This window comes from Cryptomeria japonica, chromosome 11 (assembly GCF_030272615.1).
Source record: "Cryptomeria japonica chromosome 11, Sugi_1.0, whole genome shotgun sequence".
In the NCBI taxonomy this organism is placed as follows: Eukaryota; Viridiplantae; Streptophyta; class Pinopsida; order Cupressales; family Cupressaceae; genus Cryptomeria; species Cryptomeria japonica.
In genome coordinates, this window is record NC_081415.1 from 733,340,362 (window position 1) to 733,628,719 (window position 288,358).

The window sequence follows — 288,358 nt, forward strand, 5'->3', positions numbered from 1 at the left end:
ATTTTTTTTTTCACATTTCGATCAAGACGATTTTTAAAATATTCAAGTTGAGAAGTGTGAAACTTTGTCTTCATCATGTTATCCACAACATAAAAATAAGTCAAAAGTGGACCTTGAGAAGCTTGAACAGGCTTTATGACATCTTGAGCATAACCTTTGATGGGATTTTGTTCCACATGAACAATCTTTGAAGAAACCAAAACCTAATCGATGCTACAACTGATTAAGAGTGGACGATAGAGTAAAAATGCTATTGATATCTAAAAGCTGGTGTTAATCCACATGCAGGTAGAAAAATGATCATCTTTCACGCGTTACTCCAATTCATGCATAACCCAATTCCAAGATGTACTATGTAATCAAATTGTCCACATTCTTTTAGTTTGTCTTGCTGTTTGACTTGTACATACGTTAATTTAACGGCTCTTAACAGAGACTGTAAGCATTACTGTGTTTGATGCATTTCTTAAGATGCAAAACAAAACTTAAAACGCAGTGTGTTATATTAGATAGTATAACATCAAATTATATTTTGTCAAAATATCGAAGTAAGAGATGAAAGTTTCATTTAAGTTGTCTTGAAATGAATTTGTTTAGAGTTTGTCTTCAATAGAAGAAAATAAAGTGCAGTTTGCTAATTTTGATTTACATTTATGCTTTCTAGACTAGCTTCTCTCTCTTGATTGAGTTGTGCGTATGGTATGCTATCAATTTGATCATTCTCATAACCAACGCTTGAAGTAGTCATATCTTGGTCAGTACTGTCAAAAAAGAAAAGTGTTGGTCTTTATGACGCATGTAAAGGAATAAAACAACTTTCCTTCTCAATAAATATACGTAGAAAAATTGGCCAAAGAGACTAAGAAAGTGCAGGTTGGATACTTACTATAAAGAATATATGGTAAGGCCAACTATTACAATTCCAAGAGAAAGAAAGTATAACCAATTAACCTGTATGACAAAATCATGCAATGGTTAGACTTCGTAAAAATTAGCGTACATGAAAAGAGGACATTATGAAATATTCATTTAATTATGAGCTGACTAAACGTCTAAGATTCCTTTTGGCAAAAATAATCTTACTCACCCCTTGATGATAAAAGAATATACGAATAATTACTGCCCACATATCAGAAGTCAAAAGTGAAAGATTAAAAAGGGTTGCTCCACTCATCTGTGAAAGACAAGGAAGATGACATATTGGTCATAATAAAAATTAATTGAATAAATGAATGAAGGGATTATTTGCATAAAAAATGCAGTGCATAAATATTACTAATAGAAATGCTATGTATCCTGTTAATAATCATTCAGTTTCATTTTATTAACCTTAAGCTTCAACTCGTGCTTGGCATTCAAATGTATCATTTTAAAGAGTTCCACTATGTAAAAAATTAAGGATCCATAGCTTAGTCTAAAACAGCAACCAAGTTCTTTCCAAGGATTATGCCTTTGGCTGCAAACAAAACTAACAGTTTCAACTACGGACAAATCAATCATGATGGGAAGAGTGCATTGCATAAAGCATAGGAACTCCATACTTCAAGTCTTCCAGTTGTATGATGTTTACGAATCAGTCATAAAGCATACGGACTTCCCACTTTAAGCTTTTCGTGTTCAATTAAAGAATAGAACTTGTGAGCAAGAAAGAGTGAAAGAATTCATATTTGATCTATACAATGGAACATCCATGCTAATTATGGATCAGGTCGGTATCATGTTTTAGATTTATGTTTGTTGCATTTTGTTCCCTTAACACTTCTTGTGTTTGGCAACTAAAGTGGAAGAGTAGCACTCAGTCCAGAGAGTCTACAAAAGAAGGGAGAAGCAAGATGCAGACAGCTTAAGGTTGCAAATAAAAGCATCAGAAGAAAAAGGTCAGAGTTGATGGATACCACCGCATCCAAAATTGTTATACTATCTCCACCAGGATCAAAGCAGCAGATAGATTTAATTGGGGTTCAAATGATCTAGATGAGGAAGCAGAGTGCGGAGATTGCAGTTTGAAAGCTCAGAATTCTTTCAGCATCAGAGAGATCTGACTGTGTGCTACAGGGTTGGTAAGCAATTGTTTATCATTTTTCCATGCATATTTAAGTTGCTGTGGACTAACTATGTAGAATACATTTTGGGCACTAATATGCAACACCGTTACTTTGATTTTAATCATCATTAGTGTCTTGAGGAATTCACCAAGTTTAGGCGAAAGGATACTCTCTATTCATAATGGCCCTTTTATAGGGAGCAAGCTTGTATTTTTGTTGAAAATGGAATTTAGAATACTGTGCATTTTAAATTGATACATGTACTAAGCCATGATTGCAGCATTTCAAAATTGAAGACTTCAAGGGAGTGGACAGAAATGGTATCCCAATTTTCAAGGAAGCTGAGTTTTGGACTTACTTTTGGTAGTTGTGTTTGTATGCTTTTTTGGGACCAAAACCCTACTCATTGAAATTGTATGATCAGAAAATGTTTTGATAAACAATCATGGTCAGGTGGCTCAGAGATCAATCAAATTGTGAGGCAGTTCTTGGGTATAATGAGATGGAAAAGAGGTTCAAAAATGGAAGAATGTTTGAAGATGGAGCTTTAGGCCATGCATGGAACTATAACAATTTTGATTACAGATGAATTTGTCATAATGGGAACATAGGGCAGCTGTTTTGGCAATTAGAGGAATTCATCCCATATAGGCATGAATTAGCAAAACACTCACAAAACACCTCCCAAAAGAATAAACTTGCCTTAATACCACTTGATCTATAAACTATAAGGATATTCCATAACTAGTTTGCCAATAATAGCCATTGTTAGTTTTACGATTGGGAGCATGAAATGAGTAAATGACTTAAGAAAATGAAATGAGAAAATGTGAGACAATAAAAAGAGAATTCAACACCATAAATTGTGACTAGAATACCCTAGAGAAACTCCTAGTGGATAAAAACTCCAGAAAACATGAATATACACTCATTTAGGTACTCTTAACAATTATAATTGATCCCCAAACCTTAGGCTCACCAAGAGTGATAAGCACACAATTATATTGAGAGGGGGGTGAATCAGTATAACAACAATTTTTTTTTATTTAAACCTTATATCATAATCACATAACTTAATCTCATTAACATATCCATTGCATATTATCATTCACATAAGACCTAACTATCATGCATAAAAAATAGAACAGAATATATAAGTGGAAACACTAACGGGAAAAAATCATGGCAAATTAATGATTTTATATAAATTCTTCTTTTACAAAGTTCATAGGCTCAACCTACTAGAAGCACCAACCCCTCATTCTCTTAGAGACACCAACCCCTCATTCAATCTTTCACCTTGTCAATGTTACTTCTACAACAGACGATGGATGATCTTATTATTCACAAATGTTCTCTTCTTCTCAAATTGATCACACAATCTGCCACAAAATTCTTTTCACAAGTCTGGTCTTATATCACCTTCAAATCTGCTTATTAAACTTCTCAATTTCTCCTTGTATAATCTGCCATATACTTCTTATTCTTTTCACAAATCTTCTCTTCTAGAAATGGTATATATGCTTGTTCTATCTTTGAAAACACCAATTAGATATGTCTCAAATATCTGCTCAAAAACTCTTCATAAATCTACCAATACGAACCTTCACAAATCTGCAATAATGTTTATATCCTCTTCTTCACTAAATCTGCAGTCTTCCTTCTCATCAATGCCCTTGGTGCATATGCTTGGTAGTCTTTTAACATGCACCTCTCAATCTTCACATCTAATCATAAACTATATTTATAGACCTTCATATTCCTCATGAAGGAGTGCAATTTTCAATAGACACCACTCTTCATTCCTCAAGGTAGGCATTTCTTTCTCAAAAGTTCCTTTTTAAACATAAGCGCATCCTTCTATGAAGATCTTCCTTTAAATAGAATTTAACTTTGAATTAAGTTGACTTTTGAAGAGTACCGACTATTCTAAGGGAGTCGGCCAGCTAAGTTCATATCTTTTATCAAATATGATCACACCTTTTGCCAATATACTTCTTTGTCTTTGTGAATCTTGATGAGTCAGCCAGTTAATATTAATTACAAATATATTTTTATGAATTGGACAAATCATTATTATTGCTGCTCTTTGCATATGTTTCTTTAAGAAAATTGCACCAACTAATATATTATCTTAACTGTGTAACCTTGAGAAGTTGGCCATCTTATTATAGGTCAATGTATATTAAATAATCTTAACAAGCAAGTCTTCGCTGCCTTCAATCTAAGTACTGCTTTTTAACTCTTTTCTTAATCGCTGCTTTGTGATTTGCTTGCCTTTGTCATTGTTAAGCCTTTAATAAGATCACCATTCTTCATGGGATATTAATCGTGCTCTCAAGCTTATTAATTATTGCTTTGATGAATATGCGCAGCATTTATCGATCAGCATTTATGTTTGTCTTCATCTAGAAGAGTTGGCCATACAAACAAATTATTCTTGTGTAATATGTATGTTTATATTGATCATTTTATGTATTGATAAGTCACCATTTTTGTCTTGGCTTTATACATTGAGAAAGAAGTTCATGGATAAGGGAAAATTTCAAAATTCTTTCTCAAGGAAGAAAATTCACCTAGAATGAAGAAATTCCAAGGCATAGAGAAAAATTGGCCAAGAGAGAGAATTTCCTCTCCTGAATTCCGAAGCTCAAAATGGAAAAATTTCCTAAAAACTAGGAAAAGTGATTGATTGGTCAAAAATCTCCCCCTGAATAAGATGAATTCAAAAACATGAAAAATTCTTCCCAGATAAAAAATTTCTCTCCAGGAGTTTTCTCTCTCCAAAAATCCAAATGGATAGGATTTCTTTCAAAGTGGAAAAATCGACAAAATTCCTTCAAGAAAGGAAAATCTTCTAAAATGTCTTTTGTGAGCCCGGAATGGAAAGATTCTTGTAAAGGATGAGTTGGCAACATGTAAAGAGAATATTTTGTATTAATGAAGCACAACTCAGAAAATTATAAAAGTTCCTATGACGGCGGGGTCCATTTGCATGGCAAGAATCTATTGAGTGCATGGCGACATGATGGCGCATTTATTGCTAGTGGACATCTTGACTGAGTAGTGGCATACTTAATGTATGGCGGCTACCATATTCCAGGAAGTAATGGCTCATTTATTACATGTTGGGTGATTTTGGATGTAGTGATGCATTTAATGCATTATGGGCACCATTTTGAGCAAAGGATAATTAATGTAAAGTGGATGAGATTCCTCATTTGTGACTCTCCCCACTACTTGACGTCATGTATTTGGGAATTTTTTGGTCAAACCCTAATTAGGGTTTGCATGTTCACTCTTGGCCATTGATTGGTTTGTAATCTAGGTTGTCCATTTTCCTCCTGGAGGCCTATAAAAGGGGTTCATCCCTTCATTTATAAGGGAGGGAGATTTGTATGAAATTGTTGCGATAAGCTATTGAGATAATAACAGTGATGCATTGTTCTCTGATGGTGTTCACTTAAGTTATTTTTCAAAACTTGCATGGTTACACCTTCCTAACTTAGTGTAGATTTATTTCAAGCATTTAGATGAACAAGATTGATTGCAACGTTTTAAGGTGAAGATCGAATGCTCATACCTTTTGTTGGTAGATGATTTTTATCAATAGTGCAAGGTTGGACTGAGCTATTTTTATGTGTATGCTTTGCTTGAATTGTTGGATAAACATTGTTCTCTAATGGTGTTTATCAACAGTTAAGAATCTTTCAAACACAACCTTTGAAGATTGCACCTGTTTTATGTAGTTGTCTACTAGTGGCGAAGTAAAGCATGGTAGATCTCATCCAAAGCATTGTCATCTATTAAGTTCTTAGTCTTAACTTAGTCTTCCTAAACCCTTTCCCCTTTAATTTCAGTTCATTCGAAGTAGAAGCATCAGAGAATTGGTATATCCGATGATGAAGTTCCATCTACAGCAAAGAAGTGAAAGAATAATCCAAACGTAAGTCCCCTTGGTTTACCAGCAAACATCAAAGCCACACGAGCCTATATCCACATAAAGTCACTAGTACGCAGTTAGAACCTTGGAGTCATCGTATGATCTTCTTGCAATCTTAGCATACATTTGACTTTGATCAAGAGAGGATAAGGTAGCCATTGGGAAACTTTATTCCGTGCTGGTGTGGTCACAAAATGCATGTCAACAGGTTTGGAGCACCAAATGGAGATGGGACCATGACAAGGTCTGAAGGTGTCAGCAAGTAAGGACCCTTACTACCACCATTGGCAACAAGTCAAAAGTCGGGAGAAGAGATCAAAGAGTTATAGAGCAGTGTGTTGTTTACAGAATTCTGGAAGGCAGTGATACACAAAATGCTATAGAGGTATTCAGAAGAAAAAGGATTGACAGCTAGATCTAGTGACTAGAAATGTTTTATTGTAAGAAGGGAGTTGTCATACTATAAAAAATAACTACTTTTGGCTCAATTCAATGCAATACAAAATGGCCAAAAGGTTAGTTATTTCTCCATCTACCCAAAGCTGCCTATTTTGTCTTGTAGTGGAGGTAGTTGAAGTGGTTGAAAGGGGACAATTGGGAAGTTATAAGAGTTACTAGGCATGGACTAAAGTTGTCAAGCTTCTAGAAGGCAGATCACAACCACTTGATGGTTTCAATCCTGGCCTTTGATTCAAAATGTAAAAACTAAAAAAGGCAAATGCCTCTCTCTTTGTAAAGGTCTAGATAGTCAAAAAATTTAGACAGTTAGCAGATTAGGAGTAGAAGTAGAATAGGACTACTAAGCAGAAATTATTGTAATGGCAGTTGAAACAAATAAATAAACATTGAAGTATGGTGTTTGTCATTTGTTCTCCTCTGTTCGCATGGTTTCTATTCATCTGGTCAGTTACAGTTAGAGTTAAGTGATTTTAATGGTGAAGTGTGAGGGCATTTGATGTGATTTCAAGTTCATACCATTGGGGTCTTGTTGATTGTAGGTCTTTGTGCATGGTTTGTAATATCCCTTGGCTAATCTGACCCTGTTTTGTTTATTTGAACACCAAGGAATATTGTCAAACATTTGGCATACAATGTTTGAAGCCACTGTAGTGAATTCTTTCTTTGTCTTCTTTGGGTTTGTAGGCTGCAAATGAAGTTATGGAAAGCTTCTAACAATGCAAAGTTGTTATAGAAATGATATACTAGCTGTTTTAGACCTTTCCACACATATGTAATGACTGAAATTAACTAGTACAGCTAGTTGACATTAAGACAAACACTTGTCATGCATCCCAAAGTACACCTACAGCCATTAGACATTTAAGCAAACAATTGGCATGAAAGCTAAATGGCTGATCAATGTTGAATGTTACCATGAATGTGGAATATGCAAATTATATCTCCATTAAACATATGCAACCTCCAAATATTTCATGATATAATCATAATAGAAAATGAGGCAATGAAGTAATGATTTTCTAATACAATGACCATAGATAGAAAACCTGGTATTTCAATGGCTGCCTTGATATATTGGTTTGATTCTCCTCATATGCAAATCCCTTGTCAAATATATATAGCTGTTCAACCTTTCTAAATCCCCTTCTATAGAACTCCAACTACTGTAGCGCACTGTTCACGGCACTGTTCATGCGCACTGTTCACGGCACTGTTCATGCGCACTGTTCACGGGGGTACTGTAGACGCGGGTGCTGTAGCAGCTCACAAAATAAATAATGACAATGCATTGGCAATGTTTCCTCCAATATGGTCTTTCAACTTCCAGATGAAATTCATTAACCAGCTCAACATTCCATGGATTCTTCTTCAATTTGTGCATAAATAGTGACCCTGAATGAAGTCACTCCCAATGGCAAATATCAGTGATTATTTCAGCACCTCAGATGCCCTAAACTTCGAAGAATTTACGCTCTCCAAAGTACAAAGGTTGAAACCTTGGTTTCTTCCTCTCTCAAACTTCTCCCATTTCAAAAATTACAATTCATCAATTGGATGCCGAGAATGAACTCTTGCCTTTCCTTTTATTCTTTCCTTAAGAGAGCTCAAACACCTTCCTGGCCAATGTGGGATAAAAGATTTATTCCCACATTAAATTATTCACTTAACGCACTTTATTATATTAAAGTGACTTTATTATTATAAAGTTACTTTAAAACTTTATAATAATATTAAAATATTAAATAAATCACTTAAGTCACTTAAACTTTAATATCTCTTGATGCACTTGTCTGATTGCTAAGCCGTCTGAGCCAGGAGTCGACTCTCCCTATTCTCCATGTGATTGGATGCCTGTCTAAAAATAGAAACCCTGAATAGTGACTTACTATAAATAGTAAGTATGTGGAACTGAGTCAAAAAACCTGTGCAAAGGCCAAAAACCTGAATCCAGCTGAAGAGTAATGTCTCTAATCACCAAGTAACTGCCACACGAGGCCCTCTATCAATAATTATTAGCCTACGAGGGTCAAATGATAGGCTAATTCTTACAAACTCTGATGCTCGCAAAATGGGGACATTACATGGTTAGTCTAAACCTTATTATTGTTCTTAGTTTAATTGTGGGTATTCGTCTTAGGCTGCGCCAGAACTGGTTGTCTGAATGAATATCCATAGTCTAAAAATCCTTTTATCCCTTGGAGCTTGCACTATTCCTATGGAGTTGTGAGTATATCTCTGGCTAAGCAGGAAGTAGTTTATGTGAAATCTGTCTACCTGTAGCACCAGATGTTACTATCATATAAAGTAGAAATAGATGACATACGCTCATATAAAGTAGAAGTGGATGATAGACACAAACCGCATTTTAGGATAGATATGCATAATATCAAAATAAGCAAACAAAATTACAATGACCAAGATTTTGATGTCACAAATATTGGACTTTTTGGTGCAATATTGGGTTACATATAAACATCACGCTCATGTTTTTATGTAGCCAAGGGTTTTTGCACTACAATTTGAGAGAACTATAAAATGTTATGAAGACAAAAGATGACCTACACATAACATTACCTCTTCACTTCTAGTAATGAGACTATGTGAAAAAATTTAACTATAGCATTGTCATATTCATCAAGCAAAGGTATGCTATTATAGAAAGCCTAAATTAGAATTAAATTCAAGCCATTTAGCCAAGAATATCAATTATTTATTTATATAGAACTAATTTACAAGGCTATCACTGTAGAAAAATAAATGTTGTCTAGACCAAATAACCAACCAATTTTCATGATAACAATTTAGTTGTGCAGAAAATGAAGATAAGAATTAGACACAACAAGCAAAAATATAAGCTCAGAATATAGACCATTCACCTATCATAATAGTAAAATACTCTTTATGAATGGAACCCTCACCAAAATAAATTAGATTTAACTTTTTAATTTTGTTACTTTAAACTGAAAGACCCTTGTGATGTTATTTAACATTCTACGTAGATAAGTAGAAACAAAATTAAACCATGTGTGACAACATATTGATGGTATTGACAAAAATCCTAGCATCTGGATAAAGATAAAATTAAACCATGACAAACAAGACAAAATATGAAGCATGAACAGCGAAGGAAGATATAACCTCGGAATATAGGCCATTCACTTGTCATAATATTAAAATACTATCACTTTGAATCAAGCCCAACAAAAATAAGATAGATGTAACGTTTTTTATCTTGTTAATTTAAATTGAAAGATCCTTGATGTGCCCCAATAAAATTTTATTTAACAATTTATCAATCTATTTGTATGTGCTGGTTGAATTTCATGTAAATATTATTTATATTGTCTGAAGTTATAGAATATATTTCAGAAGTGTTACAACATAAACTTGCCTATCTTTGACTCAAATGCATGCTTCCCAACTCTTTGCAAATTCGCAACCATCTATACCTTCAATGCATGTCTCGACAAACTCACATTCCTAGTTGTGCCCACAAAATATAACACACTATTTTGCAGGTTTGAGGGTTTCACAAGTTGGCAGGAGATTAAGGCTTCAAATGCAATTTGAATGCGATTTAAATGCAAAAACAAACTTGAAAATTGCAATCAACGATTCTTTAAAAAGATGGGATTCTTTGGAGGAAAAAATCGTCTATAGGACAAATTCGCAAAAAGTTGGGTATATAATTGGGATTTTTTGGAGATTTTTGTCTTAGATTTAAACTTTTTTTTAACAATCTTATTTATTGAGTAAATTTATAACAAGACACAATAAATTGTTTCAAAATGTAGCCCTAAGGTTACAATGAATTTTGTTGACCTTGAAGAGGTCGATAGAGTTTTGAATCATAAACTTTATGCTCCCACACGTTCAAGCCCTTGTTTGAGACTACTAGTAGGGTTGCATTAGCCAGAAATGACTCCAACATGCGGCTTTAAATAGTAGAATTTACATCTACAGATTTTTGTGTATGACACTTCACCATGTTACTACAAATATGATGCACTTTGACACCAACAGTCTTGGAAACACTCAACAACTTCTTCTAACTCTTCCAAACTAACCCACTATACTTGGTGGCAAAGTTGGTCACTCCAAACACCCCCAGAGGGAGCTCAACCTATTATTGCTTTGGTTGTGGTTGCTTAGACGGGGATCTCAGGCTAAAGCAATGATATAAGGCAATCGACCCTTAATTAGAACTCACACTTGTAAGAAGAAACTTGTGCCCAACACCTCCCAACAATATTTGCCATCCACCTCAAATATTCATGCCAACTTTAGGATCAAATGTAAAATTGTAGATACTCCTCATTGTGTAAACACCTGAAAACTCCTCTGCAAACCCTGTTTGAAGACCCGATGCACTGGAAGGGTCCCAAACCCTACGATCAAAACTCATTTCAGGATTGGAGTCAAGAGAGTGATCAACATCTAATTCAAAAAGAGGATTATCATAAGACATTGTAGCATCTGCCTCAAATAAGGGATTGTTCACAAACTGAACAACACCTTCATACTGATCCATATCATACCACTTTGTACCCCTGGAGTCATGAGCAAATGTGAACTCCTATTGGATCTTTTCATGCTCCTCCTGAACAATCTCATGATAAGCAACATCATGCATGCTATCACAAGTGCACACATCAATAACTGAGGTATTACTGCTATGTGCCTCAAAAGATGGCTCAACTAATAAGGTAGAAGTTGTTGATATGCCAGTATTTTCACACATTTCCACCCCAAACGTAACTGCATGTCCATTCGAGCCACAATCCTGGGATTCATTGCCAACCAATGAATTTTCTGATTTACTTTCCAAGGCCTAATTTGAAAAATCAGACTCATCATGACATGAATTCCCATCATACAATGCGTCATTAGTACCCAATTTTTGAGTACTATCATATGACAACTAAAGAATAGCATCCTGCATATGTGTAGATGTTGCTGACCGATGCGGATGCAAGGTATCATAACTGCTGTCATAAAAATCAGAAGTGCTAGCGAACATATTCTCCATGCAATCATCACCCAGGCTGTCCTAATGTCTTCTTGATTCAAATCAGCATGTCTATCAAATTCATCATATAAAATTTTACATACCCTACTTCCATCAAAGTGGGCTAATGTAATATTCCCAAGAGCTTGCTGATAATCCATTCTTACTGGAGCACGTTGATCATACGTTCCACCATTCCTCCTACTCCAGTGATTCATGAACTAATCAAAAGTCCATTGTTCTCTAAGATTGGTAGGAAAAGTATTATACTCCATGTAAGCTTGCCTCGCATCATCACCAAATGGTACTGCAACCACAACTTGTGGTTATTCTTCTCTTTGAGTAAAGGTAGGGAGAAGAGGTCTCGAGGCTGATCCTCTCGTGATTGCAGCATGTTGGACTGTCCTTTCTCCCTCGTTGTTGCCATTGTTCCCATTGACTCCACTCCTTTCAGCCATGTTGTTATACTGATGTATATGGTGATTCTGAGCTACTTGTTGATCCATCTTTGCTAGTAAGTGTGACATCATATCAATCATCCCATCAAACTTCTTTTCCAATCTATCTTCCAACTGCTTCTTGTTTTTGGAAAACTGATCCTGGGTACCTGTAGTAGTCATGATCTTGGAATATTGTTTCTGTTGTTTGTAACTTTCGAACCAACAACACTGTCCAATTTACCTGACAGGTTGGCAGAATCTTGGCTCTGATACCACTGTAGCATCCCTTGCTAATTCTGATCCCTAATTGCTGACTAGAGGCTCAAAGAATTTTGTCAAACAGTTGTCATGAAACCTCTATCTTACTGTCTTTTGTTTTCAGATTGTTTATGCTTGCTTGGAATGATGTCAAATGTGATTGAAATACTTGCAAATGATGTTTTTGAATGCTCTCATGATGCATGATTGGTTGACAATATAATAGAAATGATATACTAACTGTTTTTACCTTTCTCTGAAATCAAGTTGTACAGGAGTTGAAATATTGTCAAATACTTTCCATGCATCCTAGGAAAACCAATATGCACCTACAGGAACTAGGCATTAACCCAAACAGTTGGCATGCAAACTGTTATGCTATCTATGAAGATTATAACCATAGACATTACATCAAACATTTATCATGCAACCTCTCCTTCCTTTCATTGCTGTTCTATGTCATTCAATTTATTCAACGGCTTACAAATGAAATGCATTCCCAAAGGGATGAGTAAGTATTTTTATCAAAACCTGATTATAGGCAGCCACTGCTGAAGCTGATTACAAATTCAATCTGCTACATATAAGTCACTGCTGGGACAGATTACAAGTTCGAACTGCTTCGTTGGAAGAATGGTATGGTTGGAGGTTAGAGAGTTGTACGGCCTGCAAACAATGTGCCCAACAATTAGTGATCGCTGCCCAAAGTAACCTGCTCGTTACAATCAACAATCTACTTGATGCCCTTGACTGATTCCTTCTCTAATTCGCACAAATGTGACCTTTGAGTGAAGCCACTCCAATTGCTACCCTCAATGGATATTTCACCACCTCAGAATAGCTGCAACACTGAAGAGTTGATGTTCTTCAATGGCTGCAAGTGCTGGAAACCCTTGGTTTCTTCCCACCGCTCAAGAATGAAGAATAACAAATGCTCAATCATAATGAATTCGATCATCTCTTGGCACTTTATATAATTCTCAAAGCTAGTTGATCCCTTCTAGAGACTTCTTAATCATTTAATTGCATTTATTATGTTATAAGCTTGCACTTTAGTATTTTATAAAATCCTCCTTGGTATCGACATCAAAACAATTAATTAAATGGCCCCCTTTTAATGATGAATGGACCCTTGAGTTATAAAGTGCAAATATAACATTAAGATATAACTTATGTATTAATATTTGTCTTTATTTCATTAAATGTCCCTTATAATATAAAGTCCAAATATTAATCATTATTATTCACTTATAATTAATTATTATTAAGGTATAACTTTAATAATAATAATTAAAATGTCATAACTCCAATAATAACCATTATATCTCAATTCTGCAAACACCATAGGGTAGCCCACTATGACCACTGTTCATCTAGATGCCTTATTAAAAATAGAAAGAGTCCCTCTCAATCAACCACCAACTTACTATAAATAGTAAGTGTGTGAAAGAGAGTCAAACGAAGGCCAAACTGAACTAAACGAAGAGCAATCCTGGACACTTCTAACCTCCGTAATGGGAATAAACCTCCTGCATTGCGAACTGGAACCCTATAATCGTCAGTCTTAGCCTATGAGGGCCACTAATAGGCTAATCCAATCATAAACCATATCATCCAAAAAAGGGGACATTACAGTCCGCCCTCCCTGAAAATGCTTGTCCCCAAGCAATCTCAGAAACAAAATAACACACTAGTCCACCCGGGTCCCAAGGGAAGAACTATGTAATGTTCCTGTTGATACCAACTAGCTCATGTAACACCAGCATCAGAATAACTGATAGTACCTACCAAACCAAATCAATACTAACAACTGGGGTTGCAAGAGGAGACGACTCAAAGAGAAGCAACTCAAAAGGCTAACAAAGTTTACTTCCCAAAACTACGCAAGGTGAACTCTCATACAAGCTATCTAACACGTGCACAACTGAACTATGCATTTGAAAGTGGTCATGCACATGAGGATCAAAAGTAAAACTGTAGACACTCCTCATTGTGTAAACACCTGGAAACTCCTCTGCAAACCCTGTCTGAAGACCCGATGCACTGGCAGGGTCCTGTTGTGATCTATTTCACACATCGCCCCATTGCAAATGGGGACCCCCTGTTTTTGCTTTTTAGGGTTTTTCTTTGGCATTGCAATTGCTAATCACCAATCTTTTTACAATGAGAAGTTGGAGTTTTTGAGAAATCATCTTGAGCCAAATGGAGAAATCATGCTCAGAATCAGGTTTGAACGTTGTCAAAGTGCTTAGAAGGTCTTAAGGACGAGGATCGCAATTGCTTTGAGTCATTTCTGACAAATTTCAATTTTTAGGAATTTTTGCTTTTTTGCTTTTTTCTAAAAATAGAAAGTTTGATTTTTGGCACTTTGGGCACATTCCAGGAAGCAGCTTTTTTGGCTTGCTTTTTGCTACTTTCTACTTTTTTGAAAGTGGAACCTGTGTTTTCTTCCTCAGGTCATTTAGTCACTGGCCACGTTGTCGGATTTGAAATTTTTTGCCTCGAGTATAAAAAGCAAGGCTTTGTTTTTCTCACTTTTTCTGGAATTAGGGTGTTGATCTTTAGGCCATATCATTACTACCCATGTCTTCAGATTAGAAAATTTTTGCCTCCAAGTGCAAAAAGAAAGGTTTTGCTTTTTCTGCTTTTTTCTAGAATTAGGGTTTTGATCCTCAAGCCATATTATTGCTACCCATGTTCTCATAATTGAAAAATTTCATCTCTAAGGGTAAAAAGAAAGATGGAAACCCTAATTAGGGTTTTGTTCCAGAAGATCAGCCATATGATCAGTACCCATGTCCTCAGATTTGAAAATCATGTCTTTAAGTGCAAAAAGCAAGGTAAAAACCTACTTAGGTTTGTGTTCCAGATGAACGTGGCAAGTCAAAATGGACATGGCAGGTCAGAGATGGATATGATAGTTTGAATAAGTGTGAAAAATGGTTGTCCAGATAAAATTCGCCCAAGGAAAGAATGGCAGAGAAAGAATGTCTAGAAGCTCGGAAGATGGCAAAGCAAAGTGGAAGCATGTCCAAGCTTCTTCCAACCTCGCCTTGTCCAAGGAAGAGTGAAGTCCGCCTTGGCATGAGACACATAAAGTCCGCCTTGGAAGATTGTCCAAGCACATGCCAAATCCGCCTTGGCAAAGCATCATCCAAGTTTGCCCTATCTAAGGAGCCTCCAAGTCTGTTCTTGGCAGAGACTCTCCAAAGTCTGCCTCCTGCAGAAGCAAAGTTGTCCGACACTTGCTAAACTCCTACCTTTAGTTAGCTAACTCATGGCAAATGTTCATCAAGCTACTACCTTTGGTTAAAGAAAAAATTCAAAAAATTGGCTAAGTGTTGATACCTTTGGGAGAAAAAATTCAAAAAATTGGCTGTGTTGATACCTTGGGTAGAAAAAATTCAAAAAATTGGCTGTGTTGATGCCTTGGGGAATTAAATTTCAAAATTTGGTTCAGTGTCAAGGAAAATTCTGTAAGCAAGAAGCAAATCTGCCCAAGGAAGATGAACATGACAATTTGAATAAATATGGTGGAGAAGAATGGCAGGACATCCATGTAGTCCGCCCAAGACAAGTGGCTGGTAAACATGGCAAGAAGAAGCTCAAGTCTGCCCCTCCTAAAACAAGATAAAGTTGGCATCGTGTCTTCCAAGTCTGCCCCATGGACATGTCAAGACTCTTCCAAGTCCGCCTAGGGAAAAGAAAGCATAAACTGTGTGGCGCAAGCTACAAAGTCCACCCAGGTTGGATGGTAAAAGGCAAGAAAAAGATTAAAAGAGAGATGATGTACAAACACATTCCAAATCCGCCTAAGGCATAAAAGAATTTGTCTAGACATCCTCAAACCCCGCCTAAGCATGATCAAGGTAAAGTTGGCAAGACTCTTCCAAGTCCGCCCATGTCATGAGACCCTCAAACTCCGCCAAGGCATAAAGAAAGATGTCTAGATTTGTGTGAACTCCACCCAGCCAAGTATGAAGCAAAGATGAACATGGCAAGCACACCTCAAAGTCCGCCATGTCCAAGGGCATTCAACGTCTGACTTAGGCAAGGGGGAAGTGGCAAGAGGTTGGCAAAGTCCGCCAAGGCATAAGTAAAGAATGTCCAAGAAAGTTTGAACTCCGCCTAGATGGATGTCCAAACATCATCCAAGTCCGCCATCTAGAAGAGAAAACAAGTTGGCATGATGTCTTCCAAGTCCGCCCCAAGAAGATGTCCCCACTTGAGCAAACTCCGCCAAGGAAGAAGTAGATAAAATGGAAAAGCATCTTCAAACTCCGCCCTATTCAAGCATGTGCCAAGTCTGCCTTGGCAAGGAAACCATCAAGTCAAGCAAGCTATCTATCAAATCCGCCTTAGCATGCCTAAAGATCTACAAACTCTGCCCAGTTGGAAAAAACATAAGGAAAACATGGAAAAGAAAGTTAGCAAAGGTTTGAAAGATGAAATCAAATAAAGCAAAAGCCTTGTCCAAAGAAGAAAACACATTAAAACAAGGTGGCAAGACTTCTTCCAAGTCCGCCAAGAACATGGCAAAGAGCTTTCAAGGTCTGCCCATGATGGGAGGAAGTTGGCAAAGATAAATTTGAAAAGAAGATTGTCCAAACAAACACAAAGTCCACCTAGGCAAAGAAAGGTGGAAAGTTTTGACATGACAAAAGAAAATAAAATTTGCTAAGGTAAATTGCATAAAACACAAGTTGACTAGGCATAAATGGAAAATGTGAAGATGCCTAAGCCAGACATGAAAATTCACCCAAGACTTGGAGATTGGACATGAAGATCAACTTGCCATGCCGAAAAGAGAAAATGGCTAAAGGGAAAAACAAATTTGACAAAGTAGCACATGAAATCAAGGGTCAAACAAACGAACAGATAGGAAAATTAAAGTTTGACACATGAAAAATGGCTAGTATGGAATTTTCCACAACCAAAAGAATCAAATTTTGACAAGTGTTGGAGAAGAAACAGGAAGAAAAAAGAACAAAGAGGGAAATAAAAAGGAGATAAATAAAATTCTTGTCCAAAGGTGGAGTTTGTTCTATTTAGCACAAGCCAAATTCAGAATTGAGGGCAAAACCACAAACAAAGTTCATTTAGGCATAGAGATGGCCAAAATCTTGGCTAGGTGTTGAAGGATCCACATGAAGGTACCACAAGATAAAATTGACTAGCCAAAATTTGGCTAAGTATAAGAAACACTTCACAGAGAAAATTCCAGCTTCCTCCATTGTGGTTAAGGCAGAGGGGAATTCTTCTCCAAAATTCAAGACAATTGAAAGAGCTTCCAAAAAATCAAGAAAGAAAAGTCTCCAGGCTTGGCGTAAATTCCAAACTTCCTGAAGGATTTCATCTCTTGAAGAGTCAAAGACAAGCTCCCAATCAAGATCAAATAGTGGCATGAAGACTATTCCAAATAAATTTCCATAGGCAGGCAATTTTTCCACACAAATTGAAGAATTCAAGGAGGACATTCAACAATCAGATTGTTCCAAGTCAGCATGTCCAGGTTCAACGAAACTGACTTATCTAGAAGCTTCTAGAAGGCACACTTTACAATGCAACAACCTTCTGTTTTATTATTGGTTTATATTTAGCAAGAAGGACAAGTGTCCTCAAATGTAATTTTCTCATTGGTCGAAGGGTAGTTAGTTGTAACAAACCATAATTAGGGTTTTATTTTGTAATCTCGACTGTTGATTTGAAATCAATCTTGGCCATTGAATTGTAATTGGGGAGCCTATAAATTGAGCTCACTCCTCATTTGTAAATCATGGGAGCATGTTGCAAAACATGTTGAGATAAGAAATTGTTGCTTAGGATTGCCAAAATAATAAGTAATACATTGTTCGAATTGATGGTGATTATTTCCCTTATTTTGGAGTCTGCATGGTTCTTTTCCCTCATCATAGTTTAGATTTTATTTCAAGTTGTTAGATGAATGAAGGATTGATAATTTAGAATGGTGAAACTTTGCTCATACTGTTTTTTGGATGGATGGTTTTCATTCAATGTGTAAAGTTAGCTTGAGCTTTGATGTGGATGCCTAACTTCTACTTTGAGTAATATTGTTCAATTGTTGGTATTATTCATAAGTGTGAAAATCTTAAGCACGACCTTAGAAGATTGCACATGCTTTGCATAGTTGTCCTAAGTGTGGCAAAACAAAGTGTTGTTATTAGTTTCACCCAGTCTTTATTGTCTCTTGAATTCTTAGAAATAGATTAGAATTTCTAAACCCTTATCTCCTTTCTATTTTCTTGAAGTCCATGATTCAAAACCCCAATGATAAATCTCCATCGTAAATTGAAAAAGCCAAGCGTAAGTCCCCCTTGTATTTCAGCATACATAACCAAGGAAGCTATCCAACATAAAGTCGCTCGTTCGCACATATAGACCTTGGAGTCATCTTGTCGTCTTTCTCATACTCTTGGCACAAGTAGTGATTTTGTTCAAGATAAGATAAGAGAATCCTTGGATATTTTATTCTAATGTTCGGTATATGATAAAACGTACATCAACAGGTCCCAAACGCTATGATCAATACTCATCTCAGGATTGGGGTCAAGAGAGCGATCAACATCTAATTCAAAAAGAGGATTATCATAAGACATTGTAGAATCTGCCTCAAATAAGGGATTATTCACAAACTGAACAACACCTTCATGCTGATCCATATCATACCACTCTCTACCCCTCGAGTCATGAGCAAATGCGAACTCCTCCTGGATCATTTCATGCTCCTCCTGAATAATCTCATGATAAGCAACATTATGTGTGCTATCACCAGTGCACACATCAACAACTAAGGTACTACTGCTATGTGCCTCAAAATATGGCTTAACTGATAAGATAGAAGTTGTTGATATGACAGTATCTTCACACATTTCCACCCCAAATGTAACTGCATGTCCATTTGAGCCACGATCATGGGATTCATTGGCAACCGATGAATTTTCTGATTTATTTTCCAAGGCCTGATTTGAAAAATCAGACTCATCATAACATGAATTCCCATCATACAATGCGTCATTAGTACCCTTTTTTTGAGTACTATCATGTGAGAACTAAAGAATAGCGTCCGGCATATGTGTAGACGTTACTGACCCATGCGGATGCAAGGTATCATAACTGCTGTCATAAAAATCAGAAGTGCTAGGCGACATATTCCCCATGCAATCATCACCCAAGGCTATCCTAATGTCTTCTTGATTCAAATCAGCATGTCTATCAAATTCATCATATAAATTTTTACAAACCCCACTTCCATCAAAGTGGGCTAATGTAATCTTCCCAAGAGCTTGCTGATAATCCATTCTTATTGGAGCATGTTGATCATACCTTCCACCATTCCTCCTACTCCAGTGATTCATGAATTGATCAAAAGTCCATTGTTCTCTAAGATCGTGAGGAAGAGTATTATACTCCATGTAAGCTTGCCTTGCATCATCACCAAATGGTACCGCAACCGCAACCTATGGTTGTTCTTCTCTTTGTGTAAAGGTAGGGAAAAAAGGTCTAGAGGCTGATCCTCTCATAATTGCAACATGTTGGACTGTCCTTTCTCCCTCGTTGTTGCCATTGTTCCCATTGACTCCACTCCTTTCAGCTGTGTTGTTATGCTGATGTATATGATGATTTTGAGCTACTTGTTGATCCATCCTTGCTAGTAAGCATGGCATCATATCAATCATCCCATCAAACTTCTTTTCCAATCTATCTTCCAAATGCTTCTTGTTTTTGGCGAACTGATCCTAGGTACCTGCAGTAGTCATGATCTTGGAATTTCATTTCTACTATCTATAACTTTCGAACCAACAACAATGTCCAATCTACCCAACAGGTTGGCAGAATCTTGGCTCTGATACCACTATAGAATCCCTTGCTAATTCTGATCCCTAATTGCTGACTAGAGGCTCAAGGAATTTTGTCAAACAATTGTCATGAAACCTCTATCTTGCTGTCTTTTGTTTTCAGATTGTTTATGCTTGCTTGGAATGATGTCAAATGTGATTGAAATACTTGCAAATGATGTTTTTGAATGCTCTAATGATACATGATTGGTTGACAATATAATAGAAATGATATACTCACTGTTTTGACCTTTCTCATACATATAAGTGACTGAAATCAACTTGTACAGCGAGTTAACACTTTCCATGCATCCTAGGAAAACCAATATGCACCTACAGCAACTAGGCATTAACTCAAACAGTTGGCATGCAAACTGTTATGCTATCTATGAAAATTATAACCATAGACATTACATCAAACATTTATCATGCAACCTCTCCTTCCTTTCATTGCTGTTCTATCTCATTCAATTTATTCAACGGCTTACAAACCAAATGCATTCCCAAAGTGATGAGTAAGTATTTTTGTCAAAACCTTATTATAGGCTGCCACTGCTGAAGCTGATTACAAATTCAATCTGCGGCATATAAGTCACTGCTGGGACAAATTACAAGTTTGAACTGCTTGGTTGGAAGAATGGTACGGCTGGAGATTAGAGAGCTGTACGGCCTGCAAATAATGTGCCCAACAATTAATGATTTCTGCCCAAAGTAACCTGCTCGTTACCATCAACAATCTACTTGATGCTCTTGATTGATTCCTTCTCTAAATTGCACTAATGTGACCTCTAAGTGTAGCCACTTCAATTGCTACCCTCAATGGATATTTCATCACCTCAGAATAGCTGCAACACTGAAGAGTTGATGTTCTTCAATGGCTGCAAGTGCTGGAAACCCTTGGTTTCTTCCCACTGCTCAAGAATGAAGGATAACAAATGCTCAATCATAATGAATTCGATCATCTCTTGGTACTTTATATAATTCTCAAAGCTGGTTGATCCCTTCTAGAGACTTCTTAATCATTTAATTGCATTTATTATGTTATAAGTTTGCACTTTAATATTTTATAAAATCCTCCTTGGTATCGACGTCCAAACAATTAATTAAATGGCCCCCTTTTAATGATAAATGGACCCTTGAGTTATAAAGTGCAAATGTAACATTAAGATATAACTTATGTATTAATATTTGACTTTATTTCATTAAATGTCCTTTATAATATATAGTTCAAATATTAATCATTATTATTCACTTATAAATAATTCTTATTAAAGTATACTTTAATAAGGTGGAGTTCAAACTTTCTTGGACATTCTTTACTTATGCCTTGGCGAACTTTGCTAACCTCTTGCCACTTCCCCCTTGCCTAAGTCGGAATTTGAATGCCCTTGGACATGGCGGACTTTGAGGTGTGCTTGCCAAGTTCATCTTTGTTTCATACTTTGCTGGGCGGAGTTCACACAAATCTAGACATCTTTCTTTATGCCTTGGCGGAGTTTGACGGTCTCATGACATTGGCGGACTTGGAAGAAGTCTTGCCAACTTTGCCTTGGAAGACAATCAACCACCGACTTACTATGTTTCTGAGATTGCTTGGGGACAAGCAATTTCAGGGAGGGCAGACTGTAATATCCCCTTTTTTGGATGATATGGTTTATGATTGGATTAGCCTATTATTGGCCCTCGTAGGCTAAGACTGACGGTTAGAGGGTTCCAGTTGGTAGTGCAGGAGGCTTATTCCCATTACGGAGGTCAGAAGTGTTCAGGATTGCTCTTCGTTTGGTTCAGTTTGGCCTTCATTTGACTCTGTTTCACACACTTACTATTTATAGTAAGTTGGTGGTTGATTGAGAGGGACCATGGCATAAAAGAATTTGTCTTAAGTTGGTGGTTGATTAAGGGGGACCATGGCATAAAAGAATTTGTCAAGACATCCTCAAACCCCGCCTAAGCACGATCAAGGCAAAGTTGGCAAGACTTCTTCCAAGTCCGCCCCATGTCATGAGACCCTCAAACTCCGCCAAGGCATAAAGAAAGATGTCTAGATTTGTGTGAACTCCGCCCAGCCAAGTTTGAAGCAAAGATGAATGTGGCAAGCACACCTCAAAGTCTGCCATGTCCAAGGGCATTCAAAGTCCGACTTAGGCAAGGGGGAAGTGGCAAGAGGTCGGCAAAGTCCGCCAAGGCATAAGTAAAGAATGTCTAAGAAAGTTTGAACTCCACCTTATTAAAAATAGAAAGGGTCCCTCTTAACCAACCACAAACTTACTATAAATAGTGTGTGAAACAGAGTCAAACGAAGGCCAAATTGAACCAAACGAAGAGCAATCCTGAACACTTTTGACCTCCGGAATGGGAATAAGCCTCCTACACTGCCAACTGGAACCCTCTAACCATCAATCTTAGCCTACGAGGGCCAATAATAGGCTAATCCAATCATTAACCATATCATCCAAAAAAGAGGACATTACATCAGCATAGTCAATTTTTGCAATCCCATTGTCTATCATAACCCTGGGCAATAGGAAATTTAATGTGCTCAACAAGAAAACATGGTCCTCAACATATCTCCTTAGAGTGTCTCAAAAATAATGTAGATTAGTGCCTTACAAATGGCTGACAAAAGATGACAACAATATTAGATTTGAAAATAGCTATCTTGGGAATGCTTCTTCTATCATAAACTAATAGCCCCTCATTAACACTTAATCTCCAAGTGTCAAAAGGTGGTCCCGAGCACACCAACTCACACAACTAGCTGCAATCATCAATGCAACATTTGAAGATATATAGACCAACAACATGAAATGACTACAATAATCATACCGTGTCTGAAAATTCTCTCACAGAGCTGCAAGTACTCAAAATCAATCTGCTCATTAACTAATGTTGCCAAAATCAGTGTTGTAATGCTGGGGCAGCAGCTGTCATAATGAAATTCTCCTGGACACATAGGAGATGTGAGGGTGGAAGTGGCTGAGAGGACTTCTCCAATGACCAAAATACCTCTACCATTTGACTCCAACTGAAAAATACTCCACTATTGGACTGGAAATACTTGCCAATCCATTTGTGTGCAAGAAACCAAAGTCCTAGGTTAGCTGATTGGAAAGGGGACAGCAGCTCCAACTTTGTAATATTGTCCACAAGCCCAATCCTCAGTCCATACCTCACAACTAAAATTAAAGCTCGATCCCAAAACCACTGATTAACACCAACCATAACACCGAAATCAAGAAGTGCTCTATCATCCAAATGAAAAAGTGGATTATGAAAAGATGACTCTGCATCCATCTCAAACAATGGGTTATCAACAAACTGAATACTATCATTATCCCCATGCTCAACCCAATCTTCTTACTATCCCATATCAAAACATGAAAATTTAGGACACAACTCTATGTCAAAATCTCCGTGAATTTTGTCAAGCTCTTCAATCACCTGCTTGATCTCTTTAGCCTTCTCTTTGTCCTCCTCCTCCTTTAACTGTTCAGCCACATAAAGTTGATCTTCCGCTTCTAAAAGTGCCTTTTGGACAAACTCCAATGCAAGATTTGTGGAATTAAGCTCCATGGTGAGCACACTAACCTTTACCTTAGTTTCCCTAGACACAAATAAAGCCTCATCTTCAAATTTGGTAGCCACATCCCTATCATTGATCATGTGTGAGTATGCTGATTTCATTTCCTTCGTTGTGCTCTTTATTATTTGCAAATCAGCAAAGGTAACAATTGCTCACTTTGATCTCTTTGTGACTTTTGGATTAAATTTTCACCAAGTCTTCTCATGCCATCCAATTTGAATAAGGCTTGCTCTTCATTTTCAGTCGCCACCAAAAAATGTTTCTTCCAACCATCCTCATGAATGTCAAGATCATGCAAAGCTAACGAACGGTTGTTATGATGCATATCAAAATCATAATTTTCTCTGTATCTTTCAGCAATGTTACCATGACTGCCCCAAGTATCATGCGCCTCTTCTTCAAAGTTTGTCCTATCTTGATAGATTCTTGGGGTTGCCTTTTCTTCTTCATGACTAGTAGTTGATTCTTCAAATTATGTGACTCATTGGGCTTATAATCAAAATCAGTTTCATACAATGAATTTTCTTATTTGTCTTCAAGATCATGCCTTTATAAAAATCAGCTGACTCTATGATACCCTCTTTGCATAGTTCCTGAGATAAAGTTAGCACAACACTTTGATAAAAAGGAAATTCATCCCACATTGGTTCATCATATTTTGGTGTCACAACACCTTGATCCCATGGATTTATGAGCAAATGGCTTTGAGTTGAAAGAGTATGCTCATTGTATACCTCATGAGTGGTTGTATCCCTAAATAAATCACTCTCTAAATCAAAAAGGCTGAAGCTATCATGAACACTCCTCTCCATAGGTTCTGCGTGGAAGTCAAACCAATACCCATTTGAACTATCATCGCAAGAGTGAGATAAGAGATCATTATAAGCTGATTTGAAGACTTCAACATACTCACCTTCAACATGCTCTTCTTCTGAAAATGCATTAGTGATCCCAAAAATTTCATTATTTGCATTTAATCCACTAGTGTCATCACAGAAACTTTTAGTCTCAAAAATCTCATTTTAGTGGTATGAATTTGCAACTAAGGCTGCTATTTTGAGTTCCTCATCATGTACAATCTCATCATCTGTAGTTGTATGCACTTCTAAGAAGTCATTTTGGAGCTTTGTCATTCATACCTCATGAGATAAAGTATTTTCTTCATCAAAAATTTCTTCTATGAATTCCTCTTCCTCCTCATGCTCCTCATTTGTCAAGAAGGGTTTCAACAACTCACACTAAGCAATAACCATTTCAGCTAAGACTTGTTCAACAGATAAGGACTCTTGATCACCCTTTAGCATGTTAGCCCATCAAATAGCACAAAGTGATTTAGGCACATCATCACTTTCATTAGTAACTAAAGTCATAATGGATCGCATGGTTGCAATGACATTAACTTCATGATGTTTCCTAATGGTAGCAAAGAAATGATGAAACATATTTTGAATCCAAACCCATATCTAACATGATGTTACAAAATCCGACTTGTGCAAATGTTTCAAGTATGGTAAGCTTCCTATAATAACGAGGACTTGTGAAATCATCCAAGTCTTGGAAACTATCCACCAACAACAGAAAAATCTCTTTCATTTTTTCATTTTGATATGGAGGTTTAGGAGCTGCAATCCTCAGGATTTCACTTAAACGAGTAGTAACCAATCTCACATCATTATCTTTGCTTCTCAATAACTTCTACTTACGCAAAGAAATCATTGCAAGAATCGCGGTTGCTTGTATTACCTGAGAAGGTAATAGATCCACCATGTGCAAACAGTCCTCTACTGATTTAATTGTTAATATGTTTGACAGATTGACAATGCTTATTTGCAATTGAACAACTTCATTATATGTTTAGCATAATTTATAATCCAAACTTTTATAACAAACAATCTTGTCCATTGAGTCATTTGTAATAGAGACACGCACAGTAAACTATTTCAGACAGCATTACTAAGGTCACAATAAATTTTGTTGATCTTGAAGAGGTTGATACAGTTCTAAATCATAAACTTGATGCTCCCGTACACATAGGCCCTTGTTTGCGACTACTAGTAGGGTCGCACTAGCCAAAGATGACTCCCATATGAGGGTTTAAACTTTAAACAACAAAATTTACATCTACAAATTTTTGTGTATGACACTTCATTATCTGACTGTAAGAAATGATGCACTTTGACTCCAATAGCTGGCTGACCCTTCATTGGAACTCACACCCGTAAGAAGAAACTTGCACCCAACAACCGCTGATGGTATTTGCCAGCCCTCTCAAATATGTATGCCAACTTTAGTTTTATCCTTGCACACTATCCAATTGAAAAGTGTGCAGCCTCTAGCAATTAATCTTTCCATTAAAAATAATCGCTACGCCACTATTACTTGTATATATCCTTAGATAATAATGTCTTCTTTTCACCTGAAGATCTTAATCAAAAACTGGACAATTTATCTAAAATCATCAACTCAAATTACTTGGTGAACCTTTGCAATCACTGAAGCAATTTGTTTTGCTTGCTTGCAAAACTTCAATCGTACTTGAATCTCTTTCTGCTAAAACTGAGACTAAATAAATCTCACCATATTAACCAGGGAGGATCTTCTACCCTCCAAAAGGCTGAGATGAACCAAGTTCAATCCCATAGAACCACGAGGGTTTCACAAAAGGAAAAATAATAATCTGCATAATCCCAAATGAGCTCTCAAAAACTCCTTTTATACTTTTCCCACCGAACTTTCCACAAGATACATTTTTAAATTCACTTTTAATAAAATAACTCCTTTTTTTGCTCCAAAAGACCCTGTTATGAAATAGTAAAACTAAATATATTTGATATGCAAGATCCCCATTTAAGCATCAATGGTTTAAAAAAATTTAATTCCTTTTCCAATGAGCTATTACAATTAGTTTTTTTTTTAATTATTTTATAAAATTAAGTAACCTTAGTGAAATAATAAAATTAAAGCTCAATAAGTCACCCAAGTTGCAGAAACCATCAAAACAACAACGAAATCAAAATCAGACAATATTAAAATGATATTGATGATAATTAGGGTCGACTGGGTGACTTTCTATAAATAGACGCTCTCTCCAAGAATCATGGAGAACACACTAGAAGTCGGAAATCACTTTGGAAAGTGCCATAGGGGTTCCTCAAGACTAACTAATCTCATTGCCAACTACAAATATCCCTGCAGAACACAACCCGCATGCTCCAATAGAATTGGAGTTCTCCACATCAAACGCCAATCTATTTCAGTCAACACAAGATCAAGACAAAAGTTTGCAAACCAGCATAGCTAAAAATGGGGACATTACATTGGTGGAAGTAAACTGACCTGTAGAAGGAAAGGCACAAATGTATAGAATGCAAACATTGATACTCCAAACCCAAGGAAGAGAATAACCTGCATAGTAGAACACGATATTGCTTATGAAAAATGAAATTTATTGCCATTGTTTTCCTTGTAAATAAAACTTTTTAATTTGATGCATTCATTTCTACAAAATGTAAACTTATAACAACTTTTCAAAATGCAAAATTTATGCTGCATTACTCATCAATTCATTTAAGTTCACAGCATTTATACTAGCTGATATAGAGGGCAAATGTTTAGTTGAAATAGTGTCATGCGAAATAAATATCACCATGAAAATCCTACCTGAACTCAACATCTTCTTCCTCCTATAGCCATTGTATCTTTATAATATGCAATTTTGAGTCTAATAACTGATATTGTTATACTCCAACAAGAGTTACCTTTTAGGGACTTGCACACCATTGTTCCCATTTCTAAGATCTAAACTCTACTAGTAAAATTTGCTTGTGAAGAAGCCCAAGAAATAGTATTCTGCAGATATATTAAATGGAAATAGACTATGTTCTCTTCTCAAATACAGCCTGCAAGAAAGTCTTATGAGATATCCAAAATTTCAAAAAAGGTAGCAATATGATTTATTATGTTCTCTTCTCAAATACGGCCTGAAAGAAAGTCTTATGAGATATCCAAAATTTCAAAAAAGGTAGCAATATGATTTATAAGACCATATATTGATTTCTAAGATTGAAAATCCAAATCATATAGATAAGATCACATTTCAATCTAGACAGATCGTAGGGACTCGTAGACATCTAAAGAGTTGCACATTAGCATTATAACATAAACAAACAACCTATCAACAAACTCCTCAAATAGAAAGGATTTCTTTAAAGCTTCTACCTAGTGAAAGCTGATATTCCATGAATATGCAGGACATCATGAATTTCGTGTTCATATTTCTTACACAAATTAAATGTTCGGCTAGAATTAAAAGGTAGGTAGAAGAAATAATAAAATATGAAGAGGGTAGGTAAAGGATAATTAAGAGATAAATGACATGTGTCATGAAGAGAAGAAGCTAATGAATTAATTAGATAAATAAAGATTTATTTAGTTAATAAATAAAATATTTATTTAATTTAGGGAAAAGATAATTTAAATAAATTAAAATATTTATTTAAATAAGGAAAGGCTAGAATAGGATAAAAGAATTAAATAAATAAAAATATTTATTTAATTAAATAGGACAATTTTAGGTCTCTACACTTAAAAAATAGCAAAAGGATAAAGGGTTGAGAAAGCTAATCTAATCCTAGGAATGTAAGAGTGATGGCCAACCTTTGGTGAAACTCAACTAGACTTTGCTTTGCCATGCAAAGCAACAACTCCACAAAGCTTAGTGCAATATCCTAAGGTAAGCGTATGATGTTCAAATCACAACCATGAACATAGACACCATCAAGATGATGCATATCAATGAAGAAGTAGCAATTGAAGTTAAGCTTGGCTAAAATGGATTCAGTTGACTACACAAGACACTTTACAATCCGCAAGGTGTTAGTAGTCTAGATGTATGAATTTCACTATTGATCATGCATAAAGTTCTTCCATTCATTTAATTATCATTATCTAATGTGAGGATCCAACAAGAAACCATGCAATTATTTAGAAGAAACAACATATTCCACCATAACTTCAATGAAAATGATGTTTATTTACAAACTTGGCAACAATTTTTGCCTTCTCCTCCTACTCTACTCTAACTATCTAACATCTATCAACTATTGTTTGCTACTACACTATTCACTATTAAACTTTACAAATGAAAGAGTGAAGCCTTATATAGTGTTCTCATTACAATGAGTGGCTCAGATTGAACCACAATCAATGGCCAAGATTACAAGCTGGAAACCCTAATTAGGGTTTGTTACACCCATTAAAAAGCATTTAATGCTTGACCAATGACAAAATTACATAATATAGGACACATCCTTTCTTTGATTGATTGATCAATAGATGATGAGAGTAGGTACGTCGGAGTTTGTGCCCATAAGTGGTAGTTATCTGAAATGGGCACCCCCCTGTTCGGCACTAAATCTGTCCTTTTTACTTAGTGTAATTTTGTCAAACAGTTGGCTTGCAAGCTGACTACTGGATTTTTGGTTCTTGATTTGCAATAGGATAAATTGGATAAACTGATATTTATTGTAAAGCTTTCAAAGTTTACTCAATATAATAACAACCAGACATATCAAATACCAAAAACAAGAAGATTAATGCTGATGGTATTTATTTAATTCCAACTCCAAGCATACAAATCAGATTTGAAGAATATTACAGACCATATGATAAAAAACAAATTCAAACCTGAACTCCACAAGTATAGAACCTGCTGAAAACACTGTTCACGCACTGTAGCTGCACTATTCACAGCACTGTAGCATTTTTACTATTCACGCGGCACTGTAGCAAAACACTATTCACGTGGTACTGTAGCAAAAACACTATTCACGCGGTACTGTAGCAAAAACACTATTCACGCGGTACTGTAGCAAATCACTATTCACGCAGCACTGTAGCAAAACACTATTCATGCGGTACTGTAGCAAAAACACTATTCACGCGGTACTGTAGCAAAAACACTATTTTCAAATCTGCACTTTCCAACCCCTGTAAAAACTTCATGCGAGAGCACCAGATGAAGCCCAATGTGTTTCCTGAATGAAAACACCATTAATCCTCCTGACTGTGTCTTTCAACAGCGAAGAGAATGCTAGCAAAGAGGGATTCCGTCCTCCAAGCCCAATAATCAGATCTCTACGAAATCCAACAGCATAACATTAATCTCATCCCCAACATATCCCAAAAGAGAGCTCTCAACCTCCATTTATATCTTCTTCCTGGATGCAAACACTTCATTTCCTCAATGTGGGATAATACATTTTAGAATAAAATATTATTTCCCACAATGTACACATTAAAGGGAACTTTTAATATTTTAAACATTACTTTATATTCCCAACCTTATAATATAACGATAAAGTTAAATATTTAATTTAACTTTACACTTTATCGTTAAATATTAAAACCTTGTTGATAATCCCTTTAAATCATTGTCGCCTTCAAATATTTTCTACTGATAATTATGCCAACCAGGGAAACACTAAAAATTCCAAGTCACTGCTTGGAGACTAACTTACTATAAATAGTAAGTGTCTAGAAACCCTGTCAAAGCAGCACCGATTGGCCTGAAACTGAAAACACCTAGGCCAAAACACCTCGGGATCCCACCAATGTCCTTGTTAGCCTTCGGGACCGTGTCAGAATAGGCTAACGACACCCCATATCATGTTGCGCTAAAAAGGGGACATTACAGTACGTCGGAGTTTGTGCCCATAAGTGGTAGTTATCCTCTTTGATGGATGAGTCAGGTACATTGAATTTGGACGCCTTAGCTTGAAATAAAGTGATTGGCTAGTGATGATTAGGCACCACCTCAGCAACTTGCCTTCATGTAACTCATCACAAAGGTAGGTGATTGAGGCATATCTCTTGATACTCAACATTTTGAAGCTCAATCTTGAATGAGACGAAGGTAGGAGATATTCCCAAATTGCATCCTCTTCTAACTTTGATTAACTCTTCTGAAACTATCTCCAAAAAATCTCTTGATGTACTGGCATTGATTCTTGGATTTCCGGAGGAAATTCAAGATTGTGAAAATTTTCTTTCTTAGTTGATATTGCTTGGAGTTCATGATGATGATCCCATCAACTGCCTCGTATGAGCTTGAGACTCGAAGTGCTACAATGTCTTCCTTGGGCCCTTGTCTTTGCTTATGTGGTCAAATCTTGATGTTGTATGTGAGCTGATGAGCCTTCATCTTGGTGCTGATCCTCATCACTTGTTGCTAAGTTTTCATAACTTGAATCTCTCTTTCTAGCTTGCCTTATGTATGTTGGGGTGTGAATGTTGTTCATCTTCACCTTGCTGTCTTCTTGATATCTTCTTCTTTGGGTTTGAACATTATGAATTGATCTCTTGCATATCCTTGTCTCCCTCAAGTGATGAAATTCTTTCTTCCTTTCCTTCACAACCTGAAAAGTAAACACACCTTGATCAAGAAGAAAACAAAGTTATTCTTTAAATCTGTAAAATGAATTCCATTCGTTTGATCTCTGATTTTCATCTTTAAAGTCTGATTTTCACTGTTTTCATGTCTGATTTGATAGGTTTCAGGTTTAGGGTATGCCTGATCTGCATTGGTTTGGGAAGTAACTTCTTTAGGAAGTTCGGGCTTTTCAACACCCATTGACAATTAGCATGAGCAGATCGGACTTTTCAGGTGGCAAAGGAAGTTCGTGGATTTCAATGGGCAAAGGAAGTGATGTCAATGCCTTGGTTGGGCAAAGGAAATGCTCCAAAGGAAGTTCGCTGATTTGGAAGAGCAAAGGAAATGACTCAAAGGAAGTTTGCTGATTTGGAAGAGCAAAGGAAATGCATCAAAGGAGATCACTGATCGGACTTGACACCCCAAAGGAAATGCCAAGGTCATGTTTTTGAAGGAGCATTGACAGCGCTTTATGACTTGTTGATTAACTTGTCACTCCATTCGCTCCCTTCACTTGCCTTGGATTTGACATTTGATGGCCTGTTAGAAGCGTTCAAGCATAGTCAGCATTTTTACCAAGCAAAGGAAACGACTAAGGGAAGATCACAGCTTTTGGGGGTCAAAGGAAGTGCATTAGAGGAAGATCGCGCATTTGGGAGGCCAAAGGAAATGCATATGAGAAAGATCGCGGATTTGGGGGGTCAAAGGAAGTGGCACATGAAAGGTCGCGGTTTTGACACCCCAAAGGAAGTGTCATCATGTTGATAGAAGACCTTGGGGGTCTGTTGATGTGTTTTTTATGCACATGCGAACACAGAATAAAATACCTAAAGGTACCTTATCCTCTCTTGAGTAAAGTTTCCGAATGCTGAAGATATCGCGAAAAGGATCAATCGGAGAAACTTCAAGGTTCTTTGCTGTAGGATCTCTACGTGTGGATAAGCTCTTTGTGGTATGATGTGATTTGTTGGAATCACAAGGGGACTTACACTTGATGACTGAACTTCTGATTTGCTTTGAATATTGCTGGAACAAAAGGCTTTTACTAGCTTTGACTTGGAAAAAAAGGGAAAAAGATGAGGGCGAGGAAAGGATCTAATCCTAACACTAAGAATGTAGGAGCAATGAATGATCTTTGATGAAATTCTAACTAAGTCTTGTTTTGACATCCCAGGACCATCTCCACAAGGTTAGTGCGATCTTCGAAGGAAAGCTTCATGATGTTCAAATCATCACTGCAGGCATAGACACCATCAGGCTGATGCATATCAATGAAGAAGCGACAATTGAAGTTAAGCTTAAGCTGAATGATTCCAGTTGACTACACAAGGCAAGTTTGCAATCAACAAACTGCTAGTAGTATGGATATATGAATTTCACCATCAATCAAGCACATTTCTTCCACTCATCTAATAACATGAAATCAAATATGAGAAGTATAGAGACCATGCAAATTGTCGAATCGACCCATAAATTTCACCATTTCTTCAATGAAGTTTTACAAGTCTTTTACAACAACATCTTGGCAACAATCTTTGCCTTCTCTCTCTACTCTACTCTAATTGCTATTCTATCAACTTGACTAGTCACCTTCTAACTACTCTCTATCTATCTCCTTTCTAACTGCTTCCAACTACCTTTACAAAATGAAGAGTCGGGGCTTATATAGTGCCCACAATACAATTCGATGGCTAAGATCAATTTGAGATCAATGGCCAAGATTCAATAATGAAAACCCTAATTAGGGTTTGTTACAACCATTACATAACATTTAATGCTTGACCAATGATAAAATTGCATCTTTAGGACACATGTCTTCTCTGAAAAATTCGACCAATGGATAGCTTGGGTAGGTACATCGAAGTTTGTGCCACCTTCCATGAGTTAGGTACGTTGAATCTGGACATGCTGAGGTGGACCACACTGACTGGAGAAGTGATGACTGGGATGCCACCTCGTCTAACACTTGATTGATGCCAATTTGATGTTGCTGAGAAGCTAGCTTTAATTAACTCTTCTGAAACTATCTGCTTCTTCAACGAACCCTTGCTCTAACTTCTTTTGTCCTTGATGTGCAGGATGATGATGTACCTCGCCTTGGAATGCTAGATTGGAGAAGTCATTCCTGATGATGTTGGATCGAAGAAGGCCATCCTTGTCGATGCTAGGCTGGAGGAGGTCGCCCTTATCCTTGCTTGATCTTCTTTGATGATACTGAGTTGGAGGAGATCATCTTTGTCCTGGACCGGATCTTCTTTGATGAGAGCCTGTCGACTAGTAGATGCTCTTGCCTTTGGAGTCGCCATCTTGACACCTACACAACATTTCACAATTAGAATTACATCTTGAAGTGTAGAAATTAGACTTAAAAGGAAGATTTAAGATTTTAATTAGGAAACTTCATGATAAATCTTGAGTTATCATTTCCTAATTAATTACGCAATACTTGGATTTTTCAAAACAAATGTTCAAAAATCAAATCTTCAACAAGGGTGTCAAGATGATTTCGCCATACCTCCTCTTGAGTTTTAAACTCTAAGAAATGATGTAAAAAAAAAAAAGATTTCGCTAGGCAAAGTGTAGATCAAAGCCTTCTCTTGAACAAATTGCGCCTCCTCTAGCTTGGAAAAGAATAAACTCCAATAGCCTCTTCAAAAAATCTGGAAATTCGCCTTCAAATACCTTCAAAAATCTGGAAATTATCCTCCAATCTAGCAAGAAATTCGCCTCTCCAATAGCCTTCAAGATGAATTTCACCCTCCTTAGTCTCCACACTTAGTAGAAATTCGCTCCACTCCAGCTAGATTTCGCACCTTCAATTAGCTCTCCAAATTCGCACTTGAAAGGATGATTGAATGATTTGAATTGTGAAAAAACACCTCCAATATATAGAGCGTTCACCCCTTTTCTCCCTCTAGGCCGACTTGGCAAAAAGAGGTTAAAAATAAATAAATTTCCAAAAAAAGGGGGGCCAACTTGGCAAAATAAGTGAAAATAAGGCCTTGTGCGCTCCACATTTAATTTTAATTTAATAAAAATTAATTTTAAATGCCTCCAAAGTAAAATTTCGATTTTCTCAAGGCCTAAAATTAATTTATTAAATGCCAAAATGTTTTTAATTTAATTCTGATTTCCCAAATGCCTCAAAATTAGGATTTTTGGCGATCTAATGCAATTTGGAAAATATTAATTTTTAAAACAAGGCTTAATGAGTTTTCATGAGGATTTCGCCCTGGGCCTTCACTGAGGGTCAGGAGTGATTTTTCATTTTTAAGCTTGATTTCTTCACTTTTCTCGCTGAAACCTCTTTGTTAGGGAAGACTTCACCTTGTTTTGTGTTATGAATAGGTTTTTATATCCAACAAGGGATAAAATAGTGTGTCCACAAGAAATTCGCCCTGGACCCTCAAAGAGGGTCCGGAGCGAATTTGCCTTCTCTAGGCAAAACTCCTTCATCCTTTGGTCTTCAAACGGGTTTGGGGCTTCATCATGCTCATTCCACCGCTCTTCTTGCCTTTAATACCTCATCTTGACCACAACAATGCTAAAAATGACCTTCATGGAGAATTTCGCCCTAGGCCTTCAGTAAGGGTCAGGGGCGAAATTATCCTTGTTGCCCAAACTTCAACAATCTTCAAACTTTCAAACTTTCAAATGCATCCAGTAACGCCCAATCTTCTCTCCGGGAAACCCTACACAAAAAAAGTTAGCCAAAATTAGCGAGAAATAAACTTGAACCACATTTTCGCCCTGGACCTTCATTGAGGGTTAGGAGCGATTTTTACAATCTAGGCTAAATTGCTCAATCTTTTAGTTTCAAATCACTTCACAGGGCAAGGTAAGATCATTTTCAAGGCCAGGAACAAGGTTTCAAATTCAAGCGAGTTGGCATATGATGTCTACAATGAATTTCGCTCTGGACCTCCAGTGAGGGTCAGGAGCGGAATTCCCAATCTTGGCCAAAATTCATCATTTTCTTCAAGGTTTTCAATCAATCCCAAAGTCCAAACAAAATGCTTTGCAAATCAAAATTTGGTCAAATAAGGCAAGGAATGAGTCCTAGATTGATTTTCACCTTGGACCCTCTAGAAGGGTCAGGGGCGAGATTCGCTTTGGACCCTCAGGAAGGGTCAGGAGCGAAATTTGACTTTTTGAACTCTCCGTCAGGATAATTTTATGGAATATAACATTTAAGTATAAGAAAGACCTTTCTTATACTTTAAGTTATATTCCATATATACTTTCAGGATGTTTGAGAGTGGTTTCAGACCTCCAGGAGCTATATTGCAAAATCTAGTTTTTTGAGGTTTTTCAGTTTCCAGACTTAGTCAAATTTAAGGATTAGGACATTCCAGACTTAGCCAAATTTCAGGATCAGGACATTCCAGACTTAGCCAAATTTCAGGATCAGGACATTCAGACTTCATCACTCACCAACTTGACCTAACTCAAGCAGAACCTACTATCCAGGTGATCCCCTTGGCGACACTCAAAATGCAAAGGCTAACTAACAAAACCCTAAAAAACCTAAAGAACAAACCCTAGAAAGCAAAAAGCAGGGGTCCCCATTTGCAATGGGGCGATGTGTGAAATGGTCACAACAGGGTCAAAGACAATGCTAACAAATGCACCTACCTTGTTCACTCAAGCTCAATATCTTCCAAATCGTTGCAAAAACATCAAATGCTCTTCCTTGATCAAAATTTCAAAGGTCTCCTACCTTGATCGGGCTTCTATGAGGTCAAAGGAAGTGCACAAGCTAGGTCGGACTCTTGACTAGACAAAGTAAGTGGCCTAAAGCTTGATCGCGGATCTAACACCCCAAAGGAAATGCTAGGTCATGGCTTGAGGGGGTCAAATCAAGTGACCACAAGCTGGATCGGGCTTTTGAGGTAGCATTGACAGTGGCAAGCTAGACTTTCAAGGGGGCATTGACTATGCCTTAGTCACATTTTGGGCCTTCAAGTGGAAGCAACTTCCAATCTCTATCACATCATGCTTTCACTTCATTGATGATTCATTTGATCTCTCTTTGTCTTGCTTGACTAATTGAATTGGTCTTATCTCCACCACTAATATGATCATTGACTTAGACATTTTCATCTATACTTGGGCGGAGTTCATAGCAAACATTGACAGTAATCAACTTGAGACACCATACCTCCTACAAGCAAAAGGTCAATAGCTAAAGACACCAAAACTAACCTAGAAAGCAAAAAAAAGTGGGGGTCCCCATTTGCAATGGGGCAATGTGTGAAAATGTCACAACAACCTCCTCTCAGCATCCATTATTGTCACTTACAAATTCAAACTTTCAAATATGTGCAAACAAGGATGAATTCCCTTAGCTACAAATTCCAAAGGATGAAAAACCTTGCTGCATTCATTGTGGGTTTGGGGACAAAAACCCTCAAATTCAATTGAAGTGGTTTTACTTCAAGGATTGTGATTGTACTCATTGTTACAACTAAAAACCAAAATTAATTGCAGCTAGCGATTGCACCTTGGTGTGCAATGGGTATGCAGAAGAAGTGTAGAGGTCGTCTAGAGAAAAAAAATGATCTATTTTTTGCATAGATTTGTTTAGTACATGAGGTCAATTGGTAGGCCATGATGTTGTCTATGCAAAAAAGGTCTCAGTAAAGAAGTGATAGCTTAAAATCAACTATGCATCCACTTACAAGGATACAATCATAGCTAAAACAAAACCTTTGAATCAAGAAGATAATCAAGTTGCATTACCAACAAGCTCATGTTATGTTTGCAATAGGATGAGAGTGAGAGAGATGTTGAGATTGGGCTAGAAAGAGGACCATGTAGATGTGGAAGAGTGAGAGAGAAATGGGTAAAGAGATAGACATAGAGATAGAGAAGAAGATAGAGCTGAAGGTAGAGATGGGCAATAAGGAGAGAAAGATGGGGAAAGTAGAGAGATATGGAGAGATAAAGAGAGAGAGGGGAGAGGAATAGATAGGGATAGAAGAAAAAAATAAATGGTGGGAGAGAGAGGGAGAGATAGAAAAAAAAGATAAAGATATGTAATGTCCCCTATATGATTAACATAATTAATCTATTTCAATATACTAAAATTGATTGAGAGACTAATCACAAAGCCAGTCATTGATATTCTTCAATTTATTATTTATTAACAAGTGCTTATATATTCTCCTCATTAGATGAGTAATTTTATTAGTCATAGTTCTTAATATAGATATCAGGCCTTGCTACTACTTTAGTTTTAAGGGAGAAGAGTCTATGTATGTTACCAGAGCGCTTAGAGACCAACTACAATAGGTTCCCTCAAAGTTTACATATCCAAACCCTTACCTATCTTGGGTCTATACCCTCAAGGCTTATTGATCCCCACCCTATTTTGGGACTTAACCTATTGCTTGGATTTAGACTGCCCCTCCTTGGAAAATCTCAATCCCCAACTTCTTAATACTAACAGTAGTAACAAGCATAATATATAAACATATTCTTCTTACTGTTATTAACTTAAGGGTTCTTTCTGATTTACATTCTAATATTGTTATTTGTCTAATCAATTACCAAACATTCTCTCTTTCTCTGTGTATATATATATATATATATATATTAAGTATGACTGCCGTACATATTGAAGTCTATATTAATATTACTATCAAATTCTGCATAAGAACATTATTAGGCTTCATTTATTAAGTATACATATTAAACACATCCCCATGCATACCACCAAGAACAAAGATGTTACTGCATGTAACTTAATAACAGTTCTGATCTGATCTGATCGGTGGTGATGTTACTGGATGTTTTGATTCCTTTCCTTTATATCTCTCAATGTGAGGGAGAGATCACACTTCTTTATCATGCATGCCCTTTGGCAAGAGACACACCCTTTCACCATTAGCACCTTTTGAAAGAGTGCAACTCTTCATTATTTCTGCCCTTTGAAAGGGGCACAACCTTTCTATAATATCCCTTGACAAATCTGACCTCAAGTTGCTGATTAAACCCTCATGGAATATTGTCGAACACTTTGCACACAACCTCTTTACTTGTTGTTTCTATGTTTCACTCTAATAACGATTGCTTGAAATGATGTCAAATATGATTTAAATGCTTTCAAATGGTTACTAAGATGTCTAGGCAAAAAACCATAATGCAAATGCAATTCTTTTTGTTTGTTTGAATGCATATAGATGACCCACACAATGTAAATATTCACCTACAACAGCTAGACATTAATACAAACAGTTGGCATGCAAACTAAATATGAGAGAGACAACTCTTGACATTCAAACTCCTTGTGACTACAATGATATTAGAATGCAATGAGATTGCTTACAAATTGAAATGACAAGCAAAATGCCAAGACTCTTGGCTTACAATGATGTATCCAATGTAAGTACCAAACTGATATAAATGTGCATCTACAGTTGCTTAAGATCAGTGACAAATACAACCGAAAAATGATGCCAACTACACGAGAAAAACATGAAAGAACCTGATGTAAAGAAGTTCTTATGATTGATGAAGATGTGGCAGAGCCTTGTGCAAAGAATGGAGCCTCTCTGAAGCCAAATCGTGCCTCTCATGCAGCCGCCCCTGTTCTAGCATGAACTTCTGATATTAAGTCATAGCAGTAATAATGAAGATCTTCAACAATGTCTTCTTCCAATGTATTTAAATCTACAAAAGATATTCTCTAAAAACCCCTTGAAGATTTTGAAAGAAATGTAAATCTTGTCCAATGAAGCACCAACTGGACCTCTGTATGAAGCCCACAATCAAGCAATGATTCAGCTGGTCTTTCACAGACTCAAGATTGTATAAACACTAAAAAGATTTCATTCTCCAATGCTGAAGTTGCCTGAAACCCTAGGTCTCAATGCACAACACCCAAAAGCAAAGACAAATGATCATCAATAATGAGTTTGATTTGCTTTTTGGAACCTTTTATATCCTCCCAACTCTTAAATGCCTTTAATTCCCTTTTGAAATCCACTTTAGGGTTTTAATAAAGCTTTATAATAACTTTTCAAAAGGGTCAATCCCTCCATTTGGTGCAAAACAAAACAACATAAAGTATATATATTAATAATCACTTATATCTCCCTTGAAATTGGTACTTTATATTATTCCTCATATGCACTTTATAAATTAACTTTATAATCATTAAATGTCCTTTTGTAATAAAGTCAAATAAAGTCATTAAATGCTCTCACTTTATAATTTGACTTTATGATATTAATTCCCCTTTAATTATAGTCACATGAAGTCAATATAATATTCCTTTTAAATAATTAATTATTATTAAAGTAACACTTTAATAATAATTAAATGTCATAACTCCATTAATAACCATTATTTAATGATTCTGACTTCATCACTAGCTAGCCCACTGCTCCCACTGTCAATCTGGATGCCTTACTAAAAATAGTAAGAGTCCCTCTCTAACATCCACTGACTTACTATAAATAGTAAGTCCCTCAAAACAAAACCAAAAACCTCTGCATATCAATGCCTCGGAACAAATGAAAGATTTGGTGAGATAAACACTTACAACGGCCACTTGAAGAGCTCCAAAACTCCCAAACTAGACCCTCTAATCCACCATACTAGCCTACGAGGGTCAAAATAATAGGCTAATCCCTTGAACTCTGATGCTCACGAAAATGGGGACATTACACTTTCACAATCAGATCTTGTAATGTCCCCTTCTCAACAGTAATCTGTTTAATTGGCCGTTAGCCTATTTTGGAGACCTATAGGCTAGTCGGAAGCAAAAATTAGAGTTTCCTACCTCTGGGAGGATGTTTCTGCAATTTCGAAGGCTTGCGTGTTGGAATTTGTTAATTTGGGTTATGGATTCCTTCTAGGTTTTCAGATAGCTTCGCAATGAGGGTACATGCATAGCAAGTTCTAGAGTTTGATTGACTTACTATTTTTGGTAAGTGGAAGCAGAAGCAGTTGAGTTCTTTAGGTTTTTCTGGGTTTTCTGAGAGCTCTGCGATGGTATAACATGCAAACCAATCTGAGGACCTCTTCAGGACTTACTACTTTTAGAAAGTTTGGTAGCTGCTCAGAATGTGGTAAAAATCACTTTGGAAACACTTACTATTTTTAGCAGTATGCTATTTACAGTAAGTACTATTTTTGGTAGTGCTATTTTTGGCAGGGATTCTACAGCTCATCTCAATGGCTATCTCTGGCAGTATTTTGGCAAGATCCTGTGTTCCCTCAGATGACTATTTTTAGCAATTCAGTTAAGAGCTCCAACTCAGTTCAGTTTTGGTAATTTCTAGCATTTCAGTCCTGTTGACGTGTATTTTGTACACAATCATACACAGAATAAAATACCCAAGGGTACCTTATCCTCTCTTGAATAAAGCCTCTGATTGCTGAAGATGTCGCAAAAAAGGATCAATCAAGGTGACTCCAATGTTCTTTTATGTAGGGTCTCTACGTGTGGATAAGCACCAGTGGTCGTTGTGAATGCTGTTTCATCAAGGGGCCTTATGTCCTCCGAACTGCAGGAACAAGATTTCTCTAAACTAACAAGTTCTCAAAAAAGATCAAAAGGTAGAGTTTGCAAGGGATAAATTCTAATCTAATCCTAAGAATGACTCAATGTAGGCTAGACTTGGTAAGATTCTACCAATTTCAATATTGCCATGAAATAACAACTCAACTGAAATTGATGCGATCTTCTAAGGTAACAAATGATCTTTCAATTCATCAAGGATCATAGACACTACCACAAAGGCACATATCCAAAGCTCAATGACGATTGAAGGTTTAAGTAATTCGAGTCTCTCCAGTTGACCACACAAGGCGTTCCTACAACCAGTAAGAAGCTAGTGGTTTGGAACGTGAATCTCACCAAAGATCAAGCCCAACACTTCGACCTTCAAACTTAAATACTACTTTGACTGAGAATGATTCAAGAAAGTAAACAACCATGAAGATAGCCACAAGAATTGCAATAAAACACCATAACTTCAATATTTTATTGATCTCAAAGCCAAAATAAACAACAATTGTTTGAAATTCTTTCTTCAATGCTCAATCTTGCTACAAAATAACTTTCTTCTCCAAAAGCTCTAAACTTCTAACTATTTCTTATTGCTAACTATTCTCTAATTCTTCTATATGACAAAATGAAAATGAGTGAGGGTATATATAGCATCCTCAATTACAATGAACGGCCCAGATCAAAAGAAGATCAATGGCTGAGATTATGACACCTAAACTCTAATTAGGGTTTTATTACAAAAGTTCCCCTTTTATTGAACAATATTAAATGCATAGCCAAATATTTAATTTGGCACAAAAATCTAGGAAACATAGACCAATGATAATTAAGGTGCCATGTCATCTATAACAACCTCTCTTCTAGAACCTTATTCCCTTTCCAATGCTCCTTTTTAGAATATGCAATGAATCTAGACACGATTCCTTCAATCTCAGCAATTGGAATCTCGAGAAGATTCCTCATTCATTCCTCCAAGTGGATGACCTGATCGAAAGCCTTGAGAAGAGTTGCATCCCATTCAGGTTCAAGTTCTTTGATCTTCTCAATCAGGAGCATGGTAGCAAACATTTGATCCCGTTGCTCATCTGTGATAACATTCTCATCTTTGCAAAAGATGACCTTGACTCTTTCTTCTAATTCTTGAAGATCCACATCTGTCTCAACCTCGATCCTCCTGCCAAGAATAGTACATAACACTTTGAACACCTTGTCCTGGATCGGATGGATGACCTCCTCAACATGATTGCATTTGGTACTGATGTCCTCCAAAAGAACTTCCTTCATCTGGAGTAAAGTTGACCACTGGAGTAAATTATGAGATCCTCCATCCATTATCTTTTCTTGTGCTAGGATTTTCCTTGATGTTTGTCTGATTACTTGTAGAACAGGAATGATAACATCTCTAGTATGGGCAAAAGCGGCTACAGTTATCATTAGGTTGTGGATGATCTCAAGAACCTGGATAGCTCGGTGGATGGTCTGCATCATTCTTGTTGCAAATTCAACAGCAACTGTATGGGATTTGTCAATCCAAGAGCTCATAAGCTGGACCAAACTCTTGACTCTTTCTGCCTCACCAACTGATTCAAGGGGAAGAGCCTGCACAGGAGATACTGCTGGATCTTGACGCCCCAAAGGCTGATTGAGATGGCTAAAATAGCCTCTCCATGCACCTCTCTCTCTCTCAAGCTTTCTATTTTTCTTCATTTCTTCCCTAAGCTTGTCTTTTAGTGCCTCAAACGAATCGGTTGCCTCATCCAATGTTTGCTCAGCAGTGAGTGGACCAAGCTCAAATGTTTCTACATCATATTCCTCTGCGAGGATTTCACCTTCATATTTGTCTACTGCTGGTGTAGCTATCTGCAATTTCCTGGATCCTGTCTCATCTCTGATTATCTTGGACATCTTAGTGGCCTTCCTCTTTTCTGTCACTTCCTGAGAATTTCCAACAAGGCTTTCTAAATCAATCACATTATCTTCGTCCTCAATCACAATCACCCTTGTTAGTCTCTCCTTTAACCAATCTGGAATGGCAGACCTCGTCTCCCTAACTTGTATTTCTTTAGGCAATGTCTCTTCTTCTCGGAGGGGAGATGTCACTTCGTCATCATTCTTGTCTTCATGTAGCTCATTGACTTGGAGAGATCGACTTGATGAACGTTGAGGTGCTTGTCCTTCTTCATGTTTATCGTTCTGGACCATTGATTCCATAGATTCCTCCATTTCAAGTGTCCTCTTCTCTTGTCGAGAAGATGTGCCGGATGAGCAATCTCGATTGGCCTCTGGCTTCTTCTTGGAGGATTCCCTTTTCTCAAGTCTCTCTTTTCTCTTTGAGCCTCTAGGATGAGGATTACCTTCACTTGTGCTTCGAAGGTTGCCTTCGCTTGTGTTTCTAAGATGAGGATTGCCTTCACTTACACTTGGTCCTCCTTCCCCTGGCCTTTCCTCCAAAGTAAAAGTCATAGATATGTTCTGCTCTCTCAACTTTTGATGTTGCACATCAACCCATCTGCAAGTACAAGACAAAACTGGAGCCATCAGAGCATCTAGATCTAAAACCTCAGGTTCGTTCCAATCTATCCTCACTGCTTTGTTTTCTCGGTCATAAGATGATTGGAGATGTCTGCCACTGTCCTGAGCTTGATCGGCCACTCTGTAAATCTTGCATCTCCTGATGAAATCCAAAGGCAATCTGGAATGCATCTTTCTTTTTACTTCAAAATCATCTGAGAGATTCATCCAAAAGTCCTCCACCTGAAATTCATGCTTGTATTTTCTACCAATTGTCTCCTCTATATACCCATAAGGATCAAAACTCTCTCTCAAGGCAAAGAATGAAAATGAATATAAGGCCAACTCCCTCTCTGCATCATCCATGGCTAGAACATTAAGACATACCTCAACTGAATTTCCTAGTATGATCAGCACAGGAATTCCATTTCCATGCCTGTGTCTGAATGCCTTCGCATAAGCTGCCAACTGTCTAGTCACCTCAAGTAACACTATTCTGTCTGTTGGATATCTCGGCAACATGTAGGGAGGTGAAGGACATCCATGAACTCTAATATAAGTAAATTTCTGAAATTGGATGAACCAAGCACCATACCTCTTTACAAGCTCTTGTGCGTCTTGAGATAGCCGATTGTGAATCCTGCCTTGCAATGTCCTGGTGATGTTCATCGTGAAGGTATCATTGACTAACTTGTAGTCACTTCCTGGTGGATGATGCAAATGAACATAGGAATCACAAACTCTGACTTCCCCGGGCCCTCTTCCGATCACTCCTCTGTGAGGTAGTCCTGCATATTCAAAACTCCTGATCAAGGCATATATGATGTATGAACTCATGTGGAAGGACTTGGTAGCCTTTAGTCTTCTTAACTGCACGTCCAAGCAATGGCTAATCATTCTAGCCCAATGAATTGTTCCTTTTCCTTGAACTATCACTTGGATGAAGTAGAACATCCACTTCTCAAAATAGAAGGCTTGAGGAGCCCCTGTGACTCGGTTGAGCAAGGTTATCAAATCTCTATACTCCTCCTGGAAGTCGATCCTATGTGGTGTGTTTGGAATCTTGCTCAGGCGAGGACGACTCTTGAGTAACCAATTCTTGTTGATGATGATCAAGCAAGTGTCTGGATCATCTTCGTACATGGACCTGGCTCCTTCTAAGCTTTTATAAATCATATCTCTGTGCTCCGGAAGATGGAGAGCCTCACTTATAGCCTCCTCTGAAAGGTAAGCCAAAGTGTTTCCCTCCTTGGACACGATCGATCTTGACTGTGGGTCGTAATGGCGGGCACACTCGATCATCAGCTCATGGCACTGGACTGCTGGAGGGAAACCGGCCGCCTTGATGATACCACTTTCAATTATTCTCTTCGCGACAGGTGATGGCTTTCCAATGTAAGGGACCTCTCGAAACTTCTTCACACTGAAGTTTCCCAAGTTGGTATCTCCAATGTTACTCCACTTCGACACGATCTTGGTCTCCAATTCTTCATTCTTCTGATCTTCCTTCATAAGGGCTGGACGACTGGTGGATGCTCCTGCCTTTGGGGTCGCCATCTTGATACCTACACAACATTTCATAATGAGTAATAGATTTTGTAACGTAGAAATATAGACTAGAAAGAGAATTTAAGTTTTAAATTAGGAAACTTCATGATAAATCTTTGAATTATCATTTCCTAAATTTAACTAAGCCGCTTGAAATTCAAAATTCAAAATTTGGACAAGGGAGATCTCGCCATACCTCTCTTTGAGAACTAGCTCTAAAAAACGATGCAAAAATTAAGAAATTCGCTAGGCAAAATGAAGATCGAAGTCCTCTAGCAAATGCGCCTCCTTCATCAACTTCACCACCCTTTGGGGTCTTCAACGCCTTGAGGAAGACTCGCTCCACCTCTAACCTCCAACAAAGTTCGCACTCCTTGGATCAAAATTCGCACTTCTTCTTGGATCAAAATTCGCACTTTAACAAATGATTGAATGATGGATTAACATGCTTCAAAATACCTCTCTTATATAGGCGCTCACTATTGCAATTTCCCATAGGCCGACTTGGAAATAGGCCTAAAATAAATAAAAATTAAATAAAAGAGGAGGCCGACCTTGCAAAAAAAATGTTAAAATAATACCCCAAGCGCTCTCTTCTTTATTTAATTTAATAATAATTAATTTAAATGCCTTTGCAATTAAAAATTTTGATTTTTTAAAGGCTTAAATCAATTATTAAATGCCCATGCGTTCTTATTAAATGCCAATTTGATTTCAAAATATTTCAAGGCTTTATCGAATTTGGCATTTAATGTGATTTGGAGGATATTGGCGTCTAGGCATGGCAAGAATATCAACTTGTTAATAACCTCGCTCTGGTCCCTAGGAGAGGGACAGGAGCGCCCATGTATTTTGGCCTTGTATTTCTTGCTTTTTACATTCAAAGTCTCATCTTGGACGTCCAAAATGGCATTTTCATTGCGAATTTAAAGTTTGATTTATTCAATCTTTGGAATGAATACTCCTTAAAACATTTTCGCCCTGGTCCCTTGGTGAGGGACAGGAGCGATTTCATCCTTTTGTCCTTGGTCCTTGTCTTTTAAATTGCCAAATCAATTTGCGAGGTAGGCAATGATCATTATCGCTCATTCTATGCATGTTTTGCTTGCTTTCTTAAGGCAAAATTGACCCTCTTAGGATTTTCGCCCTGGTCCTCCAGTGAAGGACAGGAGCGATTTTTGCTTTTGGGCTTAAAATTGTCGATTCTTGAGGTTAATTCCTTGTTCATCGTCCTCGAAAGGCATTTCTTACTTTGTACAACCCTTGCCTAGACATGGTTTTGGAAGGGAATAGTTGTTTTTATAAAGATCGCCTTGGTCCTTGAGTGAAGGACAAGAGCGCCTTTAGTCCATGGCACAAATCCTTAACCATATCAATATCCAATTATCTTCAAGGCGCAAAACGTCATTGCTTACTCCATCTTGAGTGTTGGAAATGAAAGTGGCATTTTAAAATTAGGCATACTTGAATATTTCGCTCTGGTCCCTTGGTGAGGGACAGGAGCGCCTTAGCCAATTTCATCAAGTTTTTGTGGTCTTTGCAACTTTGTTCTTCCTTGAAGCATTCCAAACATCATCGCCATCTTGTGCCTTGGCCTGGATTCATCTAAATTTGGAGGGAAAGACTTGATGATGTGTTTTTCGCCCTGGTCCCTGGGAGAGGGACAGGAGCGCCTAGGCAATTTGGAGCTCACTTACGTTTTGCTATCTTTCCGAAATTATCTTCAATGGATTGATCACGCCTCCCTTCATTCATGTCAAACTTGAAACGCGCTTTACCTTGGCCAGAAACTTGTCCTGAGGGAAAATCGCTCTGGTCCCTTGGAGAGGGATAGGAGCTTCCTCTAAAAATTGCTCTAGTCCCTGGGTAAGGGACAGGAGCGCCTATTGTATCTTGGGTCAATTTTCTCCTTCGTGGTCCATTCAAGTTATATTCAACGGGCAAAACATACTTCCCTTGTCCTCCTCAAATCGTGAAATCACTTAAATCTTGCAAGGATGAGGCAAACTTGGAATTCAAGCTCCGGTCCTTCAGTGAGGGACAGGAGCGCTTTTTGTCCTTAAGGTCAAATCTTTACAATTTTCATCTCAAATTTCCTTTGCTAGGGAAGATACCATCATTTTGCAAGCTATGAACAAAAGCCCAAATCCAAAAAATGTCCAAGAAGGTGTGTTTGAAGAAATCGCTCTGGTCCCTAGGTGAGGGACAGGAGCGAACTTGTCTTGCTAGGCCAAAAGTTCAACCTTTCATTGCCAACGACCAAGTCTGGATACTCCTTCATGCTCATTTCATCCTTCATTGCGTCCTTGATGCTTCAGTTCGATCAAATGAGGCCCAAAACGATCTAAGTAAGCCATTTCGCCTTGGTCCTTCAGTGAAGGACAGGAGCGATTTGGTCTTAAACTTTAAAAACTTGTCATTTTTGAGTCTTCAAAATCTTCAAAACCTTCAATTTACATCCAATTGCATCCCTGGCGACCTTGCACAAAACAATTAAAACAAGTCAATAACCAAGATGCACCAAAAATCACTTTCGCCCTGGTCCCTGAGAGAGGGACAGGAGCGATTTTGCCTTTATAAGCCAAAATATAAAAAATTTAGGTCTTCAGATCACTTCATCATGCGGGGTTAGGTCGTCTTCAAGTCCAAGAATCGGTTACCTTGCTTCCAAAATCTGGTTAAAGTTTGCCCAGACAAAATGTATAATTTAATCATTAAAATGCTAACACTTAGACCTAACTTGAATTTGCCCTCGAAATCTTAACTGGACCCATCCTGAGACACACTTGACTTCTTGGCAGGCTCATCCTATTTCAAAATTGCAACCTTCGGGAGGAGGCTTAATAATCTTTCAAAATTTGACTGGACTTTGGCTTGAAAATATCAAAAGGAAACTCCTAAGGCCTAACCCTAGTCCAGACGACTCACTCACTTACTCAAAACCCTAAAAGCAGAGAGAAGAACAGGCAAAACAAAAGCAAAAAAGAGGGGGTCCCCATTCTAATGGGGCGATGTGTGAAATGGTCACAACCTGTCCCCGGCTCAATTTGGCAATAAAAAATAAATAATATTTTTATCCTAACTCTATTTGGTGAAATATTTTACCTTCATAATGGTGTGCCAAAGTGCAGTTTATTGGACTTAGTCATTTATCATTTAAATGACTTAAGTTAATATTTTATTTTGGCGTCATATTCTATTGTTGAATTAATTGTGTTAATTTGGCATCACATTTTGGAAATATTTAGCAGAACTTTAGCCTATGGTTGAAAATTTTGATGCCACTATGGAGAGATAAGGGATTGACTTAAAAAAGATACATTTGATTTATATGGTGATGACATTTATGCTTTTGATGACCACTTTGAGGATAGATTAATGTTTGATTCCCTAAGTCTGGACGCCCATGGAGGTATTTTTTATTAAAAAGAATTACAACTTTACATTACATTTGATGGTTGATTATTTGGGCGGCCACTAAGGGGAAAAGTATGATTTTTGCCAAGTTAAAGTTATTTTGGTTTGGGCACCCAAGTGTAATGCCATTTCATTTCATTTCATAGCAATTTGGAGGGAGTTGAATTTGAATTTGGGGCTCCAAAAAGTTATAAATAAGAGTGATGGGCTCTTGTTTTGATATCTCAAACAATTTACACCGTTATGTTGTCAAATTGACTCCAGACAATCTTCAAGGGTGAATACCTCCTAGGGCTCTTGACAGACTTCGAGTGAGACATCACTCCTAGTTGTGATTGGATCTTCTGAATGTGTGGTTCGATTTTAGTGTGCATTTTCAGATTTTCAGTGTGGTGTGGATTTCAGTGTTGTTGTTTTTTGGTGTGGCTGAAGCGATCTTTTGTTCATATCTCCCTGCCTATTGATTATATCATTTTGGGCAAAGTTTTAAAACTCAGACTTGCCACAGACCCGGCAAACCAAAAATTTGGACTCGGACTTGGACTTGTGAAAGACTCGGCAAGGACTCCGCAAAAAAAAAAACCATAGTTTTACAAAAAAACATAAAGAAATTAATGCATTTAGAGAAAATAAGAGCCATAATTTAAACATTACCCATGTCATATGATCTAAAAACGCGCAATATTTGAAATTTGAAATACTAAATCTAAATACCCAGATTTCTTCAATGGTAATTATGTTGTTATATGGAGCCTAATAAGACTCCAAGGTTAAATTTTCACTACTTCCATCAGCGCAGTTCCCCCTATATTTTTTGACGGGGGGGTTTGGGGTCAAGGGGCAACGCCCCTTGCACGCTCCCGCGAGGCCAAAAATACTTTTATTATTTTATAAATGTGTCGGATGTTATTTTTCTATTGGCAAAAATTCCCTCCATGAGATATTTCACTCTCTCAGTTATGCCAAATGAAGGCAAAAAAATAAAAATAAAACTCACTTTTAAAGCTTGCATGACGTTTTTTCTAGGTCGCGCGATGGACTCATGGCTCCCATGGACTCGTGAGTTCGTGGCGAGTCCATGAGTTTTAAAACTATGATTCTGGGTATTGGCTCTGAAGTTTCCTACTACCAAGGCAATGAGTTCTACCAATTTACAACCGCAAGTTTGCTGATTTGGATTTATTGTTGCAAATCGAACTTTTTCAGCTGGGACATCTTTTTCAATGCTGCCTCAGGTTGCATGCTGATTGTTTGTGGTGTTTGTGGTGCAGGTTTGAGGTTCTATTTGCGTTGTCTATGTTATATCTCTCATTTTCTTTTGATTTGGTGCAATTCGGAGTTGACTTGGGGAAGTTGTGAGCATTTTAGGGTGTCCGTAGCTTGCTGGTCTGCGTATTTTCAGTGTGTTATTGTTAATTTCAGAATTTGTAGTTGGTTGTGTGAAGAGTTTTCTTGGTGTGCCTTGAGCTTTTTGGTGTTGGGAGTTGATTTTGGGGTGTGTAAGTTTATTGGTGTGGAAAGAAGGAACTTGGTTATTATTTGCAATTGTTGGTCCTCCATTCTTTACTTCTATGATTCATATTGTAATGCTGGTAGTAGTACTAACAGCAGTTCCTATTGTTCTTTCTTGTCCCACTGCATAAGTGGAAGAGGCTGGCCATGCCGCCTATCTTGGAATAGTGATTTTCTCTTAGTTTGTAATCCATATTATGCATTGTAAGCTGGTTAGTAGTACTAACAGCCATCTGATTGAATTATTGTTTTAAATCCCACTGCATAAGAAAAAGAGGTTGGCTTTGCTGCCTATTTTGGATATTTTAATACTGTCCTCCCGCTGCATAAGCGGTAGAGTTGATTTGAATTTCATTTCTAGTCCTCCCGCTGAACAAGTGGTTGAGTGATTGCACTCTTCAATTCTTTTGCTTGTCTTTGGCTGGTTTACCGTCAAGTGATTGCATTGCTTTCAATATCCCGTTGTATAAGTGGAAGGGGCTGGCTTACTGCCTGAAGATTGTAATCATTTTCAGTTATTGGCATCTAACAATCCCCTCGTCATTGTATGCTATCACCCTCCCAGATTGGGCTCTCGGTGATCAAAAAGTCGAGGGTTACTTTCAGCAGCATTTGGTTTTCATTTCCTAACCATAACAAGTGTTGTGTTGAATGTAATTGTGGAAAACAATTGGAAAAAATTAAGGGGGATATTACAAATCTGCACTTCTTATTTAAATTAGATCTACATTTCTGATTCCCAAATTATCCCCCTCTCAAATGAGGTTCTCTTCTCCCCTTTATATCTCATGTTTGAGGGAGTCACAACTTTTCATTCCATGTCTTTTGACCATTCATTAACTTAATCAAATATTAATTATATTTAATTATATTTTTTTTATTTTTTTATTTTAATTTTATTTTATTCTTTTGCATTTTAATTTTATTATTATTATTTACCATTAAATTCTATTTCAAAGTGGGGACATTACAAGATAGGAAGTGATATACATTGAGGGAGAGATATAGTGGTAGAGAGAGAGAGGAGGGGGGATAGATGAAAGAAGTGATAGGGAGAGATTGAAATTAAGAGCAAAATAGATATAGATATAGAGGTCTATAAAGAGGGAGGAGAGAGAGAGGGGGAGAGAGATGGATGGAAAGAGGGAGACATGTCTGGAGATATAGGGGAGAGAGAAAGATAGAGGTAGAGATGAAGATAGAGCAAGAGAGAAAAATTGATAGAGAGATAGAGAGAAGTAGAGGGAGAGATAAAGTTAGAAAGATAGGGAATAGAGAGGGAAAGATAGAAAAGAAGAGATAGATAATCTATAAAGGAAGAGGGAGAGATAGAGAGATATATATAGATGGTAAGATAAAGTTAGAGAGATAGAGATATAGAGATATAAAGAGAGAGGGAGATGGAGAGAGATAAAGAGATGGACAAATAGAAAGAACTAGAGATAGACAAATAGAGATGAAGAGGGGGTGACAGAAATAGAGGGAGATAGAGGGAGAGATAGACATATATTGGAAGCGAAAGAGAGAGACATAGAGATATACATGAAGAAAAAGGGAGAAAAAGGTAGAAACAAAGAGATAGAAAAGGGGGTAGGAAGGGAATGGAGGGAGAGATAGGGAGGAATAAAGAAAAGAATAAAATACAGAGAGGGAGAGCCTTTAGAGAGAGAGAGACATGTATAGAAAGAGATACATAGAGGAGCAAGAGAGATAGAGAGAAATAGAGAAAAAGAGATATCATAAAAGAGAGATAGAGTGAATGAGAGAGAGAGAGGGAGGGAGAGAGATATATGGAGATAGAGGGGGCAAGAGTGATGACATATGGACCACTCCAGATATCCCATATGGACCTCTCCAAATATGCTTAAATTTGATGATAAAATGGACAGAAATTATGGATTGTGGGCTTAAATTGTTAGTTATTGGTTCTTTGAGATATCCCACTGCTATTAAGATCTGCATTTATTTGAGATATAGAGGATAGAGGCCACAAAAAGAAGCATGTGAAGTGAGGCGGTTTGACAAGACGGAGATAAACTTACCTCATCATTTAAAAGCTCTATTACAAGGCAATAAATCAAGAAAGTGCTGACAAGTATTGCAAAGTTTAGAATTTGTGGGTTATTATGTAAAAATACATGTACACAAGGTTTCTTGCACATAAAGCAATGTAATGCTTATATTTAGCAAAAGAATAAACATGATCTTGTTTGCACAAGAATTCGATGTGCTTTAGAGGTAATTCTAGAAGCTGGACATGAAATAGAATTGTAATAATTGTATAAATAGGAGGATTTTGCATCTATATAAGTATGCCTCCTATTTATTAAAGGGATAGATACAAGTATTCATCTTATAGATTAGGAAGTGATCAACAATTTTCACGTAAGTGGTAGAAAATTGAGGGTTTTGGTTCTCCCTCTTGGACAAGGGTCACTTAGGTGATGTGAATAAAGAAGCTTCAGTTTGTGTAAGTTTTTGAGTATGTCTTATATTGTTATGTTATAGTGGTTGCATATAAATTGTAATTTTCTTATTTATATGCACACATCCTCATAGTTGAACTCTATATTGTGTCTTCCGGATCCTCCATCCACCTCAAATGAAGCCTTCTTCAAGATTGATCTCTGGTGTTTGGACAAATATGTTGGTGCATGGTAGATTCTTAAGTGCTGGCCTAGGATTTATGTGCACAAAAAAAATAGGCCAACGCATTATTATCTTCTTTTAATGCACCTGTCTCCTGCAAAGTTCTCTAAATTTACTAGACATTCTAGGAACACATCCATCATTCCAAGAATTCCATGTGACAAAAATTTCATAATGTATTTATATAAATGGGAAGAATGTAGATAGAAAAAAATCTTTTGATACAAGAAACTCAATTCAAGGTCCAAAAAGTGAGTAGTAGAAAGATAGAGAACATTGAGACCATATATTTGATCACAAACATTCACTATGCAAGCTAACATTACAGTATTGAAGAAAGAATGAGTATATCATTCAACTTCTAAAAATAATCTTTATAAGTTTACACGGTCACTAGATTCTTTCTGTTCTGAACTCATTTCTTTGTCCATAATTCTTAATATGTTGTCAATTAATCAATAATAGCAGTGAATGCACCGTCCATAGAAGTATGGCACAAATGTATCAAAGAGGATATAAAGAGAAACCGGCTTGCAAATCAGCTTTTTATTTCTTCTATGCTTTTATTTGTAACAAGAGAAATATTTTAGCTATGCTACCATGAGGTAGTTTTTATTGATAAGCTTTTCCTCTCTTGATAGCATGTCAATGAGTGTACTCCTAAAGCTTATATTAAAAAAATAAAAAAATAGAAAAAATAGTTTCGAATTGACCACTTGAATAGATAGCCTCAAAAACTCGCCAAAGTCTCTTCAGCTACAAGTTTCCTGCCACATATATTCTACTCTATTATCTGCTCCAGGAAATTGATCCATCTAATCTACACTCTTCATATCATATATAATCAATCATCCGTCATTATAACACTACTATGTTTCTTTCTACTTCATAAGTTATAGTGTTCTCGTGTTGACAATACTCCTTGTAGACAACGATTGCAATGCAAAAAAATGCCATAACATTTCTATCATGAGTTGGATTAGGAAACAATTTATTTTGATCTATCATATGTTGGATTAGAAAATAATTTCATTTGATTAACGAAAATGGCTCACAAGATGATTGCATATAAAACAAACTTAATCCATCTTTAAAAAATTGAGCATTTTTATTATGCAATATTTAATTGTTTTCAACAAGGTTTAGGGTCATATATTTAACTTACAATATTGAAGGACCAATCAAGTGATTCTAGCTCCTTTCTCTCAAATATCAATCTGTAATAGCTACAGTCAAGGATTTCACATAGATGGATGTTTGAGGGAATAAAATCTACACCCAAAACATGTTAATATTTGTGTGTATCAATCCCTCCCTCTACACATGCATACACTTAAGGAAAAGATAATTTCAGAAGAAAATTCAACTCAAGAATAAGTAACTTGCAAATAGCCAGGTACAAGGAACATCATAACCTTCTATTACCAAATGAAGCAATGTTCTTTCAGAAATAATCTCACAATAATGTATGGTAATCACACTTTGGAAAGGATATTGTCCCATTGCAGAAGACCAAGAGGCTAGTAATTTGCTGAGGAGATTGATACATACTAAAAAAATCACATGCTCCACCTGCCATGGAAAGATTATGTATCTGAACATCGTATGCTTTCAGAAACTCATAGAAGAGAGCATACAATTCAAAAATTTAAGGATTATTATCACAGTATGCTCCATAAGATAAAAAATTTGCAAAGAGAGCAGCTTCTCTGCAAATCCATATTTTGATGATGACTGGAAAAATATTGTGCCAAGATTATAACCTCACAAATGCATGTCCTCAAAAATAAGAACATTTATGATAGCACAATGGATCCATGTTAACTGATGTGTAGAATAATTCTCATATCCAGTTATTCCTTAAATGGCGACCCTGTGCTTGGAGATATTGTCTTGAAAGGGAAGCATGAATGCCAAATATATGTTATGGTTAAAGCATATCATGCATCTTGTTTAAGGAAACCTTAATGGATTGCTACATGGAAGACTATCTTTATTTCATATGCTAGTGGACTTAAGGAATCAAGCCTAGATAGCCCATAATGAGGTTGGGGGAAACTTAGGACTTGAGTTATACCTTACTGTTGTGACCATTTCACACATCGCCCCATCGCAAATGGGGACCCCCTCTTTTTTTGTTTTTTGCTCGTTTTCGCTTTCGTTTTTAGGGTTTTGTTAGTTAGTTAGTTGTCTGGATTTAGGGCTAAGCCTTAGGGTTTTAAATATTGCCTTTTCAAGCCAAAATCCAGTCACTTTTGAGAGCTTTTTTGAGCTTCTTTTCTAGAATGCAAATTTTAAATGCAATGAATTCGCCAAAATGGTCTAATTTTCAATTGGAATGTTCATGCAGAGCTTAAACTTGTCTAAATGATGACCGTCAATGTGAATTTTTGTCTGATTGAATATTTTGACCAAATTTTGACTTTTTTGAATTTTGATCCTAGGCATTGGAATTGATTTGTTTTCGCCTCGTGAAGTGTTAAAATGTGAAAAATCTTGTTATTTTGGCTTGTAGGAGCAAAATCGCTCCTGTCCCTCAGTGAAGGACGGGAGCTCATTTCCAAATATCTCATTGTCCTTGCAGAGTCCAGACGAAGTTTACGTTTGAAGTGATGGAGAACGACAAGATCTTTCCATTGAATATAAATTGAAGATTTTCATGAGGACAGAAATGCCTCCAGGAGGAAAATCGCTCCTGTCCCTCAGTGAAGGACCGGAGCTACAATTCAAATTTCACCTTGTCCGTGCAAGATTTTGATGACTTAGCAATTGGAGGACGTCCGAAGGAAGATACTTTGCCAAATGAATATAATTTGAGATGCAAAAAATGAAGGAAAATGACCTATATTGACTAAATCGCTCCTGTCCCTCTCCAAGGGACCAGGGCGAGGTACCTTGTAGCTCTCGTCCCTCTCCCAGGGACCAGAGCGATTTCCTCCATTTTGCAAAATCCAGACAAGGGTCAAGGCAAGTTTACGTTCAAAAACGAAGGATAACATGAGATGAATGCATTGAATATAAATTGAAGATTTTTGGGACGTCCATACCAATGCTAAATGCCTAGTTCGCTCCTGTCCCTCAGGAAGGGACCAGAGCGATTTTTGATATAATTACCTTTTTTTGCAAAATTCCAAACAATGTCAAGGCATGGACGGATCGAGTAAAGAAGGACGAATCCGTTGAATATAAACTTAGCGCATGGCAAAGTGAGATGAAAGCCACAAGGGAAGGATCGCTCCTGTCCCTCTCCAAGGGACCAGGGCGATACAATGGTGAAGATACGTCCCTCCAAAGTTCAAGGTCGTCCCTCCAAGGTTCAAGGCCGATCCAAGCCAGGACGAAAGGTGGCGAGGACATTTCAAGGCATTTCCATCAAGCGCAACGTTGCAAAGGTCATCACATGGAAGGATTTGCACTCTAAAGACCTAGATCGCTCCTGTCCCTCTCCAAGGGACCAAAGCGATATTTACATAATGGCGTAAATTTCAAAAGGCAAACAAGTTTCAAGTTACCAAGAGGGTCGAAAGGACATCATTCCACGCAATGAAGATAATTGCGAGTTGGTACAAACAAGGACAAGCATGTTATGATGAACTTCGCTCCTGTCCCTCAGGAAGGGACTAGACCGATATTGATATATTAGATTAATCCATGCGAGATTTACGTAAAGACAAAGATACACAAGGTTACATATGCTCCAGGACATCGTTTGAAGACAATTTGCAAGAGTTTTTAACGTCCAAACATTGCTAATCAAGGTAAAAGTCTCCCATCGCTCCTATCCTTTGGACAAGGACCAAGGCGATACTATCAAAACACTCACGTTCCTTCAAAGATCAAGGCGAAATGAGGATAGGAAATGCGAAGGGCGACATTTGGAGGACATTGCAAAGAGGATCGAAGTTTAAAAGTCGCCAAGATCAAGGAGAAATAATGGATCGCTCCTGTCCCTCTCCAAGGGACAAGGGCGATGGTCCCTTTAATGCATCCAAACACATAATGAAAGCCAATGGAAATAAGCGCAAAGGACACGAGCAATGATATTTCGAAGGTCAAAGATGCAAGGTGAATGTGAAAACATGGAGATCGCTCCTGTCCCTCTCCAAGGGACCAGGGCGATAATGGTCATAGGATGCACTTGCTCGCACGAGGAAGAAATTCAAGTTCGAAGGACCACCAGATGATCGATTTGGGACGTAGAAATGAAGGGGTTGAATGTTGAAAACGCAAGAATCATGCCAAAGATGGTGAATCGCTCCTGTCCCTCTCCAAGGGACCAGAGCGATGAGGTACGTCCCTCTATTTACATATATTTTTGGCGCCAAATTAAAACAATTCGAATTTGCTTTAAATGCTAAATCAATTTAAAAATTAAGAAATCCACTTTTATTGGCATTTAATATGGCGTTAGACATTAATTATTTTTTTTGCCTTTATTTAAAATCGAAATTTGCAATTAAAAAAACGCAAGGCATTAATAGTTAATTATTTAATTAAAAAAAAAAAAATCGATTTGAGCGCTCATTTAAGGGGGGTCGGCCTTGTCATTTCATTGCAAATCATTTAAAAAATGATTTTATTTTTTATTAAGTCGGCCTAAGGGGTAAAAGGATGCAAGCGCTATATAAGGGGGGTGGAATTATCATTTTCTACATCATTATTTTACCTTCCTTCATGCGAGTTGACAAGAGGCGAATGTAGTGCGAGTTTCATTCATCCAAGGTGGCGAAGACACTCCAAAGGTGGTGCGAATTGCATTGAAGACCAAGGGTGGCGCGCTTAGACATTCCAAAGGTGGTGCGACTTCAAACCAAAGGTGGCGTAGACATTCCCAAGGTGATGTGAGAGGTGCGAATTGCGTTGAAGATCAAAGGTGGTGCGAATTCGAAGACCACACCAAGAGCGAATTTGAAGATCCATCCAAGCCCACGCCTAAGGCGAATTTGCTAAAGACTTGGAGATTTATTTGTGCGAACTTGAAGATCCATTTGAGACCACGTCCAAGGTGATAATTGAAGATCACATTCTCTCCAGAGGTGGCGAAGTCAAATTTGAGGGGATCATATTGAAGATTATCTTTATACCTCAATTTTGCCTAGACAAATTTTGTTTTTGCATTCTAGAGTTAGCTCTCTATCGAGGTATGGCGATTTAATTATTATTGTTTTACTCATTCATCGTCATATTTCAAATTTTGATTTTTAAATCTCTTAGCTCAATCGTTGTATTTTAGGAAATGATAACTCTAGGGACTTATCATGAGGTTTCCTAAAATCTATCTCTCTTATTTGCGTTATTTATTGCAAAATCTATTTCTTATAATGAAATGTTGTGTAGGTATGGCGACCCCAAAGGCGGGAGCATCCACCAGTCGCTCGGCTCTCATGAAAGAAGATCAGAAGACCGAAGAAGTGGAGACCAAGATCGTGTCCAAGTGGAGCAACATTGGAGATACAAACTTGGGGAACTTTAGCACGAAGAAGTTCCGAGAGGTCCCTTACATCGGCAAGCCATCACCTGTCGCCCGGAGAATAATAGAAAGTGGCATCATTAAGGCGGCCGGTTTTCCTCCAGCCATTCAGTGTCACGAGTTGATGATCGAGTGTGCCCGTCATTACAATCCACAGTCCAGGACAATTGTGTCCAATGAGGGAAACATTTTGGCGTACCTTTCAGAGGAAGCCATAAGTGAAGCCTTCCATCTTCCAGAGCACAGGGACATGATATACAAGAGCATTGAAGGAGCCAGATCAGTGTACGATGATGATCCAGATGCTTGTCTAAGCATAATCAACAAGAACTGGCTACTCAAGAGTCGTCCCCGTCTGAGCAAAGTACCGAACACACCACACAGGATCGATTTCCAAGAGGAGTACAGAGATTTGATCACCATGCTCAACAGAGTTACAGGAGCACCTCATGCCTTCTATTTTGAGAAATGGATGTTTTACTTCATCCAGGTGATTGTTCAAGGAAAGGGTACAATACATTGGGCTAGGATAATTAGCCATTGCTTAGACGTACAGTTGAGAAGACTCAGGGCTACTAAGTCCTTCCACATGAGTTCATATGTCATCTATGCCTTAATCAGGAGCGTTGAGTACGCAGGACTACCTCACAGAGGAGTGATTGGAAGAGGACCCGGCGAGGTCAGAGTTTGTGAATCCTATACCTACTTGCATCATCCACCAGGGAAGAATTACAAGTTAATCAATGATACTTTCACGATGAACATCACAAGGACGTTGCAAGGAGGGATTCACAACAGATTATCTCAGGATGCCCAGGAGTTAATCAAGAGGTACGGTGCTTGGTTCATTCAGTTTCCCAAGTTCACTTACATTAGAGTGTATGGATGTCCTTTACCTCCATACATGTTGCCGAGATACCCGACAGACAGGATTGTATTACTTGAAGTAACAAGGCAGTTGGCAGCATATGTGAAGGCATTCAGACACAGACATCAGAATGGAGTTCAGGTACCTATTATTTTGGGTAATTCAGTTGAGGTATGTCCCAATGTCTCAGCCAAGGATGATGCAGAGAGGGAGTTAGCCTTGTATCCTTTTTCATCTTTTGCTTGGAGGAATAGTTTTGATCCTCATGGACATTTAGAGGAGACAGTTGGTAGAAGATTTAGACATGAGTACCAGATTGAAGATTTTATGATGAATCTCCTAGATGATCTCGAAGTGAAACGTAAGATACATTCTAGATTGCCTTTGGATTTCATCAGGAAATGTAAGATTTACAGAGTAGCCGACCAAGCTCAGGACAACGGCAGGCACATCCAATCTTCATATGATAGAGAGAGCAAAACAATTAGTTTGAATTGGAATGAGCCCGAGGCCGTGGATTTAGATGAATTGATGGCACCAGTCTTGTCTTGTACTCGCAGATGGGTAGACATTCAACATCAGAAGTTGAGAGAACAAGGCATAGCCATGTCTTTTACTTTGGAAGAAAAGCCAGCCGAAGGTGGAGCCAGTGTTAGTGAAGGCAATCCTAATCCTAGGAATTCAGGTGAAGGTAACCTTCGATGTGCCAGTGAGGGCAATCTCCATTCGAGAGGTTCAAAGAGAAAGGAAAGATCAGAAAAGAAAGAGCCTTCCAAGAAAAAGCAAGGTGCTAACAAAGATCAAACACCAGGTACTTCTTCCAGGCCAGAAGACAGAACAGTTCGAGTGGAAGAATCCATGGAATCGATGGTACAGAATGACAGACAAGAGGAAGAACAGGCGCAGCATGTTTCATCCGATGGATCTCTTCAAGACTATGATTTAGATAATGATAATGAAGTAACATCTCCTCCCAGACAAGAAGAAGTAGTACACAAAGAAATTCAAGTTCAAGACACAAGATCAAATATCCCAGATTGGTTGAAGGAAAGATTGACTAAGGTGATCGTAATTGAGGACGAGGACAGTGCAATCGATCTAGAGAGCCTTGTTGGACATTCACATATGACAACAGAGAAGAAGAAGGCTACAAAGATGTCCAAGATGATTCGAGATGAGACTGGATCTAGAAAACTGCAGATAGCTACACCGGCAGCAGACAAATATGAGGGTGAGATCCTAGCAGAGGACTATCATATACAGACTATTGAGTTAGGATCATCTACAGCAGAGCAGACTTTAGATGATGCCACTGACACATTTGAGGCATTGAAGGATAAATTTAGAGAAGAAGTAGAAAGGAATAGAAAGCTTGAGAAAGAGGTCGGTGCATGGAGAACATATTTCAGTCACATCAATGAACCTTTGGGACGTCAGGATCCAGTTAGATCACCATTGCAGGCATTGCCCCTTCAATCAATCAATGAAGCAGAAAGATTCAGGAATATGGTCCAGCGTACATGTAATTGGATGGATAGATCTCACACGGTGGCCATTGAGTTTATTACAAGGATGTCGAAGATCACCCACCAGGCTATCCAAGTTCTTGAGATAATCCACAGATTGATGGCAACAGTAGCTGCATTTGCCCATACCAAGGACGTTGTCATTCCTGTCTTGAAAGTTATAAGACATACATCCAAAAGAATTTTAGCACAAGAGAAGATCTTGGAAGGCGATTCTCACAGTTTGTTTCAGTGGTCAACCTTACTCCATATAAAGAGTGTTCTCTTTGAGGACATCAGTATTAGATGTGGTCAAGTTGAGGAGGTGATCAATCCGATCCAGGACAGAGTATTTGAGGTACTTCGTACCATTCTTGGCAGAAGGATCGAGGTCGAGACAGATGTGGATCTACAAGAATTTGAAGATAGAATCAAGATCATCTTTCGCAAGGACGCAGATGTTACAGATGAGCAGTATGATCAGATGTATGCCACCATGCTCCTAATTGATAGAACTAAAGAACTTGAACCCACTTGGGACACAGCTCTTCTAGATGCATTTGATCAGGTTATCCACTTAGAAGAGAGTATCAAGAATCTTCCCGAGATTCCAAGCACAGAAATCGAAGGAATTGTGACAAAATTCATTGCATATGCTAAGAAAGAGAATTGGAAAGGGAATAAGATTCTAGATGAAAGGTTGTTACAGATGACATGACATCTTATTTCTCATTGGCTGATACCTCCTAGATTTTTGTGCCAAATTTAATATTTGGCTATGTATTTAATGTTGTTCAGTAAAAAGGAGGTCATTTGTAACAAACCCTAATTAGGGTTTAGGTGTCATGATCTTGTCCGTTGATTTACTTTCAATCTGGACCTTTCATTGTAATTGGGGATGCTATTTATACCCCCATTTTTCATTTCATTTGTAATAGAAGAGTCAATAGAAAAAAATAGAGAATAGAGTTGAGAGATTTAGAGTTGTAAGCAATTTTTATTTTGTAGCAAGATTGAGTCTTGAAGAGAGAAGTTCAAGCAATTGTTGTATATGATGACTTGGAAATCAATAAAATATTGAAGTTATGGTGTTTTGTTGCAAGTTTCTTGAGTTATCTTCATGGTTGTTGGATGTACTTGAATCACGCTCAATCAAAGTAGTTTGTTAATTTGAAAGACTAAGTGTGAGATTTGATATTTGGTAGGATTCGCAATCCAAACCACTAGCTTCTTGCTGATTGTAGGAACGCCTTGCGTGGTCGACTGGAAAACGTTTTGAGTCCTTAACCTTCAAGCATTTTCGCATCTAGGATATGTACCTTCGTAGTAGTGTCCTTGGTCTTTGATGCATTGAACACCATTATTACCTTAGAAGATCGCACTAATTTCAGTTGAGTTGTTATCTTATGGCAAAATTGAAATTGGTTGAGTCTTGCCGAATCTCATTCATGCTAAGTCGTTCATAGGATTAGACTAGATTAGATTTACTCAAACCCTGTCCTTTTTCCTTTTTTTTGAAAGTTCCTTTTAGATTAGTAAAACCTTCGAACTGTTGAATCCGTAAGAAGCCTTGAAGGAAACAGCAAATCACATCATACCACTAAAAAGCTTGTCCACACGTGGAGACCCCACTAAAAGAACCTTGGAGTCCACCTAACTGATCCTTTTTACAGATCTTCAGCAGTTAGAGACTATTTTCTCAAGAGAGGATAAGATGCCTAATGGTATTTTATTCTGTGTATGATTGTGTACAAAATACACGTCAACACTTACATTAGTGGTTTAAAGAGATCAATACACAGTATAATGTGCTAATGGGACGATACGACAAAATCAGTCATGTACTTTGTACAACTTCATGCTTGTGCCTAATGATAGTGTGCAACCAATGGAATATTTGTGTAAGCTAAGAACAATAAAATTAAGCGTGTTTATGGAATTGATTTCAAGTAGTATTAAGAAAGAGGAAGTAAAAAGAAATATGCTTCATCTGTTATCTATTTTTGTTTCCTAACATATAATGTTATTTTGTGGGTATTTGTTTTGGACGCACAAGAAAAGAAAAAGAGTACAAAGAGGACATGGGTATAACAGACACCACTTCAAGCTATACCAGCTCAACCATTGTATTAAGTGACACGAAAATTGTGAACAAACACTACGTAAAGCTTTTAAACATCAAACCTAAGACTACCACCTTTAACACATGGATGTGTTTAATCAATACTCCCCACCAGAGATTTTTTGCAATAAATGGTTCGCACTTAGTCAACCGATGAACCTGGTAATTGTAAATACTTCAGGAATTGAAAAAAAAAAATTGTCCATAGGCATACTAAGGATACAGTTGGATTCCACTTATCAGTGCTCCAAAAATCCCAAGCATAGCAACAACCTCAACACGGTCTCTCTTCTTTACACAGAACTCCTGCAAATACAAAGAAGTTAAAGATGAGCCACATTTCTATGAATTTGCATTAGAACAAGATTAGCAAATTTATGGTAAAAATTCTTCAATCAATAGCTACAAATGATGCATCTTATCTATACTATAATAGTATTCATTCTTAATCAAGAACTGATGGAAGAATAATTTTATATTCCAGTTACAACTCCAATTCAAAAGAACAGCATGGGAATTTCCTAAATGGATTTTACTGTCTCTTCAAGAAGAAACCTAAATAACTGCTTCACAACAAGGTCATTTCCCAAACAGTCTGGCTTAAGATTAGTAAATTAATTTATACGAAGATTCGATAGATCATGTTGATTGCGATATGGTATCATAATAATTTAGTCTCACTAGGCAAATAAATTCACAATTAATTATTAGCCATATGCTTAGATCAAGTCAGCAAGCCAACCTTCATAACACAGCATTCTCAGTGGAACTCAGGAAGTAAAACAAAGCATTTGGTAAAACTTGAGCAATGGATACACAGCTGTGTCACACAAGGTGTCTTGGTACTATTGATGACTTGGAATGATATAGAGACATGAGCCAAAGTCATTTTCCCTTGTATTAGATGGATTGAAGCATCTATATATCCCCAACTCGTGATTGTTCAGAATAATATGAGACCAGAATAGAAAATGAGATAGAAATAACTATGTGTACTGGATGAATGTCAAGCAGTTTAAATTGAATAAAGATAGATGGATTGAGTAGAAAATCATGTCTGTGATGATGTTCATTATTTATACATAATCAAGTATCCACCATAAAACTTTTTAAACATTGGCAGTAAGTAGTTATGCAAGTATTATATTTAGTATATACCCTTGTGAAAAGTGGTCGTCACTATTGGCAAAAGAGTTTCCTAGTTGAGTGCCAAAAGCATTTATGGACCAAACTATGTTGTGAATGATTTGTTAAACATGTACTCAAGACCTAACAGTAGATTTTTCTCATAAAATGTTTAACAAAATATCCCAAACCAACATCTGTAGTCAACACACATGAATTGTTCAACGAAATGCCACGACAATCATTCAATTGTCAAATTTGAATGATGACTCAAAATTTAATTATAAAGTAGGTTTTATTAATGTTTGGAAGTATTTGTTTTAATGAATTAAACATTGTAACCTCACTTGAGGGCTTTAAATATATTATTTTAATGTTTTATAAAGTTCACAAAGTAGAATGGAAAATAGTTACACGTGAAAGATAACTACCTTTCCCTATTTATTATAACATTCTATCATAGTAAAGGGTTCTTCCCTTCCTAGAGGTTTCTCTCTTCACAACACAACCATTGTACAAAAATTGTAAGGAGACTTTGTGCTCCATTTTTTATATAATTTGAAGAAATTTCTTGGACTTTACATCAATTGTTCTCCATTGCATTGTTTGCATACTCGGCATACTTGCTGAGTATGTGAGTACTCATTGGTGTTGACTAAGATTTGTCTTATAATTCTAAAAAATGAGGTATTCATTTTTCGTGATTTCATATTGCAGAGGGATAGCTTCACTAACCAACATTCAGAGGTTCACTATAAAAAATTATAACACTTGGAAATAGAGGACACTCACGATCTTTGAATGCAAGTGCTTTGAACAAATTGTCCTTGGTACTAAAACAAGGCCAATAGTTGCGAGTAAAGACTAGGACAAGCTCAATGAGCATAACTGTGAAAGTCATTATGCTCATAAAACTATTAGTCACAGATGAAATGGTTCTAAAGATTCCATCAAGCAAATATTCTACAAAGATTTGGAAACACCTCCAAGATTTGCAAGAGACGTCAAATAAAGGCAAGGCCTTCTTCGTGAAGAATAAGTTATTATCAATAATGATGGACAAGAAGATGTCTTTGCAAGATCATTTGATGAAGATAAATGACATTTGCAATCAGTTACTTGCTATCAGTTGCATGATGGAAGAAGAAGACATGGTGGTTTAAAGTTATAATGTTGAAAAGCTTACCACGTTCATAAGAGCATTTCACAGAAACAGTCAACATCACATCGATTAGTGTTGACCTGAAATTTGATGATTTGTGCAAAAAAATCTCACAACAAGAGAGATGCAAGGAATTTGATAGTTGTTGTGATTCACCAAATGTGGAACAAGCCTTTGCAACCAAGGAAAATGGCAAAGGCGAGTGGCTTCAGAAGAAAGGTCAAGGACAAAATGAAGATACTGCGAAGAATCTAAATACTATCACATGTCATTATTGTGGTCAACTTGGTCACATGAACAAGCACTGCAAAAGGAGGTTGGCTAATCATGAATCCAACCAAGGAGGGCCTCCACCAAAGGCTCACGTCATAAAGCATCCTGAGCAGGATTCATACTTTTATGCTTTTATGTACTAAATACCAGCAGATCACTCCAAGTCTTCTACATGGTATATTGATTCTAGAGCATCTAAACATATTACATATAGGAAGGATCGGTTCACTGAGAATACAGCTTGCTCGAACTCAATGATCTTCAATGGTGGTGAGTGTACATCTAATAACAAAGGCAATGTTCAAATAACTCTAGAGGGAAAAGTCTTATTTTCCTCAATGTATACTATGTTCTAGGAATGGAGCTCAATCTACTCTCATTGAGTCAAATTATGCACCACTCTCCCAAGTTGGATGTCATTTTCAGCACACACAAGTGCTATATTGTTGAAAAGGATTCCAAGAAAACCAGTGCACATCACATAGAAGATCATGGTTTGTATCAGCTTGTTGACACTGGAGAGGTTCAAGAGCATTCATTGGCTGCAATAGTTTCATCTGCTATCAGTAATCTCTGCCATCAATATTATGGGCATCTCAACCTTTCTTATCTCTCTCATTTTGCTCAAGAGACTATGGTTGAAGATTTACCTGAGATCGAGCAGCAAATACGGGGTGTTTGTGGAGCTTGCCAAGTAGGGAAGCAACACAAACTCCATTTTCAAAAGGACAAGCTTAGAGAGCACAAAAGGTCCTTTGGCCAATTCATGCAGATGTATGTGGACCAATGAATACTACATCGATCACTAGTGCCAAGTATTCTCTTGTTTGTAGATGATTACAGTATAAAAATGTTAGTGTTTTTCCTAAAAGAAAAATTAGAAATGTTAAAAGAATTTCATGAGTTCAAGTCATTAGTAGAAAAAATTGTTCAATAATCACTCTTAGGTTTGATAATGGGGATGAATTTTGTAAACAAATTCATGGACTTTTGTGCTAAACATGGTATCGAGTGCCAATTCATAACACCCTATACCCCTCAACAGAATGGTGTAGTTGAGAGGAGGAATAGTACTATTACAGAGATAGCTTGGTGCATGTTGGAGAGCAAGAGTATTCCAAAGAAGTTTTGGGCAAATGTAGTTTACACTACAACGCATCTTCTCAAAATGTCTCCAACACAATCAATGAAGGAGAAGACCCCAAAGGAAGCATGGTCTAGGAGGAAACCAAGAATAGGCCATCTTAAGGTTTTAGGTTCTACTACATACGTTTAGATTCCAAATCCCAAAAAAACCAAACTAGACTCCAAGAGTAAAAAGTTAATGCTCACAACGTACAGTGACAATCATAAAAGCCTACATGCTGATTGATGTGGACATTGACCGCTTGATATTCAGCAAGGATGTGGTCATTGATGAAGAAGATGGGCCTTTTCAGCTGTAATGCTCCCTCTTTCTAGTTAGGATCAGTGATCTAAAGTTAGTCTATCAACGAGTCCTCATAGACTAATGAGATGGCTAGAGGACATTTAGGATGGTGTTTTCCTTGGGATTCAGGTACCAGTTCAAAGTATTTTGGGATTGAGCCAATTCTTCATTGTGTCACCTTTAGGATGCCAGCTTGAAACTACATTAAACATCATCTAAAAGTGACAAATCCTAGAAAAAGAGTGAGGTGCCTTCTTGCTAGGTACCCATGAGAAGAGAGAGAAGAACAAATTAAAAAGGGATATTTAAGTTGATGCATAGAATTTCATAGTCTCTCCTTGGGTCACTTAAAACATATTTATAATATTAATTTTCAACTTTCCTATGTAACTGTTGTCATTTTATGACACCCTTGGTCCATCGGTGAGAACCGATAAGAGATATGTTCCATGGACCAGCACGGTCCCAGTTGATCAGGGAGAAAAGAATCATGAAGTGTGAAGTGTTGCCTTGTCCGAAGGAAGTTCCTCCCTTGTCCTTTTCTTCTTCCCCGAACTCCGGACCCCCGAGGTTCCAAAGTTCTTTTCTCTTTGCCCTCTCTTTTCCCTTCTCCGGAACTCCGAAACACCCAGGTTCCGAAGTTCTTTGCCCTTGTCTCTTTCCTTCTTCCTTTTCCGGAACTTCGGAACCTCGAGGTTCCGAAGTTCTTTGCCTTAGTCGCTTTCTTCCCTTCCTCCAAAACTCCGGAACCCCGAGGTTCCAAAGTTCCCTTTCTTCCTTATCCTTTTCCTCCTTCCCTCCTCGGTACTCCGAAACCCCAAGATTCCGAAGTTCCTAGCCTTCCTTTCCTTCACCTCTTCTCTTAAGCTTCTCCTTTCCCCAGAACTCCGGAACCCCGAGGTTCCGAAGTTCCCTTCCCTTGCCTTCCCTAGAACCCTGGAACCCTGAGGTTCTGAGGTTCCCTTCCCTTGCCTTCCCCGGAACCCCGGAACCTCGAGGTTCCAAGGTTCCCTCCTAGCCCTTCTTCCTTCTTTTTCTTCGAGACTCCGAAACCCCGAGGTTCCGAAGTCCTCTTCCTCGCTTCCCTTTCTTCTCTCTGGAACCCCGAGGTTTCGAAGTTCCTTCCCCTTTTGCCTTCTCTCTCTAGTTCCTCCAGAACCCCGAGGTTCTGAAGTTCCTTTTCTTCTCTTCCTCTCTCTATCCTGGAACTCCGGAACACCAAGGTTCCGAAGTTCTTTCCTTAGCCTTTTGAAGTTCTCCGAAACTCCGAAACCCCGAGGTTCCGATGTTCCTTGCTCTTTTCCCTGTCTTCCTCACTTCGAGAGTCCGAACTTCCAAAGTCCTCGGACTTCCTTCCGATTGGTGACCCTTCCAGATGGCGTAATCAGCACTCAAGGCTTTTAATGCTCCGACAATTTTGGTGACTTGTGCACTTTCTTTTGTGGAACAACAAGGGTGCATTAAGTGTTTTTGGCAAGATTTCCATCAGGGAGGTATGGGGCCATGCTTGGTGACTTATGTCATGTCTGACTTTGGAAGGTTAGTCAATCCACCTTCCTCAGAGTTGCCTTTGGTGGTATGGCTAGGTTGCTTGCATATACAAGCCAAGTGCATGCACTTCCCTGCACGACATGTAGGGGCCATGATCACTCTTGTAACCATTTTCTATATAAGGCTGTTAAGCCTCATTGTAAAGGGTTCTCTCCCTGCTACCTTGAGCTTTCCTATGCTCTTTCTCTTCTCTTGAAGACTTGTAACTATTTTTGCATTTCTGCAATAGTAAGATTGGCTTTTGACCTTATGATTAATTAAAAAATCACCATTCTTGCCTCCTAACCTATGTATGCTATGTTTTCTTACCTTCATTATAGGTGTATGTCTTGTGGCTTTTCCCCCCATATATGCTGTGTTAACTTGTTTTCTCAATGTGACTTGTGGGAATCCTTCTCCCCTCTTGGCACTTAACAAACTCTAACCGCATACATGCATTTGGGTCACTCATGCAATTGAAGTTGTGCATCTCTTGGGTTTTTTAGTTGGTTCCTTGTGCCATTTCGGTAGGGAGAGAAACAATCTCTTATCTTGGTGCATCACCTCTTTTATTTCAAGCATTCTCTCTTCCCTTTACCTCTACAAAATTGTTAGGATAGGCTTAGGAGTAAGTTTTGAAGTGTTGAGTTGGTTCAAAACCTGCATCGAATTGAGAAGGAAGCTGGCCTTCTCCGGAGGCTCAACCCCTTTGCGCAAGGTCCCACACTTCGGGGTTGTTTCCATGTTTCACAAGGTTGTTGAGTTGATAGCTCAGCAAGGCTGCGAGCTTTTGTGATAACAGTACCTATTCCTAGTGAGAGAGTGAATGGGGAAGAGAGAGATAAAAGGTTGGTATAAGTGGTGAAAACATTTAACATAAAGTGTACGTCCTAAATGGGAGAATTGTTATGAGGATAAAGTAACTATTATTTAATTTATGAAATTTGATTTAGGTGTTAGGGTTTCAACCCTAATTAGGGTGACTTGAGGAAAGGTTTTTAAAGGTCATCGAAGACTCATTTCTTATTCATGTTTTTGCTGATAATTGTATTCGCCTCCTTGTGGAGCTTATCAACCTTAGGGTTTTGAAGACCTTGGAGATGGAAACCTCCATTGTTCTTGCACATCTGCAGCTGTGAGAGACCAGCCAAGGGTGTGAGGAGGAAGCCCATATCAGGGGTTTCCATTGAGCTTCAAAGAAAATAATTTTTGGTTTACAAAATCTAAGCCACCTACTTGCTAATGTGTGTGGCCATATTTTCTTGCCTTTGAAGGTTTTGGTACTACGTATTGAACCATCTTTGCACAAGGGTTTAATTGGCAGCATCTGAGAATGAGTGTGTGAAGACTTGGTAGCATCTTTAAGAACCTTTGGATCAGCTGAAGAAGTTTTTATTAAAGGCTGAGTGAGGTGGCTTCTTGGCAGGCCAACCCCCTCTTCAGCACTTTGAGAGATCACCCTTTCCATAAACCTCACTCAAACGAGTCCACTTTTGTCAAATAATCTTCTCCAGCAACAGCAATGGGTTTAGAAGGGTTACAGCAGTTGGAAAGGGCATCAAACACATAAATCAGATCTTCAATCTGCCATATTGACTGAGGATTTTGGAGTGGACAGCAAACTCCAACTCAAGGGGAAACTGCAGTCTGTGTGCTACATCACTGTCGCCATCAGCAAAGTCTTCTTATGACAGCCATTTAGAAAGAAAGGAAGCAGATTTCATATCTCTGTGAACATTTTCTGAGTGTGCACCTTGGTTGTGTGCTACCCTCAAGTCCAACTTGTAACTTTTCAATCTGCCGGGTATGTTGGTAGCAATTTTAAAGACTTCATTTGCTCTATAGTAGCACTTTATCTAAAAATGGTGTGTACTCAACTACAATAGAAATCTGATTCAAAATTAAGTTGAATGTACTTTCCAGTCAATTTTCAGTTTACTCTTTGTTATTAGTAATAACCATTTATCTATTCAAAACCTCAAGCACAAAAACACACCTTCTGCAACTTTTGTCTAGCTCTGAACAATCACACTCAAGTAAAAGACATATAGAACTATTAATTTAATTAAAAAACAAGCAGGTGTTCTACTGTTCAAGCTTTCAGTGTCCTAGAGAGGGTGGGACAGTACATCAGCTCTCTTCTAACATCAAGAGTATTGAAGATCAACCTCTAAAGGCTAAAGATTTAGGTTTCCAACTTCCATTAGCTAAACCTGAAAGGGAGGACTTTGCTAATTTTGAACATGTGGAATCTCCCAAGAAGGCACCAATACTTGTACTAGAATATTTTCTTCAAGAGATGATCAGCATCCAAATGATATAGTACCAAGCAGCCCAAGTAATGATGACCGCGCTGATTTGGATAGAGAGGTCTCTACAAAGAGAACTAAGTAGTGGAAAGAACTTGTTGGTGATGTTCAGAATGATGAAATGGTTGAAGGTAGATCATTTAGAGGCAAGAGCAAGCAAAACATAGTTAACTTTTGTCTAATGGCTAACATTCAAAGGATTATTGTTGATACATGATCGCCTCAGTAAGATAAATGATTGAATGAGAGATAAATGAAGTCTCTCATTCAATCATCTATCTCATCGATGGACTATGATAAGACTTCATTTATCATTCCTTTGTCTGATGATTATTATAATTACTCTTCTATATGTTATTTTCGGTTTTTCTTATACCAATAATGATGATCGTATGCATGATCATTCAAACGTATGTTGATATTCACATATATGATCTTGCTGTGATCGTATTTCTCGATTTGTATATATATAACCTTGCAAACAAATCCTGATTAATATCGGGTTCTTAACCAATGATTAAATACCGATTAACATCGGTTATGAACCGTAATGCACAAAATACCGATTAAATGCATACACACCGATTGGTATCGGTTAAATATGATTATGGTTTGAAAAGGCACGATCAAGTAATATCTTGATCGGCCATGTCTAATAGACATGACCAGTCAAGGTATTACTTGATCCCCTTTTGCTTGCATGTATATATATATCAATCGGTGAATGTTGGAAGATCATCGAAATTTATTAATGTTCTCTCTCCATCTACAACATACAATATAATAATCAGATTTATTATATAGTGAATTGACAATTACATGAAAGATACAATAACATTATATATCTTGCTCATTGAATAGAAAATTGAAACATTTACATGGTATCAGAGCTATAGTAAAATCGAACCTGTGGCTTTTCAATTTTGTGTTAAATTCAAGTCAACAATATATCCAACATCACATTTCCCCAAATGGCCAGCACTATTAGATTCGAAGATAGACTCGGAGGAGGCGATGATTTCTCAGCATGGAAGTTCATAATCAAGATGATTCTAAGAGAAAATAAAGTTGAATCATTTGTAAAAGCTGAAACCACAGAACCTGAGACTGAACCTGACAAAGCAACATGGATAGAGGGAAATAAGAAAGGGATCAAACAAAAGAATATAGATGAAGATCTCCAAGTCCTAAATACAAACTCCAATAAGAAAAGCAAGAAGAAACAATTTAGGAAGAGGAAAGGTCGTCAAGGCAAGAATACCTCCCAGAAGGATCTCTCTCATATTCAATGTTACAGGTGTGACAAATTCAGACACTATGTTGCCAAATGTCCGGAAAGAGCCAAACAATAGGCCACATTTGCCAAAGCAGGAAAATCTAAAGGGTAAGATGACTCTGAGAAGTATGTACTCTACTCAACACTTACAAACAAAGCATCAAAGAAGGTTAACTCCTGGGTGATCGACAGTGGCTCATCCAGACACATTATAGAGTTTAGAGAAGTGCTAGACTCCATGATAGAGGAGAATGATGAGGAAGTGACTATCGGAGATGACTCCACACATCCAGTCAGAGGAGTTGGAACCTGCACCATCAAACTGAAATCAGGCATATCATTGCAACTTAAAGGAGTAATATATGTCCCAGGCATCAAGAGAAATCTAGTCTCTATATCAGCACTAGAGGATAATGGGTACAGAGTGACCTTCATGGACAACAAAGTGTTGGCTTGGCCAAGGAATTCATCTGTCAAGAAAGCTAAAACCATTGGTCAAAGACAAGGCTACTTGTATGAGTTGTGCACAGACCCCAACCAAGCCCTAATCCATGAAGCTACAGATGCTAATGAAGTTTGGCATAGAAGACTAGGTCACCTGAATTTTAGAGCTTTATCATCAATGGGAAACCTTGTCACAGGTTTACCTAAGTTAAAGCAATATCATTCAGGGGCACATGCAAGGGATGTGCCCTAGGTAAAAATACTAAGGGTGTTTTTCAAAATAGTACTAGGAAAACAAGCAAAGTTTTAGAGTTAGTTCATTCTGATGTATGTGGACCTATGTCCGTACCTTCTTTAGTGGGATTTTTGTATTATGTAATATTTGTTGATGACTACTTTAGGAAAACTTGGATCTACTTTCTGAAATGTAAAGAATCAGAAGAGATCCTTAATAGGTTTAAGGAATTTAAATCACTAACAGAAAACTACTCAAGAAATAAAATTAAAACCTTAAGAACTGACAATGGGGGGAATACAACTCAGATTTGTTTAAAGATTTTTGCAAAAATGCTAGGATTAAGAGGGAGCTTACTATACCTTATAATCCTCAACAAAATGGGGTAGCTGAGAGGAAAAATAGGACAATTGTAGAAGCTGCCAAAGCCATGATTCTTGATCAGAATCTAAATACCAATCTTTGGGCAGAAGCAACTAGCATTGTTGTATATATACAAAATAGATGTCCTCACTCCCATCTTGAAGATAAAACCCCTGAGGAAGTCTTTACTAAAACAAAGCCAGATATCAGCCACCTTAGGATATTTGGGTGCCCTGTCTATATTCATGTACTTAAGGAGAAAAGATTAAAATTAGAGCCTTCTGGAAAAAGGGGAATACTTGTAGGATATAATGAAACCTCCAAGGCCTACAAAATCTATATACCTAGTCAGAGGAATATTGAACTGAGTAGGGATGTAATCTTTGAAGAAGACTTAACCTTCAAAAGAGCCCAAAGCTCAATAGAACCTGAAGCCTATATCCCTACCCCTAGCATAGATGAAGACCCTTCTCCTGAGCTTCAAAGGGAGAATCTTGAAGAAAATGAAAGTGAAACTCAAAATCCACCTAGAGAAAATCTCAAGAAAAGACCACTATGGGCCACCAAAACTGTAGAAGAAGCTCAGAAGTATGCTGCCCCTTCAGGAACCTTCAGAGAAAGCAAAAAGCCTAACAAATTTACCAACTATGTTGCCCTCATGAATGATCTTTCAAAAGATGAACCTATTAATGTATCAGATGCACTTAAACATCAAGTATGGAAGAATGCCATGTCTGAGGAATACCAGTCCATTATGAAAAATGATGTTTGGGAGATTGTTCCTAGGCCAGTTGGAAAATCTGTTGTCTCCTCCAAATGGCTCTTCAAAATCAAACATGTTGTAGATGGCAGCATTGAGAAAAATAAGGCTAGATTTGTAGCCAGAGGGTTCTCACAAAAGGAAGGAATTGACTATGAAGAAACCTTTTCACCTGTAGCCAGATATACCTCAGTAAGAGCAGTCTTAGCCATTGCAGCAGCAAAAGGATGGAAAGTACATCAGATGGATGTAAAGACAACATTTCTTAATGGAGAGATTGCACAAGAAGTATATCTAGAGCAACCTGAAGGGTTTGAGATTCATGATGTAGAATCTCATGTATGTAAACTCAAGAAAGCTCTTTATGGGCTTAAACAGGCTTCCAGGGCTTGGTATGAAAGAATTGACACTTATCTCTCAGGGCTAGGCTTCTCAAAGAATGATGCAGATCCAAATCTCTACTATAAGCAAGACAAAGGTGATATGCTGATATTGATTTTATATGTTGATGATTTGTTAATCACAGGAAAAGATCACCTCATAGATCAGTGTAAGAAAAACCTTGCTAAAGAATTTGACATGAAGAACTTGGGACTCCTTCATTACTTCCTAGGTTTGGAAGTATGGCAGAATTCTAATGGCATTATACTAAACTAGGGTAAGTATACCTTGGACATTTTGAAGAGATTTGGAATGCTAAACTGCAGACCCATGACCTCTCCAATGGAAACAAACCTTCATAAACTTAAGAAAGCAGTAGCAGAATCACAACCCTCAGATCCTACTCTATACAGGAAAACGATTGGGTCCCTAATGTATCTGTTAAATACAAGACTAGATATTTGTTGTGCAGTTAATGCCTTGAGTTAGTTTATGTGTGAACCAAAGGAGATACTGGTAGCAGTAAAACATATCATGAGATATCTACAAGGTACCCTAAAACTTGGTCTCAAATATGAGAGAGTTGAACTAGATTTACACAGATTCATAGATTCAGATTGGGCTGGAAGTGTAACTGACAGAAAAAGCACCTCAAGATGCTGTTTCAGTTTAGGTTCAGCCATGATATCCTGGATCAGCAGAAAACAGTCTTCAGTAGCACAGAGTTCCACTGAGGCCGAATACATTGCAGCCTCCATGGCTGCTCAAGAGGTAGTATGGCTTAGGAAGTTGCTTGTGGGGTTATTCGGTGAACCAATGAAACCTATAGTTATTCATTGCAACAACCAAAGTTGTATAAAACTTTCAGTGAATCTGGTGTTTCATGACAGATCCAAACATATTGAGATTCCATATCATTATGTGCGAGACATGGTAGACAAGAATGTGATCCAGTTGGAATACATTTGTATAGGAGATCAGACAGCAGATATTCTTACCAAACCACTTTCCAGGGTGAAAGTTGAGCACTTTAGAAAAGGTCTTGGTATGATTGAAATTTAATTTGCTTTGTATTCCTGTACTTATTAAGATGTTTAATGTGTAAACTTCTTTGTCGTGATATGACTTTTATGGGCTCCACCCCCTGTGTACATTTCTAAGAGGTGACAATCTCTCAGATAATGAACACTTGTATGTAGACATTATAAGGTGACAATCTTATAATGATCAAACCAGATATCATGTGTGATTCCTAGTATATCATGGATGTGCCATGATTATGTTGTGGTAAAGACATTTGGAAATGTCAATGCACATACCACAATTTGGATTTAATTACTCTTATGTATTTATCCTTAGTATTGCTTACTTTGCAATACTGATATCACGTGCTTAGGTGATATCTTGTCATCACAAGTTGATGTGATGAACTTTTGTATCACGTGTTTAGGTGATACTTCATGTCAAGTGCTTAGGTGATGTGATTTCGTGTATCATATGATTGATGATACTTCATGTCACATGTCTAGGTGATATGATCCCCTGGAGAGTAAGATTATAAGACTACATAAGGAATACTGACCATCATGAGAAACGTGATGCTAGATATGTTGTCTTTCATTTATCTTCCCTAGCTAAGAGGGAGTGTTGATACATGATAGCCTTGGTAAGATAAATGATTGAATGAGAGATAAATGAAGTCTCTCATTCAATCATCTATCTCATCGATGGACTATGATAAGACTTCATTTATCATTCCTTTGTCTAATGATTATTATAATTACTCTTCTATATGTTATTTTCGGTTTTTCTTATACCAATAATGATGATCGTATGCATGATCATTTAAACGTATGTTGATATTCACATATACGATCTTGCTGTGATCGTATTCCTCGATTTGTATATATATAACCTTGCAAACAAATCCCGATTAATATCGGGTTCTTAACCAATGATTAAATACCGATTAACATCGGTTATGAACCGTAATGCACAAAATACCGATTAAATGCATACACACCGATTGGTATCGGTTAAATATGATTATGGTTTGAAAAGGCACGATCAAGTAATATCTTGATCGGCCATGTCTAATAGACATGACCGGTCAAGGTATTACTTGATCCCCTTTTGCTTGCATGTATATATATCGATCGGTGAATGTTGGAAGATCATCGAAATTTATTAATGTTCTCTCTCCATCTGCAACATACAATATAATAATCAGATTTATTATATAGTGAATTGACAATTACATGAAAGATACAATAACATTATATATCTTGCTCATTGAATAGAAAATTGAAAACATTTACAATTATGAACCATAGGATTTTGCAGAGGCAAAAGGTAAACCAAAATGGGAAAAGGCCATGGAATCCAAACATCAAAGTCTTATAAAGAATAAGACTTGAGAAAACCATTGTGTAATGTCCCGCATTTGCCAGCGCTAAAAATAATTTTTTAATTAATTAAATTATTATTGTCTTAAATTATTTTAAGGAAATTAATATTTAATTAATTAAAGTCACTTAATGATGCAAATATTAAATTATTTTAATTTAATATTTTTATTGGAGCAGTTGCCGAATAATTTATTATAAAAGGTGATGAAAAAAGAAGATTGCAGTATTCAGGAAATTATTTTTTCAGAGAATATTGGAGAGCTTTGACTTTTTGAGAGTTGGAGGATGGAAACCCTCGAACTTTTAGGGTTGGACGAAAACCCAACCTAATACTAGTGGTGGACTCACGATGGAGTTCACATTTGGGAAGTCTCGTTCCAAGACAAATTTACAAAAGAATTTCTTTTAAAAAAGATTTTATCTTAAAAAATACATGGACCTGTACAGTTTCAAAACAGAATAGATTGTTGGCAAATAAATTATTCTCTGGGATGATAAATCAGAAATATTATATTTTAATAGAAAAATATAATCTTTTATCAATGAAGACTTTGGCGTGAGACATCACCATTCATCACTACCTTACTTTGGGGGCTCAAACGTTATTTTTTAGAGGGGCCAGCTTAAACAAGGATACCGTAAACTTGTCTTTCAATCCCTATATTTTAATTTTGGTGATCTTTATATCTATTGATAATAAATTCATGCTGGTCAATGCCTTTTGGAGACTGAAACAAATTAAATATTTGAGAAATCTGATAGGAATATTGAAGGAGACATATTTAATCGGGAGCATCTATTGCAAGGAGCCTTTAATAGAATTAGATAATAGTTTGGCATGAAGATTTACATTATGTGCTGGGCATGATGTGGAATTGCAAATTTGGCCGCTCGATAGTCTCTATTTTTGGCATGGAAACAAACATAGTTTAAAAACTCGTGGACTCACCACGGACTCGCCAGTCCAATGGCGCCACGAGTCGATTCACCATGGACTTGCGAGGCGAGTCCTGGCGAGTCTTTCACTTGGGCTCACGAGTCTTTTGACTAGACTCGTGAAACCTAGAAAACACGTCAAAAAATTACCTAAATCTTTTTTTTTCAAGTCAGTCTCATTCTCTTCATCAGAATATATACATGAAATATAAAATTTAAGTATAAGTGGCATTTCAATATGTTTCATGTATATATTGGCAGGATGTTTGAGATTGGTTTCAGATCTCTAGGAATTATAATGCAAATTCTAGGTTTTAGAAGATCTTTTAAATTTTCAGACAGTCAAATTTCAGTAATCAGTAGGCTCCTATTAGCATTCTCTCACCCTCTCTATCTCACTCACTTTATCTGCCCCGAATGTTCTACCTATATATCTCCCTATCACTCTTCCTCTATCCCCTCTCTCTACCACTCTCTATCTCAGTCTCTCCTCTCTCCCCCAAGATCTAGAACTATCATTATATGTAATTTTGTAAACATTTATAAACTTATGCTGCTATTATACATTTTAAAGTTTGAAACTATGAGTATGAATGATGAAATTTCAAATATTGAATGTTTGGAGATCATATGACATGTGTAATGTTTCAATTATGGCTCTTATGTCCTCTAAATGCATTAATTTCTTTATGTTTTTTTGTAAAACAACGGTTTTTTTTTTGCCGAGTCTTTCACAAGTCTTTCACGAGTCCGAGTCCGAGTCCGAGTCCAATTTTTTGGTTTGCCGAGTCCGTGGTGAGTCCGAGTTTTAAAACTTTGGAAACAAACATTCAACATTATAAATAGTTTGCTATTTGCTTGCTGAAGATAGAGCTTTGAATGCTATTCCTCTCAGATTTGATGTTAATAGACTCTTCTCCAAATTCGTGAACCCTTTCCTCAACATGGGCTCCCTCATCCGATTCATGGTGCTTATATCTTGCTAATCAAAGGTTGTTTACAGAATGTGTGTATATAGACCAACTGTGGGTATTGTTTAAGACAGTCTGAGCTTCATTTAGGCAACGATTCTGTTCACAGCTACTTTCTGGTATTAAGTGCAGTTGAGTCTGGAGGACATCCTCGCTCTTAACAGGATTGAGTGGTCATCGGAGATCATTGCTGCTGTTGCTAAGTCTTTGTAAGGGAGTGAGACTTGTCCAGGCTAAGTGGGAACTTGTGGCTGTAAGCAAGGCATAAAACAGCATTCTGACGCTGGAGTATTCCTGACAGAGTTGAGGAGGACTGTTGATGATTCTATATCATGTCTCACATTCCTTGATGCTGTCTAGATGTTGAGTTCATTGTTTGAATCTTAACAACAGGACCTGGAGTTGTAGCTGATATTATCTGTGATGTAAATCCTTAATTTGCTGCTAGCAAAGAGCACATTGATCTTGGTTCAGTGGCTGTTCTTATCTGTCTCTTGCTGTGGCACTATTGAGAACACTTCAAAATGTTTATCAGACCTGTCCAAGACTATTTTCAACAATAAAGGTCAGATTTGAATGTTAAATGCCTGTCAATTCTTAAATCTGCTCTTCTTGTTTTTGGGCATTCTAGTGGAACTGGTTAATTTCTATTTGTGCTTTCAAAACAAATGTGTATGTTGAAATCACAATCCCAAATAACAAACAGTGAAAGCAAACATCTTGTCAAATCAGAATCTTCTGAATACATTTCAGTACAGTGTCTTTCCAGAGTTGTATGCAGACTGATTGACCATTTGCCTGATAACTAAAATATTGAAAACTGTAAAGAGAAGTGTAAGAAATTGGTTTCAAAATAGGGTAACATATTACACATTGGCTGCAAATGGGTGTACAAAATGAAGTACAAAGATGATGGTACGTGTTGTGATCTTTTCACACATCGCCCCATTGCATATGGGGACCCCCTTCTTTTTAGGCCCTTTAGTCTTTTGGCTTTCGTTTTTGGGGTCTTTTTGTAGCAGTATGGTTAGTCCTCTCAGTTTGCAAGTGTTTTGGGGGTCAAATTGGTTAAGTCTTCTTTTCGTTTGAGTAATTTTGGTGAAGTCTAGGGCCTGTTTCGTCAATTTTAGGGTTTCTACCTTTAGTCCTAGATTTTAGGGGTTTCCGTTAGGGTTTTGGAAAAATGGGATGTATATCTGGAATCGAGACCTCTCAAGGAACCTCCTAGTAAAATTTGAGCCAAAACGGAGCAACTTTCTATTTTTAGAAAGTTCCTATTTTTTAAGGATTTTACTGAGTCCTGGAATGTCTTCATTTTGCCAAAAACTAAACTTACTATTTTAAGTAATTTCTATTTTTAGTAAGTTTCTATTTATAGTAAGTCATTCACGTGTCCTGTTCTAGGGATCTAACACTGACGCTCTAAAGGTTTCTATTTTTGGAAGTTCATTTTTGGCAGGACCATTCAGGCGAAATGATGAAGGCCAAGCATTCACAACTACTTCTAATTCCGGAAAGTTAGAAAGCAAACAGAGAGAATCAAAAAATGGCTAAGTGTTGAAAGCCAATTCCTAAAGTAGAAAGCTCGATATATTTATCTAAATCCATGAAATCACATCAAATCCATATATGGTAGCTTGATCCGAAAGAAGCAAGGAAATCATGAAGTCCTTCTTCATGGTCAAAATCCACCAAAAGCCAGAGGAGGGCGACAAAATGACATATTCATGGAGAAAAGATAAAAATCAAAGATTCCTCCTTCATGGCCAAAATCCACCCAAGCACTCAAGAGGGCGCCAAATTTGAAGTGTCACAGATGGAAGGAAAAATAGTGAATTCCTCCTCACCATCAAAAATCAGCCCAACACTCAGGGACCACGCTAAAGAGGGGTAATGAAGGAAAATCCTCTAAATCATGAATTCCTCCCCTATGAGGAAATTCCTCCATGAGACAAGGAAGGGTGCCAAAATGAGTTGTGCATGGAGAGATGGAAAATATTGTGAATTCCATGACAAGGTCAAAAATCCGCCCAAGAAGGTCATAGAGCGCCAGAATGAGGTGACCTTGGAATTCATTTAAATGCATTGAATCCTTGGCAAGCACAAAATTCCACCCTACTCCTCAGGAGGGCACCAAATAGAGGGAGTCAGGGAAGGTGAAGAGATTTGATGAATTCCTCCTCTGAGTCAAAATTCCATCCATGCTAGAAGTAGGATTCCAAGAATCAAATGGCCAAGGATGAAATGATGAATTCCTTCACAAAGTGAATTCCACGCCTAAGTTGCAAAATTAAATATTTGTCTAAGGCATGAAAATCCAAGGGTCAAGGAGGAATGAAAAGCAGAAATCCCTTCAGGAAATTTTTTTCAAAAATCCATTTTTAGACACCAAATTTCATCTGAATTTCAAAATTTTACAGATTTGGATTCGTAGAATAATTTTCTATCTCCTAGACCCGAAACCTAAATTTTAAGAATGTTCCTCAAAAGTAGGAGATGTGAAAAGTTGGTCAAAAAGCTCCCTACGAACATGATGAATTCAAAGACCACAAAAATTCCTTCCTCAAGGAACAAATTTCCAGAATTTCTTCTCTAGTTCCAAAATGTGCCCAAGGTTGGAAACAAGACATAAAAATCAAGGTTCAGGAAGAAAAATTCAAAGTTTGAAAAAAATCCTTCCTCAGGGAAGAATTGTGCCCAAGAAGAAGAAATTCTAAGAAAGTGGAAAAATTGACTTGGTGTTGGAAATTCCTTCCTTCGAGACAGAATTCTTGGGAAATGTGAAATTTGGCTAAGGCATGAAGGAATTCCTTTCTCAAGGGGTAAAGTAGAATCAAGGTCAAAATGAGGTTAAGGAGGAATTTTTCCTCCACCTCAAAATTCCTTCACCATGGAAAAAATGCGCTCCGAGAAAGGAATGGGCGCCAAATGAAGGTAAGGAAGGAATTTTTCTTCCAAGATGAAATTCCTCCATGACATGAAAATTCCACCCAAGGAAGAAGATGAAAATTCCAAGGCAAGGAAGGAATCGAAGATGAACAGAATGAGAAAATTCCCCTCGGGAAAAAATTTGAAAAATCCATTTTTGGGCGTCAAATCACATCCACATTTCAAAATTCTTTCAGATTTGGATTCGTGGGATAATTTTCTCTCTCCTAGAACCTAGAACCCTATTTTTGGAAAGTTCCTAAAAAATAGGAGATGGTGGAAAATCATTAAAAATCTCCTCCAGAGCAAGGAAAGTTCGAGAAACTTCAAGAAAATTCTTCATGGATCAAATTCTTCTCTCTTGAAGTTTTCTCTCTCCAAGGTTATCTCACCAAGTGGTAGTCGAGTCAATGCATTCTGAATTAATGAAGCATCTCTTTGTGTGCAACCGTCACATTTATGGCATTATGGCAGATTCCTTTTGCATGTAGTCATCGCATTCAGGAGATGATGGTGCATTATCATGGGCGATTTTTGCATGAGGGTACATTCATTGCATAGTGGGCACTTTTTGAATGTAATGGTTAATTAATGCTTTATGGGTGCCATTTTTGGCAGGATTGTAATTAATTGTATAAGGGCATGATGGGTTATTAATTGGAGATTCCCACCTTATTGCATCATGTGTGGGGAATCTTTTAGGGAAAACCCTAATTAGGGTTTGCATGTTATCATGGCTTGAGGCCTATATAAAGGGGTGACCCCCCCTCATTTGTAACAGGAGGGAGACTTGTATGAAATTGTTGCAATAAGTTTTGAGATAATAACAGTGAAACATTGTTCTCTGATGGTGTCCACTTAAGTTATTTTTTCAAGACTTACATGGTTTCACCTTCCTCACTTAGAGTAGAAGTAGCATAGTGCTTTGATTTCAATGGAGAATGTAATGGTGTTCGATGAATTTCCATGGTTCATACTTTTTGCATCTTGTTGATTGTAAGTTGCAATGTAAAGTGAGCTTGAACCCCCAAATTTGTGCTAAGTTCAATTGTAAATAGTCATTTGGATTGCGTCATATTGGGTATTCAGATGCACTTTTCTCAATATGAAAATCCTCCAACATCATTAGAAGATTGCACTAGTTCCTGCGGAGTTGTAGTTTATCTTGGCAAAGCAAAGCTTGGTTTATTTGGAATTTGTCCACTAAAGCATTATCTGTTGATATCATAGCCCTTAGGAGTAGATTTAGATCCTTCTAAACCCTTTTCCCCTTTATTTTCAGTTCATTTTAGTCCGTTCGAAGCAACAACATCGCAGAATTGCCATATCCGATGATGGAGTTCCAGCCACAACAAAGAAGTGAAAGAATGATGCAAACGTAAGGCCCCTCGGATTACCAGCAATCACATCAGCCAACTGAGTCATGTCCATAGCATAAAGGAACCTTGGAGTCAATTGTTTGAACTTCTTGCAATCTTAGCATGCAATTGCACTTTGATCAAGAGAGAGTGAAGTGACCGTTAGGCAACTTTATTTTGTGTTCGATGTAGCCATAAAAAACACGTCAACAGTACACATGACAAGTACAAAGCAAGGTTGGTGGGTAAAGGATTCTAGTAAAGAGAAGGTATTGATTATGAGAAGACCTATGCTCCTACAACAAAGATGAGCACCGTCCATGTAGTTTTGGCCATAGAAACACAGTTTGGCTGAAAAGTTCAGCAAATGGATGTGAAGGGCATGTTCCTCAATGGTAACTTAGAGGAAATATACATGACTCAGCCTCAGGGTTTTTAAGTTGCAGGAAAGGAGCATCAAGTATGCAGATTGACAAAGGTTGTTTATGGCCTAAAGCAAGGTCCAAGGGCATGGTACATAAATATCGACAGATACTTAGATGAACAAAAGTCCTTTAGATCCTAACTTGTACTTCAAAAAGTGCATCATCCTTCTGGTCATTTATGTGAATGATATCGTCATAAAAAATAGTGAGACACATTTGGTTGAGCAAATCAAATAGAATTTGACCAAATCTTTTGACATGACAGACTTAGGCCTCCTACATTATTGACTAGGTGTAGAAAATTGGAAGACAACTGCTAGCATTTTCGTTTCTTAGTCTAAATATGTTAGGAGTTTTCTAGACAAGTTCAAAACGACAAATTGCAAAATGTCGTCTACACCTATGGGTAAAGGGTTGAAGCTTTTAGCCAAACCAAACTCAAAGGTGATCAATGACTTAGCATTCAAGCACCTAGTGGGTAGTCTTATCTACCTTATAGCCACTAGACCTGATTTGAGCTATGTTGTGAATTACATTTCTAGATTCATCGCAAGACCTAAGGCAGAACATTGAGTTGCAGCAAAGATAGTACTGAAATATGTAAAAGGGTGTAACATTTCTTATATTTTGAGTATTTACATTCTATTTGAAGAGGATCTAAACTATTTATTTATTTGTTCATGTATATTACTATTAACCAATATTCACTATAATTATTAAATAAATATTGATTTGCATTTATAATCACAATCAATAATTATTAACTAATACTCCCAATATTTATTAATAGCCACAATTAATATTAACTTACATTAATAATAATTACTGTTAAATAATATTTAAATAACCATCTAACACAAGGTAAGTCGTATACAACATGATCAAGAGCAATAAGGATACATTATCATCCATGTAAACAATGATCTGTCAAAGTCCAAAAGCAAGGGCCATCGATTAATACCACTCAACGAAAGTAACACTAGCCAACAAGAAATTAGTGGAAAAAGGAGTTATATCTTAATATTCATGGGAACACTACTATACAAACAATCATATTATGGCCCATAATAATCAGCAATTACTATAAGGGAGCAAACAATAGTGATTAGTCAAAAGCAAGTAAGAAACAACAAATCACCGTTAAACATGAAAAATGCCATAAGGGAAAATGAAGAGGCGTGCTTAAGAAAGATATGTCTCTTACGTCTAAAGGATTGCAACCCGTCAGCATGATAACATAAATAATGGATATCAAATCCATTTTTTATACAGGGGTAAGGAAGGCAGGAATAAAGGGAGATGTCAGCAGTCCCAAGGTTTGGGCAATACGTGCTGGTATGAATATGGTCATCTAAGATTGTTAATAATGTCATAGGATGTTATTAATACAATATGATGCTGTTAACATTATATCATACTACTAATACAATATAATACTACTTAATACTGTTCATATAATTTAATATGGTTAATATGACGTAGAGGAGATTATCAAGGCTGCCAGCAGCGATAGCAAACAAGAGCAAGCAGTGACAGGTACATATATTGTAAAGTTTTATTCAATTGCAATAAAAGAACAAATTATATATGTGAGAATTTTATATGATTATACTGTCTGATAATCTGATTGTTTTGTTGCAGGCTGAAGGAGAGAGATCATTAATATTTTATATGTCTTCTCCAAATGATTCATGTCGCGCTTTATATGTTTTAGAAGACCGGTCAATAGATGTCTTGAGAAATGACCAATCAAGGCACCTATTGATCGGTGTCTTTCCATATTGCACATCCCGATTTCAGTTATGTTTGGTAACTAACATTTAATACGTAAACACTCGGTTGAAACGGTGTTAGTTATGATGGTTTGTTAATGACCCGATTATAAATGTTTATCGGTATGAACTAAATCCGATAACAAATAGCATTACATATGCTATCGGGTTAATACCCCGATAGCATATTAATGCCGATTCATAAATGAATCGACATTAATATGCTATCGGGCTATCCCGATAGCATTTAGATCGACGCTTAACTATGTTAAGCAAGTCGTCGATCTAATCCATTTTTATCCAATGCCAATATCATAATCATGATCAATGTTACAATTTGTTGTGCATTGCACATGCTCCCTGTCGCCGACAGGGTCCCCCTTTCCCTTTTTGAGTGTCTCGCGTCCTTTCGAGCGAGTCCGCGACCGGTCCGTGAAGTGATGATGTTGAGAGAAAAGAGTCGATGATTCCATTAGGTCAGTCTAGCCCTCGGGCACGAATACCAAGAGATTGTTCAAAATTGTGAAATCGCCTTGGATAGGCATAAGATGGTAGAGGTTGGCGAAGCCCGCCAAGCAAAGAACAGCACGTCTGAAGGTCGCATGACGACCCAAAATTGTCATTTTTTGCGTAAGAGTGATGAGATAGATTACATGAGGTTTGCTTTTACGGAGTTTACGGGATTTGAACGAACGACAATTTTTCGACAACCGGAGAAGGAGGAGCGAATTTCGTTGCAAAATTCATTAAGTTTACAAAAAATCGCCCAAGGGGCCGAATTTCGGACCCTAGGGTTAAAATGAGAAATTCATAAAGTTTGCAAAAAATCGCCCAGGGGGCCGAATTTTGGACCCTGGGGTTAAAATGAGAGGAATTCATAAAGTTTGCAAAAATCGCCCAGGGGGCCGAATTTCGGACCCTGGGGCCGAAATTTCAAAACAGCTCCGAAAATTTGCAAAATGTGCCAGAGGTCCGAAAAATACTTTAAATTTGCAAAATGTGCCAGAGGTTCGAAAAATACTTTAAATTTGCAAAATGTGCCAAAGGTCTGAAAAATACTTTAAATTTGCAAAATGTGCCAAAGGTCTGAAAAATACTTTAAATTTGCAAAATGTGCCAGAGGTCCGAAAAATACTTTAAGTTTGCAAAATGTGCCAAAGGTTCGAAATTTGATAAGTTTGCAAAAAACCCAAAAAGGTCCGAAATTCATAAAACTGGCAAAAGCGTTCAAAGGTCCAAAATTTCACTTAAGTTGGCAAAATCACCCAAAGGGCCGAATTTCGGACCTTGAGATTAAAATTTCAAAAGGTTTAAAGTTGCCAAAATCGCCTTATGGGCCAAATTTTGGACCCTAAGGGCAAAATGGAGAATTTGTAAAACTGGCAAAAATGTTCAAAGATCCGAAGTTTGTGTGAAAATCGCCAAAACGTCTGAAAAGTCCAAAAAGATAAAGCGTCGAAGTTCTCCAAGGTTAAAACGCAGTTTAGGTTTCAAAATCCTCCATTCCACCGAAGTCGCAAGCTAGAGGATAGACGCGAAGAAGCAAGGGTCAATTTTGGTGAAAACTCCAAATGGTCCGAAGTTCGCCATCAATATCAAAATTGCGACGCATAGGGCAAAAATAAGGAATTCGAAATTGGTAAAATCCCCATTCACCCGAAGTTCACATCGCAGCACAGAAAGTTTATTAGACAGTAAAACGCAAAAAACGCAAAGTTCGCGATTAAGGAGAAAGAGATGTGAGGTTTAAAACTCTGCTAAACCCCCCCCCATGCCATGCAAAAATTTTCAAAACCCTCATAGCTCCGAAAATCGCATTTTAAGGTAAAGTGCGAAGTGTTTAATTTGGCAAAGCGCCTAAGTGCCGAGAATCACGATTTAGAGTTAATGAAAAAATTGATTAAAGTTTTAAATGGTCTCTAGACTCTCCGATTCACCGAAGTTTGCCAACCGCAGCCCCTCTTCAGAATCACGCTCAACTAAATCACCTAGTTTAAAACTCGACATTGCAAATTCTTTTCCAACCACAGCCGCAAAAATTTGAATTAGAGAGATAACCGTTGGAATTCAAAATTTGCAGAACTATCCATTCGTTCTTGCACAGCAAATCGGGCAGTTTCTCGCCGTCCATTTTCACCAGGTAAGTACGCTTTACCTCTCTTGATCATCTAAAATATTTATAAATTGGATGCATGCCTGTGCAAAAGTGATTAAAATGCTTAAATCTTCAAATTCGCATCTTTTTTCCGATTATTAAAACGTCATGCAAAGCAGTCGAAATTAGAATTTGCTCCTAAGATTTAACCAAAAATTGCATTTTCAAACTTAGGAGAATTTTTCGAGCTTTGTCCCTTTTGAAAATTAATCTCGAAAATGCTTAAGTATAAATTCACAATCAAAAGCTTCGTGAATAAATGTTTTGCTCAATCAAGCTCTCAGTTAGCAATGTTTCGCTGTTTCCAATCCAAATTTTGAATTAATCCTTGAATGCTGGCATATTCTCTATCTAACCCGCCTTACTTCTTTTATATCGCCTCGTAATCCGCATCTGGCTGTGTAGGATAAATGCCTAAATCGGCGATGGAATCATCAAAAACGCCCGCCACAACCGAGACATCGCGAGCATCCAAATCAGATATCCCACGCAAAGTTGAAAGGATGAAATATCAGTATCAAAGAGGGGGATTGAGGAAGTCAAAAGTTCAAAGCGTCTGGGACAATGTCGGTGATACCGACCTAGGCCATATTGATATCCAAGACTTCAGGAATCGGGTCTTCTCCCCTAATGCATATGGCAAGCCCAGACAGACGGTGGAAAGTGGCATCGCCCAAGCGGCGGGATTTCCTCCAGCAGTACAAAACTATGAGTTAGTGGTAGAGGCTGCCCGGCATTATCAGCCAGGTTCCATATTGGTGCTCCTCGAGAATATGACCCTCACCCACTTCACTCTTGAGGCCATTGGCGATGCATTTGACATTCCCTTCCCAAACAATCCCATGGCCACGACTATAGACGAAGCACAGGGGGCATATGATATGAATCCGGCCAGATGCAAAACATTGATCAACGAAGAGTGGTACAAGGAGAGAAGGCCTTCAAGTGCCAAAATTGGGAAAAAGACCCCAAGAAGTGACTTTCACAATAAGCATGGGGATATGGTCACATTACTCAGCAGGGTTATGGGACTTCCTAAATCCAACTACTTTGAAGAGTGGATGTTTTATTTCACAGAGCAAGTCTTCGCTGGGAAGTCTAAGTTTGACTGGGCCCAAATTATAAGCGACAACATCCACACTTAGCTAATTGAGCTCGAGAGCAAAAAGTACTTCACTATGACCTCCTACTTGGTCTACATGTTCGCCAAGAACCAGCCACTGCCAGGTTTGATAATGAAAGGTGAAATCGGGACTGGGCTTGGTCAAGTAAAGGTATATGATTGTTACCCACAACTTCACTATCAGGATATAGCTTAGAGAGAAAAGAACAGCCCAGCTTATGCAATTGGCCAGTATGAGCGCGTCAATGACGCCTTCACAATGCGCCTGGTCAGGCTAATGCAGGGAGGATTACACATAAGGCTCTCGGAGCAAGCTACTATTCTACTATAGAGATACGGAGCCTGGTTCATCCAATTCCCAAGGTTCTCCTATATCCGAATAGCAGGCTTTGATGGTGCCCCTCTCTGACTTCCACGATACCCAACCGACAAGATAGTTCTTATGGAGGTCGCAAGGTAGTCACTTCTGGCCGGTATCTTACTCAGGGATAGCAAGCAGGCTGGATTCGCGTTCCCCATGATTATAGGCAACTAGGTGTTGACGTGTATTTTGTACACTATCAAACACAGAATAAAATACCTAAAGGTACCTTATCCTCTCTTGAATAAAGCCTCTGATTGCTAAAGATATCGTGAAAAAGGATCAATCAGGATGACTCCAAGGTTCTTCGTTGTAGGATCTCTACGTGTGGATAAGCTCTCTGTGGTATGATGTGATTTGCTCGAATCACAAGGGGACTTACATTTGATGATTGAACTTCTGATCTGCTTTGAATATTGCTGGAACACAGGCTCTCACTAGCTTTGATTTGAAAAAAATGGAAAAAAGATGAAGGTGAGGAAAGAATCTAATCCTAATACTAAGAATGTAGGAGCAATGAATGATCTTTGATGAAATTCTAGCTAAGTCTTGTTTTGACATCGCAGGACCATCTCCACAAGGTTAGTGCGATCTTCGAAGGAAAGCTTTATGATGTTCAAATCATCACTGCAGGCATAGACACCATCAGGCTGATGCATATCAATGAAGAAGCAACAATTGAAGTTAAGCTTAAGCTGAACGATTCCAGTTGACTACGCAAGGCAAGTCTACAATCAACAAACTGCTAGTAGTATGGATATACGAATTTCACCATCAATCAAGCACATTTCTTCCACTCATCTAATAACATGAAATCAAATATGAGAAGTATAAAGACCATGCAAATTGTCGAATTGACCCATAAATTTCACCATTTCTTCAATGAAGTTTTACAAGTCTCTTACAACAACATCTTGGCAACAACCTTTGCCTTCTCTCTCTACTCTACTCTAATTGCTATTCTATCAACTAGCTAACTACTCTTTATTCACTAACTCCTTTCTATTATTTCTATCTATCTGCCTCTATCTCTTTACAAATGAAGAGCCAGGGCTTATATAGTGCCCTCAATACAATTCGATGGCTTAGATCAATTTGAGATCAATGGCCAAGATTTTACAATGAAAACCCTAATTAGGGTTTGTTACACCCATTACATAATATTTAATGCTTGACCAATGATAAAATTGTATTGCTTGGACACATGTCCTCTCTGGAAAATTACACCAATGAATAGCCAGGGTAGGTACATCGAAGTTTGTGCCACCTTCCATGAGTTAGGTACATTGAATCTGGACATGCTGAGGTGGACCACACTGACTGGAGAAGTGATGACTAGGATGCCACCTCGTCTGACACTTGTAACTTGGTAGATATTCAACTTGATGTTGTTGAGAAGGACTTTAATTAATTCTTCTGGAACTATCTGCTTCTTCAACAAACCCTTGCTCTAACTTCTTTCGTCTTTGATGTGCAAGACGATTGATGTACCTCGCCTTGGAATGCTGGATTGGAAGAGGTCGCCCTTGTTGATGTTTGATTGAAGAAAGCCATCCTTGTCGATGCTAGACTGGAGGAGGTCGCCCTTGTCCTTGCTTGATCTTCTTGGAGGAGACCGTCCTTGATCTGGCTTGATTTTCCTTGAGGAGAGCCTTCTGACTTGTAGATCCTTCGAGCTCGGGAGTCGCCATCTTGATACCTACACAACATTTCAAAATTAGTAATATATCTTGAAATCTAAAAATTAAACTTTAAAAGGAAGATTCAAGATTTTAATTAGGAAACTTTATGATAAATCTTGAGTTATCATTTCCTAATTAACCATGCAATACTTAGACTTTTCTAAAAAATGTCTAAAAAAATCAAACCTTGAATAAGGGTGTCAAGATGATTTTGCCATACCTCCTCTTGAGAATTAACTCTAAGAAATGATGTAAAAATAGATGAATTTTGCTAGGCAAAGTGTAGATCAAAGCTCTCCCTTGGATAAAATGCACCTCCTTTAGCTTGGAAAAGAACTCCACCTTCCTCTTCAAAAATCTGGAAATTCGCCTTCAAATACCCTCAAAACATCTGGAATTTATCCTCCAATCTAGCAAGAAATACGCCTCTCCAATAGCCTTCAAGATGAATTTCGCCCCACTCCTCTGGATTTCGCTCCTCAAATTGCTCTCCAATTTCGCACTTAGGAAAGGATGATTGAATGATTTGAAATGTGAAGCAACACTCCTCCAATATATAGAGCACTCACCTTCCACTTACCCATGAGGCTGACTTAGCAAATAAAAGGTGAAATAATAAATAAAACCTCAAAAGGAGTAGGCCGACTTGTCAAATAAAAGCAAAATAATGCCTTGTGCGCTCAACTTTTAATTTTTAATTTCACAAAAATTAATTTTAAATGCCTTTATAATAGAAATTCAATTTTTTGAGGCCCAAAATTAATTTATTAAATGCCAATTTAATTAATTTTTTCAAATATTCCAAAGTTAGCAATTTGGCATCTAATGCGATTTGGAGGATATTAACGTTGGGATATGGCAGAAAAAAGAATGCACATGTTAAGCGCTCTGGTCCCTTGGAGAGGGACGGGAGCACTTTTTTCATTTTTAGGCATACTTTTTGCTCTTTAAACCTCTCAATTGCATCCAAGGCATAAAACATCATTCGTCCTTCGCATCCAAATCAAGTTTTGCCATAAAATATCAAACAAAGAAGAGAAACTTGAAAAAAGTGGGACGGTCCTTCAGTGAGGGACGGGAGCACTTTTGCAATTACAAGCCAATTCGTCCTTTGCTAGTCTTCCAAATTATCTTCAATGGATGAAACTTGCCCTCTTTCATTCATTTCAATCACGCAACTTGCCTTGCCTTTGCAAGAAATTTGTATTTTTAGAAAAGTGGGATGGTCCTTCAGTGAGGGACGGGAGCACTTTTGAAAAAGTGGGATGGTCCTTTGGTGAGGGACGGGAGCACTTTTCACATTTTGGGTTGTTTTACTCCTTTGTAGACTGCTTAAATTATATTCAATGGACAAAACATGCTTCCCTTAGCCTCTTCAAATCGTAAAATCACTTTAATCTTGCAAAAATGAAGCAAATTTGGAATTCAAGCTCCGGTCCTTCAATGAGGGACAGGAGGGAATTTTGCCCTCTAGGCCAAATCGTTACACTTTTCATCTCGAAATTCCTTTGCTAGGGAAGATATCATCCTGTTACAAGCCATGAACAAGAGTTCAACTCCGAGAAAGGTCTAAAAAGGTATGTATAAAGAAAATCGCTCTGGTCCTTCAATGAGGGACAAGGGCGAATTTATCCTCTTAGACAAAAGCTCCATCATTTCATTGCCTTCAATTAAGCCTGGATGCTCCAACATGTGTAATTCATCTTTCATCATGCCCTTGACGTCTCAATTTAACCAAACAAGGCCAGGAATGGCTCAAATAAGTCTTTTCGCCCTGGTCCCTCGGTGAGGGACGGGAGCACTTTGCCTTGGTCCCTTGGTGAGGGACGGGAGCGCTTTTCGCTCTGGACCCTTGGAGAGGGACGGGAGCACCTTTCGCTCTGGACCCTTGGAGAGGGACGGGAGCGCCTTTTGACTTTTTGAACTCTCTATCAAGATAATTTTTATGGAATATAACATTTAAGTATAAGAAGATTAAGTTATATTCCATATATACTTTCAGGATGTTTGAGAGTGGTTTCAGACCTCCAGGAGTTATATTGCAAAATCTAGTTTTTGGAGGTTTTTCAGTTTCCAGACTTAGCCAAATTTCAGGATCAGGACATTCAGACTTAGCCAAAATTTCAAGATCAGGACATCACTCAAGCCAGACTTGCTTATCCAATTGATCTCCCCGACAGCACTCAAAATGCAAAGGCTAACTAACAAAACCCTAAAAGACCAAAAAACAAACCCTAAAAAGCAAAAAAGCAAGGGTCCCCATTTGCAATGGGGCGATGTGTGAAAACGTCACAACACTAGGATGTCCATCTGAAGACCTCCACCTTAGAAGAGGAATCCTTCGCAGAGCTGGCTTCCTATGGCCTACAAGATCATTTTCCAAGGAAGTGCTTTGATCACGATAATCTGGCAAAGAGAGCCTATGGCAAGTGGTACAGAGCAAAGGAATCAGTTGAAGATTATTGGAAAAACTGCTTTGATGACTATGAGGTCCGGAGGCGTGAATATTCGAGGCTGAGTGTGCAGCAAATGTGACTCTTTGAATACCGCCGGGTCCTAGATCAACTCACGGATTCAGGGAATTGTCTGCAAGTCCAAGAATTTGAGGCAGTGAGGCATCTTCTGCCAGGCGTTGATTGGTCGCAGGACCCTATCACTGATTTTGAGGCAGCCATGGCAGCCCCAGCAAGATATACAGAACTATGGTTGCATCAGCAGATTGAAAGACTAATTCATGAGGGAGTCCAATTCACCTACCACTTAATGGGCAGCCTCGATTCTCAGTCCTCCGAAGATGAGGGAACTTCTAGTGCACCCACAAAAGAAATTGAGAAACTTGAAAAGAGAAAGAAGGCTAAGGCTTTGTTGTGACCATTTCACACATCGCCCCATCGCAAATGGGGACCCCCTCTTTTTGCTTGTTTTTCGCTCGCTTTTGCTTTCGTTTTTAGGATTTTGCTAGTCAGTTGGTCGTCTGGATTTAGGGCCAAGCCTTAGGGTTTTAAATTCTGCCTTTTCAAGCCAAAATCCAGTCGTTTTTGAGAGCTTTTGAGCTTCCTTTTCTAGGATGCAAATTTTGAATGCAATGAATTCGCCAAAATGGTCTAATTTTCAATTGGAATGTTCATGCAGAGCTTGAATTTGTCTAAGTGTTGACCGTCAATGTGAATTTTTGTCCGATTGAATATTTTGACCAAATTTTGACTTTTTTGAATTTTGATCCTGGGCATTGGAATTGATTTGTTTTCGCCTCGTGAAGTGTTAAAATGTGAAAAATCGTGTTATTTTGGCCTGTAGGAGCAAAATCGCTCCTGTCCCTCAGTGAAGGACGGGAGCTCATTTTCAAATATCTCATCATCCCTGCAGAGTCCAGACAAATTTCAAGTTGGAAGTGATGGAGAACGGCGAGATCTTTCCATTGAATATAAATTGAAGATTTTCATGAGCACAGAAATGCCTCCAGGAGGAAAATCGCTCCTGTCCCTCAGTGAAGGACTGGAGCTACAATTCAAATTTCGCCTTGTCCTTGCAAGATTTTGAAAACTTAACAATTTGAAAGGGTCCAAAGGAGGATGCTTTGCCAAATGAATATAATTTGAGATGCAAAAACGAAGGATAATGACTTATATTGACCAAATCGCTCCTGTCCCTCTCCAAGGGACCAGGGCAAGGTACCTTGTAGCTCTCGTCCCTCTCCCAGGGACCAGAGCGATTTCCTTCATTATGCAAAATCCAGACAAAGGTCAAGGAAAGTTTACGTTCAAAAACAAGGGAAAACATGAGATGAACGCATTGAATATAAATTGAAGATTTTTGGGACGTCCATAACAGTGTTAAATGCCTAGTTCGCTCCTGTCCCTCAGGAAGGGACCAGAGCGATTTTTGATATAATTGCTTTTCTTGCAAAGTTACAGATGATGTCGAGGCATGGACGAATGGAGTGAAGAGGGACGAATCCGTTGAATATAAACTTGGAACCTGGCAAAGTGAGGTAGTGGCCACAAGGGAAGGATCGCTCCTGTCCCTCTCCAAGGGACCAGGGCGATACATTGATGATAATACTCCCTACGCAAGTTCAAGGTCGTTCCTCCGAAGTTCAAGGTCGACACAAGTCAAGACAAGGTGGCGAGGGACATTTCAAGGCGTCTTCATCATGCGCAAACACTCAAAGGACGTTAAAATGAAGAAATTGACACCCTATAACATAGATCGCTCCTGTCCCTCAGGAAGGGACCAGGGCGATGTTAGATGCATTGGCCATTTCATGCAAAATTTACGTAAGGACAAGACATTGCAATGTTTTAGAGGGTCCATGGTATGGTAAAAGGATGATAAACAAGAGTTTTGAACGTGAAATGATCATTATTTTGAGCATGGAGACTATATCGCTCCTGTCCCTCTCCAAGGGACCAGGGCGATTTGCTTTGGATTCCTTGTTTTGCTTCAAGATCAAGCGAAGTCAAGACGTCTTAAGATAGCATATGGTCCAAGGCATCGTTTGAAGATAATTCGCAAAAGTGTTGAACGTCCAAACATCGCCAAATAATGTAAAAGCCTCACATCGCTCCTGTCCTTTGGACAAGGACCAAGGCGATATCATCAAAAGCACGCACGTTCCTTCAAGATCAAAGCAAAGCGAAGTTAGGTAAGGTGAAGGACGACGTTTGAAGGACATTACAATGAAGATCGAAGTGCAAAGTTGACAAGGTCAAGGAAAGGACATGGATCGCTCCTGTCCCTCTCCAAGGGACAAGGGCGATGATCCCTTTAATACGCTCAAAACTTCATGCGAGCAAATGGAATAAGCGCAAAAGACACGAACAAAGGATGTTATTCGCCAACAATAAAGATCGAAGTTAAAAGATGCAAGATGGACATGGAAACAAGAAGATCGCTCCTGTCCTTTGGACAAGGACCAGGGCGATGTACACTCAAAAGGCACTTAAACACACATGCAAGAGGATCAAATGCGAAGGACCATCAAAATGATCGATTTTCAACGTGGAGATGAAGGAGTTGAACGTGAAAAATGCAAAATCAAGACCAAAAACATGGATCGCTCCTGTCCCTCTCCAAGGGACCAGAGCGATGAGGTATGGCGACCCCAAAGGCGGGAGCATCCACCAGTCGCTCGGCTCTCATGAAAGAAGATCAGAAGACCGAAGAAGTGGAGACCAAGATCGTGTCTAAATGGAGCAACATTGGAGATACAAACTTGGGGAACTTTAGCACGAAGAAGTTCCGAGAGGTCCCTTACATCGGCAAGCCATCACCTGTCGCCCGGAGAATAATAGAGTGGCATCATCAAGGCGGCCGGTTTTCCTCCAGCCATTCAGTGCCACGAGTTGATGATCGAGTGTGCCCGTCACTACAATCCACAGTCCAGGACAATTGTGTCCAATGAGGGAAACACTTTGGCATACCTTTCAGAGGAAGCCATAAGTGAAGCCTTCCATCTTCCAGAGCACAGGGACATGATATACAAGAGCATTGAAGGAGCCAGATCAGTGTACGATGATGATCCAGATGCTTGCCTAAGCATAATCAACAAGAACTGGCTACTTAAGAGTCGTCCCCGTCTGAGCAAAGTACCGAACACACCACACAGGATTGATTTCCAAGAGGAGTACAGAGATTTGATTACCATGCTCAACAGAGTTACAGGAGCACCTCATGCCTTCTATTTTGAGAAATGGATGTTTTACTTCATCCAGGTGATTGTTCAAGGTAAGGGTACGATACATTGGGCTAGAATAATTAGCCACTGCTTAGACGTACAGTTGAGAAGACTCAGGGCTACTAAGTCCTTCCACATGAGTTCATACGTCATCTATGCCTTAATCAGGAGCGTTGAGTACGCAGGACTACCTCACAGAGGAGTGATTGGAAGAGGACCCGGCGAGGTCAGAGCTTGTGAATCCTATACCTACTTGCATCATCCACCAGGGAAGAACTACAAGTTAGTCAATGATACTTTCACGATGAACATCACAAGGACGTTGCAAGGAGGGATTCACAACAGATTATCTCAGGATGCCCAGGAATTCATCAAGAGGTACGGTGCTTGGTTCATTCAGTTTCCCAAGTTCACTTACATTAGAGTGCATGGATGTCCTTTACCTCCATACATGTTGCCGAGATACCCGACAGACAGAATTGTGTTACTTGAAGTAACAAGGCAGTTGGCAGCATATGTGAAGGCATTCAGACACAGACATCAGAATGGAGTTCAGGTACCTATTATTTTGGGTAATTCAGTTGAGGTATGTCCTAATGTCTTAGCCATGGATGACGCAGAGGAGTTAGCCTTGTATCCTTTTTCATCTTTTGCTTGGAGGAATAGTTTTGATCCCCATGGACATTTAGAGGAGACGGTCGGTAGAAGATTTAGACATGAGCACCAAATTGAAGATTTTATGATGAATCTCCTAGACGATCTCGAAGTGAAACGAAAGATGCATTCTAGATTGCCTTTGGATTTCATCAGGAAATGTAAGATTTACAGGGTGGCCGACCAAGCTCAGGACAACGGCAGGCACATCCAGTCTTCATATGATAGAGAAAGCAAAACAATAAGTTTGAATTGGAATGAGCCCGAGGCCGTGGATTTAGATGATTTGATGGCACCAGTCTTGTCTTGTACTCGCAGATGGGTAGACGTTCAACATCAGAAGTTGAGAGAACAAGGCATAGCCATGTCTTTTACTTTGGAAGAAAAGCCAGCTGAAGGTGGAGCCAGTGTTAGTGAAGGCAATCCTAATCCTAGGAATTCAGGTGAAGGTAACCTTCGATGTGCCAGTGAGGGCAATCTCCATTCGAGAGGTTCGAAGAGAAAGGAAAGATCAGAAAAGAAAGAGTCTTCCAAGAAAAAGCAAGGTGCCAACAAAGATCAAACACCAGGTACTTCTTCCAGACCAGAGGATAGAACAGTTCGAGTGGAAGAGTCCATGGAATCGATGGTACAGAATGACAGACAGGAGGAAGGACAGGCACAGCATGTTTCATCCGATGGATCTCTCCAAGACTATGGTTTAGAAGAGGATAACGAAGTAACATCTCCTCCCAGACAAGAAGAAATAGTACATAAAGAAATTCAAGTTCAAGAGACAAGATCGAATATCCCAGATTGGTTGAAGGAAAGATTAACCAAGGTAATCGTAATTGAGGACGAGGACAGTGCAATTGATTTAGAGAGCCTTGTGGGACGTTCACATATGACAATAGAGAAGAAGAAGGCTACAAAGATGTCCAAGATGATTCGAGATGAGACTGGATCTAGAAAACTGCAGATAGCTACACCAGCAGCAGACAAATTTGAGGGTGAAATCCTAGCAGAAGACTATCATATACAGACTATTGAGTTAGGACCATCCACAGCAGAGCAGACTTTAGATGATGCCACCGACACATTTGAGGCATTGAAGGACAAGCTTAGAGAAGAAGTGGAAAAGAATAGAAAGCTTGAGAAAGAGGTCGGTGCATGGAGGACATATTTCAGTCATATCAATGAACCTTTGGGACGTCAGGATCCAGTTAGATCACCAGTGCAGGCATTGCCCCTTCAATCGATCAATGAAGCAGAAAGATTCAGGAACCTGGTCCAGCGTACATGTAGTTGGATGGATAGATCTCATACAATGGCCATAGAGTTTGTTACAAGGATGTCGAAGATCACCCATCAGGCTATCCAAGTTCTTGAGATAATCCACAGATTGATGGCAACAGTAGCTGCATTTGCCCATACTAAGGACGTTGTCATCCCTGTCTTGAAAGTAATAAGACACACATCCAGAAGAATTTTAACGCAGGAGAGGATCTTAGAAGGTGATTCTCACAGTTTGTTTCAGTGGTCAACCTTACTCCATATAAAGAGTGTTCTCTTCGAGGACATCAGTGTTAGATGTGGTCAAGTTGAGGAGGTGATCAATCCGATCCAGGACAGAGTATTTGAGGTACTTCGTACCATTCTTGGCAGAAGGATCGAGGTCGAGACAGATGTGGATTTACAAGAATTTGAGGATAGAATCAAGATCATCTTTCGCAAGGACGCAGATGTTACAGATGAGCAGTATGATCAGATGTATGCCACCATGCTCCTGATTGATAGAACAAAGGAACTTGAACCTACTTGGGACACGGCTCTTCTAGATGCATTTGATCAGGTTATCCACTTAGAAGAGAGTATCAAGAATCTTCCCGAGATTCCAATCACAGAAATCGAAGGAATCGTGACAAAATTCATTGCATATGCTAAGAAAGAGAATTGGAAAGGGAATAAGATTCTAGATGAAAGGTTGTTACAGATGACATGACATCTTATTTCTCATTGGTTGATACCTCCTAGATTTTTGTGCCAAATTTAATATTTGGCTATGTATTTAATGTTGTTCAGTAAAAAGGAGGTCATTTGTAACAAACCCTAATTAGGGTTTAGGTGTCATGATCTTGTCCATTGATTTATTTTCAATCTGGACCTTTCATTGTAACTGGGGATGCTATTTATACCCCCATTTTTCATTTCATTTGGTAATAGTGAATAGTTAATAGTCGAATAGTCAGATAAGAGTAAAATAGAGAGATTAGAGTTAGAAGCAATTCTTATTTTGTAGCAAGATTGAGTCTTGAAGAGAGAAACTCAAGCAATTGTTGTATATGATGACTTGGAAATCAATAAAATATTGAAGTTATGGTGTTTTGTTGCAAATTTCTTAAGTTATCTTCATGGTTGTTGGATGTACTTGAATCACGCTCAATCAAAGTAGTTTGTTAATTTGAAAGACTAAGTGTGAGATTTGATATTTGGTAGGATTCGCTATCCAAACCACTAGCTTCTTGCTGATTGTAGGAACGCCTTGCGTGGTCGACTGGAGAACATTTTGAGTCCCTAACCTTCAAGCATTGTCGTATCTAGGATATGTACCTTCGTAGTAGTGTCCTTGGTCTTTGATGCATTGAACATTATTATTACCTTAGAAGATCGCACTAATTTCAATTGAGTTGTTATCTTATGGCAAAATTGAAGTTGGTTGAGTCTTGCCAAATTTCATTCATGCTAAGTCGTTCATAGGGTTAGGCTAGATTGGACTTCCTTAAACCCTATCTTTTGCTTTTTTTTTTTGAAAGTTCCTTTTTAGATTAGTAAAATCTTCGAGCCTTTGGAATCCGTAAGACGCCTTGGAGGAAACAGCAAATCACATCATACCACTAAAAAGCTTGTCCACGCGTGGAGACCCCACTAAAAGAACCTTGGAGTCCATCTAACTGATCCTTTTTGCAGATCTTCAGCAGTTAGAGACTATTTTCTCAAGAGAGGATAAGATGCCTAATGGTATTTTATTCTGTGTATGATTGTGTATAAAATACACGTCAACAGGCTTGCAGAGGTACTCGGACATCCAAGAGAACAAGAAGGGAAAAGATTCCTATAAGAAGACCAGAGGTCACTTCATCGTCAAAGGACCCCATTTCGTCCGACGATGTAGCAGAATTGGATTATATACCTGCTCCTCCTTCCCAGAGTGACATCGATGCATTTGGAGCTGATGATCCTCCCGCACCCGACATGCTAGAAGCCGAGCTAATAGCTATTGAACCAGCCGAGTCGGGTAACCAAATTGAGGAAGGAGAAATTCCATCCATCCAGGAGATCAAAGTGCATGAACCCACCCAACAAAGTCGCCATGAACTGCTGCTCCATAACACTGCCAAAGATGACTCTACCGTTGAAGGAGAGCAAAAGACAGAGGAGACCCGTGAGCTTGAAAAGACTGAAGAGCTACCATCACACGAAGGCATCAAACAATTGTTCAGCGAAGTAGGAGAAAAATTTGCTGCAAGCAAAGAGCTTGACACCTCCTCCACCCCTCCGGTAACAAAACAGCTGTGAATTTGAGATGAGTCAGCTGAAAACATCAAAGAATAGAATGTAAACTTAACCATATCATCAGCCCAGATAGTACCTCAAGAATGGTTGATTGTCAGAGCCCAGCGCAAGGCCACCACCAAACCACCTATTGATTTGGAGGACATCTTCTCACGCATGGACCAAGCTAAAGCTAAGGGGAAGAAAACGCCCAAGGCATATTCTAGAATAACTAAAGATGATTAAAGGAACCACACTCTTCACATTGCCACCCCGCCTGTAGACAAATCAGCAGATCAGATTACACTGGCAGATTATAGCATCACGACCATCCCCATCGGACGAGCCACTAAGGAACAGGAAAAGGAGGAATTCAAGGATTTAGTATAGAACATGCTCAAGCAACTTGAAGAGATAACAGCTGAAAAGGACATGTATCGAGCTCGTGCTGAGCAGGCCGAGGGATACATCGATCAACTCATGAGACCATTACACAATGCTTCTAAATCCCATATTCCCTCGACAGCATTGGCACAAAGGACCACAACAGAATTTGAAGGAGTATGGGACACTGCAAGGGCCGTCAAGGAATGGATACAAGGCATCAAAGGGAGGGGAGAACGAATCGTCAAAGAAGTAAAAGAGATGGCTCACCATCGAGAGACCACCCAGGTCCAGCTATTAGAGGTAAAAAGGGAATCCCTTAGAATGCATGAAGTGGCTGCCACTACTCTTCCCCTCATGAGAGCTCTCTTCTGGACCCATGCATAGATTCTTACATTACCCACCATCCTAGATCCTCATAACATCAGCACTCTTAAGGAATGGTACTGGACTATCACCATGAAGAATGACACAAGAGAAATCATTGATAAAGAACATGATGCGTGCGAGACAATTCTGAACACCATGCAAGAACTCAGCAAAATGATCCTCTGATCAATGGTCTAGGGATGGCAAAATGCCCTGTCCGATAAAGTGATACAACCAGACTGGGAAGAAAGACTAGGGACGGATAGTATCACCTATTCCGTTAAGGACCTAAGTTTTGCTGGTCAATTCCAGTCAGACATGTTGTGCTTCGAGCGTAATCATTCCAGTTGGAAGGATGGTTTGAAACACATGGACCAATATCTCGAGGGCATGCAATATAAAATTTGTCATCTTCCTATGCCTCCCTTTAGTCTACTATTCCAATTATGCATCAGGTTCTAGGAGTATGTTTGTGAGGAGCGTGCGGCAGGTCGTGATCTTTGGCGAGAATATTTGCATAGTGAAGATGAGTTCTTGGAAAAGGAATCTACAAATGGAAAAGAGAAAGTGCTTTTTTCCTTTTAAATCTTGAAAATGCACTTTTTGGCCAAAAGGTCATGGTTGACTTCCAAGTCAACTAAAATGTAAAACTTTATGAATGCACCTTTTTGGATTATTTTTGGATATATTCTAATTACCTTTTTGGGTAGTTATTACTCCCTTTGGGGTGGTTGTTGATATTTGCCTCCCATTTATGGGTATGGGCAGCCATATTTTATGGATGAATCTAGGCCACTTGTTTAGATAAGATCTTGGCCATTCATCCATTTTTGAAGCCTATTTAAGGAACTGCTTTTCCCTCATTTTGTAAGTTCTTGGATTGTTGCAAAAGCTCTGGCGAAATTTACAGGATTTAATGCAAAATTAAGACTGTTTCCAAGTTTCCTTGTGAGTGCATGGTCTCTTTCTTCATTAGTTTAGAAATTTTTCAATCATGTTTCTTTCCTTTACATAGCATTTTCAAATAAACATCCGATAGAATCCTCGCAGTTCACACCATTAGGGAATGGCTGATTGCCTTTCTTTCTGCATGGTTAATCTGAACCTTTCATATGCTCAGTTCGGTTATTAAATGCTCACTATGAATGTAAAAGTTCCAATGTTGTATTTGATAGCATGAAAATCCTATTTTCCTTTGAAGATCGCACTAGATTGATGCAAGTATTGTGCTTAAATCGCTGGTAATGCTTAATTTAGTTATTTGGAGGTGTCCGTCTGTTTATTGAATTTGCTATCTTAGTTAAAATTTATATTTTTATGTATCTCTCTCTCCCTATCCGTCCCTTTTTCCCCTTTTTTTATCAAGAGAATCCGCAGTCCTTTTGAAGACAGTATCAACCCAACTCAAACCATTTGATAAGCAAGACCATTAAAGTTTTGGGGAACTCATCCAGCAATCGCCTATCTCACTGTAAGTCCCCTTTGTGTTTCCAGCATAAACACATCAAACAACTGAGCAATCCCGCAGTCAAGACCTGACAATCAAAACCTTGAGGTCATCCCCTTTGATCAAACAAAAAACAGCATTAGGGATTTCCTTATCTCAAGAGAGGATAGGATACTCAGCGAGTTTATTCTATTCTGCGTTGGCCGGATGAAGTCGCAAGTTTAGCGATTTTAGACACATCAACACAATCTGATAAACATATTCAGTTCGGAAAGCATAAATCAGATAATCTAATAGCATAGATGAATAAACCATAACAGAATAAAGGAGATTAACGGGTTAGAGAAGTCTTATCTTGCAGAAGCTACTAATGCATTAACACTCCCTCTTAGCTTTGGAAGATAGATAAAGTAACCTGCATCACATTTCTCTTTCATAACCAGAATAATGTCAGTCTCCAAGAATATATATCATCTATACATATGATATGAAGTACCATCAGGACACAACATACAAATATAAAACATCACTCTAAGTATGTGACATAGAGTATCACCTAACCATGTGATATAGAAGATTCATCATTTCATTATGACAAGATATCACCTGAACACATGATATCAGTATTGCCTAAACAAGCAATACTACAGATAAACATATGAGGATGGTTAAATTCTCATCTTATCTAGGTTGTGATATGTGCACAAACATTTTATACAAATGTTTTACCACAACACCATCATGACACATCCATGACATACCAGAGATCCAACATGATAACTGGTTTAGAGAATCATAAGATCGTCACCTTATGATGTCTGCATACAAGTGTTCATAATCTGAGAGATCGTCACCTCTTAGATATGAATACAGGGGGTGAAACCCAAAATGTCCCAACATGACAAAAGAAGTTTGCACATTAAACATCTTATTTACAAAGCAGATTACCTTTCTATCATACCTAAACCTTTTCTAAAGTGATCAATCTTCACTCTGGAGAGAGGTTTGGTCAGAATGTCTGCAGTTTGTTCTCCTGTACAAACATATTCTAATTGAATTACATTCTTGTCAACCATATCTCGTACATAGTGGTATGGGATCTCAATATGTTTGGACCTGTCATGGAATACTGGATTTACTAAAAAATTTATGCAGCTCTGATTGTCACAATGAATAATAGTAGGTTTCATAGGTTCTCCAAACAATCCCACAAACAACTTCCTAAGCCATACTGCCTCTCGGGCAGCCATAGAAGCTGCAATATATTCGGCCTCAGTGGAACTTTGAGCTACAAAAGACTGTTTTTTGCTGATCCAAGATATCATGGTTGAACCTAAACTGAAACAACACCCTGAAGTGCTTTTTCTATCAGTCACGCTGCCAGCCCAATTTGAATCTGTAAATCCGTGTAGATCTATATCAACTTTCTCATATTTAAGACCAAGGTTTAGGGTACCTTGTAAGTATCTCATAATATGTTTTACTGCCACCAAATGTATCTCCTTAGGTTCACACATAAACTGACTTAGAGCATTAACAACATAACAGATATCTGGCCTTGTATTTTTCATACTGCCATCTGCAGCATGTTTGATCTTGAAAAGCCATTTAGATGAAACAACATATTTCTTAGTTGGCCTAGGAACAATCTCCCAAACATCATTCTTCATAATGGATTGATACTCTTCAGACATGGCATTCTTCCATACTTTGATGTTCAAGTGCATCTGATACATTGTTTGGTTCAACTTTAGAGAGATCATTCATAGGGGCAACATAGCTAGTGAATTTATTACGCCTTTTACTTTCCCTGAAGGTTCCTGAAGGAGCAGCAAAGTTCTGAGCTTCTGTTATAGTCTTGGTGGCCAATAGTGGTCTTTTCTTGAGTTTTTCTCTAGGTGGGTTTTGAGTTTCACCTATAGTCTCCTCAGGATTCTCCCTCTGAAGCTCAGGAGTAGGATCTTCTTCTATATTAGGAGTAGGGATATAGATTTCAGGTTCTATTGTACTTTGGGCTCTTTTGAAGGCTAAGTCTTCTTCAAAGATTACATCCCTACTAAGTTCAATATTTCTTTGACCTTGTATATAAATTCTATAGGCCTTGGATGTTTCACTATATCCTACAAGTATTCCCTTTTTTTTCCAGAAGGTTCTAGTTTTAGTCTTTTCTCTTAGGTACATGTATATAGACAGGACACCCAAATATCCTAAGGTGGCTGATATCTGGCTTTATTTTGGTGAAGACTTCCTCAGGAGTTTTATCTTCAAGGTGGGAATGAGGACATCTATTTTGTATATATACCGCAGTGCTAGTTGCTTCTGCCCAAAGTTTGATATTTAGATTTTGATCAAGGATCATGGCTTTGGCAGCTTCTACAATAGTCCTATTTTTACTCTCAGCTACCCCATTTTGTTGAGGATTATAAGGTATTGTTAACTCCCTCTTAATCCCTAAATTTTTACAAAAATCTTTAAATAATTCTGAAGTATATTCCCCCCATTGAATGTTCTTAGGGTTTTAATTTTATTTCCTAAGTAGTTCTCCGTTAGTGATTTGAATTCTTTAAACCTATTGAGGATCTCTTCTGATTCTTTACATTTCAGAAAGTAGATCCAAGTTTTCCTAGAGTAGTCATCAACAAATATTACATAATACAAAAATCCCCCCAGAGAGGGTTCGGACATAACATACATCAGAATGAACTAATTCTAATATTTTGTTTGTCTTCCTAGTACTATTTTGGAAGGCACCCTTGGTATTTTTACCTAGGGCACATCCCTTGCACGCCTCTGAATGATATTGCTTCAACTTAGGTAGACCTGTGACAAGATTTCCCATAGATGATAAAGCTCTATAATTTAGGTGGCCTAGTCTTCTATGCCACACCTCATTTGCATTTGTGGCTTCATAAATTAAGGCTAAGTTGGGCTCTGTGCATAGCTCATACAAATAGCCTTGTCTTTGTCCAATGACTTTAGCTTTCTTGATGGTAGAATTTCTCGGCCAAGCCAACACCTTGTTTTCCATGAAGGTCACTCTGTATCCATTATCCTCTAGTGCTGATATGGAAACTAGATTTCTTTTGATGCTGGGGACATATAGTACTCCTTCAAGTTGCAATGACATGCCTGTCTTTAATTTGATGATGCAGGTTCCAATTCCTCTGACTGGATGTGAGGAATCATCTCCGATGGTCACTTCCTCATCATTCTCCTCTATCATGGAGTCTAGCACTTCTCTAAAACCGGTAATGTGTCTGGATGAACCACTGTCGATCACCCATGAGTTAGACTTGTTTGTTGTATGGCTTGTGAGTGCTGAGTAGAGGACATAGTTCTCGAAGTCATCTTCCCTTTTGGATTTTCCTACTTTGACAAATGTGGCTTGTTTGGCTCTCTCCAGACATTTCGCAACATAGTGTCCGAATTTGTCACACTTATAACATTGAATATGTGATAGGTCTTTCTTTGGAGTGTTCTTGCCTTGATGACTTTTTCTTTTCCTAAATTGCTTCTTCTTACTTTTCTTATTTGCGTTAGTATTTAGGACTTGAAGGTCTTCGTCTATGTTTTTTTGTTTTATTCCAATTTTGTTCAATCTCAACTCTTCTTGGAGACAATCATCTCTTAACCTTTCAAACTTAGGATATTTGGACCTTGCACTAATGCCTTGGACAAATGTATTCCATCCACTGGGCAACCCATCTAGAGAAATGAGTGTTAATTCTTTAATCTGGATCTCATAATCAAGGGTTCCAAGTTCATCTCTTAGGGTTGATATTTGCATGAAGTAGGAGTTGATTGTCTCCCCTTTGTTCATCGTGATATGATTTATCTCTCGTTTCAATGCCAAAGTACGACTTGCATTTGATATCTCAAATGTCCTTTCAAGTGCTTTGAATATTTTGTAAGCCGTCTCTTGTTTCTTTATGATGGGCATTATGTTGTTTCTTACCCCATCAACTATTATTTTAATAGCCTTTTCATTTCCCTCAATCCATACTGTTTTGTCGGGTTCATTCTCGGGTGCTGTACTTTCAGTTTGAATATATGAATCAACTTTGTTTTCTCTCAAAATCATTTTGATTCTAAACTTCCAAGCTGAGAAATCATCACTACCTCCGAGTCTATCTTCGAATCTAATAGCTCTGGCCATTTTGGAAATGTGATGTAATATATAATTTTGTTCTTGAATTGTTCAAAAATTGAATAGCCTCAGATTCGATTAGCCTCGCTCTGATACCATGTAAAGTTTTATTCAATTGCAATAAAAGAACAAATTATATATGTGAGAATTTTATATGATTATATTGTCTGATAGTCTGATTATTTTGTTGCAGGCTGAAGGAGAGAGATCATTAATATTTTATATGTCTTCTCCAAATGATTCATGTCGGGCTTTATATGTTTTAGAAGACCGGTCAATAGATGTCTTGACCGGTCATGCCTTTTAGACATGACCGATCAAGGCACCTATTGATCGATGTCTTTCCATATTGCACATCCCGATTTCGGTTATGTTTGGTAACTAACATTTTATACTTAAACACTTGGTTGAAACGGTGTTAGTTATGATGCTTTGTTAATGGCCCGATTATAAATGTTTATCGGTATGAACTAAACCCGATAACAAATAGCATTACATATGCTATCGGGTTATTAGCCCGATAGCATTTAGATCGACGCTTAACTATGTTAAGCAAGTCGTCGATCTAATCCATCTTTATCCAATGCCAATATCATAATCATGATCAATGTTACAATCTGATAAACATATTCAGTTCGGAAAGCATAAATCAGATAATCTAATAGCATAGATGAATAAACCATAACAGAATAAAGGAGATTAACGGGTTAGAGAAGTCTTATCTTGCAGAAGCTACTAATGCATTAACATATATGAGTGACTTCTGATTTAATATTAGAATATAACAGCTAGTATTTTATATATATTAAAATCCAATATGTACATCATTAAATATAAACTATTTTATGATCTTAACTAAATTGGTGACACTAATATGATATAAAGTTGAAAAGGTTGAAAAGGCAAATAACATACAATTATTCAAACAGCATTAGAATTACATTACTGTTAAACATTGTGTGTGTGTGTGTGTGTGTGTGTGTGTGTGTGTGTGAGAGAGAGAGAGAGAGAGAGAGAATATTGTAAATTCATATAGTGCTAATAATATAGGAAATAACATAGTCATTGTAATGGAATAATGACAAATAACAATTAATACTGATACAAAGTAGTACTAACAAAAAGCATTGATGACAATCTAATGCAAGGCACTAATCTAATATAATGTAACGGAATTGTGATAACTATGTCAAGTATAATTGATTATCATAATGAGTTGAATTGAATAACAAATATAACTCCATTAGAATATCACAAATGGTTCATTATATATGAGGGACTGTCTCTTAAGTACGCCACTCCATAGTGGATGCCTAAACCCTACCACATGGGGCCAAGAGGGGTGTAACATCTTCTCTTGGGCTTAAGAGAGGAGGTGGTTGTGATGAGGGGGAACGGCAATAGGACACCTCACTGGGTACGCCACTCCATGATGGATGCTTAACAATTGCCACATGGAGCCAAGAGGGATGTAGCATCTTCTCTTGGGCCTAGGATGGAGGGTCTCTTAGTGCACTAAGAAATTGAATAATAAAGAATGGCAGCTAACGTACAATCTAATTTTATCTAACAAATAAAATACTAATGGTAATTGATACATTAAAAAAATTGTATCACTCAATCTAATTCATTAGCATATGTTTCAATTTATAAGTATTACTTCATATATGTTCTCTAATTTTGTGTTGCAAGAAAATAGTATACAAAGGTACTCCCATAAACTTAATTACCTATTTTAGATTTGGGCAAATTTAAGTTAATTTATAAAGTATAACTAATTAGGTGACATTAAAAAGGGACACTTGACTTTGGTATTTTGTATAGCAAAAGAAAAGATGCTAGGCTAGTTGGGTTCATAAATTCAGATTGGGTAGGTTCGATTGATGATAGGAAGTCCACTTCTTGATAGGTTTTCAAACTTGGTATAGGTAAAATCACATGGACCAGTAAGAAGCAGCAGACAATAGCTCTTTCCTTGACAAAAGTTGAGTCTTCACCCTTGTTTTGCAACAATCAAGGGATCCTAAAGCTTGCCAAGAATCCAATCTTCCACAAGCGTCATATGGAAACTTGTAGAAGATGGATTAGTGATGTTGCAGTACATTCCAACTGGAGACCACACTCCAGACATTCTAACAAAGTCCTTGAGTCCTAACAAATTTGTAAAATTTTGGGCTGAGCTTGTCCTAGTTAACAAATTGACCATTACGGGAGGGTATTAAAATAATATTGTAACTTTTAGTTATAATGGTCAATGAAGTTGTTAGGATTGACTTAAGGAATATTCTTTATTCTCTTAGTTGTCATATGCTTTCTAAGTTGTCAAACTTATCCTAATCGGATAAATTGTTCGTAACACTTATTTAAAGAGACTTTTGCTCCTTTGATAACATTGAATATCTTAGTAATCATTCTCTATGTCATTACTTTCCATAATAGTTTTTATCTAATTCTAGGCCATATTTGGGTGTACCAATTTGGAGGAGATAAAACTATAGTTTGAGCAAGTGACATCAACATCTTTAGCTGTTTGTAGACATTTTATTGACTATTATCACATTTTTTAAGGTTTGAGACTATTGCACAACCTCTAATTAACTATTCCCAGCTGCCATGTGACCTCCCGAGGTCATTTTCCTTGCCATTGTTGCTGCTACAATGCTTCTATAGTCAGATTTAGCCACCAAACGTGCCCAATATTCACCCTATACAGATCCTACAACTGTACATTATTCATTTTTGTTCAAATTCAAGTATTGCAAGCTTAAAACTTGTGCATATCAAAGCCATGCAATTTTAATACCCTAGGGTTCCATTCTTGAATGTTTGTTGGCATTTGAAGGTTTAATTAAATCATAGCAGCATTGATATTTGATGTATGAGAGCTTTGACTACTTAAAATTTGAGTGTAATTGCATGTGAAAGAGTAATTTTTTGGTTATCTACTTCATGTCAGATCTTAACCACCATTATCATTTGGGTTATTTGTCATCTATAAGTGAATTTTGCTAGATTGGATGAAACTGGTGTTATTTTCCATTCATAGAGGATTTTGAAAACTTTCTAACGATTAGTATCATTCTTCTCATGTTGCTTTATCTTCTTCATTTCTTAAATGACATTTTCTATCTTTAAAAATTAAATACACCATTTCTTCAAAATTATACAGAATTCGTGATTAAAAGACACAATCAGAATAATAAATTTACAGATTATCATACCTCACCGACATTGCTTAGTGCATAGAAGATAGTCCCTGCAATAACAAGTACATCGCCTAAAATTGGTTTGGAACCACCTGCATATCATAGACACTGCAAGTTGTATTAAATATGGGCTTCACCTCTTTTAGTACTTCATTTTAGTTACAATTATTTGTAGGGTTAATTTTTTTCTACTGTGCTCAAAATATGGCTATTACTTTTCTTAAATATTGGCCACAAATATTTTCTATTGTTATTATAAAAATTACAAATATTTCCTATTGTTATAACAATAATTAAAAATAGCAAATAATAATAAAAATAACAATATTACATGCACCCAAAAATAATATTAAATTCTTGCACACATAAATGGTACAATAATATATATTGGAAACCAAAGGAATAATAATGAAAACTAGCAATTGAATTCTAACTCTCAGTAATGTCACTAATGTGAGATTTGCTTGCAGATCTAAATAGTTCTCCAGCTGAAGCACAATTGTAATAGGCTGGTCTAAACTTCTTTAACAAATTTCCACAATTTTCACAGATTTTAATATCCAAGCATTTTGTTAAATACTTTGTATACTACTGGTCTGGTTAAGTTTTTACAATATGTATGATAGAATGTGATATATATTCATCACAACAGTACTACAAAATGTTTAAATTCATTAATAATGCACAATTTTGACAATCAGATGATATTTCTGTGATTTCTTGTATTGCTGATGCAAACATTCAACTCAAAAATTTACAATCAGACTATGACAAATATAGATTTTAACATTCATAAACAACATTGCTGACTTGGAGTGATCAGAAATCCTGCACAAATATTTTATTTACTTAATTTATGCCCATTCTCCTCATGGTACAACACACATAGACTTATATGGCAGATGAAATAGGGAGGGTGATTCCTTTGTGAGAGGTGGCAGCTAATGCTGATGACTTATAAGGCAGCAAAATTCTCTTTTAACCCATGCTGAGGCAGGTTGACTTCAATTTGAATATGCACATCACCCGCTTTTTTCTCCACTATGAAGTATGGCTCCCTCCAAATGAGTTTGGTCCCCTACAATGAGCATCGAATCCTTACTACAAGGTTGCATTGGGCTTTAGGAGTCTAAATGGCAGCGGTAGAAATAAATAAGGCTTAGAAAGCCTCCAAATAAATGACTCAAATATCTTTGAAGATGTTCGGCCCCTTTGGAACAGCCACCAAGAAATTCAGTCTGGGAGGATTGACACAATAAAATATTTAACTCTCAAATCACACCTTCACTGGCACAACTATATTAAAATGTAAGTCTGCTTCCATATTCATTGCTCAACCAAAAAAAAATTATTTCCCTGTGAAATTGAAGACGGCAACTGCAAATAAAATCTTTGTTCCTCCCATAGTTGGAAAACTCGGACTCAGCGGTTTAAATAATGGACATAGACTCGGACACAACAAAAACGAAAACCGTAGTTTTACAAAAGAACAAAAAGATACTAATGCATTTAGAGAACATAAGAGCTATAATTGAAACATTGCACATGTCATATAATCTCCAGAAACTCAATATTTGAAATTTCATCATTCATACTTGTAGTTTCAAACTTTAAAATGTATAACAGCAGCATAAGTTTATAAATGTTTACAAAATTAAATATAATGATACGTCCAAATGTGAAAAATAGAAAACTAAACAGCAATAACAACTGACAAAAATGAGGAAAACTGAAAAAAAAAACATGATTTAAGTTTTAACTGTCATTGGGCATTCTCAGCAAACGGCGGGAGTCCTTCATCAAGACTTGGGAATCCCAACATCAAACTCGCATGAGTCCTCAAAAAAAACTCAGGAATCTTTGGCTTGGATTCTCCCAGACTCAGCTCGCGAGTCCATGGCGAGTCCACTTGGCCTGCCATCGGAATCATGAGTCTTGGCGAGTCCGCAGAGTCTTCCAACTATGGTTCCTCCAATTAGGTCCATGAATTTTGTGTGAATCCACCATGAATCTAACTAGATAAAGTCTTTCATCTTGGGGTTTATAGTTGAACTTGCAGTCCAAACCATAAATGTAATAGATAAAAATCTCCTAGATGTGCAAATGAGCCCTTCATTTCTCCTTTATAACTTCCCCAAGAACTTTGAGAAGTTTTAATTTTCTAATTCACCTTTTAATAAAATAATCACCTCTTCAGCCCCATAAATTGACTTTATTTTATTTCCACATATTAACTTAGTCACTTAATAAATAAAGTTACCCACAACAACTTAAGGTAACTTAACTTAATTAAAACAATATTCACTTATTTAATTCTCCAAATAAAGCCTAAGGGAATAAAATAGGCTAATGACATTTTCCTGAACACCTAAGTTGTCAGTACAGATACGATTAGGTCAGTATGCCAATATATATACATACATACATACATACATACATACATACATACATATATATATATATATATATATACAAAAAAACTCAAAATTTAAAGATATATACAGAATTGTAAAACTAAATACATTTGACTGTATGATACTTCATCATTGATCAATGTCAAATGCCAACATGGTAATGATAAAGATAAATATTAAATGCCAACTAAGAGTTAAATATTTAATATTTATCTTTATCAATTGGCATTTAATAGTGATAATTTTAGTGGTCTAAGTTCTTGATTCTGATCTCCACTCCTAGACCCTCTCATTGTAATCAAATTTCTTATATGACAAGAGATCCCAATAATTAGTGGGGGTTTGGGAGTAGAGACCCTAATGGGCTTGAGGGGCAGCAATGATAAGCTACACAAGGTATTAGATGTGAGAAAAACCCATCAATAGAGGGGGTGTGGGGGAACATTTTGTTCCCTTGCAGGCCAAAAGCAAGGGTTCAAGGGCATTTTAGACATAAGAGAAGAGAGAGTGAAGAGAGAAAAATTATTGGTGTATTGGGTGAAATGATGCTTTTAGGGCCATTTTAGGGTTTTTGGATGCAAAAAAAAAAGTCAAAAAAACATTCTTTTTTTGTTAGTCTTTGTTGCTAGGCGACTTTGGGTACCCTAGGTACGCCTGGGTACATACCCTAGGCAAACCCAGGCATACCCCCAAACGAACCTGTATGCAGACGTACCCCATATGAGTGCAGGAGACCTTAAGGGTATACCCAGTAACTTAGCGAAACACTTAATATGAAGAAGGGGACATTACAACAATCACAATACTTGTATATAATTACCAAAATAGACATTCCACATTGCAAGCAACTGAAACAATAATTCGATGTTGTATTAACAAAGGAGACGAAGGCTTCTTAAATAAGCAATTACAAGCAAAGTTTCTAAAACTTTAACGGAAGACTAAAAAGAAACATTCTAAATAAGAACAAACTACAAAAAGGAAATATCCTAAACTAACTAATGAAATCACCATTATAGAAACATTACATAATTACTTTAATACTCTCCCTTAATGGTCATTCTACTAACTACCCTACAGAAAACTTGACATAATCTGCAAGTCATTTGGCCACAAATGCATAGAAAGGCTGCCACCTTCTCCTCAAAGCGCTCTGCGACATGAGCCTACTACTAAGACCCTCCTTGGTTCTACAAAACTTCTGGATATGACCAAGTTTACCATAATCTTTCTACCACAATCCTTCCAACCTGATGTTGGGTAACAAAGCTATCCCATCCGTTATCCAGAGACACCAAGATCAGCTTCTCAAAAAACTTCAATTTTTGTTGACAAAAAACTAAAACCATTATTTTGTCAAAAAATCGGCAAAACTTCCACCATGATTATTTTGGGAAAAAATCAAAAAACCCTCCAATAGAGAGAACCCACAATTTTTGTGTGAAAAAATCGTGCAAAAAACAAATAGAGAAACAAATATTTTTGAAGAGAAAATCGTGCAAAACCCTCCATGATTTTTTGTGGAGAAAAATTAGAAAACCCATCCACAATTTTTGTGGAGAAAATCTTACAGAACGCCCCTAGTCTGTTCAAAAACTTTACTCGTGGCCATCACGAGTACAAAATAGAAATAAAAACTCCTTGATTTTTGTGGAAAAAATCAAACAAAACCCCTCTATGAATTTTTGTGGAAAAAAATTAGAAAACCTACAAATTTTTTTAGAAAAAAAAAATCGCCAATAAAGAACCTAAGCTCTAATACCATGAAATGATAATTTGATGTTGTGTTAACAAAGGAGACGAAAGCTCCTTAAATAAGCAATTACAAGCAAAGTTTCTAAAACATAAACGGAAGACTGAAAAGAAACATTCTAAATAAGAACAAACTATGAAAAGGAAATATCCTAAACTAACTAGCCAAATGACCATTATAGAAACATTACATAATTACTTTATAGCAACCCTTGTTGGGTTTCAATTGTCATTGCATTAACAATAGTAGTGAAAGGGTTCAAGTCACTAGCCTCTTATGACTTGAGTGGGCCATTCTTCAATAATGGTGTTAAATAGAAGAGTTATTGGTAGAGAAACAAGAAAGTTTGTTAAATAAAGGGCTCCACTATTTTGTCTAATAGGTTGGTAGATAGAAAAATTAGACCCTAATTAACATCCTCATGGCTTCAAGTGATTAGTTGGTGCTCCTTAAGTCAAACAATGCCTCTAATGTATCATGTTGGATTAGATGATCATGGATTTAGGTGTGCAAAATGTTATCCGAGTTGTGACAAACATTATAGCAACATGTGGTAACTAGTAGGTTACCAAAGCTAAGGCACATACTATTTTTGGCACCCTTGTGCCACTTTTACATTGATCTACTCGTTGAGGAAATTGGAAAACTTTTGTTGGTTAATACCATGGTGCAGGATGCATGAAAGATAACAAAATGCATCTACAACCACCCTTGGGTGCTTAATCTAATGAGAACACACCAATGGTATGGAGCTTGTGCAGTCAAGTACCACATGGTTTGCCACAGTTTTATTACTTTGCAAAGTATTTCAGCCTCACTAACATATCTTAAATGGATGTTGGTGAGCACTAGGTGGGGGAACACTCCTGATTCGAAGAATGTAGGAGAAAGGATTGTAAAGACTTCTTTTTATTAGGTTGTTTCAAAAACATGGATTAAAACACCACATTAACTTACAAAATTATCTTCTTGATATTCCATAGTTTTTATGATTTTAGATGCTAGTATTGGCATGGTGTGATGGTTAAGTTGTGGTGGTGTTGTTCTTGCCATCAAGGTTTCTCTAGGGTGCTATTGTTGAATCAATGTTTAAATGGGGGAGTTGTGGTGGTGTTGTTCTTGCCATCAAGGTTTCTCTGGGGTTCTATTGTTGAATGTTTAAATAGGGATGAGGTCCCCCATTTGTAACCTCACCGGTTCATAGCTCCAGGTAAAAACATTTACCCCTTAAAAAAGCAGGTTTTTATGATTTTAGAGAAATTTTCTTTTTTATGCCATGCCAAATCAGACTTTTACTTTATATATATTCTTTTTGTAGATGTCTAAACCTTTGATGAGAGTTCTATAGTTGGAAGATGTGAAAAAAACCACATAGATTGTTTATGAGGCCATTGATGAGGCCAAAAATGAAAACAACATTTTTAAGGGTCAAATAAAAAAAATGAACCCATTCGATGAATTATTTATAAAAAGTGGAACAAACAACTCCATCAAGACATTCATGCAGCTGTCTACTACTTGATTCCAAAGCTTTTCTTCTTTGATACCTTCTAGGCTGATGAGGTCATGAATGACCTCGACACATGCATAAAGAGGATGGTCCCTGATTGCAATGTTCCCACTAAAAATTTTCTGTAACTCTCTGTCTATTTTTTTATGAGTGTCATATCAACAATTTGTAAGTAAACCAATTTATTATTGAATTTGGACTGAATTCTGCTGCGGTGTAATGTTTCCAAAATATTCATTCATACAAACTTGCATACATTATAAGGATATGAGATAAATCGTTTATCATTAATGATCAGGTACAAATTCAAATTTAACTAGTTACAAAAGGCTACTATAAGTTACAGCAGTGTAAAATCCACCTTTAAAAACTTCCCAATATTTTATTCAACTGTAATGTCTTGTATCTGATTGTTTACAAGATCTATTCTTCTGTTGTGAAACTTATTTTTGCAGATTGATTGTTTGTTTGTTTGTTTGAAAGATTATGTGTAGGATGATATTGATACTTATAAAATAAGAGCATAACAGAAAAATAGCACACCATTCATCAAATAAACTCTCAGGAAAGAACAGATTACTATTAGGAAAATTCCTGACATTTAATGCAGCAATGACAGCAAGGATAGAGTTTGCACAGAAAATAAGCAATACATACTTAGAGCCAATTATTAATGCTTCCGTTTGAGGCACTAAACATTAATATTACATGAGAAGTCTCCATGCAAAGAACAGATAATGTCCACACCAAAGGAAGAGTGACGAATACCCAAGGAAATGTCTTGTATCATGTACAGCAGCTTCACGCCTAAGAGAAAAGGTCTGGCACAGAGAAGGAAGAGTATTATACCATAAGAAGAGGGGCTGCACTAGGTAAAAGAATCCACACTGCCACAAATACCTCACACCAAACATCCAGCAGCTCATGCCAAGTATAAGACCCCCACATGCAACAAGGAAGTCTCATGTCATGAGAAAGAGTGCCATGACAAAACCAAGGATGCAGGTGTGTGTTGTGACGTTTTCACACATCTCCCATTTCAAATGGGGACCCCCACTTTTTTTAGCTTCCTGGCTTAGGTGTTTTTTGCCTTTAGCTTGGCAATAGTCGTAGTCATTAACCTATACTTGTGAGAGGATTTGTTTTGTCAGTCAGGAATAGGCTGAGTCTTGAGTCAAATTGGTGAAGTTCAAATTTGGAGTGGAAAATTTACTTGCCATTTCGTCAGGAATTGCAAGTATTGCATGCAAATCTTGCTCTACAATGTTCGAGTGACGAATAATGCAATGTGAGAAAGTGTGAACTTGAATTTGTAAAAATGTTGTCATAAGTGATGCAAATTTGAAAAATTGGCAAAATCGCAAAATGTTAAAAATGTTATAAGAGGTCTTAATTTCATCAATAAAATGTTGCATTTTGGTGTCAAAAGTTGCAATTTTATTGAACATGTTGAATAGGCTGAGATTGTAAAAGTGAATTCAAAATTTGTAAAAGAAAAGTGTCAAAATCAATGAAATTATTGATGGGTGTCAAATTTCCATTCATCAAAATTGTTGCACACCCCCTAAAATCCGCCATTACATGGAAAATACAAAATTGCAAATGACTCTCATATCTCCGCCATTGCAAGTACAAAATTGTTGGTGAGTCCCCTAAATCCGCCATCATGTGAAGGCAAAATGTTGTTGAAATCATGAAATTGTTGGTAGACCAGTTTGCAAAATGTTGTTGAGGTCCTCAAGTCCACCAATTGCCTCAAGAGGAAAGTCAAAAATGTTGATCAAGGTTTGAAACCCACTGTGAACTGTTGCTCAGGCCCAGATTACCGCACTAAATTGTAGAAGATGCTTCAATTTCTGCACCAAATTGTTGAACAAGGGCCAATTTCAACACTAAATTGTTGATAGTTCCTTTCAACCCGCAAAAAAAATGTTGAACATACCTCAAAGTACGCCGATGCTATTTCCCCTCTTATCTTCCACTAAGGCAAAAAAAATGTTGAACAGACCTCTAAGTTTGCCAATCCTTATGAAGCATTACAAAAACAAAATGTTGTTTGACCCTTGATTGTGGGGAAACACCTGGGACCCACATTGTTGAAAGCTAATACAATATAAATTGGCACTATGTCATGTCAATGGATAACATAAGAAATCATGAAGATATATACGCTTAACAAATATTAATATAAAGGTGGGCCTGTTGACATGTATTTTGTACACAATCATACACAGAATAAAATACTCAAAGGCATCTTATCCTCTCTTGAATAAAGTCGCTAACTGCTGAAGATTCGCAAGAAGGATCAGTTAGGATGACTCCAATGTTCTTGTAAGTAGGGTCTCTACGTGTGGATAAGCACCAGTGGTCGTTGTGATTTGCTGTGTCCTCAAGGGGCCTTACGTTGCCGAAGATTTTGATGAATTAAACAAGCTTTTTCAAAAAAATAACAAAAGGATAGGGTTTGCAAGAGATCTAATCTAGTCTAACCCTAAGAATGACTCAATGCGGACAAGACTTGGCAAGATTCTACCAACTTCAATTTTGCCATAAATTAACAACTCAATTGAAATTGATGCGATCTTCTAAGGTAACAAATGATTTTCAATACATCAAAGATCAAAGACACTACCACGAAGGTACATATCCAAGATACAACAATGATTGAAGGTTAAGTGATTCAAGTATTCTCCAGTCGACCACGCAAGGCGTTCCTACAATCAGCAAGAAGCTAGTAGTTTGGAAATCGAATCCTACCAAGGATCAAGTCCAACACTTTGTCCTTCGAATTAACACACTACTTTGACTGAGAATGATTCAAGAAAAATTGAACAACCATGAAGATAACCAAGAGAAATGCAACAAAACACCATAACTTCAATATTTCATTGATCTCAAACTCATCATGTACAACAATTGTTTGAATTCCTTTCTCAAAGCTCAATCTTGCTACAAAATAAATTGCTTCTAAAATCTAATCTCTCTAATACATCAAGCTCTCTGATATCTAATCTCTAATAATAATAATGAAATGAAATGAGGGTATAAATAGCATCCTCAATTACAATGAATGGTCCAGATCAAAAGCAGCTCAATGGTCAAGATCATGACACCTAAACCCTAATTAGGGTTTGTTACAAATAGCCTCCTTTTTACTGAACAATATTAAATGCATAGCCAAATATTAAATTTGGCACAAAAACCTAGGAGACATAGACCAATGACAATTAAGGTGCCATGTCATCTATAACAACCTTTCATCTAGAATCTTATTCCCTTTCCAATGCTCCTTTTTAGCATATGCAATGAATCTTGATACGATTCCTTCGATCTCAGCAATTGGAATCTCGGGAAGATTCTTCATTCTTTCTTCCAAGTGGATGACCTGATCAAATGCCTCAAGAAGAGCTGCGTCCCATGTAGGTTCAAGTCCCTTAGTCTTTTCAATCAGGAGCATGGTAGCAAACATCTGGTCCTGTTGCTCATCTGTGATATTAGCGTCCTTGCAAAAGATGACCTTGATTCTATCCTCCAATTCTTGCAAATCCAGATCTGTCTCAACTTCGATCCTCCTGCCAAGAATGGTACGTAGTACCTCAAATACTCTGTCCTGGATCGGGTTGATCACCTCCTCAACATGGCTACATCTAGTACTGATGTCCTCGAAGAGAACTTCCTTCATCTGGAGTAAGGTAGACCATTGAAGCAAACTGTGAGGTCCTCCATCTATAATCTTTTCCTGCGCTAAGACCTTCCTCGATGTTTGTCTGACCACTTTCAAGACAGGAATGATAACATCTTTGGTATGAGCAAAAGCGGCTACTGTTATCATCAAGTTGTGGATGATCTCAAGAACCTGGATAGCCCTATGAATAGTCTTCATCATCCTTGTTGCAAATTCTACGGCAACTGTATGAGATTTGTCCATCCAAGTACTCATACGCTGGACCATACTCCTGAATCTCTCTGCCTCATTAATCGATTGGAGGGGAAGTGCCTGTACGGGTGATCTTGCTGGATCCTGACGTCCCAAAGGTTCATTGAGATGGCTGAAATATGTTCTCCATGCACTGACCTCTCTCTCAAGCTTTCTATTCTTCTCCATTTCTTCTCTAAGCTTGTCTTTCAAGGCCTCAAATGAATCGGTGGCATCGTCCATCGTCTGTTCAGCTGTGGATGGACCTAGCTCAAATGTCTCTATATCATATTCTTCTGCTAGGATCTCACCTTCATACTTGTCCACTGCCGGTGTAGCTATCTGTAATTTTCTGGATCCAGTCTCATCTCTAATCATCTTAGACATCTTGGTAGCCTTCCTCTTCTCTGTCACTTCCTGAGAACGTCCAACAAGGCTCTCCAAATCAATTACATTGTCTTCGTCCTCAATCATGATCACCTTAGTTAATCTTTCCTTCAACCAATCTGGGATGGCCGATCTTGTCTCTTTGACCTGTATTTCCTTATGTAATGTTTCTTCTTCTTTGGGAGGAGATGTTATCTCGTTATCTTCTCTATCTTCATGTAGCTCATAATCTTGGAGAGATCCATCTGGTGACCCTTGCCGTGCCTCTCCTTCTTTATCATTCTGTACCATAGACTCCATGGACTCTTCCACTTCAAGTGTTCTCTTCTCTGGTCGAGAGGATGTGCCGGATGAACGATCTCGGTTGGCCCCTTGCTTCTTCTTGGAAGATTCTCTCTTTTCTGGTCTCTCTTTCCTCTTCGAACCTCTTGGATGGAGATTTCCTTCACTTGCACTTCGAAGGTTACCTTCACTTGTATTTCTGGGATTAGGATTGCCTTCGCTTACACTAGCTCCACCTTCGGCTGGCTTCTCTTCCAAAGTGAAAGTCATAGCTATGCCTTGCTCTCTCAACTTTTGATGCTGCACATCAACCCATCTGCGAGTACAAGACAAGATTGGAGCCATCAAAGCATCTAGATCCACGACCTCGGGCTCATTCCAATCTAACCTTATTGATTTGCTTTCTCGATCATAGGATGACTGGAGATGTCTGCCACTGTCCTGAGCTTGGTCGGCCACTCTATAAATCTTGCATTTCCTGATGAAATCCAAAGGCAATCTAGAATGCATCTTTCTTTTCACTTCAAGATCGTCTAAGAGATTCATCATAAAATCTTCTATTTGAAATTCATGCTTAAACTTCCTACCGACCGTCTCTTCTATAAATCCATGAGGATCAAAGCTTTCTCTCAAGGCAAAGAATGAAAAAGAATACAAAGCTAATTCCTTCTCTGCGTCGTCCATGGCTAAAGCATTGGGACATACCTCAACTGAATTGCCCAAAATGATGGGTACCGGAACTCCATTTCCGTGTCTATGTCTGAATGCCTTCGCATATGCTGCCAACTGTCTTGTTACTTCAAGTAACACAATTCTGTCTGTCGGATATCTCGGCAACATGTATGGAGGTGAAGGACATCCATGAACTCTGATATAAGTAAACTTCGGAAATTGGATAAACCAAGCACCGTACCTCTTTACTAATTCTTGTGCATCCTGAGATAATCTGTTGTGAATCCCACCTTGCAACGTCCTTGTGATGTTCATCGTGAAGGTATCATTAACTAACTTGTAGTTGCTTCATGGCGGATGATGCAAGTGGACATAGGAATCACAAACTCTAACCTCGCCGGGTCCTCTTCCAATCACTCCTCTGTGAGGTAGTCCTGCGTACTCAAAGCTCCTGATCAAGGCATATATGACGTATGAACTCATGTGGAAGGACTTGGTAGCTTTGAGTCTCCTCAACTGTACGTCCAAGCAATGACTAATCATCCTAGCCCAATGAATCGTTCCTTTTCCCTGAACTATCACTTGGATAAAGTAGAACATCCACTTCTCAAAGTAGAAGGCCTGAGGGGCTCCTGTAACTCGGTTGAGCATTGTAATCAAATCACTGTACTCCTCCTGGAAATCAATCCTATGTGGTGTGTTCGGGATCTTGCTCAGGCGAGGACGACTCTTGAGTAACCAGTTCTTGTTGATGATGCTTAGACAAGCATCTGGATCATCTTCGTACATGGACCTAGCTCCTTCTATGCTCTTGTAGACCATATCCCTATGCTCTGGAAGATGGAAAGCTTCACTTATAGCTTCTTCTGAAAGATAAGCTAAAGTGTTTCCTTCATTTGACACGATCGTTCTGGACTGAGGATCATAATGACGAGCACACTCGATCATCAACTCATGACACTGTACTGCTGGAGGAAAGCCGGCTGCCTTAATGATGCCACTCTCAATTATCCTCCGGGCGACAAGTGATGGCTTGCCAATGTAAAGGACCTCTCGAAACTTCTTTGTGCTGAAGTTGCCCAAGTTGGTCTCTCCAATGTTGCTCCACTTCGACACGATCTTGGTCTCCACTTCTTCAGTCTTTTGATCTTCCTTCATGAGAGCTGGACGGCTGGTGGATGCTCCCGCCTTCGGGGTCGCCATACCTACACAACATTTCATAATAAGTAACTAGACTTTGCAATGTATAGCATAGATTAGATTAATTTTAAGAAACCTCATGATATGTCCTTGAGTTATCATTTCCTAAAAAACAATTGAGCTATTGGAATTCAAAATTTCAAAATTCAAAATTTAAGGCAATGACGATCAACAATAACAAAAACAAAAATTCGCCATACCTCACTTGAGAGCTAACTCTAAAATGCAAAATGAAGAAAATCGCATAGGCACAAATCAAAATTTGATGGCTTCAACGTGATCTCTCTTCAAACGAACGATCTTCTTAGCAATTTCGCCACCTTTGGGGGCTCTTTGACATGATCTTTGACAAATTTGCCCAACTTAAAACTAAGTTCGCATTCCTCTTTTGATGATGCTCGCACCTTGCTTGGAATGGAAATTCGCTCCACTTTGAACACAATTCGCACCCCCTTGTCTTCTCCAAAATCGCATATGAAAGATGATAAAATGATGGTTTGAAAATGAAATAAACCTCCTCCTTTATAGGCGCTTACCTCCCATTACCATATAGGCCGACTTTTGCAAAATAAGGTAATTTAAAATGATTTTTAAATAAAGAACAAGGGCCGACTTTGTAAGATTTAAAACTCAAGCGCTCAACTTAATATTTAAAATAATAATTAATTAATGCCTTCATTTTTAATTTTTTCGATTTTAAAATAGGCAAAATTAATTAATAAATGTTCAAGCGCGATTTTTAAATGCTATTTAATTGAATATTTAAATTTATCGAATTTTAGCATTTAAAATAATTTAAAAAATGTTTTAGCACCAAAAATTTGGAGGAGGGAAAGATACAAACCACATCGCTCTGGTCCCTGACTGAGGGACAGGAGCGAATTATCACCTTGATCTTGATTCTCTTGCTTTTCATGTTCAAAACCTCCATCTTCACGTTGAAACTGGCATGTTTGTTAGGAATTTCGAGCTTGATAATCTTGTTCTGTGGATGAATGCCTCTTATGACCACTATCGCCTTGGTCCCTTGGTGAGGGACAGGAGCGAACTTGATGTTTTCTCCTTGACCTTTGTTTCTACGATCACCAAATTTCATCATGAGGAAGAAACAACGTTAGCCTTTCGTTCCATGCTTGTTTCTCTTGTCTTTAACAAGGCATTTTGATGCTTGAAGGATTATCGCCCTGGTCCCTTGGTGAGGGACAGGAGCGAACCTTGTGCTCTAGCCTCAATTTGCTATCTTTCAACCTTTGCTTCTTGTTCATTGCCTCCCAAACGATATCTTCGACCTTAGCTTTGTCATGATTTTGAAGGAAAACGAGTGATTTTGTGAAAATCGCCCTGGTCCTTGCCTGAAGGACAGGAGCGATATAGCTTCTTGGTTCAATTTGATCACCTTTTGACGTTTGATTTTCTCGCATATCATCTTCTTAAGATACCTTAGACCCTGTGCAACCTTGTACGTCCTTGACTTAGCGTGATTTTTGAAAGAACTGGCACATCTAATGAATATCGCCCTGGTCCCTGACTGAGGGACAGGAGCGAATTTGGGCATCCTGGGCTCAACCTTGTTTGTATCAACTTGCAATCGCTTTCACCATGTAGAATGAGGTCCTTTGATCCCTCTTGGACACTTGAAACTTGATAAACCTTCAAAACCCAAGCCTTCATAGAAATTTCGCTCTGGTCCCTGACTGAGGGATAGGAGCGAATTTGGGCATTTGGTGCAAATTGTTCAACTTTGGCAGTCTTCGTAACTTCTTTCTTCGTCGAGACACCTCAAAACGTCCTTGCCACCTTACTTCTTGACTTGGAGTGATCTTAAACTTGGAAGAAAGGCAATTTAACTAACATTTCGCCCTGGTCCCTGGCTGAGGGACAGGAGCGAACTTGATGTTCCAAGCTTAATCACACTTTGCTGACTTCCAAAATTATCTTCAATGGACTCATTGTGTCCCCTTCCCTTCATCCTTAGCCTGGATTTCGTTCTAACTTGGCAAGAAATTGACCTAAGGCAAAAATCGCTCTGGTCCCTGACTGAGGGACAGGAGCGCCTAGGCCAATTTGAGTCTCATTATGCATCTTGCAATCTTCAATTTGTCTTCAACGGGTTCATTTCACCTTCTTTGTTTGCCTCAAACTCAAAATCCACTTGATCTTTGCCCAAAATATGCCCTATGAGGAATTTCGCTCTGGTCCCTGGGAGAGGGACGGGAGCTACCACTGAGTTCGCCCTGGTCCCTGACTGAGGGACAGGAGCGAATTTGCTTCAAAGTCATGTTTTCCTCATGTTTGCGTTTTCAACTTATATTCAACTGGTGAAGTGTACTTCCTTTGATCTTCTCAATTCGCGAAATCTTTCAAATCTTTCAAGGACAAGGAAATTTTGGATTTCAAGCTCCGGTCCTTCAGTGAGGGACAGGAGCGATTTTTACTCCTGGAGCATTTCCGTGTTCATGAAATTCTTCAAATTATATTCAACGGAAAGATCATGCCCCCTTTTATCATTTCCAATTCGAAATTTGTCTTGATCCTGCAGAGACAGTAAAATTTTGAAAAACAAGCTCCGGTCCTCCACTGAGGGACAGGAGCGATTTTGCTCTTACAGGCCAAAATATCAAGATTTTACAAGTTTAATCACTTCACAAGGCAAAAACAGGTCATTTCCAATGCCCGGGATCAATTATCAAAATTTTCAAAATTTGGTCAAAATTACTCAATCGGACAAAATCAAAATCTCATCATCAATACTTAGGCAAATTTAGACTCTGCATTCAAAATTCCGATTGAAAATAGACCAACTCACTTAGCCTCTGGCGAATTCTCCTTATTCAAAATTGCATCCTACGAGAGGAAGCTCAAAAAAAAACTCTCAAGATTGACTGGATACTGGCCCTAAAACGCAGTAACGAAAACCCTAAGGCTTGACCCTAATCCAGACAACTGGCATACTAAACCAAAACCCTAAAAACGGAGAAAAAGGCGAGCAAAACGAGCAAAAAGAGGGGGTCCCCATTTAATGGGGCGATGTGTGAAATGGTCACAACATCTGGCGACACCACTGAGAAATGTTGAAAAACATTTGGGAATCAATCTTTCTGAAAGAAAACTCAGAAAACCTCCTTCAACAAAACCAAGAGTTAAGAAGCACTTACAAGAAGAGACCATCATATTGAGACAAAGTATCAAGTCCACAGTTACCCATGTGTGTGCAAATGCGTTAATTCCCCTCAACAAGACAATCATGATCTTCACGTTCCCCTGTGATAAGCTACGTAGTTTGTCTAGACTTCAAAAGCATCCTGGATAGAGCCTCGCTGCTAGTCAGACGTTCATAGTCCCAACGAGGTTATCGCCGCAAGCTCACGAATATTGCTCCATTGCCAGTCAGGCGTCTATAGCCCCGATGGAGTTACTCGTAAATTCCCTTTTAGCCAATTTGATATTTCCTTTTAGCTCATCTTCTTTTCTTTTGATTTTTCTTTTCATTTTCTCATTTCTTCATTTTTTCTTTTGATACTGCTTTTCAGTTCTGTCAATTCTTTTGACTCGTGAGCAGTGAAGCTCACTAGGGTTTGAGGATTGCGGTGGCGCTGAAGTCAGACTTTAGATTTTTCACTGATCACAGCTTCTCCTGGAAACCATAACGACTCGGAGATTATAAGTGTGAAAATATATAATAACTGGAGGACAAAAGTACGTGAGTTCAATAAGCTAATCTTACTTCAATGCAAGTATGTCCTGACTCAAAGCTTTATTAAAAGAAACTCCCTTTGTAGTTCCAAAAGACCTCATGATTGTCCAAATGCAACCAACAACCTAGCGGGAAGTCAGAGCGTTACATGACAAAATCACCCCCTGACTCAAAGCTTTATTAAAAGAAACTCCCTTTGTAATTCCAAAAGACCTCATGATTGTCCAAATGCAACCAACAACCTAGCGGGAAGTCAGAGCGTTACATGACAAAATCACCCCCTGACTCAAAGCTTTATTAAAAGAAACTCCCTTTGTAATTCCAAAAGACCTCATGATTGTCCAAATGCAACCAACAACCTAGCGGGAAGTCAGAGCGTTACATGACAAAATCACCCAATATCAAATGGATACCCCTCAGGACAAAACAACTAACCTAAAACAAAACACCTAACCAAAAACGAAAACAAAGCAAAAGACAAACCAAAGCAAAAAGAAAAAAGCAAACAAACGAAAAACAACGAAAGCAAACTAAACTAACTATGTACAAGGGAAGGCCTTAGGCATCTTAGGACTGGAAATAATGTTTGAGGTACCTCCCATTGACAGGCAATGGGATGTCTTCTCCTGTTAAAGTCTTCAACCTAAATGCATTTTCTCCCAATATCTCTGAAATTTGATAAAAGCCTTTCCAAAGCTTATCAAACTTATCATGTTCTCCTCTTTTCTCGTGTGCTTTGTCCCAGTATAGAACTAGATCTGAAATTCGGAATGCCTTGACTCTAGCTTGTCGATCGAACCATCTTTTCACCACTCCTTGGTGTTTTGCAAAGTTTTCCAACGCTTGATCTCTCTTTTCTTCCAGATTCATTAATTGTGTTAATCGGGCTTGAACAGCATCAGTGTCTTCCATGTACTCCTGAATAAATCTCAAAGTCGGGATCCTGAGTTGCATGGGGAAGACTGGATCTTGGCCATAAACCAGAAAATAAGGTGAAATGCCTAATGCGTTCTTGGTCCTGATTCTATCTGCCCATAAGGCGAATCTCAATTGGGTATGCCATTCTCTCGGACTTTTTTCTAGCAATTTCTTGATAACGCTAAGTAAGTTCTTGTTGGTTGACCCAGCTAACCCATTACCCTGAGGATAATAATTTGATGAAAACTTGAGGGTTATTCCATATTCAAAAGCCCAATTCGAGAATCTCAATGATGTGAACGCCGATCCATTGTCGCAAACCAACGCATAAGGACATCCAAACCTTGTGATTATGTTTTCCTCCAGAAATTTGATCACAACTTCAGTAGTGCAAACTTTGAGTGCTTGTGCCTCTGACCATCTGGTACAATAATCAGTAGCTGTAATGATATACTTATGTTGTGCCGAGGATGCGGGGTTGATGACACCAATAAAATCCATTCCCCATTTGGCAAATGGTCTGGCTTCAATCACTGGATTCAGTGGCATAGCAGGATTCCTTTCTCTAAAAGCTGCGACTTGACATGTGTGGCAAGTCCTGATATGATTAAATGTATCTTTGAAAAGTGTAGGCCAGTAATATCCTGCCCTTAGGATCTGGTGAGCTGTAGCGAGGTTGGCTCCATGTCCGGTTCCAAACTTGGAATGAAAATGTTCGATTACTTGTTTAGCCTCATCTTTGCCAACACACCTCAAATATACTCCTTCATGATTTCTGCGATATAGAACAGATCCTTGAAGCATGTAATGTTGACACTTCATTCTTAATGCTCTCTTCTGTGTGGGTGTCATGCGAGCAGGACATCTGTGATTAAGCAAGTATGTCACAATATCTTTGTACCATTCATCATGTGTGACGTCCTCTAATTCATAAACTTGCTGAACTAATCTTGGTCCATCAATTGCCAATGTTTGCGCCAAAGCTTGTCCTCGAACAAGTTTCATGGGCTGGATTTCAATATCAAATTCTTGGATAATGGCAACCCACTTACCTCTTCTTTCTCCTAATTCATTTTGCATGAGAAGAGTCTTGACTGCTACATCAGGCACTATTGCATATATCTTGGCCCTTAGAAGGTAATGTCTGAATTTCTTCACGGCTTTTACCAATGCGTATGCTTGCTTTTCAATGTTGGGATTCTGAGTTCTGCATCTTTCAGCGGGGTGCTCATGAATGCAATCGGATTCTCATCCCTTTCTTCACTTCTCTGGGTGAGAATAGCGACACAAGTGTAGTCAGAAGCGAAAGAATATAGATAGAAGGGCTTGAGATAATCAGGACTGATTAATACTGGTGCTTCTATAATTGCGGTCTTTATTTCCTCAAACGCCCTTTTGGCTTGTGGAGTCCATTCAATCTTTGCATCCTTCTTCAACATCCCATTCAGGGGTCTGACAATCTCGGCAAATCCGGTAATGAATTTTCTGACGAAGTTAATCTTGCCGAAGAACGATTTGAGTTCCTTCTTGCTAGCCGGCAAATTGATAGTAGATATGGCTTTTACCCTTTCAAGATCAATGGATATTCCTCTTTCTGAAATGACATGTCCTAAAAGCTTTCCTTCTGTTACTCCAAATATACATTTCTTTGGATTGAGAGAGACACCGTACCTTCTGCACCTTTGAAAAACTCTTCTTAAGTCACCCACATGATCTTCTCTTTGCCTGGAGAAAACTGTGATGTCATCCATATATATAACAATACATTTCCCAATTAAGTCTCTGAAAGCGATATCCATGGCTCTCTGGAATGTGGCCCCGGCATTTATAAGTCCAAAAGGCATTCTCTTATATGCAAATGTTCCCCATTTGGTGGTGAAAGCAGTCTTTAGTCGATCTTCAGGTTCGACTAGAACTTGGTTATATCCTGAATATCCATCTAGAAAGGACATCATCTGAGATCCACTGACAATCTGCAACACCTCATCTAGTGATGGTAGCGGATAATTATCTTTCTCTGATGCTCGGTTGAGATTTCTGAAATCAACACACAATCTGATCTCTCCATTTTTCTTTCTGACAGGTACCAGATTGGCGACCCACGTCGAGTGTCTTACTGGGAAGATGATCTTGGCTGAGAGCAACTTCTTCACTTCTTGGTATATCAGGGGTTCCAATAAAGGATTAACCGGTCTTTGTCTTTGCCTAAATGGCTTACTTCCTGGCTTCAAAGGGATTGTGTGAGTAATAATTGCAGTGTCGTAGGTTTTGAGATCTTCATAACTCCATGCAATGACATCTGGGAAATCTCTCATGTTTTTCAGGATCCCATTTCTTTCAACCGCGGTACAAGACTTTCCAATGAACACATTCTTAGTTTGTATATCATCACCTAGATTGATTGTGTCGCACATGTTTCCTTCCATATTGTGGTTCTTCTTTTCTTTCAATTTGTCAGGATCAAAAATTCTTTCCAATTCCACCATTCCTTTTGGAATAGTGTTTGTCTTTAAATTCAGGACACCTTCGGCATCAAATTCTGCTTCTCCCACCTCTTCTTCATCAATGATCTGGGCTATGAAGACATCTATGTTGGTTAAGAAGTCCAGGATGTGCTTGTCATCCTCGAAAACTTGAAAATTGGTGATGTTATTTGGGACTGAAGGAACCGATATTAACTCGACTGTGAACTTCTTCAATCCTTCCATTGCTAGTGGTATCAAAGAACTAGCGGCTTGTGCAAGGGAATCCGCCACTTGATTTTGATGTCTGTATATAGAATTGATATTGAAAGCCTCAAAACTTTCAATGAGATCCCAGACTCGATTTCTGTACCTGGTCAATCTTTTGTCATGGCAAACATATTGCTTCCTGATTTGCCTTATTGCTATTTCTGAGTCTCCATATACTTGCAGTATTTTCGCCCCTTTTTGGATGGCTAATAATAGTCCATGAATTAAGGATTCATATTCAGCTACGTTGTTGGTGCAAGGAAATTGTAATCTGTGAGCGGCGAGGTAGGTTTCCCCTGTCGGGCTAATCAATTCAAAGCCGGCTCCAGATCCTTGTTTAGACTTAGATCCATCGAACCTTAATGTCCATATTGCATTTTCTTGATTTTTTGTTTCTGGGCTTTCCAGACTTTCGGTTGATGTGTCGGATAAAGTTTCATCTTCCGCAGAACTCTCAGTCTCTGAATCTTGAATTTCTTCCATGATTAATGTCTGTGGAGCTCTTTTGTATACTTGTTCTACTGCGGTCTGACATAAAGCACAAGATAGTTCTGAATGGACTGCATTGTGAATTCTACACCAATTTGGAAGAAGCAAATCTCGGACGGACGCTAAGTTACCAAGTTGCATACTTTGCTGGATGTTTCTATGTACGAACCTCCTGAAAATTTCAAACATTCCTTCATCTTCTTGGTCGGATCCTTGATCACTTTCAACGACAATTTCTGTAGATTCTATTACTTCTTGTTGGCCATCTTCATCTTGTATGTTTTGTATCATCAAAATTTCTTCTACTTTAGGCTTGTATGTCCCTAGGTCGGATTCTAAGAACAGGACTTCATTGTCTTCCCCGTACTCGATTATCATAAGTCTCAATCTTGGAGTGCTATCGATCTTGATTTGGTTCGGGACTCCTCTCCATGGTAACCACATGTGTGCGAAATCAGTCGACACATATCCATTCAATTTTCGGGACCAATCTCTACTCAGAAGCATCCCATATGAATCAGGGATATCCACCACTGAAATGTCTATGAAATTTTGAACTCTTGGGTCTGCGGCTAATTGCATGTGGATATTGTTCAATTCGCCCATGACTGGAACTTCTGTCTTATCTAGCTGGGTGACCTTTCTCTTGATAGGAGCGGGAGTTATTCCTAGTCTTTGACAGACAGCCAGGGGCATCACATTACTGGAAGCTCCTGAATCATAAAGGCAATTGTGTAATAATTTTCCAAAAATTCTAACTGATAGCAAGAACGGGGCTGGTTCATCTTTTCCTTGAGAAGGGCCGGAAGAATCTTCACTGGGTTCTTGATGTTTCACTTCATTAACCTTTGAATGATCGTCCTTCGCTAGACTTTCTTCTTTTGAGTGATTTGTTTTGTTTACGGATTTTCCTTTCTTGACCAGATCTTTCTTAACCGCAACTTCCTTTTCTAGCAGAATCTGGTTAGTGGCGAGGCCTTCTTTGATGGTAGACTGAGTTTTCTTAGTCTCGCCCCTTTTGAGTAATACCTTTCCTTCCAATATGTCTTCCTTTTTAGCTGGGAAGGTTATGGTCTGGACCATGCATTCATTTTGTTCGGATTGTCCTTGGTCATTAGTTTCCTCTTGGGTCACATTGATAGTGGCTTGAGCTCTGTTGGTCGAGTCCTGAACATTTGACCTTACCATGCTAGGCTCACCCAAACTATTGATCACTGCATCTTTGATTTCTGACACTTTGAGCAACTCGTAGAGTGGTAGACTCACTTTAACTTTCTTGAGTTCCTCTAACACCAATGCAGCCAGTCTTTTCATTTCATTGCCCACGGGGGGTGTAATATTCCTCTGTCTGTATTCTTGTGTGTTTTGCGGATACTCCGGATTGTTGCTGGCTTGGGGATCCGGCGGAGTAGAAAAGTTATTTGGAGGAATTGATGTAGTTAGAGGTTCTTGATTTCTCTGATTTCTATGATAAACCCATTGGTTTACACCTCCTGAAGATTGGTGAAATACTTCTTTTATTCCTTCTACTAGGACACTGTTGTTCAATGGTGGAAAATAATATTCTGGGTCTTCTATAGGTCCATTTGCAGACGCTAGCGGGAACTGGGATCCTGGAGGTACCATTGGTCCATTAGCAGATTCTGGTGGAAATCTCCCATTTTGTGCTTGACTAGTTTCTTCTTGTGAATACTTGCAGCTTTCAACAATCATAGCTTGACCGTACTGTGTGGTTGGAACCATTTCATATCTTGTTGTGGGCGGATTTTCAGGTGGATCAGTGCTACGCATCTCTTGTTGGAAAATGTCGGCCGCGATCTTGAATTCAGGACACTGTAACTCAGAGTGTTGATTCGTGTTGTGGAGTCTACACCGACTGGATAAGGCCGCCTCTGCTAGAAACACTTTGTTGGTAGAAGGACTTTCTTGATTCTGCGAATTAGGTGGGTTATCTAGTGGCGTCACCACATTTCCATTGTTGGGAGCTGTATTCCATGGTCTTCTCTGGAAACCTTGGTTATTATTTCCTTGATAATTATTTCTGAATCCTTGATTGTTGTTCCCTTGGAAATTTTGATTATTCGTATGTTGGCCATGGTTGATCCTTTGCATACTTTGGAGTTGATTATTCTGGTTCCTCGGGTGAGTCACCTCGGTTGATAGCTTCTTGACTTGTTCAATCAACTCTTTCATTTCGTCCTTTTCTTCTTGTGTCCTTAACGAGCTTGTGGCATTTTGCAGGTACACAGGTTGTGCGGGTGGAGCTTGGGAAATTGGAACTCTAGGGTGTAGGACCAATTGATTTGCCGGCTGTACGTTCGGATATGTTGCTTGTGGAATCGGATTCATGACTGGAGTTTGGTTGGCCAACGCCATTCCAACTGCCTGCATCTGGTTCGGTGCTGCGACAGGTCCCATGTGTAGTAGTGGCCCAGTGATATTCTGTCCCATGTGCTTACTAACTTCAATAGCTTTTGCATATGCTGCGTTTAGATCATTCGGGGTTGGATGCGTCCTTACAAACATAGCAGTGAGATGATCTAAAGCTCCATAGTAAATTTCTCTTGGATCCACAATGAGATAAGGATGCCGTAACATCGTGTATGCGTGGTGAAACCTGTTGTTGAAAGAAGTGATGGGTTCATGTTCTCTCCTTCGGACTTCAACAAATTGTCAATACAACTCAGCTGGTGTGGTTGGTATACCAAATTTTGCAATAAATGCATCTTTCATCGCATCCCAAGTCCTGATTGACCCTGTAGGCAAGTGAACGAACCAAAAGTACGCCTCTTCTCCTAATGAGTAGGGGAAAAGCCTACATGCTACATCTCCATATTCAATCCGCCTGTTACGAAGAAGGTCTTCGAACATCTTGATATGATCTTCTGCTGTGCGATGGAAATCACTGACATTGAACTTGGAACAGAAATGCTCTGGATTCTTTGGCATATCATGATAAACTGCAAATTCCAACGGTGATGGGTTGTTGATTAGCCAAGTTGCGCCATTAAGCACATGAGGAGGAAGAGGAGGAGGCGGAGCTTGGTGAGCCATCGTACTCTTCGAGGCTTGAGAATTTGAAACTGGACTTGATGAACTAGCTTGGCCCTTTGTCTGAGAAATTGCCTGGATACTTGATTGGATTGCCGCTTGTACTTGTTCTTGAAGAACTTGTGATAACTCAGGAGATTCCTCTAATCTTAGTTCGAATTCCTTGGGAGTGTCCTCTCTTTTAACTCGCTTTGCCTTTGAAGTAAACTGAAGTTCACTTAGATTCTTGACACCTGGTGTTGACCTCAATAATCTTTGATGTTTCTCGGGCGAGAAAGAACCAATGCGATCCAGCGTGAAATCTTGCGAAGATTATTCAGGGTTCCTTTGGTTGCGAAGTTCTCTAGCTGCGACCCTTCGATGTTCCTCGGCTCTGTCTTCTTCTTGTTCCAAGATGATTCTGACTATGTTATACTCAACTTCACTTCTCCTTACGTTCCACGCTAGATGATTCAATCCTGAAACGATATCTTCTTGAGTGTTGCCTATCTACAAATTTGGTTGCAATACTTGATTCAATCCTTCATGTGGCAACACCATCGTGATTCATGATCATGTTCATAATGTACTCTTCTTCAAAAATTTCGGACTTCGGATACTCAGGCCCTCCTTCTAGCACCAATTCTGTTGTGCGTGGGAGGAGGGACAAAACCTCTGGATATCTTTTCTAAATATGACTTGATAAGTTCCACTGATCGCAGCTTGACGATGATCAGCCCTCCTTCTAGCGCCAATTCTGTTGACGTGTATTTTGTACACAATCATACACAGAATAAAATACTCAAAGGCATCTTATCCTCTCTTGAATAAAGTCGCTAACTGCTGAAGATTCGCAAGAAGGATCAGTTAGGATGACTCCAATGTTCTTGTAAGTAGGGTCTCTACGTGTGGATAAGCACCAGTGGTCGTTGTGATTTGCTGTGTCCTCAAGGGGCCTTACGTTGCCGAAGATTTTGATGAATTAAACAAGCTTTTTCAAAAAAATAACAAAAGGATAGGGTTTGCAAGAGATCTAATCTAGTCTAACCCTAAGAATGACTCAATGCGGACAAGACTTGGCAAGATTCTACCAACTTCAATTTTGCCATAAATTAACAACTCAATTGAAATTGATGCGATCTTCTAAGGTAACAAATGATTTTCAATACATCAAAGATCAAAGACACTACCACGAAGGTACATATCCAAGATACAACAATGATTGAAGGTTAAGTGATTCAAGTATTCTCCAGTTGACCACGCAAGGCGTTCCTACAATCAGCAAGAAGCTAGTGGTTTGGAAATCGAATCCTACCAAGGATCAAGTCCAACACTTTGTCCTTCGAATTAACACACTACTTTGATTGAGAATGATTCAAGAAAAATTGAACAACCATGAAGATAACCAAGAGAAATGCAACAAAACACCATAACTTCAATATTTCATTGATCTCAAAGTCGTCATGTACAACAATTGTTTGAATTCCTTTCTCAAAGCTCAATCTTGCTACAAAATAAATTGCTTCTAAACTCTAATCTCTCTAATACATCAAGCTCTCTGATATCTAATCTCTAATAATAATAATGAAATGAAATGAGGGTATAAATAGCATCCTCAATTACAATGAATCGTCCAGATCAAAAGCAGATCAACGGTCAAGATCATGACACCTAAACCCTAATTAGGGTTTGTTACAAATAGCCTCCTTTTTACTAAACAATATTAAATGCATAGCCAAATATTAAATTTGGCACAAAAACCTAGGAGACATAGACCAATGACAATTAAGGTGCCATGTCATCTATAACAACCTTTCATCTAGAATCTTATTCCCTTTCCAATGCTCCTTTTTAGCATATGCAATGAATCTTGATACGATTCCTTCGATCTCAGCAATTGGAATCTCGGGAAGATTCTTCATTCTTTCTTCCAAGTGGATGACCTGATCAAATGCCTCAAGAAGAACTGCGTCCAATGTAGGTTCAAGTTCCTTAGTCTTTTCAATCAGGAGCATGGTAGCAAACATCTGGTCCTGTTGCTCATCTGTGATATTAGCGTCCTTGCAAAAGATGACCTTGATTCTATCCTCCAATCCTTGCAAATCCACATCTGTCTCAACTTCGATCCTCCTGCCAAGAATGGTACGTAGTACCTCAAATACTCTGTCCTGGATCGGGTTGATCACCTCCTCAACATGGCTACATCTAGTACTGATGTCCTCGAAGAGAACTTCCTTCATCTGGAGTAAGGTAGACCATTGAAGCAAACTGTGAGGTCCTCCATCTATAATCTTTTCCTGCGCTAAGACCTTCCTCGATGTTTGTCTGACCACTTTCAAGACAGGAATGATAACATCTTTGGTATGAGCAAAAGCGGCTACTGTTATCATCAAGTTGTGGATGATCTCAAGAACCTGGATAGCCCTATGAATAGTCTTCATCATCCTTGTTGCAAATTCTACGGCAACTGTATGAGATTTGTCCATCCAAGTACTCATACGCTGGACCATACTCCTGAATCTCTCTGCCTCATTAATCGATTGGAGGGGAAGTGCCTGTACGGGTGATCTTGCTGGATCCTGACGTCCCAAAGGTTCATTGAGATGGCTGAAATATGTTCTCCATGCACTGACCTCTCTCTCAAGCTTTCTATTCTTCTCCATTTCTTCTCTAAGCTTGTCTTTCAAGGCCTCAAATGAATCGGTGGCATCGTCCATCGTCTGTTCGGCTGTGGATGGACCTAGCTCAAATGTCTCTATATCATATTAATCTGCTACGATCTAACCTTCATACTTGTCCACTGCCGGTGTAGCTATCTGTAATTTTCTGGATCCAGTCTCATCTCTAATCATCTTAGACATCTTGGTAGCCTTCCTCTTCTCTGTCACTTCCTGAGAACATCCAACAAGGCTCTCCAAATCAATTACATTGTCTTCGTCCTCAATCACGATCACCTTAGTTAATCTTTCCTTCAACCAATCTCGGATGGCCGATCTTGTCTCTTTGACCTGTATTTCCTTATGTAATGTTTCTTCTTCTCTGCGAGGAGATGTTATCTCGTTATCTTATCTATCTTCATGTAGCTCATAATCTTGGAGAGATCCATCTGGTGACCCTTGCCGTGCCTCTCCTTCTTTATCATTCTGTACCATAGACTCCATGGACTCTTCCACTTCAAGTGTTCTCTTCTCTGGTCGAGAGGATGTGCCGGATGAACGATCTCGGTTGGCCCCTTGCTTCTTCTTGGAAGATTCTCTCTTTTCTGGTCTCTCTTTCCTCTTCGAACCTCTTGGATGGAGATTTCCTTCACTTGCACTTCGAAGGTTACCTTCACTTGTATTTCTGGGATTAGGATTGCCTTCGCTTACACTAGCTCCACCTTCGGCTGGCTTCTCTTCCAAAGTGAAAGTCATAGCTATGCCTTGCTCTCTCAACTTCTGATGCTGCACATCAACCCATCTGCGAGTACAAGACAAGACTGGAGCCATCAAAGCATCTAGATCCACGACCTCGGGCTCATTCAAATCTAACCTTATTGATTTGCTTTCTCGATCATAGGATGACTGGAGATGTCTGCCACTGTCCTGAGCTTGGTCGGCCACTCTATAAATCTTGCATTTCCTGATGAAATCCAAAGGCAATCTAGAATGCATCTTTCTTTTCACTTCAAGATCGTCTAAGAGATTCATCATAAAATCTTCTATCTGAAATTCATGCTTAAACTTCCTACCGACCGTCTCTTCTATAAATCCATGAGGATCAAAGCTTTCTCTCAAGGCAAAGAATGAAAAAGAATACAAAGCTAATTCCTTCTCTGCGTCGTCCATGGCTAAAGCATTGGGACATACCTCAACTGAATTGCCCAAAATGATGGGTACCGGAACTCCATTTCCGTGTCTATGTCTGAATGCCTTCGCATATGCTGCCAACTGTCTTGTTACATCAAGTAACACAATTCTGTCTGTCCGATATCTCGGCAACATGTATGGAGGTGAAGGACATCCATGAACTCTGATATAAGTAAACTTCGGAAATTGGATAAACCAAGCACCGTACCTCTTTACTAATTCTTGTGCATCCTGAGATAATCTGTTGTGAATCCCACCTTGCAACGTCCTTGTGATGTTCATCGTGAAGGTATCATTAACTAACTTGTAGTTGCTTCCTGGCGGATGATGCAAGTGGACATAGGAATCACAAACTCTAACCTCGCCGGGTCCTCTTCCAATCACTCCTCTGTGAGGTAGTCCTGCGTACTCAAAGCTCCTGATCAAGGCATATATGACGTATGAACTCATGTGGAAGGACTTGGTAGCTTTGAGTCTCCTCAACTGTACGTCCAAGCAATGACTAATCATCCTAGCCCAATGAATCGTTCCTTTTCCCTGAACTATCACCTGGATAAAGTAGAACATCCACTTCTCAAAGTAGAAGGCCTGAGGGGCTCCTGTAACTCGGTTGAGCATTGTAATCAAATCTCTGTACTCCTCCTGGAAATCAATCCTATGTGGTGTGTTCGGGATCTTGCTCAGGCGAGGACGACTCTTGAGTAACCAGTTCTTGTTGATGATGCTTAGACAAGCATCTGGATCATCTTCGTACATGGACCTAGCTCCTTCTATGCTCTTGTAGACCATATCCCTATGCTCTGGAAGATGGAAAGCTTCACTTATAGCTTCTTCTGAAAGATAAGCTAAAGTGTTTCCTTCATTGGACACGATCGTTCTGGACTGAGCATCATAATCACGAGCACACTCGATCATCAACTCATGACACTGTACTGCTGGAGGAAAGTCGGCCGCCTTAATGATGCCACTCTCAATTATCCTCCGGGCGACAAGTGATGGCTTGCCAATGTAAGGGACCTCTCGAAAGTTGTTCGTGCTGAAGTTGCCCAAGTTGGTATCTCCAATGTTGCTCCACTTCGACACGATCTTGGTCTCCACTTCTTCAGTCTTTTGATCTTCCTTCATGAGAGCTGGACGGCTGGTGGATGCTCCCGCCTTCGGGGTCGCCATACCTACACAACATTTCATAATAAGTAACTAGACTTTGCAATGTATAGCATAGATTAGATTAATTTTAAGAAACCTCATGATATGTCCTTGAGTTATCATTTCCTAAAAAACAATTGAGCTATTGGAATTCAAAATTTCAAAATTCAAAATTTAAGGCAATGACGATCAACAATAACAAAAACAAAAATTCGCCATACCTCACTTGATAGCTAACTCTAAAATGCAAAATGAAGAAAATCGCATAGGCACAAATCAAAATTTGATGGCTTCAACGTGATCTCTCTTCAAACGAACGATCTTCTTAGCAATTTCGCCACCTTTGGGGGGTCTTTGACGTGATCTTTGACAAATTTGCCCAACTTAAAACCAAGTTCGCATTCCTCTTTTGATGATGCTCGCACCTTGCTTGGAATGGAAATTCGCTCCACTTTGAACACAATTCGCACCTCCTGGTCTTCTCCAAAATCGCATATGAAAGATGATAAAATGATGGTTTGAAAATGAAATAAACCTCCTCCTTTATAGGTGCTTACCTCCCATTACCATATAGGCCGACTTTTGCAAAATAAGGTAATTTAAAATGATTTTTAAATAAAGAACAAGGGCCAACTTTGTAAGATTTAAAACTCAAGCGCTCAACTTAATATTTAAAATAATAATTAATTAATGCCTTCATTTTTAATTTTTTCGATTTTAAAATAGGCAAAATTAATTAATAAATGTTCAAGCGTGATTTTTAAATGCTATTTAATTGAATATTTAAATTTATCGAATTTTAGCATTTAAAATAATTTAAAAAATGTTTTAGCGCCAAAAATTTGGAGGAGGGAAAGATACAAACCACATCGCTCTGGTCCCTGACTGAGGGACAGGAGCGAATTATCACCTTGATCTTGATTCTCTTGCTTTTTATGTTCAAAACCTCCATCTTCACGTTGAAACTGGCATGTTTGTTAGGAATTTCGAGCTTGATCGTCTTGTTCTGTGGATGAATGCCTCTTATGACCATTATCGCCCTGGTCCCTTGGTGAGGGACAGGAGCGAACTTGATGTTTTCTCCTTGACCTTTGTTTCTACGATCACCAAATTTCATCATGAGGAAGAAACAACGTTAGCCTTTCGTTCCATGCTTGTTTCTCTTGTCTTTAACAAGGCATTTTGATGCTTGAAGGATTATCGCCCTGGTCCCTTGGTGAGGGACAGGAGCGAACCTTGTGCTCTAGCCTCAATTTGCTATCTTTCAACCTTTGCTTCTTGTTCATTGCCTCCCAAACGATATCTTCGACCTTAGCTTTGTCATGATTTTGAAGGAAAACGAGTGATTTTGTGAAAATCGCCCTGGTCCTTGCCTGAAGGACAGGAGCGATATAGCTTCTTGGTTCAATTTGATCACCTTTTGACGTTTGATTTTCTCGCATATCATCTTCTTAAGATACCTTAGACCCTGTGCAACCTTGTACGTCCTTGACTTAGCGTGATTTTTGAAAGAACTGGCACATCTAATGAATATCGCCCTGGTCCCTGACTGAGGGACAGGAGCGAATTTGGGCATCCTGGGCTCAACCTTGTTTGTATCAACTTGCAATCGCTTTCACCATGTAGAATGAGGTCCTTTGATCCCTCTTGGACACTTGAAACTTGATAAACCTTCAAAACCCAAGCCTTCATAGAAATTTTGCTCTGGTCCCTGATTGAGGGACAGGAGCGAATTTGGGCATTTGGTGCAAATTGTTCAACTTTGGCAGTCTTTGTAACTTCGTTCTTTGTCGAGACACCTCAAAACGTCCTTGCCACCTTACTTCTTGACTTGGAGTGATCTTAAACTTGGAAGAAAGGCAATTTAACTAACATTTCGCCCTGGTCCCTGGCTGAGGGACAGGAGCGAACTTGATGTTCCAAGCTTAATCACACTTTGCTGACTTCCAAAATTATCTTCAATGGACTCATTGTGTCCCCTTCCCTTCATCCTTAGCCTGGATTTCGTTCTAACTTGGCAAGAAATTGACCTAAGGCAAAAATCGCTCTGGTCCCTGACTGAGGGACAGGAGCGCCTAGGCCAATTTGAGTCTCATTATGCATCTTGCAATCTTCAATTTGTCTTCAACGGGTTCATTTCACCTTCTTTGTTTGCCTCAAACTCAAAATCCACTTGATCTTTGCCCAAAATATGCCCTATGAGGAATTTCGCTCTGGTCCCTGGGAGAGGGACGGGAGCTACCACTAAGTTCGCCCTGGTCCCTGACTGAGGGACAGGAGCGAATTTGCTTCAAAGTAATGTTTTCCTCATGTTTGCGTTTTCAACTTATATTCAACTGGTGAAGTGTACTTCCTTTGATCTTCTTAATTCGCGAAATCTTTCAAATCTTTCAAGGACAAGGAAATTTTGGATTTCAAGCTCCGGTCCTTCAGTGAGGGACAGGAGCGATTTTTACTCCTGGAGCATTTCCGTGTTCATGAAATTCTTCAAATTATATTCAATGGAAAGATCATGCCCCCTTTTATCATTTCCAATTCAAAATTTGTCTTGATCCTGCAGAGACAGTAAAATTTTGAAAAACAAGCTCCGGTCCTCCACTGAGGGACAAGAGCGATTTTGCTCTTACAGGCCAAAATATCAAGATTTTACAAGTTTAATCACTTCACAAGGCAAAAACAGGTCATTTCCAATGCCCGGGATCAATTATCAAAATTTTCAAAATTTGGTCAAAATTACTCAATCGGACAAAATCAAAATCTCATCATCAATACTCAGGCAAATTTAGACTCTGCATTCAAAATTCCAATTGAAAATAGACCAACTCACTTAGCCTTTGGCGAATTCTCCTTATTCAAAATTGCATCCTACGAGAGGAAGCTCAAAAAAAAACTCTCAAGATTGACTAGATACTAGCCCTAAAACGCAGTAACGAAAACCCTTAGGCTTGACCCTAATCCAGACAACTGGCATACTAAACCAAAACCCTAAAAATGGAGAAAAAGGCGAGCAAAACGAGCAAAAAGAGGGGGTCCCCATTTAATGGGGCGATGTGTGAAATGGTCACAACAAGGCCCCACAAAGAAATCGAGTAGTTAAAATATTTAATTAGCAAAAAAATTGAAATTAAATTGATTAGTACCTATTATTTTGTGATTGAACTAGGATCCACATTGTAGTTCACTAATGCAATATAAATTAGCTTATAAGAATAAAAGTCCATCCGTCAAATCAAAAGATTTGTTTATAAGAATGAAACGATTATACCATATTGTAATGCTATTTTGAAATTGGAAAGAATAAGAGAAAAACCTGGTATATTGATACTTTCTTATAAATACCAAACTAAGTTACTAAAACAATAAGAAAAAGGAATGACCTGTCACAGTCGTGCTCGAATCCGAGAAAAATACAACAATGAGCCCAGCAATGCAGATAACAGCGCCACAATACTGCCAAATTTTATATTTTGTCTTGATAAATAATCGAGTAAGAATCATAACCCATGGAATGGTCCAGCAGTCCAGCAACGTCACACTAGTAATTGATGTATACTGGTATGCCTTCACAACTGTCATCACCACAAATTTGAAGATAATTGAAGACCCTTCTAGAGAAAACTATATTGTTGTAGTAATGTTTTTATCAATGTCTTGTATTATCTTGTAGTTTTGCAAATTCAAGAAAGGAAATTCTTTTGACAACTAGCTTCCAATAGTAGTTGTTAGTAATAATAACTAAAGTTGCATGGACACAGATACGGATACAGCCATTTTTGAAGACAAATAAAATGTACCTACAGGTATAATCTTTTTATAGGATACAAACAAGTTACTTGGGATTTATTGTAAAAAAGAAAAAGAAAAAAAAAATGTATAATATGAAATACTTAGTCGATGAATTAATATTTTCAGAATTCTAATAAATACAAATCTACTTCACATACCAAGATAATTTCCCTCAACATCAACAAATCCCAATAAAATATACCAATACCACGAAACCTGCATATACAAAATAACAAGCTCAAAAAGTATATTCTTGAAACATATTAAAGTAAAATCTGAAGTACGATAGCCACTTGCAATGAAAATACAAAAATCAAGTCAGTATATGCGCATAAATGAGAAGGAAATAATATACTAATGTACTTTGTATGTATGTGGATACAAGAATTGAAAAACCAGCATATTTTACAAGGATTTGAATCAAATCAAATTCATGAATCTTACATTCAAAAAACACTGTTGTGATATCAATTTCTAATTTCTCCACTAGAATCAAAGTTACATAGTAAAAATAAATGTGTCCCAATTTTAATCAAGGATTAGACAGGGAGAAATCCTTCACATGAATTTAACAATTACCTTTAGTTTATAAATAATTATTGTATTAAAACAACCCCTTTTATTAGTTCTGATCTGAAATTGGATCAGTCCAGTTAGTCAAGAAGTCTATCTTATCTACTTATGTTATCCTTAAAGCAAACCTCTTAAGCCTAACACATTATGAGGACTAATATTTTGAGAAAATGACACCTAAGTCAAGTTGCAAAAGAAAATGATCTAAAAACATAGAGGGGGTAACTAAAAGACCTAAACACATGAGGGTACTTAACAGGACAAAGAAAAGTGCATATCTAACAGGACAAAGAAAAGTGCATATCTACCAGGTCCAACCACAGTCAAACACATCTAACTAGTTTGACAATGGTCAAAAATATCACTGTCAAACACTAGGCAAACAGAGCAAGTTCAACAGACAAAAACATTACAAATACAACTGAGGCAGGGCTTATAAGGTCTACGCATTCTAAAAGGTATCCAAAATATTCCTTTTTTTTAATTCGGTACAAGATATGCAAATTATGCACTCGGGGGTTTGAAACAAACTAACCAACTTAACCTTCGATCCAACCTGCAATTACAAGTGCAATGACATACATACACAAGCTTTTAAAAGTACAAGATATAACAAACAAAAAACTGAAATCAGAATTTATCACTTGCTGTCTTAATATTTTATTATTTTAAGTTTTAGGTTCTGCAGTTCTATGTTACTAAATACTGAGCGTCCAGAGTCATATATAGACCTCCAACTTGTGCAATCAAAAGAGAAACAAACAGATTATTTTAGATGTTTTCATCCCAAAAAAATATTCTAAAAAGTTTGAAATGCACCTAAAATGAAGTCTGCAATCTGCCCTGCCAATATTGGCATAGTGTTATGGTTAAGTTGTGGCATCATTGTTCTTGCCATCAAGTTTCAAACCTCACTGGGGTGTTATTGTTGAATGTTTATGTTGGAGATGAGCTCCCCCATTTGTAACCTCATCAGTTCATAGCTCCAGGTCAAAAGCATTTCCCTTTTATAAAAATAAACGAATACGCCTGTGATCTGCCCTGAATAGACTTCTCAAAATAAAGCAAAAAAATGAACAAAGTAGCATCCTGATCCAATAATAATACCCAAAAGCCCCTAAAATAAGCTAAAATCAGCACCTAACATCAGCAGCTTTCACTTCTTACATGCAGCATCAACATCTAATACATCTAATATCAGGAGTCCAATGTTGAAGAAGGAAAGAACACATGTGAGTAAGAATCTAACCAACAAGACCAAATATCTTCCACAAGAGAGATGCAATAGAAAGAATTACTATATTGCTAGAAAACAATGAATACATAATTCAAAATAATAACAAAACAATAAGATGACCTTCCTATATAGGAGAGAATAAAACTTTAGATGAAACCCTAGGATAAACTAACATTTTGACGTGTCTTCGTCTTATGACATTTGGCACAAAAAGTAAATGACATAAATAAGCTTAAGTAACTAGGAGTGAATTGGTTCTAAAGTGAAGCTAGTTAGGTAGTATACTCCATTCACACCAACACCCACCTGAAGTACAACTTAGGGAGAATGATATAACATGCAAAGATGAGTTCCAACAACAACTCCATTTTAAATACTCATGTACAAATAAATCTCTCACAAATGGATTAAATGAGAAAAACCCATAGGAAAAAAGCCATGACCAAAAGATAGAAAAACATGAAAAAGGAAGACTCAACATGACCCCCTAAGGACTACTTCTATTACAAGATACAATTGATGTCCCCTCATAGTAGAGAAACATATTAAGGAATAAGAAGCCTCCTAAAGTTGTTCCAAAGAAAGTAGGAACATGAATAACGCCACTGAAGTAAGAAGAAACTACAAACAACTACTGAAAAATAATTGTTAAGAGTGTTGAAACTAAAGAACCTCCTCTAAAATCAAGATGAAGATTAAATTTAGAGAAACGTAATTTTGAACAAGTGACCCAAATGACACTACTCAAACAATGATTTGATGGCTAACCAATGAAATGATCTAATAGTCAAAGATACAGATGGCACATCAATCTACATGAGTGACCCCAATTACACTACTTAATGATAAACAATGTATGAACGACGAAATCACACCAACATATTGCAAGTCGAAAATACAAATGCCAAAAGTATCAAGAATACTAATCAACTGATGAAGGAAGATCATCTCTATAAACACGAATGCAAGATTGTCTATATGGTATGTGTTCAATCTCATCAAAATACATGGGTAACCAGTTGTTGCATCCGTCTAGTATATTGGAACAAAAAATAGATACATAACTCACTCCAAAGTAAAACCAAGGGCATATAACACCAATAGTATGATACCCCCCAATAATGCTAACAAGGGAGAGGTATGACAAGTTCACTAAAATTTTGTGTCACAATGTAGTGCAAGAAGGTGAAGAAGCAACATCAAAAGATACAAAAGATAATATCTACAACTAAAAGGAGTGTGCAAAAACAATGCACACTCGCATGAAGGTAGACAAGGTTGTAATTACAAATAACAAGGTGCACACAACAAACCCCCCATGGCACTTAATAAAATAACGTAGGTACAAATATGGCACTACATAATGTGAACGATTCCCAAAATAAAAGTACAATATGTGGCACTTTGTTTGAATGTGTTTACAAATCAAGAAGTGCATTCAATAAATTACAATATTTAAAAAATACCACATCCTAAAAATATAATTTTGCTAGAAGATGAGAGAAAACAAAAGAAATTGTCTATAGAAGGAAAAAAAATTGTTATTTGCAATCATGACCTTGTCTACCTTCATGCAAGTGTGCCTTTCTTCTCCACACCCTTTCTAGTTGTAGGTACTATTGTGCCTTGCACATGTCCTATTGAAACCAAGACCCCCTTTTTTGTTTTTGCCTTTTTGGTCTAGTTGAGTCTTTTTTGAGATCTTGCCTATGTTTTGTCTTAGGAGAGTTGTGGGAATTCTACCAGTTCATGATTAAGATGTATACATTTGCACGGTTTGTGTTTGTGTAAGTTCTTCAAAGCCTACCTAGAGATCCCCATACCTTGCGAAGTTTTTCCCTTACTGAGAGATTGTGAAACTTTGAGCACCTCTCAAACATAGGACACTTTGCAGAGAATTGTGGAAGTTTCACATTCATGTGGAATTGCAGGAATCCAACCCCCATATGGACAACATCCCGATCCACCTTAAACGACCCACAATTTCCCAATTTTATCATATTCTTGAAACTTTGGTTCAAATTGTTTGCAAGTTGTAGGGCACTCTACCACTATGGAGATCCAATCCTTATACGAATATATCCTTCATCCCTCAAAATTTCTACAACACCTTTATCTCTTCAAAGTTCCGCAAACCCAAGGAGGGCATTGAGTTTAATGTTCTCCACTTTGTCCCACAAAGTGGCCATTAATGGTAATTAGTTCAACTAATATATAAGTTTAGTTGAACACTCAACTCTTCATTTTAACTATTAATCTATGCATTTGATGGTGGTGATCATGTCCAATGTCATGGAAATTGCTTGATTGCTTAAAGGTACCCATTGTGACATGCATATGAGTAAGTTTGTCTTCACTTCTAAGTATGCCCATTTAACCAGTTCTTCAAGTTATTCATGAGTAAGTAAAAATCAAAATGCATGTCAACTTCAATGCATATTTTGACTATCTACAAGACACCCGATGCATTTAAAACAGCAACTTATGTGCATGATTGACTAATTTATGAGCTTAACAGATATGCCCTAGAAGCAAGTTTTCATCCTGCTTCAACAAAGCATAATCTTGGGCATTATTCAAAGTATATTGCCATGGACTAGGGTTTCTTTAGTGTGCTAGGTGTTTGCCACTTTCGTGGGATTTTAGTGAGCTTTTAGGGATTTTTTATGGCATCAGAATCTTGTAAAATCAAAACCCTAGCCCCCTATTTGATTTTTTTGCCAATCTTTAGCATCCACAAGTTTCAATGTAATCCATCAACTATCAAGAGATACCACAAAAGAGAATTTGCAAGTCAAATGATGGGTTTGTAAGTGCATTTTGACCCAAGTGGTAAAATCAAAGTCGTGAGATTTGATGCCTTGCATATTGTTCACTTCCCTAAGACTACAAGTTGTATCAATTGTGGGACTTTCATCAAGAGATATTCTAACCACCCTCAAGTCTCTACAGTTGCCTTATTTCTACAAATCTCTACAATTTCAATCATCCTATATGCCTTTTGATTGATTTATAATTGTGGAAAATTGTTTTCCATCAAGACATGTTCTAATACCCATTGCCTTTCCACAATAGTCCTATTCCTATGATTTATCTTAATGCTTTTATATTGTGATGTTACTACAGGTATTGTATACTTATAAGGACATATCCTAATCTACCACGAATCCCAAAAATGTCCTCATACACTCGTAATTCCTACAATTTGCTTATAACTATGAAGGTATGATTGTAATTTGCACATCCTAATCCTACTTATTTATCACAATGGCATGAAATCCTCAAAACTCCGTAGTGTCCACATTATCTTTAAAATTCCACAATAACTTAAAAGGGTGTTTTGAACAGCTTTGATTGCACATGGTCAATGACTTATGATGCATTCAGATGGATTCTAAGATTTAATTTGTATCAATATAATGAATCATTTTTCTCCAATGCAAATTAGGATTTTGTGATATTATAATAGTTATAAACACCTAGGTCTTAGTATCCTAGTTTTTGCATGGATTTTTATTTGTATGGAAAGAGGATTATATATATTATTTATTAAATCTTTGCATGTAGATCTAAATGTCAATTGTTAGCAAGATGAAGTACAAATTAAGGTGAGTTTTTCCAAAATATGAGATTTCTACAAGGTGGAGTATGGTGGGTGATACTGATCTAGGGCATGTGGATATTTAAAATCTCAAAGAAGGAATGTTTGTGTAATGTCTCCTTCCTAACCAATTGAGTTGGTGGACCTATAGCCTATTCAGTTGGTTCCCACAAGCTATTGAGTTTGGGTTAGGGAACTGTAGTCATTTTATGACACCCTTGGTCCATCAATGAGAACCGATCAGAGATATGTTCTATGGACCAGTGCTGCCTCAGTTGATCAAAGAGAAAACAATGGAATCATGAAGTATGAAGTGTTGTCTTGCCGGAACTCCGGAACCCCCAGGTTCCCAAGTTCCTAAGTCTTCTCTTCCTCGACCCCAGAACTCCGGAACCCCCAGGTTTCCAAGTTCCTAAGTCTTCTCTTCCTCAACCCTGAAACTCCGGAACCCCCAGGTTCCCAAGTTCCTAAGTCCTCAACCCCGGAACTCCAGGTTCCCAAGTTCCCAAGTTCCTAAGTCCTCTACCCCAGAACACCGGAACCCCCGGGTTCCCAAGTTCCCAAGTCCTCAACCCCGAAACCCCGAAATCCCGAAATCCCAAGCCTACGTCTTCCCAACTTCGAGAGCCCGTGTTTCTGAAGTCTTCCATCTTCCTTCCGGCTTGCAACACTTCCAGATGGCGTGATCAACACTCAAGGCTCTTAATGCTCCAACAACTCTTGCAACTTGTACACCTTTTGTGGAGCTACAGGGGCACATTTAATGATTTTTGTAGGATTTCCATCAAGAGAAGTACAGGGCCATGCTTATTTGTGGTTACTTATGTCATGCCTGCATGCTTTGACTTTGGAATGTCAATCAATCCACCTTCTAGAAGTACCTTTCTTCTTGGGATTGCATTTTTAGGGTATGGTCAGGTTGCTTGCATGTACACAATGTCAGGTGCATGCACTTCCCTGCATTCCCTGACTGACATTTCCCTGCACACACAAGGGTCAAGGCTTCTCTCCCTTGACCAATGGTCTCTCCTATCCGACCATTTTTCTATATAAGGTTGTTATGCCTCATTGTAAAGGGTTCTCTGCCTACTGACTTAAGCTATAATATGCTCTTTCACTTCTCTTAAAGACTTGTATTTATCTTGCATTTCTGCAACTGTAAGTTTGGCCATTGGCCTTGTAATGAATTGAAAACATCATTCTTGCCTTACTTTAATTTATGTATGTTGTGTATGTGTTCTTACCTTCATTGTAAGTGTATGTTTGTGGCTTTCTTTCACATATATGTTGTGTTAACCTGTTTTATGGGTGTGACTTGTGGGAAACCTTATCCCCTCTTGACATGCAGCAATTCCTAACCTCCATACGTGCGTTAAGGTCATTCATGCAACTAAAGTTTGTGCATCTCCTGGGTATTTCAATTGATTCTTTGTGCCATTTCGGGCGGAAAAAGAAACATCTCTTATCTTGGTGCATCACCTCCTTTCATTTTTAGCATTTCTCTCTTCCCTTTTCCTCTGCAATCTGTTAGGATAGGCTTAGAAGTAAGATTTGAAGTGTTGAGTTGGTTCAACACCTACACTTGGATTGAAAAGGAAGTCCGCCTTCTCCAGAGATTCAACCCCCTTGCGCAAGGTCCCACACTTCGGGGTTGTTTCCATGTTTCACAAGGTTGCTGAGTTGATAGCTCAGCAAGGGTGCAAGCTTTTGTGATAACAAGAACCTTGGAAGCTATTTATCCAATAGTTTGATAGTATTCAATGGCTAGTTGAACTCCCATCGGAATTAGGAGTGGAATGCCCTATTCTAGAGTGATGTTGGGTTAGTCTTCTAATACTTACTATTTTTAGTAAGTCAATTTCAAGCACTAACTAGGCCAACTGTCAAGGTTACTATTTTTATTATTGTCGGTGGGTTCAATTTTCATGACTCTCACCATTTTCCAATGGTTTTAAATAAAATAACAATAAGTTATTAATTAATAAAGTTTAATGAAGATTTAAGTTTATTGTTATTTCAATTTATTTAATGGAGGGACTATAGAAGCCAATTATTAAATTCAAGCTAATTTATTTAATGATACATTGGGAGATTAAAAAGAAAGTGACTTTTAATAAATAAAAGGAAAAAGCACATTTCCAAAAAAGTAGCAAAAAGGCAAAAAAATACATTTTTTTAGAAAGTAGCAAAAAAAGAAAAAGCACAATTTTCCGAAAAAATAGCAAAAAAAAAAGTGCTTTTTCAAACAAGCAACTAAAAAGCAAAAACATTTTTTCACAAGAGCAACCAAAAAAGCAAAAAAGTGCTTTTTCCCTAAAATAGCTCTCAAAGTTATAAATGGAGGATACATGTAATATCCCAGTTATTTTTTTTTTGTTTTTTAGGCCAATAATAATCATCCACAAACAGATAACCCGTCAAGGTTAGAAAACATAAACTGAAAACTTGCTGGAAAAAGCAACCCTTCCACTTTCTGATCACCAAGTGCCCAATGTGGGAAGGTGAGAGCATACGGTGTTGAGGGGATCGTTAGTTTCAAATAACTAGAAACAACACAATGCTTGGGCGGCAAGCCAGCCCCTTCCGCTTATCCAGCGGGAATGCAAGAAACTTGGCGGTGAACCAGCCAAGAGAAACACACAAAGGCACAAATCACTCAACCGCAATATTTCAACGGGAGGACTAAAACTACAAAACAATCTCAACTCAACCGCTTATGCAGTGGGAGGACCATTACACTCAGACATCACTCGACCACTTATGCGGAGGACTGAATTACAATTTACTTGAAAATAGGCGGCAAGCCAACCTCTTCCACTTTTCAACGGGGTGAGAGTTACAAATCAGAATTGGTTAGTAATACTACTATTTAACCTTACAATAATAAAGATAATGTGAGAAGAGAGTAATGCTGAATATCCAAATAAGAACATGAAATTTCTGCTAACATCAAAATCTGCAGGCTGGAATTGCAAAACCAGCAGCCTATGGAATCACTAAAATGCTCACAACTCTCTCAATACTTATCCAAAACACCCAAAATCAGTCCCAAACCAACACTACGCTGGCAACGATGAAAACCAACCAAAGACAAGCTATCATAACTCCCTTATTTATTTGGCACACATCCCAATGCACTTCAAAACCCCAAGCCTAGCTAAGGAATTTCGATTTTATCTAATAAATTCAATGCTCAACCAAAGGTGCCACAAACTTACAGTGTAAATCGCCAATAATAGGAAGGAATGAGCCAATACCCATAATGGTCAGTCACTCCAACAGAGAGATATGATCAAAATGTACTTCAGCCACAGGCAAACCAGCAAATTCCAAAATCGCTCCAAACACCAAAAAGGACTAAGATACGCACTGAGAGTGTGGTAGATTACAGCAAATAGCTAGGTACTATATTTCAAGTATGAAACTGGGAAGCACTAGGGAGCCGCACTCCGAAGCCTCAAAGTTTTGACGTCAATCCGGCAGCATAACAATGCAAATTTTCAAGATGATAAGAATGGGAGCCCAAGGCTCTTATTTATAACCTCAACATCACCAAATTCAAATGCAAATGCTTCAAATTCAACTTTCCCATTTGCATTTCATTACCCTCACGTGGACCCCAAGGATGGCGCCATTCCTCAAGTCAAACCTCACGCCAAACAGCAAGGACCACGATTTTACTTAGCAAACACTTGAGGTGAAATAAAATAATATCTCCATTAACAATTTGATGTCCCCTTATAGACATAAAATTCACCTAGCACTTAGGAGATATTATGCGCCATTTCCAAAGCCAATAAATCAATAGTAAAACTAATCAAATTAATTAAATATTAAACCTTAGGATAAGGAAATAATATTTAATTATGTCACTTATGACTCCAATACTGATTATTGTCAAAACCAGGATGAAGCTGAGCCAGGAAGACCACTGAACTGCTGCAGGATCAGGACCCTATCCACTGCCAAAAATAGAAATATGCCATACTGCCACTTACTAAAAATAGTAAGTCATGAACTACTACTCCGAAAAGCATGATCTTGGCGCCCAGTGACAGAGCATGGAGAGCTCAGTAGGACAGTATCACCAAAATGGCCAACCCCTGACTTACTAAAAATAGTAAGTTCTCGCCTCATCAATGCTTGACCCTCATTCTTCATTCCACATATCCTACTTGTCTCAGAAATAGGCTAATGGACCACTGGAAGAACATCAACGAGAAGGGGACATTACAATTTGGGCTCTCATTTGAAAATATGTTGGGTTTTGATATTGGATATTGTTATTTCTCTTGAGAAGATTGCTTTCTTGATTTGTAAGGACGGAAACCCATGCAAGCAACATTCTCTATGTAGTTGAAAGACACTATCTGAAGAATTTCTTGGTGATTTCATTCAGAGGTCACAATTGTGCTTATTGGAGAAGATCTACATTTCGGTTTTCCAAAGTTTATTGAATATCTGATTGGTAGAGGTTGATTTGGAAGGTGATTTTGACGGTTTTGATGTTTATTGTTGGTCACACCTCCTTAATGCTGGTCGTACTTCCTCATGCCAGTCGCAACATTTCAAGAGCTTGGACATGAGGGTTTTATGGCAAAAGATTCGTCTTTGAGGGTTTAAATCTGCATTCTTGGTGTTTATTATTTTCTGCTAATCAATTCAACACCCAGCCATACCATTTTGAAGTCATTTCATGAAGTACCCAAGGTTATTGGACATTGTATTTATTGGTCATTTATGTAGCAGACCTCTATTTCATCAAATAAGCAAATGAGTATGTTGGATTTAGATATGTAATATTATTTTACGATTTAGGTGCTCTTATATTTGAGAAATTTTGTAATACCAGATCAAAAATAAATTTTGGAATTTTCAGCTTCATATATTTCTAAGTTTTGTTATATTTCTAAGTCATTTAATTGCTGAAAGTTACTTTATTTCATTCACTTTATTTGGTATCATAAAACCATTGCAAACACATTCAAAAAATAAAAATGAAAAAAAATCAAAGCACAAAAACAGTTGCATATTACAGTTTGTGCTGAAATGTTGTCATTGATGTCAAAGGTTGATGATCAAGGTCGTATAATTTTCTAAGGATTATTAAAAGTATTAGAGAAGTGGAATGAGCTATCTAGTTGTCTACTTGAGCTGCTTGAGTTACTTGGTTACTTGCTTGAGCTCTTTGGTTGTCTGATTGAGTTGCTTGCTTACTTGGTTGCTTGGTTGAGCTACTTGGTTGCCTAGATGAGCTACTTGGTTGTCTAGTTGAGCTACCTAGTTGTGTGTTTGAGCTGCTTGGTTGTCAATTTGATCTGGCTGCTTGTCCAAGTCAGCTGCTTGCTTGCCTATTTTTGTGCCAAGTCAGATTGACACATCATCAATCAATAATATATTTAATATTTTGGTGGTTTGAGTTTTAAATGTGGCGGCTAAATTATGCACTCGCTATTGTTTCACAACGTTTTTGAATTGTTTGGCGTTTTTATTTGGAATGAACTCTTATAAAAGAAGCAATAGTTGCACTTAAAAGACTAAACAAACTAAAAAAGCTAAATGACGAACTAAATGACCATTAATAGAACAACTAAAAAGGTAACTGACTAAAAGAATTAATTATTCTAATACCCTCCCTTAATGGACATTGTATCAACTAAGTACCCGATAGAAGACACTACAAGTCTTTTGATCACAAATGCAAGAACATTGTTGCTGCAAAGACCCTCCCAGGATCTACAAAGTGTTAATGATCAAGAATAGCTAATTTTGTCCAATTGATGTAACCCTCACACGCGAGTTATAGAACTATCACACGCACATTACTGAGCCTGAAACCATGATTTTGATGAAAAATCGGCAAACCCTCCAAAGAGCAACAAACACAATTCTAGCAAAAACCACAAAAACTTTTGCAGAAGAGTACTGAGCATTATTTGCTCCAGCAACTCCAAAACAAACTACAAGATACCACGGTTGTAGATATTCGCCCTAGCGACTCCAACTGCGACCCTTAACAAACTACAACAAAGCACAATTTTGTGGAAAAAACCATAAACCCTGAAAACTTTGCGAATCACAAAATCCCACACAAACTTTGTGAATTACAGATGATTTTTGAGGAAAAAAAATCAAAAAAACCAACATACAATTTTTGAGGAAAAAATCATGAAAACCTACAAACAATTCTTGAGGAAAAATCATGAAAACCCAGAATAATTTTTTAAGGGAAAAAATTATGAACCCCACGAATATATTCGAGAACGAACTGTTAATCTAATGCTTCAACATGAAGCTAAAAAGCTTAAAACACTAAATAAAGCTAAAAAGCTAACTATGTGTTCTTATAAAAGAAGCAATAGTTGCACTTAAAAGACTAAACAAACTAAAAAGCTAAAGGACGAACTAAATGACCATTAATAGAACCATGCTTGCAAAACTCGGCGAGCAATTCAAAAACTCGCGAGTAATCGCAATCCATAATGCCGAGCGAGTTAATCGCAGAAATACTCGGGACGATTTTTTTATATACTCGCCGCGATTTTTTTGGCAAATACTCGCCGTTAATGGCCAAAACCCGCCTGAAATGCGGCACAAAATGCGAGAAAAACGCGACTTAAGTCGCAGGCAAAAAAAAAAACCGAAGTCTTTATTCCATTTCGCGGCTCGCGCGACTCCGGAAGGCAAAAAATGCCACGCGATTTGCAGTAGGGTTTGCATTTGCACGCGCGACCAGGTTTTTACTTGTTTATTCGTGATCTTTTTGTATTGTTTTATTTCGAATACACAGTCATTTTGACTGTGTAATACACAGTCATTTGAAATGACTGTGTATTACACAGTCAAAATGACTGTGTATTGTTTGCATTTGCACGCACGACCAGGTATCTTTTTGTATTGTTTTATTTCGAATGACTAAGACTGTGTAATACACAGTCATTTGAAAATGACTGTGTATTACACAGTCTTAGTCATTTCAAATGACTGTGTATTACACAGTCACAGTCATTTGAAATGACTGTGTAATACACAATCATTAGTAATTACAGTCATTTCAAATGACTGTGTATTACACAGTCATCAGTCATTTGAAATGACTGTGTAATACACAGTCATTTGAAAATGACTGTGTATTACAAAATCACAGTCATTTCAAATGACTGATGACTGTGTAATACACAATCACGGTCATTTCAAATGACTGATGACTGTGTAATACACAGTCATTTCAAAATGACTGTGTATTACACAGTCACAGTCATTTCAAATGACTGTGTAATACACAGTCATTTCAAATTTTCAAATGACTGTGTATTACACAGTCATCATTACACAATCACAGTCATTTCAATTTTCAAATGACTGTGTAATACACAGTCATTTCAAATTTTCAAATGACTGTGTATTACACAGTCATCATTACACAATCACAGTCATTTCAATTTTCAAATGACTGTGTAATACACAGTCATTTCAAATTTTCAAATGACTGTGTCATTACACAGTCACAGTCATTTCAAATGACTGTGTATTACACAGTCACAGTCATTTCAATTTTCAAATGACTGTGTAATACACAGTCATTTCAAATTTTCAAATGACTGTGTATTACACAGTCATCATTACACAGTCACAGTCATTTCAAATGACTGTGTATTACACAGTCATCATTACACAGTCACAGTCATTTCAAATGACTGTGTAATACACATTCATTTTCAAATGACTGTGTATTACACAGTCATCAGTCATTTGAAATGACTGTGTAATACACAGTCATTACAGTCATTTCAAATGAGAAATGACTGTGTATTACACAGTCATTACAGTCATTTCAAAATTTCAATGACTGATGACTGTGTAATACACAGTCATTTTCAAATGACTGATGACTGTGTAATACACGGTCATTTGAAATTTTGAAATGACTGTGTAATACATAGTCATTTTCAAATGACTGATGACTGTGTAATACATTAATCATTAATGTACATTGTAATTAATGACTGTGTATTACACAATCAATTGTGAAATACTCATAGTCATTTGAAATGACTGTCAACTGTGTAATGTCAATGTGTATTAAAGTATTTCATTTAAATTTAAATTTGAAGTTAAAAACTTAAAAAAATACACAACCAATTAAAAATTTTAATTTTAGAGAGTCATCTATTAATAGATGACTGTAAATAAAATACAGTTATACAGTCATTGTAATTTTTGGATGTTTGTGATTTTTTTTGGTAACAATGTTATTTATCTCTAAATGTTGCCTCTCTTTTGCTAGGTTCTTTTCCACATCTTTTTGAAAGAAAATGGATTCAGCTTCTACAGTTAAAGTTGGTGGCAAAAAGAGAGACCCTTGTTGGAAACATGGGAGACCAGGTCCAAAACGAGGAGATGTTTTTTGCAACCATTGCAAAAAAATTGTAAAAGGTGGCATTAATAGGTTCAAATATCACCTTGCAAAAATTCAATGCCGAGATACCACAAGCTGTACGGAATGTACTGAAGAGGCTACGAGAGATGCAATAGCAACGCTTGAAGCATATGATCAAAGGAAGGCAACAAAAAAGAGAACAGCAGAGGCAATGGCAGCCCTAAGGGCAGATTTGAGTTCCATGGGGTCACATACAGATGTGGGGACATCTGGTTCTTCCCTTGGGCCACGGATACGAGCAAAGGGAACTTTGGACAGCAACATGGAAAACTTCTTTATTCCACGTAACACTCCTGGTGCACAACCTGGATTGCTTGGCACTGCATGGAATAAAGAGGCTCACCAACAAGCCAAGGTGGCGTGTGCTAGATTTTTTATCTACAACGATGTTCCGTTCAATGCTATTTCTAGTCCATCTTGGGACCAATTGGTCACCGCGTTGACTGTGGCAGGTAAGGGGTTCAAATCCCCAAGCCGTTACGAGGTAAGTGGACCGTTATTGCAGGATGAGGTCCAAAACACTCATGCATTAGTGGAAGAGCAAAGGACTATTTGGGAAAAGAATGGCTGCACCATTCTTTCTGATGGATGGACAGATGGTAGGAACAGGACACTCATCAACTTTCTAGTTGCTTCAGGAGGACAGTTAGTATTTTTAAAATCAATTGATGCCTCCAATGAAGTGAAGAATGCGGAGACCTTGTGCAACATGTTGGATGAAGTGGTGATGGATGTGGGAGTGCAGAATGTCATCCAAGTTGTGACCGATAATGCAACTGCATATGTGGCAGCCGGCAAACTTCTAATGGCTAGACATCCGACATTATTTTGGAGCCCTTGTGCTGCCCATTGTCTTGACTTGCTCCTTGAGGACATAGGGAAACTAAGTTGGGTAAAGAAAGTGGTTGAAGATGGAAGGAATATCACCAAATACATCTACAATCACACATGGGTCCTGAATCTTATGAGAAAGCACACTGAAGGTAAGGATCTTGTGCGGTCGGGGGTCACACACTTTGCTACCAATTTCCTCACCTTGCAGAGCATACTTGCTACATTGCCCAACCTGAAGCGGATGTTCGTGAGTGAAAGATGGTTGGGGAGTCCTTATGCTACAAAGCCTGAAGCAGAGAAGGTTGTGATTGCCATTTTTGATACTAATTTTGCCAAGATAGTGGAGGAGATCATCAATGTAAGTTTTGAAACTTTAATTGATGATTTATTATTTAATTTTCTAATATTTCAATCTGCTGATTTTGTTAGATTTTTTATATCTAGGTGTCGGAACCGTTGGTGAGGGTGCTACGAATGGTGGATGGGGATCATAACTCCATGGGGTATCTATATGAGGCCATGGATAAGGCCAAAGAGGCGATTCAACACTTGTATGGGTCAAACAAGACCAAGTATGAACCCATATGGCGCATAATTGATCGAAGGTGGAACCATCAACTCCACCAACATATTCATGCTGCTGCCTATTTCTTGAATCCCAAGTTTTTTTACTCTCCGAGTTTCAAAGCAGATGCAGAGGTTAGAATTGGCCTTGACACATGCATTCGGAGATTAGTTGATGATGAGATCCTTCGAGACCTGATACTTGATGAGTTGCAGAGTTATAAGAAGGCCTTAGGGGAATTGTTTTCTTCACCTGATTGCAAACGTAGGAGAGCCACCTTACGACCAGGTAAAAAAAAACATATGTTTAATTTTTACCATTTATTTCTCTCTTTAAGATTATTGAAATCTTTACAAGTTATAAATCACATTTTGTATCCTTGCAGATTTGTGGTGGGAAGATTATGGTGCCACAACGCCTAATCTTCAAAAGCTTGCCATCCGCATATTATCACAGCCTTGTAGTGCTTCTGGTTGTGAGCGCAACTGGAGTGTTTTTGAGAACATCCACACAAAAAAGCGCAATAGGTTGACTCAACAACGCTTGAATGATCTTGTCTATGTGCGGTACAACATTCGATTACATGAGAAGAAGGTGCTAGGGCAAGATTCACATGAAGCACGTGACTTGGATGACATTGATCCATATGCAGCAGAATGGGTTGCTTCTCCTGATGATGTTGATAATGATTTGGATCCATTCCTTACTAATGAGCAGCTGAGTGAGTTGGAGAGGGCAGGAGAGGAATGGGATGCGGAAGTGGCAGCACGTGAGGAGGAGCAGGAGGTTGATCATGCAGCAGAGGCACCTGTTAGTGTTGAGGATGTTGCCACTACTTCAGCACCACCCACCCAGCGGCCACAATCTGTTTTGAGCTTTAGTCGTAGACGCAATTTATGATTTCTTATTTTCATTCATACCAAACTTTGAACTTGATATGTAATCAAAATTTCAGAGGTTCTTGTTTTGTGGTCTATGACTCTATAACTCTATGAGACTGTCACTATGATACGTTGATATGTATTGAACTCTTATACATATGTTGCACTTGGTTTTTGGTTTATGCTATGATACTTGCATTTGTTGCTATGTATTACCAAAAAAATTTGATTTATATATCATGGAAATCATATATGTTATACAAATTTGGTGTAAATGTGTGTTTTTGAATTATATATAAAAAAAAAATGTATTTTCAAATGTTCGATAAAGTTGCCGAGTTTTGCCGAGTTTTTTGTCGAGTTTTGGCGAGTCCCGAGTTTTTAAAATTTTTTGGCCTTGCCGAGTTATTGCAAAATCCGAGTTTTTCATCTATGAATAGAACAACTAAAAAGGTAACTGACTAAAACAATTAATTATTCTAATACCCTCCCTTAATGGTCATTGTATCAACTAAGTACCCGACAGAAGACACTACAGGTCTTTTGATCACAAATGCAAGAACATTGTTGCTACAAAGACCCTCTCAGGATCTACAAAGTGTTAATGATCAAGAATAGTTGACTTTGTCCAACTGATGTAACCCTCACACACAAATTATAGAACTGTCACACGCACATTACTGAGCCTAAAACCATGATTTTGAGGAAAAATCGGCAAACCCTCCAAAGAGAAACAAACACAATTCTAGCAAAAACCACAAAACTTTTGTAGAAGAGTACTGAGCATTATTTGCTCCAGCAACCCCAAAACAAACTACAAGATACCACAGTTGTAGATATTCGTCCTAGCAACTCCAACTGCGACCCAAAACAACCTACAACAAAGCACAATTTTGTGGAAAAAACCATCGAACCCTGAAAACTTCACGAATCACAAAATCTCATGCAAACTTCGCAAATTATAGATGATTTTTGAGGAAAAAAAAATGGAAAAAACCAACATACAATTTTTGAGGAAAAAATTGTGAAAACCTACAAACAATTTTTGAGGAAAAAATCGTGAAAACCTACAAACAATTTTTGAGGAAAAAATCATGAAAACCCAGAATAATTTTTTATGGGAAAAAATTATGAACCCCACAAATATATTCGAGAATGAACTGTTAATCTAAAGCTTCAACATGAAGCTAAAAAGATGAAACCGCTAAATAATAAAAAGCTAAAAAGCTAAATAATAAAAAGCTAACTATGTGTTCTTATAAAAGAAGCAATAGTTGCACTTAAAAGACTAAACAAACTAAAAAGCTACATGACGAACTAAATGACCATTAATAGAACAACTAAAAAGATAACTGACTAAAAGAATTAATTATTCTAATATGAACTTCATTAAACTATTCTCTATTGGAAGTAAGTGGACGTGGTTGTAGTGATTATAATATCTGACAAAAGTCACAAAAGTCAGATCCAGATTTATAAAGCTTTAAGTGGCGCAAGTTGGGAGTAAGGTTGTGCAGGAATATTCTTTGGTGTCAAACTTTGTCTAAAGTTTTTTGTGTGCTTTTCAATTTGGCGATAACGCTACACCTAATTCCAAGAAGCATGTCAACAATGGAATTGTACAGGCTATTGGTTTTCCTACAACAGTTAAGTACCCATATTTAATATTAACATGTAGAGAATATTACTTTGTTGATTCTAGGAAATTATTGCAATTGATGGAAGAGTGTTAGAAGACCTCTTATTGTAGCAATTATGGAAGCATTTGGGATCCCTACTTATCCCACTATGGTAGACATGACCAAGAAAAATGGCAAGATGGTTTATGATCAAGGACTTGAAAAATCTGTAGGCGGATGGTTTTGTGAATATATATATTCATGTATATATAGTCATAATCATGTTCATTCATCTGTTTGGCACTTGCTCTAGCTCTTGTTCCCATGTTTGCTTGTCCAATCTTCGTCCCTATATATATATATATATATATATATATATATATGTGGATATAGTTATGAATATGGTTATAGATCCTTTTTCCCTTTGTAGGCAGTTGCAGGTTTGGTTTTTGCTTTCTTTGTCAGTTTTACCTTGGCTAGGATTCTTAAACTAGTCTACGGCTGTCACGGCCCTAGACTGAGATATGCTTTGTTTACTTAGATTCAGCAGCTAAACCTTTCTTTGGGTCTTTCTTTACCTCGATTACTCTTCTATCTGTCGGTAAGAATTGGTCAGGTTGGCTCAAGAGTATGATGATCTTTTTTGGGGAATCTTTTGGTGCGTTTTTACATTGGAAAGCTATGGAAATAATTCCATTTAGATAAAACAGGGGAATTTAACAAATCTGGCTACAGTTGCATTTACTTCCTAATTGAGACTAGTCTAACAGTATGCAGGAAGAATGTGTATTTTGTTTTGGCAATCTGATTTTGCAGGATTCAAGTGGAGGTATTCAACATGTTTTATTCAGAACTACCCCATCCCAACATGATCAGAATATGGCATTATTGCAGTCAAATTTTGCAACCATCATCGCTGGAATTAGTATTATGTATTTGACAGGAATTATCAAATGTATTGTTCTGGAATGGCATTTGGCCACTTATTGTATTTATCTGACTATTTCCAGGAAATGTTTTTCCTTGGGCAAGACCGGAGGTTTTCTTTGCCCGATTCTTTCCTACCAGTGCCCACACTGAATCGGGTTGTAAACTTTATGTAATTTCATTCAACTCATATAATTATTCGGCCAAAGGCCCATTATCTATCAAAAAAAAAGGACTTGAAAAATGTTTAAAGGTCATCAATGAGCACTGGATGGAGAAGCTCAAGCCCTCGGTACCTAAAATGCCGAAGAATCTATGTAGAAGCGACTTCATCACAAAAATCAATGATTTGGTAACATTGTTAAGCAAAGTGATGGATTTAGGTTTTACTTCTACATTTGAAGGTTGGATGTTCTACTTTATTGAGGAGGTCCTGAATGGCAAACAGAAGATTCACTAGGAAAAAATCATAAGTAGTAATTCATGAGAATATTGGAAACAAAATTGTTTCATATGACATCCTATATAGTATATATGTTTAGCAGGAAATTCAAGTATAGAGGGTTCACTTATGTGGGAAATATTAGTAATGATGTTGGGCAAGTAAATGTATATGATTATTACCCACTATTTTTATTACAAATTCCCCCTCCCATTACAAGAGAGTAAATGATGCAATTATGGTGCATACTATGAGTTGCTACAAGGAGAATTGAATAAAAGGTTGTTTGACCAAGTAATAAAATTGGTGAAGAACTTTGGCTACTAGTACATCCAGTTTCCAAAATTTACCTACCTATGAATAGAGAGTTTTCCAAGAGCACCATATAGACTCCCAAAGTACCCAACAAAAAAGGTAGTGATACTAGAGGTGACTAGGAAACTATGTCACTTAGATAAACTTTCAAAAGACTTGCATAAAGCCGAGGTCTCTTATCCTCTCACAATGGAGAAGAGATTGGTCTCTTGTCCTTCTCAATCAGCAAAATTCTTAGATATAGATATACAGATGTACCATTTGATACCTCATAGTTCAATGAAACATTTTGATCCATATAATAAGTTAAGGAAGAATATAAGCAGGCAACATAGCCATGAAAGGCAATTAGAAAATATTGGGCTAATTGCCTTGATGATTATGAGGTTAGGAAAAGGTCTTGTTCAAGGCTTCCCATAGACTACATTAGACAATTTCAAGTAGCAATTGTGCCAAATAAAGTGCTAGATGATGTTCAATTGGTACAAGAGGAAGATTTCAGGGTAGTGTCTGACAAGCCTATACTAGGCTAATGAAGTCACCAGCCTTGATGAAGTGACAAAGCCCATTCTTAAGTTCAGCAAAAAATGGGTAGTAATGCAAACCTCAAAGCAAGAAGAAAAGAAAGTATGAAGATTCAGATGAAATGAGACCGATGATGTAATGTCCCCTAATAAATAAGGTGCAAAAAGTAAATTCGAAACAATATTTATTATTTTATATTAATATCCCATTCATAGATTAATATAATTAATTAATATTATTAAAGCATTGTTGATAAAGTGGAATAAACACCGTAATTATTTAACTAATAGTTCTTAACTATTATTTAAGTAATAAGGTAGTTTCCTACGGGAAATAATAAAACCAACTTATTTTGTGAATAAAGGCATGGCTTTAGCTTGATTAAACTTTCTACCTTTCGTCAGTCAAAAGACTGGCCTATTGGTCGTGTGTTTCCGCAGCGGAATTATTATTCACGGGATCATCGTGAATTCTTTCTTGAGATGGCTCCTAACGCGGGATGGTGCAGTTGCTTCCTTCGTGTGATTGGGTATGCTGCCGTCAAGACTTGGTGCTTGAACCGAACCTAGCATTCAACGAAAACGTTTTTCACGAGCCTCTTTTACCCGATATCGAGAGTATGGTGTACAAATATAACGGTGGTTCTATCCGATGATGTCGTGAAGGGGTGTGGCGGCTCCGGTGGTGATGCTGGTCAGCGATACGCATTCCATGAAGATTTGTTTCTGTTTGGTTCGAAAACAAAGGCTACAGTGGCACAAAGTCCGGGAAATCTATCAGCTACCCTGAGTGTTTCCGCTGTCCGACGAGGAAGAATATATGACATTAATCTGGTAGAACTCGACAACCTGATTGGCACCAACATCTAATGCAACGTTGGCAACCAAAGTTTAATTATCAGGTGCATGAACCCTTTCTTAATAACTGATTGAATGCTTAATTGAAATGTTCAGGTTCTGAATGTGCAATGAATGTAGAGACCATGTATGCCTACTGCGGAAATTACACAGAATTTAAACTTAGGAACTGAACAGTTGTAGTTTCAAAATTGTGGAAATTGGATGTCTAAGTTTCAGTAAGATAACACTTAATTTGTTTATTTCAACACCTCTTTACAAACTCTAAGAAATTCATTATCAGCAAATACATTAGTTGGGATTTTTTACAGTGGTATCAGAGCCTAGAAATCTTGCCAGCCTGTAGGGTGTTTTTGAGTTGAAAATTCTATGTGCAGTTGAGTATGCGCCAGGGAAATTATAACTTTCGGAATACTAGGGTCCGACAAAACAGATATCAAAACTTGCCTTTAGCACAAAGTAGCTCTTCTATTCAGTTTGAAATTGAGGACAGCCATACGGCAACTGACGAAGAGATTATTTTTGAGATAAACAGTATGGGAGAACCTGAAAACAATAGAGAGATCTCATAACAGCTTTAATCAGAAGTCAACAAGATATGCAGAACAATGTCAACAGAATGACTAATTTAATGACCCAATTTATTAATCAGCATCAAAATAATGGAAATAATCAACACCATAATGTTGGGGCAAACAATGGGGTAGAGATGAGCATTTTGTCAATAATAATCAGCCGGAAAGAATAGGAACAGCCAGACCTTTTATGCCAACTTTCACTGTTAGGAATGTGCAACCAAAAAACCAACCGACAATTAGAGAATTACAGGATGAGATACACCATGATTGGTTATTATCAAGGGACGATTTTAGGTCAACAATGACATTTAGAGAGTACTTGGATGTCAAAATCAAACATAGGCCAAGAGGACAGCGAGGGAATAACAGTGAATTACAGAGGAAAATCGGTAAGATGTCTATTCCTTACTTTGATGGGATAGGGAAAACCGCAGCTAGGGCTTGGGTGCAAAAACTTGACACCTACTTTCAATTAAATCCTATGTTGGAAGAGGAAGCAATCAAATATGTAGCATTACATCTTGATGGTGTAGCACACGAATGGTGGCACCATGGGCAAGTAACTTTGGGTCATAATCAGATTATTACATATGTTGAATTCACTGAGAAACTTGTTGAACAATACATTTCTGAATTTGAAAAATTGGCAGTTTTAGTAACTGAAATTTCAGAGAGACAAAATTGTGATATTCATAGATGGATTGTCTGATTCACTCAAAGGTTGGGTTAAGTCCTTGAACCCCCCTACTTTACAAACAGCTATTAAAAGAGCAAGAGAATTGGAACCACCTTCAAAAGGGAAATTTTTTAATAAGGCACCACCACCTAAACCTGAAAATGACAAACAACCTTTTAATAAAGATAATTTCCCTAAAAACAAGTTAGATAAAGAAGAGAGGGAAGAACTCAGAAGGAAAAAACTATGTTTCAGCTGTAGAGAATCATGGCAGCCAGGACATAGATGTTTGGGAAAGGGAAAAATTCATTACATTGAGGTTATGTCAAATAGTGACGATGAAGAGAATGTTGAACCTAGCATAAAACCTGCACCACAGAACACAGAATCAGAGACAGGTACTAAACATGGAGAAGGGGTAATAGCATCTATGACAGGACCTCATTATAATATTTTCAGAGTTAGAGGAGTTTTGAATGGGCAGTGTGTAGTTGTTATGCTTGATAGTGGTTCTACTCATAATTTTATAGATGCAGCTCTTGTGGAAAAACGTGGATTGCAAACTGAAAAACATGAAGGTTTTGATGTTAGAGTAGCAGGTGGAACTAATTTGTCCAGTACTCATAAAGTTCCTAAATTGAGTATTACTCTTGGCAATTATACTGTTACTGATGATTTTTATGTGATTGATTTGGCTGATACTAATGTTGTTTTGGGCATTCAATGGATAGAAACATTAGACGAGTACACTCAGAGTTTTAAAAGATTGGAATTTTCTTTTAAGATTGATGATAAGAAAGTAGTGCTTCGGGGTATGTCTAACAGTGGTCCCAAGATCGTTAGTGCTAAAAGAATGTAGGTTGTTTTCAGACATGGAGATGTGGCATGGTCGTCACGATGTTTAATCTCTAACAAGGTATCAGGATTTGAATCTAAACATTATCAAGATAATTTGTTAAAAGTATTAGATTCACATAATCTGGTTTTCAGTGATATACCTCCAGGAGTTCTGCCTGATAGAGGATTTGAACATACCATTGAATTAGAAGAAGGTGCCAAACCCGTTATCACAACTCCTTACAGACATCCTAAAACATTCAGGGATGAAATAGAAAAGGCAATTAAGGAATTGTTGGATATGGGACATATCAGGCCTAGTTCTAGTCCTTTTGCATCATCAGTAGTACTGGTCAAAAAGGAGGATGGAACTCTCCACATGTGTATTGATTACTGTGCTCTTAACAAGAAGACAATCAAAAACAGGTATCCAATTCCTCGAATCGATGAGTTGTTGGATGAATAACATGGTGCTATTTATTTTTCTAAAATTGATCTGAGGTCAGGATATCATCAAATTAAGTTAAGAGATCAAGATATTCATAAAACTGCTTTTCGTTGTCATTATGGTCATTATGAATTCTTGGTTATGCCGTTTGGCTTAACAAATGCTCCAGCAACATTTCAATCTTGTATGAATCATATCTTTAACAAACAGTTGAGGAAATTTTTGCTAGTTTTCTTTGATGATATATTGATTTACAGCAAAACTTGGGAGGATCACTTGAAACATATTGATATAGTTCTTGGTATTATGGAATCTCAATCACTTTATGCAAAGGCTTCTAAATGTGAATTTGGAATGACAAAAATTTTGTATGTAGGGCATATGATCAGTGCTACAGGTGTATAGGTTCATCAGGAAAAGATAAGAGCCATTCTGGATTGGCCATCGCCACGAAATCTTACAGATCTACGAGGATTCTTTGGATTATGCAGTTATTACAGGAACTGTGTCAGAGGTTTTTCACAGCTTGGGGCACCATTGACAGATCTTACCAAAAGGGGGGCATTCCGATGGACTGAGGAAGCACAACAAGTTTTTGAGAAACTTAAAGAGGTAATGAGTTCTTGCCCAGTACTTGCACTTCCAGATTTTAATCAGCCTTTTGTCTTAGAATGTGATGCATCTGGTGAGGGAATAGGAGCAGTCTTAATGCAAAATAAACATCCTATAGCTTATGAAAGCCGGAAACTTAGTAACCTTGAGAGATTGTATTCTATTTATGACAAAGAAATGTTGGCAATCATGCACGCATTGGCAAAATTTAGACAATATTTGGTTGGTGGAAAATTTATAGTAAGAACTGACCATAACAGTTTGAGATATTTCTTGGGACAGACAGACTTGAATGACAGGCAGCAAAAATGGATCAGTAAGATCCAAGCTTATGATTTTGAAATTGAATATGTGAAAGGTAAAAACAATGTTCTTGCAGATGCATTATCTAGAAGGCCTGAAATAAATGCATTATCTGTAGTAATAGTTGATTGGAAATCTTTATTGCTGGTTGAATACTCTAAGGATTCTTTTGCATGTGATTTGCTAGATGGTAATATACAAGATGAAAAATATAAGGTTGTAAATGATGTTATCTATTACAAGGACAGGATTTACTTGATTTCAGGTTCGAAGTTGAAAGAGAAAATCCTCCAATCCTTGCATGATATTCCTTTAGCAGGGCACCCCGGATACTTCAAAACTTATCGGCAGATACGGGAAAGATTCACTTGGAAAGGACTAAAAAATAATTTCCTTCGTTATGTCAAAGAATGCATCACTTGCCAACAAAATAAAGCAGAGCATACTTATCCTGCAGGTATATTGCAGCCATTACCTATACCAGAACAGAAATGGGAAAGTATATCAATGGATTTCATTACAAGCCTACCGCGATCTCAAGGTAAAGATTGCATTTTTGTTGTGGTTGACAGATTAACTAAATTTGCACATTTCTTCTCTATCACTACAGAATTCACAGTTGTCTAGCTCGCAGAACTGTTCTTTTGAGAGGTTCCGTTTACATGGTTTATCGAAAAATATAATCAGCGACCGAGATAGCAGATTTCTGAGTATATTTTGGGGGGAACTGTTTAGACTGACAGGTACAGAGTTGAATCATAGTACAAGTTATCATCCAAAAACTGATGGACAGACAGAAATAGTAAACAAGTGGGTTGAGGAATACCTTCGTAATTATGTATCTGGAAAACAGAAAGCTTGGGTTCGTTGGTTATATTTGGGTGAATACTGCTATAATACTACATATCATATATCTATCGGTATGACTCCTTTCAGAGCATTATATGGGTATGATGCACTATCTTTCATTGATCTTGCTTTTGATCAGAGTAATGTTCCCAAATCTCGTGATGTGCTTCAGGAATGCCAAGATATATTGAAAACACTTAAGGAAAATTTGCAATGTGCTTAGAATCAACAGAAAATTTATGCAGATAAGAAGTGTATTGAGTGACACTTTGAAATTGGAGAATTGGTGTATCTCAGACTACAGCCCTATAGGCAGTCATCCCTCAAGCGTAGTGGGGTTGAGAAATTGAAGCCTCGGTTTTATGGACCGTACCAAGTGGTTCGGAAGGTTGGCGTAGTGGCATATGAATTGGATTTACCTGCAGAGAGCAGAATACATAATGTATTCCACGTATCTTGTCTCAAAAAAGCTTTAGGTCAATAGGTGAAAGTTTCAGAAAATTTACCACCAATGGATGAAGAAGGGAAATTAGCGATGATACCCGAAGTGATTTTGGAGACCCGAGACAGGCACTTGCGGAATAGGACAATCAGGGAATATCTCATTAAATGGCAGAATTTACCGTTGGATGATGCTACTTGGGAAAATGAGCAAGTTCTTCAGCATCTTGGATTACAGTTGCTTGTGGGAAAGCAACATTGGGCAAGGGAGACTGTAATGTCCCCTAATAAATAAGGTGCAAAAAGTAAATTTGAAACAATATTAATTTTTTATATTAATATCCCATTCATAGATTAATATAAATAATTAATATTATTAAAGCATTGTTGATAAAGTGGAATAAACACCGTAATTATTTAACTAATAGTTCTTAACTAGTATTTAAGTAATAAAGTAGTTTCCTACAGGAAATAATAAAACCAACTTATTTTGAGAATAAAGGCATGGCTTTGGCTTCGACATGGGGACGGAGAAGAATGTGAGAGTGTGAAGTCTGCATGTAAGGTTACACGATTAAACTTTCTGCCTTTCGTCAGTCAGAAGACTGGCCTATTGGTCGTGTGTTTCCGCAGCGGAATTATTATTCATGGGATCATCGTGAATTCTTTCTCGAGATGGCTCCTAACGCGGGATGGTGCAGTTGCTTCCTTCGTGTGATTGGGTATGCTGCCGTCAAGGAACTTGGTGCTTGAACCGAACCTAGCATTCAACGAAAACGTTTTTCACGAGCCTCTTTTACCCGATATTGGGAGTATGGTGTACAAATATAACAGTGGTTCTATCTGGTGATGCCGTGAAGAGGCGTGGTGGCTCCAGTGGTGATGCTGGTCAGCGATACGCATTCCATGAAGATTTGTTTCTGTTTGGTTCGAAAACAAAGGCTACAGTGGCACAAAGTCTGGGCAATCTATCAGCTACCGTGAGTGTTTCCGCTGTCCGACGGGGAAGAATATATGACATTCATCTGGTAGAACTCGACAACCTGATTGGCACCAACATCTAATGCAACGTTGGCAACCACAGTTTAATTATCAGGTGCATGAACCCTTTCTTAATAACTGATTGAATGCTTAATTGAAATGTTCAGGTTCTGAATGTGCAATGAATGTAGAGACCATGTATGCCTACTGCGGAAATTACATAGAATTTAAACTTAGGAACTGAACAGTTGTAGTTTCAGAATTGTGGAAATTGGATGTCTGAGTTTCAGTAAGATAACACTTAATTTGTTTATTTCAACACCTCTTTACAAACTCTGAGAAATTCATTATCAGCAAATACATTAGTTGGGGTTTTTTACAGATGATGAACAACCTTCTAAAGGAAGGAGTGAGGAACACATTGAAGAAGAAGAGGCTTCATCCTCCAAGAAAAAGGAATAGAATAAAAAGAAGGAAACTAAGGAGAGTGAAAGGCAGTCTGCTGCCCGTCACAAAGTGCATACAAGAAAGACTGATTAGGCAAAGGACTCCAAGAAGGCTATGAATATCAAGAGAGAAACATCAAAAGTGGCTCCTTCCAACACTACTATGTGACACTATTCCTCCTCTCACCACTTCTCTGGTACATGATTCCATACCTTCTCCAAGCAAGTAATGGAGAGGTTGCTGTCATTTTCTTAAGAGACCATGGCTATAACTTAATTTGTTGCTATCATCGAAGAAATCACATATCATGGCATTAAGGTTCCCGATGAAATTCTTTTGATCTATTCAAGAGGGAACAATCAAGGGTAGTTTCGGAAGTCCTCCCTAGTGAGAAAATGCAAGAGAAGTCATTCAATGCTCAAAATCAAAATGAACTAGCAACAAACATGGTCAACAGGAAGTTCCTCATCCTCCTTCACCTCAACAATAGCATGTTGATGATAGTTCTACTATTCCTAAGTGGCTACAAGATTAGTTGAAGCAAAAGCAACCAATCATTGAGGCTCCTCTCGATTTCAATAGTCTATTGAGTAGGATTGAACAGCCAAGAGAAAAGAAAAAGGCCAAAATACACTCTCCCATATCAAAAGATGCCTTAGGTTCTAGGGCAGTACACGTTGTCACACCTATAGTGGAGAAGGATAATAGAGATGTGAGACTTGAGGACTTTAAATGTTGCCACTTACAATTTGGGTCCTACATCAAGAATTCAAGAAAAGAATAATTATAGGATTCAGTATGTACTGTTGTACAAAGAATGAGCAAATACGAGCTTAATGAGACTCAATTGAAGGTTTGAGTGGCAAAATTGCAATCATATATCTATCATCTTGTGTGCCCTATGCAAAGAAACAAAGGTGTTGTGTTTTCTCCTGTGGTCCTGTCCAAACAAGATGAAGCTCATGATTGAGGCTGCACAATCATGGCTTGATAGTATTTTTGGTCAGGGAAACCAATAAATTGATGAAGTGGTCCAAGTGCAAAAGAATTTATTTTCCTTAAAGAATTAAGTGGACAAATTATTGGAAGATTATGAAGATAATGAGAAATTTCATTTCTCTAGTTTTCTCAAAGTTGCAAGTCATAAAAGGTTATCTCCTAAAGTGTTGATAAAAGAAATATCCTGAGCAAAGATAAGCTAAAGGAGCCCCATCTTTGGATGCATACAATATGATATAGAAAAGAGATTGTTGATAAGGCCAAACACAAAGTTTTGCACATAAACGCTCAAATAGATGATGTTTCCAAAAGTTGTGCAGACTTTTTGAGTATTTTGACTAGGATAATTGTTATTAAGAATGTGTAATTTGATGATCATTTGATCAAGCAGCAGTGGAAGTTACTATTATAAGGTGGGCAGCTAGATATTCCTTTTTCTCAGGCTAGTTTAAATGTTGCTGCTACATTTTTATCAGAGATTAAGAATTTTTAAGAAAGGAAGCATGCTTGGAAGGAGTCCCATAGTATTATTATTGATGATTATGATATTCAGTGCAATAGAGTTCATGCTACTCCAAGTCCTCAACCTGAGGATGTTACTCCAGTGCTCAGTGCATTTGTAAAGTATGCTGGTAAGGAGAATTGATGATGATGTACTATAGTATCTCCACGTTGATGCTAGCGCACCAATTCTTTTTCTTGGAGATTCTCTTAAGAAAGCATGCCACCATTTCTTCCAAGTTTCTTGATTCTAGGATAAATATTGAAATGCCAACCACCCCTATGTTGGAAATTGAACTAGATACATGCCAGCTGTGTGCCCCAATTCTTTAATACTCATGTAATCCTAACCCTTGGTGTTGAGGAGGTCTCCAACATTGGTTGTGCCCTAGGTTTTTTTGTCCTTGCCTTAAAATGTAGTGCTCTCTCATTGTTAAGGTTGTTGATCAGATATTGTTGAAACTGGACCATTTAAAATTAGTACAAGTGCAAACATGCCACGCCCCCCACCATAAGGAAACAAGAATAATATAAATATAAATAACATCTATATTGGATCGACCTTGTAAGGAGGGAAAAGGCATCAATCACTTACTACCAGCGGTTCTTGGAGAAATATTAATCTGGCAGTGGTTGAAGACTAAGGGATGCAACCCTTGATTCGTGGAGGATATAAAAGAGAGAGAGAGAGAGAGAGAGAGAGAGAGAGAGTAATGTTATAAGGCATCAATCAACCAAGTGAGATCTGATCTGAACTTGAAAGACAACAGGTAATTGGATTATTAAGCAGTAATAATCTGAAATTGTATAACAGTAAGATATAGCAGAAAAATATTATATTCCTGAAGCAATTGTTATGCTATATGTTGAATCCTATGTTTGTTAGTTTGTGAATTTAATGATAGATTTATTTATTTAAATTATGCATTTGATTTTTGTAAGTAATCATATTAAGAAATTGCAAGGGAACATAAAAGGGAGGTGCAAGAGTACAGGCCCCCTCAATTAAGTAGGTCTACCCATTGAGTTGGTACCTGTGGGCCAAGGGTTTGAATTGTCTTCGTTGGATGTGCAGCACCCTTGGGCTTAGTTGAGGAGGGTAGTTGTCCAGGCACCCTATCATGCTTTACCCTCAAGTTTCCAATATGGTTGATCCTTAGGAATAAGTTGTAATGTGCATATTTACAACAAGAGTTTAATTATTATTTTGCTTCATGTTAATAGATTATTTTCCTAACTTCAATTGATATAGTGTAATTTGGTGAAACAATACTCTTCTAACAAATTTATTATTGGTATTTGTCATTTTGCACAAAATTCAGGTATATCCAAAAAGGGGACATTACAAAACATTGATTTTGGTGTTCTCTGGTTATTTCAATTGGTTTGCATGGTTATTTTGAGCCTATTTTTACAAATTTAGTTCAATTGTAGAAATTTATTAGAGTTGCACCAGATTTGGGTATTTTAATGAATGTTTGCAATTTGAAAATCTTTCATTTCCATAAAAGATTGCACTGTTTCTATTGAATTGTGAATGTTCTGATGAAGCGGAAATTGGTTTAATTTGAGGAATCTATCTATCTGTAGCACTGAATCATTAGTGTGGTTGTCCTTAAGGTTTTTATCCTTTTTTTCTTTCTCACCATAACTTTTGAAATTTGTTTTGCAATCAGAAGTTAGTTTAGGAACCAAATCAACTGCCATTACTAAATTTGATGATAAAAGATATTCTCAGATCTCAGATTGAAGGATCATTTAAGGTTTTCATACTTCATCAAAATCAATCCGAAATCCACATAAAGGTTTCTAGTTAATAAGTCAAAGCCCCTTGTAAAAACAGTAGTACACAGTCCAAGGGTTGAGCTGAATTGGTTAAGACATTGAGTTCCCATTGTGGAGACCTGAGTTCAAATCCCAAAGGGACATCTAATATGAAGTTCAAGTTGTGACTCTCGGTCTTCCATAGTTGGCTTCTAATGTGAAAGTGGTTTCTAAATAAAGTGGATTAATAAGTTGTGACTCTTTGTCTTCTATAGGTGGTTTCTAATATGGTTGCTTGAAAGGAGCTAAGATTAGTCTCATGGTTGTCTTCGCAAGAGCTTGTATTGGTATTGGTCTCATGTTGATGCTCGTATGAGCAGAATATTTGTAAACAATCTGCAGTATAATAAAAAACAACGGTACATTACACACTGAGTTTATCTTTGCATTGTCAAGAACTGACATAACGAACCTTGGGGTAGTAATTTTTTGTCATTAGGATCGGATTTTCTTTCAAGAGGGATTAGAATACTCAGTATTTTATCTATGTTGTGTGTACAAGAACCTTTTGATGTTGATTCTTGCACTACATTGTGACACAATTTTAGTGGAGTTATCATACCTCTCCCTTGTCAACACATACGGGTGTATCATACTATTTGTGTTAATGCTTCCTTGGTTTTAGTTTGGAGTGAGTTGTGAATCTATTTTTTATTTCTACATTCTAGGAGGATGTAACAATTGGGTACCCATGCATTTTGGTGAAACGGAACACCTACCACATAGACACTTGCATTCCTACTTATGGAGGCAATCTACCACCTTCAGTTGATTAATATTTTTGAGGCTACTGTAACCTATATTTTCAACTGCCAGATTATTGCCTTGATCGATATATATCGGTTTGAATACACTATTTGTGAATTGATTGGGTATTGTCGTTAGAGTCACTTGTGCAAATTGATATCTCATTTGTGTTTTTTACTATTATATTATCTATTCATTGTTTGAGTAGTGTCATTAAGGTCATTCATGCAAAATTGTCTATTTGATTCTATCAATGGAGGTTCTTTACTTTCAACGCTATAGCACTTATTTTTTGATAGCTTTTTGCAGCTACTTCATGCGTCGATGGCGATTTTCATGTTTATCTTGATGTTCCTACTATTATTGGAACAACTTGTAGAGGCATCTTAGTTTCTTAGTCATTCACATGTTTTCTCTCCTATGAGGGGACCATCTATTGTATCTCAATGATGGAAGTAGTCCTTGGGGGGTCATATTGAGTTTTCCTTCTCTTTTTTACGTTTTCTCTTTTTTAGAGAGGAGTTTTTTCCTATGTGTTTTCCTCCTTTACTTCATTTATAAGAGATTTGTTTATACAAGGACACCTAACATGGCCTCGTAGCCAAGACCCATCCTTGCATCTTTGCATGTTTTATTTCTCCCTAAGTTGCACTTAGTGGGGGGTGTCAATGTGAACATGGTCTATTACCTAACTAGTTTCACTTTAAGACCTACTTACACCTAGTTATTTAAGCTTACTTGAGTTATTTATATTTTTTGTCTCATATCATAGGATTAAGACACTTGTTGTGATCTTAGTTCGTCCTAAGTTTCATCTAGGATTTTATCCTTGCCTATATAGCAAGGTCATCTTTTTGTTTTGCAATCATTAATTATGAATATTATATTCATTATTGTCTAACAATATAGCATTTTTTTCTATTGCACCTCTCTTGTGAAATGCATTTGGTCTCGCTAGTTAGATTCTTGCTCCTATGAGTTCTTCCATTTCCCCAACATAACAATGCTTTGCACTTGTTTTCTATTTTCCATTTATATTCAGAATGACCCACAAATTAATTATAAAAATCATTCTACTTATTGGTTTGTTTGTTTTCCTTCATGCCATCCTAGGCCAGACTCAAATCAATCATTCATTATTTCCTATAATTGATAAGAAGTGTATAAGATGTAGTATATTTGATTATTGTGCTTCTCTTGCCTCCAATGTGTATATTGGCATCGATTGTCATGAGAACCTAACAACAAGGCCTCTTAGTTCAAATTTAGTTTAAAAATAATAGTTTATCAACTCCTTTATTTAGTTGTGAAAATTTTAGCTTTTCCATCCCTTATGTGCAATTGTAAGAATAGAACAGGCAAGAATATCAGTTTGAAGATTTGTATCATGAAAATTATTTGCCATGGATATCCCTTCTACACACATTTCCATTATAGTTATATATGAATAAAGAGTAACACCATGATAAAAACAAATGAAATCAAGATAAATGTAAGGAAAAAATACAATCAAAACAAGAAAAGACTTTATAATGGAGTAAAGGCAAGAAAGAAAAACCAGAATTCAACAAGTGGTAAAATAGATTAATTTATAGATGCATTATTCACAACTAGGCGACAAGGCAGTAAATGGAACTAGCATATAGAAGCACAAGTGTTCTTTTGAGTAACCTCTACAAGTGCTTACAAAAAGGCTACACATAGTTAAATTGGAGAAAAAATTGGACATACTTAGACTTGAAATGGATAGCATCCACCACAAAAATGGCACTGACTAGTTCACAAGCAGAATAGAGTTTGGATAGAAAACTATAATTTTGATGACTGAACAGTAGATTTTAGACTCAGTTTCTAGGATTACCAAAAAAAAATTTATCAAAACAACAATAGTCAAATTGATTCTAAAGATACATGTAATATAGATAACTGCAAATTCAGCTCCCACGGGAATTGGAAGCCTGAATCCTAGACACATTGGATCTTGTGCAATGTTGTGTGTAGACTCGTAGAGTTATGCAGTGTCAACTTTAACTAGTAACTAACAATGGGCAAGCACAAGCTAAATTTAGTAAAGCACTTGGGCAAGCTAGCCAACAAATTTTAAATTATTAGGTCTGCAGTTAATTTTCACAAAAAATATTGAATTTGCAAGGACAAATAAGCAGGAGAATATTACCCGTAACCTTTGACCACGATATAGGAGTACACAGCCATAGATCAGAGCTAGAAAGATGTAAATCACAAAAGACTGAGTAACAGGTGCATCAACCCCTGCATGAGAAAGATTCAGTTCAGATTAAGATAAACAAAACATAGAATTTTACATGGAGATGGTTATCCTAGATTAATTTCCCAAGCTTTTCTAAGTGACAGAGGATTTTCATTTTCATCCTGTGAAACTCAGAATTGAAACTTAGGATCCAACAGACCTTATAATGCAAAACACATAGGACGCAATAACTTTTAACTGGAAACCATGCATGATGCAATTGGCCCATGGGCATCAAAATAAGAAGCAAATGGGTTTGCTACACTAAAATGTCTCATGACCGAAATTCAGCAGGTGTTCTGATCAAAAACTATAGCCATCTGGTGTTTTTGGATTTTGTTTCAAAAACAATCAACAGGAAAATGGCTTCAAAGAAGTGTCAAATTGGCATTCTAAAGTAAATGTTGGTAGTTAAAACTAAAAATAAAAAGGTGTCAAAAAGATAGCAAGCTCAACATAAAAGAATATCTCCTCTCAGAAAACTTAGACATCATACAAGTGTCCATCTTAGTAAAATGAAGCACAATTACTCAAAACCGAATTCAACATAACAGTATATGAGAAGAAACATTATGGATCAGTTCATAGAGAACGTCAAAGTAAACTAGCCACTGCTTCACTTTGATATTTTCTAAATTCAATTCAGTAAGTTCTGGTGATTTTCCTCCAAAGCTCAACATAAACTAAATGTTGGAAAATTGTTAATGGTGTATTTACAGATATTTTATAGAGAGTAGAGTTCCTTTCAAATCGTTGCATAGGGATTAAGTAGACATCAAATGTTGAATAGTTTTAATTTTTGTTGCAAAGAGAAATCTATTAATATTTTCTTTTAAGTTGAACAACTCTCATCAGAATTTAAACTGCTTGGCAATTTTTTAGCATCTCGTGACCTTAACATTTTTTCTCTTTTTTTGTCAGGGATTGTTTATCAAAGATATTGAACTACAAATGAAATAAAATATAAATTAACAATTACAAACACTAAGATTGCATAGTTTTAGATAAAATCCTTAAATCAGATAATGAAGAGCTAAGAAAAAAGGAAAAAAAGTGTCTTAACCCCCATTCCACGGGGACACGTCCCCCCCCTTTTTGGGCACGTCCCCCCGTCAGGGACGTCTCGGGGACGGGGGGACGGGGACACGACGTCCCCCGCCATCCCGCCACCGCCACCCAATCGCCGCTGGGACGTCTCCACGTCTCCCCGTCTCCGCGTCTCCCAGGGAGACATGGAGACATGGAGACATCTGGGTGTCTCCGCAGGAGACACCTGGGCGTCTCCCCGTCCCTCGAGAAACGCCCAAGCGTCTCTCGAGGGACGAGGAGACGCCCAGGCATCTCCCGCGTCCCCACGCCTAAACCAAAGAAACGAGACTCGGACTCGGCTCAGACTCGGCAAGGCCAACTCGGACTCAGACTCGGGACTCGGCGTCAGACTCGGCTCCAGACTCGTCTGGACTCGGGATAGTGAAAAACTCAAGAAATTTAGAGATTTTTAAATATTTAAAACTTGTTTCAGACACCCTTTATTGAATACACCTTAAAGACACAATAACATCATCAAACTTGGTTCATTTGATTACATACACAAGTATACATCAATCACATAAGCATAAACGCAAATTGTAGCTGAAGAAAATAACAAACATAGATATATAAATATTGTCAAATGTATACAATATTACAAAACTCATGGAATAAAAAATCCATGTCATCATATGATCATCATCAAATGTTTCATACAAATACCAAAGGTAAATACAACTACAAGTCTATGGCTCAGAGGAGCCTGCACCCTCCGGCTCCAGCCCCTTGCGAAGGTGTCTAAGGTAGGTCCTGGATGATTCGACTGCCATAGCCGCTCCCCGTGACACCATGCCATGCTCACCAACATCAGGAACATCCGTGTCACTATCTGCCTCTGAATCTCCTGTCTGTGCTCGTGCTCTCCGCTCCTCCTCTGCCATGGCTACAGTCTCAACCTCTATATCTACCTGGTCGATCCAATCAATGTCAGACTCGTAGGTTAAATTTTCTCTACTTCTATCGACGCAGTTTCCCCCATATTTTTCGACGGGGGTTTGGGGGCAGCGCCCCCAAGGTGGGGTCAAGGGGCAGCGCCCCTTGCGCGCTCCCTGTCGCGATACAGGGCGAGGTCGAGGGGCAGCGCCCCGCGAGGCCAAAAAAACTTATTACAAGTCTGAATTAGGGTTTCTTTGAGAGTCTTCCTTAGGGCCTGGTTTTGCTCTTGTTGCTAATTGGGTCTTGCTTGGTGAGTGAGTATCATTCTTGAAGGTCCAAGCTAGGTCAAGTTGGTGAGTGATAAAGTCTGGAATGTCATCCTGATCTTCAAATGCCCTGAAATTTGGCTAAATCTGGAATGTCCTGATCCTGAAATTTGACTAAGTCTGGAAAATTGAAGAATCCTCCAAAAACTAGATTTTGCAATATAACTCCTTGAGGCCCGAAACCACTCTCAAACATCCTGACAGTATATATGGAATATAACTTAAAGTATAAGAAAGAAGAAAGATATAAGGAAATGTCACTTATACTTAAATGTTACATTCCATAAAATAATCCTGACGGAGAGACCAAAATGTCAAATTTCGCCCTTTCAAAAAAACTTATTACTTTTTAAAAAAACTTTTTAAAATGTTTTTTTTTTTTTCATTTTATTAACCTAGCCAGTAGCCGAGTCTGGGGCTCAGGACTCGCCGAGTCTGGCGATTTTGAGCCAAAATCGCCAACTCGGCGAGTCTGGCGAGTTTACTCTCCAGACTCGGCCGAGTCCGAGTCCGAGCCCCTGGGACTCGTTTGGCCTGACTCGGACTCGGACTCGCCGAGTTTGGGCGATTTCAGGCGAGTCTCGTTTCTCTGGCCTAAACAAACAAAAAAGGCAACATTTTAAAAAACATGTGCCTTTTGGGGGGATTAAGGGGTAACCCTAATTGGATGTGGGCCCCACCCAACCCCCCAAAACAACACAAAAGCATGTTTTTTTTAGATTTAACTCTCATTTTGGTAAACTGATTTTTTTTTCCAGCAAGCTAAAGAGGAGGAAAAACTTGAAGAAGACTGATTGAAGGGGTGAGAAACGCTGATTGCAAGTGTGATAGGAGCTAGAAGAAGCAAGAAGAAGAGGAAGAAGAAGATTATTCTACATTTTGGAGAGATTTTTCAAGCACAAGGTAGGGTTTTTCAACTTTTTCTTGTTTTTTTTTTAATATTTTCTGATTTTCATTGTTCTATGTCATTTTTGGATTTTTTTTCCCTATTCATCTCAAGACTCAAAATGAGATTTGATGTTGAATCTTGAGGGCAAAATGATTCATCATTTTGCCCTCAAGATTCAACATCAAATCTCATTTTGAGATGAATAGGAAAAAAATTTAAAAATATATTGTTAAACTAGGCTGATTTTATTTTCATTTTGTGAAATGCAATGTCAATTTCACAATGAGCTCCCAAGGCATGAGTGAAGATGACATGGAAATCCATTCTCATAGTGAGAATGATTCAGAATATGAACCTGAAAATGAGGGGGGTGACCATGGGGCTGATCCTGGAGCCCAATCTAGCTCTATGGCAAGTGCACCAGCTAGTACGGGTTGGCCTTCAGAGTTGTTAGCACCATATGCTAGGGGTCATTTTGATCCTAAGTCTCCTCTAAAACAGTTTGCTTCACGAATATCAGTACAAGGCACTGCATCACATTCAAGTGGGGGAACAAGGAAGTGGAAGTGCAATATTTGTGACACAGAATGGTTCGGTAGCATTAGTAGGGTGAATGCACACTTTCTGTTTTGGAGAGGAAAAGGCGTGAAACATTGTAAGTTTTTGGAGGAAGCCAAAAATATACAGTACAAAATTGAGTTTAACAGGATTTGGGGGGTTCCAGATGACACAAATATTTCAATGCCTACTACTTTGTCTGCTAGGGCAGCACTTCATACTTCTCATGCTTCGCAGACGGGAGGAATGATGTTTGGATCTCCATCCACTTCCACTTCTACTGCCGCCAAGGCTAGGAAACGTAAGTTGCAGACAGCACAGAGCAACCCCATTACTGATATGTTTAATGTGTAGCTGAGAGATGAGATAGATGAATCCATTGGCAATTTCTTCTTTGCCAATGGCATTCCATTTCATGTTACACGGTCTCCTTATTATAGGAAGATGATGGATATGGTGGCCAAGGGAGGACCATCTTATGTGCCACCAGGGGAGACGAAAATGAGGACCTCGATCTTGGATAAAAGCTATTCCAAGATCAATATTTTGATGGAGAAGATGAAGGCATGTTGGGTGGCATCGGGGTGCAGCATAGTTATGGATGGGTGGACGAACATTAGCCATCGTCCACTCATCAACGTCATGGTCACATGTGCAGAGGGCCCATACTTCCTTAGAGCAGTTGATTGTACAGGGCATCGTAAAGATGCTGATTTCCAGTTTCAGGTCCTCAGGGAGGCTATTGAGGAGGTTGGGCCACAAAATGTGGTCCAAGTAGTGACAGATGCAGCCCATGTGTGTAGAGCAGTAGGGAGACTCGTTGAGACAGCCTATAGACACATTTGGTGGACCCCATGTTGTGTGCATGCCATGAACAATGCACTCAAGGACATGGGGAAGATAGACTGGATTAGAGGAGTGGTCACCGATGCGAGAGATGTGCAGATGTTTATCTGCAACCACCACACTTCACATGCACTCTTCAGGACCTTCGCGAAGAAGGAGTTCTTGAAACCAGTTGAGACTAGATATGCATCCTATTTCATTCTCTTGGAGAGAGTGATTGAGTTGCAAGAGGCATTGCAACTCATGGTTATGACTAATGAGTGGAATAGGTGGGCTGAGGCCAAGAAAGAGCAAGGGAGAAGGGTGAAGGAGATAGTGAAGAGTGATGTATTTTGGACTGATGCGAAATACATTGTCTCTATCATTACTCCAGTATTCCAGGTGATCAGATATGGGGATGGGGATGCACCTAACCTTGGAGAGGTGTATGAGTGCATTGACTCTATGCTTGACCAGATGAGGGCTGCTGTGCGAGTGAAGGACCCCTCTTTAGCATTCTACAATGAGCAAATCCAGCCTATCATTCAGCGTAGATGGGACAAGTTGAACACTCCTTTGCATATGGCTGCCTTTGCCTTGAATCCTAAGTGGTACAAGGCTAGACCGGGTAGACTGACACCGATTCAGGATGATGAGGTGAAGGCGGGTTTCTTTAAGTGCATAGAGAAGATGTTTGATTCCAAAGATGCCGGCACAATGCGCACTGAGTGGGGAAGATTTGCCACTCTTAGAGGTTATTCAGATGCGGCAAAGATGGATATAGACAACATGGCACAGGAGGACCCACTTTTATGGTGGAATTGTCATGGCCCAAAATCTTTGACCACCACTCTAGCCATCTGTCTGCTATCCCAGATTTCCAGTTCTTCAGCTGCTGAGAGGAACTGGTCTACATATAGCTTCATCCACTCTCTTAAGAGGAACAGACTTACCTCTAAGAGAGCAGAGAAGCTTGTGGCTGTACACAGTGCTTTGCATCTCATTGACCGCAAGACACTTATGTACAAGGAGAGTCCAGGGGCACGATGGGATGTAGAGCCAGAGGAGCCTTCACAGATTGATGAGGATGATCCTACCACTTTAGATGCAGGGCTAGTTGGTGTGAGCTTGAGGGACCTTGATCCTCAGGAGTCCAGCAGTTCCAGTGAGGAGGAGTTCGCAGATGATTAGAGGCCTCCATTAGCTACAGTTTGAGTTTTCACTTTTCAGTTTTGTCATTTTGTATTTGACTCTAGTCTCTTTTGTAATGCTATTGCTACACGTATTTGTATTTGGCTACTCATTGTAATGATGAATCATGTAATCATCTTTATTATTATAGACTTTGCAATGGCATCAGATATTTGTATTTTCGTTTTCCTTTTTCAATATTCATATGATAGAAATGAGAAATCTCCAATTTGACAATTTCATTTGTCAAATTTTATTTACTTTTAGCAATTAGTTACGTATCACTAATCTAAGTAATCTTGGTATTTCCTATAGTTTCATTTGAAATCTAATTCTTATACTGTTATACTATTATACATCTTTTCAAAACTAGTTTTTCAAGTACTATATGTATATGTATAAGTATATGAGCACCACCACCCCCCCGCCGCCGTCCCCAAATTTAGACCCTTGGTCCCCCCATCCCGTCCCCGCGTCCCCGCGTCCCCCCATCCTCGACGCCCGTGGAACACTAGTCTTAACCAGATATAGGTTGACATTGCATGCCTCACAGTCTACATTTCTCAAATTCAAATTACCTTCAAGTACTGTTGCCTTATTGCTTAATTAATTGGTGTGCAAAGAGATACTGTTATGTATTAATTTGTCATGTCTCTTATGTTGGTATGTGAAGTCAGATTTGTTTATCCAGCATTGATTAAACAACTGATGACAATTTCCATGGTAGTGAATCATATGCACTGGGTGTGCCAAAAGCAGAAATTTCAAGGCTAAGGCTTAAATGGCTAGGGGGTCGCTAAGGGGTTAGGTGTAGCCCCCCTTGCCAACAACCTCGCCAAAGAAAATTTATTAGGACTTACTATTTTTGGCCTATTTTTTGCCATACAACAAGTGAATAACAACAGTTAGAAATCTGAGCTTGGAGAAGATGATTCAACCTGAAATTGAGCTAGCTTGAGTCATAAGTCCTAAAGATTTTGCACCTTGAAAATAGGGATTTGATGAGCACCCTAGATGCATTGAAATGTTGATTGCAATTCCTTTTGCAAGGGAAAATGGAACAAAGAAGAACCTAAGGCAAAAAAGCAAATGTTGACACAAAAAGAAAACAAGTCAAAAATCTCGCAAAAATGCCAAAATGACCGAAATTTGCAAAAATGCCAAAATGGCCGGAATTTGCAAAAATCTCTCAAAAATGCCAAAATGGCTGAAATTTGCAAAAATCTCGCAAAAATGCCAAAATGGCCGAAATTTGCAAAAATGCCATAATGGCTGAAATTTGCAAAAATCTCTCAAAAATGCCAAAATGGCCTAAATTTGCAAAAATCTCTCATTTTGCCTATTTCACCCAAAATTGAAAAGGGAGGCATTTTAACAAAAAGAAACATCTCTCATTTTGCCTATTTCACCTGAAATTGAAAAGGGAGGCATTTTAATAAAAAGAAACATCTCTCATTTTGCCTATTTCACCTGAAATTGAAAAGGGAGGCATTTTAACGAAACAAAAGCATCTCTCAAATTGCTTAGAATTCCCGAAATTGGTAAAGGAAGACATTTGTTGCAATCCAAGTTTTAAGTTGTCTCGCATTTGACCCATTTTGCCCGAAATTGTTTAAAGTGGAGTAAAACTTAAAGCTAAAAAATCTCTCATTTTGGCTCAAGCACCCGAATTTTGTTGCAAGAGAGACATTTAAATTCAACATCTCTCAAAACACCTCAAACGCCCGAAAATTCAAAAGGAGGCTTTTTCAACATAACCAAAGATCTCTCATTTTAGGTGAATGGCCCGAAGTTTGAGTAAAGGCATTTTAAACTTAGAATGAAATCTCACAAAAGGTGTCTAATGCTCGAAATTCATTGTGAGAGAGGCCTAACGTAAGTGAAAATTGAATATTTGTTAAATTAATTTATTTAATTTTTCAAAATGATTAATGCGGGTCAAAATTGATTGTTTGCAGGATGTTGTCGGAAAGAACCAGGAGAAAGCCTGAAACGCAAATCGAAGAAGGATCGCGATCAAAGCCAGGCGCTGGAAGCTGGAGGGGAAAAAGATGTAGGAGCGCGAGATCGGAACCAAGCATTGGGAAGCGTACTGCTGGACCCCAAGTTGAAGTCCACCACCGAGACCAAAGACCGAAGAACACTTCGAATGTTGCAAGTCTATGCATTCTTGAGAAATGCACAGCTAGATTTAATTCCAGAAATTCAGTTTGGAAAACTGAAATTGTTTAAATGTAAAACTTCTTGTGGGTCCCACTTAAGATATTTTGAAACAAAGGAGAAACAAGTCAGTTGTGGACAACTATTCCCAACTACCGGATAGACCCAAATTGAATCCAAATAGTGGTAGGCAGTTGAGATAGTGGTTGGGTGGATGACTGAGAGTTTAATGGGCATGGGTTAAGGCTGTCGACTTCTGGAAGGCAGATTGCAACCCTTAGATGGTTGCAGTCAATCCTGGCCATCGGTTCGACACGTAAAATCTATAAAAGGCAGGATGCCTCTCATTGTAAAGGGTTAGAGAGAATTTTGTAGTGGGATTAGGTTAGATTTTAGGAATAGTATAGAGATGCTGCAAAAATTGTTGTAATGGCAGCTGAAGCAAATATATGAACATTGAAATATGGTGTTTGTTGTCTTTGTTTTAGTCTGTTTGCATGGTTTCTTTCAGCAAGTTAATTTTAGAGTGCAAGGTTTTTAATGGTGAAGTGTGGATGGGTATTTGATGCATTTCAGGTTCATAACATTGGTGGCCTGTTGATTGTAGGTCACCATGCATGATTAGTTTGAACCCAAACTATGCTTAGTTCAACTGCAGGTGTTTGTCTTAGGCTACGGTAGAATTGGGTGCCTAAAACGAGCGTCTTCGGTCTGAAAATCCTTCATCCCTTGGAGCTTGCACCGTTCTTGTCTAGTTGTGAGGGTGTCTCTGGCAAAACAAGAACTAGTTTATCAAAATCTGTCTACCTGCTGCATCAACTATTATCATCCTTGTCTTTAGGTCTCCTATCCCTTCCCCTTTGCTTTTTATTTCCCAATCTGAGAATCGCAGCAGATCAGCTTGTTGCAAAAAGTAAGTCCCCTTGTGCTCCCAGCAAATCACATAAATCACTAAGTTATCCTGCAGTCAAGAACTAACATTTGGAACCTTGAGGTCGTCCCCATTGATCAACTAAAACAGCATTAGGGCTTCCTTATACAAGAGAGGATAGGATACTCAACAAGATCATTCTATTCTGCGTTGATTGGAGAGAGTCGTAGTCCCGCGATTTTAGCCACGTCAACAATATGTAATGATGCAATTGATCAAGTAACACTTTCTATTTTTGGAAAGTCTTCTTTGAAGAGGATTCGACAATTTGGATGTCTTGTGGCCATAGTGTCCTTTTTTTGTTACGAACTGCAGATAGTTGTAACAGTAGAATTTTCATGAGATAATAAAATATTACAAGACCTTTGCCATGGTCTTTTCCAAGTACATTACCAGGTTTTCCACGTAAATTTGTGTGTTCTTCATGTATTAGTTTACATCGTTTATTTCTGTACTGTTAAAATTCGCCACACTTTCCAATCTAAGTTGACCTCCAGCGCCACATTTAATAAAGGTGTTTTTATAACACCACGCATTTAAATATATTTATTTAATAAAGAATTAATATAAAATATATTAATTCAAATTTGAATTTAAAAACTAGGCACCAACTTTCGGCCCATGAGGTCTATTTGCTGGGCAGGTACATAAGTTGATCAGCTGGTCATTTGGAGGCACCAATAATTATTTTCATCTGCTATTGTGTAACTGGCTTTTTCCAGCAACCTGCTAGTGAGGACGAAACCCCTCTATCGGCAGATTTGAGGTTGAAGCTTGAGCTAACCAATCATATTGAGGCTAGAGCTTGGGCAAAGCCATTCACCAAGGGCTAGTAGTGATCACAAAGGAGAGTTGCTTGCTGTCTGTGGCAGTCCATCAACCAGAGGCAAATCTGAATGAGCTTTGAGGATTGACATGAGGATCTGGAGCGACAGGATCATTGCTTTGAGGATTGGCATGAGAATCTGGAGCAAGAGGATCATTGATCAGACCTACAGGCCGCAGGTCACTTAAAAACGATTCCCAAGGGTACCTAACAGTGACATATGCTAAGGTGCAAGTGAGTTTCAGACCGTCATCAACCAGGCAATCACCCTCATTGTGGCATCTGAGATATACATCTGTAGCACTGGTTATTTGAGGGTTACATGCCTCAAATCAGGCCTGGACAATAACTAAGAAAACCCTAATAGGGTGGGGGAATCACCTGAAAGTGAAGCAATTTAGTCCTGTAGCGCTACCAGCCTAGTCCTTCATCGGCAGTAGGGTGATTAACAGCAGACAAACATACCAGATTCGGATCAACAATCAGAACTTAAGTGTGCAAGTGTGGATCTGAGCCAAACCTAACCCTAGTTGCCACCCAGGTGAGCCATAAAATCAGCATATTGCTGAACTGGAATCCCTATCTAAATCTGTGCAGGGCAGTCCATCATATTCAAGCCCATCTGAGCGCTGCCATCAATTTGTGTTGCAGCACAATCGTTCTGTAATTTCCTCATGTATTAAAGTTGTATTTTGAGTGCACTCGATGAATGAAATTGCCAATAAGACTACATATTTCTTTCCAGATCTGCAATTACTGTCATCATTGGCAAGAATTTTAACAGTAGTATGTAGAACAGTGACAGTTTGGGTTTGATATTATTTAATTTGAATTCCTAAGAATAAACCCTAGGTATATTACATACTTGAAAAATCAATTGACTGAAAAACTATTAACTACCTTTTTACCAGATGGTCATAATGCTGAATGAATATCCATTGCTTTTAGACAAATTGACCCATAAAACAATCTAATAAGCCAAGTAAAATTGTTGTCGAAGCATTTCATGAAAGACCATAGACAACATTTGGCTAGATTATATATAAAGCTGCTGCACACATAAATGCTTGAGGTAGTACATCACAGAACTGCAAATAATCAATATAAACAATGCTTCAGTGTAAAACTTTAACGTCAAATGCAAGGCATTGTAAGAGAGTGATTTAAATTCACATCTTCTCTCTCCAATATGGCACCATACAACTCCAGCAGATATGTGGCAAAGTTGCGGCATAAGGGTTCTGTTGTAGGCTCATATGTGACCAAGGTTTACAAATGTTAAGAACGTGGCCTGGCCACCTTCTCCTCCCAATAGCTTTCAAATGATATTGTTCCCTTATTCTACCAACCATAATTGGAGGGGGTGCTAGTGGGCTGATTAATTTAATAATTAATTAAGTGGGCGGATATAGTTGGAGGGAGAGCAGAGTTATTCTGCACGCAAAGTAACTAAGGAGCGTACCCGGAAGACCTGTAGGTCCGAGACGATATCCCGTGAACCACCTATATATCTACGGGTGGGGTTTTCCTGGGAAAGCCCCAGCTGGGATCAACAGATGACTCTTCTACTTCCCACCCACCTCTCACGAGAACCAGATGATTCTTCGCTTCTACCTCCCACCCTGCTGCCCCAGCGAGAACTGGATGAGGATGATATGATTCTTCGGATGACTATAGATAGCTGAGTCGTGCAGGTCAGGCTGAGTCCATTACGTACCCGGATGCAAATGTTAAAGGCATTCCACTACCTCACATAAGATTTATCAAGCAAAGAAAAATAAATGCCATAAGATTTTTCGAATTTCCACATGTAGACATTTTGTTGGTTGTTTTACTGGTTATCATGTGTTGTTTCTGGTAAGAAAGAAATGACACAGTAACTGTCAGGAAAACATGAAACAGAGAGAAATTGTATTAATTGTTTCGACGAAAGCCCTGTAGTGATACAGAGCATTCTATATAACTTTGCCTCAGAGGCAGCAGCATAAGATATTGCAAAGTAGTTTGCACACCCAGTCAAAACTATATAACTAATTCAACAAAAACTATTATAGGCTTTAACTCACGATAAAGTTTGGAAAGTATCAGTTCACAAGGACCGGGAAACCTTTTGCCCACTATGGTTGGTAATTCTAACATACATTTCAGTACTATTTGAACCATTTCTATACTAGTTTTTTCAGAGATCTGTAAAGACTCGTTGACTTCAACTAATTTCGGGATTACTACATTTGAGAAAGTAGTTTAGTCCTAAAGAAAAGATTTCAAGGTCTAATTCAACTCATTTTCAAGAAGAGAAGTCCGTATATGTAATAAACAAATGAAATATATCAAAATCAGGCAGACGTTAGCCAAGCGGTCCTTAATTTCTTAAAAACAATACAAACAACAAAAAAGTAATAAAAAACAGGCAAATAAGATATTCGGTAAACTCGAAAAATTCTGATTTCAATTTACAAAAATTACTCAAGGAAATTACAAATAAATTCTAAACCGATTGCCTAAGCTGGTGAAAACATCTGTTGTATTGATGGGTGTAGATTCAGTCTAAATTATTTGAAACAAATCTACAGAATTCAGTACGCCACGAATTTCCATTGCATCACTGAAGCGTTCGCCAAATATAAATTCATTTTCGTTAACAAAAAGAAAACATCGTAGTTAGAATTAAATTCAAATTGTGGAATAACGTGTATATAGAGATCAATGATTTGAGATTTCCATAGGTAAACATTTTTAGAAAGCATCTGGATACAATTGTGCTGAGCTTTAAAGTTTTATTTCTTTACAATCCAATTGACTAACCGAGGATGGGGGAAACTATTTTAAGGCAATTTTGTTGAGTTTTAACTTTTTTCCTTTCATAGAGATTCGAAATACAATCAAATTGTCCAGAAGAAGGGGAAGAAAACAAGTGCGTGAATGGTGCGGATCTTTACTATCCCATACCTCAGATTTTTTATGTTTTTGCCTAGTTACAGTCAGCCTAGTAAAACAGTAATCTGTAAATAGCACAGCTTGAAATTTTAGGCTAAAACACAAAGATTTTAGTAGTTGTATAAAATTATTAAATAAAAAGCTTTTACTTACCTAGATCCGCTAGGGCGGAAGAAGCGAAGCTGGCCCCAGTCATGCAGAGCGAGACCAGTTGACCAAGGGCTAAAACTCCCACTATCCGCCATAACTTGTCCCTGTTCATGTCCCAGGGCTAAAACTTCCTTCTCTGACTTAGAATATAATCTGACCGCGGCTATGACATGGGCATTGCCCATGTTGAATTTATTTGCAGATGGCATCCGAATATTCAATATAATATGATATGACGATTTTGTTTATTGAAAAGACGTACTCGAAACAGTTACCATCGGCTGGTCTGGTAATATGATTATGCTATATGTGCTTGTTCACCTGCAAGTCAGCAAAGATAGGGATTGGACTCCACCAGTCAAGCTCTGAAAACGTGGAAAGCTACCTGATATCATATTGTTTAGATTTTGGATCTAATCCCTGGCTGAGCATGCGGTTTTCCTGATTAAAATTTTAGCTTACGCTGCAACTCGATTGACATGAAATTGCTGAACAATTTGTTCACTATTTCATATAATATTGTAAATGAAAATAAACAACCTTTACATATATATTTAAAGGTGCATAAAATAAAAAGTTTTTTTTTTTTAAGTTGGCTATCTAATAGACAAAATGAAAGTTGAATAAATGACATATAAATAACTAAATTATTATAAAAAGTTTATAAAACATATAATATATGTTGTCAGAATATCTTTTATCATTCAAATTTTTAAATAGATAGTTAGTTTATGTTTAAGTCAAATCTATTTACAATCAAGTGGTTGATCAAAGTTTGGATGTCATTGATCTACAAGATGTTTGTTTAGTTCATGTATTCTTCATTGTGCGGAAATTTTTCTGATGTTGTGAGTTGTTCAAAATTAGCATTCACCCTATTCATCTTTTTTGCAAGATCTCCATCGTTCTTTGTAGTATTGGCCAACTGCTCTTGAATCGTCCCACTCTACTCTTTAAGTTCCCTATTCGACCACAAGGTTTCCAATAAAATATTGACCAAATTTGCACCTAATGGCAATTCCCATAAGGACATTATTAGAAAAGATAGCAAAACACCTTTGCTTCCAAATATATATAAGAATAGTTTGATGGCATGGCACATCCGTGACAAGGAAGGACACATTGATGCTTAAGAGAGCAAATTTTCATTGGAAAAATTGAAGACGAGGTTGAATGGAAATATTTACAAAGGCTTTTAGTATGGGAATGATACCAAAAAGAATGTTTGAAGGTGTTTTTTTCTTTTGCAACAAGGGAACAAAAAATGCAAATGGTCTTCAATTAGAAGATGATAGCAATGAATTTTTCAAATAAGGCATTGAGCTTGCATTGCCACCTTTGATTCATATATGGCAAGGCTATGTCTATACCATTTAGTGGTTGAGTAAGAGCTTTGTTGTTTGATGTTCAACATTTTATCAATGTGGAAGGGTAGTGGAAGCTTCTAATAAATAGCTTTGAGCAAAAGGTGAATTGTGTTTCTACCAATAAGCCATCACTAGCCTTTAATGAAGTTGCAAACCTAGAATGTGTAGAGTTTGATTTGTAAGTATAGAAGTATAAGAGATTAAACCATGTGGATAGACTAAAGTTAAGACTTAGAGAAGTGATATTCAATTGGAGAATAGTATCATCTTTCTAGTTAAGATACAGAGGCCCCCCCTATATTCTTGAATATTGTTGTGTCCCCATTTACAGGCAAAAATAATTAATTTTTAAGTTGTCAAACAAAAATATTTTAATGACAACTTTAATTAATTATTATTAAGTAACTAAGGTTGAGATATTTTATATTTAAATAAAGTCACTTTTGGGAGACATAAAGTAAAATATTTTATAAAGTAATTTTAATTAATTATTTCCTAGAAGTTTCCCAAAGCAGGTTATAAAAGGAGGTTGGGAGTCTCATTTGTATATAGAAGCTTGAGTTATTTGTTTATTTTCTCTGCAAAGATTTCTCAGAGGTTAAACTTGCCTACGAGCCGAAAAACCCAAAGCATTTCTAGAGCTTGGAATGAAAACCCTTATGCAAGCATTAAATAAGGGATGGTATGGTGTTATGGGGTATAGAAAAGACAAAAGAAAAATCCAACTTCTCCAAGCCAATGCTTGAAGACAAAAAGAATGAGGACAAAATTGATGGGATTTTCACACCATGGGCTTAGTATTTTGGGTGCTCAATACTCTTGTCATTTTATAAGGCAAAAAACAAATGATTTTGGCTTCATGTGGTTTATATGGAGTTTGGTTTGCTAGAGGACAAAAATATAATAAGACAAAACAACTATTTCAAAGGAAACCAGGCTTGGAGTTTTCAATTTGGAGCAATTTAGATCCATCTTATTCGTAATTGAGCAGTCAAATAAAGACAAAAAAACAAAAAGATGGGTCTCAAATCATAAAAGACAAAATCAGATTTGGCAATAAAGACAAGAATTATTTGCAGACAAAAAATTGGGTTTGGACTATACTTTTTTGGGCAGATTTATTATTCAAATTGGGTGACTTATCTCCTTGGACATCACATACCTATTTTGTCATGGATTGTATACTTCATCCTTGGCATTGATATTGGTGATAATTTGAAGGGTGTGGGTGAAGTTTCAAACTTTTTGCATGTTATGACAATCCTTTGCAAGCTAGTAATACTGCTAATAAGGATTTGAATTTCTCCATGCTTATAACGGATCTTATTTGTGTGTTTGAAGAAGTGTCGTTTGATGATTGAATCACATGGTGTAGACCATGAACCTCCAAGAAGTTGTTTGTTGAAGATATATTGTTGATTTTGAGTTGCTCCTTTTCTCATTTACAAGGACAGTCATTGTTGAAGATTATGTTATATTCAAGTCTATTGTTAAGAATTTCCAAATCAATATCAGATTGATTGTTATTGTATTACAAGTCGAATGGTAATCTATTTGTGATCTTCTTTTATTAATTTATTGTGCTTTTCCTTCTTGATGGTAGTTTGTATGTAATACTATGTTTCTTAAATCTTTAGGCACAATATCACCTTGCAAGTGAAACCTTACAAACAAACTATCAACACTTTGAGATTTCAGACTAGCAAGTTAATGTTCTTAATCAATCAATGTATGCCAAAAGTTTGACAAAATGCTCATGTGGACAAAATGCAAACATGGTAAACAATCAATGATGAAGTGAACTATTTGACATAATTCCTTCTTAATCGAGTGGATGAAGAGAAGTTAAAAACATTAGGTTGCAAATTGGGATAGCTCATTACAAATATTTGTATCTTTTACTAAATAAACACTTTCCACATAAATGCTTATGAAGATAGAGACTTGTCATCAAGTTGCACCAATCTATTCTACTAAATGGATGATGTTGGTAAATAGAGACATGTGAAGGGATTAATCTTATCAATGGAGCTAAGAAAATTGATTGCCAAGATTTTTGAATAATTTTAAATTAGGTCAAAGCCTAAGGTTTAAAATTTGAGGCTAGGAGAATTTTATCTTAACAACTATTAGAAGAGAAAGCTCAAGATGTCATGGTAGTTTGAATTTGAGACTAAAGCCCCAAGAGGTTGCTCCATGTAAGGATCTTACTATCCATTTTGCCACTAGAAATGTTCCTTGTGTGTAAGGATTTGAAAGACCCAGTTCATCTTGAATTTTAACTAGAATATAGTATTTTCATGAGGAAAACAACATCCCTTTTTGGTTTCCCACTTATCCCATAAGAAACTTATGATGATCATAGTTAATTTTTTATTGCATGATTTAGAAGGCAACCAAGATAAGGCTATGTAAACATGTATATCTAGGATAATTTTATTAGCCACTTAACAACATCTAGCCTTGGAGGGGAATTTGTTTGTCCAATATAGATAAAAAAAATTTAATTTGTCCAAATATAACTTTCACATATCTAAAAAATTTGACCTCCTATTACAAAATGGATGCCCAAGTATATGGCTACTATCATATCATGTTTCAAGTGTTCCCATTTAAATAGGATCCATTTGGGAGGAGGTCTTAAAGAAGCCACCATATATCACATGGATAGTTGAACTTAGATCATGTTGTGTATTACAGATCAAGAACATCCAAAGTGTAAACAATTTAAAAAACACCTACAAATTGATATTTTAAAGCCATCTTTCTACGGTAAAGCTATTTAGAAGATGTTGTGCATGAGCATGGTGTAAAAAGTATCTCAAGATATCTACTATACATCACATAGAAAAAGTCTCAAACATCCTTGACAAATAGAGATTTGGAGAGAGAATGAAGATGCCAAAGAACCATTATATGAATCCCAACTTTAGCCTAGTTCATGCAATGCTAGGTTGGAGGGTTCAACTAAGAATTGTCTAATCATGCAACAATATATACATAAACAACACTTATGTGAAATGGATCCAACTTTCAAATACAATGCATAACACAATAATAGGAATTAACACAAAGGAATGGTTTATCAATTCAAAAATAAAATTCCAAAGAAACTTCAATAAGATTGCAACATGATAGGCCTCATTTGTTTGACTATAGAACATATTTTTTATTTTACAGAAGTCAAAATTCAACACTTGACCTAATCTTTTTATTCTTGTTCTAGTGTTGCCTAAAAATTTTCATCTAATTTCCTTACTAATTTATATCCTTACTCTTTCATGTGTAGTTTTCCCAACTCCATCTTCTTCTATACTCTACTACTCTCAAGATCCTTGTTATACAATATTGCTCTCAAAAGATATTAGAATCTCATTTATATAGGCAAATATAAAATGGTATGTACACCTCAAAAAGACTTGTTATGTAGTAGTATGTGGGAATGTAACAAGGATCAATGATTCCAATATTAAATCATCTACTATCCAAAATTAGAATTAGGTGCATCACCTTCTATTGCTTGTAAGTTTAATAGTAATGTGCAAATATATCTTCAACAATGCATCTTGAGCCAAGAGCCTTCAAATACAATAAGATTGCATGCATGATCCGTTTTCAGACATAAATTTGAATTAGGAACCTTCAAAATTGGTGTGAGATTTAAAATCTCGTTGCAACTTGTCTAAAATAATATTATATCATGCAATATATAGGCTAGTTCAAGTCTTATTCAAATAAAAATAACCATGGTATAGTGATCAAATCCTCATGAAATTTCAATAGAACATGTAAAGTGTTATTTAGAACTTGTGTTTTAGACTATTGGCTCATTGTTGTATAACTTGTTGTAAGCTAACTATTTGTGATTATATACTTGAAACTTGACTAAAAGAGAACAATATTCAAGAATGTGATGCTAAAAACCTATTACACTTTCTTTTAAGACACTTGTAAAACATGGAAAATATTTGAAAAAAAAAATCATGTTAAAAGAAAATATTTTGGTGATGCAAGATTTCTTAGGCCAAGGATTCTTGTGCATTACTATTTGAAAAACAATTGAACATGAGAGATTCAGGGGATAAATTTCAACCATCTTAGAATTTTATAGATGAATTAACATCAAATTCTATCATAGCATTTATAGCAATCTAATTTGATTAATAGGGAATTTTGAGCAATATATTGTTCTCATTCAACAAATTCTAATGCAAACACAAAATTATCCAAAACAATCCAACCACCAAGTAATGCAATTTTTTATAGCCTCATAATTTTGAAGAAGTATTTATCAATCTAATTGTGGATTTAAATAGAATATTGTATGGTTTTGATAAATGTAATTGACCTTCAACCCATCACTATATCTAAATACTTTCCTTTAGGCAATAGTTTGATGAGGCCTTAGTTGATATTTGGGCAAAGAGAACTAGCCTCAAAAGCTTCTAGATATATGTCTTAAAAACCAAATATGCTATGTGGATACATGACTTTAAATAATGTAGTAGGGATTCCATCTATTTCAAGCTCTTTTATTCATAATTGACTCTAAACTAGCATCAAACTTTGTAAGGAACCTATCAAAATATTTTTATTTATTTTGGTCATTTTTTTTAGAGTAATACAATGATAATTGGATATTGAATTATCTTGAAGGAGACTACCATGAGAGTTGTCAATGAAAAGTTGTTAACAGTGTGTAAAAACTACCTCTTTAATTCTTTTGATACTTTAATACAACTAGTTGCTATGATTTAGGATGGACTCTATACATTCATTCAATTATGTTTGTGCTTAATATATTGAAAAAAAAAAACTTACTTTTGTTTCTATTTTAATCCAAATGAATCTAAAACAAATTTGGTGATTCATGCAATGGGGCAACTACGTTGCAAAAATGTATTTACAAATTCCTAAGTTCTTTTCCTTCACATCCACATGACATGCAAAGGTTATTGTAAATAAAAATTCAACAAATGTAAAATAAAAGACATTGCAACATAATGTACTATTGAGAAAATCTATAAATACTTGGAAAAATTATAAAAAAGAGAAGGAAGACCCCCCATGCCAGTATTAAACAAAGATTTTTACAAGTATTTCAAACCTCACAGGATAATACAAGAGTTTTCATGGTAACTACCACACTCCCTACATCTATAAATTATTTGTGACATGATTATAAACATGTAACAACCCATGCTAGACAAGAATAGAAAGTACATTAATCACACAAATATATGATAAATGGAAAACAACCATTGTTCCACTCATCTATAGGATCATTAAACATGTTCCTAACTAACAAACTAAGTGAATATTGTTAGGAATTAATCTTTATTTGGTAAAGTTAGTTTCTTTTTATTTGTTATTTGTAGGAATATTCTTAAGAAATCCATACAAGTCTTTTGTCTTATTTGAGTTCTCACAACTCATTTTATTTATTCCAAACATGTGAAACACTAGATTTCCTCCTTGTGAAGATTGTGACACTTTGCACACACATATTATAAATGGTGACATTCATAGAAATGAGAGTTACATTTGCAACTCCACTCTCACCTCTATATTTGAGGTGTATCTCTCATTTCTTCATTGCAACATTTCCATGCTTAGCTTTCTCTCTTTCTCTCTTTGTAAATTCTTTAGGCTTTATGTCATCTACATAATATTGGGGGTTTTTTCTTGGTTTTTTCCCCTTAAAAATCTTGTGTCTCCTTCTTAGATCTTGGTGTCTTTGCTCTTCATTTTTAGCTACTTAACTTAATGGTAACATTTACTTTCAAACAATTGCAGATTAGTTTATTTCTGGTTCTCCATGTTATTTTCCTTTCATGTTATACTAATTCATTTGTGAGCTTGTATTGTTAAATGATTACCATTTTTTGTAGAGTAGTTGCCACGGGAGATACTCTTGAAAAAAATAGAAAAGAAGAGTTGTTATTGTTGGCATTATGTGAACCGGTATGAGGACATAATGACATTGTATGTTGTCATTGATGTCAATATGCTAAAGAGGAGAGAACCGGTATAACACTGTGAACCGACATTTGTGCCAAAGTGAAGCGGTGTGTTTGTTCAAGGTGAACCGGCATATGGTTATGGGAACCGACACATGGAAGTTTTGTATGACTACCGGTTGGTAATCTCAACTTCAGGGTTTTCGGTTGAAGTGCTTCAAGCCTGTGTGGCTCAACCGGTGACTTTGTGTGATGAGTTAGCATGGTAACGAAGAACAGATTGTGTTGCCATGTAAGCCTTGTGCACGTGAAGGATCTTGCATGAAGGAGATTGTTCCCATCTACCTCGGGAATGTGCGAAGCCTGTAAATGGTGATAACGCGTGATGGGTTATCAGCCACCATGAAATCAATGGAAAACAAACGATGGAGAATGTCTTGAGATTGGATCAAGACTATTGCATTTAGTGCAGTATGCTCAATGGTCAGGATTGAACCGTTTGAATTCCTTAACCTAACAAGTTTAGGGTTTAGGGTTTATGCTACCGACCTATCTATTTTCCTATAAGGTTGATGTTGTCTTTCTTTTTGAGGTTGTTGGCTAAAGTTGTGTGTGAGTATCCAAGTGAAGAGATACGTGATTCTTGCCAGACCAGAAGAGTGAAGTGATACCTGTAGAGTGTAAGTGCAAAAGGTGAAGAGGAGCTAAAGAGGATCTGCATTGGCATTGAGTGTTGTTACCAGATCATTGTAATACTTGTTGATCACTAACCACTTCAACAGTCAGGAAATTCCTTAACAGGGTAGCTTTAATCGGCTTGTTGTAAATCCTTTAACAGGGTGACTCAAAACCATTGAGTTCTTGAAATCCTCTAACAAGGTAACCTTTAATAGGGTTTAACCCTTAGCCGAGTATTCTAGCCATCCCTTAACTGGGTGATCCCTAACAGGATCGGTTCCTAACAGAACCTATTGTATCAGTCATTAACCGGACAAGGCTCCTAGCAGAGCGAACTTCTAAAGAGTTCTAAAACAAGCTTGTGGGTATTCATCCCCACCGTGGTTCTTCCCAGTTGGGTTTCCACATGAAAAATATGTGTGTCATATGTGATGTCTTCTTCATGTGATGCTATGTTGTTTTCTATCAAGTGGTGAATCATGTTGATCTAGTTATTATATGTATATCTTTGATGGTAGATTACCTGTTCATGCACTAGGGTGAAATAGAAATGAAGTGTTAGATTGTATGAGAAGATAAGTGTCAACCGGTTTATGCTTGTCTCAGTTATTTTGGGTTTTGTCGGTTGTACTGTTTAAAGACCAGTGTTACTATTTGTCTGTCAATGCATAGTGTCTGCTAACAAACTGGTTTAAGATTGTGTTTTTGTCTGTATTGATTCACCCCCCCCCCTCTCAGTACCGGTTTGGTACTATCTGTTCATCATTGAGTTATCAATTGGTATCAGAGCATCCTCCAGGTCCTCTATGTTATAAGCTTAACCGCTTGAGGTAAAGATCCGAGTCTAATGATGAAGAGGGAAGGTCCAAAGTTTAACAAAGAAAACTTCAGTATATGGAAAGACATAATGAAGATATACATCAGAAGCATGGGTGCTCAACACTGGAGCTATGTTGAGAATGCCTATGTTGCCCCTACCGGTACTCTCACCGATGACCAAAAGAGAGAAATGCAGGAGAATGGGCAAGTCATGGAAGCCCTAATTAGTAGTTTATCTGACATTGAGTTTATTGATGTCCAAGATAAGGTAAATCCCAAAGAGTATGGGATACTCTTGAAAATATCTATGGCGGTGATGAGCATGTAAAACAAGCTAAGGAAGAAAGCCTTAGAGGGAAGTTTGAAGACATGCAGATGGTTGAAGGTGAGACCATTCAACAGTATGGAATAAGAATCAAAACCGTTGTTGGTGATATCAAGAGTGCAGGTGGTAAAATGGAAGATTCCATCATGGTAAGCAAAGTCTTGAGATCCTTATTATCGGTCTATGCAATAAGGGTTGCTGCTATTCAGGAGCTGAGATCAATAGACAAGACTAAGGTATCCCTAGACTCCATCATTGCAAAGTTGACAGCCTATGAGCTAAATAGTTTTGATGGCAGTGTTCAAAAGATTGAATCAACTTTTAAAGCTTCTGTTGTACCATCCAAAAAAGGAAAAGAAGCTAGAACTAGTGGTGAACCAAGACAGGGCAGAGAAATGGATGATGAGGAGATTCTGATGGCATTTGAAGCTCTTCTTGCTAGGAAACTTCCTAAAGGAACCGACAAATACAGAGGAAAACTCCCTTTGAAATACTTTTCTTGCAACTAGATAGGACATATTGTTGTAAATTGTCCTAATGGTGACAACAAGGACAAACCAGAAAGGTTGATGAAATTCAAAGGAGGAAACTGGAGAAACTGTTTTGTGGCAGTTGATGATGGTGTCACAGATGAGGAATCAGAAGATGAAGAAAATGAAGATATTGTGTTTGTTGTTGTCAAGGAAGATGTGTCAGACAAGAAGGCTCTTGTCTCCCGATTTGATAATTTCATTGAGTGGATCATTGACAATGGCTATTCTCACCATATGATTGGTGACCGGAGCAAGTTTCTATCCTTGGAAGAGTATGATGGTGGTGTGGTTCACTTTGGAAATGATACACCATGCATGGTCAAAGGCAGAGGGTCCATCTCTCTGAATGGAAAGAGTAGTGCTGACAATGTGTATTGGGTTGATGGTCTCAGACACAACCTTCTGAGTGTTTCCCAGCTGAATGACAGTGGTCTCACTCTGGAATTCAAGAATGGAGTGTGCAGAATCAAAGGAAAGAATGGTGAATTGGTGGCCACCGGTATGCAACCAAAGGTAACCTATTTTAGCTAAATGCAAATATAAGTACATTTCTTATGGCTAAATTTGATGATATTTGGATATGGCATAGGAGACTCTGCCATGTAAACTTTGATAACATTGTGAAGGCTAGTAAGATCAAGGCAGTTAAAGGGTTGTCGGTGCTAAGCAAACCAGATAATACCTTGTGCAAAGAATGTCAATTGGGGAAAATATCTTCCTCAACCATTAAAGGTAAACCTTTCACTGCTGACAATTTGCTTGATCTTGTGCATACTGATTTGTGTGGTCCTATGAAAACTAGGAGTGTGCAGGGTGATAGGTACTTCATGATTCTCACTGATGACTACTCAAGAATGATGTGGGTCACATTCTTGAAAGATAAGTCTGAAGCTTTTGTAAAGTTCAAAGCTTTTAGAGCATTAGTGGAGAAGGAAAGCGGTAAAAGGATCAAGTGCCTAAGAACTGATCAAGGAGGGGAATTCACTTCCGGTGAATTCAACAAGTAGTGTGAAGAACATGGAATCAAGAGACAACTGTTTGCCCCCTGGACTCCACAGCAGAATGGCCTGGCAGAGAGGAATAACCAGACTGTGGTTGAAGTAGCTAGAACTATGTTGATTCAAGGAAAGGTGCCCACACCTTTTGGAGAGAAGCAATGAGCACTGTAGTCTACACAATGAACCGGGTACTCATCAAGAAAGGTAAGGATAAAACTCCTTATGAGTATTGGACCAGTAGGACACCTGTGGTTGGCTACTTTAGAGTGTTTGGTAGCAAATGCTACATCAAGTGGAGCATTTCTTTTTAGCTTTTGTTATTTGTACCAGTAATAGTTAGTAAATAATTTAATCTTTATTTTGTTATTTAATTTCATTTATTATTATATCGAGAGGCGTAACACTACAGTGGCACCCACCCAGCTATTTTTTCCGTGTAATTTTAATGACTAAATAATAGATAATTTAAAAATAAGTTAAAGACTACAAACTAAATTAAAAAGAAACTTTTTATTATTATTATTTATTAAATACAAACTATATATATATATATATATATATATATATATATATATATATATATATATATATATATATATATATATATATATATATATATATATATATATATATATATATATATAAACAAATCTAAATAAAAAAACAACTTCTTATTATTGTTATTATTTATTAAATATAAAAGACAATTATATTTTTAAATCTAGATTTTAAAAAACTTCTAATTTAAAAAATATATATTTTTAAATCTAGATTTAAAAGAAACTTCTATTTTTATTTTTTTTGCATGCAAACCATTTCATATTCTAAGACAAGACTCTAAAAATTACATTTTTAAATTTAGATTTTAAAAAAACTTAATTTAAAAAATTATGTTTTTAAATTTAGATTTAAAGAAACTTCTTTTCTTTACATGCAAATCATTTCATATTCTAAAATAAGACTAAATTGTAATAAATATTTAACCATATGAAATTAATTACTCTATGCTAAAGATAAATATTTTTTAAATTTGATATCTATCACGTCTTTTACATAAATTTTATATATAAAATATAAATATACTAATTTTTATTTACTTTTATTTATCTTTATTCACATTCAAATTTGTTTACTTTAGTTCAATAAAGTTTACATTTTACTTTATCAAATTACTTTTCAAAGGTTTCACGTTAAGATAAATGAACTAGATTTGTTTGCTTTTAAATTTAAAGTCCTTTAAAGTTAAGAAAATTACTATAAGACTTTTAGAGTTTGCTTTTAACTTTAAAATAAAGTTTGTTTGTTTTTAAACAAGTTTTTAAATAAAAAAATTAAGCCTCTCATTTTGGAACATTATGTTTTTTTAAGGTAAAATATTTATTATTTGTTTCTCATATTAAAATTTTATTAAAGTTTTTAAACATTTTCATTTAACATTTTTAAGATCGAGTTTCTTCTTAATTTTGTTAAATCAATATAAGTAGGTATTTTAATTTCTAATTTCAACAAACAAAAATCACAAAAGGGTGTATTATTTCAATTATTTAAAAAAAAAATCAAACTTCTTTATACAAGGGAGGTATTTTTTTTAGCTAACATTTTTATATTCAAGTTTTTTAGCAATAATGTCTACTTTAATTCCTAAAATCAAATTAAATAGTTCAAATTATCATTCATGAATAATACATATTTCATTTATTTTTTGTTGTAAGCACCTCTTAGATGTTGTGACTAATTCAAATTTAAAGTCGATTTCGATTGCACCTCTCACTGACCATGAGAAATGGTAGTCTCAAAATGAGGAAGCTCGTGGGCTCATTAGCATTTCAATGGTTCTTGAACTTTATGTTCTTATTGGGAATTGTATGAAAGCCTATGAAGTGTGGGAAATTCTAAAATCTATTAATGATAGTTCCAATGAATCAAGAAAGAACCAACTTCAAGATCAACAACCTAGAGTGTATAAATTTCAAAACTATGGATGATTTTTTATTTAAGTTTGATTCTCTTAATTAGATGATTTACAATTTAAACTTGATAATATACATTTAATTCATATTATTCTTAAAAAGTTTCATCCTAGATGATTTCAATAGTTTATTACTAATATTCATGCTCAATTAGCTATTCCTTCTTTAACTAGTCAACTTACTTATGATATTTTTCGTAATTTGTTACATTAAGAGGAAGTTAAATTGATTCAATTTTGTACTCTTAAAAGTAGTGAACATAATTTTATGTCTAAGAACCATAATCAAACTTTCAAGTCTCATAATAATCATTATTCTCATTTTAAATCTAGTTCAACATTCTAAATCTTATCATAATAATACTAATGATACCCAAAAGAATACTTATTCTAAGAGGCCTCATTGTACTTATTGTGGTAAAGATGGTCATTGATCTAATAATTGTTTTAAGAAGCAAAATGGTAAAAAACCAATGACACAAAATAATCAACAAAATAAATCTAATCCTAAAAAGTTTAATAATAATGGGAATCAATCTCATCATGCTTTTACTTGTAGTTATAATGTTTCAAAACATCTTGAATGGGTTGTTGATTCAAGTGTCTCTCAACATGTTTGATGCAGAGAGTCTTGAAGCCTTGCTTGTTACACCTTCTTGAGTGACTTGTCCTACTCAACCCTACAACTACGCAAGTCCTTCCCATGGCACTTGGCAGGGGTTATGATAATGAGACCTCCAAGGTCTGAACCTTCTTGACTTGCCTCCTAGGTATAGCCAATGATTTATGGACAATCAACTCCACCACTTGAGGTTGCCACCTCAGCTTCCCACACACTCCTCTCCTGGGCTCCAACCACTCCTACAAGGATCTTAACACGCAAACACTTCCTATGGTTTCCCAATGCATCTACAAGGTGTCTTCAATGTGTTTTGAGGTTTAAGGCTCACCAAATCCATCGCCTTGGCTTCCTAACCCTTCTAGGTCTCTACCGGTACCTAAATAGGCCTAATTGCATTAGCCCTCCCTAGGCGGTTTTAAGGTCTTAATTTGCAAACGTCCCAAACACACCTAGAAATAAATCATGGATTTGAGTACCCTTTTGGAAATTACAGACAATACTAGAAAAGTGCATCTGGGTTATCTGTACAAGTGGGGTTTCCAATGCTGCACTATTTTGAAGGGTTTTAGGCCTAACCAGTGACTTGGCAAGATGAGTCTAAAACTCTTCACCAGTCAAATCTCCTGCTCCAAAAAATTTGGGAACCTTTAAGGTCACTCAGAGGGCTTTCCATTCATGTGTCACTTGGTCCTGCACCAATCCCCGTGTGCTCACAAATCGCACCTTTCTTGTTGTCCTAACTCACCTACTCCCATTGGTGAGCCTAGGGCTTCATTGTTTCTCCTCCTCCTGGACCTGAAACACCACACACCCTATTCTAAAGCTATGTACAGACCCTAACCCAACATTCTTAGTGATTTCAATAGTTTCCATCAAAGAATGCCTAGGTTAGAGCCATTTTCTTGCTCTTAAACCCTACTTGCAAGGGTTTTACTCCTAGTTGCAAAGAATGGAAGAAATATCTACAACTTAGGACAATCAAACCTGCAAATCAACCTTAAAGAAGACAAATACAATGAATACTTAGAATTGCAATGGATTTACACCATCTAGTCCATACTGGACCATACAAACAATGAAAGCAAGACAAAAACTGTCCAAAACCGGTGGAAACAAGGTTGCTTCACAAACCAAAAAATTGCTCTTGCATTTCCAATCCTCCAGCCCGTACAATGAAATAAAATTTGGCTTATATCCACTTGTTTCAGTCGGTTCAACCAACTTCCTAACACCTATAACAAAAAAATGCAACTTTTGCAAGAAATTGCAAAATGTTGCTCAGCAACTTTTGACAACTTTTTGCTCCAGGATGTTGGCAATATAGCATTATAACAAACAATGAAAGATTGTTGACATTTTAATAAGGATATTGAGAAGGTTGTTGATGATTATGAATATAACTGATTAAGGATGTTTACTGTCTTGATATTATTATTTTGTCATTGATGTCAAGATATTGATTTTCTAATTCAGTATGATGTTGCCATATCTTGAGAAGTATGATTTGAAGAATATAAAGATGTCGGTAAAAGACACAGGAAAGATTATGATGAATAAGGGGATGAATAAGGTATTTAATGGGCAACTATTACCGAGTCAGACAATGATGATATCATGATGTTTAGATTGTTTTAACATCATACATATGTTGTAAATTGTAAGGTTAATACTATACTATGTTATCAAGCAAAGAACCTAGTCGGTAAACCCTAAGGTTATCGCTATCAGTTAATGAAGGCGGAATGTCTACCAAGTGAATTTTAGTATTTACCGAGTTGTAACCGAGATATAACAAAATGCATTAAATGGTTACCCGTGTTATTTAATGAAGGAATTTGATGAGATGGAACTGATTAAATGATTGGTATGCCATAAATATAGTTTGCTAATGAATCTATGGCAATGGAGAGTCAGCATGAAGATCTACAGTTCAGATTGAACTGTAATACCCCAGCACAAGTTCCAAGAAATATATGCAAGTTCCTAGGCGGGGTAAAATGTTTTCAGATCGAAAGATGCATTGACCTCGACAAGTTTGAAGATCTGATGGCTATGATTGATCATGGGAAATGTGATCAAGGAGATTAAGCGGTTAGCTAATTGTTTATAAATAGGGAACTGTTGATAAACAATGTATGCGGGCAAGTGTATGCACAGGGATGCTACATAGTGATTACCGAGCATAGAAGCTTGAAGACCTGTTTGAATAACAGAGTATAGAAGCCCAGCAGATGGACAAGATTAGTTCTATGTCTAGATTGTATTGAGCAAATAAGAATCTGCTTTAGCATTTTAGATGTGAAGTTGCCAATAGATTTTTATAACTCTTATTTTGTGAAAGTGATAGAAAATCTCTTAACTGAGTGGACTTAACAGTCTTATTTGTAAAACCCTCTAGCAAGGTGACATTATGATTGAGTGTTTGAAATCCTTTAACAAGGTCACTTCTAACAAGGTGAAGATCCTAACATATCTGAGGGAAATCCCTTAACCGGGTCACATCTAGCAATGTGTTTGTAATCTTTAATAGGATTTTCTTTTAACCGAGCATACTCTAGAAGAGTATATTTCTTAGTGGATCTGAAATCCCACAGTGGTTTTTCCCTATTTGGGTTTCCATGTTAAATCTGGTGTTATGAGGTTTATGATGTTTATATGCTTTTGAGTTTGCATGTGTAACAGTTTTGGTTATATTACTGAAGTATGTGTTACCGAGGTTGAATCTAATGTTTTTATGGAAGATTAAGTTTGTATGATTCACCCCCCCACCACCCCCCCTCTCATCTTGTTGGCTATTGGATCTGTACTTACATTTAGTATCAGAACTATCAATTGGTATTAGAGCTTTAGACTCCGGAAGAAAAGTTTAAAGGCACTTGAGTTAAAGATCCAAAGATGTATAAGAGGGATGCACCGAAGCTGAACAAGTCAAGTTTCTCTACATGGCAGAAAAGGATGAAGCTGCATCTATCAAGAGTTGGAGAATATGTTGTATACTATCTGGAGAATGATTTTGTTACACTGAGCACCTATCCATTGACTATGGAAGAGATAAAGGCAAAGCAAGAACATATTCAAGCAATGATTGAAATAACATTTGCATTGACCGATTCAGAGTTTAATGATCTAGAAGGCTGCAATGATGCAAAGGCTATGTGGGATAAGCTCATATCAGTATATGGAGGAGATGAACATGTTCAAAGAGAAAAAGTAGATAGTCTAAGAGGACAACTTGAATCTATGAGGATGAATGAAGGGGAGAACATAACTCAGTACAGTACAAGACTAAAGGAGATTGTCAATCAAATCAAAGGAGCAGGTGGAACTATTGAAGAAAAGGATATAACAAGTAAGTTGTTAAGAACCCTTCTACCAACTTATGCAATCCGAGTCTTTGCAATAAATGAATTGAGGTTTGTACCTAATATGCCAGTTTCTTTAGATGCTACTATTGGTAAGCTACATGCATTTGAGTTAAGTAACTTTGATAACAGTGGATCTTCGGTAAATAAAGTTGAATCTGCATTTAGTTCTTTTCATCTTGATGAATCTAATGATTACAATGAAAGAAAGTATAAGTACTCTGAAGGAGATCACAGTGGAGCAAGTGAAAGATTTCGTAAGAACATGGAAGAAGTACACAAACTGTATGAGGAAATCAGAAAGCAAGAAGAGTTTGAAGCACTATTAGCCAAAAGGTTACCGAGAGGCAAAGGTAAGTACAAAGGAAAACTACCTTTGAAATGTTTCAATTGTGATAAAATAGGACATATGGCTTCTAACTGTCTTGACAAAGATTCTACTGAAAAGAGAGATTACCGAGATGACAGACAAAAAGATAATCATTACAGAGGACATCGAGACTTCAGAAGAAGAGATAGAAAGACATGCTTAATAGCCGATGAGGAATCCAATGATGATAAATCAAATGAAACTAATACAGAGGAAGTAATTTATGTGGCTATCAAAGATGGATCGGATGAAGAAAGGTATGAAGAAAAAGCCCTAATATCTCACATAAACACTAATGATTCTTGGATCATAGATAGTGGATGCTCACATCATATGACAGGAGATAAACACAAGTTTGTTATATTAGAAGATTATGATGGAGGCTATGTTAGATTTGGTAATGATGCACCATGTCCAGTGAAAGGTAAAGGATCTATAACACTTCTTGACAATGCAAGATGCAATGATGTTTATTGGGTTGAAGGTTTGAAATACAATTTGTTGAGTGTAGCACAGCTAAACAACACAGGTTACTAAATAGAATTTCATAAAGGAATTGTCAAAGTTCATGACAAGAATGGAAAGTTAGCTGCTACCAGGACACAAACAAAAGGTAACACATTTCACCTTGACTCAACTCGTAACAAGTGTTTGTATGCAAATATAGATGATACCTGGTTATGGCATAAAAGGTTTTTTCATGTAAATTTTGATAATCTGATCAAAATAAGTAAGAAGCACCGAGTAAGATGTCTACCGAGTCTTGAAAAACCTGAGAATGCTATGTGTCGAGGATGCCAGATGGGTAAGATGATAAGATCAAGCTTTACAAGTAAGTCTTACACTTCTAAGGGAATTTTAGATCTTGTGCACACTGATCTTTGTGGTCCTATGAAAGTTCAAAGTTATTATGGTGATAAATATTTCATATTATTTATGGATGACTATTCAAGGATGATGTCAGTAATGTTTTTAAAAGAAAAATCAGAAGCTTTTCAAATGTTTAAATGGTACAAGGCAAGAGTTGAAAATGAAACAGGAAGACAACTGAAATGTCTTAGATCAAATAGAGGAGGAGAGTTCACATCTGATGAATTCAACTTATTCTGCAATGATCATGGTATTAAAAGATAAGTCTCTGCACCGAGAACTCCACAACAGAATGGAATAGCTGAGAGAAGAAACAGATCTATTGTGGATTGTGCTAGAACACTGATGATTGAAAAGAAGGTGCCACAAACATTTTGGAGAGAAGCAATAAGCACAGTTGTTTACACCCTGAACTGAGTACAATTGAAGAAAGGTACTTTGAAGACACCATATGAAATCTGGTTTGATAAGAAACCTAATGTTAGTTATTTTTAAATCTTTGGAAGTAGATGTTATGTTCACAAAGATGATAGAAATGGCAAGTTTGATAAAAAAAAGTGAAGAAAGAACATTTCTAGGTGTGTAGGGGAAAAAGCGAGACTAGGTTAACATGCCCTAATCCTACCTTTTGACACACATTACGGAATACGAAAGAGCCTAGAGGTATCACACAATTGGCTACTTCTTCTTGTGAAAGAGAGAGCCACGGGCTACCTATTAGGATTTCTATTCCTTTGTTGAAATTGGAAGATCAAATGATGCAAGTTCAAGCCCTAATCCCAAAATGCAAGGATGAACTAATAACAAGATTGCAGAATTGAGATTAAACAATAAACAACTGTAAACACAAGGACAAAACAAGAATGCAGATGCATACCCGGAGTCAAAATCTGATTGAAAATGTTCAGGACGGGGGTGCGGGCACCATTGTCCTGATTCTGTCCCGAAAACTGCACCTAAAACTGTTGTTTTGCACTCTGGAAAACTGTCAGAAATGTCGAAAAATGTTGTCTGTCCGGAGGACCAGGGCGCCCAGCGCCTCTATCCCAGGGACCAGGGCGCGCAGCGCTCCTATCCTGGCAGGACCAGGGTGCCCAACACCCCTGTCCAGGTCTTTTGCTCTGCAATTTGATGTGGAGTGTTGTCTCGACCTGCTCTTCCCGGATCTGTCACCTGCGGCGTCGTCCGAGTCCCGAAACCTGCACTTATATCTGAAAATGGTATGGGCGGCTATATAGGGTTTTGCCTTAGTCAAACCCCCACTTCGGTGATTTCCACCTCCACGAATAGCCAAGTTGTTTTGTAAAATGTATTGTGTGTGCAGACCTATTGTGTGTGCAAGGTCCTAAAATGCAAGAAAGCAAACTAGAGCAACCTAGAAAGTAAACCCTAATTGCTTGTAAATGATAATGTAAATGCTCTAAATCAAGATGCAAAATGATCTAAAGCATGAATAAAGGATATATTGAAGCTTATGCAAAGACATGAAAACAATATGAAATCATACCCAACCCTCAAGGGAGGAGTACAAGCCAATCTTCAGTCGGTAATCTCCTATTGTTCTTCAATGTCTTCCAAGCCCTAAATGGATGAATGAAATTGATAAATGCTTGATAGAGGGATGTTGAATGTTGTTGAAGTCTTCAAAGATCTACTCTTTCGCTGCATATGAGGTTCCTGAAAACAAAAATCGGATCCCTTCAAATGAAGAAAGAGAGCTCTTATGTAGGAAACCCTAGATCATAATTTCGTCTTTTGGCCGACCTAGAGATTGAATTTCCCGCCAATTTCTTGGGGTTAAGCTTTATTTTATGATTGGATTGTGCTCCTAAAATTTCGGGAAAAATGTCCAGGACCATGTGCACTCCGGGCACCACGGTCCCGACAACTTTTCACCAAATTTTCAGGGCCGTCGAATATGATGATTTTAGAGAGAATCCCAAAGTTACAGGTGATTTCGAGATGTTTTGACCCCTGAAACCAAGCCCCCAAGTTCGAAATAGGACTTAATTAGGGTTTTTGATTGAGTGATGTATTGGAGGAATAAAATGAAAAGGGCACGCTTTAACGAAAGGGCCCAACTTTATGATGCAAAGGATGATGAAATAGGACCTTAGACCTAATTAATTTGATTAATTAAGTGCTAAAGGAGAAATGCAATGCAAAATGTAAAATGCACCAAGGCGGGTGCTAAACTAGGCGTGAAATTGTACCACCCTAGCAAGTGCGTACAATTTACGATGCTACATTTAGCCCCCACTTTAGCGGTCATATGAGTACTACGTGCATATGCAAGCTAAAGTACAGAAAAGTAAACATCATTTGAAAAAGGATATATCCATAAGTTGTCGGACGAAGCCCCCAGCAGTATCTGCAGTACACAGTTAGGAACCGCACCCTACAAAACACATGTTAGATCACAAAATCACCTAATGCTTACTAAGGAAAGTGATGAAATTTGTGAGTAGCTATATGCCCCCCCCTATTTCGACTTGCTTATTAGGGAGGTGAAACAGGGTAGCATGTTTACTTACGACAAATTGTGTAAGAGAGTATTGATGAGGGATGTTCACTGAAAAGGCTTCGTCAGAGCACTTTTTGGAACATCCCAAGAGTAGGGGAATGAAAATATGATTCCTACGCAACAAACGGCTCGAAAATCGCATCTCCCAGACTCAAGTTATGATGAAATGAATGATAGAGGAAAATTAGGGTTTCGAAAGTAAAGGTAAAGGAATGAAAGTATATACTTTGAAAGTGACATTTGTATTTGTCACTTTGTTGATTTCAGAATACTGTTCATTGCAGCGGAGCCCACATAGCCATCATCATGCCTTCACGACAACCGGAGCGTCCCAAGAGGATTGAGATCCTGCACCAGGCCGTGATCGACGACGAGCCACTGAACGAGGTGAGTTGACTGAATGTTGACTTTTGATTTTCCGCATTTTGACTTTCTATGATCATTTGCGGGCCCTGAAGTCTGACCCAGGCCCCACCCAGGGTGCCATGGTCCCTGTGGGGCGCCCTGGTCCCCTCAGGGCGCCATGGTCCCAATCAAGGCGCCATGGTCCCTGACAGGGCGCCATGGTCCCAATCAGTGCTTGGCGAGGGATTTTAGGGTTAGCATACGATGTTCGACAGTTTGCATGAGTGATTTTGATGATTGAGTACTGATTACAGTTTTTTTTTGTGTTGCAGGGTCTCCCATACATGAGAGAGCATACGGCGGGACATATTCTTCGCAGTTTGCGAGATCAGATTCCGCGGCTGACTCAGGCAGAGAGAGACACATTGTCGATCGTGGGATTATGGTATGCGATCCTCATGCCAGCCATTCGGTTCCATCCTGCGATGCTGATGGCATTGATGGAGCGATGGGATCCTGACACATGCACATTTCATCTTCCAGTAGGGGAGCTGATGGTTACACTTGAGGATGTGTACCGTATACTTCGTCTTCCTATCAGAGGAGCTACTGTTACATACGCGACCGATCGGTCAGCAGAGGACCATCAGAGAGAGCAGGTATATTGCATAGGGAGATTCATGCCGAGCAAGACGAGAGGTCGCATCATGGTCAGCTAGCTCTTACATCCTACAGGAGAGGTGCCCCTTGTGAGATGCCTTATGATCGCCATCATAGCACTAGCCGTCTGCCCTAATGGGCGAGGTATGCATATGCATGGGGGTGTCACATGGTGCATCAGAGCTATGGAGAGACACAGGAGAGTGTATGCTTGGGGTTGGAGTATGCTTGCACATCTCTATCACGACCTTGAGGAGTATGTGTTTGGACAGGGTTGCAGCTTGATGACATGCACACTTCTGCAGGTGTGGGTATTTGAGCACTTCACATGCACCAGCCCTGTCGGCTTTCCGCTGAGTACGGCGAGCGAGCGACCTAGGGTGTTTGCTTATCCACTTACCAGCAAGTGGAGATTTGGAGATCTGTTATATTGGAGAGTGATTTTTGATAGATTGATAGCCGAGGTGACCATATGGAGACCCTATCTGCGGATGCACAGATGGGATGGGATGGAGAGACAGTTAGCATGCTTAAAGAGGAACCACCTACTGCAGGGATGATATTCACATATCATAGTCCCATTCTACTTTGACCGAGTACGGAGGCAGTTTGGGCTAGAGCAGTGTGTTCCAGCCGATGTGCCCATCTATACTCGACACTCATGAGTCCTTCCCAGACCTAGAGCAGTAGCGAGACCGACGATAGATGATGTCGAGACTACAGATATAGAGGGATCTGATCAGGATGTAGTCACTGATTACTCTGCAGAGCCTGGAGCACAGCGCAGGTATGTCTCATGGTTTATGAGATCATACCCAGGGCCTATCTTTCCACCAGATCACCCGACGGGCCATCCCGACCCATGGAGACATGGAGACCGAGATGAGGACCAAGGGTCAGAGGAGCCAGAGGAGGGAGAGGGTCATGAGGAGGCAGGAGATCCTGATCCACCCACAGGAGATCAGCCTAGTGTCGAGGAGGAGGAGGAGGAGGACACAGATAGAGACGAGGATGAGGAGGAGGATGATGATGAGGAGGAGGAGGAGGAGGAGGATAGAGATGATGAGGAGGGGTGAGATGCAGCTCCCCACCATTCAGGAGATGATACCATAGCTCTGGATCCTCCTCTTATTCCCCAACAGGGGGAACACGAGGCGATACGGAAACCTGCTCCTAGTACCGTCCAGCCTACACCCATCGTGCATAGATTATTCGAGCGAGGGGAGCCTAGTAGTTCCCAGTCACAGATGCTACCATACCATGATCCCTACTGGCGTGAGGGAGATCCAGGTATAGTAGGTTTATATTGATTGATTAATGTTTTTGATGATATAGAATGGTACTAACAAAAATCTGTTCTACTGCTACAGCTAATGTGCAGGAGTGGCATTCCCTGATTCAGCAAGCAGTGACAAACATTTCCACGATGGCACAGATCCTGAGTTCCTCACAGATTGCTTATAGGCCTGAGGGGAACGCGGGTCGGCATGAGGACTTGTTCTCCCCATTCCGAGTACAGGTAGACATATGGAGGGAGAGAGAGAGAGAGTCCTATCAGAGGACCTTCAGCGGGCACGATGAGATCTAGCAGCTACTCAAACCGAGGCTTCCTCCTATCGCACGATCCTTATGGATAGGGATCGTAGGAGTTCCTCTCGAAGTCACTCGCGGTCTATATCGCGCTACACACCCATGGGTCCACCTGCACGGCCGGATCAGGAGGGAGCATCTAGTCGACACTCTCCAGCCACCAGCCCTAGGGATAGGAGATGATTTTATGATGTAGGATAGGTCATATTTTGGATGTACAGTGACCTATATTTGTATACGATCCACATATATATATATATATGCTTCTCTTTTGTCTCAAATGTGTTATCTTTAATGCTTAAAACAATGTATATTTTGTTTTGATTAAATCTAATACATTTGGTAGATGTACATGTATGTTCAGGATTTAATTTCCATGTGATTGATTTCTCAATGCTCCAAGATTAAATTGATACATGTGTGACTTAATTAAAATATTTAATCAAGTACTACATTGATGATAGGGAAGAAATATGCATTAAGTCTAAGAATCATATAACTAGTGTGATTTAATTAAATACAACATGATACAATTCTACTTAACACATAAGACATTGTATAATATGCTAGCATAATGGAAACATAAATCTTTTACAATTTACATAAATGAATTCAAGACAAACTATAAAGTAAAGAAACATGCTTGTCAAGAACGAAGGAATATAGATTAAACACCATAACATTTAATTCTATTTTGCTCTAATTAGGAGGTACTAACATATTACCCAATGTTGAAGAATTGAAAAGAAGATAGATGAAATGAAAGATAAGGAATGAAGAATTAAGCATAATATCTACGCAAGTGCATAGCATTTATAGGTTCTTTAAGAGGCGTACCGTCTACATCCGCTATTTTGTAAGCACCTGATCCATAATCTTCAATAACGATGTATGGTCCAAGCCAATTAGGACTAAATTTTCCCTTTTCTGTAGGTAAGGCATTCACATTGCGCTGATTCTCATAGAGGACTAAGTCACCCACTGAGAAGGAACGTTGAACAACCTTATCATTATAGCTTCGTTGTAGAGTTTTGTGATATGCTTGAATATGCTCAAGAGCGTTTATACGTTGTTCATCAAGCATCTCAAGTTGTTGAAGTCTTTGTTCCCTATAAGAGTCATCATCTACTATACCCTTGAGAGAAACCCTAAGTGATGGAATCTCTAACTCTAAAGGCATAATAGTGTCAGCACCATAAACAAGATTATAAGGAGTAGTTCCTGTAGCAATTCGTACACTCGTTCGGTAGGCCCAAAGAGCATAGATTAGCTGATTACTCCAATCCTTACCATGCTTATTCACGGTTTTGCGAAGAATTTGTTCAATTATCTTATTGGATGATTCGGCTTGACCATTTGACTGAGGATAGTATGGTGTAGAAAATCGATGTTTGATATGATACTTCTCGAGGAATTTCTTCACGTCCTTGTTCTTAAATGATGTCCCATTATCTGAGATTATAGTGGAAGGTATCCCAAATCGAGAAATGATGTTTTCTAGAAGAAATTGACAAATCACTTCAGTAGTAGTAGAGCGAAGGGGAATAGCTTCTACCCACTTCGTAAAGTAATCTGTTGCGGTTATGATGAAGGTGTGTCCTTGAGATGAAGGAGAAGAGATTTTACCAATGAGATCCAAACCCCATGCGGAGAAGGGCCAAGAAGCTACTTGAGAACGAAGTTCTTGGGCAGGAGCATGAATCAGATTATTATGTTGTTGACATTGATGACATTTCTTAACAAATGAAAAAGAATCCTTCTGCATAGTTTGCCAATAGTATCCCATACAAAGCAATCTTTGAACCAAGGATTTGCCTCCGAAATGCCCCCCACAGGCGCCTGATCGTGCCTCTTCAAGAGCAACGGGGATTTCCGATTTGTTAAGACAGCGAAGGAGAAGACCATCATAACCCCTTCAGTAAAGGACATTAGAAAGAATAATATACCTAGCAGACAGCTTGCGGATTCTAGCCCTAGTGTTCCTATTGGCGGAATCAGGAAAGGTACCATCGGTCAAATATCTTACTATATGCGAATACCATTCGTCTGAATCTACAAAGTCACAGCATGTTACCAAGCTAGAATTGTCTACAATAGCTGGAGAAATAAGGTTGTGAATAACAAATTTAAGATCAACAACAGGGTCCTCTAAAGATACAAGAGAAGCCACACATGCCATTGCGTCTGCATGTCGATTATCTTTTCGAGGAACGGGTTCCATGGTATAAGAATCAAATTTTTGTAATAAAGAGATAGCAAGGTCTTTATATTGTGATAATTTGTCTTGTTTTGCTTGATACAATCCTGTTACTTGTCTTATAATCAATTGAGAATCTCCATAAATATGTATGTGTTTTATGTTCAGAGCTAAGGCTGCTTTTATTCCCGCTATAAGAGCCTCATACTCGGCAATGTTATTGGTACATAGGAAATTTAGACGATAGGATAAGGGAATAGATTTCCTTGTAGGAGAAATCAAAACAACACCTGCCCCCGATCCCGTACGACACTTAGAACCATCAAAGTATAATTCCCAAGTTTCATCTTTCTCTATAGAAAGAATGAAGTCATCGGGGAAAGACTCAGAATTAGGGAAGGAGAAAGGTGAAGGGGCCTCAACTAAGTGGTCGGTCAATGCTTGCCCTTTAATTGCTCTTTGTGAAACAAATTTAAGGTCAAATTCAGTTAACATCATAACCCACTTAGCTAGGCATCTTGATAAATCAGTTTTAGAGAAAAGATGCTTTAAAGGATCAAACTTTACCATGACGTGGACTTCTGAATTTAAAAGATAATGTCTCAATTTCTGAGTCGCAAACACCAAGGCCAAGCATTGTCTTTCTATCGCAGAATATCGGGTCTCATAATCGAGTAAGGTACGACTTATGTAATAAACCGGACATTCCTTACCATCTTTATCATGTTGTGCCAACAATGCTGCGAGAGCATGAGAGGAAGCAGCTGTATACAGAAGGAAAGGTTTAGAAGGTTCGGCAGGTTGAAGAATAGGAGGACTAGCCAAATACACTTTTAAATCTTCAAATGCTTGCTGACAATCTTCGTTCCATTGAAAAGTGATATCCTTTTTAAGAAGTTGAGTAAAAGGAAAGGTACGATCCGCAAGTTGAGATACGAACCTATGAATAGCTTGAATCTTTCCTTGTAAGCTTTTAAGTTGAGACACATTTCTAGGAGGGGGCATGTTGACAATAGCATCTATTTTCTTAGTGTCCACCTCAATCCCATGATGCGAAACTATGAATCCTAATAGTTTTCCACTATCCACACTGAAAACACATTTTCGGGGATTCAAGCGCATGTGATATTTACGATCTCTTTCAAAGATTTGACGAAGGATCTTAATATGATCTATGCGAAGAATGGATTTGGCTAAAATATCATCAACATAATCCTCTAAAATCTTATGCATATAATCATGAAAGATAAGGGTCATCGCTCGTTGATAAGTTGCATCGGCATTTTTAAGTCCAAAAGGCATCATTATCCAACAAAACGTACCCCAAGGGGTGGTGAAAGCGGTTTTAAATTGATCTTGAGGGTTAATGAAAATTTGATTGTATCCTGAAAAACCATCCATGAAGGATAACAGGGCATGTCCTACCGTAGAATCAACTATCATGTCAATGTTGGGAAGAGGGAAATCATCTTTCAAGGAAGCCTTATTCAAATCTCGAAAATCAGTACACATCCTTATTTTGTTATTTGGTTTAGCCACAGCGACAATATTTGAAATCCATGGGGAATAGTCAATAGGGCGGATAAATCCAGCCTCCAATAATTTTTCAATCTCAGCCTTAACAAGCAGAGCCACCTTAGGATTCATTTTTCGAATCTTGTGTTTCACGGGCTTAGCATCGAGAACTAAGACAATATTATGAGTAACAATCTTACGATCTATACCAGGCATGTCAGAGTGTGTCCAAGCAAAGATCTTAGGGAATTCGTGCAATAAATCTTCATATTGTTTTTGTTCCTCTTCATCCAAACATTTTCCAATCTTAATAACTTTTTCTTTATTGCAAGGATCCATCTTAACATCAGTGGTGTCACTTATGAGAAGATTACTTTGTTGAGGAGTATCCTTTAATTGAGGGAATTCTTTCACAATCTCGTCATTATCAATCTCCTTTCCAAAATAGGCTTCAGTGTTCAAACAATAAGGGAGTCCCCTATTGTGATGATAATGGGGAAGAGTGTCATAGGCTCCCAAAAATTCAGCTAAAGCATCATCGGTAGGGAAGACATCCAAAGCACAGGCACACGAAGGATCCCCATCAATATACTCGGGGTTTTGCATTGATAGAGATGTAGAAATAGTATTAACACTAATGCATGGTCTTTTAGAAGCTTTAGTGTGTTTGCAGGGATTATAGCCAAGTCCAAAGGCATAATTGTGAAAATTAGTCTCTAGAGGAACTTTTATCCCTTGTTCATGAGCACCACAACCTTTTCCATGATACCCATGCTTAGCAAAAATGCAAAAACCACAACCATAACGATCAGCCATTTCAGAAAGAGGAGGTGGTTTTTCATAAGACAAAGAATCAAACTCTTCATAATTAGAGGTGTGAGGAGAAGAAGTTTGAGAAGCGGCCACAAAATTATTACTCATAGGTTCAGGTAAGATTGATTGATTTTTAGCTTCTTCCTTCTTTTCAACTTTAAGCTCTCTAGAAGGAACCTTATATTCACCTACAAAGGTGGGATTGAAATCAAGAGATCCCCAATCATCTTCTTCGAGAACTTTCTCAGGATCAAAATCCTTCTTATGTGTAGATTCAAGTCGAGAAGAATCTTCTTCAGGAGCTCCGGACTCATCCAAAGAATTTTGATTATCTGAGGGCGCAGATTCATCGATAGGTATCTTGTTTAAGGAGTCATCACTAGACGAGGACGTCTTAGAAGAACCCCCTTTGGAAGTAGATGTTTGTAGACAAGCTTGGAAATTAGTGTCACCTATCAAGGTGTATGTCTTATTGTTATAGATAAATTTAACTTGTCTATGCAATGTAGAGGGGACAGCTTGCATACTGTGAATCCAAGGCCTCCCTAATAACAAGTTGTATGTTAAATTTCCTGACATAACATGGATAGGAGTAGGCAAAGTAACAGGTCCCACTATGAGAGGTAAGGTGATAATACCTAATGAAGTCTTAGCCACATTGTCAAAGCCTCGAATGGGACGAGAGTCAGGCTCAATGAGAGATGTATCCACATTCATTTTATGCAATAGATTGATACTACACACATTAAGGCCAGAGCCATTATCTACTAGTGTTCGTCTTATAGCAGTGTCTTTCATGATAACCACAATCATCAAGGGATCATATTGTTGTTGAATTTCACTAGGAGGCAACTCATCTTGGGTAAACACAATTTGAGCTTTAGGATTCATCACAAAGTTAACTAAAGATGCTATATTACTAGATGTATTCGGTGGAGGAACATTCAAATCTTTCAAGGCATCTTGTAACATTCCATGATGAGCGGAAGAAGTTTGAATCAAATCCTAGAGGGATATCTTAGCAGGGGTAGCTTTAAGTTGTTCTATGAGATCATATTCCTTACCCATAACTTGTGAAATACGGGGGGCTTGTGGAAGAATTGGTTGAGGATTAGGAAGAGAAACTGGAATAACAGGAGGAGGATTAGGCTGCCTATTATTTCTGGTGTGATAAGTATGGGCAACCGCATGATAACTCTCTCTTAACTATAAGGACTTATAGGTTTTCTTCCTTGCACGGTGATAATTGGTTTATTCGGGGTACGAAAGGAATCATGATCATACCCTCCTTGGACAGTAAGGAGAGGTGATTTAGGAACTTGAAAGGTGGGAGAAGGATAAGCACCTTGGACTTCAAAGAGAGGCTTATTATGCTCATTCAAGTTTATCATGTTAACCAATTTAGAAGTCTTGTTCTTGTTTAAAGATTTCGATAAAGCCACAAAGTCATCAAGAGCATCATCTAACAATGCATGATCATGTCGATTAAAAGGTTTATCTTTTGATTCAAAAGGAGACATCTCCTCATAGAGGGGATTATTGAACACAACCATGTTACTAGATTCAGTGGAAGAGTTGATAGGAATGTACCCTTGAGAGGAACCATTCGACTTATCTTTCTCATCACATCTAAATGGCATAGTAACAAGGTTTATGAGTTTTTGGTAAAATGAAGGTTTGGCATCTTTAGGGTTTAAAAACTCATCTAAAGCTTATCTAATTCATCTTGGCTATACTCATAATAATCATCAAAAGCACGAACATTTTGCAAATAAAAATCTGACATTTTGAAATAAAGGTTGCATAAAATTTAAACACACAATTCAAAGAAACACACTTTGTTTTTTTTCTTTTTTCTTTTTAATGAAACATGAAATGAAAACACACTAAATCTAGATCAAGATCTAACAAATGCAATGCAAGAGGAAGCAATGATAGTTTCACGTCGAGTTCACCAAAATGTGTAGGGGAAAAAGCGAGACTAGGTTAACATGCCCTAATCCTACCTTTTGACACACATTATGGATTACGAAAGAGCCTAGAGGTATCACACAATTGGCTACTTCTTCTTGTGAAAGAGAGAGCCACGGGCTACCTATTAGGATTTCTATTCCTTTGTTGAAATTGGAAGATCAAATGATGCAAGTTCAAGCCCTAATCCCAAAATGCAAGTATGAACTAATAACAAGATTGCAGAATTGAGATTAAACAATAAATAGCTGTAAACACAAGGACAAAAAAAGAATGCAGATGCATACCCGGAGTCAAAATTTGATTGAAAATGTTCGGGACAGGGGCGCAAGCGCCACTGTCCTGATTCTGTCCCAAAAATTGCACCTGAAATTGTTGTTTTGCACTCTGGAAAACTATTGGAAATGTCAAAAAATGCTGTCTGTCCGGAGGACCAGGGCGCCCAGCGCCTCTGTCCCAGGGACTAGGGCACCTAGCGCCCCTATCCTGGCAGGACCAGGGCACCCAGCGCCCCTGTCCAGGTCTTTTTCTCTGCAATTTGATGTGGAGTGTTGTCTCGATCTGCTCTTCCCGGATCTGTCACCTGCGGCGTCGTCCGAGTCCCGAAACCTACACTTATATCTGAAAATGGTATGGGTGGCTATATAGGGTTTTGCCTTAGTCAAACCCCCGCTTCGGTGATTTCCACCTCCATGAATAGCCAAGTTGTTTTGTAAAATGTATTGTGTGTGCAGACCTAGTGTGTGTGCAAGGTCCTAAAATGCAAGAAAGCAAACTAGAGCAACCTAGAAAGTAAACCCTAATTGCTTGTAAATGATAATGTAAATGCTCTAAATCAAGATGCAAAGTGATCTAAAGCATGAATAAAGGATATATTGAAGCTTATGCAAAGACATGAAAACAATATGAAATCATACCCAACCCTCAAGGGTGGGGTACAAGCCAATCTTCAGTCGATAATCTCCTATTGTTCTTCAATGTCTTCCAAGCCCTAAATGGATGAATGAAATTGATAAATGCTTGATAGAGGGATGTTGAATGTTATTGAAGTCTTCAAAGATCTACTCTTTCGCTGCATATGAGGTTCCTGAAAACAAAAATCGGATCCCTTCAAATGAAGAAAGAGAGCTCTTATGTAGGAAACCCTAGATCGTAATTTCGTCTTTTGGCCGACCTAGAGATTGAATTTCCTGCCAATTTCTTAGGGTTAAGCTTGATTTTATGATTGGATTGTGCTCCTAAAATTTCAGGAAAAATGTCCGAGACCATGTGCACTCCGGGCGCCACAGTCCCGACAACTTTTCACCAAATTTTCAGGGTCGTCGAATATGATGATTTTAGAGAGAATCCCGAAGTTACAGGTGATTTCGAGATGTTTTGACCCCTGAAACCAAGCCCCCAAGTTTGAAATAGGACTTAATTAGGGTTTTTGATTGAGTGATGTATTGGAGGAATAAAATGAAAAGGGCACGCTTTAACGAAAGGGCCCAACTTTATGATGCAAAGGACGATGAAATAGGACCTTAGACCTAATTAATTTGATTAATTAAGTGCTAAAGGAGAAATGCAACGCAAAATGTAAAATGCACCAAGGTGGGTGCTAAACTAGGTGTGAAATTGTACCACCCTAGCAAGTGCGTACAATTTACGACGCTACACTAGGTTATTCTTCTAGAAGCAAAGCATTTAAATGTCTGATCAAATCATCTAACAAAATAGTAGAAAGTGCAAATGTGAAAATTGATGAATTTGCAGAAAGAAATGATGAAGGAAATTCCAAGGAACCAGAAGACTATGATGAATTTGTCTATGTTCAATCGACAAGTCTTAACAAGAAAACTATTGAAGAAAATGAAGAGAATATCCAGTTACCGAGTGATGAAGAAGATCATACAGAGCCTATTGAGCCTATATTAGCCAAGTATGTCAGAAGACATCATGCACCAAGTCAGATTATAGGAGATAAGAATGATCCAATGATGACAAGGAACAAACTGAGACAGAACACATGTCTGATATCTGAATTTGAACAGAGAATAGCGAAAGAGGCATTTAACAGTGAAGATTGGATAAATGCTATGACAGAAGAGATTGATCAAATCAAGAAGAATGACACATGGACACTAATCCCAAGACCGAAGGACAAAAATGTAATCGGTACAAAGTGGATTTTCAGAAACAAGATAAATGAAAAAGGAGAAGTCATTCGAAACAAAGCAAGACTAGTTTGCAAAGGTTATGCTCAAGAAGAAGGAATTGATTATGGTGAAACTTTTGCACCTGTTGCTAGACTTGAAGGAGTAAGAACATTGTTGGCATATGCTGCTTTCAAAAACTTCAAGGTATATCAAATGGATGTCAAATATGCATTTCTGAATGGAATATTAGAAGAAGAAGTTTTTATTGAACAACCTGAAGGATTTGTTGAAGACAATAATAAAGATCAGGTATGTAAATTGAACAAAGATTTATATGGTTTGAAACAAGCACTTAGAGCATGGTATGAAAGATTGCACTCTTATTTGATTAAGATTGGTTTTATAAGGACAAGTGAGAACATCAATATGCACATGAAGAATGATGAAAATGGAATACTGATCTCAACCATATTTGTTGATGATATTATATTTTGTGGAAATGACTCTTTATGCAAGAACTTTGAAAATGAAATGAGCAAAGAATTTGAGATGTCATTAATCGATGAGATAAAGTATTTTATAGGTTTACAGATACTGCAAATAAAAAATGAGATTTTCATTACTCAATCCAAGTACATAAAGGAAATCTTGAAGAAATTTGGAATGGAGGATTTAAAACCAGTAAGTACTCCTATGACTACCAACTGTAAATTATCAAAGAATGATGAATCTGCATCTGTTGATGAGACACTTTACCGAACCATGATTGGAAAACTTCAATATGTTGTTCACAGCAGACCGGACATAGCACATGCAGTAGGTATAGTTGCAAGATTCTCTGCAGATCCTAAGGAAACACACATGACAGCGATCAAAAGAATTTTTAGATACTTGAAAGGCACAAAGGATTATGGCTTAGTATATCAGAAAGGAAATGATTTTGATTAAAAATTTTATACTGATGCTGATTGGGCAGACAACATTGATGACAGAAAAAACACAAGTGGAGGAGCTTTCTTTTTAGGAGAAAGACTAGTGAGTTGGCTTAGCAAGAAACAAGGATGTGTTTCACAGTCAACAACAAAAGTTGAATATGTTGTTGCAGCATTGGATTGTACGAACATTGCATGGATCAAAAAACTGTTGGAAGGTATAAATGACAAAGTTACCAAGCTAGTAACTATATTTTGTGGCAATACTAGTGCCATTAATATTTCAAAGAATGCTGTTATGCACTCTAAGACAAAGCACATCTCTATCAGATATCATTATCTTAGAGAAGAAGCTCAAGAGAAGAAAGTGGTGTTGGAGTATGTTAGCACAAAGGAACAAATAGCAGATATCTTCACCAAGCCACTACCAAGGGACACTTTTGAATATCTCAGAAGTAAGTTAGGGGTCCTACCCCTATCTTCTACTCACTGACCGAGTTCGGTGAAAGCATCAATCCGATGACTCTATTGAATATCTTTTAGGAGTTGATGCTACATTACACACTTTAGGATGTTTTCTAAAGGTGTACATGAAACAATGCAGGGAACATGAATTGAAGACAAAATGCTCTGATTACAAAACTTACTTTCAATTGTTAAGATTTGAAAATATTACAAAATCAAATTTTATAAACATATGTGCTATGTGATTGATCCAAAGCAAAATAAAGTTATTGCTAATCCTAAGCTGGACAATAATAATTTGCTCAAATTTTATGAGTTTTCTCATTCAAAATATTATTTACTTACTATCATTGATTTCAATATTTTGCATGAAATACTTAGTCATATCAATGCTAATAATATTGCCTTAATTGAAAAATCTAATATGGAAGAATGAGTGCCTTGTATTGTTCCTTCTAAAATTGTATGCATGGGATGGATGAGTGGTAAGATGCATAGGGAGCCCTTTCCACAAGGTCAAGAAAGGAGGACAAATCATAAATTGCACCTCTTTCATAGTGACCTTTTGGGACCCATGGAGAATGCCTCCATCCAAGAATCAAGGTATGCAATTACTTTTGTTGATTATTATTCAAGGAGAACTTGAATTTATTTTCTTCATAGTACCTACTTAAAGATCAAGTTCTTGATATTTAAACTGAATTTCACAAGTTTGTTGAAAGGTAATCTAGTTTTCAGATTAAAATTCTTAGAATTGATAATGGTAAGGAATATGTGAATAATTCTTTCAATGATTATTTAAAATGATTTGGTATTAAACATGAGCTAACCATTCCCTATAGACCTCAACAAAATAGTGTAGCAGAAAGGAAGCATAGAACTATTGTTGATATGACTAGATGCATGTTACATGCTAAAAATATGCATTATAAATTTTGGACTAAAACTATATCATGTGCTACTTATCTTATTAAGTGGACTCCTACCAAAGTTTTAAAGGATATAACTCTTGAAGAGGCTTGGTCTGGTAGGAAGCCTAATATAAAGAATTTAAGGATATTTGGTTTCATTTCTTATATTCATAAGCCTAAACAAAAAAGGAAAAAGTTAGATTTGAAATCTTTTCCTTATATTTTTGTTGGGTATGATGAACATTCTAAAACTTATAGAGTTTTTAATCCTATCACTAACAAAGTTAAAGTTCCTAGAGATGTTTGCATTACTGAAAATGATGGTCATGATTGTTCTAAAGTGCATAATAGTGAACTTTGTCAAAGTAAAGTTGTGGTTGTGGAGGGCAATCCTCCTTCTCTAAACCCTCCTAATTCATCTCTTACTCCTAGTGATAGTGATGATGATAATGATAATTCTACTCTTCATGATTCTTCTTCAAGTGATGATTGGTTTAAAATTTTACTTCAAGAAAGTGAGGATATTTTAGCTAGAATAGATAACTCTAAGACTAGAAAGGCCAATTATAGCAATTATACTTTGATGTAGAATGTTATAAATACAAATGATCCTCAATCTTTTGAGAAAGCTAAAAAGAAACCTCATTGGGAAAAGGCTATGCAAGAGAAATATGATACTTTGCTTGCTAATCAAACTTGGGATTTAGTTTCTTTACCTCAATATTAGAATCTTGTTTCCTGTAAATGGTTATATAACACTAAGTTCAATGCAAATAATGAAGTTAACAAGTTTAAAGCTAGATTAGTTGCTAGAGTGATGCAGAAGAATCCTTGGTTCATGCATTGAAACATTTGGACACATTTTCTGATGAAATATCATCAGAATTCTGACGGTTTTGTGTCGTAGGTTTGACAAAATGGCGGTGAGTTTTCGTCGCTAAAATTTTGTCGGAGTGTCCAACGTAGGATATTTTGTCAAACAACCGACGAGCATTTCATCGGAAACCAATTTCACCTCGCACAAAACCATGCAACAATTTTTGTCGGAACTCCAATATAAACCATGGTAGTTTTCTGTCACATGTATAGTATTCCCATTGAAACCCTATTGTATGTGCGGCAAATTTTGATGACATCAATCATCAGAATTTTGATAGATGCCACTATGCTCCGATGAAAAAATTTGTTAGAAGTTTAGAAGTCTCGTCGGGGCATTTTGGGGGCATTTGTCAAAATTACGACGAAAAGTTAATATTTAAAAAAAAATGTCTGTCAGTCTCTCTCTCTCTCTCTCTCTCTCTCTCTCTCTCTCTCTCTCTCTCTCTCTCTCTCTCCCCCTCTCTTTGCCTCTTTCTTTCTCTCAAGTGTCTCTATCCCATTCTCTTCCTCCCACTCTCTATCTCTTTGTCCCCTTCTCCCTGTCAGCCTCTATCTCTATCTCTCCCTTTCTTTACAAGGTTTAGAGTTAGGTTTGGGGATTGATGGCTCACTACAAACTCTCTATATCCATATTATTTTCATTACATATCAATACAAACTTAAACTTAACTTTGGAAAATTTTACTTGGTTAATAGATGGTTAAGTTACTCTAATTTGGTTAAGGGTTATAGAAGGTTGTCGAAACTTAAACTTAACTTTGGAAAATGTCAATGTTGTCAAAATGTCAGTGCTATGAGGTTTTTATTATCAAATAGAGATAAGGGTTTTTGAGTATCAAGAGGTGATAGAAGATAGGGTGAAAGAAATTTCAAGAATACGGTCAAAAAACCCTTGAGTTCAATCACTCACTAAGAAGTGATAGTAATTAGAGGTTTTAGATTAGAGAGACATTACCAAAGGAAGACTTGGAGCAATCAAGTTATTGTTATATAATTTTGGGTAATGTTTTAATTGCAAAATTAGTTCAATGATTGCAAGTTCAGTGTAGAAGATGCTCTAAAATCTTGAAATGTAAAATTTATGACTGTTTATGGGAAGCCTTAGATATGAGGGGATATTTTTTGGTCTTATTTAAGTCCTTAGCTTGACTAAGCTCAAAATATCCATATGTATTTGATAGTGACAAATGCTAATGATTGCATTGACAAGATGCTACTATTCTAAAGAAAAAAGCAATCCATCTGGAAAGCTTCAAGAAAATTAAAGAGAGGAAAGAAAACTTGAAAAATATATAGATTTATACCTTCCCACATAGGTTGTATTGATCTATCTAAAAGAAAATATGAACATCAATAGATTCAACCCCTGGTAACAAAATGAAATAGCAATGGTGAGTTATTTGTAGGTAGACCATAGTCAAAGTCAACCATCAATGAGTCTTTGAAGGGTAAGCATACCTGAACTGTTCCTCGCCTAATCCGTAACCAACATTTATCAACAATTACGTTTGTGTTAGCTTATGTGGTAGAAAGTGAAAAAATTAACCAAACAAAATACAAGCATATAAACTTAATTTAGTCAATAATTTAGGTAATTTAGTCAAATTACCTAGCTTGAAATATAGCCACACCACTCACAGATACCTTGTTCTTGCAATTATGTTGAAGACAAAATAATGAATCTCTCAACTGATTTGATGATGTCAAGTATTTCTCTTAGTCTAAAAGATCAGGACTTGAATCATCGGATGCCCCAAAGACAGGAAGAAAGAAAATATGGATAGACTAACAAGTCTATATTATGAAGCATTGGATGCCCCAATTAAGACACAAACACATCCAATGCTTCATAGTATAGACTCGTTAGTCTACTCGTCTTTTCTTTTAAGGTTTGATGTTCATTAGAATCTATAACTCTATGTGTAGGAAGCAGATCTATAATTATGGATCATGATTATAAAATTAAATTAAATCAGTATACAGAGCTAGTATATTTAACCCTGTCTCAAAACAGTCATGTTATCCTACCCATGGAAAAGTATCCAGCAATATGACATCAAGAGGTTATAATAGCTCTTGAAAATTAAAGAGAGGAAAGAAAACTTGAAAAATATATAGATTTATACCTTCCCATATAGATTGTATTGATTTGGCTTAAAGAAAATATGAACATCAATGGATTCAGCCCCTAGTAACAAAATGAAATAGCAATGATGAGTTATTTCCATGTAAACCATACTCAATGTCACCCATCAATGAGTCTTTGAAGGGTAAGCATACCTAAACCATTCCTCACCTAATCTATATCCAACATTTATCAACAATTACATGCTAGCTTATGTGGTAGAAAGTGAAAATTTTAACCAAACAAATTACAAGAATATAAACTTAATTTAGTCAATAATTTAGGTAATTTAGTTAAATTACCTGGCTTCAAATATAGCCACATCGCTCACAAATACCTTCTTCTAGCAATTTTTTTGAAGACAAAATACTGAAGTTCTCAACCGATCTGATGATGTCAGGTATTTCTCTTAGTTTGAAAGATTGGGACTTGAAGCATCGAATGCCCCAAAGATAGGAAGAGAGAGAGAGAGAGAGAGAGAGAGAGAGAGAGAGAGAGAGAGAGAGAGAGAGAGAGAGAGAGAGAGAGAGAGAGAGAGAGAGAGAGAGAGAGATGTTGATTCCCATGAACGTCAAACCTTAAAATAAAAGATGAATAGACTAACAATTCTATACTATGAAGCATTGGATGCCCCAAAGACATGAACACATCCAATGCTTCATAGTATAGACTCATTAATGTACTCATCTTTTCTCTCATCTTTTCCTTTAAGGTTTGATGTTCATGGAAATATATAACTCTGCATTTAAGAAGCCGATCCAAGTGACTTGTGGTATTGTTGTTCATGTTGTCTCTGTTGGACCCTTCAATTAAGATTTGAAAGGAAAATAAAAGAGCAAGGAAAGGAAAATTAATCCAAGAAAGTTTATGATGAAGTAATTGTTACCAAGAGAAAAGCAAAAACCTTGGAGCATCATCCAAATGTGAAGAAGGAGGCACAAGAACTTTTGAAAGGGGAAAAGCAAAGAAAAACCCCTTGTGATATTATGAATGAGGCAATGCCTAAAAATGAGAGAGAGAGAGAGAGAGCAAGAAGCTCTTTACAATATTGTCATTAAGAAGAAATGAGAGAGGAGACATCTCTTAAATAGAGATGAGGAGAGGAGTTACAAAGTAACTCCCAAATCTATGAATGCCACCATTCATAAAATGTGTGTGCCATGTGTCCACATCCTCTTATGGAGGAAATCTAATATTCCTTAATAAAGGAAAATAAAAGAAATGACTTGTCCTCACACATGTACTAGAGGACAAATTACATGTAGGAATTCCAAAGGAATATCCTAAACTAAATAAAAAATAAACCTAAGCTAAGTAAAGATTAAATATTCTAACACCCCCCCTTAAGCTTTACTTGGGGAGCTTACATCAAACCCTTCAATGGGTTGCAATCCAAGATTTTTACAATGAAATTGGAATTTTTCTTTACAAAGTGGCTTGGTCAAAATATCTGCAACTTGGTCTTCCCCCTTGCAATAGAGGAGTGAAACCTGCTTGTCTTCAATTTGTTCTCTAATAAAGTGGTGTTGGAGAGCAATGTGTTTTGTCCTTGCATGGAAAACTGGATTTTTAGCCAAGGCAATGGCACTTTGGTTGTCACAATACAATGGAGTTGGTTCGTGTTGAGGTAGACCCAAATCTTCAAGTAGTCTTCTAAGCCACAAGACTTCTTTGGAAGCATTAGTGCATCCTTTGTACTCAGCTTCAGTGGATCCAAGAGAGGTAGATTGTTGCTTTTTACTATTCCAAGAAATTGCTCCTGAACCAACAAAAAAACAATAACCACAAGTAGATTTCCCATCATTGGGATCTCCACCTAGATCGAAATCAGTAAAACCTTTTAAAGTAAAGTCAGAATTTGCATCATAAAACAAACCTACATTAATAGTTCCTTTAATATATCTTAAAATTCTTTTAGCAACTTTAAAGTGTGTTTGTTGAGGTTTAGACATGAATCTTGAAACCAAACCAACACTATAAGCAATATCTAGCCTAGTAAGAGTTAAATAATTTAAACTTCCAACTAATTGTCTATACAAAGTAGGATCAACAAGAGGAGTTTGTATATCAAGCATTAACTTAGTGCCTAATTCAATAGGAATTGAAACATGATGAGCATCATTCATTTTAAACTTATCTATGAGATCTTGAGCATATTTACTTTGAGATAAGAAAATTCCTTTAGAGGTTTGCCAAATTTGCATTCCTAAGAAATAATGTAGAAGACCTAGATCAGTCATTTGAAATTTTTGATTAAGTTGAAACTTAATATCAGAAATCAAAGTATTGGAACTTGAAGTAAGAATCAAATCATCTACATACAAGATAATAATTATAATATCATCTTCACTATGTTTAATATACAAGTTAGGATCATTTTTACTTCTTATAAAGCCTTGAGAAAGAAAGAATTCATTAATCTTTGAATACCACTCCCTAGGAGATTGCTTTAATCCATAAATTGATTTCTTTAATTTACAAACTAAGTGTGCATTACCTTCTTTAATAAAACCAGGAGGTTGAGACATATAAATTTCCTCATGTAAATCACCATTAAGAAAAGCACTTTTAACATCCATTTGGTGAATAGGCCAATTCATTCTAGAAGCTAAAGCAAGCACAAGTTTAATTGTAGGCATTTTAGCAACAGGAGCAAAAGTTTCAGTATAATCTAAGCCTTCAATTTGAGAAAAACCTCTAGCAACTAATCTAGCTTTAAATTTACTAACTTGATTATTAGCATTCAATTTAGTTTTATAAAGCCACTTGCAAGAAACAAGATTTTTACCATGAGGCAAGGGAACTAAATCCCAAGTTTGGTTAGAAGTTAAAGTATCATATTCTTCCTTCATTGCTTTTTGCCAATGTGGTTGATTTTTAGCTTGATCAAATGTTTTAGGATCATTAGAATTCATAATAGTAGTCATTAAAGCATAATTACAATAATTAACTCTTCTAGCTTGAAGTTTATCCATTCTAGCTAAGTATTCATCACTATCTTGAATTAAAGATTTAAACCATTTAGGTCTTCTTTTAGAAGTAATGGATTCATCACTAGAAGAAGAGTCATGAGGAGTAGAGTTATTATTATCATCATCACTATCACTAGAAGGAATAGAAAGAGATGCATTAGGAGTAGGGTTAAGAGAAGGAGGTTGGTATTCCACAAGCACAACTTTGGTTTGACCAAGTTCATTATCCTCCACTTTAGAACAATCATGAATGCCTTTTTCTACAATACAAACATCTCTTGCAACTTTTACCTTGTTAGTAATAGGATTGTAAACTCTATAACCTTTAGTATTTTCATCATAACCAACAAAAATAAAAGGAGAAGATTTAGCATCTAATTTTTTCCTTTTCTCCTTAGGTTTGTGAACATAAGCTATGGAACCAAAAATTCTTAAATTCTGCAAATTAGGCTTTCTACCAGACCAAGCTTCTTCAGGAGTTTTATCCTTTAAGGCTTTGGTAGGTGTTCTATTAATTAAATATGTTGCACAAGCCATAGCTTCAGCCCAAAACTTGTAATCCATATTTTTAGCATGCAATAAACATCTAGCCATTTCAACAATTGTCCTATGCTTCCGTTCTGCCACACCATTTTGTTGTGGTGTATAAGGAATGGTAAGCTCATGTTTAATTCCAAAAGATTTCAAATAAGCATTAAATGCATTATTGACATATTCTCTTCCATTGTCAGTACGAAGAATCTTAATTTTAGAACCAGATTGCCTTTCTACAAACATATGAAATTCAGTAAACACATCAAGCACTTGATCCTTACTATGAAGGAAATATATCCATGTTCTCCTTGAAAAATCATCAACAAAGGTAAGTGCATACCTTGAACCTTGTATGGAGGGATTCTCCATGGGACCCAAGAGATCACTATGAACTAGATGCAATTTAGTGTATGCCCTCCAAGATTGACCATGAGGAAAGGGTTTCCTATGCATCTTACCACTCATGCAACCATTGCAAACAATTTGAGAAGGAACAATACTAGGCAATCCATCAACCATATTTGCTTTTTGCATCAATGAAATATAATCAGAATTGAGATGGCCAAGTCTTTCATGCCATATAGTAAAATCAACAGTAGTAAGCAAAGAATACTTTGGAGGAGCAAATTCATAGAACTTGAATAAGTTATCACTATCCATTTTAGCAGTAGCAATAACATGATTAGTGTTTGGATCAATGATATAACATATGCCCCTATAAAAGTTAATCTTATAATCTTGACAAAGTTTAGGAACTAAAATCAAATTTGATTTTAATTCAGGAACATAAAGAACATCATGTAATTTCCCATTAGGAACATTCACATCACCAATAGCTTCAACTTTACAACTATGATTATTAGCTAATTGAACAAGAATATTAGAAGTATCGGGATGCAAAGATTTAAAACATTCTTTATGAGAAGTAACATGTTGAGATGCACCAGAATCAATAATCCACTCAAGTGGTTGAGAAACATTATAAGTACATGTAAATGCATGACGAGATGAATTACCATTATTATTACCCTTCTTATAATGAGGTTTATGTTGATTATTTTGATTATTTTGATTCATGGGCTTTTTACCATTTTGTTTCTTAAAACAATTATTAGTAATATGTCCATCTTTCCCACAATATGTGCAATGGGGTCTTGTTTGAGAATTATTCCTTTGATTATTGTGATTATTATTATGATTATTATTATGAGAATTATTATGATAGGATTTAGAATGAGATTGATAATTAGGAGATTTGTGATTATTATTATGATTATTATTATGATTATGATTATGTTTATTATTATTGGATCTAAAATTATTATTATGATTTTGATTTTTAGACATAAAAGCATGTTCACTACTTTTAAGAGTACCAAATTGAATTAATTTAGCTTCCTCTTGACGCAATAAATTACGAAAAATATCATATGTTAATTGAGTAGCTAAGCTAGGAATAGCAAGTTGAGCATGAATATTCGTAATAAATTGTTGAAATTGACGAGGAAGACATTTTTTAAGAATAAGATGAATTAAACGTAAATCAGCTAGAGTAACTCCTAAACCAGTTAATTGACTATTAACAGAATCAAACTTTAATAAGAATTCATCCATAGTTTTAAAATCCGTATACCTTAGATCTTCAAGTTGATCTTGAAGTTGAATTTTTTGGGATTCATTTGAGCTATCATAAGTTGTTTTTAAAATTTCCCAAGCTTCATGCGCTTTTGTACAATTTCCAATTAAAACATACAAATCAGGAACCATTGAAATACCAATTAAACCAAGTGCTTCCTCATTTTGAGCCTTCCATCTATCTAGGTCGGCTTGAGGAGCAGATGTAGCGGGTTCAAATGTTTTATCAGTCGCAACATCCAAAAGGTGTTTGAAACGAAAAATAAACGAGATATGTGTTTTCCATGAATGATAATTGGAACTATTTAATTTAATTTCCGGAATTAATGTAGACATGATAGCAAAATAATGAACAAATTATGCTTAATATTAAAAAAAAATGCCCTCTTGGATAGAAATAAAAAAAATTTGAACCTCCTTGATTAAACTAAGCAAATTTCAAATAATAACCTTTTTAAAAAAAAACTGATTTATGGAAGTATAAAATTTTATTAAAACATTTTAATTTTATTTAAACAAAAAAATGTTTAAAACTATTTTCATTTAACAAAATAAAATTGTTTAAAAAAAAAATTATATTAAAAAAAAACTTCTGTTGTAAAACTTTGATTCACACTTTGAAAATGAAAGTAAGATTTGACGACTACAACCTAAAACAAAGAAGACGCATGCCAAGCCACACAAAATATGTTAAAAAGAAATTAGGGTTTATTATAACCACAAGGAATCCATGAAATGAAAGCTAAGGTTTTATGGAAATACTGCTAAACCCTGTACATTCTATGATAATAAATCTAGTGTTATTTTCAAATAACAAAACTATACATTAGCATGAATATTCCTTAGAAACGAAGCTATTTCATAGAACAAGATTACTAGACCAAAAACGATAACTTCCTAGAAATGAATCGAGGATTTAATGTAAAAAACTGTGCGAGATGAAACCCTTTATGCTAGGGATTCATGGCAAAATAAACAATATACAAATGGAAGCAGATACAAAACAGAAGAAACTTACTATAAATGCAGAAACTGATATTATAAATGCAGAAACGTTATGATGGAGAACCGTTTCACAAAGAATAATTGGGACACAGACTGAGAACAGACTGCAAATAGAGACTGAGAACTGTTTCACAATGAATACAAAACGCAGGTTTGAGAGACGTTGAATGCAAGACGCAGGTGCAGAGAAAGGCCGAGGGTATGGAAGAAGGAGAGCTTTATAAAAACAGAGACAAAGATAGTTTGCTTAAATAGTTTGTCCGAGTGTTCTAAGGAGCCAGACTTAGGCTCTGGTCCGAAAGCCTGAAAAAAAAGTTGGTAGAGCAGAGGACTGAAGTGGGAAACAAAATCCCTAAGAAATCCTTAGGTCGCTGGTTCGAAAGCCTTCAGTAGATCGATTTTTAAGAATAGAGGGAGAGAATAGCTTGAATCGGCAAAGAATGTTAAAAACTCGGTGTTTGTCTTATGGTAAGAGTTGATGTTAGTATGTTATCTGGTCAGATAAGTTTTTTTGCACCATATAAGTTAATACGATGAGCCCCTTCAAACTATACCATAAAATAAAAATGTCAAGGAATCATACGATGAGCCCCTAAAATAAAAATTGTATCGTATTAAGGTAACTAACTTAAAAAAAAAATTTCTTTCAGAATACAAAACTTTGACAAATAGAACAAGGACTGTTTTTTTTATAATAACTTTGCAGACAAGCATTCGAGTTGTCACAATAAATACATGCAAAAATAGAACTTGTGCAGGGGTAAACAATTTTTGGTGTTGATTATCAATACGCTGCAAATTCCAGCAGTGAATGCAAACTTAACCCACACAAGAATGTAAGCCAAGCTTACCCAGAATTGCAGACAGGACTTATAGACGCACTCAAGAGCTACTGAAAACGAAATGGTTTCTAGATACACAAAAAATGTAAGATTTATTATGTAAAGTAAACCAGGCTGAAATAAGCACAAACAAAGATTGAAATAGATCAATAGATATTAAAAAAGAGTTAGTATTCTGAGAATGAGGTTAGAAACTGAGAAAATTTGATAACAAAATCCTGCAAGGAAGCTTAAATTTCTTTTTTTTTTAATCAAAAAAGCTTGCGAGTAAACAAAATGTGAGAACCTGCAATATGAATTAGAGAAACAACTTTATAATGAAACTGTTTTGGCGGCAAGCCTTCCAAAACAAATGAATATGAAATCTAAAGTATGCAGGAAAAGAAGTTAGCACCGGAGTTTTGGCGGCAAGCCTTCCAAAACTTTAAAAATAATTAAATTTAAACTAGAAAGAAGGAACTTTGGCGGCAAGCCTTCCAAAGCCCTTTTTTAATAAAAAAACTAGAATAGAAGATTAAACCTGCAGGCAAACTTGTTAACAAGTTTGAAAAAAAGTTAAAAATCTGAAACCAAAACCTGCACAATAGAAAATATTAGAAAAGAACTTCTTCTCCTCTCAAGAATGCCTCCAACAAGGTGAACTCCACAGAATGGTAACCTTCATCAATGTCAACTTAAAACAAGGATTAGAAACCTGCTCTGATACCATGAAAGGAAAATAAAAGAGCAAGGAAAGGAAAATTAATCCAAGAAAGTTTATGATGAAGTAATTGTTACCAAGAGAAAAGCAAAAACCTTGGAGCATCACCCAAATGTGAAGAAGGAGGCACAAGAACTTTTGAAAGGGGAAAAGCAAAGAAAAACCCCTTGTGATATTATGAATGAGGCAATGCCTAAAAATGAGAGAGAGAGAGAGAGAGAGAGAGAGAGAGAGAGCAAGAAGCTCTTTACAATATTGTCATTAAGAAGAAATGAGAGAGGAGACATCTCTTAAATAGAGATGAGGAGAGGAGTTACAAAGTAACTCCCAAATCTATGAATGCCACCATTCATAAAATGTGTGTGCCATGTGTCCACATCCTCTTATGGAGGAAATCTAATATTCCTTAATAAAGGAAAATAAAAGAAATGACTTGTCCTCACACATGTACTAGAGGACAAATTACATGTAGGAATTCCAAAGGAATATCCTAAACTAAATAAAAAATGAACCTAAGCTAAGTAAAGATTAAATATTCTAACAAGATTCAAGACACATTATTCAATAAGATTTTTTTGCGTCTTTCTTATCATTTCGGTAGGGTTTGTGGAATATGTGATGTCATCATTGCATAATAGTGAGTCCACCTCTGTATCGATGTTGTCAAGTATTGTATGTGTCTTTCGCCAAACATCCAACTGTGACAAGAATATTAGTAACATTATCAAAATTAATCCAAAACCATAAAGAAAGGAACATAATAATATAACATTTTGCTCGTATCTAATTTGTACAAATACAATGAGGTTTACCTGTTGGGTAGAAGTGCCCGGAGATGCATCTCGATTTGTGCTATGGGTCGGATCCTCCCCCCTACGGTCAATGTCATGCTAACAAAAATTAAATATAAAAAAACATTAGCAAAATGAAACCAATAGACTTACGAAATTTTTTTAATAATAAAATGGTAAATTGGAGTCATTAATTGGAGGTTGGTTTAAATGATATATAGTACGTAACACCCCCGTGGTAGTAACTTTGTTTATATCTATACGATTCAAATTGTAATCAATTAGCAGCTCTTCCCCTGCACTTATTAATTTTATCGCACATACGAATACATGGTTTCCCTCGCGTGCCTCGAATATGCAATTGGGTTGCCTATTAGTTGACTCAAGTCATGTACTGTTTATAAACCCTGCAATATTCCATGTTGCTTTTGGCCTTTCGTCAATGTACATAGCCACTCCTTTACTTTGATCATTATCTTTTAGATGTTTATAATTTCTTGACAGTGCATACCTACACATACTTCATGTATATCGAACCAGCTGCATCCAATCTTTGTAAATGTAACAGGGTCTGAGATATTGCATCAATTCAACAACTTTGTTGTAACATACCTTTATGTCGTCTATGGAAAATAGGCCCAAAGCATGTAATGACAATGGTGTTATGCGATATATCCTCTCGTTAACAAAAAAATCAGTGTTTATTGGAGGAAGTTCCTTAGGTACCCATTGTTTTTATAGATGTTTGTACCTCAAGGGCACCTCGATGTCGCCTATGCTCTCATCATCATAAGAACATGACCCCCCTTCAGCAAGATGAAATTCCATGCATTTATAGAATTTCATTCTAATCTTTTGACCTCTAGTTGATCTCCCTCTTTTAGACCTACTACATGTCTCGCTTTCCTCTTCTCTTCCTAAATTTCCCTCGCTTGAGGAAGACACATCTGAAAAATACCTATTTGGTGGTACCTTCACTCCATCAAATCAGAGAGATGGTTGGTAGAGGGTTGATTGTTATTGTGAGAGGAAATAAATTTTAGGATTCCATGGAGATAGACTACAAGAAGTTGTAATAGTTGGTTCACCATATCTTGTTGATTTTTTGTAAATGCTGCAAATAGATTTGAGGGTGGGCTGTCAAAGGTCCATTGCTTGGATTGATAAGAATGGCTCATTCTTTTTCACCAAATTCATCATTGAGGGTAATGTTGATGAAGAATTCACCCCTCAAGTTGAGGTTGAGATTCAAATTCGAATAAGCCCAACTCAAGCCTCAAGTGCTAATAATTGTAATAGAGTTGCTGCTAATGTGGAGGTTTCAAAAAATGAGCAAGTTTGTTTTTCTGGTAATTTTGGAGTTTCAAAAAACTCAGAAAAATAGTCTTCCTGGTCAGTTAAAGCATAGAGGAGGGCCGAGAAAGTGGAATGAGCTATACCATGATGATGTCAAGGCAGTTTAGGTGAGAAAAAAATCAATTGTTTGACCAAATATAGTTGCTAAAACCTGGCTTATTATTAACCCACTCCAAGATGGGTGTAAAGAGAAAGCAAGAAAATAATGAAGGGTTTCTATAGGTGTATTGACTTATACCTGTTGATCTGTGAGAAGAATCCTCATCTTGCCTTTATGTAGACTGTGCAAGATCCTTGCCAAAGGGGTTCTAGGTCCTGCATACATAATTCATTTATCACATGTTAGCTTACATATTATATGAAGGTCAATCATAATCAGATTTACATAAGTCATGTGATACATATGCAAAAGATTACATAGTAGACAACATGAATAGATTTATTTCTTGTTATAATATGCAGTCATCATAGTTTATATAAGTACTAAAATGAATGGTAAAGAGTATTCTTCAGGACTGTTAAAAATCAATCATTTCATCACATTACACAATACACTATTAGGGGTAGGTAACATTAACTTATTTACTGATTAGAAAAAGGTACATACAACTAAATAAATGTTTGTCTTAAGCATTTTATCAAATGGTTCACTACCTTGCTGCTAATGGTAAAAGCCTAAAATAGGTGCTTTTGAACAAGCTATGGATGCTTGGAAAAAATCTATCAAAGAATAGTAGCAAGCAATAGCATAGACAAGGTAGCAAACTGTTTGAAAAAAATCCTCAAAGAAATGTGGTCTCATGGTGATGGAATGCCATGACAATTCATAGTAATTTTATTGTCATGGCATTCCATCACCATGAGATCGCATTTCTTTAAGGCATTTTTTCTGACAGTTCACTACCTTGTCTATGCTACCACATTTTTCATACATTGCTTATATTAGTGAAATAGCACAAAAGATATATTCAACATAGCTTGGCAATGTTCATTCAGATCACAAATTCTCTAACATGGCATGAAAGTAATGAAACTTACTAATATACCTTCCAAACACTTGAAATCTAGGAAAACATAATGATAATTCATATACATCCATGACTGATTCCTTTAGATGTGTTGGGACTTCAAATTTTCAAAATTTGAAGCCCCATAAATTAAACCGAAATCAGTATCAAAGCTAACGGCCAAGTATTCATTTTCACCTTATAAAAATTAAGATAGCCCCTAAGTCAAACATGAATAAGCCTTTAATATCCACTCATATGACTTCATATTGTCTGTCTTCGATCAAAGTTAAGATATCTAGCATCTGGGATCGAACATCATCGAGGTCAACATGTTTCGATGAGATAAGCACCTTCGATAAAAGTATTTAAATCTTCATCGGCATAATACATATCATTGAAGAGAACTTTGCTTGCAGGGTGGACTAACATAAAGAATCGTTGAACTCGGATATGTGATGAGGAGGGAATTAATATTATCGAGGGACAAAACATCATTGAAGAACATTAAGTAGCTTCTATTTTCAACTTCGATAAAAGACTAAACCACAATAAAACTCAAAGGAATGTTACTGAAGGGGAAAGGTTCATCGACAAAGAACCTTGCAAGATGTGGTCCCCACAACAACGGCCTCAAAGAGAATACAATCTCGATGAAACTCAATGATAAGTGATCATTGGGCCAATAATAATTGAAGGGAGTACTCCATAAAAGGACTTTGATAACATAAAGAGCTTCGATGAAACGAAAAAAAGTGTCATCGAAGGAACAATCTTTATCGAAACAACATCAATGATGCAATGAAAACAACGAAGCAATAAAGACGAAAATTAAATTATCGAAGTCACAAATATCATTGAGGGCCTTTCCTCGATAAGAAATCCACTGGCAAAGATGATCAAATACACATCATCAAAGTGGACACTCTCATCAAAGAGAAAGAGTGCTAACAAAAGTTAAAGCCACGGTTTCAATGAGACTTAGGGTTTCAATAAAATGTAATGAAGTTCCATAGAAGAATAAAATCTTATCGATAACCAGAAATAGAGAACCCATTTTGATAAGAATTAGGATTTCGATGAAGGCATATCAAAGGTCATCGACAGGTGGAAATCATAGAAAAGATGATATGACATTTAAAACAATTTCAATAAATATTGAGGATTAATTATCACACGAGTAGCACTCATCGAAGCTGGTGTATCAGTAAGGAACTCAAGTTGGTTAAATTTACTGCCATGAGTACATCAGTCATTTCTGCATTGAAATTCAAAACATAAAGAAGAAGTTGTTGCAAAGGGAGAAAAGCTCACGCGGAATTTGCAAAGACATAAAGTTAAATATCTTGGAGAAAGATAAAGCACAAGGAGAATTCAAAGCCGAAGCCAGAATTGTTCTGCAAGCCTAAATCAAGTGAGTTGCTAACACTTCTTTTACTCCATATTTTCACATTATGGAATCATCTTCAACTGGTAGGCATTCCAAGGGTAGAAAACCAAGAAATCCTCCACCTGAAAACTCTAGTGAGACTACTAAGAGAAAAAGGCAAAAGAAAGAGGGCAGCGCATTAAATCAAGACTTGTTAGACCAATGCCTTGCCGCTAGTTTAAAATCCAGAAAAGTAAAATATGAGGAAGAGGGGTTTGAAGATAATCATGAGCATCCAGGGAATGTCTAGATGGAATTGAGGGGATATGACTTGTTCATGTTCCATTTGAAGAGGAAAGACAATTTTGAGCCTATATGCAATCCATGAAATATGAATATAGGAAGGCTAGTGGTCCCAAACATCTTTACTAGTCCTAAATTGATGAGAGCTTTAGTTGAGAAATGTGATGTTAACACAAATACAATATATGATAGATTTGGTGAACCTCTGTTGTCAATTAGAAAATATGTCATTGAGCGGGTGTTTGGTTTGGAGTGGGCATATGAGACAACCATTGACCTTAAGAAGCTAAAACAAGAGTACACATCTCTTGAGAGTGTATACAAGGAGTGGAGATTGCCTTTCCATAGAAAGAGGGAAAAGGGAAAGAAACCTGAGACATTTAAGGATACTAATCAGGGTCCCTTTGATGTGAACTAGTTTAGACCACACATTAAATATACCTATTACTCCATAGGATAGGTCCTCGGAGTTGAGGAACCCCCACTCATGGACACTGCACTAATGGTCCTTGTTGTTGATGCACAATCCAAGGACCCCAGGGGATTTGATTATGCTTCCTTCATTGTTGATCAGATGAATCATGACCTTGAAAAGATAAAAGGGGATCCCAATCAAATTGCATTCACACATTATTCATTGTTGATGCACATGTTATTGTTTGTTGGAGAGAAAATAGATTATGAGGAGATGATTTACCCAGACATATGTATAATAAGCAAGGAATGAAGGAGCCGGTGCAGTTATGGCTTTCAGTATGAGATCAACGTTATGCCAATTGTCAATATTATTGCTTTGAAGATCAACTTGTGAAACCACTAATGGGTTTGTTAGGCTATGATGAATATTTTTCACTTTCTCTTGAAATCAAGAAGTTTTTGAGACCTAAAGACTTCAATCCAGAGTTGGAAATTGATCACAATTGGGGAGATTGACATTCATTTGAGACCCATACTCAAATTAGGGTCTATGGATTTGAAGGAGCTCCCAATGTAGTACCTAAAACAATCCCAGACAAAATTGCTTACTTGGAGATTATTAGGAAGATGCATGAGTCCAACCATTTGCATCTGAGATCAAGAGGCAAGAAATCCTTCCTACCAAGTTATTTATCTTTTGGAGATTTTGTTGTAAAGAATACAAAAAGCTATGAACTTATTAGTAAGAAGATGAAATACTTTTAATTGTCACCTATTGATGCAAGGGTCTAATTTGACCCTAAAGGCTATATTCAAAAGAACAGAAATCTACAAGGGCTCAAGGGTTATGAGCACATCCCTCTGTTAAAAGAAGATTTCATTAGAAATTTGGAAAGGAAGGAGGTATCACAGAAGATGGAACTATATAATAAAGTGATGAGTGCATACAATTAGAAGTTTGTTAGGGATATGATCAAACATGATCTTGAAGACATCACAGAACCACTAGCTAAAGCAGAGAAACTTATGGATCTAAGACAGGAAATCCTTGAAGGAATCCCTAAAAAGGCTCTTATGCACAAGCCATCTGAACCAAGGATAGAGGTTTCTCTTGATCATTTGTCACCAAATTTCAGGGCTCATGAGAGGCACGATGAGCTTCCAATAGAAGCTACTAAGGGAGAGGGAGAAAATGAAATTCTTGTTGAGCCCCCGAAATATGCAATTTTAGATGAGAGAATTGATGATTGTGACAACTTTATTTCAGATGAGCAATTCATCCAAACCCCTAAATTTCCGACATTTATATATCAGCATAAAGAAAAGCAGTTAGGGATTGAAGGAAAAGAAGACATCAGTGAAGAAGCTTTAAATAAGCTTCAAGAGTCCATTGATGAGGAAATGAAGACAATAACTCCAACCAAAGGGAGACAAATGCTAAAATATGGTGGCACGATCATATATTCTGGTTGGAATATGAAGGGTGCATTAATGTTTGATACATATGCCAAATCAGTTATTAAAGAGAAGTTCCTAAAAATATTGGTACTGTGTATATTGGATCTAGATATGATCTAGGGAAAAAGGAATTACTGCAATGGACGGTGTACCCTTGAGACAGGAGACCCCTTTTGATTGATCCAGATGAGCTATTTGTCGCATTGACTATTCAACAGGTAGGGATGAACAATCCCATGGAAAATGCAATGTTAAATTTAAATGTGGCTAGACTAGATGTAGATCAGTTGGATTTTGTCACAAGAGAAATGCTTCACTACAAGGATGCATATCGTGCAGAGGTTGAAGAAAGACAAAAGTGGCAAGAGATAGCAAATCAATTACAAAAGGATCAAAGGACTGCAATACTAGAATGACCTATTGATTATGAGGAAGAGCAGAGGATCATACTTGCATCTCAGGATGCCATATATTGGAAATACAAAGCAAAAAAGTTTGAGAAGAAAATGAACGAGGAAAATGAGAAGAAAGATTCTGCTATACATGCATTGATAACAAGGATAATCAAGCACATGATTGATGCAATGAATGCTCAAGCTACTCCATTTGGTTCACAGACAAAGGAACTTTCACAAGCTTGGATAACCATATGACGTTGAAGGAGAGGTTGTGTGATAAAATATGGCCAGAGGTTGAGGAGATGATTGCTACTCATGATCATTACTATAAACTGTTGAAAAGCAATGTGGATAAGTTTGAGAATGCAAAAGATCTTATGAATCTGATGAGTGACGGAAAGCTCTTGACAATGGAGTAATTCAAGGCTAAATCAAGTGGAAATTTAGAGTGCAGAGTATCGAAGATCAAAGAGGATGATGAACTATATGCCCAATAATACACGATGAAGAAACTACTCGCCGAATGTGTAACACACAAAGAACAAGCATACGTTGAACATATCGGCAAAATTAATCTAATGTTAAGAGATTGATTATTCTTAGTTAGATTTGTTACTAGCTTTATAAATAGTTACGATGAAAGCTTTGTTACTAGTTAGATTTGTTACTAGCTTTATAAACAGTTACGATAAAAACTTAAAAGACAAATGGTAAAAGTGAAATTCATTTTGAAGTGATCCAAGAATTTCATTGTGATTGAGACAAGGAGTTTTGTAGGGTTAATTCAATATTTTAGAAAGCTTTTCAAGTCATATTCCACAATTGCAATGCTTTATATCTATAGACACAAACTACTTTTTTTAATAAACTTAAGGTCATTTTCATAGCATAGAGATATAGAGAGTAAATAAATTAGAGTTTAACCCATGAATTGTAGAAAATCGATTTTGTTGTTTATATTCATATTGCTAATTACATAGGCAAATATTCATTTAACTTTTTAAAAGGTTGGTCACCAACAATCAAAATGGCTTCCACTTTTACTAAATTCCTAACAATAAATGGATCTCATTCTAATAAATTTTGATCTTAGCTACTTCATAGACTTGGCTAATGTTTGATCTCAGACTTAGACAACTAGTTGGTGTATTTGGCGACAACCCTTTTAAAAAGTTAAATGAATATTTACATTGTAATCAACAATATGAATATAAACAACAAAATCTATTTTCTACAATTCATGGGTTAAAATCTATTTTATTTACTCTCTATATCAAAGATTAGCTAAGTCTATGAAGTAGTTGAGACAAAAATTTATCAGATAGAGATCCAACAATCAAAATGGTTTCCACTTTTATTAAATTCTTAACAATAAATGGATCTCATTCTGCTAAATTTTTTATCTGAGCCACTTCATAGACTTAGCTAATGTTTGATCTCAGACGTAGACACCTATTTGGTTTATTTGGTGAAGACCATTCGCCTAATGGGCATTATATTTCATTAGTGTCACTAACCCAAACTCTTCTGCAGGTCACAATTTTTTATTCATGACAACTAAATACTACACACATTGGATAGAAGCTATAACTTGTAAAATTTGTATCACATACATGGTCATCAGATTTCCCGAAGATAACATTGTAACCAAGTTTGCTATGTTGTTCATCCTCGTATGTGACAATAAACCTACTTTTTGTTCTTCTCAATTGATGTAATGGGGTTATCGATTTAAGGTCAATTTAAATTTTTCTTCCAATCAGATAGAAACTATGATTAGAACCAACCTCTTAAAACCAACAGTGCCAACCCAAATAATAGCCTCCATGTCGTGTGTTTCTCGATACCCTAAAAACACATCTATGGGATACCCAAGAAACAATAGCTATGCAAATCTGATTATGTTTGAGATGCACATAAGATGAAGCTAAGTGATGGCTCACCTATAAATTGATTAGCTTATCTTCACCATCTCACCCACCAGCATCAGAATTAGGCCACCCAATCGAAGCTATAGCCACCTTGGGGTTCAACATAATGCATTTTGATCTGAACTATCTCTCGCTCAATGAGTTCTGGTCGGGTTCTTCATTCACCACCATCTCTCATCCTATGAATCTCCTCTTCCTGATCGAGCTCCTTTTTCCAAAAAGTTCGCTACTTTGGTCGCTCTTCTTGTGAATCTCCTCTTCCTGATCGATCTCCTGCTCGCGCAAATGAAGTCTTCTACTTTGCTTTGCGGGAATGAAGTAGTTTGAAGTATTTTACTATGAAATTGAAATCGACCTATGGGATATTATACATTTCTATATGTAATTATAAGTAAACATTGCCAAGCTATGGGATATTATATGAAATATTATACATTTAAAACCTTCACAAACCTAGCAAAACATTGTTGTAAGTATGGAAAACACTATCCGCATGATTTTTATATTTTTACTTGACTAACCCTAAGGTTTTTTTTTTACTTTTTTACTTTTCTATTTTTCATCGAAATTCCAACGACTGCCCATCGTAACTCCGATGAAATTAATAACCGTTAGAATTCTGAGAAACGTCTGGCAAGTTTTTTTTTAAATAACAAATTGACATAGTTAACCTCATAATATCCAACAAAACAAAAAAATACCATAGTCCATCGGAAAATGCACCCAAATGAGTTAGTGATGGCAATCTTGCATCAACCAAAGACATTTTCTTTTCAATTTATTTCTTGTTTTGTAGTTTCAACATTTCTTTCTGTGTTTCTTTGCATTTGCTCACCGGATCTTGTGAAGCTGGATTTTGTTCATGGACATGTTTATCTACCATATCCTAAGTCCATGGGACATTTCAATATTTTTGGCAAGTTATCACTTCTGGAACCTAAGATAGTTTTCTGGCTTGGAACAATGAAACCGTTTGGACCTATTTGCTATTAGCAAATCTTGCGGATCATTTTTGTAGCTTGTGGAGCTTAAATTCATTGTTTCCAACATTCCTTGGCATGTGGCCGACCTTCCCTTGGGTATGCACTTTGTTCTATGGATTTTCTGGAAGGGTCTCTTTGGTAGAGGCCAACCTTGTTGTTTTACACATTTCATCTTGTTCATTGGTATTTGTTTCATTTTGGGCCAACACAGATCATTCTTGATCATATAAATCATGTAATTTTGCATATGCAAAGCAATTCGTAGTAGATAGAAGAATAATCATAATGTTAGGAGGTACGAAGTTGGCTCGTATTCTTACTTGAGCTCGGATATTATATTGGAGCATGTATGTAATCAGGTCGGTGTACCAAATCTTGTGAGCCTGCATGTTGCCGACAGATTGTAATTAATTTTTATGATATAATTAAGTCTATTCTTTATTGCCTCCATCACATTGTGTTTCTTCTGTTTTGTTAACTCTTGTTGCACAGTCTAGAGTATTCTCTTTAAGGACCCTCCTATTGAGACTGCACCAAGTGGACATCTATGGTTGTTGAAAAAAAGTGAGTCCCTCACTTTGTTGGGGTGAAAGGAAAACCAAGACAGTCTACCTCTATCTGAGAAATCCATGATGAATCTTCAACTGGTCTTCCCTTTAACTTCACAAGATACTTTCTGTATTGGTTGTTCTGGGTGCTATGCCCAATCCTACTGTTCAAAATGTCTTCAATCTGATCTGATTCCCTCTGGAGTATATGTTTCTCCAAGTCTACTACATTTTCCTTACTGAATTCTGCCCCATGGTATTGATGTAGATCTGCAATGTTGAATATAGGTGAAATACCCAAACTATCTGGTAACTCCACTTCATATGCATTTCTGGAATTATATTTCCTCAAGATCTTACAAGGTCCAAACTTCCTCATCTGCAACTTACTATAGGTTCCAACTAGGAATCTCTCTTTTCTCATATATATCATCACTTCATCACCAATGTCAAATTCCTTATGTCTCCTCTTTTCATCTTGATGCAGGAGCATCCTTGGTTCATAGCAATCTTGCATCAACCAAAAACATTTTCTTTATGTTTTGCTTTCTGTTTGCAGTTTCAACCTTTCTTTCTATGTGTCCCAATTTTGGCTCACCGGATCTTGTGGAGTTGGATTATACTTGAAAACTTGATCATATTTCTTATTTCCATACTACATCGCATTTGGATAATTTTTCGGCAAGATATCGCTATCAGTTTCCTTGACAGTTTCTTGTTACCAGTTGCCAGTTTCTTGTTACTGGTTGCCTGGACCTATTTTGGTGATCTACCGGAACCCCTTCTGAAGCTTGCAGAGCCTTGGGCATTGATTTCAATGTTCCTTGGCGTGTGGTCAACCTTTTCCCATGATCTACATTTCATCCTTTGGATTTTTTGGAGGAATCTCTTAGCGGAGGCCGACCTTGTTAATTTTACACATTAAGTCTTATTCTTCAGGTTTTGTTCCATTTTTGAGCCGATTGGATCCTTTGGATCGTATATATAATTACAATTGTGCATTATAATGTAATCAATTGATAAAATCAAGTAGCAAGACTGTGCGTAAAAGATAGATCTTAAGATCCAAGGTCCCGTTTGTGACCTATTATGTATGTTCTACCAGGCCTATGAGCCAGTTATGTTGTAACTTAGTTATTACTGGTTGATTGTAATCAATTATCATAAAATAAAATATTTTTTTCTACATTGCCTCCATCATATCTTTGTGTTTTCATTGTGTTACTCTTGTTGATCGGTCTGGATTGATGTCTTTGAGGTCCCTCCTCACTAGTGACTGCTTCACATCTTCTTTCTCCTTATACTTGTTGTTTATGTCCTCCAAATGTTGTTTGACCTGAGTATGTAATGTCCTCATATGCTCTGTAAATTCTTCTTCTTCTACACTCCTCTTATCTTCATTACTAATATCCCTAAACTCTTATATAACTCTAGGGTGTGCTCCGGTAATAATCTCAAAAGGTGTTCTTCTGGTACTCTTATTCACTGAATTATTGTAGGCGAACTTTGCTTGTGCTAGGATCAAGTCACAACTTCTGGTTTTCTCTCCAACTAAGCATCTCAACAAATTTTCTAAACTTCTGGGTGAAAAGTAAAACAAAATTTGAAGTTTGTCTTCATCTTCTTCCAAAGTGTTCTCCAAAAATATCCAACAAGCTTAGTATCTCTATTAGAAACTATGCTCTTAGGTGATCCATGTAATCTCACCACCTCCTTGAAAAATAGGTCAACAACATGCACTGCATCTATTGTCTTCTTACAGGGTATCAAATGTGGCATCTTCGAGAATCTATCTACCACCACAAATATATAATCATTTCTTCTTTGTGTCTTAGGCAATCCAAGTAGGAAATCCATGCTTATGTCCTCCCAAGGTCTCTCTGAAACTGTCAAAGGCTTATACAATCCAACATTTTGACTACTACCTTTTGCAAGTTGACAAGTCCTACAGCTTTGCACAAATTTCCTAACATCCTTATGAATCTGAGGCCAAAAGTAATTCTCACTAATCAGTGCCACTATCTTATCAACACCAAAGTGTCTGGCTAATCTTCCACTATGCTTCTCCTTTATCAAACTCTCCCTCATAGAACTCCTAGGTATACACCACTGAACTCCTCTAAACAACATCTCATCTTGAATGAAATGGTCCAACCACTTACTTTTATCCACCATAACCAGTTCCCTACAAGCTTTCCAAGGCTCTACAAAATCCGGGTCATCCTTATACAAGTTCTTCAATTCCTTAAAACCTAAGACCTCCTCTCTCATTTCTGTCAGCAATTTCCTCCTTCTACTCAAAGTATCATCAATTCTATTTGACTTCCCACTTCTATGCTTCAACACAAAGGTATAACTCTGCAAGAACTCCACCCATCTCATATGTCTCTAATTCAACTTACTTTGTCTGTTCAAATACTGCAAAGCTTGGTTATCAGTATACAACACAAACTCCTTAGGCAACAAATAATGTCTCCATTTCTTCAATGCTTGAACTATAACATAGAATTCCTAATCATAAACTAAATATCTCCTCCTTGCACCATTCAACTTCTCACTAAAATATGCTACTTGTCTACCTTCCTGACTTAACACTACTTCAACTGCATTCCCACTTGCATCATAGTCCACTTGAAATACTTTTCTAAAATCCAATAAAGCCAACATAGGTTGCTCTTTCACCTTCTGCTTCAGCAATTCAAAACACCTATTTTCTCTGGTTGTCCACTTGAAATCCTTTCTATCTCCTCTCATTGTTTCTGTCATAGGGCTACAAACTGAACTGAAATTTTTGATAAAATTTCGGTAGAAACTAGCCAACCCATGAAATGATCTTACCTCTCCAATGATTTATGATGTAGGCCACTCAACAATTACTCTTACCTTTTTAGGATCCATCTTCAATCCATCTGTAGATATCACAAATCCAAAATAGAATAACTCTTCTTTCATGAAACTGCACTTTTTAATGTTTATCAACAACCTTTCTTCTCTCAACCTCTGCAAAAGTTGTCTCAACTGCAACATATTTTCTTTCTTGGTCTTGTTGAATATCAAAATGTCTTCCAAATATACAATAACAAACTTACCCAAGAATTTCTTCAATACTTCATTCATCAACCTCATGAAAGTACTCAGTGCATTAGTCAATCCAAAAGGCATCACCAACCATTCATATAGTCCTTCATTGGACTTGAATGTTGTCTTCCACTCATCTCCTTCTCTGATTCTGATATGATGGCATCCACTCTTCAAGTCTATATTTGTGTAGTATCTAGCTCCACTCAAAAAATCCATTATGCCATCCATCCTAGGCAAGGGAAATCTGTAATTTTTTGTGATCTTGTTTATTGCTCTAGAGTTCGTACACATCCTCCATTCTCCATTCTTCTTAGGTGCTAACACTGCTGGTACTACATAAGGACTTAAAATTTCTCTAATCAATCCTTTCCTCAACAATTCATGCACTTGTCTATTCAACTCCTCATTCTCTGTCGGTGTTATCCGATGTGTTGATTTATTAGGCAAACTAGCTCCCGGAATCAGGTCCATGCAATGACTGATACTTCTCACAGGGAGTAATCCATTAGGCACATTATCTGAAATGATATATCCATATTCTGTCAGCAACTCCTTTATCTCCTCCATTTGTTCTCCTTCATGCTTTGGATCTTCAATCTTCTTAGGAACTATAGAAAAACATACATTCTCATGTCTCATCCCATCCAGGAATTTCCTTCCATCTACAAACAGATTCTAGCACTTGTGCAAACTTCACTCTTCAAAGGATCCTCCAAGTGCAACAAGGTCTGCTTCATCCCATTTGCAACAACAGTGTATATGTTCTTCCTCCCATCATGTATTGCCTATCTATCAAATTTCCAAGGTCTACCCAACAAGATATGAGAAATATCCATAGGCATAATATCACACAAAACTTCATCATGATAAGATCCAATTTTTTTATTTCACCAAGCATTGTTTTCTTACTAGTATCTTATGATCATCCTGAATTCATGCTATCTAATAAGGCTTGGGGTGCTTCAATATTTCCAACTTTATCTTATTCACCATCTCTTTCAAAACAAGATTATCTAAACTACCACTATCAATAATGACTTTACAACACTTACTCGATACCTTACATCTAGTCTTGAAAAAATTAGTCCTCTGCAAGGGCTCCTCATCATCTCTGATATGATACAAATATCTCCTCATCACCAACTATTCTCCATCTTCCAGTTTATTAGCTACTCCGGTATGGTCTTCTTCCACCAAAGGTGTCGTTCGAGTGTTCACGGTCTTCTTACATTCAAAAGTATGATTTCCTTCTCCTTCACACTTAAAGCAGGTTCCTCTAAACACCTCTTTATCCTATCTTTTGTCATCTTTTCCATAAGCCTCATTCTGGTAACCTTCAGGTTCTCTTCTCTGTTAAAATTTATATCATCCTTTTGGTATGAACTTCCATCTCTGCTAACTTGTAACTTGTCTCTATTATGATCTACACAAGGTCCTCTTCCTCCAAAATAGCTTCTTCCTCCTTGAAATCTTCCTCAAGAAAACCTTCCACCTCTACCTCTTTGCTTCTGCCCATGTTTTATGTTCAACTTCTCTTCTTCTTTCAGGGCATATTGATAAGACTCCTCAACACTCTGCAACTTGATTACACTAAGTTCATCTTGTATTGACATTCACAACCCATTCAAATACCTAGAAACTTGTTCAATCTCATCACCAGTATGTCCAGATCTGATATTCAACTTGTAGAATGCTTTGATATACTCCTTCACACTACATTCCTTCTGCTTCAGGTTCTGCAACTTCTGAAATAGATTCACTTGATAATCGGTAGGCATAAACTTTTATTTCAACTTATTAACCATCCACTCCCAAGATTTGATCTTCTCTTTACCTCTTCTTTGTCTATCAACCTAAAAATGTTCCCACCAAAGAGATGCATGTCCTTTCAACTTAGTGCAAGCATATATTACCTTCTTATCTTCATCGGTGCCTTCAAAATCAAAGTACTTATCCATCTATGTGATCTAATCTAACAATTCATCTAAATCCAGCTTTCCGTCATAATCATGTGGGGTAAAATGTGGTCTGGTATTCACTCTTGTCAAGGCTCTTATGAACCTTTCTTCATCTGGATCATTCGTCAGTGGATTTGCTCCTTGTTCTCCAACTATTTTTTCTTCCTCATCTTCACTCACATCTTCAACATCTTGACCTCTTCTCTGGGACATTTCGAGAGATTCTAACTGGGATGCAATTCTTCTCAACATTTCCATCATAGAAGGGTCTTTATTTCCACATGCTCCACCACCTCTAACATTTCTCTTTGTTCCATCTTCATGTCATTCCTTTGCAGCTGCAAGCCAAATCCTTAATCTACCACCCTATAAAAAAATCTTACAGGACCACAATCTTCAGAACAAAGCTCGCTCTAATACCACTTGGTGCATTCTTTGCTGGAGGGTCCTCAAATAGAATAGTTCAGACCGTGCAACAAGAGTTAACACAATAGAAGCAACACAATGTGATGGAGGCAATGCAGAATAGACTTAGTTATCATGAAAATCAATTACAATATGTCGGCAACATGCAGGCTCACAAGATTCAACACACATACCTGATTACATACATGCTCCAATACAATATCCGAGCTCAAGTAAGAATGGGAGCCAACTACAGACCTCCTAACCTTATGAATATTCTTCTATATGGTAAGAACCGGTTTGCATATGAAAATTTACATGATTTATACAATCAAAAATGATTTGCGTTGATCCAAGATGAAACAAATATCAATGAACAAAATGACACATGTAAAACAACAAGGTATGCCTCCATCAAAGAGATCCTTCCCGAAAATCCATAGAATGAAGTGCAGACCCAAGGGAAGGTCGTCCACATGCCAAGGAACATTGGAAACAATGAACTGAATCTCCGCAAGCTATAGAAATGATCCACAAGATTCACCAATAGCAAATAGGTCCAAATGGTTTTGGTGTTCCAAGCCAGAAAATTGTCTCAGGTTCCAGCTTAGGGATAACTTTAAGAAACCACCCCCTGGGCAACTGTGTAAAATCCTAGTGAATCAGACATTATTTTTGGGGGCAAATTTTCATAATGATGGCAAAAAAAATTTTCAAAATAGGGCAAAAAAATATTTTGTATTGGCAGTTTTTTTCTAGGGTAAGAAAATTCCATAAATTTCTGGCGAATTATACCTTGTTCTATGGGGAAAATATATATTGTAGGAGGTGAATAATTTTTGTTAAAAGGAACAAACATATAATTGTATGGGCGAATAATTTTTACTCTGAAGGAAAAATTATTTAAATGTATTGGCGATTTTTATCCACCGCTTGAAAATTATTTAATTTGTTTTGGCGAATATTTTGTTATTTATGGAAAAATATATAATTTATTGGCGATTTCATGAATTCACTACCATTAATAGACAAGGCACATCACATCACATCACATCAGTACATCACATTGAGTTTGGACTCTACACGATGTATCAATAACCATGGCCTCTTTGACACGTGAAGGGTGACACATACCTAAAATCCATCAATGATTTTAAACCGTTCGATGATCATAGATCAATGGCTAAAGTTTTATTTTGGCCCAATTTTCTGAAGAGAACATAGCTCACCAAAAAGTGCCCAAAATGGAATTGGATTCAATAGACACGTATCAAATGTCACGAATCACGATTGATAATTTCAGTCATTTAATATATATCTATTGACTTACTGCAATCCACTCTGTCCCCATGACTTCCAATGTGGTACTTGCCAAATTGGTACTGGTTTATAGTTGTTTCCAATTTCACACACTCGTGCATTTATGGGAAAGATTTGCAGAGATACAGAAGATTTAAAAAAATTTAAAGCAATTAATATGGTTAGAGAAGTAATTATTACAATCAAGGCCTTCAATTATTTATATACGATCTCTTCTTCTTTCATCTTCAATTAGCCTTTGCCATTTGCTAGATAAATCGTCGGAGCTCATGGTATTTAAATTCTTCCTCTGGTTTAGGTTTATAGGCTCGGGTTGTTTAATTTGTTAATCTTATTTCTCAAGATGGACACTCCCATCCACTTGAGAAGCATTTCTGCAAAGGATCAAAAGGCCTTTCTGGGCTCCGTGAGAGACCCAACCCTCCAATCAGTTTGCAAGGAGGTTGGGTCATTCACGAATGAGGCTGTGTGGATGGTGTTCGGTAGAGAGTTTCTGTAAAATAAAAAATAGATACTGTGTTAACACAGGCATTACATCCCAGTTCTTAGCATCTCTTCTAGACCTGGGAGGAGACAAGGTGGGTATGTTGATGCTATTGAGGAAGGTTTTTAAGGAAGACTTCCTTGGAGATGACATTATTGTTGTCATCCTTGCAGAAGTAGGGGTGGGGATCCCTTGGGAAAGTGAATTATCCAAGCTTCTTCTCCATGACCAAACAGTGCCAGTGGCCAGGCAACCGTTTCTCCTCAACCTGAATGCGGAGCACTTGACACGTCACAGGAAATGGGCATGGATTGGCAGGGACTTCCTCCGGAAATGGTTGCTCCCGGATGAATTTCCAAACTACATGTGGCTTGAAGAATTCTCTCAGCTTATGCTGTATGAAGAATTCTACATGGAAGGAGGACCAGATTCTTAGGGCAAAGTTGTAAACCATCCACTACCTATGCCCTAGCCCCGCCCCCTGGGCCCCTAGTAGTTTTTTCTTTCCTATGTCCTCGAAACCTAATAGGCTCAGTGGCTCACTCATTTTGGCTTTTAAGTTTTTGAGGGACTCAAGTCTCAGACGTAAAATTTGTAAATTTCCAAAGCATAAATATTAATGATAATTTTTCAAACTCCAGTTTGTTTCAATTTGCCTCTTAGAGTTGTATGGATATAAAAATGCTTTCTATAATTCTATTTCATTTTTATTAATTAAAGTTTTTCAAATGCTTTTTGTATATGAGCTACGCTATTTCAATAATTTGTTAAACAATGCAAATAAATTCAATACTGTGGTCTTTTGTATGTAATGCTTCTTCCTCTATATTTAATATAGAAAAAAAAAATTCAGTTCGTTATTAATTATTTGTACATTGATTATGGTTGATTATAATTTTATAATATATAGTTAAGATTTGAACTAAAACTCCAACTTACTTGTTGTTGAACTTGAAGTTTTGAACTAGTGCATGCGAGGGTTAGTACTGGGTACATGCTATGATTTATAGTTAAGATTTTGTCATAATGAAGAAATTTGAGACATTTATGATGGGTACCTGGTAGATGGGATCGCTTTCATGGAAGAGAACAGAGGGCAAGGATGTCCCAACTTCACACAAAATTGATTTGAAGTAGTATTTAGGAATGATAGCAAAAATGACATCTAAGCACTTAGTACCAACCTTAACGGGAACTGGAAGAGTAATAGAACCTATAGAAGGACAAGGGAAACCATCTAAGATCTTAACCACTAAATCAAATTTATCATATCAATATGTTACTTAATGCAATTGTAAAGTATAAAGATATTCTTAACTTATTACATTCACCATACATGTTGGATCAATCATCAATGAGAACCCCTTGCGAGAGTATGTCTTTGATCTTTGCAGGTGATATATAGACTTATATTGGGCCATCCGGTGTTTCAAATTTCAATTTCCAATAGTCTCACTAGGATCAAAGGTAATGCATATTGCATAGGTCCTTAGAAGGTGCAGGTTTATCAACAAGATTCACCACATTATTTATCAATACAATTATATTAAATTAAAATTTATATTAAACTAAATTTACGTTGAACTTTTATATATATTTTTAGTCTTTATTTATTTATTAAATTAAAATTTATATTACATTAAATTTATGTTGAACTTTTGTATAAATTTTTAAACTATTTTTTAAAATTATATATCGTAAACATATTTTTAAAGAATTTTGTTAAACTTTAAATTAATATTTTAGATTTAATATTGAATGTTTTCTTTTTTTATATTAAACTTTTACCTTTCAAATTGTATATCAAAATTTATATTTTTATTTAATTATTGGTTTTATTCTAGAAACTAAGTTTCATGTTTTATACTATTTTTGAATTTCATATTTTTACAAATAGTATTAACATTATATTTAATAATTATCTCAAACTATTGCACATCTTTAAATGTCTCTTATTATGGGACTGACGACATCTGGCAACAGGTACCATCGTCCATTGGATGAGCAAAGATCAATGACTTAGGGTGGATTTCGGCCCAAATGTGGGAAGTGAACACATTTGTGAGAACTTCGCCCAGAATTGAACATTTTAAATTTAATTAAATATAATTAAGTTTATAAAGCTCTTTTTCGGGCGGAAGTTTAAAATGATTAAACAGACCCGCAAAGTGACACGAGTATGGTGACGTGCCCAAAAAATGGCAGAAGTCATGGGACCCACGACATCTGACAACAAGTACCATCATCCGTTGGATGAGCAAAGATCAACGGCTTAGGGCAGATTTCGGCCCGAATGTGGGAAGTGAACACATTTGTGAGAACTTCGCCCGAAATTGAACATTTTAAATTTAATTAAATATAATTAAGTCTATAAAGCTCTTTTTCAGGCAGAAGTTTAAAATGATTAAACAGACTTAAAAAAACATACCCGAAAAGTGACACGAGTATGGTGACGTGCCCGAAAACTGGCAAAAGTCATGGAACCCACAACAACTGACAAAAAGGTACCATCGTTTGTTGAATGAGCAAAGATCAACGGCTTAGGGTGGATTTCGGCCCAAATGTGGGAAGCGAACACATTTGTGAGAACTTCGCCCAGAATTGAACGTTTTAAATTTAATTAAATATAATTAAGTCTATAAAGCTCTTTTTCGGGTGGAAGTTTAAAATGATTAAACAGACTTAAAAAATAGACCCGTAAAGTCACACAAGTATGGTGACGTGCCTGAAAAATGGCATAAGTCATGGGACCCACGACATCTAACAATAGGTACCATCGTCTGTTGGATGAGAAAAGATCAATGGCTTAGGTTGGATTTCGGCCCAAATGTGGGATGTGAACACATTTGTGAGAACTTCACTCGGAATTGAACGTTTTACATTTATGTCCTCAGAATTTATACTGAAGTAATGAATGTTTTGTCCTTCGGCATCGAATAGTTATTATTATTAATAATAATTAATAAAATTACAACATCATTCTAGATATTTTGCCCTTTAGGTACTACTTTAGTACTTTTCAGAGTTTTCAAAATAAGAGACTTGTAAATCATAATCGTATTTCATTTCATGGACAAACCAGTAAATCGAGGGAGATTCAGAAACAGCTACTAGATTGAGGAATGCAAGTTGCAACAGAGACTGTCTATGCTAATCTAGTGAAATAGAAATTCTGGGTAAAATCTAGAACACCTACATCCCGCCTTTTTGGCTTTTATTAATCTCGTGGTCCAATTTGAGGGTTAGCATTTTCAGGTTTTTATCTAGCATTATTTTGAATTATTAACAATAACAACGATGGGGAAAACGAGAAGCAGTAGTTCAACTAGAAGCCAAGTGAAAAAAAAAATGTACCTAACCGACCTGGTTAAAACACCAAGTTTCACTGATGAATACCATGATATTTATGACCCTGCTATCCATGGTGAAAAGTGTATCATAGATATTAGATATGCATTGTCTAGTAAGGTGACAGATGCATGCAGGGCAAAATTTATTGTTTTCAACCCAATGTTAAAACATAGAACATAAAATCCCACCGTGGGATGCTGGATTGGGAAGCATGGTGTTACCTGAAATATTCCCTTGCCCTGATTTTGTCATGGTCTGCGCCGAAGATTATGATTAAGATAAAAAAGCAATTGTCAATAAAAATACAAAAGAGGAAATTCTATCCATAAACGATGGAGAATTTGCTCGTTTGTTGAACCTAGGATTTGAAGCCCAAAACTCAAACGTCCAAATTGACCTTGGAAAGTTGGCAGGGAATTATGAGAGTCTCAATCCAAGTTGCAGAGATTCATTTATCAAAGCTCTAATAAAGAGTGGTACTGGTATTGTGTTGGATCAGAATCATAAGCCTCCTTATGATTTGCTTGGGATTGGAAAATGATAGGGAACTGGGTACAAGCCTTTTTGAAATGATTTATAATATCCATTGTGTAGGTAAGCCAGTAAGATATAATTTTATTGAGCACATTGTTCAATCCATGCAAAGACAATTACTAATGATCAAAAAAGGTTCCTGTAAGACATTTAGGTTCTCATCCTACTTGTGCTATCTCCTTCTATCCAAGTATCGTGCAATATTTGAGACCAACAAGCTTCAAATTGTGAACTATAAGATTGATGAGAAGATTGGGAAGTGAATAGAGTGTCCAATATATGAATGGACACCAAAGATAAGGATGCATGATAACAGAAAGAACTACAACCATTTTGTAGACTTCTTTTTGGCACCAATGTATAATGAAATTACAAGCACTCCAATGCCTCAGTTGCCTATATCTTGTAGAGATTGCATTCAACTTGGAAGTCAAATAGAATTGGCCGACTGGTTCTTCAAGGAAGAATTCACTGTGTTAAGGTTTTACGGATCGACAGTAAAACCATGTACAGACTTCCAATACATGTGATAGAGAGGGTATTTGCATTGGAGTATGTACGACAATTGGAGAGCACAAATAGGCACTTCCATGGTCAACAAAAGAAGAGCATATTTCCTTCCTTGTCTTTCTCATGTGGAGGGTTCACATTTGAGAGAAAAGCATTCAATGTGGCACATGATTTTTTGACAGTTTTTAACTTTAGTGAAGAGGGTCTCTGGCAGTATGATCCAATCGGTGTAGTTCAAGCAAGGCTTAAGAAAAATGGGAACTCTTCAGCGTTATGTCAACATGAAAGTAAACCATTTCTAGAAAATCTTAGAAACATGGACTCCTAGGATGAGGTAAAAAAAGAGATGGAGAAAATTGTAGCTGACAATAACATTTCAACAGAAGAAATTTTATCACAAATAATGGCATTACACAGACAGAGGACAACAGAGGAGGGCCAGGGCATCCAAAATAGGAGGTCCTACAATTTCTACCAAAAATCTGCTAATCCATCTAACAAATCTATTCACAAAACAATTTTGCAAGAATGTAAAGATTTTTTTTGGACTCAAACCAAAATAAATGATTTTTGGACTATGAGGAAGAATCTAGGTGAGCAAAGACCAATGCAAAATTTGAGACCATCAACGAGGATGGAGAGTTTAGCAAATTGTGGAATATGGAGCATCCCACAACAACATATGACATGAGTGAAGATGATGATGAAGATGAGGTTGAGCCCAATCCAACAACTACTACAATCCCTAAAATATTAGGTGGAGTCAATGAGTCCATGAAAGAAAAATATAGAAAAGGGGCAAGCATTGTGGAAAAAATGGGTTTTGAAGGTGGTGGTCTAGGTCCTAGAGGAGAGGGCATTTGGTATCCACTTCAGGTACAACTTCCATCAGATTCAAAATCAAAATCTCCTGTGAAACAAGTCATTGGACTTGATTCTTTAGATTCATCACGGATAGGTACTTCTCATTACCCTCAGGGTCCACCTACATTTGTTTCAGGTTCAAATCCACAACCACATCATGGTATTCCCATTGGTGGTGAATCAAGTGTGACTGCCACAGGTGGGTAATCTGGGGATAGTATTACCATTATTGTTCAGTCAAGTAAAGATGTGATTGGTGGGGTTGGTATGGGTACTACTACTGATACTAGTTGTCTTGGTGTTGGACAAGGGCTACAACAAAAAATCTCTCACAAGAGGCCACTAGTGGTAGATACTCATACTATTCATAATCCTATATTAAGTGCCACTGACACTACAAAACAATCATTTGTAGATTCAGATCACACACCTAAAAAGATTATGAAAACTACACATGAAAGTGTCAGTGGGAGTGGGACAAGATCAAGAATTGTTGTTGGTAATCCTAATCAGACATTAGTTAAAACCACAGGAATAAGTGGAATTGGAGCCTTTGGTATTCCTATGTCACCTTTCAAACATTCAATTGCTTCAGCAAGCCCAGATTTTCAATTTCGTGACTACTATGAAAAATATGAACACACAACAAAAGCAAATAAAGAAAAAAAGAAAGCATTTCATAGGGGTGCCTTGACTGAAGTTTTAGACGAACAACCTGCAAGGAATGAGGTATTTCCAACATATGACCCATAGAAAGATATGATGGAGTTCATGGTTGTTATGCCCCCGACCACAACTAAAGATAAAAATCCACCACATAGTCAGATAGATCCCTCTGAATTTCAAGTTAGCACCCTCCAAATGGATTTTTCCAAAGTACATAATGTGGACAAAATTAGTGTGTCAAAAAGGACTAATGAAGTGGTGTACACTTCACTGCTAAAGGTGGAGAGAGAAAAAAATAAACTAGAAAAACAAATAGAAAAGTTACAGGCAGACCTGGCAAACGAAAAATCAAGGAGGAAAGCAGCAGATAACAAGTGCAATGTTTTACAGAAAAGGATAAAAAATTCAGGCTCTACAATAGAAATTGTAGAGCAGGAGAAGATGGATGTAGAATTGAAGGACCTGATAGAAAAACTGGCTAAAAGTAGTAAAAAATTTGATGAGGAAAGAGCCAGTTTTCAAAAATTATACAAAAGTTATGAGTCTACTATTGCCGAAATAAGAAAAATATAGGACCTATTGATCGTGGGAAGGCAAAAGAAAAAAATTTGCAAGAGGAAGTAGAGGAAGAAAGAAAAAAATGTGCACAAATGAAAGAAGACCTGCACAATGCAAATGATAAAATAAAAACTTTGGAGGATAGATTGAAAGATAATATGAAAAATACAACAAAGTATATACAAGAAAACATTTGGCAGCAAATAATGCAGAGGAGTGACAAGTTGTGTGAATGGTTTGAATTGAATGAAAGTCTGAGAGTAATTTATATGAAAATCAAAGGGCACTTTGAGAAGAGCATACATGTTTATTCAAAAGAGGATATGGAAAAAAAGATTCCACAAGTAGTCTACAATACCAGTGATAGCTACTTGGCATCCAAGAGAATTAAGAGCCACATTGATGCCACAGTTAAGACATCATCTATCATTCAAAAATGCCAAAAACTAAGGGAAACATTAGAAGTTATGGAAAAATGTGGAAAAAAAATATTGAAGCTGCAAGAAAAGAAAAATAATTTGATTAAACTTAGTTTGCCTAAGACCGTTGACCCATCAAATAAATTCATTGGAAAAGAAGCTTACCAAAAAAGAATGGAGATAAAAATGAAGTCTGATTTAGACTTGCTTCCTAAGGACACAACTCCCCAAAGCTTTCTGGAATTCATCCAACCATTTACAACTCTAAATTCGGTATTGGATGAAACAGTGATGTCAAGTCAATCTTCTAAATATGGATTGTTGACGAAGTTGTAGTTGACTTTCCATAGTTTCTAGAATATTGACCTTCCATCAAATGAAGAGTGGAGCACCCTACAAAAACTGGCACAAAAATCTTAAGAATCATAGTATGTATTGCACAATTTTCTTCTTTTACTCTTAATTTCAAGGTTTTATGTTTGTTCTATTTGGAATTTGGCATCGCTTGAAATAACATTATTTTGTGAATAGGAAAAAACCAGCACTCGCTATTGCTATTTTGCTAATCTAGCCTATGAATCTATGATGCACAATGCAAAACTTCAGCAAGTAAATTTGTATTCTCAAATTCTCCCTTGCTTTAACATTTATGCATTTCTCTATTTCTAATTACTAGGTTTTAGGCACTGTTATTATCTATATTTAATTTGTCATGGTGTGAATTAATATTTAATTTTGAACTCTATTTTTTGAACAGGAGACATCAAACATGTAGCAAATGTTAAATTGCTAATACGGCTTGTGATGGCCATATAAATCTATGTTGAGTTTGTGATTTTGATGTTGAGTCTTCATATGTTGCAAACTTGTAATTCGACCTGAAGCTGTTGTTACTCCCTTGTTTCTATAAAAGGGAATTCAAGGTCATTTGCAAAGGGTTTTGAAACTTTGTATTCACTTTTGCATGGACATTGGAGAATCACACAGGAGCTATTGTTGCTCTCTTGTTTCTATAAAAGGGTATTTAGGGTCATTTGCAAAGGGTTCTGAAACTTTGTATTCACTTTTGCAATTTGCATGGAGAATCACACAGATTGGTGTATTACTATTGAATGAATTGTATCATATGGCTATATTTTGAAAGAATTAATGAAAATCTAAGTTCTCGACATGTGTATATTGTATTACTATTGAATGAATTGTATCATATGGTTCTGAAATGTATCACACATATTTGAGACTCAAACATGTCTAAATAAACAATAAACATCTCTGTATCAATAAACACATTATGGTCTTTTATTATGCTATTTTAAATCTGGAAATAGAAAGTTGAAAAATACAATTACAAATCAATATTAAATTCTAATTGCAAAAAGTAATATGATTTTGTAATATGAATGATGAGATACAGTAATAAGATTAATAAATACCAATCTCTTACAGTTGTAATTCATCCTCATCAAATTCAGAGATTTCTTGATTCTTGTATGTGGTTTCTTCACTCTGAGTCTGCATACCTTCATTGAACTGCATCTCAATGCTACTAGTAGGTCCAGTACATGAGTCAATAGTCCCACTAGCACTTTGGTTTAAAGTGTTTCCCAAACCTCTTCTTTCACATTTGGACATCCAGATTTACAGTGCCCTATCGTAAGGAAAAGTGTGGACATCATACCTAGATGTATAGATCCTCAAGCAATTTTCCAAAATTTTGTCTAGTTTGTTTCTTAGCTTTGATTTTAGGAACCCCAAAGCACTGAAAACTCTCTCATCTTTCACCAAACCCAATATCATGGTAAGACATAAATCAGCAAGCTTCAAATATTCTGGCATTGAATCACGCAACGCTACATTCACAACTATAATTTTCCAAAGCCTTGTTATTAATCCCTCTTCATGGGGTTCTCCATTTTGCCATATTGTTCTCTCATAGTGTATGCAAAAAGAGATGATTCTCTCGAAGATGAGTTTCATCTAATATTCCATTTATAGTTACTCCATTCATTTCTCTGGATATGCAAAATTGTTTTATCAAAATCAGTAGCTTACTTTGAAAATCGGATGCAATGTTGAGGCTCTAATAATGAGGAAACACAATTGTCAAGAGGGAATATGCTTCTAATTTGTGAGGCAAGATCATACACAATTTTCTTCACAGAAGTAGTTACAGTTTCAACAATTTTGTCGAAATCTTCCCTTGTAACTCTTGCTAGTTGCTTCCTGGGGTGCTTTCCTGGTTCCTCAGGGTCGACCGTGGCATAGAAGTGCATTGGTATCTCAACTCCCCATACATTGGCACATACCTCCCCATCTGCATCGATTTGTAAAAAGTTATCAGGATTGTTCAAATCTGTGAGTGTCCGCCACTTAACAAATTTTTCATTAGATAGTGTTGGTTGATTTCGATAGAGATTGTCGAGGGTCATGCATGTCATCTTACGTAGCATATCATATTTTGCAATATACAGAGCTCTTTTTTGGGAAGCCTTCATAATATTCCTCATTTCCTCTAGCATGGGTAGAAGAGCTGCTAAAGTTAATAGTGTCTCTAAATTACTTAACCTCTGAAGAAGGTCAGGAAATTTTGGTTGATCTGATTCGTCGTGAGTTGTGTGAAATAGTCCAATCAAGGATGGATATTCTGAAAACACTCGATGCACTGGCCCATCCAAAGAGATCCATCTGGTATCATTATCCTTGAGAAGCTTGTTCCCATCAGTTATTCCATCAGCAAAGTGTTGAAATTCCATAAATCACTTGGGACTTCGATAGAAGTGTGAGTAGAGCTCTCCGATTAAAATTTCAATTTTTTTTTACCGAAGCATACTTGCTCACAATTCCAAAAGCTAGATTCATTCTGTGAGCCATGCAATGAATTGTAGTAATGTATGATGTGAATGAAGTTTCAATTTTTGTACAAAGACCGTTCCTGTGACCTTGCATTACTGAAGCTCCATCTGCTCCAACACACACCAATTTTTTGGCAACTGTCATGTCATCCATACCTCCATATTCAATTAAACTTCTCTTTACTAGCTGAAATAAATTTTTCGTTGTCGCACTCTCCTTCATTTTAGCAACAGATAGTAGATGAGGTTGGCGGGCATGATTCTGTACAGTATAAATATGCATGCATACCCATGAAGTATTGTCTACTACCGTAACTTCATCTAAAGAAAATGCAATAAAGTTTGACCCTCTAATTTTTTCCTTTACATCTTCTTTTTCAACCTCAGCAAGACAACTTACCCATTCCCATCCACTGTTTACTGACTGGTGTCTATTAGGATAGTTAGGAACTTTCAAAAAGTTTAATAAACCACTAATCGATGGGAAATCTGTCATAGCGCACCCTCTGCTCAAAATATAAAAAGAAATGCTTAACTGAACAACTTTTCCCACTTGTTCTATTTGCATTGCTTTTCCAAAACTAGCTTCAATAGAACCTTTAACTTCAGTAGGCTTCGTCTGTATTTTCTCATGAAAATAATACTCTTCGGCATTCCTCACATGCTTACATTCCTCCTTTGTTTTCCATCATATCAATGATTTTTCAACTCCATCTATCATTTGTTTTTCATAAACTTTACGCATATGCTTTTCTATGACATCAAATTTTAGCTGCAACCTAATTTCCTTGTTATGTTTCCAAGTGCAAATCTTACACCTACATTCTATTGGAGGCTCATCTTCAATTGGATTCTCCACTGGTTCAATGAATGGATACTTTGATACCCAATTAATTTGAGAATTCCTCACTAACATATCCCACTCCTGATCCTTTTTTGATTGTGGTTCACCCTTTTTTGATATGGCTTTTCTTTTCCCCTTCCATGCATTATCATCAATGGCATTATCCTCCAAGTCGAATATATCATTCCGGCTAACTTGGGCATCTACCAGATAATCTTCTTCAAGATCATCCTGATCTGAGATATTAGGTTCGTCATCATCTTCAACATGCAGTGTAGGTGGCAAATTTTGTACTTGTACTTGTGATGATGTACCTTCCTGATTTTCACCACAATCTTTTCCAATGCCAAAGTACGAAGACAACGTTCTTCTTTTTGTTGGCCTCTCATGGCCTTTCCCACATTCAGGTTTCCTACCCCTCTTCCTGTTCAACATCTCCAATGAAATAAAGGTTGCCAAATCAATTTGTTGAAGAAGCAATAATAGACTATAATGTATAATATATGTTTCATTGGCCCTACGACCTACAATCTAGATGTCTAAGGTCTGAATGTCCCCCCTGAGTCTCGACTACTTGGCACTGATGGGTCCCCACTGAATAAAAATGAACTCAATAATGCAAACAAATATAGATAAATTTAGAATAATATTATAACACTTCAAACATATGATCACTCACCTTTAGGTCACTAGCAGTCGCCAATGCAGTCAACAACAATGATTTTCCTTGGTCTGAAACTTCGCTATTGATCAAAATTCAGAGCCTATAACCCACTAGATTGTGTTGAGATAAATCTGATCTTTGCATGTATTTATATCAATCCTTATATGGCAAATTCTATGGGAATTTTATATGGTATAAAAATATTTGGCGAATCTCGCGTAACTATAACACAACTTATGTAATTTTTGAGGCGATTATAGGTCATCCAAATACAACATGTGTAATTTTCGAGGCGATTATAGGTTGTCCAAAAAATTGGCAAATACAATATAGTTAGTGAAAGTTGGGTTGAATGGAGACACGCGTTGGCAAAATGTCGGGCGAATTAGGTCCTCCTGGCTAACAAATCTTCACATGCCTATAGGCAAATTATGGTCGTCTATCAAGGCAACCTCAGAGAGTGTAGGCAAAAAAATTAAATTTACCGTGTGTCCACCGTATATTGTATTGGCAAAATCATCGCATAGAAACATTTAATTGCATAAAACATATGGCGATTGGGCCGTGACTTTGACGAAAATTGATAATGTTCTAGCACCATGGCCACCCCCAGTCGGTACAAAATATTCGCCATTTCCAACATGGTCGACATGAAAAATTTGCCATTGGCAAATATTCGCCACTAAAGTAATCTCTGTGAATCCAGAAGCGATAACTTGTTGGAAAAAGATCCAAATGTCTCGCAAACTTAGGATAAGGTAGATGAATATGTCCACGAACAAAATCCAGCTCCACAAGATCCGATGAGAAAATGCAAAGAAACGCATAAAGAAATGTTGAAACTGCAAAACATGAAATAAACTAAAAAGAAAATGTTTTTGGTTGATGCAAGATTGCCATGAACCAGGGATGCTCTTGCATCATAGAGGCTTTTCTCAAGTAGAAGACCTATAATATAATAATTTTTTTACTCTTGTAGCTAAAATGCCAACTATTAAGCATGTTCTTGCTTTAGATTCAAATATGCATTGGCCTATTAGTCAAATGGATGTTAAAAGTGCTTTTTGAATGGTGATTTACATTGAGAAATTTATATGTCTGAACCTGTTGGTTTTGTTAAGGAGGTAACGAGCATCATTGTTTGCAAGTTAAAGAAATCTATTTATAGTTTAAACAATCTCCTAGAGAATGGCATTCTAAAAACAAAGCTTTCTTTATTTCTCAAGGTTTCATTAGAAGCAAGAATTATCCAAATTTATATATTAAGCATAGTGGAGATGCTATTGTGCTCATTATTTTATATGTTGATGGTTTGATTATCACTTCAATTTATAAAAAATTGATTTTTGAAGTTAAGTCACTCAATAAGGAATTTAAAATGACTAATTTATGCCTATTACATTACTTTTTGGGTATGCAAATTTGGCAAACACCTTAAGGTATTTATCTTTCTCAATATAAATCTACTCAATATCTTTTAGATAAGTTTAAAATGAATGATGTGAAACATGTTTCTACTCCTTATGAATTGGGAACTAAACTGATAGTTGATATGGAGACTCCTTTTGTTGATGCTACTTTATATAGGCAACTAGTTGGAAATTTAAAATACTCAACTCTTACTAGACTTAATATTTCTTATAGTGTTGATTTAGTTTCTAGATTCATGTCTAAGCCATGCAACAAACTCATTTTAAAGTTACAAAAATAATTTGAAAACCGTTCAACAAACTCATTTTAAAGTTACAAAAATAATTTGAATGTATGTTATAGGTAATCTTAATGTTGGTTTATTTTAGGATACAAATTGTGATTTTAAATTAAAAGGATATACTAATTCAGATCTAGGGGAAGATCCCAATGATAAGATATCTACTTGTGGCTATTGTTTCTTTGTTGGATCTAGTGCAATCTCATTGAATAGTAAGAAACAACAATCTACTTCTCTTTTCTCCACTGAAGTTGAACATAAGGGTTGTACCGTTGCATCCAAAGAGGCCCTATGGTTAAGAAGATTTATTGAAGACTTGGATCTACCTCAAGATAATGCTACACCTTTGTATTGTGACAATAAAAGTGTCAATTCTATAGTAAAAAAATCAATCTTCCATGCAAGGACCAAGCACGTTTCTTTTCAACATCACTTTATTAGAGAGAAAATTAAAGACAAATAAATTTCTCCTCTATATTGTAAAAGTGAAGATCAAGCTGTAGATGTTCTCACCAAGTGACTTTGTAAAGATAAATTTCTCAATCATTGTAATAATCTTGGATTACAACCCATTGAAGAGTTTGATGTAAACTCCCCAAGTAAAGCTTAAGGGGGGTGTTAGGAATTAATCTTTACTTGGTAAAGTTAATTTCCTTTTATTTGTTACTTAAAGGAATATTCCAAAGGAATCCCTACAAGTCCTTTGTCTTATTTGAGTTCTCACAACTCATTTTATTTATTCCATATATGTGGAATATTAGATTTCCTCCTTATGAGGATTGTGACACTTTGCACACACATAGGGTGCTAGATGGCATGCTTAGACTTGGGAGTTACATTTGAAACTCCACTCTCACCTCTATATATTTGAGGTGTCTCTCTCATTTCTTCACTGTAACATTTTCATGCTTATCTCTCTCTCTTTGTAAATTATTTAGGCTTTAGGTCATCTACATGATATGGGGGATTTTTTCTTTGCTTTTTACCCCATACAAATCTTGTGTCTCCTTCTTGAATCTTGTTGTATTTGCTCCCATTTTTTGGCTACTCAACTTAATGGTAACATTTACTTTCAAACTATTACTCATTGATTAGTTTATTTTTAGTTCTCCGTGTTATTTTCCTTTCAAATATTACACTCATCATTTAGGAAGAAGGTAGATTGCAACCCCAACATGGAGAGTAATTATTTATTCACATACAATATTTCTAATTTGATTAGTTTCCATAAAATATTTGATATCTTGCTCCTTTTATTTGAAAACTTGAAAAGACAAAGTATAGACCTCCAACAATCTCCCAAATATAGGAACTTGAAAATTCAATTGTCATCACAAAAGCCAAATTGTACATTCTTTCAAAAAAACTTTCTCATTGTCCATAATAAATGTATTCAACTCTTTTTCTATAGATATGTTCATCAAGCTAAATGTGCAACCACAACTTAGTTGAAAAGGTTAAATTTGCAAGATTTCCTTTCATTTTCAATTACTTTTAAGGTCTACAATTTTGAACACATGCATTTTACAGATGTCCCAAATAGTCCTTGAGTTATACCAATTTACTACACATTATTTTCTACTACTTTGGATACTCCAATATCTTGAAAAAAATCAAGTGAGCTAAAATAACATGAGCCGCAAATGGTTTAAGTTCTGACTTGGTCAAAAAAATTCAATCACAACTCTCAAATAGGAAGCTTTTGGTGTCCAAAAGCTCTCAACATAGAGAATAAAATGAGAAATTATTAACATTAAGAATCCCCAAAGCCACACATCCTCCAAATAGTGTTGAAACAAAACATGGCAACCTACCACCTTAACTATTCTAAGCATCAAATGAACCAAACTAACACTATAATATAATATATTCTAATCATCGAAATTATCTTTAAAATTATTGTCCCTTACCCCTACATCAATCCAATCTAGTAGCCATAGGAGAAACCTAGGAATATGTGTCTCCCTTATTTTTTCTATTTCAACTAAGTATGTAATATATACATTTTACATTATATCTTCATCTATCTCCACAAACATTTCAACAACTATATCTTTCATAAAGGAAACAAAATTGAATAAGTTATATGAATTGATACAAACACTGCCTAATTGGGACTTTTACAACCTTACAAAAATAATATCAAAAGATACACCCTCAACAAACAATAACTTGCTACCTTTAACACTTGAAAAGAAAAGGAAAAGGATTGGACTAGAGTGTGCAATACTTAAGAAAATCCAAGAGAATATATAGATTCAACACAATACTTGAAATTACAATCACCAATATTTCTCAATGGATCTTCTCTAATTGTTCACATGATATCAATCTTCTAGAACACTTTTTGAAACAATAATGTACCAAACACAAGCAAACAATTTTGAAACATCTATTTAAATCCTAGCCATGAGTTCATGTGACATAAAAAAATTACACTTAACAACAAATATATAAACTCTAAACAAAATAGATTTCAACAAACTACAAGAAAAAATACCTACTCATATAACTCCTTCCTCCAACTAAGGGAAGAAATAGCTCACATATAACTTGACTCATGAAAATAGGGGAAGTTAGTAAAAAAAAAGAAAGAAAAAAAGAAAAAGAAAAAAGAAAGTGCCCAAATAATCTACAATCAATATCTTCATAATGTGCAAAGACAACATGCAAATAGAAAATATTGAACAAGACATTCAACAAATACAACAATAAAATGATGTACTACTGAAGAATTTTCATCAATGGTAAAAAAAATCTACTAAGAGTAAGATAACTCTTCATGCCATTGTCAAATCACCTTCCTAAAGTGTTATATACCTTATATGGGGTAATGCAAGAGACTTCATGGGTAATACAAGATATTTTATAATAACTATACAACACTTCCTACACTTAAAAACTATCCATGATACTAGTATAAACATATTTATTAAGATAGAGTGATATTAAAAATTGCAATCCTAATGTATAATTTTGTGTCTTCAACTTTCTTGGAATGGGTAATTTGGAGACTCATGAGGAGTTGAGGGATATTATTTTATTATTTTTACTCTAAATTATGTGACAAATTATTTTAATGACATTGAATAATGTAGGTTACAAAAAAAAAGTCAAAGACAGATTTATGGAACATCTTTCTCAAAATAGGCAATGAAAATGCAATTATTGCATTCATGGAGCACTTACAAAATATAAAGTGGGCTTAAAAATGTTGAAATGATAATGAACCCATCATGAAGCTATGGACTTAAAGGGTCAACCAAGAAAGATGTCTTCCACAAGAGAATGCTCGAACAAGAGAAATGATATCAATCAAATATAAATGAAAATGTGTGTTGTTACAATGTACAAGCACCTTGCATATTTAGGCAAGGTGTGATGATGTAGGGACAACTACCCTTGGTACAAACATTAAATATCAAAGGCATAATGATAAATGCCTTAAGAAAATATTAAATGACCATGATCTAAAACTAAATAATGAGACATGGTCTCATTATAAGATAACTTCTAGAATGCCACTTAGGATAGCTAACATGATCCTATGAACATTGTTAACCAGAAAGTTACATAAAGTAACTTTATGAGAAATAACTTAACTTCAAGCTAGGTCTTCCAGCTAAGAACTAGGTAGGATATAACCAGGTTCATACTCCAAATATTGTCTTGTGATGGAATCTATTACATGTTAGTGTGTAAAATTAGTTTCAATCTATTTTGCGGATCACTCTCATGTAGTGTTTTATGAGAATTTTTGCCATAATGTTTTCATACCATGTTTAAGCCCATTGAATTATGTTATGGTGATTTTTTCAGCCTTCTTAAGCCTATATATTGAGGCCTTGAAATGGAGGAGGTATGGTTATCATTTAATTACTTTCACATTCCCAAAATCTTATCAAATAAAAAAAGATTATATGAAATGTATTGATGTACTTGATTTATATAAGCTCGATATCTCTTTGGTGGCAGAGATTTTTGCTTGAAAGGGTTTCTTTATATATATTCAGTGTCATGTATGTTTATTAATTTTTTATTTTCTTTATATGTATTTATCCATGTTTAATTTTATATTTAATAGTTAATCACATGTGCCTCTAAGATTAATCAGATTTGTATACTTTCATTTTTATTCTTCACTAATTTTCCAAATGTTTGGTAATGAAATGAATAGTTTTGATGAAAAGAGGGACACCTTTTTGAAAGTGTTGTGAAGTTTCTTGTTTAGTGGAAGTACTTATATTAGTAAATTTTGCATATCCATTGTGGTGGAGGCCATGGCTAGCACATCTGAATTAAAATTCAACAAGTTCAATGGTTATGGACCGTACAAGTTATGGAAGTTGACAATGATAGATCTCTTAAGAGAAAGATGTCAATGTAAATTTGTAACAAAGAAGAAAAATTAATGGGATGTAGGCACAGTGAACCATTTGGTTGTGTCTTGAAAATTCTATCATGTTGAATGTAATAAAGGAGGGTGTTGCATTTGCATTATGAAAGAGGATAGCTGATATCTATCAAACTAAAAGTCCAACAAATAAATTTTATCTCAAACAATATTTTTCATTGTCAAAATATGAAGGAAGGTGTTTCTATTTTAGAATATTTAAATTCCTATAATTTGATTTTGAGTCAACTAACTTTAATAGATATTAAATCTAATGAAGAAGGTAAGTGTATCCAGTTGTTTTTCCTTTGCCTAAATCTTGGGTTAGCTTAATTGTTTGAGATGAAAGAACTCATGGATGAAGATTTTAAAAATTCCTTAAATGTTCAAGAAAGGCCCAAGGACAAAGGTGGGTCTAAAGGGGAATGGAAGAAATTAAAAGATATTTCCAAGACTAAAGGATGGTTCAAAACCTTTGGGAAGAGTAGAATAAAGTTTTGGAATTGTATAAAAGAGGACACACAAAAAAGGAATGTAGAACAAGAGTAAAAGCTAAGACGATTTCTCTATAAATAAATCCTATGATGATAGTGGTAATAAAGAATTCTTCATTTTTGCTAATGTTACTAGTGACAACTCTTGGTTGATTGACTAAAGTTCATCCTATCAAATGACTACTTTACATGATTAGTTTTTATTGTACTAAGATTATTATAATGGAGATGTTTTCCTTGGTGACAACACTAAAAGTAAATTTATTTGTAAGAGAAATATATGAGTATGTTTTAGTGATGGGAGCATAAAAAATATCCATTGTGTTTTACATATTCTAAGACTTATGATAAATGTTCTTTCTATATCCAATTTCAATTACTCTAGAGGGTATGCGAGATTTGATATGTCTAAACATAGGTTGGTGAGAGAAAATTTGATGGAAGCTACATGTTCACAATGTTAAAGTTGGATGCCTCTACATTTTGTGGTTTTGCCAATGTAACTATTAATTTAAAAATGTATGTATGTTTTTAAACTAATATTTGGTCCACATTGGTGAAGAAGGTTTTTGAACAATTATTAATAAAAGGATGGTAAAAAAGGCAAAACACTATCACCAAAACACTGTTGGATTTCAGAGCTATTACACACAAACAAAATATTGTATTATGTTAAGTACTCCAACCACTCAATACAAATCATTAATAGAAGGTGTCTTCCACAAATTTCTCCATGTAGTTTTACTCGACTCTAAAATTAGTGAGTTGTTTAAAAAACAACTCATAACCCTTATAACAAAATTCCCACTAATAATATATTTCCTAATATTCACACTTTCAATTGCAGTAAGACCAACTCTTATGGCTCATGATCTTGATTCAAATGAAACCTGCACCTATCATCAACCTTTCATGTTTTTCACACAGGTTTACCACAAACTTAGACACAAACATGACCACACTCATCTATTCCCTTCTTATGGGTTTTTGGATTACCACAAACTATTTCAATATCCATGAATTTCATTATACTAGTGCTTTTGTTCATTACAATGTTTTGCACTAGGAGGTTACATAAGGAAATCATACACACAATAGTAGAAATGCCCATTATTTTTTATTGTGTCACTTGATCTCCAACAACATAGGGAATTGTCATTGCCACTAGAGATGCAATATTGTCAAGTTATATTCCCCCATGATTTGACATTTCTAATTATTAGAAAAGAACGCACCACAATAGATTTCAAAATGTCACTAAAGCTAATAAGTGGCCATGTCATTGGTGACTGATGAGGGGATGTTGAGTGTCCTCCTTCCTCCATTGCCTCCTACCTCCAATTTTGAATTATTTAAACAACATATTCCTCATCACTAGGACAAGCTAGATCTTCATCATTGACATATACTTGCCAATTTGCTTCTTCATTCAAGAAAGCACGATGCTCTAGTTTATCATCTAGTAGACCTTGCACCCTCTTCTTGCAATTCAAAATTGCATTTCCTATTTCATTACAATAGAAGCATTTGATTTTTCCTTTTGAATGAATATACTTGGATTTCTATTTTCCTTTTCTTGCGTTGTTATGTCAATTAAGACCTCTTCATATTCTAAGTATTCATTATGGTCAAGTAGAGTAGATATTACACCTTCAAGACTAATGTTTACCTTACTTAGTGTAGACACCATTCTAGAAATATTCTTAGGAAAACTATTTAAAAGTGTTGCTTTGGCATCATCATCTCTTATTTTCTCATTAATCCTAGCTAGCTAATTTAGGAGAGAGTGAAACTTTTATGATCTCCCATTGTTGTACCTTTATCCATCTTCAATCTATGCAATATTTGCTTCAATGTTGTCTTGGAACTTTCTACTTTATATCTGAAGAGCTTGTTTAATGACTCACAAATTTCCTTTGCTGAATTTATATAATCCACATGATGCAAGTATGTTTTTGATAAGCCAAGGTCAATAGTCCCTAATGATTTTTAATTTTTGATAGTTCATTTAGCAAGTTCATTTGTATTAGTTGGGGAGACTGAGTTGTGTTCAACAACATCATAAATATCTTTTTCGATCAAGTGTAATTACATTTATAGTTGTCAGGCATGAAAGTCTCACCCTTCAAATTTCTCGATGAAATTTAATTTTCCCATGACTACCCCTTAATCAAAAGAAAATCGAAGGTGTTAGGCTCTATTGATAATGTGCCTTGAAAATAACACTTTTCAAAAAGAAAAACTTACTACTTATTTTAATAAAAAACTTATTACTACTTATGAACTCAACTCACACATTGACAAAATTAGACCAATTTAATAATAATAATAATAATTTAAAGACTTCAATGTAAAAACAAAATCTACAGATCTCTATTTGGCCAAATCGAGCCACAAAAAAGTGCCATGATTTGTTCGCTTCACAACTTCCACAATAACTACTCTCAATGACTTCTGCTCTCTTCTAATAAAAAACTTGAATAAAATAAACCAGCATAACTTAGAATTATTGGAGGAAAAGTCATTTTCTCTTTGAATTTGTTCATCAATTGCATAAGCATAAAAGTATAATGATGATAATTGACCACTCCCAAACATTTATTGCCAAAGTCATTGAGCATAAATATATTCAATCTCTACATATATTCAATCTCTTTGATTTCAACCGAGGAGAATAGATTTGGATTTTTTAAACGTCAAGTCTTTAAAATATAAAACTATATTTGTTCATTGAGATATTCTACTCTAGATTGTGTGTGATTTAAATATAACTCACTTTCCATGTTTTAATGTTGTCACTGTTCAATCATTATCTACATTCAATTGTGATATTCTCTGCATCGTATATGAGGCTTGATCATAACCAATGCATTTCTTTGGCTACATATTTTAAAATTATAGTGCAATGTAGATAACATTAGTTTCCCCCCTAACCCTATGGCTCCATCCTCCCTTGTGGTCCAGCCTGTCATGGGTAGCACCCCTGCAACTATTCCTAACTTACCCATATCAGATGCGTGCCCTAAAAACTCTCAAACCAATACGACTCCCCCCTGCTCCACTACTGCAGATAACATAGAACAACCGGGTGTGGAACAACAAGATAGTTTTCAGATGGCTACAAACAAGTCTAAGAAGCGTAGAAGGAAGAATGCGCAACAATTAGCCATTGATAAGGTTAGGTCTGATAATGTCGGTGTTAACCCTGCTCAGAATAATGTCAATCTCACCCCACCCACAATTGATGCTAATTTTTCAAAAGTTAAGAGTATCATTAATAATTTTGAAACCCCCGGCATGTGCACTAGTGATTTCCATATGGGTGATGGCTCTGTGACTTCCCTGAGGGCAAATTGCATCTCTGATAACCTTGGCTTCGTTGATCCCACCCCCTGTATCGGTAACACTAGTGAATCTAGTGTGAGTTTGCCTCTGAAAGTCTTCAAAGAACTTGATGTTCATGACATGATCCAGGCCATCACTGCTGATACTAGGGCTGATAGAAATTATGTCTTTTTCCCCTCTAACATGTCCTCCACAAAAATGCCTTGGATGGCAATGGAAGATACCCCGATCCAGCCTACTACCTATGTGGAACCTCCTTCTGAAAATGTCTCTCAAGGAGATGATGATTCTGCTGAAGACCATGATGATCAAATTGAGGGTTGTTCCAAGCCCAATATAAGAGGACGCCCCATGGGCTCAAGGAACAAGGCCCCCTTTGACAAGAAGAAGAAGAAGGGCATGGGTTTGCCTGCCTATGATATCAGCCTTCATGCTACTAAGCACTCGTAATCCCCCCCCCTTGTTTACCATGAAGTACATCTCATGGAATGTTAGAGGGCTGGAAGCCCCAGACAGAAAGCAGATTGTTAAATGTTTCTTGGACTCTCAAAAAGACTTGGACTTTTTGATGCTTCCAGAGCTTAAAACTATTAATTTTACCTTGGATATTAACCTTAATTTCATTTGGAAAGACTCCATCAAAATTTTCTCCAATCACCTCAGGGGTAAAGGTGGTGTTGGACTGCTCATTAATCCCAGATGGTCAAACCATATTACTAACAAAGGTTGCCCCCCTTGTAATAGGGTTGTTTGGGCCTCTATTAATGTTGACAACACCCTCATTGGGGTGTGCTCTATCTATGCGTCCAATGACTATAAGGAAAGAAGTTCCCTTTGGGATTGGATTGCATCCTTACCTAATATTCTCTAGATCCTTAGAGGAGACTTTAATATGATTGAGAATTGTGACGATAAGATGGGGGGTAATACTTTTGAATGGAAAGGCTCTGAAAAATCCCATTGGGATAGAATGGAAATTAAGAAAAACCTATTTGATCCTCTTCTTGGTAATAAAGCCGATACAAGGGGTCTTTGGAACACTTGGTACAATTTCCAAAAAGGTTGTAATAGAATTAATTGCAGACTTGACTGCTTTTATGCCAATAAAGATGTTTTTTCATTTATCCCTAGTAACCATGGCAATTTTGTTGTTGTCTGGCCTTTTACTCTCTCAGATCATCATCCTATTATTGCTCACATCCAACTTGCTAACTCCTTACCTGCTAATGTGGTGAGGCCTAAGAAGTTTATTCTTAACACTAATTTACTAAAAGATCTTGATGTTCTTGTTGCCATTAACCTCATTAGACTCCTAAATAAGGATAATAAGAATTTAGCTTCGCATATTGATAGGTGGAATTATAATGTTGTTTCCTAGCAAAAACTCTTGCAAACTATTGATCAAAAAAGGGCCAAAGACTCTAGACTTATGGAAAAGACTCTTAATCTTAATTTGCTCCACCTTGAAAATGAAATTCAGTTGACTCCTTCCTGCCCTAACCTTGCCAACCAAGTGGCAAAAACTAGGGATGCCCTTACATTACATCAGCAAGTTAAGATCAAGGGGGCCATGATTAAAGCCCATAGCCATTGGATCCAATTTGGTGATAAAGGCTCCAAGTTTTTCTTTAATCTTCTTAAACATAAGCAAATCCGAGAAAAGATTGATAGACTTATTGTTGATAATCAAGAAATTGTTGATTTAGACAACATTAAAGAAGCCTTTTCCCTCTTCTACCAAAAACTTTTCACCTCTAAAGACTCTAAGGCTGCCAAGGCCCTCAGACTTAAATGCAAATCCATCATTCCCTGTAGGATCTCCGAGGGGGAATCTTGCCTCCTTAAACAAAATTTCACAATTGATGAAATTCAAAAAGCCATCAACTCCCTCCACAATGACAAAGCTCTGAGGCCTGATGGGCTCCCAATTGAATTCTACAAAGCCAACCTTAACTCGATTTGCTCTGATCTTCTTGCTATATACAATGAGGCTTTGGGTAAGGGTTCCCTTGGCAATGCTATCAATAAGGGAATTATTAAACTCATACCCAAGGATGGGGACAAGGCCGTCGTTAAGAACTGGAGACCCATTACCCTTCTCAATGTGTCCTATAAGATCCTGGCTAAAATGTTGGTCGTCTGACTAGGAAAGATCCTGCCCAAGTTCATCTACCCCACCCAAACCAGCTTCATTAAATGTAGGTATATTTTGGAAAATCTCATCACAAGTTGGGAAGCCATGGAGTGGTCTAAAGTTTCTGGTCAAGACACTGTTATGTTTCTCCTTGACTTTGAGAAAGCCTATGATGGGGTGGAATGGGACTTTATTATTATGATGCTTGAAGCCTTTGGCTTTCCTAGTGAATTATGTACTTATGTCAAGGTCCTCCTTCAAGATGCCTCTGCTCAGATTGATGTTAATGGCTCCCTATCCTCTTCCATTATGCTCTCTCGGTCCATTAGATAAGGTTGCCCCTTGGCCCCTACTCTCTTTGTTATTGCCTCTGATGCTCTATTCTACCTCCTTAGGGATAACTCCCTCTCCCCAAAGGTTAATGGGATTAGGTTCCCTGATGATAATGAATTGATGAATATTCAATTTGCCGATGACATAGCTCTTTTTCTTGAGCTTACCAAGCAAAACATGGATAACCTTAGCCTTAAAATCCAATGCTTTGGGTCAATTTATGGAGCTCGGATCTCCCAGACCAAGTCTACCTTCCTTAGCTAGATGGATCACCCCCCTGACTGGTTTGGACACCTTGGCTACCAATGGGGTGGTCTTAAGAAAATCGTTAGATACCTTGGAGTTCCCTTCTCGGTGTCCCCTTCCCTCAAAGATATGTGGCTCTGGGTTAAGGAGAAAATTGATAAGAAACTTAGTAAATGGAAAAATAGATTCCTCTCCCTGGCTGGCAGGGTTCAAGTGTGCCAAAAAATCCTCTCCTCCTATAATATATACTACTCCTCTGCTTGGATGTTTAGCAACTATCAGATCCTTGAAATTCGAAAGGCTGTTAGACAGTTCCTTTGGTCTGATGGCAAAGGTAATAATAAATTACACGTTGTTAATTGGAAGTGGTGCCATATTGAGAAATCTCTTGGTGGCCTTGGATTAAAAGATCTTAGGATCCAAGGTATTGCCCTTGTGGCTAAATGGGTCTTCCATTCTCTCGAAGGTCAGGAACCTTGGAAGGTTTTAATCAAACGCAATATTGAGAGGGTTGTCCCTAAGAATGTTAAGTCTTGGAAGGGTTTACCTCTCACGGACCTTGTGGCCGGTGGTTTTCCCGTTTCTGTCCAAGGCACTTGTGTGTTCAAGTCTATTTGGAAAGTCTAGGAGCATGTTAGGGGGTTTTTGGTCAACACTAGTGTCAACAATGGTGACCTGATTCATGGCAAGAGATCCTTACGGTGGAACCTCTTCCACACTAGCAAACCCTTGGCCCTTACTCAGGGATGTTCGGCTAGAGCCTGGGCCAGCAAAGGGATCAAATATCTTATTAACGTTTTGGAACATGATACTCTTATTACGTGGGAAGATCTCAGCTCAAAATTTAACCTCTCCCCTGCTCAAAAAAGAACCTACAACATGATTAAGCAGGCTTGTATTGATTTCGGTCTTCCTAAAAATTGTGATGTTGTTTCTCATAGATTTCTGTCTTTTAAATGGGCTGATGGTACTCTTTTGGCTAAAATCAAGACTCATAACATTTACTTTGTCTTAACTTATGAGGCTTCCATCATTAATCATGTTAACATTTTATGGTATTCTGATCTCCCTGTTATGCAATGGCAAAAGACCTTTAGCATGCTATGGAAAAGTCCAATCGAGCCAAAAACCAAATGCTTTAAATGGCTTATGATACTTAATAGACTTCCTCTCCGGAGGAATTATAATAATAATGATTTATGCTCTATTTGTAAACTTCCCGAGACTGGCAGGCATATTTTCTTTGATTGCTCCATTGCTAAGGAAATCTGGTTAATGTTTGGCTTTTCTATCCCTGATCTTGTGAATATTATGGAAATTATTTATGGTCACATTAAAGGATTGAAAAAGGATGCTAATATCTTTTGGTTTACTTTATCTACCAATATTTTTTGGTATATTTGGAAAATTAGGAATGCTGATAGGTTTGAAGGCCAAGCCAGGGCTCTTACTGAATCCTTTCGAAGACTCACATTCTTCAAAATTGTCGTGCAGGTTGCCTCTACTATGAACGTTGAGAGACACAAGCTTCTGAGGTTCCTCAAGGATGGTCACACCACCATGTTCATCAATGAGATGAAGGATGGTTATGAGTGGAGACGCAACGAGGACAACCTATCCTCCTTTGAGGAGACTCTCAAGAAGTTGAACAATGAAATTAAAGATAACAGGGAGCCTTCCTATGCCCAAGTTGAGATGTTGGCACAGATTCAGAACTAGAAGACCATTGTTTGGATGGAAGGACCCCAGGGATGGGCGGCATGGGTTGAACCCCATGACGACATCCTCTCTTGATGCTTTTGTTGACTTCTTGTGATGCAGTTAGTTTGTTAGTACTCTTTTGTGCGGATTACGCACCCTGTTGATTACTTGGGTTTTTGTTGTCCTGTGGCAGTGACAGCTATGTTTTGCTGAGGCCTGTCCTCCTTGTCCTAGACTCTCTCAATTTTTAATATAAAAAAAAATTTATAGTGAAAGCAAAATAAGATTCATGTTGTCTGAATTTTCTTTTTCTTATTTTATCCATTTTTAAAATGTTGCATATTTTAAAATTATAGAAAAAGTAAAACAAGATTATATTGACTGAACTGGGGGCACCTCCTCGGGTAAAGGCTTCTACGGCCGGTTGACCAAAATGAGGATCCCAAATTGCATGAGCAATAGGTCTTACATGTAAGGGGTCACAGACCCATGCTTCGAAATTGCCTTGCCAAGCTACGCGGAACAAATTACCAGAGGTCCACAGAAAGATTATAGCTAACTAACCAAAGTGAGAAGCAAAAATCTTTTGATAAAGGTGCTCTTCGGTAATATCATCATGACTCTCAGTCATGTGCAGTAGCAATACCAAACCAAATACAACGAGTAGTTGGGTCCTGGGCCAAGCCTTGGCTGAACTTTGGAAATCTTGATGCCATAATGCTTTTCAAATCCTCCTAGTCATTATCTTACTGCAATAATTCTTGCTAGGAAGAACGCCCATGTTGTGACGATTCCACCCAGAAGGTAATGAGCTACTCCTACAGCACGTCCTTGGACAATACTCAAGGCTCTTGGCTGGATAGCAGGAGCAACTTTTAATTTATTATGAGCCCAAACAATAGATTCAATAAGTTCTTGCCAATATCCATGGCCACTAAATAGGAACATTAAACTAAAGGCCCAAACGAAATGAGCACCTAAGAATAAAAGGCCATAGGCAGATAATGAAGAACCGTAAGATTGGATTACTTGAGAAGCTTGTGCCCATAGAAAGTCACGAAGCCACCCGTTAATTGTAATGGAACTCTGTGCAAAGTTTCCTCTTGTAATATGAGTTACCACTCCCTGATCACTTATACTACCCCAAACGTCAGACTACATTTTCCAACTAAAATGAAATATTACTACCGAAATTGCATTGTACATCCAGAATAATCCTAGGAAGACATGATCCTAGGCAGATACTTGACATGTTCCTCCTCTACCAAGCCCATCGCAAGGAAAACGAAAACCAAGATTCGCTTTATCGGGTATTAAACGAGAACTGCGAGCAAATAAAACACCTTTCAATAATATTAATATAGTCACATGGATAGTAAATGCATGAATATGGTGTACTAAAAAATCTGCAGTACCTAATGGAATAGGTAACAAAGCCACTTTGGCACCTACTGCTACCAAATCACCGCCTCCCCAAGTTAAGCTGGTGCAGGTTGCCTCTACTATGAATGTTGAGAGACACAAGCTTCTGAGGTTCCTCAGGGATGGTCACACCACCATGTTCATCAATGAGATGAAGGATGGTTATGAGTGGAGACGCAACAAGGACAACCTATCATCCTTTGAGGAGACTCTCAAGAAGCTGAACAATGAAATTAAAGATAACAGGGAGCCCTCCTACGCCCAAGTTGAGATGCTGGCACAGATTCAGAACTAGAAGACCATTGTTTGGATGGAAGGACCCCAGGGATGGGCAGCATGGGTTGAACCCCATGACGACATCCTTTCTTGATGCTTTTGTTGACTTCTCGTGATGCAGTTAGTTTGTGAGTACTCTTTTGTGCGGATTACGCACCCTGTTGATTACTTGGGTTTTTGTTGTCCTGTAGCGGTGACAGCTATGTTTTGCTGAGGCCTGTCCTCCTTGTCCTAGACTCTCTCGATTTTTAATATAAAAAAAAAATTATAGTGAAAGCAAAATAAGATTCATGTTGTCTGAATTTTCTTTTTCTTATTTTATCCATTTTTTCTTATTTTATTTATATTAGTTTAAAATATAGCTTTGGTTTGTAACATTTGAGAATAGATTGCTATTATATTTGAAAAAACATTGTAGAAAATATTGTACATACATATAAGGACAATAAAAAGAGGTGATTTCTTCTTAATCCAATCAATTTGTAGGGAATTGAATCCAACAATTTATTTTTATGTTAAAATTTTAATTTTTTTTAATTTTGATCGATAAATAATTTGATTCTATTTTGATTTTAATTAAAACAATTAGATTAGTTGCACATCTATTTCGAAGTGATAGATGTAGGGCGACACTTTTAAGTTAGAAGTATATTCTTCTAACCGAGCACTATTTGTTCCATTTTCTACTACAGATTGCTTGGCATGAGGGGGACGTTTTTGTTGTGTGTCTAAAGTGTTTTTGGGGTCATTTTCTTGATGGTTGTGGGTGGATTTCGATTTTGGGTGTTTTCTTACGTGGTTTGGGGGTTTATGTTGGTGTTGTTTGTGGGCTATTTCAATTGGTTGTTTCTTTGGTAAGGTAAGAGGGAGTTTTCTTTTGGTGGTGGCGTGTTATCTTTTTATTTTGAAAGCCTTGCAGTTTAATGGGGTTGTTTTAAATGGGAGAGATTGGTAGTTTCTCAAAGCTGGTTAATTCTGAGAATGTGAAGAGGACAAATCCATCTGCAAATGTTCACGTACAGGCTATGGAGCACCTAAAGAAGTCTACAAATGGTGAGGGTTCTTCGTTGCATGGTATGCCTAGAGGATACTAAATCTCATGGCAATCAAATAGACCAGCCACTCAAAGTTGCATAGTGTAAATCTATAATACCAGTATCATGGCCAACGCAATGATCCCGATATTAATCATTCATAAGCGCTAAAAAATTTAGTCCATCAAATTAATGAATTATATTTAATACATTTTTCATTATAGACAGTATCATAGCCAGAGCGATGATCCCAATATTAATCATTCATAAGAGCTAAAAAATTTAGTCCATGAGAATATTGATGAATTATAAATACTTCTTTGACGCATTTTGTAAAACAGTTCACATGCGTTGTCTATGCTTCCATATTTTGCAACCAAATTTCACTCGCATTCCGCAAATCCATTTTCTGCATATTTGCAATCTTGTCATACCACTCGACCCCATTTCTTTGAAGAATTTCGTCAAACAGTTCACTTGCCTTGTCAACTTTCCTTATCATGGCACAACCCCTTGGAATTTCTCAAGGATTTTGCCAAACAATTTAGGTGTTTAGTCTATGATTGCACATTTTGCACGCATTTCTAAACTGGCACTTGCAATTACAAGTTATCATAACTCTTTCCTTGCTTGCTACGCAGAGAAAAGAGAATGGAATTTGGCTTTTCGCCAGCCAAGTGCATTTGCTTGATAATTTTTGAAGCTTTTGAACAGTTCACATGTTGGCTTTGTGCCTAGCAATTGCATTTAATTTAAAGTTTCAAGAATCTGTTAAACAAACTCATTTGTGCACCTCCTGCAACCACGACATACCATGCGGATGCTCATAATCCTCTTCAAAAGCTTTTTCAACAAATCATTTAGTGTAACCCTGCGCATTCCTGCACTCTCTCATTCCATGAGGCAATTTTGTCGTTGACATCAAGATCTCAAAAAGTTGATGCAAAAACTACCATACAATCTAATTCGAAAGCAGCTCTTCCAAATCTTTATGTCACTGGTAAGCTCCTTTTTAAATGCTTTAGGGTTTTGGAGTTTCAATTTGGTTAGTATGGTAGTATTATGTGGAGTTGTGATTTTCATTGCATGGTAGCCTTAAAGACGGGTTGTGGAGTAGTGTAAATTGGTGGTTTTGATAACATTAAAGAGGAGTTGTGGAATTGTTATTAGTACTTGTCGTTAGCCAATACTATTGCAATGAAAAGTCATTTGTTGTGTTTATATGGTTATTAAAAAAATTATTTAGACCAATGAAAAGCAATTATTTTTCTTTCTTTAATTTTTTTTAATTTATTTTATAGTATAGATGCACATTTGTTAACATTATAATTTACAAAAATTATTTTTGTTGCAAACGATCGGCTAATATCGTTTTGCCTCTTATAGGCGGGTTTCTCGAAACAATGCATAATCTCGGGTTTTTCAGAATCACCATGTATTTTAAAATATTTACCTTCTTTAATCTAAAATAAGTGCTTAAATTTTAACTTCATTATTTGTTGTAATAGGTAGTTCTTTTAAGTTAACCTATGAACAAGATAAATATATATATATTTTTTAAAAATATGTATTATATTTAAAATGTTCTTTAATTTATAATCAAAATAAACTAAATTTCACAAAAAGATAAATATTCATATTAATTTGATCATAAAACCAAAAAAATATTAAATCTTATAAAAACGAGGATAATGAAACTAAATCATTGTGAAAAAATCCTAAGCAACATAAAAAAAAATTGATCTAAAATATTCATTGCATTATAATATAATAATATAAATAATGAGTTTATTCACATGTAATATAAGTTATAAATATTTTAATAACATTTTTTGATTTATTAATTTATTAAAAAAAAATTAAATCAGTTTATTTTTAATTTTTTTTCCAAACAAATCAATTATTCAAAGGTTTATTTTTACAACTTAAAAAATAAAATAAAAACAATATATTATTTTAATAATATAAATTATTTTTTCTATTAGCTATAAGGAGTACCAAAAAAGGACAATACTGTTCACCGAGAATCAAGACCGAGGCAAAGCCTCACACCAAAACCAAAATAACGATTGTACAAGTATAATGGACCATGTACATCATATGAACAATACAAGATGTGACATAAAAACTAGTGAAGAACATCATAGAATGTATCCACCCATGCAGACCAACCTTGTGGGCCTTCCATCCAAACTATATTCTTCCTCTCCTGGATCTGGGCCAGCATAAAGGTCTCCTCCTTCCTGGAAATCTGGTTCCGCTTTATCACTTGGTTAAGTCTCCAACAAGTGCTTTCAAATATTCTCAAATCATCCAGAGACCTACGCCATTGGTAACCATACTTGAGCTCATACAAAAAGAAGGTGGCTTGACCATCTTTGAGAAATTTCCTCAACTTTTCCTTCTCCATTATCATGGTGGTTTGAATCTGCAAGAAAATTTTGATAAATGTGAGTTTACGAAAACACTCAGTAAGATCTCTTGGCTTACCTTGATATTTTTCCTCATTCCTGCATTTCCAGATCTGCCAAAGAATGTTAGAGGAAAGAATATTCCAAAAAACATTAGCATCTTTACTAATGTTGGTGTAAATAATTATTCATCATGGATATTATTACACTTACTTAAGTTTACTTAGGATAATGCATTTCATAGTAGTTTGGATATGAGACACTTGGGTGTTTGTGTCACATTGGGATAGTGTGTGTAGGAGAAATTCCACCTCTTATGGTGTTGATCTTGTTATTACACTATCATATCCACTTATTGTGGAGTGATAATTCCACCTTCGGTGGGTGATCCACCTCATGTGGAATATTATATTATTTCTCCTACCTACCCACACCTATTTCCTACCTACCCTTGTTTCTCATTGAGCCACTTGTCATATTTGTGTGCTCATACATCCATATGGCCTTGCCTATATAAGCAGGCCTCTCTTCATTGTATTGGTGAATCCAGTTGATCATTTTTATATTGATGAGAATACAGTTTGTTCTTGTCATTCTATTGTCTCTTTTATGTTTTTCATTGTGCCCTTGATCTTGGCAAAATCCAACATGGTATCAGAGCTATTGGGGCTTCGTTGATCAGTTTTTGGAGACATCGTGGAAGGCTTCTATTTTCGGATTTGGGGATCTTCATTTTTTGGAGGCATCATACAGCGATTTGGACATCACCGTTGAATCCGGGAGGCCATTTCCATAAATTTCGACTATAAAGTCGACCTATTTTGGTGAGGAAAATTTTTTTTCCCCAATTTTGCTACATAGTACAGATTTTCGGATTTATTATTTATTTTTCAAAAAAAAAATTTCTTCTTTTTCTGGAAAATGTTTTTCAAAAATTAGAAAAATAAAATAAAAAATCGAAAAAAATCCGAAATCGGAAAAAAAAAAAAGAAAGGAAAATTTTTTTGGGGGTCCAAAGACCCCCCCACTGTGCGCCGTACACTGCAAGTTTCGCATGACGACGTACCCTGCAGGTTTCGCAGGACGACGGACGCCGTACACTGCAGGTGCCTCAGACTGCCGGTACCTTCCCCCGCGCATTGGCCGCCGTGAAGCACCGCTGGCCGCCGAAGTCCACCGCCGCGCCTGCTCCAGCCGCTTCAGCGCCACCGCCGGACCTAGTGATCTCCGGCGCAGACAACTCCCGCCGGCAAAGAACCCTCCGGCAGGCCCAGTCAACCAGACACAGCCACGTGGCCCGAAAACAGGTGACCGTACAGAGCCACACAGACAGTACAGCCTACCCAATCACCGGGCCACGTAAACATCCGTACTGTGCCACGTCAACAGTACGGACTGTACAGTCAGCAAGCCACACAATCTGTCCGTACAGTACGGACATCCAGCCAGCAGAGGCGAAGTTTTCGTGACGGTCATACGGCCGTCAAATTTAACACAGTGTTTTGCTGACGTCAGCGCCACATCAGCATTTTTTGAAAATTTTTAAACCCCTCTCCATTGGGTTTTTCAGTTTTGCAGTCCAACTTTGGAAGGCCATATCTTGCTCATTTTTGCTCCTTTTTTGGTGCAATTTTTTTTGAAATGGGCTAAAATTTCATGATCTTCACAGTGGTGTGGTTATTTTCTGATTTTGATGCACAGGTTTTTTGGAATTTTTGGATTCTCTCAGCTGTACCTGTCCAATCCTCAATTCTGCAACTTCAAAGGCCTCGTTTGAGCTCATAAGACCTCCTTTTCAGGTGTCGTTTTTTTTTGAAAGTGCTTATTTTTTCGTCTACTTTCAGAATCTATGATCAGATTTCAGAGATTTTGAGTGAAAATTATACTTTCAGATATTGGTCTTATTTGGCCTATTAGGTACTTGTAAATTGCTTGGATCTTAGTTAGATCTCTTGCATTAACAGTTTGAGTCTCTTTTGGCCTTCTTGAAGCAGTTGTAAAATTGTAAATCAGAAGTCCACTTTGCCATTTTTTGCAAGTGGCCCATTGTATACGCACTACTTATAAAGTGCCAAAATCATCACATTTGGGGGGGTTCTTTGATTGAGTGAATTTGGGGGGGTGTCTTGTGTGATTGTGCCTCTCTTTGTGCTCTTTCCATTCTTGTTGCAATGAGTCCTAATAAGTTTCCACCATTAACTCCACATAATTATGCATCATGGAAAATTAAAGTATGGAGTAAACTAATGGAAAAGGGTCTCACACACTACATAGATGGAACAATAACAACACCACCTGATCCTAAGGCTAATCCAAATGCTCAATTAGAATGGCTCACAAAGAATTGCATGGCTCTTGGAACCTTACGCAAGTATGTATCAGATGACCTCATTTTTCACATTGAGAAGTGTAAAACAATTAAAGAGGCTTGGGATATGTTTCAGAAATTGTATGGACAAGTTGATGAAATAAAAGGCTATCAGATTGATAATGAGCTCACCAACTTAGATCCCAAGAATTTTGATACAATCCAAGATTATGTAACCAAAGCAAATGAGCTAAGAGCAAAGCTAAAGGATTGTGGAATTGACAAAAAGGATGCTCAATTGATATTCAACTTGTTGGACAAGCTTGCACCAGAATATGCAGCATTTGTATCTAGCTTCCAAACTCATCGTTTGACAGTGGGGAGTTCCTATGTTATGCCTTCTTTTGATGCTTTCACAGAAATGTTGATATTGGAACAATCTAAGTTGTTGAACATGGGGTTTCTCAAGTCTTCAAAGTCCAAGGCTTTGGTAGCAAATCAAGGAAATCAAGGAAGTCAAGGCAAAAATTCCAAGAAGAAGAAGAAGCAATCTAAGTCTCAACCACAACAGGAAAAGGGACAATCATCCTCTCCATCACAAGGCAATCTTCAATCCTCTTCCAAGAAGGGGACACCACCTAAGAAGGATAAACCAACTTGTGCATATTGCAAAAAGTATGGTCATGATGAGCATCGATGCCACGCAAAGCAAGTTGATGAGTTAACCAATCTTCTCAAGAAAAACAACATCAACTTGCCATCAGCCTACACAAAGAAGGATTCATCTTCTTCTTCTTCCTCACAGTCTAAGGGAAAAGGGCAAGCATTTGTGGCTACAACAGGTTCTTCACAGCAATGGATACTTGACTCGGGTGCCTCATATCACATGGGTTCTACAAAGGAGCATTTTTCTTCATTAGAGCCATCTAAGGTACCTCACATTTACATAGGTGATGATACACAAGTAGAGGTTGAAGGGAAAGGTTCAGTTGACATGGATGATGGAACATTTGAGAATGTTCTCTATGTTCCTAACTTGTCTACCAACCTTCTCTCCATCTACCAAATCACTCACTATGGGAATGGGAAAAAGGTTGAGTTTACACCAGATTCAGTTGTGGTAAAGGAACTTGATGATGATGCCTTGGTAGCAGTGGGACAAGTCAATGACAACTCAAGGCTTTATTCATTTTCCCACTTTGTGCCAAGTTCACCTTCTAGGGCCTTGCTTACTCATTCAAATTCAGAAAGTAAGCTATGGCATGAGTGGTTTGGTCACCTCAACTACCGCTATCTTCAGCAGCTTAGCACTAAAGACATGGTCACAGGTCTTCCTCAAATCAGCTTTTCAGAGGGTGTATGTTCAGGTTGTTCCATGGGCAAGCATCCCGAAGAGAAATTTGATAAAGAGAAAACTTGGAGAGCTTTGGAAGTTCTTCAACTTGTTCACAGTGATGTAGCAGGTCCATTTCCAGCACCTTCATTTAGTAAGGCCCGCTATGTTCTTACCTTCATTGATGACTACTCCCGCTTCACTTGGGTCTACTTTCTCATTCATAAGAGTGAAGTATTTGACAGATTTCAGGACTTCAAGACTCGTGTGGAGAAGCAATCAGGGAAAGTGGTCAAGATTCTTCGTACAGATAATGGCAGGGAATATGTGAACAAGAGACTTGAGGATTTTTGTACATTTGAGGGGATTGATCTTGAGCATTCTATTGCATACACTCCACAGCAGAACGGGGTTGCAGAACGCAAGAATTGAACTCTCAAAGAAATGGCTAGCTGTATGATTCATGCACGTTCTCTTGATCCCGCCTTTTGGGCAGAGGCTATCAATTGTGCTACACACATCCAGAATCGGGTTCCTCACAAAGCTTTACAAGGTATTACTCCTTTTGAAGCTTGGGCTGGTAGGAAACCGATTGTGCGACATTTCAGAGTCTTTGGGTGTCCAGCATGGGCTCGCATACCTCCACAGAAATGCAAGGCATTGGAACCACAGAGTCGGCCTTGCATATTTGTTGGATATCCTGAGGGTGTTAAGGCATACAGATTGATGGATCCAGAGACACATGAGGTATTTATTGAGAGGAGTGAGGAAAGCTCTCCTAGCTTAGCCTCTCTACCTCCTCCACCTTCCTCCATTGTGGATAGTGATGTTAGTGATTCAGATGATGAGACTCCCTCAACTCCGACTCGCAGGGTTACACCTCCGCAGGGTCCACTTGCAGTTGAGGTGCCTCGTTCTCCACCTCCACCTAGACCTCGTTGGGATCGACAGACACTTGAGTCTGCGGGTTCTCTTGTTGGTGATCCTTTGGATACACGGAGAACTCGATCACAACATCAGGATCTTCCACATGCATTCATTTCTACCGCTTCCGATCCTACCATTAATGTAACTAGTAACAATCTAAAGAATATTGACATTAATAGGATAAACAATGCCAAAAAGTCTCCATATTTCTTTAGCAAAAAGACAATCAAATAAAATGTGTCTACCTGTATCAGGCAATTTGCAAATATTACAAATATCAGAAGACTGATTATCTCTTTTAATCGGAAGTCTGTCAAGCAAAACCAACCACTTAAAACATTGAATCTTGGGCTCAATAGGGCTTTTCCAAATATAATTTAGCAGCTTATTCCAAGTTTTACCATCAAAAGAACAATACCAAACATTGTTAATATGCATAAGGATATCTTCATTATGATCAATAATTCTGTAAATATACTTAGCTTTCAGCTTGTCTAAAACTATACCATCCGGCCACTTGCACTTCAGGTGTCTGTGAGAGTCCACCTGACAAGTGGCAGGGATATCTTTAGAAGCATATAAAATCAAATTATAAGTCTTCTTTTGAGTATTAGGTAAATTAAATTTGCATTTAAGATCATCCCAAGGAATAAGCTTATCATGCTCAAAAATATCAACAAATTGAGTGATACCAGATCTAGCCCAAGACTTAGCAGAGCAACCCTGGTAGAGGGCTAGAGGCTTATCATTTATGCTCAAGTTCCACCAAATGGACCTTTCACCATGGAGATAATTATCATTATAGAACTCCTTATTGGTAATAAAAACCCAGACATGCTCCCAGGCACACCAAATGGATTTGAAGATGACAGAACCTTGAACAACCACTGAAAAATTACCAACAGTAAGGTCTCCGAGAGGGAGGTTCTTCCAAGAACAAGCTTTCTTGGGAAAACCTCTCTCAATATTATGTCTAATAAGCACTTTCCAGGGACTGTCACCCTCCAGAGAGTGAAAAATCCACTTGGCAGCAAGAGCAATGCCTTGAAGCTTAAGATCTTTAAGCCCTAGCCCTCCCAGGGTCTTATTCGTATGACACCATTTCCAATTAACACTATGAAATTTCCTATTACCTTTGCCATCAGACCAGAGAAACATTCTAATAGCCTTTTGAATTTCAAGAATTTGATAATTGCTAAACATCCACGCTGATGAATAATAAATATTATACGTAGATAACAGCTTTTGGCAAACTTGAATTCTCCCAGCAAGAGACAAAGATTTGTTATGTCATTTATTGAGTTTATTCATAATCTTAGCCTTAACCCAATCCCACATGTCTTTAAGAGAAGGATCAACCGAGTAGGGTATACCGAGATACCTAACAATCTTATTAGGACCTCCCCATTGATAATTATATTGAGATAACCAATCCGGAGGTTGATCATCCCACCCCAAACAAATAGACTTAGCCTAAGAAATATGAGCACCAGAAATGGTGCAAAACATGTTCAGCTTAGTTTGCAGATTCAAGAAATTGCTATTAGAGATCTCAAAGAAAAGAGCAGTACCATCAGCAAATTGGCTATTTATAAGCTCTTCATTGTTAGGAAGGTAAACCCCTCTAACTTCAGGGCACAGAGTGCTATCCCTAAGGATATAATACAAAGCTTCAGCAGAAATGACAAAAAGAGCAGGAGCCAATGGGCATCCTTGCCTGATGGAACGCCCAAGGGGGAAAGGTTCAGAAAGAGAACCATTAACTTCAACTTGCGCAAAAGCATCACTGAGGAGAATTTGAACAGCATTGCAGAAATAGGGAGGAAAGCCAAAAGATTGGAGCATCATAATGATAAAATTCCACTCGACCCTATCGTAAGCTTTTTCAAAGTCAAGAAGCAGAAGAGCCACGTTTTGATGAGAGCATTTAGCCCAATCCATGGCTTCCCAGGCAGTAATAAGATTCTCTAATATATACCTGCCTTTAATGAAGCTCGTTTGAGTAGCACTAACAATTTTAGGGAGAATGTGCACCAATCTAATAGCAAGAATTTTAGCCAAAATTTTATAAGACACATTAAGGAGGGTAATAGGCCTCCAATTCCTAATATGAGTCTTATCTCCATCCTTAGGAAGAAGCTTAATAATACCCCTGTTAATCTCAGAACTAAGAGTACCAACCCTCATGGCTTCATTATAAATATCCAAAAGGTCTTTACTAATCCAACTAATATTAGCTTTGTAGAACTCGACAAAAAAGCCATTAGGCCCAGGGGCCTTATTGTCCTTAAGGGACTTTATAGCCCCAATAATCTCATCAACAAAAATCAGCTTAGAAAGGGAAAGAGAATCAGCCGAATCCAATTTATTAGGTATAAGAGCCTTGCATTGCATTCTAACAGCTTCAACTTCCTTAGTCTCTTCAGAAGAAAATAAGTTACTATAATAATCAGCAAAAGCCAAGGTAATACACACAGGATTAGAAATCTCCTAATTGTTAAAAACCAATCTATCTATGGACTCTTTAATTTGCTTTTGTTTAAGAATATTAAAAAAGAATTTAGATCCTCTATCCCCATGCTGGAGCCAATTAGCTCTAGAATGAACTTTAGCTCCTTGAATTTTAACATATTGATGCCTACTCAGAGCATCCTTAGCAGCAAGGACCCTACTCAAAAGCTCTGGGTTAGAAGAGTCAGACTAAACCTCAAGCTCAGCTTGTTGAAGATCAGAATTTAAGTGTTTTTCAGTGAACCTAAAGTCTTTGGCAAACTTCTAACCTATAGTTTGAAGGAAAGATATCCAAGACATAAGGTTAGCCTTCCATATATTAATCGGGGAGGAGTCCTTGAGATTAATATGATTAAAATTTCTGATAATTTGAATAGCACACAACACATCCTCATCCTGAAGAAGCTTGGCGTTCAAAATGAACTTATTACAAGCAGGCCTTTGTTTACTAGGAATAGAATGGAAGCTAATACGAGTGAAAATGGGATGATGATCAGATAAAGTGGTAGCAGTAACCAAAACAACATTACCATTTTGATCAGGGAGAAATGAGAAGTAGTCTTTATTACCATAAAAATGATCAAGCCTGGAATAAATCCTATCAGAGCCTTGCTGGAAATTGCACCAAGTGTGCCAAATTCCAGGATTGCAATCTTTATTGTTGGCAAGAGGATAAAAAAGATTCTTAGAATATATAAATTTAGACCAGTGCATATTTTCACTATCTTTCCATCTAAAGGGATTGCCCCCAACTTTATCAGTTTGAGACTCTACCATGTTAAAATCTCCTCCAAAAAACCAAGGAATATCAGGAAGGGTGATAAGCCAATCCCACAGAGCGATTCTCTCTTTAGGATCATTAGGAGCATAAATAGAATAAAATCCCATGTGGGTATTATTAATGTTCATAGTAAACCAAACAGCCCTTTGACAGGGAGAAACACCGTGATTAGTAATGAGAGGTCCCCATTTAGGGTTAACAAGAACATCAATACCTCCCTTACCTCTACTATGGTTAGAGCAAAACTTAATAGCATCATTCCAAATATAATTAAGATTGGTTTCGAGAGTGAAACCAGTAGATTTGATTTCTTGCATCATAAAAATATCAACAGAATTAAAAGAATTTAACACACGTTTAACCACAAATTTTTTGTCAGGAGACTCAAGTCCCCTAATATGCCAAGATAAACAATTCATTGAGAACCAAAAATAGGAGTACTTCACGCATTATTTGCAGAGATAGTGAGGCTAT

At 37.1% G+C, this 288,358-nt stretch overlaps 1 protein-coding gene across 2 annotated transcripts; it reads right to left on the reverse strand.

Moving 5' to 3' along the window:
• Nucleotides 1-481: 481 nt before the first annotated feature.
• Nucleotides 482-187,299, reverse strand: LOC131072111 (uncharacterized). 2 transcript variants are annotated; one of them, XM_058008174.2, is made up of 11 exons: nucleotides 186,831-187,299; nucleotides 173,977-174,071; nucleotides 140,900-140,957; nucleotides 140,333-140,524; nucleotides 108,980-109,056; nucleotides 62,367-62,449; nucleotides 53,344-53,395; nucleotides 26,929-26,997; nucleotides 1,088-1,174; nucleotides 887-951; nucleotides 482-761 (listed from the first exon to the last, which is right to left on the reverse strand). In XM_058008174.2, exons 1-11 carry the CDS (start codon nucleotides 186,937-186,939, stop codon nucleotides 635-637), a joined length of 1,014 nt encoding a protein of 337 aa, XP_057864157.2. In that variant the 5' UTR covers nucleotides 186,940-187,299; the 3' UTR covers nucleotides 482-634. The 2 variants fall into 2 exon arrangements, with proteins under 2 accessions (XP_057864157.2, XP_057864158.2); XM_058008175.2 differs by lacking the exon at nucleotides 186,831-187,299 and adding an exon at nucleotides 185,807-185,918.
• Nucleotides 187,300-288,358: the final 101,059 nt, after the last annotated feature.

Coding starts and splice junctions, on each gene's coding strand:
- LOC131072111 (XM_058008174.2), bottom strand. CDS start 186,939: ATGAACAGGGACAAGTTATGGCGGATAGTGGGAGTTTTAGCCCTTGGT. Junction 109,057..140,332: donor TTCGAGCACGACTGTGACAG/GTCATTCCTTTT, acceptor TATGATATGCAG/GTGGTTCCAAACCAATTTTA. Junction 952..1,087: donor TATTCTTTTATCATCAAGGG/GTGAGTAAGATT, acceptor TTTGTCATACAG/GTTAATTGGTTATACTTTCT.